General features: G+C 38.9%; 7 protein-coding genes and 1 non-coding gene across 13 annotated transcripts in view; 6 read left to right on the forward strand and 2 right to left on the reverse strand.

Annotated features, from left to right (window-relative positions):
- Window positions 1-834: 834 nt before the first annotated feature.
- plcb2 (phospholipase C, beta 2) lies at window positions 835-19,723 on the reverse strand. The gene is made up of 30 exons (XM_088433635.1): window positions 19,640-19,723; window positions 16,238-16,378; window positions 15,818-15,897; window positions 15,681-15,734; window positions 15,509-15,584; window positions 15,326-15,426; window positions 14,322-14,482; window positions 14,098-14,244; window positions 13,870-14,027; window positions 12,508-12,590; window positions 12,245-12,329; window positions 10,435-10,639; window positions 10,266-10,348; window positions 10,105-10,201; window positions 9,906-9,990; window positions 9,669-9,793; window positions 9,360-9,511; window positions 7,770-7,934; window positions 7,587-7,686; window positions 7,334-7,438; window positions 7,118-7,182; window positions 6,470-6,548; window positions 6,013-6,393; window positions 5,708-5,912; window positions 5,320-5,464; window positions 4,779-4,843; window positions 4,222-4,272; window positions 4,071-4,128; window positions 2,327-2,410; window positions 835-1,375 (listed from the first exon to the last, which is right to left on the reverse strand). Exons 1-30 carry the CDS (start codon window positions 19,721-19,723, stop codon window positions 1,205-1,207), a joined length of 3,591 nt encoding a protein of 1,196 aa, XP_088289761.1. The 3' UTR covers window positions 835-1,204.
- A 1,518-nt stretch (window positions 19,724-21,241) lies between these two features.
- LOC148413025 (uncharacterized) lies at window positions 21,242-22,842 on the forward strand. Of its 3 annotated transcripts, none has more exons than XM_088433216.1 (2): window positions 21,242-21,728; window positions 21,807-22,842. In XM_088433216.1, the coding sequence occupies exons 1-2, from the start codon at window positions 21,631-21,633 to the stop codon at window positions 22,192-22,194; spliced, it is 486 nt and encodes a 161-aa protein (XP_088289342.1). In that variant the 5' UTR covers window positions 21,242-21,630; the 3' UTR covers window positions 22,195-22,842. The 3 variants fall into 3 exon arrangements, with proteins under 3 accessions (XP_088289342.1, XP_088289341.1, XP_088289343.1); XM_088433215.1 differs by having other exon boundaries at window positions 21,242-21,419; window positions 21,532-22,842; XM_088433217.1 differs by having other exon boundaries at window positions 21,259-21,371; window positions 21,530-22,842.
- Window positions 22,843-30,085: 7,243 nt separating this feature from the next.
- On the reverse strand, window positions 30,086-53,697 carry ccdc9b (coiled-coil domain containing 9B). Of its 2 annotated transcripts, none has more exons than XM_088433213.1 (13): window positions 53,546-53,697; window positions 51,286-51,393; window positions 51,025-51,129; window positions 50,778-50,942; window positions 49,601-49,759; window positions 41,153-41,319; window positions 38,607-38,656; window positions 38,479-38,520; window positions 36,688-36,784; window positions 34,990-35,023; window positions 34,386-34,920; window positions 33,471-33,553; window positions 30,086-33,134 (listed from the first exon to the last, which is right to left on the reverse strand). In XM_088433213.1, the coding sequence occupies exons 1-13, from the start codon at window positions 53,555-53,557 to the stop codon at window positions 33,108-33,110; spliced, it is 1,584 nt and encodes a 527-aa protein (XP_088289339.1). In that variant the 5' UTR covers window positions 53,558-53,697; the 3' UTR covers window positions 30,086-33,107. The 2 variants fall into 2 exon arrangements, with proteins under 2 accessions (XP_088289339.1, XP_088289340.1); XM_088433214.1 differs by lacking the exon at window positions 53,546-53,697 and adding an exon at window positions 53,389-53,476.
- Window positions 53,698-55,870: 2,173 nt separating this feature from the next.
- On the forward strand, window positions 55,871-60,117 carry cln8 (CLN8 transmembrane ER and ERGIC protein). The gene is made up of 3 exons (XM_088432408.1): window positions 55,871-55,947; window positions 56,473-57,078; window positions 57,712-60,117. The coding sequence occupies exons 2-3, from the start codon at window positions 56,491-56,493 to the stop codon at window positions 58,033-58,035; spliced, it is 912 nt and encodes a 303-aa protein (XP_088288534.1). The 5' UTR covers window positions 55,871-55,947; window positions 56,473-56,490; the 3' UTR covers window positions 58,036-60,117.
- A 3,771-nt stretch (window positions 60,118-63,888) lies between these two features.
- Window positions 63,889-112,646, forward strand: arhgef10 (Rho guanine nucleotide exchange factor 10). 2 transcript variants are annotated; one of them, XM_088433506.1, is made up of 29 exons: window positions 63,889-63,997; window positions 70,423-70,524; window positions 74,698-75,021; window positions 75,410-75,733; window positions 77,002-77,038; window positions 77,160-77,248; window positions 77,448-77,504; window positions 78,522-78,700; window positions 79,798-79,914; window positions 80,449-80,560; window positions 81,666-81,778; window positions 81,859-81,936; window positions 82,024-82,203; window positions 82,387-82,503; window positions 82,648-82,740; window positions 84,171-84,341; window positions 84,562-84,707; window positions 84,956-85,134; window positions 89,073-89,188; window positions 90,417-90,544; window positions 91,448-91,548; window positions 91,669-91,790; window positions 92,510-92,596; window positions 93,863-94,089; window positions 94,618-94,775; window positions 99,775-99,917; window positions 102,004-102,178; window positions 109,559-109,681; window positions 110,648-112,646. In XM_088433506.1, the coding sequence occupies exons 2-29, from the start codon at window positions 70,488-70,490 to the stop codon at window positions 111,151-111,153; spliced, it is 4,239 nt and encodes a 1,412-aa protein (XP_088289632.1). In that variant the 5' UTR covers window positions 63,889-63,997; window positions 70,423-70,487; the 3' UTR covers window positions 111,154-112,646. The 2 variants fall into 2 exon arrangements, with proteins under 2 accessions (XP_088289632.1, XP_088289633.1); XM_088433507.1 differs by lacking the exon at window positions 79,798-79,914.
- Window positions 70,572-70,645, forward strand: trnai-aau (transfer RNA isoleucine (anticodon AAU)). Its single transcript has one exon. It is a non-coding gene; the product is annotated as a tRNA-Ile (tRNA).
- A 1,827-nt stretch (window positions 112,647-114,473) lies between the features above and the next one.
- Window positions 114,474-121,680, forward strand: kbtbd11 (kelch repeat and BTB (POZ) domain containing 11). Of its 2 annotated transcripts, XM_088433958.1 has the most exons (3): window positions 114,475-114,948; window positions 116,250-116,316; window positions 116,440-121,680. In XM_088433958.1, the coding sequence occupies exon 3, from the start codon at window positions 116,574-116,576 to the stop codon at window positions 118,230-118,232; it is 1,659 nt and encodes a 552-aa protein (XP_088290084.1). In that variant the 5' UTR covers window positions 114,475-114,948; window positions 116,250-116,316; window positions 116,440-116,573; the 3' UTR covers window positions 118,233-121,680. The 2 variants fall into 2 exon arrangements, with proteins under 2 accessions (XP_088290083.1, XP_088290084.1); XM_088433957.1 differs by having other exon boundaries at window positions 114,474-114,948; window positions 116,250-121,680.
- Window positions 121,681-161,639: 39,959 nt separating this feature from the next.
- arid1b (AT-rich interaction domain 1B) overlaps window positions 161,640-285,448 on the forward strand; it is a 194,959-nt gene continuing 71,150 nt past the window's right edge. The window contains exons 1-4 of the mRNA XM_088433133.1: window positions 161,640-163,028; window positions 199,013-199,216; window positions 218,025-218,174; window positions 234,330-234,437. Of these exons, the coding sequence (XP_088289259.1) occupies window positions 161,880-163,028; window positions 199,013-199,216; window positions 218,025-218,174; window positions 234,330-234,437 (1,611 nt within the window). The 5' untranslated portion in view covers window positions 161,640-161,879. The remainder of the gene's footprint in view (window positions 163,029-199,012; window positions 199,217-218,024; window positions 218,175-234,329; window positions 234,438-285,448) is intronic.

Below are 285,448 nucleotides of genomic sequence, written 5' to 3' on the forward strand. Positions count from 1 at the left end.
TTGATGTATTAATTTTCCATTTAGTGCATAATGGCAATGACTCACTCTCTTTACACAATGCCTTCTTTGACCTTCTTGCGATTCAGTCCAATTTCTTTCTAAATTTCCATATAATTCTATTCTTATTGCAGTCAGTTTGGATTTTGCATTTTGAACACCTGCTTTTTTGGCTGTTCTAATATTTACCCGAAAAATGTGTGGGTGCGTGTGTGTGGCGGGGGGCACTTCTTCTATTTTGGCTTCCTTCCAATGTCGGCGTGTGGCCAAGTGTCATTTGGTTTGATCTCTTTCTGGCACCATTTCACCCCGGAGAAAGTCGCAGTTCATCTGTGTTATGCAAGAGGTGGCGGGACTCTCAGGCACAAGCTGTGTCGCCCGTCTTTGATCCAATTTTAAATGCCAGTCAATTCGTTTGAATGAGAAGAAGCGTGTACAGGCAAGAGAGAAAAACAGGAAGTAAAGGGAAGTGGCCAGATTGCTTTGGGTGGTGACTCAGAGAGAAATCTGTGTTCATTAATAAATGCATTGCTGGTGCGTGTCAACACTTGAACAAATAAGTGGCCCTCCCTGATGAGGACGTCGCTTTGTGCATCTTATTGAGTGGGAACAAATGGCACGTGACTTTATTATGGATGGGTTTTTAAAGCAGGTTCCTGTACAGAAAAGTTTCAATAGTCCCAAGTTACTATAGAATTTCTATACCATTACAATGAACTATGCTCTAGGTGTAAATGTAAATGAGCTCCAGTGCTATACGAGCAGAATGGCTCTCTTGCGGACACATTTTCACCAAACAACAAAAGATTTACATGCTTGTTTAATTTCACACTTGATAGGCTTGCCGGCACTCCAGAGACACTCGTCCATGTATACAAGCAATTACAGTTAAATAGACAATTTTCTCTTACATGTCCTCTTGAAAAAGCTTACTGTGTCAGAGCGTTTTGACCTCTCTAACGTAGCATGATGATGACTTGGATTTACACCTAATACAAATGGTTCAAGTGAAAAATTCCAAGTCGTTTAACCAAATGTGGCCTTGCAGCAGCGAAAAAGATACACATGCATGGAATCAGATATCCCCAAATCACATTGTTATTGTTCTCTTTTCAATCTCTGTATATGATATTCCGTAATCTAAATTTGTGAGTCTCTCACAATACCCACTGAACTGAAGGAGCAGAATCCAGGAGGCAAAAGACATTTAGCCTAAAAAGACATCTCCGTAGATGTTTGACCCTTCTGCTTTATTGGCGACCGTCTTGTCGACGAGTTCGGGGAAGTGGGCGCCCACGCAGGCATTCACGGTCTCCTGCACCAATACTGGCAGAGACCTCATTTTGTCTTGGTGCTCCTTCAGGGCCTCCTGATTAAGCTACACAAAAACGCAGATGGAGGTTAAAGGTTACACTTAAGGATGAGATTAAAGATTTTTTTGTATCTCATAGTTATTCATTGTACATTTTAAACCCCATCCAACCTAAATTCAATTTGGTAGTTGTTTTAATAATTTTAATGGTTTTTAAAGTCATCCCACTGGGGGGGGGGGGCTTCCAGTGCCCACTTTCTGCAATGTTGTGACTGTATAGCACAAGGGTGACCATTCTTTTCATATTTTCTTTTCAACAAACTTGTCATGTGGCAATCATTATTTTTAAACATCTGGTCACCCTAAGGTAGTCCAATCCACCAAACATTGTTCAAAAATCTTTATACATGTGCTACTGCTGTATGTGTTAATAAATGTTTTTTTTAAGCCTATCAGCACAATCAAAGTTGTGTACTATCTTGGAATACTAGTCTCTCAGGGTTTAATATTCAAAAATAAACCTCACCATTTTTTTTTATTCAGTGCTGTTCATCCACTCATTCTCATTTGAATTCTTCTGTCAATTTGGAAATCACCAGTCATGATGCCAAGCACGCTCCATCTGGCCTTCACATCGTCATCATTGTCTGAATCCATCCAACGCTTAATTTTTTTCTACTTGTAAAGTCACTATTCAAAACAAAGCTCTGACATCACTTCGAGCCGAGGGATCGGGTCACTCGAAGCAAATGTGTCATGTAGCAGCTAATGACTCATCCTTAGCGCAATCGATAACCAAGTTTGTACAGGAAATACCCATTTGTTGCACTGTGAGGATACAATTCTGACTGGATGTCCACTGAGATGAGAAGAAGCAGGCTCACGCAGTGTGGAGCAATCGATTTTAGATGTGTGTGTTTATGTCAAAGGAAATGAAAAATACAAAGGGGTTGCTTCATAGAGACAGCAATATGAGTTTAAGCTGAGCTGAGGGTACAAAAGCAGGTCAGCTTGTACCTGATTAGTGAGAGCTTTGATCTCCTCCAGAGCGGCCGCCTGTTTTGCCATCAGAGTCTCTTGCTGCACGCAGTACTCAGAGGACTGTAACACAACGCATCAAAACGTGACGTCTCCCAGTTAACTGCCTTGTATTGTATGTGGAGGGAAATGACCCCTTGGGGTAAAACTTGAGCATGAGGATCAATACATTGAAGTCATAGCAGATCATGCTTCCGCTTTTTTTTCACACAGGCCTAATTGCACACAACTAGTCAATACTGGCTCTGCTGATTAAACATCTTGTTTTACAAAAAGCCGGCGTCATTAATGAGCTGACGCTGATTCGATGGGATAAAATGAGCTGCTCTGCGACTCTAATAAGAAGAGGTGAGGATGTCTGGAGTGGATGGCTGAAGCGCTGAGTTTAACCCAAATGCTACATGGCTGAATCTTGATGAGCCAACAGAGGAGAGCCATGAGAGGTGAGTCATAGGCCACGCATCTTCCAGTAAACAGCCTCTGAGTAATGGACTGGCCGGCCGCACGGTCAGAAAGAGCGCCCGTGCGTACGCACTGTACGCGTATCGGTAAACAACTCGTTGGAGCACGTTTGCAGATGTGTGTGAGGACGACATGCAGAGGGTGATTTTTTTTTTTTTCCTTCGAATCACAAGACCATCTGCCTTGTTGTTACCATAGAGACTATTATATGTGATAAAGACGAGTGAGCTGTCACATGAACGTTCCAGGCACACTCAGATGTCCGTGGAGCATAAAGCATGAACCTTATTTCTGAGGGCTGGATGTTGAACAGAAAGCAATACATTTTATTAGCTTTTCTTTGGAGTTTAAAATTAGTAAGATAAACTCTGACCTAAAAGCATCCTCTCATTGAACACTATGGCAACTTGGCAAATTTGGTTTGATATTGACTGTTTTATTCAATTCAATCCAAAAAGAAGTGATATAAATAAAGTAAGTAAATAAAGTTTTTTTCTTATATACCATAGGGTCCTTTATGTTTATAATCATTTTGGACCAAGCAAATTCATTTCCATTTTTTTGCAGGGATATCTCAACACCAAAAATGCTCAATAGCTGCACTCCCCAGTGGTGAGTTTAAAACACCATGATACAGACACTTTTTGTTAAAGAGCAAATTGGCCATTAAATGTGAAATATAAACTACACAATAGAACATTCCAAATCAAACAACGAGAATCAGTGAATCGGTAACGGGTCGAATGTTTTGTTTATCTTTAAATATTAGTTCATAATAAAAGTAATATGTGCTAACAACGGTCTATCTTGATCCTCTGCGAAAATTGCGTGTGTACAAGCTAAATGCTGGACTTCATTTTAAATAGTTTGAATTCATGTATGTGTCACTTCTTGATTATTTAACTTTAAAAGTACATGTTTTGCCGAGCATCTGCTCTATTTGGAGCACACCATCAAAAATCAAATCGGTCCACTTTATTGTTCATAAACGGTTCAAACGAATCTGTACATGGATTAAGTTTGACATTAATGCGGTAAGTCATTGCCTTAAATGCAAGGAAAAGGCCTACTATACCAGTGGATTTGGATTTGGTGTTGTGACGTGCATTCGGCGCTCATTATTTAAGTACATGTGAATTTTGGTTTGGTTGCTCAACACAGGAAAATGGTTGTATATAATGAATCCCTTGTTCACATTATCAAGAGTGGGGCTGTTTACACATGCAATTTCTAAAATAAAAGTTTTTTCAGTGAGCCCTACCACATTTTCAGATTCATCAGGCTCATCCAACAGTTCTCCACTTGTCGCTTTTTTCAGCCTGAGAAGACAATTTTTGTTTAATGTTTAAATGCAAATCTTCTGGTTTAGACAAGCATGGATGAGTTATTATTTTAAAAGTTCGAACACTCACTTGGCTTTCTGCGAGGAACATTTTGTCTTCTTCTTGCTCTCTTTGATTGCACTGCAAGGAAGCCAGAAAACGGATCGCTCTCTGATTATTTTTGTTCAAATGAAAAATGACCCTATAAACAACCTTTTGCCTTTAAACCACTGCTGCACGGCTGAGTGTTGGTGACGTGACCTTTTCTCTCGAGTGAAAGGAGAGTTTCAGTGTGTCGTTATAGTGTCAACGCGGAGTGCTAGAAGAGCACTGCTGTTTAAACACCCCCTAGATAATAGTTATCCTGCGATAACCATACGCCATCTGAGGACGTGAGACACACACGCACACAGAAGAACACAAATACACACACGGAAATGCGCGAGATGCAATAAGATGGCTGAAGTAGATTCGAGGAACCACACAGGGATTCATTCATTATTCCAGGTTTTCTCATTAAAAGATGTCAGGTGTTTCACCTCACATCACCTCAACCTCACATATTAACAACACAGGGAGTCTATAATCCTTTCACACAGATTAAATCAACTCAGCATGCCCCAAACATATTGTGGGTAAGGACGCACCTTTCCAAGGTTTTCAGTTCAATGCTGTGTCTCTCATTGGCCATCTCCATCAGTTTAGCCAGTCTCTGCCACATCGCAACAAGCAAGTGACATTAGCTCAGCAGAGATATGAGAAATATGCCCTGTTAATTATACCTGCACACTTTTAATGAGCTGCACCCAACCTCTTTTTGCTCAAGTACAAAAACAATATACTCTGTGGTGTGTGTGTGTATATGTATGTATGTGTGTGTATATATATATATATATATATATATATATATATATATATATATATATATATATATATATATATATATATATATATATATAGAGAGAGAGAGAGAGATAGATAGATAGATATAAATGTATTATTTACATTTACATTACATTGTACAAAAAATATATTTTTTCAAACCCAAAAGGCTATATAGTACAGCTGAGAGATCACCAACCTTCACCGATTACTCAAATTGGATTTAGTTTTTACAGTATGAGTTTCACTTTCATGAAGTGTATTGAAGTTAATATAACAGATAATATTAGTGAGTTACAAGCAAACCTCTGTGGCACATTGCTCTTTCTTCCTCCTCAGCTGATCATACTGCTCCTTCCACAGAGCGTGCAGCTCAACCTGCAGCCTCTGCTTGTGCTCCTGCACTGTTTTGGGGCAACAATTTGACTTGCTTCCTTCAACCACGGGTGAGCTGTACAACAGGAAGGGAGTGGAACTTATTATCCGCTGAGAAAGATTGGTCCATTCATCTCCATAGAATTGTCTAACAGAAGAGTAATACTCTAACAGTCTCTTGTGGCAATTGCAGACAAATATTAGGAACATTATTTATTACACAGACCAAAACAACTTTTAAAGCTGTCAAATTCCAAAACATATTGGAGAGTGATTGAAATGGCCTTCAAGAAAAGAAATTGAAAAGAAATCTGCTCACTCCTTTTTCTTCAGGGAGGCCTTCTTCTTGCAGGCCTTGAAAGCATCGGAATATTTCTGGCTCAGATCTTCTGTTTTTCTTTGATACTTCTTTTCAACTTCTTTCCTCTCTTTCTCCTGGCGTTTGATGACCTTCAGGTAGCCCTTTTGCTGTGTCAGTTCTGCGGTGGTCACGGTGAATGTTTCGACAGCAAAAGTGGGCAACGCTTTATTTTTAAAGAGGACACAATGGATTTTCTTTAATGAAAACATCTTTTGAGCTGTAATTCCAGCAGAAATGCGTTGTGCAGCATTCAAAGCACTTACCCTCACTGCAAGATGAAGATGATTTATCTGACACCTCATGTTCTGGTGATGCACTTAACGGCTCTCCTTGAACATCCTCCTCCACGAGTTCATCATTTGAAATTAGCTCAGAGTTTATAGAGTCGCAGCTTGACTCCTCTATGTCTTTGGTGGTCGGCTCAGGTTGTATGAAATTCTCCTCAGAGGCAATTTCTTCACCGGGCAGTGTTTCGGATATGGAACTTCCTGATTCAGCGTCCGAAGGAAGGTCAGACTCTTCAGGTTGCGGAGTCCCAGACATCCTCTCTTCAGCGACATCATCGCTCACCTCAGGTGAGGCATCTTGGGATGGTGATTCACTGACCTCACGTCTGGGTGGATTTGCTTGAGAAGGGACCACCACTGGGAGGCACAGCAGTGATCAGATATCCTTTCTAAAAATAAGTGAAAAGCTATTCATTTTTACAAGGAAAGCTACCTGCTGGTTCCTTTGCTTTTGACACTTCATCTTGGGACACAAAAGGTAGCTCATAAGGTGAAAAATAGTCTGAGGATGACTGCAAGAGCAAAAAAAAAAAAAAAGTCACAGCAGCTCACATTTTTTCAGTGGGAGGGGCATACAAAATTCCAGTTTAGTTTAATGAGCTGTATATAATTAATTTACCAAAAGTTCTTTTTTTTAGTGATGTGAAGAAGAAGAACTTAAAACAACCCCCAAACTAGGTTGCTTTGTACAAGACAGCCTCAAAAAACGGATTGTTTTGTATAAAACAAAGCAGAAAGTTATACTGACCTGAATATTGGGCCGGCCCTTTTTCTTTCCTTTTTTTCCTTTTGTGTTATTTCAACTCAATATTTTTAGAGTGTGCGGTACAATATAGTGGATAGTGAATATTCACATGTGGACCAGGTTGATCCAAAATTAGCAAAATCCTGTGTATAAATGGCGCCCGCTGAATTAGATTGGAGAAAAATAAATAAATGTGGGGTGGGGGGCGCAACGCTGCATGAATGCCCATGAATGCATCACACCACTGTACATGCCACTAAATGTTTTAAAGCCTCAGAAATGTTAGAAATACTTGATTAACTCATATACTGTAAGCAGTGTTCACCATTTCTGCACCTGTTTTGGGGTCCGTGTGTTCTTCTCTGCGCCTTTTGTTGGATTGAATAAGGCATCTGTGAAATCTGAGACATAAACAAGGTTATTTATCAGTGAAGAAAAGAGGTGCTTACACTGAATATAACCAAGCTCTTTTTACTAACCCCATCTTTCACTGCAGTTAAATTACTTTTAGAGCAACAGAGCAAAAAAAAAAAAAAAAAGAAAAAAATCCACCTGCAAAAGCAGCAGGGATGTAGTCCTTGACCTCAATGTACACAAAAAGTGCAGGGAGAGTGAGCGGCATGTTGCTTTCACTGCGCAGGCAGATGTGATGGAAGCCTGCAGGCACAAAGCTCAGTGAAAGAGCCAGCTACTCTACTGATCAACAAGCTGGCAAAAATCCAGTGGCCTTGAATGCCCCGTTTTTGTTTTCGGGTGAATGTAATTTACATTTCAGATTTCAATGTCGTTTTTTCATTGGTCTGACCTGACTGAATGGCCTCAAGGGGAATAATTCGATGTCCAAGGAATTTGCCATTTTCCTCAAAGACTGCCATTCTCAGAGAGGCCATTTCTGGGAGCAGAATCTATCAACGATAATATTGGATATTTGGATTGAAGCGCCACAAAAGTCAATTCAATAATGTGATTATGGTGAACTGATATGTACCTTGTCAAAAACAAAAGGCTCCTCATTCCACACTGGGTTAATAGAGTTGGGTGTGGGGGACCACTTGGTGCGGTATTTCTTTTTGGGGTCTCCTGGCAGCCCGATGATCTCCACCTCAACCCCAGTTCTTACACTCTTGTCAGAGAGAAATTGTCCTGAATAGATCTGGTAAGGTGATAGTTACTTTTATGTGGATGAGAGACACATGCATGGCTCCTTCAATAGCAGTTTGGCTCATCGCATGTTTTATTTGTTTACGAGCAAGACTGCATTCGGGTGAAAAATTTACACTGCAAAAACAGTCAAAAACAACCCCAAAATTACGATGAAAAAACAACCCAGTTGTGTGTTAAAAAAATATAAAAATTGATGGATTTGATGCAATATCGGTCAATTTGACCCCACCTTCTGGTTTGTTTCATACAACTCATTCTTTTAACAAAAGGCCCATTTGGGGGGCTCTTTTGTGCAAAACAACCCAAAAGGTTGTGACAAATTGACCCAAATATTGGATCAGCCTTTTTATGTCCCACAATTGGGTGGACATGCCAAACAAGACCATTTGAGACTAAACCATTTCAGAGAATGTAATGGGGTACCGACTTCCTGCAAAAAACACGAAACATTGACAAACAGTCTGTTTTGTGGAACAGATACATTTGTCCTTTCCCCATTTACATCATGATTAACTCTTTCCTGCCTCAGCATGAAAAGGAGCATTCACCTCCCTCTCCTGCTGCCCCGACACCTTTTCTTTTGGGAGACAGTGATGGAGCTCTGGCTCCTTTCGAAGTGCCATACTAATATAATAGCACATCTCAGCATCCATCCCTCCATTGTGTATTCCACTTGTCCTAATTAGGTTTGCAACTGAGCAAGACCCTATCCCAGCTGAGCTGAGCAAGAGGCGAGATACACAGTCTGACGTGGTTGCTGGCCAATCGCAAGGAACACAATTATTCACACTCACATTCACACTTGTAAACAATTGCCAGCAGGAGTGTCAAATTAGGATTAATTTCAATACTTTATAGTCATGGTCATCCTCAGGAGGCCGGTTAAATTAAACCACATACATAGAATCTCTACTTGTAAGAATGGGCTAAAAATGACTACTCATGTGCCACTAGTGCAGTGCTTCTCAAATAGTCCCTTCTTGGAGGAGCAGGGTAATGTGTTAGAACCCGTCCATCAAACTTTGACGAGTGAGGTTGACAGATAAAATAAATTCATGAAACGCCGCAAGTGTGTCATTAATTCAAGAAATGTTTCATCAATTAATTAAAATCGTCAATTAAATGTGGTATTAATTAAATAAATGTTGTATTTTTTAATGAAACATTTATTGAATGCATGACACATTGAATTAATTAATGAAACATTTAATTGTGTAATGACACTTTTATTTAACTATTGAATGGTACATTTATTTATTGAATTTTGTCACTTTCGATCCTCCATACTCTCAAAGCACATTCCCTTCATATGTGCTAGTCATTACCAGTCTTGATGAAATCTATTTGCATATGCTCCCCTTTGAATGCGAAAAAGACTGTGGCAATATTGCCTGTCAGGAGCTTGTCAACTTGCCTTAATGGTCAGTGTGATTGCCACAACTGTGTCAATCCTGTCGCAGTAGGGGTCGAACTTCTTGTCACTGCGCCTCAGCACGTCATGCTTGAGTAGGTAACCCGTTCTCCCGTTGAATTCGAAAAGAGCCATGTTTAGTTGCATGGGGAAGTCTGAAAAGACAAACCAGGCACAAGCGGAGCACATAGGAGCGCTGAGAAGATGGTGCAACACTGACGTGCTGTGGTGGAAGACAAGAAAGTCTGACCGCTCGACTTGGATTTGTTGCACCGAGTCTGATGTCACTGGCATGCCAGTGCTTTTTCTTACCCATTGTCTGATAGTTGAGCGCCACCATCTGGCAGCCCACGTTCCAAAACGGCTGGGGGTTGAAATTAGAAGAGTCCATTCTTGTTCCTTTAGGGTAAATCCTGCTCATCTGCCTTTTATTATATCTGATAGTGATGAGTGTCAAGGAGTCATGGAATTCATTTTCATTTGATGTTTTAATGTTAAATCCCGCCGTATTTTCTGCCTCTGTGCATCTTTTGCAGGATGAAAAGATACTCAACAAATTCAACAGCAGTCTTGGCAATCATAGCTTCTCCTTTGGTCTCCACAAAAGATGAGATGACATAACTCCGGTTCTTTTCTGAAAAGTGGTGAGCAATTTTTCTTTACCGAAATTGTTTTTACAGCTTTTTTCCCCTCACATTGGACAAAACAGATCCCAGAATCAGCTTTCCTACAAGAAGCAAAGACATACTTCTAGCATTGTCAAAGGAGATGAATTTGTTAGGCTGGATGTAGTTGACCAACGATGACATCGCCTCGTATGCGGTGACTTCCTGCCCAGCTGTGCCCTATGACAGATTAACATGAAATAAAACCGCAGCCGGTTGCTCTCGTGGTACCAGCATTATCTACCTCGTCGCAGGTTTTCATTTTTTCTTCATCCTGCTCCTCTGTGTCATCTTGCTCTTCGTTGTCCTCCACAGGCATATCGTTGTCTGAGCAAAGATAAACAAATTGGGTTGTATCCAAGCAAGTCAATTTGGGCAAAGGGTTTTGATATTCTGAGATCAGTCTTGTTCACCCCGGTTGTCCAGATCGGTGGAGTGGACAGGATCTTCGGAAAGCGGGTCAGTGTTTAGTGCCGATGGAGCAACGGTCTGGTCGCTGGTGGTTGCACTGCTCTTCTTGGCGGTCTGATTTGCGTTCTCATGGCTTCCCTTCTTGTTCTTAATCAAGATCTTGCCCATGAGCTCAGATGGGCTTGGGATCTGCTGTCCGGGCTTCAGCTTAATACATATTCAATGCAAAGATGAGAGGAATTTGATGTCAGTGGCTCATATTGAGCCAAATCTAAAAGTGTGATCTTGGCATGCTAGGTTTGTTTTGCTATTAAGCACTTTTGGGAAGTGTCATTTCAGAATCCATCATATTTTAACTTTGAATGGTGTACCCTTCAGACCAGTTACGAAACTGCAGGAGCAACAATGCTTTCCTAATACATCGTATGTCTTTCTTGGTCAAATTACTTTAATTAGTATATACTGTATAACTAGGATTTTTGTATTCTTTCTGCCAAATATCTGCTTATAGAGCTACTTCCGAAGCTCATCATCATTAGACTCTCGTCATTTCAGTCTGCTCCCAATAAATAATTGGGGTCAATTAAACTATTCACACAAGTCCTACGAGTTTAACGTTAATTTGATCACGCAATGTATTCCACGCTTCTTAAAAAAGAACAATATACAAAAGTCTGGGTCTTGACTTGAACTGCTGTAAAACACATTATATAAATATAATCAAAAATGGAAAAATTTGTGTATAACCAAGAGACATCTGCTGATACCCCTGATTCATTGATGACTGACAAATATACACCATAGCATGCTATGTTTTTAGCATTTAGTGTATATTTGCATTTGAAAGTATTTGCAATTATATTCAAATTTATTTGCAAGTATGTGAAAACATATTTGGAAGTAGTTGCAATTTTGTTGAAAATACTGTACTTTTAAACAGACTTGGAATTAGGATTGAACATATTGAACTTCATTTAAATGTACTTGGAAATAAGTTTGAGCAATTTTTACAGGAAAAAAAAAAAGTTTATTCCTCATTGGGAGCTACAACTTCTGTTATTTTTAGACTGCTTCCGGTACTGTATAAAATTGTGAGATTTTTTTTTCACACCTGCATTGCCATTCTCAAGATTCAAGAGTTGTCTTGTCATTTGTATAGTAACACATTTGTATAGTAACATTGAAATTCTTATTCTGTTCACCTCCCCAAGAAGACTTACATTCCACACAATAGAGATAATAATAAAGCAGGCAATTAGTGAAAAAAAATAGTGATAGGGTAGAAAGGCTTTTTAGAATCAATACTACTGGCCAGACTGATTTCAACTAGTTTAGCAATGGGATTGTTTTTTTAATCTATCAGATTTAAAATTTGTCTTCAACGAGCTGGCAGTTTGCCCTCTGATTGGTTGGTAAAATCAAATTGTGCAACAGCCAACTTCGACACGTCTGTAAGGATCTTCACACAAAAACATTTAGCAATCCTCTGGCAGGTATGATGTATTTTAATTTATCATGTATGTTATTTTCCACGTTCTTTGATCATTAGCGATTCGGAACTGCTCCAGACGATGCATTTGGCACAGCTGTGTGCTATTATATTGCACTTTTTAATGGTATTGATTGTTTGATAATTGCAACCTGATACGGTGGTATTAAGGAAGTGGATTAAATTGGGTAACTCCCCACTGAATGCCGAGATAGCAAATGCATGGCCTGCCACTGGGCACAGTTGATGTACAACTAATGCACTGCCATAAAAAAATGCTTAACTGATATACAACCGCTGTGGCGCAGCACTGGAGCACTTACAGGGTATTTGTCCAGAGGCTCTGTCAGCAGGGCATTACCAAATATGGTTTTGCAGTAGTTGGCCATCTTCTCTTGCTGCTTCACTCTAGAACGAGAAAAAAAAAAAACAAACAAAACAAAAAAAACGTGCTGCTTTGCCAAACGGACACATTCGTTCAGTCAATAACTTCATACAGTAGCATCCAGTTTCTATGCAGAATAATAAGATCACAACATGTTCATTTAACAGAATGATGTGGCTTATGTTCATGGAAAACCCTTACGAATCGACATGGTTTTCGAAGGAAAGGATGACAGGATACTGTGACGTTTTGAAGGCGCTCTCGGCAATGGCCTCAATCACATCCTGTTGAGAATGACCATTTATTTTAGCTTGATTGCGGTAGCAAGGCTGAAAACACATTACAGTAACAGAAACACGTGAGATGGGAGCTCATAAGGATGATTGAGTTGAAAAGCAAACATTGGTAACACTGTTTAGACTGGACAGATGTCCTCAGCTGGACTTTTGGGTCTGAGAAGATGCTCAAACTGCCCTTAAATGGAAGTGTTGATTCCAGGCGCATGATGGGGGGTGCCTAGCCATGTGTTTTTCTGGGTTGCTGTTTACCTATTTTTGCTCTTTGCTGCAGTAGAACATGAATAGACGATCTTCATGGTTTTCATTCATTATTTTTTTTTTATAATGGCGCTACAAAATACACACAATGGACAAGATGTTGATATGGTTTAATTATAACAGTTTAACTGTTATAATTTATCAGTGATAAAAATGAACCCTCTAAAGTGAAATGGCCTTTCACTCAAATAAATTGGAATTTGACAAACAAGTCAGTTAGTCAGTCACTAATAAATTAATGGTCAAACAGCAATCTTAGAAAATTAAGTGTACATGCTGAGCAGGCCACCGTGGAATTCGTGTATGATTTATTAAACGTAGGAAAATAACTTTTAGGGGTATATAAAGGCATATTTTACTCAGCAACTGAAGAGGATAGATCTTGTAATTTCTATTATTTCTGAAAATTTGCATATTGACTAATGGCTATGCGAATCCCCATAAAACAAAAAAGCCATACAAAACTTTGCAAAAGAGTCACTATAGAACAATTTAGCAATTTTGTTTTCATTTTCCAATTGGTTTTCTCTTATTTTGAAAATAAAAATGTATTAAAAATTTAACTATCAAAAAGATAAATAAGATTTGCCGGTACTAGCAGAAACCCTGTTAAAATGTCAAATCCCTGCAAAGAGCCCTTACATGGGTACCCCCATTTGAGAACTGCTGATCGAAACTACGAGGGTGTAACACTGACGCAGGGCAGGCATTCAAAATGTGTGAAATATTGTATGTCAGCTACAGAATATCAGCAAATTCTTTGAATCAACAAAGATGGCTGTGACCACTCCCACAGTGGTATAGCTCTCCCTCATGCAGATTTGCCGACCCGTATTTATATGTGAAATTACCAACATCAGGTCTAATGTCTCCTTGCAAAGTCCATCCAGGAAAATTGAACCCTGACTGTCTGTCGTATAATAATCCTAAAAAATAACGTGAAAACTAACTAAGACTTTTTGGCTATATATTCTGTTGTAAAGTAAAGCAAGCATGCGCAATGTACCTTGAAAAGGATCTCAGTGGTCATGGTAAAGCCATGTGTAATGATGGGCTCTTCCTCTGGAGGTTTCCCCTTCCAGCAGTCAAGTTCCAGACATCGGCAGCCAGACAGCAGACACTGACGGTACATCTCCGGGGAGGACACGCCGGAAAACTGACCAGCTGTTGAAAATTAGTTGTGAGAATCAAAGGTGCGATGAGCTGTTTTTTAAATCAACAAGTCATATGCGACCTGTCAGGTATGTGTTGTGGGAGGACTTAATGAAGTAATGGGGTAAGGGCTGGGTCATGTCCTGACACTTGGCCAGCCTGTCCTCCATGACCACTGAAGTCTCGGGACCCATCAGAAAGGACAAGAGTGCTTCTGGGGTAATAAGACCTGCAGATAAATGATGATTGTAGTAAATGAAAAATACTTCAGCAGATTATGCAACTCAGTTCCATGAGGAACGTCACCTCTGTTACAGTTAGTGTTGCAGGGTTCATATTTGACCATCAAGGCTTTTATTTGGTCCTGCCGTAGTCGTGGAAACAGTTCCTCATTGAGCCGGGAGTCCCGCTGCTTCTCATTGAGAAACTTGGTAAAGTTCTCCTTTGTCATGGTGGGTTTGTTGGAACTGGATGGCACAGTCAGGAACAACAATTCCTCAAAAATTGGGTTCCTCGCCATTCAACCATGTTAAAACTTGTTACTATGTAAATTCACACCAGGATGAGCACACTTGAACTGAAGTTAGATTTTATAACTAGCCATCCATCCATTATTTTCTGTAACAATTCCATTCAGGGTAAGAGTTTCTGGAGCTCAATTTTGCTGACTGAGCAAAGGGCAGAAAATAATTGGTAGCTACTCACTCAAAGGGCAAATATATTTCAATGTAAATTCGTATTTTTAGTCAAGCTAAATTAAAAGGTGACATTTTATCCTTATAAAATTATTCTATTCTATTATTAGTTTGACAGTGAACCTTAACTTGGAGTGGCAGTGAACAGATGGAAACTTTTTTTATAGTCATAAAATTTTAACTTGCAAGTCAAAGCACAAAAAAAGGGGCCGATGACAGCTTGTAATTCATGTCACTTTTATCTTAAGGCACTGCTGTATTTATTGTCTTGCCTCTTTTCATCGGGAGTATAGCCAAACATTTTTCTGTGGTGTATTCAGGCTGACGGAATGTCTCATTTAGGGGTGGCCATGCACGGGCAATGTGGCGCCGCCTCTGCTTTTTATTAACTCTGTGTACTGCAGTGTTCTGTTGGTCATGTGAATTATTATTTGTAGTGTCAGCTGGGGTGATAAATATGCCCCACGTACTGTAAATGGCCTTATAGACAAAAAATAAAATTCACTTTTGTCTACATTTCCCCCCAAAATGACCCCTTGACAAAAACACAACAAAAATATACAATATAAGCATGTTTGGGGAAAAAAAAAAAAGTATTGTTTTGGTGTCACTCACTAAGAAGTGAAGATTTCATAGATTTCAGGGCGAGGACAGAGATGAGCCAAGAAGGCCTTGAAAGCTGATTCAGTGAAGACATCGGGCTTCATACTGTCAAACTGGAATATAGTCACATGAAATGGAAGCTCTCAATTGCAATCACGAGTGATGTCAAATTTGATCATGTAGGAACATTTGAACCTTTCCTTTGGGGAGGTGGGCTGACGCCAGTGCGTTTTCCACTCTCTTCTTATCAGCAGGGAACATCTTGTAAATACTGATAAAAACCACAATATTCCCTCGTTTTATGAATTGTAAACCAATGATAGAATACACACAATAATCAAACACTGCAAGGGAGTTGACATCTTACTTTTTCACCGGGATCTTGCCATCTTTGTTGGTCTGGAGGCAAATTCGAACAAAACTGAAGAAATGGACATGATAGCCAAATTTAAAACAGAAAATTGTGGATTTGGGATAAAAAGCTCATGCAGAATTTCCACTCACATTTTTTCAAGGAAGACTTGTCTGCAGGCGTTATTTCTCGCAGCATTGGAGGCGATGGCAAGAATGTCATTCGCCCAGTTCTGGTGTACATTTAATCAGAAAGTTCTCTGAATTTGCCAAGTCATCACGTTTATGTGCATCGTTCAAAGCATGCGAAATGACAGAAAGTTGCCACAAGAGGGCAGTGACATAATAGCGACCCAGTAAATGAGATTAGTGCATGGAGTGTTTGAACAAATAGCATTTGGGATTTTATTACTGTTGATAAATCCCGGATATTGCATTCATAAAGTAATAAAGACCACAAACGGAGAATGAGAAACGTAATTGTTGTCACTGCAATGGTCGAGCGACAAGTTCAGCCTTGTAAACAGTTGGAGGAAGCAGACAGTGCCAATAAAGCAGTCGGAGCTTTATTACCTGTGTCACTTTATCTTTGGAGGCGAAGAAGTTATAGTAGGTCAGATTGACGGTGTCAAGACCAGAAACAACAGTCAGTGTTTTGGCCAAGTAGTTACTGTCTGGGAAATCCAGATTAAACACGTTTCGGACCTTTGGATGCTGTAGAGGTAGAAATAAAATAGATTACGATGAATATGATTATATTTGCCATGTAAATGATCACCTGGGTTTCGACTGTATTATATTTTAACATTTAGTATCGTTATTGTAACTTCCGGTTTTGTACTAAACGCCTTTGTTTTGAGTTTGCTTCCTGTTTAACTTAGATGGCACATGAAGCTGCTTGACTGTTTAAGGATACGCCATACAGGAGCACAATGAATTTACGTTTTGTACTAGCAATGACCTCCAAAAAAGCGAAAGGTGTGTTTTGTCTAGTGATAGGTGCAAATTAGCATTTTTTTCGTGTCGGTTTAGTGTAGGCTGTTGACTGTCTTTGCTATTTTTTATTTATTTTATTTTATCTTATTTTTTTTGCATGTGCTGAAAAATGTCATTTTGGCTCAGTGATTAAGCCACGATCAGTCACACTGTATAATAGGGAGTATGGAGAACTGCTTTCATGAATAAACTACAATTAGTAAAACTCTCATCCTTGTTTGTGGGGCCTGCTACTTGTCACAAAAGTAAGACTGATTTTTTTTTCTCTCACCATAAAAACTACAACTGCTCTGCAATGAAACAAACAATGGATAGTTTTATGGCAGCTCACCTGTTTGGTTGTGTGGCGTTTGCAAGCTGACCTGCAAGTTGATAACTGAGCCATGCATACATATGATGTAATTTTCACAGCAAGTGGCAAAATATGTTTCTATGTTGTTGATTGATAAATAGTGTATTGATTAAAGACAAAACATTACGTTTCTACTGACTAAATGAATTTAATATCACTTTAAGTTGAACTGTGCAACTTATTTTTACACTTGCATGGCAGTTGAAATGCATTTGATGCATTAAGCCTTTAGCCTTCGTCTCTCACCACATTATGCCTTCATCATTATCAATTATTTTTTTAATTTGTGTGTTATTCATTGATTACATCCTCCTATATTTATATTAGCGTCTACAAAGGTTGCTTTAAAAATGTGTGTACAGTCAAAGATTTCTATGGAAACATTATGAAAAGATTATATCGGTTTCCAATGGGAAAAAATGGAAGTCGACTGGTGTTCCATAAAAGATTTGCTGTTATTGAACACCTGGCTGTTCAATCACGTCCAACATGCAAATATGCTCACCTGGACATGCAAACAGGACCCAACCCCCACCACACACACACACACACACACACACACGCACACACACACACACACACACACCAAACACCACACACACAGACAAAATTAGGATGCATATTAAGAGGTTCCAACATCTACAAAGCCAACTCCTCAATATAAAGACGTGCCAGTGACTAACAGCTCGGCCTCTTCACTTCGCTCCCCCCACCCCACCACCACATTTCACCTCTCACTGAACCCTCTGAGAAAGACAAAGATGGCTGCTGATTGCTTCCTTCACTGTGCAACATCCAAATGATGACTAGAAAAAAGCTGAGATCCTAAACCCCCTTTTTTTCTTGATCAAGACATAAAAAGATGCTGACACTCTCCGGAAGAATGACTCAGCGCGAGCTGTGTGTTTATGTTGATGTCTGTGCACCTGTTTTCCTAATGACGAAGGGCTGGGTTCATGTGACCACTGCCGTGTTTGCATTGCAAATACATTTCTCTTACTAATGGGGCTGAAAAGATTTTTTTTTTTTTTTTGCATATCCGCAGAGGTTTTTACATAGCAAACTCAATTGGTTAATTTTACAGTGGATATTACTCACTTTTGGAAGTTTTGCATATTTTCCCGTTCTTGTATCTCTGATGGTAACAACATCCAAGAATGTTGTCTCCTAGAAACAAGAAGCAGACAGTCATCTCCATTACAGAATTCAAGACGTAGGCGCAAGTCCAAACATGGCGCAAGACCGGAGGAAAAAAACTGAAATCTCAACTTTGATTAACAAACAATAGTTCACTATTATGCGCGCATGATGCATGCTTTTTCAAATACAATAGGACTGTAACTGCTATTTTACACAATCCAACGCCAGTATGATTGAAGCCAGCCTCACTGGGTTTTGGGGGATTTATGATGCGGTGCAAAAGAAAAGTTGCATCATTCTGCAAGGCGGTCAAAGGAAAGGAGCTTGCACAAGAGAGTGAACCAAAGACAAATAGTTTTATCCAGTGAGTGCATCACAGTTGAGCTGCAAAGTGCAGCAGGATGACGGGCCTGAATCAACACCAATCAATAACCTCCACCAGAAGCTAGCACAGCAAGAGGCAATGCAGCTCTCAGCCTTCTCCTAGTCCTCATGGATCCAGCTTCACTTTCACATATTTCATGTTAAAAAAAGCCTGATTAATTGAAATAGAGCATTGCTTGTGCAATGGGATTTACTGTATTGTATTACCTTGCTTTGATTTGTCCAGTAGAGGTAAAAGCCTTTCATATCCATTTTCATGGTGACAGGGACAGTCTTGGTGGAGTCCTTGTTGAAACATTATTTTCATGAAACAAAAATGTGGTGTTAATGTGCTCAATATAATCCCTGTCTGGTCATATAGATGAATCAAAAAATATATGTAATAGTTTACTTTAAAGGCTCTCAAAAAATTTGACCTTTACAAGCTAATAATGTGCACACTAAAACAGTTGGGTCAAAAATAATCAATGGGTCAAACAACTCTTTGGTTAAATTTTGAGTTTGTCTAGGACAAAAAGACCCATTTTTGGGGTTGCTTAGTGTATACATACTATGTATACACCAAGCATCCCCAAAAATGTATACCTACAAATTTGCTATGGGAAACACCATTTTGAGAAAAATGCAAAACAAACTTGTAGTTTTAGTTTGTAGTTCACGCTTCAAGGCAGTAAACTTCATTGAAAATAGCGTGAAATAAGAAGTAAGGCCACCACAGTCTTCGACAACTCCTCGTGGTTTTCCGTCCTTTTCTTGCTCCCCTGTTTTTTTCAAGCTATTGGTGCTAGAACAGTAATAGCAGGTCATACATTTACTATCTCTTTTCATTTACCAAATAATTTCGTTAGCATTTCTATATCGTGTAAGTAAATGAAGTATATATTTGCATTTCAGGGGAATTTTAAACATGAAAATACTCAATCCGAACTTTGAGACTATTTATGATCATTATTATCATTTGAAACTTATTATCATCCTGATCATTATTGCAAATACACAGCTAATGTCAAAGTAAAGTTAAAGAAAAAAACATCAATACAAAAAGCAAGAGTACTTCAAGGAGTTAAACACAAAAGTGCAATTCCCTTTAAATATTTACTCACCTCTGACCACTTGGTAAATCTTTCTCCTTTAACCATATAGTCTTTGACCAGTGGGGGATCCAGAAAATACCTTTTCTTATTCATTGTCTCCACTTAGTGACTTTGTAGCCCAAAGTTGGTAAGATTTATACATAGATATATTGAATTTGCATAAACACTTGACTCGGCTCCACTGACTGACTCACTGGGAAAGATGCCGTGAAGTGAAGTGTAATCGTTGTCACTGAGGACCCACACGAGGACGCGCCCAAATGAGTATGAATTGCAAATGAGTGTACACTCAAGTCAGCCCATGATGTCTCTACTTCATTGTGGAGCCCAATATGGTAACCAAGCAATTATCAGCGCAAATTTGATGAATCCCACACCACTTTAGACTATAAATCACGCTACAGGACAAATGTTGTATTAGACCTCATTAGATTATGCATAACTACTGCCATGTCATGCGAATGCATTTTTAGATAATTAGGGGTTGAACGTCAACGGATAGGTTTGAGCACACATCAGTACTTTTTGTCCTTATCCCAGCGCTTTGACAGCATCCAACTTCCTTTTGGTTTATTTTTTTAATTTTGTGTCTGTGATAATCAACAAAATTTAAACAATTAATGGATTGAAATATTTAAATCTGGGTGTGATGAACTAATGTTACATACATGTTTCAACACGTCTGTAATGAATCAACTTCCCTTGATATTTATTCCAGTGGCGGATGAAAGCCACTGGAATTTTTTGATAAATGTACCTCCTGTGATTTTTTTTTTCAGCAAAAGTAAGCATTTTGGGATTAAAAAAAATACAAACCTCAGTGGTGTGTCATATTTCATAAACTTTGGAACTACATTTGTAGTAAATCTAGGAGAGAGATTGTGTAGCATAATCTGTTTTTTAACTGCTGGAAAACTGTGTCATAAATGACAATGCACATCCATATAAATTGTAACAAAATATAGACATAGAGTTTTTTGCAAAGGGGTCATCCATCCATCCATCACCTGAACTGCTCATGGCATGCTGGAGCTGGCCATGACACGATTTAGCAATAAATTGACTCATGTTCCAACTAATTTTCTCTTAATTTGAAAAGAAAACCATACTATTCCTGTCACAACATTCAAAAACATTGTTTTGGATTTTCTCAAACCCTGGTAAAATTTCATTCATCTCCCTCCCTGAAATGGCTCCGTCGACCAATTTTTGAGAACCTAAATTTTTGGCCCCCACCTGTATGCACTCACTAATGGTGAACAGTCATAGCTGCTGCCCTTTGTGCTGAAATCAGTCAATCAACCAAGCAGGTCGAATGACTATTGAATTTTGAATTATATGGTCCTTGGTTGCGTTTTTGGGGCATTTATAGGATGGTTTGAAATGACATAATGTATGAATTGCGCTCCAAATCTCCTTTCATGAATAATATTACTTTACTGGCGTAAATCCGTCCGCTCATTTAATGCATCACTCAACATGATAAAGGAAAACCTTGTTCTCAGCACTTCTGGGGGTAATATTTTGGAGTGATTTCCTTCCTGGCTGCTGCTTCTTCTTTAAGAGTCCCCATCCCCGCCCCCTCTCTGTATTTTTAGCTGAGCCAGCCACTTCATTTGCTGGATAGGACAGTGTGCCGTGTGAGCTCTCCTCATCGTTTGATAAATGACATCGAGTGTGACGCTCGCGGAGCCGCCAAGGGCCTGCACAGCCAGCACCCCGGTGGACATGTCGTGGGCAGGTTAGGACCTAGGTCGGATGCCGCGTCCCAGCCTGTGGATGCTCGCTGGTCCGTGATGAGACGCAATGCTGCATGCACTGGGCGCATTTCATTTTGACACCAAGTAAAACCTCGTTTGGTTGTTTTGTTTTTTGTTTTTTGTTTTTGATTTTTGGAAAAGCCCACATCGCTGCCTTCCCGTCTTCTCTTGGATTGTGGATCAAAAGAAGGCTTCAAGACGGAGGGGGTGGTGGAGCATCGAGGAAAAAACAGGGGCAATATGAGAGAGCGGGACTTCATGCCCAATATGGAGAGGGGCAAACCTGCTACTTATACAGGGGACAAAAAGGCTAAGATGGCTGCGAAGACCAACAAGAAGTGGGTGAGACTCGCCACGGTCTTCGCTTATGTGTTGTCGGTGTCCTTAGCGGCCATCATCCTGGCTATTTACTACAGCCTCATCTGGAAGCCCACCAGCGCATCCTCGTCCGCATCCGCTGGTAAGCCGGGGGTCACGGCTCCCCCGGCGACGAACATCAGCGCGAACGCGTCCGAGTGGAACTCCACGCAGCTGCCGGCCAACCACACCGCCAGGCAGGGTTCGACCCCGCACGCCCGGGCTTTCCAGTGGGATCACACCGAGAAGGGCGACGATATGGCGGACGGACTTTACGCATCGCCTAGCGGAGCCACGCAGAGATCGACAAGCGCGGCCAGGGAGACGAGAGTGGAGGCGGAGGAGGAGGAGGCGCTCAGGCAAGGAGATAGAGCCGAAAGTGATCCGGATCAAGTAGCCTCCGATGTGACCAGCGTGCCACCAAGTTCCGGGACTAGATCTGAGTGACCGGACCTCCCCACCCTCCATCCCGTCCCACAAAAAGTCAGCCCACATGTAGGCCTTGTGTTTGCAGACAGCCGCTGGTCGGACAGGAACATACATCTCTCGTTTGCAAAACCACTATAAGGAATCTGGGCTCCGCTTTGGACTTGATATTTTCCTGTGACCCATGACAGATATTCACTAGAAACCCCAACTATGCTGTTTTTTTGTTTGTTTGTTCGTTTGTTTGTTTATTTTGATTGTCTGTTTAGGCCGTTTGTATGCCTTAAACCCATGTTGGACTGTTTAAAGGGCCTGTCTCTGGATGGACCACCCGGGACTTGCTTTCGAGTTGGACATGAGTTCCATCCCTTCCAATCATCAACATTGACTTGTTGCATTTTGACATATAGAGGCTGTATTTACTTTCACGGATCAAGCCTGGATTCCAAGTAGAAGAACTTGCATTGTTGAGTTATGCTCAGGTATGTGCATATAACTTTGTAAATGTATTGCGCTATTGGTTATGTACATAATATAAGTAGAAGCGGGCATACATCTTTTTTGGCCTTGACAAACCTATAGTGTAATTAGATGATTTTTATTCAAGGTACCTTATGTGCACTAGGTATAACTATATCCCAAATACACAAATAAACAACCTAAAACATATTCAGTTCTATGATTTCATGATATCCACACATGAAGAAAAGGGGCAAGTTTAGAAGAATCACATGATAAAGCACACAATACTGCGACAAACTCAATCATAGAAAGAGCATCATGTAAAATTGCACAAATCCTCAGAATTTCAGCCTCTCAACAGTGACAACAAAGACATACAATCTGTCTTGTCAAACATTTGCTCTCACTTTGGAAATGAAAAACATGTTTTCCTTTCTTTTTGATATTGTACGGCTCAAATCAGTAGGTAAATTGTAATTAATTTTGTCAAGTTTTTAGGAAGATGCGAACTTATCTTAGGAAAGCAGAGAAACAGGAAGTGCAAAAAAAAATTACATTTAAAAAATGCAAATATGGTGCTGTGATTTAGCAAGAGAAAATAAATGTAAACATCAAAAAGCCAAGATACAAAGTGAAAAATCGAATCCAGTGATAAACTTCCAACAATGGTGCACAGGATCCAGCTCCACCATTTCTCTTTGTTCTCCTCACTTTGGATCGGGGTCAGTTGATTTTCCACCAACGTACAGCAAATTTAAAACTGCATCAGCCAGAACTTGACATCGACAACAACAAATGAAGGACGTCGGTTTATCCGAGAGGAGATTGGGGGCGGTCAGGAAGTGGACAGATGCAACAAAATGGACATACAAAGAGTACATCAAAAAGTTGAATATCCAGGTTTACGATCTATTATATGCACCTAGTAGCTACTTAATATTGCCAGTGGAAATGATTGTTAACAGGTACAGTGGAAATTGAGAAAAAATATGTTTCAGAGTATTTGGTTGGAAGGCACAGTGGATAATTTGCTGAGCATGTACCCGTGATGAACAAAAAATGAAATCAACCATAATTGCAGTTTTGAGCTATACAAACTGCAATCCAATGCAGCACATTAATGTTACATTTTAAAGTGCAGTCAATTTTTATTTAGAGCAATCCATTATTATTTAACAATTAAGTCCTGTAAAATAGATTTGTCTTGAATCTTATTCCTTTTTAAAACATTCCATCGGCTGGAAATGACATCACATGTGCTCAAAGCTCAGGTAACAAATCAGAAACACAGTTCACATGTTTTCTGGCTTTGGTCATGTGACACTGCCAAGCTGAGATTGGTGATAGGTTTTTCTCTGAGACCTGTGTAAATTTTCTGTCATATTCAGTCAGCAGGTAGCAAAATGCATTTTTGAAAATGTTACTGTACGTGAAAACAAATTTTGTGATCAAATTAGATATCAATAAAATATAAACTTAACATTAACTTAACATTAACAAAAAGATGTTCAACACCACTTCTTTTTCAGCTCGATACCAGTATGAGTACCACTTTAGTAGTACCTGAGACCAAAATCAAGTACCGATACAACTAGTGCTTCTGTGACGATACCAGTATGAGTACTCATTTTTCATAAGTCACTGATAGCAATGTCAAGTATCGATACCACTAGTACTTTTAATCCATAAATCTCACCCCTCAAAAAAATAAAACGATGACAGATAATTTAAAAGACAGATCTACAAATGCCCCAAATTTTCCTTAAAATTGCACAAAATTCTTGTATAATTTTGATCATTCTCATCACATAATTTCTAGTTTTTGATAGTTGATGGCCACAAGTGGATGGCTGATAATGGAATTATCTGGTGTTACTTAGTACCGATACCATAGTAATTTTGAAGTTCACCCCCTCGGAAAAAATAAAACAAAGACAGATCATTTGAAAGACAGACGTATATATCCTCCAAAATTTACTCAAAATTGCGCAAAATTAATGTCAAATTTCTAAAATCCTAATTGCATAATTTTTAGTACTCGATCGTTGACGGCCCCAAACGGGCGGCCGATAATGGAATCGTTTGCTGTTGTGAGTACCAATAACTCGAATTAAGGTTGATGTCAGAACTGATATCGATATCTGGTATCGGTACTCGCCCATCCCTAAAATTTAGTGTTCCTTTCATCATGACTAAATAAAATTGGAATAAGACTAATGTACAATCAGATCAGATAGAATTTTAGTCACAGACGAAATCAAAACGAACACAGGCTCGTATCCAATGAGTTTCAAGGAGCTTGTCGATTGAGTGAACTGTCAATCCCGCCCGCCTTTCACAGATGTGTTGCAACAGCGTCTCAGGCTGGAAGCACTTCACACAGTCGCAGGTGTCCAACTATGAAGGGGAAATAAGAGCAACCACTCGGTGCTATTTGTCAGCAACATGTGAGGGAGGTGGATCGATGTGAGCGCTCCGTTGTACAAAGCAGAGAGGAACACATTACACAATGCTGCTTGCTGCTATTTTTGATCCATCTCTGAAAAGAACCATTAACAAGAGACATTCGCTTCCTATGCTGGTATTGCCGCCAAATGGGAGAAAACCGGTGAGGCCCAAGAAATAACATCTTCACTTTGTGCCAGGGCCCAAAGGTATGTTTACCTTGAAAGGAAGTCCTGCCAGGTAAGGGAAACCACAACATGTCAATACTGAGGCTTCTGTATGAATACGCAACCTTGACAGATGTGTTTCCAGGGCTACTCACAGCTCCATGTGATTTATGAAAGCGCACTGGCTAACCTATTGACTGAACGGGTTCATCAGCGCAGACGGTTATTACCGAGAGCTCGTGACCTCCTGACTCCTCGCCCTGCAGCAATATGACCTTTTCTGATGTGAATTTACTCATGGGTTATATCATGGATAGAGAAAGGTAAAATAGGTTAAATTACACAAACAGATTCTATTGCCCGTAATGTGCATAAATACGGTGAAGCAACTTAGACTAGAGGATGTGTTTGTGTGTGTCTGCGTGCGTGTGTGCCTGCGTGTTTGGGTGGAAAGAACGTGATTCTGTCAAAAGCTCTAACCCAAGCCCGCTGGTAAAATGGGTCTGAAATTAGTTGTGCAGCTGTTATGCAATTACAAAAAAAACATAAATAAATACATGGTTTCATAATATACCTAAAAGTGTTACGATATAGATAAACTATTTTGGTACCTATTATAAATATGCAAAAAAAGTGTGGCTGTTTGGTTGACTGGCTGCTGTGGTCTTCCTTCAGACAAGCATAATATTTTTAACAGGTTTTCGTGCTAATGTATTATCTGAAATATGTAAGAGGGATTTAGTAATGGATAATGAAGTTCCACAAAAGGGATTTTCAGGAGTAATGTAACTGTCATTTACAAGGCAACCAAATAGTTACGTAATAAAAAAGCTGAATCACATCCAAAGAAACGGATGTGGATGAAGCTAAAATGCTGCGATAAAGAGACCTTTTCTAAGCAAATAATCATGTAGTTTTTACATGTATTTAATATCGGTATATTGAAATGTTTCTTTATTATTTTTGTTTTGAATCACTTAACGGTTGGAAAAATCAACCTATTAATCAGTTTGTTTTGGAATTATGTTCAAATCAGCTGCCTGACAAATAATCATGTAATTGTGAGAATATTTCTATGTTCGACATAACATTTTGTACGGTGAACAACTCCTTCTAGCTGTAATTACCGTACCAGTCAAACGTTTGGAAACACCCTGTATTTCAGTCATTTCTTTTCCATTATTTATAAATGCTTTGATTTGTAGATGAATACTTTTAAGGGAAGTCAATCCAAAAATGTCCTATATGATAATAGCAGCCCCACTAGTCCATTTCTGATGAATATTGCATATGTGGAATATGAAAACCATTAAAATACATGTATTTCTATTTTTATTAGGGGTTGGTCATTTTGCCACTGAAAACGACATCACAGTTGCTCAGGGCTAAGAATCATGGCGCTGCTTATGACTGTCTAATGACCTCTCCCAGAAAAAAAGGTGAGCCGTAATTGGTTGCTTCCTGATCCCTGGGTAACTGTGATGTTGTTTTCAGTCAACAACAAATGGCAAAATGTCTGCCACCTGAGATTTGTAAAAACAGGTCAATTAAAATGTAACTCGTATTCCACAAACAGAATCTTAATTCAGACAAGCTGGTCTACATAGAACATAGTGTAGAGATTTTTTTAGGGATATTTTGCCTTTAACCCAGCGAGCGCCAGATGTCTTTGGAATGTTGAATTTTGGACTAAATCTGCTCAATCCGCCTTGATCTCATCCAGAAATAGTTGTTGAAAATTCAGTTGTGTCTTAGCCAAATTAATGGGGTTCAAATTTAATCCAAAATAGTGATTTCTAATTGGATTATGTTAAGCATCTAATGTGGTCCAAATGTTGTCCAAAACTGGTCCTTTAAACTGAGGTGTATTTGATGAATTAAATATGGTCTCATAAAAATAATCATTAAATTTGTGTGGTCCAAACTTTGACTAAAAATAGTTGAAAATTAATTTGCTTTTAGCTCATCCAATGGGATCCAAATGTACTTTATATTTTGTTGAAGATGTATCGGATTTAGAGATGTGCCATTGGGTTAGGGTTATATTTGTACCAAAAATAACGACAGGATTGTACTGCATTAATATTGAAATTAAGAAAGATAATTACGTAACTCTTCATATACACACTCAAAGGAAAAACTGAGGCTTGTAAAACCATACTTCTAACACCAGACTTTGAAAAATTGTGCTGGAAGAAAGCTAGGAAAACAGCTTGACCTGGTATCTTGAAGTTCACGCAACATGTCACTGAGAACCTTGAGCTGAAATACTATCAGGCATCAATTCTATATTGACATAGTAAAGCAAACTAAAGGACCGCGGCAAGTGCATAGCAACTGATACGTCTGATTCTACTTTGGACTGTACAGCAACTGTCAAACAACAAAACATTTAAAGAGCATTATTTACTGCAATTCAGTAGGTTGTAATCAATATGGCGCCACTCCAAATCGGCGTTTTTGGACTCAGGTTTAACTGGAAGCCACTAAAATTCTTAGTATTGGAACGTGCCTAGGTCAGGAGATGACGCACGCGCTCCGTGGGGATCGCCAGTCTGCGTTGAGATTCTGACAGGGTCACCACAGAACATGGAGCCTCTTAAGCGACATCCGTCACCAGTAATGAAACACCTCAGGAGCCTCCGACCGATAACTCCATGTGTAAAACATGGCTCTGGGATTGAAGGTGACACCTCACATCGGAACTTTGAATCAAATTATTTCCATACACATCAATGCAAATAAGATGTCAGAGCACTTGATCATTTTTCATTGAAGGTTTTTTTTCCTCAAGCGGGCTCTCTGTACTGTGGATTGCAGCTAACATAATCCTACATTGCACTTGAGTCCTCAAACAGCCTACAGGACTTATTTCCATTATATTAACACCCCCACTGCAGTGCATTGCGTCATACCCTGGAAACTATCTGCTACCTTTGCACCAGAGTGCACTCGGAGTAGAGTATGCATGCAAATCATCGGTTTTGTTGTTTAAAGAGAACACTTGACATTGATAGAAAGTAAGGTGAGTGTGCTTTGCAGCAAGCCAACGTGTTGTCCCCAGAGACCGAAGGCTGCCATGGTGACCGCCACCGGAGGAGAAAATTAAAATAGTAGCACATAAGGGAGGTCCCACCTGTAAGGCAAAGAGGGAGCAGTTTCCAATTCAGTACCTCTGCGGAGAGCTCATCAGAAATTAATCAAATCCAACATGAAAGCGGGCTCACTTGAGCTAGGTTGATATGCATGACGAGTCCATGCATGGAAAGCACATTTTCTGCTGCTCCTTAATGTCATTTTTTTTTTTTTTTTTTGAGGGGGAAAGCGGGAAAGTGAGATGTTTTTATTTGTTCGTTCGCGGGTATCGTACCAGTCGAAAATTTGGAAGTACCTTCTGATTCAGCATTAACATAGAGCACCATTGACATGAAGGGACCTCAGCCGGAATCCTATTAAGGAGCGTCTCTACTTTTTTGATGATTTATTTTCCTATGTCTTTTAACGGGAATGGGTGGAGATCAGGTGTGGGCAACTGGATTGATCGTTAATATGGGGAAAAAAAATACCAAGTGGTCAGTCAAAATGCTAAAAATCACCTGGCATATTCTATTTCGAAAAACAAGGTAGCATTAAAGGGATAATGTGTAAATTTTAGACTATTTTTCATCACAGACAGCAGGAGGTATTGCAGGTGCTGCATTTACCATTGTCCGTAGTTATAACAGACATGGCAGCCTCCGGGGGAGTGCCATCCCCCATGTAATATCATTAATGATAACTAGACCTACATTTATATTTAAAATATACCATTGGTCATTAAGAACACATTTATTTTCAACTTTTTGAAATTTATAATCATTTAATTTATTCCTTTTTAAGGGAAAACGGTCTAAATCTTACACAGTGTCCCTTTAAGACACTGAGACAAGAAATTCTATTACTTTTTATTTATTTGATTTTACATTATTATTACTATTAGTTATTATTATATTTAATCAAAATGTACACCTGTAAAGTGAAAGTCAGTCAAGGTCATAAAGTATCATCCATGTCATAGAGCTGACTCATAAAAGATGTGCAAAACTGTTATGTGGATTAAAGGTGCCTACTTTGAAGAATCTTTTTTGTATTTTATTTAATTTTATCAAATAAATACACTGGTTTTGTTGGTCATATTTTGGTTCACCAATTAATTCCATAAATATTTCAATATAATGTCTATGACTTAAACGGAAAGTAAACATTTTTTTGCAAATACTCTTTTTTAAAGGAGTATTAATTGAGAATTTAGGGAATGTTTAAACAATAAAAATACACTTAACTAGAGGGGGTTTGTACTGTATGTGCAAATCCTGTGCAACTGAAAAACACTGTGTGTGTGTGTGTGTGTGTGTGTGTGTGTGTGTGTGTCTTCTTTTGTTTGTTTGTTTTTCTTTTGGCCGAAAATAAATCAATTTAAACCTGTATGACTTCAGGGAATTATTGGTTTGTATATATATTCAATATTCACATACTGGTTATCTGCCTCTTTGACTACTAATAATCTGTATCAACAGAAGAAAATAATATCTGTTTACTGTCCATATACCATATTTTAATTTGACTTAATTGCCATGACAAGTAGCGGCAGCTGCCAATCTGATGGATCTGCAAATGTCTGATCATTAGCCTTATATTTTTCTGGAATACTAAATACTCAGCAGACATTCATCTATTGTGATATTGCACCGAGCACAATTGGCCATAATTAGGGCCTGCAGTACATATAAACGCTCTTCATTTATGTCCCACATATGCATGCACATTGGAATAACACGAGAAAACATGAAGGACACAGCTGCGGAGCCACAACCATCTTTTTAATGTGCCATTTGAGGCGTTATGAAGTCTAAATACAAAACTGCTAAAAATAAATAGTTTAAACTTCTAAACTCCCAAAGAGGATAAAAATAAGGTCAACTACACTCTCTTCTATCAAATTAGAACAAGACTTTAGATTTTTGCTTCACTATGACAGCAAAAGCCTTAAATGTGCTCCTCCTCATACAGTTCTGCTTAAAATCAGATGATTTTTTTTTTTTTTTTTTATGTAACCACAACTGAAGCTGTAAGAAGCCTGCAGCATGCCAGTTAACCACTGTACTTGTGGTTACGTAACATTTTTACGATACTACAGAATTCTGCCAAGATCATATTCGATTTGTACAAAAGATGAAGCTATGTATCATGATTTTGACTCAGTTGAGTGGGAACACATTCAAAAAACACACTTCCATGAAGCCATGTGGCATACAAAAGGACGTCTGGGTCAATAAATAAACTACTGTCAATTATATTTGACAAAGCCGAAAACAAGGCACAACAACATTGTCAGGATGTTTGACTTGTTCTTCGCTCCAAAATGGAGGAAGAAAACAGCGCGAAAGGGCAGCTGCGGTTGAATCTCTCTTTTTTAATGACTGACAAATCCTCTTGGACTTGTTTGATTCATTTTCACATCTCATGTGATTCACTCCCAGATGAGCTGAAAGGCCTCAGTGGACAAATCAACCGTTGGACAGCCGTTGAGCCACACACTGTCAGTTTAAATGGCATAAAAGAAAAAAAATCCTAATTGCAAAATTCTTAGCTTTGAAGGCATGACCAATACATTTCATGCCCCTGTTGTCAAATGTACAAATGTGCAAAGTTTCATTACTTATCAAGCGCATACAAATATTACATGTAGCCAGAAAGTGACTGTAGGTTTTTTTTTTTTTTTTACCCTAATATGTTTTCCTTCAACACATACAGTTTCAGTCAAAGTTTGGGAACACTTTAAAATTTGATAAATAGTAAGAAATTTGAGCGATTAATTATTGAATTGAAGGTCATTTCAGGTCATAAAACATCATTCACATTATAATGCCGACTGAGAAGCTGTGCTAAGATGCGATCTGGTAAAGGTGCCAACTTTGAAGAATATAAATGATAAACCATTATACTTTTGATTAAAACATTTTGTTTACCTTAAGTACACCAATTATTCTTATTATTATTAATGACTTAAGTATTAATCTACTAGGGCTGTAACAATTGACATGAGTTAAGGTTCAGTCCAATGGGTATAAGAGGGATCTCAATTTCTATTCATTTATTTTTATAGATATTAGTGCAAGTAACAGTTGTTCAACATTGAGTCGTTTAGAACGTTAAAGGTATTCCAGCTTCTATTTTCAAGTTTTTCATCAACTCTTATGCAGTATTTTCTCCAATCCGTTGAGCTTTACATCACAGGCATTTGACATCCACGGAAAGCATTGAAAGAAGACACGAGGGAGCTGAAATTTCAACATGGCGTGACCACTTAATTATCACACTACCAATCCTTGTGCCAATCCTTGCCTAAAATACTGTGAGAATGATGTGGAAGAAAATGACCCAGAAATTCTCAAAATTCAGCACCAGGGTTAAAAAAAAAACCCCAAAACATTGCTTAATTTAGCTTAGCAAATACAAGTCTTAGCAGCTCCTTTTTTCTTTACATTAACTCCCCAGCCTGTGACACGTGACAGACTGGAAAAATTATTCAGGAAGTGAATTTCTCTAAACTCACAGCTCTGTTAATGTGGTTTGTAAAAAATGTTGATGCAACTAACGTTCCATGCCAGTCAAAGCTGACAATGACAATGAGGTAGATAAGTTATTTAGTTTTTTTTTTTTCTCAATGAAAAACTTGAAAATAACGGAAGCGGAGTTTTAATGGTAAACATTGAGCTTAGCCTAGCAATAGCCTGTCTCAGCAGCTCCACTTTTGTTTACTGTTTCCTCCCAGCCTACAGAACCTGACAGACAGAATGATTCATGTAAATCCCACCGGTTGCGGGTCTTCGATTTTCTGTTTCCCCTTCTGATGTGGCAGTGACACAATTTTGATTTGTTTCATGCTTGGGGCAAACTGACTTAGGCGCATTACTGCCACCTGGTTTGGGGTGCAGATACTGCAAATTAACTCACGTATGTGTCGTCTAACTGTATGCACAGAACCGAGGCAGGTAATAATGAATACTAAGCAGGTTGCAACCCTAGAATCTACAATTCGGGAAGTTTTGAAATCATGAAACGATACTGAATTAATGAGTGTTACCTAACTTGACTGTTACTGTATATTTACTATTTGAGATGTGGTAAGATTTCAATGCGTCAGGTAAACACACAGAGTGAAATGCATAAGCCTTGCAGTATGTGCAAATGTACAGTAAGAGGCGATCATTTTAAGAGTGCATCTTAGCAGTACTTGTGAAATGCCCTCTCTTAATAGTGTCCATATCAAAAGCATACATATACATGTGAATAGTTAAGTTTATAAATCAACCCTATTGCTCAAAAAGTAAAGTCTGTGCTCAGTTAATAATAAATGCCTACAAACAGTTGAGTTATATAAGGCCATCGACTGATGCTGGAAGCAAGTGCTCACATAGTAGGTCCTCACACTGTTTGGTTGGAAAACAGCAGATTCTAACTATTTTTTGTCAACAATACAGATTTTTTTTCCCCCATTATTGAAACTAGCCCAAGGCCAGAATCAGGCACAAAGCAAATAGACTACATTAAATGTTTCTTTTCTAGGCCAACCTCATTCATGTTACACTATTTTACCTTTACAGCCTGCATACAAGAACAAATGTAAACATTCAAGTGGTAATGCACACTAACACACGGAAAATGATGTGTCGCCACGCATGCTTTTGTACTCATAAAGTGCTTGATGCAGCAATACCGTAAAAGCCCATGATGTTGCATCAAACAGATGCCACACACTGCAAAGCTTGTCCATAGAGCATTCATATTCATGTCTTTCAGTATTTGCATCTGAAAACGTTAAACAATCTTCCCATGTTCTCTTGCCTGCAAACAAAGAGAAAAAAACTGCAATTACTTTCCCATTCATCACATAGGTAATAAATACATCTCACTGTGCAAACTTTATGAAGGAGATCTTATTCCAGTAGGGGATAAGATGAAGTGCAGGCAACAGACTATTTCTGCTGCAGTTCAACTGGCCCCGGGGGTGGTGAATATACATAAAGTGAAATTGGATATCACACAGCTGCCGTTCACACGCTGGCCGTCTCTCTCCCTCTGACTCTATCCATTTAACATCATCATCCATTTGCACTTTTCATCAGTCAAGTTATACACCTATCGATTCCCCTCGGCCCTCCGTTTCTGCCTCACACTCACCTTGTCACTGCAGCTAAAGTGTTCCGGGTGTGACTCCCCCGATTCCAGACTCAAGACACAGACACGCGGTTCGATAACTTCCTCTGTCAAATAAAAACAGGGGTAAATGTTGCACTTTCAGCTGAGTGAAACTGACAAGGAGGACTTGCTACTGTATTTTCCCCACTATAAAGCTGACAGTTCACCTTATAATCCACTGCGCCTTATACAGTGCATACATCACAGGTTTTCTTTTTTTAATTGCCATTTAAATCCCTACTTTTTACACCTTTTTACACTTTTTACATTTCAGTTATAAATGTAATTTTTACAAATTTTGATATGCTATATATGCTCCAATTTTGAAGCAATTTATACGTGGACACGGGGCAAAAACCGCAAGTTCTTGTTAAAAAAAGCACAATTTCATAAAATAAATCAACAAAGAATATATTTTAAGGTTTTTGGTTGCAGTTGAATCAGGGATGAAAAAAAATCAGGGATGAAAAAGTAAAACAACCTAATCACCATGAAAATTCTTCCATTTTTACCTCTGCATTTCAGTTATAAATGTATTTTTTACAATTAAAATTTTTACAACACGCTGTTTGAAATTTTGACATCCTATATAGCTCCAATTTTTGCATGCTTTTACATGCTAACTGATTGACAAGTACATTCGAACAAACCTTCAAATTTCAAACATACTTGAAAATGTTCAAACAGGTTTTCCAGTCAAAAATGTTTTCTACACATTGGCATGCTTTAGTACGTATTAATGCTTCTCTGCCTGCCTCAATCTAAACAGTGCATATATTATAATCCTTCAAAATACAACTTTTTGTGAGTCAATCAGATACTATATCAGATGCTGTTCAAGGTTTTTGCATGCCAACAGATTTTCAGGTGTACCTAATGCCGTGTCTGATAACCCACCTGTGTTTGTGTTACACTTGTTGTGCTCCACAAGCGGGACAGAGCTTTCCAGTGGGGAAGCGTGGGCTTTATCAACAGGGGGGCAGGAGGGCGCTGGGGGGGCACTGATGTCTTTTTTAGTACCTTCACTTTCACAAGCCTGCTGCTGGCAATGTCTTTCTTCATCCTTGGCACTTTCCAGATGCCGCTGGGGCACTTTACGCCAGATCTTTTTCTGTGAGGAAGCTTTTAAGAAACATGTTGGACTTGATTCAGAGTTGGCAGAATCCTGAGAGCCAGTGATTTGTTTTGAGTGAGCCCCCTGGATGAGTTCCTGCGAGAATCGCACTTTCTTCTCTGAAGCCCGAGGGGGTGAGACGTCTGCTCTCAAGGGAGCTGAGGAACCTTTGGATCCCCTCACTTCCTCACACGTTTCTAAAACATCCGGACTGAGCGACAGCTTTGTTTTTGAGTCCTGATCTCTTTGTTCTTCCGCCTCATGATCTGTAAGTGCTTCAAGTTCCTCCAGGAATTCCTCCAGTGGTGTATCTGAAGTCTGTGAACCAGGCATGACGTAACATGTCTTCAGTGATAGTTCCCAAATCATTAAATGTGTTGACCTCACCTGTAGGTTTTCTCCTTCTTCTTGATCTTGCCATCTAAAAAAAGGCCATCATTTAGTTCGAAGTATTCAAAAGAAGCAGTCATGTTATTTTTGCGGGATGTGCTGTATGTTATGGTTCTATTTAGCTGCTGGCAGCAGTCAGAAGCCATTTAGGTCCCCCCTGAGTGATGTTTTGGGCTCACTTGTTTATTTGGCACCTTACAGTCAAGACTGAGATGTAACAATTTTTACAGCACCTCACAAAAGAGATTTTTTTTTGTCATGGGGACACTTAAGAAATGACCCTTTGCTGCATTGTAAAAAAGGGATTGTACAACTATAACTGCAAATGTCCTGTCTCCTCAAACTAATGCAGTTAATTCAAGAACCTTGTTACAAAAAATGCTTCAGACATTTTTTCTTACGCAAGATTAGTGTACACGTAAAAAAATGTCAAACCAATCTATCTCCTCTGCAGTAAAATGCCGGAAATGCAACGAAAAGGCCAACTTTAAAATAAATGTTAGGTATGGGGTTCTTTTGGAGTCGGGTACCCCTAATGGGAAGCACCCCCATTGCGAATGTTTGCGGAAACAAAACAGGCTAAACATAAGTGGTCTTATTATTCACTAATATATTCAATTTAACAAATATACATATTACTTTTCAGCCATAGTTTACAAAATAAATATTTCGAATTGCACACTTCCTCAAAACAAATTGGGCCAATTTTCCCCAAACAAGTTGTTGCCAAATATTTGTGCAGCAGTGTTTAAGTAGTTAAAATTTAAGCAAAATAAATCATATGTTGGTCATTTACACCTAAAAGGGACACCAATTATTTGGTCTTCTGTATTTATCGTTGTTTTTCACCAAACAAACAAAAAAAAATGCATTTTTTACTTTTATCTGAATACAAAATATTTGACTTTTTTTTAAGGCTATCCGAATACCAAAAATAGTCAATGGCAGCATCACCAGCCAAAACTAAAAATTGGGCTTGATTGATCCATCGATTATTTTTGTCAATTAGTTGATGAAACGGATTAAAAAAAAGAACACGTTTTTTTTTTTAATTTATTCAAAACCAGGCCACCGTGGGAAGTTCAAAACATAACTGAATTAAGATTCAGTTACTGGTTACCAAAGAAGTAGACTGCACATGCTCATCTTGTTTTTGGAAAATAGACAAATGAGTGCTGCCAGTATTGCTGCTTTGGGCACAATTTTCTCTTATGGATGTACTTAATTTTGTTGTACAGTAAATGGTTTAGCTTATAATTTTGTGCTGCTCTGTGAAAAGATACAAAGCAATATATCTTTTTCTTAATGTGAGGGAGGACATTCCCTTTTGCAATTAGGTAAATTAATAATGCGTGTTTTAATAATACAGCATGTGAGTGATGCCTATATTTAATAATGATGATGTCAAAGTCTCCATTATTGACCAAAATGCAGGAATGCATCACAAAAGTGCAAAGCAACAGTAACAACAAATGTAGCAAAATCTGAATGAAGCCTTCTGGGATATTAAATCAGCTGTTACTACTTCCAGTTCAACAATCATAACATCCTTGGGAATTTATGTTTTAGTGTGGAAAAACCAGTCTTCCCATGTGATGTGAGACATTCCGTATCCCAACGGTTGAACATATTCATCGGGGTGTTGTTTGTGTGCAAGCAGGCTATAAAACAAGATGTCAAAGTCGTTATACTGACCTCCTGGCCCTCCCAGTCAGGCGATCTTTGCCTTTTGCGTTGCTGCTCTTAACTTGGACGTTTTTAGTCGACTTGTCTTTGCATCGCTTCTCATGACCTAGGACAAATTGGAAGCCACTATCAGCGAGTTAATTCCCGACGTACAAGAATTGTGATCTATTAACTCCTGTCATATTTAAAGCATTATGGTTTTCATCATGTTAATCTCATTTTTAATTTCTATCTTTATGCTGTCTCTTTACTGATTCAATCTGGGGTGGGTTTTCTTCAATTTTTTCTTTGTACTGCAAAACTAAAGTCAATCATACCCTGAATTGGACAATGTTTGACTGTCATTGTATTTGGCACAACCTGATAGGCTTTTTTTGTGGTTGGGAGGACAAATTTAGGTGCAGAAGGAATACATGAAAATGATAAAGCATGTGGAGGTTGTTGATCTGAAAATTTGTAAATCTAACTTAAAGAAAAACCCAGACGGAATTTTCTCAATGATTCTTACTTTCTCAATTATTTTGTGAGTGAGAAAAGACAAAAGCTCCATTCCTACTGATGGTCAAAACAAAACATTGCACCCATTACTTGGGACTCAAATATAATAGGAGGTAAAAGTTTCAAACTTTATCTGCTGTAGCCGCTTTTTAATTGTTATATATATTGTTTTTTTTTTAATTGTTATATATTTTAATTGTTTGATCTGCCACAATTACACGATGAATCTAAGTTAAAATAAATGTTTAATTGGGAGTAGAAAGTGATTCATTACATCAATTAATTACAGATCCTAGTTAATTAATCTTTTGACAGCACAATAAGTTATATTTCTCTATTTTCAGTCACCCTTTTCCTCATTATTGTTGCAAGTGACCCAGAACTATTCACAATTGCATTTGCAGCTATGGACAAAGAGCCATGGCATATTTTTAATCTATATATTTATCTATTGATTTTATGCCCTTTTCTCAGGTTGGCCAAATCATTTCACCCTTAATACCCTTAATACCCTTTCTACATAACACCTGACACTTCATAAATATTTAATATGGCACAATGCAGTGATAGGAACGCTCCTCTCCCTAATTTGAATTTTTACAAATCGCTGTCCTCTAGCTGGATGGATGGATGGATGAACATTTGAGAATGTGAGAAAACACACACACGCATGGGGAGAAAATTTGAAATCCACACAGAAAATTCGCAGCCGAGATTCAAACTGCAAACTTCAGGACTGCAAGGGTCTCAGACTACTGTAAATATTCAACGACCGTGCCACTAAAGAGATGCAATTTAAGAATAAAAGAGTGCTAAATGGCTGTTCCCTCTTTAACAATCCTTAAGCAGCTTTAGCCGGTTGTTCAAGAACAAGTTATAATGCATAATTCAGTGCTACTACTTGCTTGGACTAAGTTGAGCATTTATTTATAACGACGCCACCTCCTGCCGGGTGCTGCGTTTATAAAAATTCAAGAACCTCCTGAGCCCCACGATTCAATATTTTAATATATTAAATATTTGATGGCCCTCATATGAATGAAACTATTTTAAATTGGTGCCATAATTTCCCCCAAGAGCCGTTCTTCTTTCAAATGGATATCCCCACAATGTGTTCATTTCAATTAACACCAAATGTATGTAATTTTTCCTACGGCATATCTAACAGTTACAGTAAACTCATTTGAGTGGTTTGTGCCTGTATGTTGTTTAATCATTTTTTTTCTTCTTTGCTTCTTTCTTTATATCTTGATACTAAAAAAAAAATACATTGTTGAATATACGCCAAACAGTTTTACTTACTTGCGCCAGACCTATGCTGTCCTCTTCTGGCGCTTCGTCCTCCTAGTAACAAAAAAAAAAAAAAAAAAAGTGGGTGAAAGTTACAAAAACCATAGTCATAGAACATAATCAGTTTGAGACAATCTCACCTCTATTTGGAGGCACCCAATCTCTGTTAGGTAGGGACTTGTCTAAAAACCTACAGGCAAAAGTTCAATTTGGGTTATCAGTTTAAAAGGGACAAGCTATTATGATTAACTCATTAACTGCCCAGCACAATAGGATCTTTGACGTCTATAAATGAATGAGTTCAATTTTTTCCCGCCATGTGACAGAATGTCAGTTATTGCATTTTTATTCCTCGATATATGCTAGCGTCCATTCGTGACAAGGGGAATAATAGACTGTCAGTCCAGTAAAAAACCTTTGACATCTATAACCATCAAGTGAATGAGATATTCAAAAATTCTCCATTTAAAATATTCATCATACTTAACTCATTGAGCAATCAAGCTCTTTAATTTAGTAGACAACTGTTGCATGTTTATTATGCAACAAGTATTTATGAAATGAAAATGCACAGCTCACTAAATGCCACCCAACAATTGGTGAATCAGACACACATGTGCTCCATTCGTCCCGGTGGTCCTTGTTTAAGCCTCACCAAATAAGGCAAGGCATTTCATCCCTCATCCTCTGTCTTAAAATAGCCTCTCCTCCCTTGTCTCTTTACATTTTGATGCTTCCCTAAACGCCACATTCATTTACTCTAATACGAGTACCAAGTGTCTTGTTTGAAAGCAATTGTTGCCTTCCACACCCTCTGTGCTATTAAATTGCATGATCTCGGCTTGCTTGAGTTTAAAAACAGGTGTGCAACTTAATTTAAAAATCACAACTACCAATAAAGACACAATACAAAACATTTCAAACATATACCTTAAATTGCACAGCATAAGCCGCAACCGTTGTTCCCACTTTGAACCCTTACATTACAGTCCAGTGTGCCTTATCTGCAGGGTTTTTTTTTTTTTCTTACAACAACCAAGGGTCAAGCTCCCGGTAAACATAGACAGACAGAAGAAGATGCTATCCATGTATTAACTTTGAGTTTGAACAGCTATTTTACTCACCAATCAATGCAATCAGGTGTGTTATTGTTGTGTTGGCGCAGTATTCTAACAATCTGAGTGTGTCTGTATTATGTTGAAGATATGTTGGTGCTGCTTTTATTTCCAAACATGCAGGTATGTACAGTGAGTGATGAAGACATGGCAAGGCCTGCTGTAACCAGGTAGTTTGAATAAAAGTTCTGTACCATCTTTCTGCATAAATATCTAATGTTACAACCTGGGATTTATAGACCGGTGCGGATTATACGTGACAAAAATTAATTTTCTGTGAAACTTGTGTTGGTGCAGTTTATAATCCAGTGTGGATTGTCATCTAAAAATTATGGTATTAGCTTTTTTTTTTTTTTTTTTTTTAACTCTACATTTAATAATCAATTGTACCCTTTTTTCATTAATTTAGCAGCAATGGCCCACAAATGCCAAATCCTAGCCAACACTTTCAAATCAGGAATTTAAGATTTCCGTCGCCAAGATTTCCGTCATTTCAGAAAATAAAAAGGAAAAAAAATAAATAAATAACAGCGTGAACGCTTTGACAAATAAAAAAAACTCATATGGAAACAGTTACAGTTTGAAAAAATTGTGTCATTTTGAAAACTAAATATGTGACCTATGTGAATCTTCGAGATCTCATGAGTAACTAAATAATTTTCCTAAAATGTTCATAAGTACGGTTTGTGCGTGTGGGGGGTAAAGCTATCACTCAAAGTTATGCCTCGGTGGTAGAGTGGTCATCTCCCAGCTGAAAGTCCGTGGGTTCGATCCCCCGACCATCAAGACCATGTGTCCTTGAGCAAGACACTGAACCCACAGTTGCTCCTGATGCTGTGTCATCAGTAGGTAAAGGACTAGTTAATGTAAAGTGCTTTGAGTACCTAAAGTAGAAATGCGCTATATAAGTGAAAGTCTATTTACCATAAATACAGCCATACCATAATTACCGTAAATACAGCTTTCATGAACCTAATTAGTCCTCTTTTTTGACTCATTAAACACTTTCTAACAACAACTTCTTGTTTATGAAGAAGGTTAATATACTTCTGTGCGTGCTCGTTCGCCTCTGTTTGCCTGAAAACAGCTGGGATAGGCACAAGCAAGCCCATGAACCTTGTGAGGTCAAGCGATAAAGAAAATAAATCGAAGGATGTTTATGTTGTACTATGATAATCTATTGTGCTGAAAAGAATGCATTCCACCTACTGTAATCTTTACAGATTTATTTCCCCGTATCAGTTGCATAGCACATTTTCATTTACTCCTTTTAAATAATGCATTCTAGCGAGAAAAAACAATGTTTTGAATAAAAGGTCAAATAATAACAAAGTGAAAAAGTTACTTCTAGATTTAATATAAGTGCAACTCTGTGCATAATGTATAGTATATAGTATATGTCCGTAGGGACAAGCCATTGTATGCCCACAAGCGCATCACCAAATTGATATACTGTAGCTACAATACATCACACACATTACTAGGATTATGATTTGGGAACCGAAACCAATGTCATGGGCAACAACTGCAACAAACATAATGACGTGTGCATCAGAGGTATGAAGTCTTACATGTTCTCTGTTTTGTCTATGTCCCACGCCCGCCTCCACTGTCCCTTGGCGTTCTTGTGACGTGCAACTCTCTCCATGTCAATCTTCTCACGTTCTTTTTTCCACCGCAGATACTCTTCCTGCTCCTCCTTCGACGTGGGGATGTTAAGGTCTGTGATTTCCAGCTCCTTGGCACAGACAAAAACATTTCATTGCTTTTGCGAATACTAAAAAAGGGTCCCTGGTGAATTTAATGCATGACATCTGTCAAGAGCCTTAGACTTTCCAAACCTCAGTTCAAATGACATTAGAGTATTGTCTAAAACACAGGTGTCAAAATCATTTTAACTAATGGCCCACACGGAGGGAAATATATCCTCAATTGGGCCAGACAGGTAAAAATCATACCAACATCTTAAAAGTGCCAATAATATGTAAATATTTTGCTATGCATGCCGGCCTGGTGCCAGTTCTTCGTAAACAAAGGGGGTCAACTCTAAATTTATTTTTGAAAACAAAATAGAAAAATAGATTTCCTAATTTCCTGTTTGGTCCCCTTTTTTTAATTCCAATATAGCATTTTCCCTTTAATTTAATAAAATGAACAGAAATTCTTTGCAAGGGTTGCAGTCAAATGCTAAGAATTTAACAAAATAAAATCATGTTGCAGTGTCACTTTTTGGGCACTGGGCACCATCCATTTAATGATATACATGACAGAAGACAGTGGAAGAAGAAGTCATGATTGCACATCAAAATATTTGCGCTAACTGCTGAGCTGCAAACAAAGTAAATTGAAAGAGAAATGCATGACTGATTGTTTATAATACCACATGAACTAAAGGCCCACATCCAAGGCTGGCAAACAGCTTCTACCCACAAGCCACCCGGATTCTGAACAAATCCCTCACGCACTAATCTGCCTCTTCACCAGTCACTTTGCCACATGCACACACATTACAAATCCTGCACAGTGCAGGAAAGCTGCTAAATGTGCAAAATCATTTTGCACAACATGATATTTTGCACATCATCCTTATATGTATACAGCTTTTTCATCTACTCTATAATATGCTCAGAATGTGAGCCTATTCCTTTATGAGTGAGTCATTATTACTGCCCTTACTGATATATTACTGTTTTTTACGGTTTTATTGCCTACTTTATTATTTACTTGATTTTGGAAGGTAGTCTGCTTGGGGAAGTATACAGAATAAGAATTTCATTGTGTCGTATTACTATGCATATGACATTAAAACTCTCGAATTTTGAATCTTGAGATAGTGACCCCGTTCATTGTGAATCTCCTTGGGTCGATCGAAGGATTTTACCTGCGCTGTGTAGTAGCACAACTGAGCTAAATAAGGTAAGATAAGATAGTCAGATGCTAATGCTAACACGCGGGTGAAGTGCTCGACATTCTAAAGCGATAAGCTAGCTATTTTGCTTAAGCGTGGCAAGTGGTTACGTCTACTTGTAAGTTACAGTGCTCATCTGGGCGTTGATGGCAAAAGTAAGGATGTTTGTGTGCTGTAATATTGTTGTCCAGTCACGGAGAAGACTGCAGCGGAGGACTGAGCGACTTAGTTGGTACCCAGAGCAGTGTGGCTAACAGCAGTTCGGGATGATGCGCCAATTAACTGTTCTATTTCTTTTCTTTTATACAGCGGTGAACATGCCCCTGTCCCAAATTTATTGGAATGTGCTGCAAGAATCTAATTCAACATGTGAATATGTGAATATTTGAAAAACAAAATTCTTAAGTTTACCAGTTTAAACATTTAATTTCTAGTCTTTGTGTTGTATCCAATTAAATCTAGATGAATTTTTGAAGATCGTTTGGTTCTGTTTTGATTATCATTTTACACAATGTCCCAGTTTCATTGGAATTGGGGTTTTATATGAATTGAAAAATCATAATTCCATATCATTCAATATCTCTCAATATCCCATGAGTCCAAAGCAATCCACATCCTCACCAATTTTTTCATTTAACTTTTAGCATTCACATGCAAGCATCTAATCATACTGCACTTAGTACATAAGAGATTTTAAATTTGAATTAGAGGCCAGAAATAAAATGTATTGCATCTAACCTAAAATTTTCAACTGTACTTTAATGTAGATTCAAATCATGGTAGTGCTGATTTATTATTAATGGATCATCAGCTAAAGAGCAGCCTCTTGCCACTTATGGTTCTTAGTATTAGAATAGATTTGAAGCGTTACTCACGCTGATACACACAAAACTGTGAAGTGGAGCGGAAGAAAACAATCCCATTAAAAATGAGCTATCATAAATAAGAAGTACATCTCATTCATCACCATCGTGACAGCAAATGGCTTGTAGAGCATTATTCAAAATGAGGCAAAAATGATATTTTATTATTTCTATTCAGTGTATCCTTCCTAAACATCAGTGCAGTATCAATGTGAGATTGGTTGCCTATGAATTCCAATTAATTCACTTTTGGTTGGAAAATATACTAAAAATAAATAAGTAAACAGCTGTGTTAGTCTACCCTGATCACAGTGGATCCACACAATGGACTACGCTGAGATAATAAAGCAGGAAAAGCACAGGATACAGTAAATGCAATTATGTCCCCTCCCTACATTCTGCTCTTAACCTGTTTATTGATTATAGTAATGGGAGCCAAAAGGATTGCGTGTGATACTAAAAGGATATGTGATGGAGGCTTTTTAACACATCAAAGAGGATTGTAGCGATGCGTGCTTGTTACAAAAGCCCTGGAGTGAACCAGGACTACTGAGGGAAATCATGTAAAAGCTATCTCTGAGAGAAAGTGCTTGTTTTTATTTATATAAAGTAGGCAGAAAAAGACTACCACTGCCACTTAGAGAACTTTTAAAACGATGTGATTCTGCGAGGGAAGGAAAATCAATGTGCTTCTCTGCACATCCGATCTTCCTGCAACAATAAAAACAATATGAGGGAGAAAACAGCTGAGTGAGGCTGATGTTTTCCCACTCATGTTTGTACCAATCGCAGCCAAGTAAACATGTTGCCTTCCTGGAACACCAACATGGCATGTACTCATCCCTCTGTTTTTCCATCTCTCCTCCTCCTTGTGTTCTGGACCCCAAAGGACACCGTCTACCGCAAGGGAAGTCGCTCCTTGCATGTACCAACAAGCCTGCTGCTCCTGCTATCAAGTCAGACCACCCTGCTTAATATTACTCGTCAATGGGCTGCCATCATGACAAACATGAGAAACAAGTCTATACCTCCAGTGGGACACACCGCTATTTGATTTTATTTAGACCATAAGGCACACTTCAAATCCTTTGGTGTTCTTAAAACTCGACAGTGCACCTTTGATATAGATGAATATCAGATGCTTTCGTTTCTCTCGTTCATTCGTGTTCACGTTATTATTCTCACGTTTTCGCTAATGTGTGTTTTTGTCATGCCGGAATTACTTCCTGCTTCTGTGTAATGAATCAAAGAAAATATCGCCTCATAAACTAAATGTTGCAGTCATCTCGAACACAATGCAAGCTGAGCTTTGCCGACGGCATATATTCGATTTTTACAATGTGGGACCAGCGTGAGGTAAACGACACAGCAAGCTTCTAATAGCTGCCGGAACTTTGCAAAAGAGGTTGCATAGTTGACAGCGATTGGCTTGTTTACAGCTCTTGAACTGTCCACAAAGACAGGATTTAGTAGGGGTGGGAATATTTCGCTGCCACAATATGATTCCAGTTTTTTCAGACTCCAGTGATTCAGAATCGATTTTCCTTCCAAATTATTTTTGATTCAAAAGGATTTGATTCAATTGAAAATGGCTTCTGCTTCAATCTATAGATGTGCAAAGAATCATCAGTCGCCTCTTTGGCTAGACAGAGTAACAAAAGAAGACAGTGTCTTTATTTTTCCAATTATTACCAGTAAATTTTGAATTGTAAGGAAAACGCTTTTCCTGCAAAAACATATGGACAACTGCTACTCTTTGAAGGTAGCCATAGATTTGGTAGCTCAATAGTATAAAATACGATGAAACAAAAATAACGTGCAGCTGTATAATAAAAAAAAAAAGGTAGAACACATTTATTTGCAAGTTTTTAAACTTTATAATCATTAAATGTGTTCCTGTAATGAAAAAAAAAAACTGTCTAAATCTTACAGTGTCCCTTTAACTGATGCTTGACTGATGTCAGTGTTGACCATAAAGCGCTTTGAGGGCAAGGTAAGTTAAGAAAGTTGGGAAAGTGCTATATAAGTCACGTGCCACTTACAACACAATGCTTTAACATTATACAGTACACGCTTTATAAACCGCTGTAAAGCTGAACGTAGACCACAAGCAAATCAAGTAGGGTTAGATTAGAGGACCAACACTGCTCTCTAGTGGACAGATAGAGCCAAAGCAAGAGTCCTGATTACAAATTCCCGCTGCAATGATGTCATCCAAGCTCTTTGCAGACAAGTCACTAAATGAAAGAAGTCAAACTAAGTAAGCATTTCTGAAAGTAGTCTTATGTAGTGTAAATATTAGATGTTAAATCTCATTATGCATTCTGTGAGTGGTGTTCCGCCCATATTTTTCCTCTCTGCTATCCTCATATAAACTCCACAGGAATAAAAAAAGGCCCTTCTACCTTTGCTTTTTTCTTTGTCATCTGTCCTCTGTCTCACAATTCTTCTGCCTCTCTGCCCCCTTTCCTGGCACCTCTCCAGGCCGCTGTTTTTGCTTGCATAATGAGCCTTTTCAAGGCGAGAAAGCAGCCGCATGTTAATTAGATCAAATTGGCCTTTTCAGGGTGATGAGAAATGCAACCCGATCGAGGAGAGCAGACAACTTAAGGAAGGAGAATTAAGAGGCTGGAAGCAGACATATTTTTGCCCCGCACTCTCCTCTATTGTCACTCTCAGTGTGTGAGCAGACAGCAGTCGCCTGCTTCAAGACATTGCAATCTGCCAGATAGCTACACCCCTTTCGCAGTCACTGTTTATTTCCAAGCATGAACAGCGAGAAACAATGCGAACACTGCTTTGAGTGACATTCCTTCTCCTCTATACAATAACAGTTTGGAAGCACCTTTAAATTCCAATGCTTCCAAACACATTAGGTTTTTCAAGAAATTCAAGCGATTGAAGGAGAGGTAATCTACCAAATTTTCTTGACAATGACACACAGTATGTTCTATGTGGCTCAGCTGGTCTAAAAACAGCTTTTGTTTTTAAATATTGTATTTGTGGAATATGAATGAATCAGTGAAATCCACCCATTTTTTATCCAGCTCGGGGGTAGCCATATTTTCACTTGCTGCCAACTGAAAATGACATCACAGTTGGTCATAGCTCAGGTATTCAGGTAATTACATCTGATATCTGAGTTTAGTCATTTGACCCTTACAAGATGAGCTATGATTAGTTTTAACTGAGCCCTGAGCAACTGTCACTTTTACTTGAAAAGAAGTGGCAAAATGGCTGCCCCTCTTACATAGATGAACATGGGAGAATTTTGCGGCTTAATTAATTTTCCACAAATACAATATTAACTGGAATGCTGTGCTTGAACTTTTGGGGACAAGAGGACATTATTACAAAGAAAAAAAATTGAAGGTTTGAAGTTCCCTTTAACTCAGTCAATCCCCAAAACATATTTTAACTTTTTTTTTAAGTGACCAGCCATTCAATCCCAAGTATATCCTTTTTTTATTTTTTGTTTTCTCAATTTTTTCAAGCCTTTGGCAAAAATAGGCTCTAAAAAGCCACTCAATGACTTAAGTGCTAAAGTTATCAGTTACATCACTTAATTAAATACAAATGTAATTCTTACTTTACAAAATCACGTACTAAAGTGATTACTATAGGGACCTGAAACAATTGCTTAGGGTAGGGGAAAAAAAAAAACACAAAAAATAAGTAAATGGGAGTGAATATCTGGATTCTTAAAACAATGTAAAACATATATCCTTGGGATTGAACAAATGAACTTCCAAGTCATAAAGCTCACAGGATGTGCAAAGCTGTTACTTGAGCAAAATGGGTCTACTTTGAAGAATCTAAATTACAACACATAACACAGTCAATATTTCTTTTAACTCATTCAATACTAGGGACATATTTTGACATTTTTTTAAGAGTCTGAACATTAAATTCCAGATACTTAAGTATTAAATCGATACTAAAGTATCTGGGATTGAACTTCTGGACTCTTGCATTGAAAAGTGAAAATAAGTCCCTTGCATTGAATGAGGTATTGACATTTTGGGGAAAAAAAATAAGAGTGTGTTTCCAAAGTTTTGACTGGTACTATATCTGCAGCTTTTTTTCGTTGCGCACAAAGTACAGCCCTGGTTATGAAACAGCAAGACAGATCACTAGAAGTCCCAGATGACTGGTGCACTGGTGTGCAGGCTATTATTCAAGTGCAGATTCAATGAAGGAGATAAATGCAGGTCCCGAAAAAAGAACAGCATGTTCAGCACAATGATTTAATGCACATTACTTCAACTTATTTTGATACCGCCGTCTGCGTGTGCACGTGAGAAGGAACAGCTGTCTCAAAGTTTCTCCCTACTTGGGGGGCTTTGACAGTGTGGCATTTCACACTCTTGCCCTACTTTCCTGGTGCTACTTCATGTGCATATGTCATACAGTGCAATGAACACAGTAAAACAATTTCCCTCTGACGCCACAACTGACATGTCAACAGGTCAATAACAAGGCCTTAGATGAAATTGGAGCGGAGGCCTGGGATGGATGGCACAGCCTGTTTCTGGTTGAATACACTTGAGCTGTTACGTTGTATAAAAAAACAGAAGTGCAAATCAGCTGATGGTGTGCATTCATGTGTTTAACTGCATGCTGGCAGGCCACACCCTATTTTATGGAGAATGATGTAAAATGACAGGGATTTCTCAATTGATTATACTGTATTTAGTCATTGTATTGTTATTCGTTTGATTTGGTTGGAGGAAGAATATTTTTCTATTATGACATAAATATGAAAAAGAGAACATATGTACTTTCCTCTTTAAATGTTGTCAGAGGTTGAGGGTCTACTTACTTGTTGACTTTACCGGAATATGCAAGCCAGCTAGTCAGATAAAAACAAAGAAACGATAAGTATTTTCTGCTATTTTCATAGACTTTGACTACAATTTTAAATTTTTGGTTTATGAGAAACGAAAGTAAAGACCTTAAGGAGGGCATTTTTGGATACATTTCAATACAAATATCTTTTTTGTAAACAAATCTAAACTCAGGGTTTTTCAGGGTTCCTTGCCCAATGTATGGGTTATTTATGACCCTGAGGGAAGGGAACAATGTGTGTTCAACAAAAAAAAAAAACATGAGAAAAAATGTACTGCATTTTCATGTAGTTTACTTCATTTTAGGGCTGGCGTCAACTTTTGATTATCAATTAAACTGTTGATTAATCAGTAAATCGGATAAAAAAATAAAGGTAATTTATTTACACAAACATTATTATTATTATTATTATTATTATTATTATTATTATCCAGCCATACATTTTCTAGAGCCACTTATCTTCTGTGTATTATTATTATTATTATTGTTATTATTCAATTACTGATATGGTCTGTCTCCCAAGTCAAATATTTGGAAAAGCAGATGTTTGTAAATATTAACACAATTATAATTTGATTTCATATATGATAAATCATAAGACAATTAATGTCAAGAGGCTGAAATTTGTAGCATTTCTACAATTTTAGGTATCAAAACTATTCTTGAAAATAATTATAGAAGAACCTTAATATTTTATCTTTTGCAACAAAATGCAAAAAATAGATTTGAAAGGCACGTCTGTGACACAACTCAATTTGTCTTCATCATTAAACGTTATTTTATGTCCTCACATTATGAGTAATTTACTTTGATATGTTCAAACTTGTGTGACAGAAGATTGTAATAAGCTTGCTAAATATTTATGACAGTTTTTGCCCCCACCTCAGCATCCTTCAGTAGGTTGTGTTTGACCTCAAAGCCTCCATTAAATAAATTTGTCTGACCACTTTTCTAGCTGATTTATATTGTAAGACGTTGGAAACAGATAGACTTGATTATGTGTTTTCTAAAGTCAGAAGTTCAATCACATCTCAGATTGCAAAAACAAACAAAAAAAACCCCACTCCGCGATAATTGTTTAAATATTTTGTGTTCTCCTAATAAATATAGTTTCATTGAAATGTATTATTTTTGTGCATTTACAATTGATTCAGACTTTACAGATCACCATTTCAGATGGCAATACTGCATTAATAGCCGCTCTATCCTATTGCCATGCCAGTAACAGCCTTGATAAACCGCCTGTCTGCCAGCCTTTGTGCAGCATTGCCGGAGGGGCGTGGCCAGTCTGGCATCTATGTAAAACAGCTCTGTGATGCATGAGAGCGGACACAGACAGGGCATGAGAGTTGAGCTGCCTTAAATGCCTCATAAGTGAAGCATTCAAGTCTGCAACAAACCTGTGCTATAATGTCCAACTTGGTCATGTGACGTGGTTGTTTTCCTATCCTTGCCGCCTCCACACTGCCAGCTTGTACCTCATCAGCCGGGCACTTGACATCTGACATACATGTAAGGTCGGGGCTCTTCTCAGGCTTCTCACACACCACTCTCTTACCCTAGAAAATTGTGTTAATGTTGTCATAAGGTCTGGCAAGATGTACCGTCACAAAACTTTATTATGTACGCCTGCAAAAATGAATGTGATCCAAACACTACAGTTTTAGCAACACTTCAACAATGATCAGGTGTCCTGGTCAAATTTGATAGACATTGTCATAATGTCCATTCTATTGAACTAATGTAAATGACAAACATGAGAACTGAACATTAGAATCAATGAATCACAGTATTTGAGTGACTACAAGGTGTTCTGTTTGAACATAGACTGTATGATACTGAGAAGTGTTTCTGATCAATTGTTTACAATATTAACTATATTACATACATTATATGAGGGAAGCCAAATATTTGTAAGAGCTGTCCATATACAATAATGTATTGCGATTTTACACCATTGGAATGTACTGCTACTTATTACTATTAAAAAAAAAAAAACTCAGTAACTGGTCAAGGGCAAAAATTTACATTTGCATGAGCAGAAAATTTGAATATTGTGTATTAATGCTGTTGTATTTGGCACTCATACATGCAGCTAATTTAATTTGAACACTTTTTGATACAACACATGATAATGCATGATTATATTGAAAAATTCATGGTCAACTCTTGTTTAAGTGCTTATGAGATTTTGCTTATGAGATGTTATTTGCTGTGCTGGTTTGTTTTCCTGAAAGTGCACTGATGTGCCTTATAACCTAGACTTACATGAAAATTTCTAAAAATAGACCTGCCCATTAAAACTGCACCTTATACTCCAGTATGTCTTATTGCCTTGCCCAATTTTTTTTATATTTATTGTAGTCCTCTGGGCATCAATGAATAGTAAGTTTTAAAAAAGCAATAAAAGTTTTAAAAAAGCAGTACATTTTAATGATCAATAAAAGATGTATTGGTTAAAAAAAAATATGAGACGTGCACAAATGCAATTATTGTACTGCATTTTCCAGAATATAAAATAATATTTATACTTTGCACTGAGTAAAAAAAAAAAAAAAAAAAAAATGCATAACTCACCTTTTTGCCATCCATGGTGACAATTAGCTGCTTCTTGTGTACTCTGCTTACATTGCCAGCAGCCTTCAGAGTAACTTCCTCACCTTGGCCGGCTCCTGTTTCTTCTTGTCCTTTACCAGCAGGTGAGCCAGTGTTAAGGGATTTGGTCACCACCACACGACTGGCCTGTTCCACATCATGGATAACAAGGTGTAAAATATTTTCAAACCTTCACTAGGGTTGCACTTTATATGATTTCAAAACTCACACAAGTGGACTTGTTTACTGTGATGGTAAGATCATCAGCTTTGCCCTTCCGGCTCTGCAGCGCCATTCCTTCTTCTTCAGCCCTTTTCTTGTCCTCCTCGACCTCCTAAAGGCAACTCAACCAAATAGATAACTAATCAGGAAGCATATAAGAGAACAAACACTTTCAACAGAATTCAGAGCCTTGTAGATTTAATACCTCATGGCAAGTGAAATACACAATGACACACAGTTCTCATCATCTGCAGGCACTTGTGCTCACCTTGTATCTTTTCATAAGCGCCTCATTTTTTCTTCGGAGAGCCTCAATCTTTTTGTCCAGCTCCAAGTCTCTCTCATGATCCCTTCTGGGCGTTGGGTCACAGGGTGTCTGGAAAGACACTTTGTTTTCAGTTGCCATAATAATAACAAAATTTAAATCAGCTTTTATAGATACTTTCATACCGTCATGTGTGTAAATACAGTATATATAGATGTGTATATACATACAGTATATATATATATATATATATATATATATATATATATATATATATATACACATATATATATATATATATATATATATATATATTGTTTATTTATTTTCCCCAGGCTTACATCACAGATAGCAAAAAATGTGCATCTTTGTGCCTGCTATGATTGCACAGTCACATGCCCCTGAAGCCACAGATGGAGCGTTCATTATGTGGCTCAGTTACATGCGGAGAACACATATGCAGGACATCCCAAACATCTCAATGTGGCAAGCAGGGCATGCATCCTTGGGCAATTAGAGACTCCTTTGCCATACACTTCAGAAAGAACTACCGAACAGCAACTACAGCTGATGTAGTGTTAGGCCCAGTAATATTTGCTATAATTTTGGCACAGTGATTGATTTAACTTATTCACTGTCAACCTAGTAAAAATTGTGGTCTGCAGTCATCAAAGGCAGTGACTGTGTTAATACTGTTGTAAATTATGTTGCCATACTTATTTAAGAAAAAGAAAATTAAGAAACAAAAAAAAACCGAGACAATAAAGACATTATATTCCGTCACTAAACAAACTCCCTTAAAACAAGAAATTTGGCATACCAGGTAATCGCATAGCTAGATCATATAAAGAACCCCTTCTCCACAGTTGAAAAGGGGCCTTCTTCATAAAAATACACCACCAAATCAAATTACTGCATACTCACAGCTAAAATATGAAATGGGGCACAGATTATTAGATAAAAGCAATCAAACACAGCTAACCTAAACATTTTTTTCCAACTTCACTAGAAACCTTGTGATTAAGATGTGAAAATCCCCAATTCATTGAATAGCTACCATCAAGTCATGTCAGACCATACCATAGACATCAGAAAATCTAGACATAGCCCATGGAAAAACATGGTCGCATTATAATCTAAGGAGGGTTGGGGAGAAACAGAATGCATGTGCTCAAAAAACAACACTTCACGTCACCTGTCCCCCTTACAGCTCCGAAACTTTGGATTTAAATTTTGTGTGCTGCAGCTTTCTCCCACGTCCCAGAAATATGTATATGATTAAATATTCATAAGACAGAAAATACCAGACAAATCTGTATAAATATGGCCTATATTGTATTAATATTTAATTTATTTCTCTTAAATGTCATTTGGTATCTATGTAGTCCAAAAGTTATTCACTATATTCAAGTTGCATTAATTTAATACTATGGGACATGAGGTGCATTATTAACTCTATCTTTTCAGAGGTAACTCACATGTAATTGAAGTACATTTTTAAAGTAATCCTCCCAAAACCTGTTTATAAAGTAGTCTTCCAGTGGTGGAGCAGTGATGACAGCACTGAGGTAACTGCTTCTGTGTAATATTACACTCACATGCTCACACCATCACATTGCAAAGATTCTTACTGTTTGTCCCTTGAAGCCACTATTCTGATTAATAGAAAATACTCAACTGTTTGAGCTATCAAAATCTATTTCAAAGATTTCTTGGAACTTGCCAGCATAAGAAAAGCTGGAACGCACTTTGGGAGGCAGCGTGCTGCAGAAAAGTTTTATCGCACCGCTTTTAGTTGTCAAGGAATCCAAACACAACAGATCATGAGGACATACCACCAAGAATAGTCGCAAGGGAGAGAGACACACAGCTAGCTCTGAATCTCAGCAAAGTCAATGTCAAGCGGCAGCAGCAGCAGCCGCACACTCAGCTGCATGTCTCTCTGTGTTTAAAAGGTTACTTCTTTGCCAGGGTGACGTAAAACTGTAAACACAATACCAAACCACTACATAGACATAGCGGGGACACGGGTCGATGGCGCCCTGGCTTGTACAGCCGGACCGAGGGACATAGGTGAGCCTGTAGATAGAAAACTGTCCTCAATACCCAGCGGTCCTGCCACCTTCAGGGGCTCCATGAGGACAGAGAGAGCCAAATACAAGTGAAACGCTTGCTTGCAGCCGCAGCTGAATCTGCGACAGAGCAGAAGCCAACACCAAGCACAGGCAGAGGAAGAGAGCGTGCATAGAGATAAGGCACTCACAGGTCTCTCCATGTCAGCGCTGATCGTGAGGCTGGGTCCAGACGCGAGGCAGCAGAGGCGGCGGCGAGGGCTGCCTGGAGTCCACAATCATGCCTTGATCACAATGAGCCAAATTGGGCAAGCAGCCAAGGCAGCCAGCAAACACACAGAGCTCCCCTGTTAACAGATTTCACAGCACCCACCCGCTTGTCCTCCCTCTCCCCCCTTCCTTTTCTCCAACCCTCCCGCCCTACGACACATGCTCCCAGCCTCTTAAAAACACTTGTTCTCCCCCTCTTCAGTTTTTGCATAATATACTCAATGACAGTTGAACAAAATATAATCAAATATTACTTGTCTGTCCTCATACATTCAATAATATATTTCAAGGGCATGTCAAGTAAATTCAGAGATTTGTTATTGAATACATACCTGAAATCATGGGTGTCACTTAATGGGGTAAACATGAAGACGGCCCCAAGAATTTCCACACATTTTTTATTCATTATGGAGGACCCAAATTTTGGTGCAGCTCTTCTGCCTATCATAAATGCATTTAGAAGTGAAACTTTGGAACAAACTCGATGCACAATTCAAACAATGCCAAAGTAATCATAGGTTTATGCTGTTGTATAAACATGTGGTTTTGTTACAGTACTTAAGTTCTTAAAACTACACTAATACTTTTGAATTGGTTAGCTTATTGTCCTTTACTAGTTATTATGCATGTGTCTCTTGGTTTTATTGACATGTAGGGATTTCTGCATTGAATTGTTTCTCATTTTCTCTTCCCATGCAATCTAAAACCACTTAGGTTAAAAATAACCCAATGATGGGTTAAAAAAGGGACGACCCAAAATTTGACGCAACTTTCTGGGTTGTTTTGCACAAAACAAAACTTATTTTGGTTTGCTTTTTGTACAAGACATCTTCACAAATTGGGTTGTTTTAAACAAAACAAAGAAAGAAAGTTGGGTCATATTAACCTAAATATTGGGTCAGTCCCTTTTTGACCCATCATTTCGGATTATTTTTACCTCAACTGTCTTTAGAGTAAGGTTGGTATTGTTTCTTTTTTCCTTTTTTTTATTGCTGGCAGGACAATCTGATGCTGTGTTCACATTTATATTGCTTCATTCCAATTTACAAATGCTGTATTCTTTTGTAATATGTTGAATTTAAAATTGATACTGTTCCAGTAAATCTTGCTGGAAGTACTTACATAACTTCCTTAAGTTTCATGCAAAAAAAGCATCCATTCTTCAGGGGGCTGAGTGGGTGTCTTACACCCACACTATTTGAGAGGCGAGACTATGACTCGATCTTTCACAATTTTGAAGCTTCATTTTGAATATTAGAATGTACTTAAAATACCATTAGGGCAGCATTCTGACAACGTGTTTGACACCTACTGGAAAGGAAAGTGACGTGGTAGAATGGTTGGTTCTTACTGTTTACGACAATTCTCCTGGCTTTTATTTTTTATGTCTGCACCTGGCACTTCTGTCTCCATCGTCTTAAGTCCACCGTGGCAATGACAGGATGCAACTTCTGTAGATTAAAAAAAAAGGAGATGGAATGAAGGCTTAAATATAAAATCTGACTGTCAGTAACATGTCCATGAATGTCACAAGGCCAGACAGATGCTTCGGGTTTTTCAGTGAGAGCACTGACAGCAAAAGCAACCCGACTCAGCAAATTCCGAATAGCATTATGGAAACAAACAGAACTTTGCAAGTCAACCCTATGAGGGCACATGGGACACATATCGCATTGTAATAATCCTGCTCATGGGCAAAATTCTTGTGCTAATGTGTTATTTAACGCCTTTGACTTTTACTTAAGGATTAAAATACAACGCTTTATCGGTAACGAACAAAATGATTTTCACAGTCAGGTAACGGAAGGCTGACACTCTGGAAATCCCTCACAACATTAAACTTCTGCATTTTTTAGCAAGAATGCTTAAACCTTTTCAAGTAAAGTACTTACGTTAAAATCAAAATTAGGACCCCGAGAATGCAAATGTAATTGATTACGTTGTAAAACTGCAATTAAACAAAAAGACCACTAGGTGGTAATACGTCACAAGATTAAATTGGCAGTGTAACTTGGAAAATAGTCGGTTGAAGTAATCGTCAATGCAAAAACGCACGATTAAAACGCAAAACTCAAATTTATATAAATATTTTATAATTTAACTAAATTTCACGAGAATATTTTATGGAGACACAAGTAAGGACTGGCCGTTGAAGTGGTTGTAAAATACGTCACTTTTGAGACAGGAAGAGCTCACCCGAATTTTGTCCAATGGAGTGTCTGAAAATTCAAAGTAGGTGGGATTTCCTGGTTGTTTGGTCACGTGACTAGATTGATGTCGTGTGACCGGAGATGGAGACGCAATTGCAAATATCTTAACTCATGTAAGTACCCACAATCTTTTAACTTCATTTTTGAGTTTACTTTGGCTTCATGTGTTATGTTGCCAGTTTGCAAAATTGTCTTTTCTTGTACGTATTTCGAATTCAGCGAGTTTGATGCTTCCCTGAGTTTACTCGTTTAGTTTACTCGTGCCAGCCTCATTTGAGTCTTGATTGCAATGCAATTATCATATTTTTAGCGACAAATAAACAAGAAATACAACGTAACAACAAAATACACATAGCTCTGCCTGCTATCTCATTTTTAAATGCGGTAGTTCATGAAGACTTTAAATGTTTGTCCATATACAATGGAAAAATGTACGCATATAGTTAGGTGATACCATGGGGACAATTATATTAACACATGACAATTGACTACACGATCTTGTTTTGTATAGTCAATCTTAGTGACAAGTAATTCATTGAAACCCCTGAAGTAAATCAATGTTACCTTAAAGAAAATAAAAATAAAAACCCCATCTGTGAAAAAAAAGCACACACATTATATCTTCTCTTGCTTTGCAGGTAACTATAATATTATGTATGTATGAAGCTGCTGAGCTATTACCTTTTCTTCTGACCATGGATCCTGGACAACAACTACCTCCATTTGATGACAGCTCCCAAGCCATAGCAGAATACTTTTCTTGGGAGATTCGATTCCAACTAGTTGGGTTGGGTTTTGCCTTTTATGCATCGGTCTTCCTCCTCACTCACCTCCTATCATCATCACTTTCCCACACATACAACTGCCTACAAGCAAAAGAGAAGGTCTTCTGGAACCTTGCAGCTACACGCGCAGTGTTTGGAATCCAAAGTTCAGTAGCCGGTCTCAGGGCACTTACTCAGGATTCAAACCTGAGCAGGGACATTGGGAGGGGGCAGGAGGACTGGACGTGGTTTGCTATCCTGACAGCTGCTGGGTTCTTTGTCTTTGAGAATTTAGCATTTCATACCTACAGTTTGGTGTTTCGCTCACTCGACCTCGCCCTAGCAGCGCACCATTTCTTCGCCCTGGCAGGGTATGGAGGGGCAGTGATGACAGAGTCCATGGGCCACTTTGTGCCAATGGTGGTGCTACTGCTCGAAATGAGCACACCATTTACCTGCATATCCTGGATGCTTCTGAAGGTAAAATGATGGTACATTGCCTGTATTTATGAAATCAGTAACCTGGGGCCCACTTGCAAATTTGAAGTAAACTGCAGAACTAAATTGCATTTCAAGAAAACAATGGTTTTAAATAGAAATTCTAGAAGTAGTTATACAGTCCTCAATTTGATATCATACAATAGACAAGAGGTTTCATTTCTTTAAAACATGATTGTAAAAATTAGTTATATTGTTCTGAGAAGAAGGAAGTCCTACTGTATATCTATTTCTGGTCGAGACGTTCTTTTTTCCCACTTCCAAATCACATCAGTTCAACACAGCATGTTATAGTTGTTAGTCATTTTCAACTTCATGTTTGGAAGGTATTACATTTGCTCTACTCCACAAGCATGAAGTACACATAAAAATTTAGATTACCACCCTAAAGAAGGCTTTTATATTTTTTTACAGGGTTGAACGTATGTTTGGAAATGCTTTAAATGGATAGCAAAGAAATTGTTTATCCTTCCAACTGGGCAAAAGTCTCAGACAAGATCACGACAATATTGACACACTTAATATTTAAATCTTTTGACAATTATGACACTCCTTGTACATACTGTGAAGTTTAGAAAAAATAAAAACCCTATTCTCTCTCTTTGCCGGTACCAGGCAGGATGGGCCAGCAGTCTGTTCTGGAAAGCCAACCAGTGGGTGATGATCCACATGTTCCATTGTCGCATTGTTCTCACTTACTACCTTTGGTGGGTAAGCTTTAAGCACTGGGGATTAATCAACAACCACTTCCCCCTGGCCTTACGCCTCATCTTCTACATCGGCCTGCTGCTACTCACCTTTATCATGAATCCATTTTGGACCTACAAGAAGACCATGCAGCTGTTCAATCCTGTTGACTGGAACTTTGGCAATAAGCCGGCACCTGGAAACAGTCCCACTCGGGATCAGGGTGATGGTGTCAAACCCCATATAAGCTAAAAAGTAACAGGGAAGTTGCGAACCTGACTGCTTTACATTTTGAATTCAGTTAAGCCTTTATGGCTGCTGGCTGAATAATAGCCTTCACTTAAAAAAAACAAAAAAAAACAAAACAAAATAGCACAGGGCCACGGACCATTGTCAGGGACCATTGATCCAAAGACAACTATTAGGTACTAATTTCTGAGAATATACAGCTTAAAAAAAGTCAAGGGCACACTTTAACAGCACAGCGGAACCCCAAATGTTCCCTTTATGCTTTTGAGCAGTATATAAAGGAGTTTGAATGTTTTAATGAAGTACAAAAAAAAAGCTGTTGAGTAGAAACATTGCATTCAATAGATAAACTATGGTTTAAATTATCGTTGAAAACAACAGATTTACTTTTATGAAAATGCACTTATTGGGGAATTTAACAGCAAAGATTTACTTAGCAGGCGGAAATAAACTTTTGGTCACTTTACAACACAACAGAATTTTCACAGTAGTAATGTCAAGTTTAAAACAAGTCGGTGCTCACCGCAGCTTGAATGACTGAGTGACATCCACACGGGCGCTTTATGACTGATGCTTTTATTATAAACTAAAGTGTTACAGAGAGATTTTCTTTTAGTTAGCATCTTTTAACAGTATGATTGAGTGTAGTATGCATTACTATATGATAGAATAAGTGTAAGACTTTTTGTTTGTTTGTTTATGTGCATGTGTTCTTTTTCACGCCATGTCATGTAATAAATCTGAACCAGACTTGAGTTAGCATTACCTCAAAGTGTTCTTAACTACAAGTCAAGTCTGTTCATGTGATATCTGCAAATTAGTTTCAGTTTAGTGAAAGCCTTGTTGCTTGCTACCCATGTAGTTCAAAGCATGAATCATCATTCTCTTTGCCAGAAAATACAGAGTTCTTAAGTTTCTATACATTGGGAAACGTATACTGTACACTTTTTTATGGTCAAATACTTAACACATAATTGGTAAACAAAGTCTATGTATGTAAACTTGTGCCCCATCCTATAAATTATTTATCCCAAGGTATCATCATGATTGATCTTTCGAACATTTGAATATACCGAACAACCTCAATGTCTGCTTTGACTTTATGTAAATGGCATACAGTATCAGTATATTTCTCTAAAAAGTATTATCACCAAAAGATGTAGAACTTCCTGTGTGTTTCGCATTGCAGAAGTAAAGGTTTCGGTATTGTATTATCAGGTGTGTGTGTGGCGAGGTTCTGTGCAGTTTTCATCGGCTATTTACTTACACTTACTAAAAGCAACAGACAAGCATGGTTTTACTATTTATTTTTATAAACTAACGTTACCCAATTTTCAATGTATAAAATGTAAAGTTCATTCCTAAAATTAACAATTAAAAAAAAAAAAAATCAGGTGTGTGTGTTCGTATGTGTGCGCACTGTGCGTGTGTGCCCTTGATTTTTGCTTGAACTCTCCAAGAATTGCCCTCAGGTGTTTTTTGTAAGTGTGAATGGTTGGTCGTCTTTGTGTGCCCTGCAATTTGGTTTACAACCAGTTGAGGGTGTAACTAAAATGTTCTCACCATTGCTGGACATGCATCTTTGCCTATCCAACACTTTCTTCTAGGGGTTTGGGTCTGATCTCCTGACAATGGATTTTGAGCAGAAACTGCCTTTGTCTAATTTAATGCTACATCCCAGGCCATTGTAGAGTAGATGCAGTGGGATGTTCAATTAAAATTAAATGGCTAAAGTTTTTCCTTCTATGCATCAGTTTTCTTCCTTGTTCACCCCCCATCGTCGTCACTGCCCCACGTGTACCACTCCTTGCCAGCTAAATAGAAGTTACACCGGAACTATTTGCCTACCTGCATGGTATGAAGCATACAGTGTATATGGGCTGGGTTTAGAGCACTCCCTTATGAATCAAGGTTGAGTAGACATAGTGAGAGGGCAGGAAGACTTGTCAGGGTTCACTCTGCTCACAGCCACAGGGTTCTTTGTCTTTGAGAATGCAGTTTTGCTTGCCTATACAGTAGTTTGTTGTTTCGGTCAATTAACCTCACTTTCACAGCGCGCCATTTCAGTACTCTGGCAGGATGCGTAGAGGCAATTAAGGTAACTTCCACTGGCCATTTTCTTCCAATGGTGATGCATATCCTAGATGCTTCTGAAGGTAAACAATTGTTATATCATGTACACTTCATTGTGATGAAACCTGCAACCAAATGCACTTATTGCAGTTTAATAATAAAATTGAGAGAGTGATTTGGTTGAAATCCCATTTGTGGCTGTGTGTATTATTTGCATGCATACTGTGTGTGTGTGTGTGTGTGTGTGTGTGTATATATATATATATATATATATAATATATATATATATATATATATATATATATATATATATATATATATATATATATATATATATATATATATATATAAATTTATTTATTTCATTTAACATGTGCCTATTTGTCAACCTTTTGGCTTACTATGTCCGTCTTATTTTTCTTCTCATAGCTAAAGCATTTTAGATACTAAAGTACATATTTACTGTCTCCTCCCATAAGGCAGGGGATGTCGACTGACACACCTAAATGGCCAAAAACAATTATTGACTTTTTGGGATGTGTCCTATGCACCATTGTCGGCAGTTATCTGGTCGTTTGAAGAAACAGTAATGTGCATAGGTTACTCAAATGTTTTAGGTTACAGTAAATGTTGTAGGTTACTTAAAAGGAGAAGTGCTTTTGCACGCATAATTGAGAACAAAACAAAGGAAAATGAGTTGAGGATAGACTAGATTTCAAATGTTTTTGTGATTGCTTTTATTTTTGCTGCTTTTTATTGCGTTTGCTACTGTATTTTTTGTTTGGAAATGTCAGCTTCAGTTCACCTAGATTCTAGAACAATTAATAAATGACACACAAGGAGGGAAGATAAGAGGATTTAGATTCTTTTTGCTTGTGAGGAGAACAAACAGAGATGTGTACAGTTACAGTCTACTACTGCTCTGACCACACATCTTGTCGAGCCCTCTTTTATTCATACAAGTAGATCTAGTCATTTTTTCTTCATTTTGGTGTTTCATTTTGTCTTTTGCCTCCTTTCTATGTTTGTAACGTTCTGTCGGTTGCAGTGCATTTGCACCTGTCGGCCACTGTATTAATAATAGTAATAAATATGCTAATACTATATAATAGTAATACATATGCTCAAAAACATTTTAATGCTAAACTGTTTCATATCTCACAGTTCCGAGTTCAATCCAGCTTGTTTTAGCCTCTTTGTGTGGAGTTTGTTCTTCCTTAGCTCGGCGTGGGTTCTCATCAGGCTCTCTGGCTTCCTGCCACATTCCAAAACCATGCATTGTAGGAGTATTGGGCACTCTGAATTGTCCTTGGGTGTGATTGGGTGCTTGGATGGTTATTCGTCCACTGTGTGCTCTGCAAATGGCTGGCAACCAGTTCAGGGTGTACCCCGCTTACTTCCTGTAGACTGCTAGGATATGCGGCTGTAGAAAATTGATGGGTTTTTCTGATCCCTAAATTAATAGATTAATAACTTCTTAAATCAACTCATGATCTGAAAAATTAACACAATATGAAATGCATGCCTTTTGCATCTTCCACTAAAATTGCACCATTTTTCTTATGGTAAATGGTCTGGAGGTGCTCTGAATCAAGATTATACACTTTGTGTCAAATGTTATTGTTACTTTGATTGAAGTGACACCAGCGATGGGCAGTTGGTAGCGGCACTCCAGGGCCCTTTGAAGACACCCCCCTCAAAATCTTCTAAAATCGTTGACGAGGGACCATCATCTGTATTATATGTTACTGATGCAGACATCCATGCATCCATACATTTATTTTCAACAGCCCCTTATCCTCACTAGGGTCGCTTGCTTGCTGGTACCTACTACCCTGCCGACTACCCAGCTGTCTTCGGGTAGTAGGCGGGGGACACCCTGGACTAGTTGCCAACTCATCGCAGGACACACAGAGACAAACAACCACTCACAATCACACCGAAGGTGTCCAATACACCTAGCATCTGTTGTGGACGACTCTGCTTTAAATAAAATGTACACTTTTTACTATATTTTTTTAAATTAAATTATTTGAACGTTCCAGTGAACTTTTACATTGATGTTTATTCATTAAAATATTTAAGATATTTCTTAAGATAAAGAAGAAAAAGTTTAAAACTTAATAAGAAAAAAGTTTTTGGACAAATAAAGTAAACAATATTTTCCGACTTAAGTTATTTAATTTCAGAATTTCACTGTATTTAAATTGGCAACTTTTTAAAAAAAATACTGTAATACAATATAGGGAGTCGGGGTTGTCACATGGGTAAATTGCCTAACTGTTCTGTATTAAATTGTAGTTACTGTACTGTACAGTATATTGTAATTATTTTGTCCACCAGAGGTTGCACACGTGCAACTAAAGAGTGAAATATGTTTTCTTCCTTCCTTTGATCGGGGCGGTGTCGTTTCGTGTTCTGCCTGTGAAGTACATTTAATAATGATCTGAAATGAGTGCCCATTAACCATTTTGCATGCCTCAAAATAATCATGAAAAAAATACCTTTTACATTTTCAAACAAGCTTCACCCAGATAAAACACTCAGCAGTGATACGGCCTTGTTAGAGGAGTGATAAAGCGTCTTTGTCAATAAATGTTCTGTTTTAAGTTAACTTGAAACAAAAACTATTATTAAGAAACATTTTAGTTTTGGTGCAATACATGTCTATCATTTGAGAATGGTTAAGTGACAAGCAAAAAGAAAATTGGGACTGGTTTAAGTTTAAATTAAGTTGTTGCTGCTTTTTTTTCATTCAGTTTAATCTTTTCTTTTTCATGTTAAGAACTGTGAAACAGGGCCCCTTTCTGTAGTTTTAGATGTATCCCTCCTTTCACACACCTGATGCAAATGATGACGATCATCATCAATAGTCTGCAGCTCTTGTTGGTGACCTAACCATTTCATTCAGGTTTAGTCATAGCAAACTTCTGGAAGCTATGATTTACATTTTTTTCCCAGTTGCATTCGACTTTCATGGACAATTTGACATCTTGCAATTGACAAATGGCAATTTGGGTATACAGTACAGAACTGTACTATCCACTGTCTCATTTTAGATTCACAAGACAAAAGTAGAGTAACAAAACACTATTAATCAATTATTATTTTGAAATCATATGATGCCTAATATGATGCCTGACAATGGTTCAACAGAATCCAGGCATTGAGAGGCTTCAAATAGAATGTACGTAGATCAAACCTCTGATGGGACGTTTTACATATAATTCCTTGACTTGTGCATTCATAAATTTTAAGAACGGTGAATTAACCTCGCCCACTCGCTTTTAATATCAGTGCATATAAATGATTGTGTATAGCTACTGTACACACTTTCTTAAATGTCGTGCATGTTGCTGTATATATATATATATATATATATATATATATATATATATATATATATATATATATATATATATATATATATATATATATATATATATATATATATATATATGCAAATAACCAACCGGTAAAATAACAATTTATTATTCTTTATCAACAGAAAGCTGCAGGCGTCCAATGTAATCCCTTCAAAACATCATCCATCAATCCAAAATCTTCTTCCCTGGACAGCTGTGCAGTCGGGAGCCACCTCACAAGTCACGTGGGCACATTCCAGTCCTCCCTGAGAGGAAGACGTTGGCTAACTGATTGACACATCATTCTACCAATGAATACGGTCTGAGCTTGCCCATCGACTAATCAGATGCTAGCACTGCAAAGGAGGGTTTTGCCAGGATGGAGCCAGTTTACATCGAAGGAAGCCAAGTTAAGGACGTAAAGAGAAAAGTGATGTCTTGTCACTAAAAAGTCCAACATTGCCTTCAGCGGGTGCAGGATTACTCCAAAGAGTTCAACTGTAGCACTTGCCGGAATTCATAAAATGGTGAGTTGAAAAAGTGTTTTATTGTTTCAGGCAAAGTTATATGCAGTACCCCCAAATCTCGAGTAAAGTTAAATTTACCTACTTGAACAATTGTGACGGGTTTCCCGTAGTTTACGGTACACAATCTCTGTGTTGGAAGTTGGCGTGTTGGGACACGACTTTACGTGGCGCCACAGGTTGTCAAGTTGCCAACACTGGCCAGCAACAAAGTTACTCAGTGTCAACGTGTCCGAATTGTAGACAACTGGAATTTTTCAGCTCCGAGTAATTCATTCTCCAACACTGTTCCAAATGAAACAATTGCAATAGAAAATACAATCTTGTCGACTTCTCTGTCAGTATGCTGGATTTTTACAATCCTAGTACTACTGTAAACATTTTTCCGCCTGACTTTGCCTCTCAAACGTTGCCTCTACGTGATATACAATTGCAAATTCAAACTACAATTCCCATCATATGATCCTCATATAAAACATGTCACCTTTGATAGAAGTTGCCATAAAATTTATTAATGTACAACGAGTTTTTTTGCAGGCTAACAAATCAAGTTGGCATGTGGTATTTATTCTTAAATTTAGTAAGGAAGTGTGGTCCGGTCCAAGTAACGTTTTTTTGAACTGGCGTAGTCAAGCACACAACAAATTCAAGTAGTCATGCATAGCATTCCGGAGTGAGCAGGCTGCCTAGCTCCAGTCATCTGGAATGTTTGTCTTTACAGGTGGACAAATAAAAAATTTCAAGCATTTCCCAATTCCATCAATTTGTCTTCATAAAACTCTGAACGTTATGTGACTTCATAACGCTATAACAACTACTGTATAAATGCAATAATTGGTGGTTGTCTTTTGCCATTCATGTTGACACCACACATACAGCTGTTGGAATCTCCACTGATAATTTGTTTAGCAAATCACCATGGTGGTTTGGCTGCAACAACAAATGCCCCCCTAACAAACATCTTGAGTGGGCTCAGGGAATACAGGTAAATTTTTCCTCACTGGACTTCAATTTGTATGTGTGAGTTCCCAGATGAGTTGTGGATGTTCTGATTGACAACCCCCATCAGTTTTTAAAAGTTCGACTTAACATAATCAGAATTTTGAGGGGGCGATCATGACCGCCTATTAGCGAGTTTAGTAAGGACCAAACACCGATCCAATCACAAAATGGGTCAGTATGTCTATTTACATAACTTGTTCAGGGTTGAAACGAATGCAAATGCTGAAGCGATACAATCATCACTGCATTGTGCTTTCAGGAAATTCTGGTCCACCATCCGGCGTCTCAGGAGGGGGAAGCAGTGCACCATTGACACTGTGTACAGTGGCGATGGGGCGCTGCTGACCTCAACTCAGGACGTCGTGAACCGGTGGGCAGAATACTTCGAAGATTTCAATCAGATTTGTTGTTTGTATCACTGCTGTGTTTAAGCAGCAAAACGTCTTGCTTTGCTCATTGCTATTCCATCAAAGTAAGGACGTGGCACCTAGTGTTTCATGGAAACGTTTACCACAGAAAAGCTTGGGCTAGTTTAGTAGCTGTTGAAAAGTGCTAGGAGGGAAACCATAAGGGTCAAACAAACATTGGACAATTGGTCTACCTCCATTATGGTATGAAATCAATTTAGAAATCGAACAGGGTTGTGGGAAAGTGAAACTGTCACCATCATAACACCTTTATTAAGTAATATTATTATATTTATGGGTGGATGTTTATGGTACACGCTCAAGAAAAGAAGCTAAATTTGTACCTTTTAAAGGTCAAACATCTTGTCACTGGGACAGTACCCTTCATATTGGTACACTTTGGGACTTCTACAATGTGTATGATGTGTCAGTAAATACATACCTTCTGATACAGGGTATGTTTTGTTCAGGGATCATTGGCAGAAAAACAATTATTTAACCATGCTTGATCAGTTTTACAGACTGACATCTCACTTTCACATGTTCAAATCCATACTCCATGGTCTAAAAAAGATCGGGGACCGCTAGCCCGGAGAACTGCAAAGCCCCCCCCCAGAATAGTGTAAACATATCGTGCCCACCCCAACTCGGCGTGCTGACTATAAAATATATCTATAACAATTGTATAACTATACCTTAAACTACGCTTTTCAACATTAACAAAAGAAAACAATACACTGTAAATCAACATTCAAACAGTGTTTGTCATGTTTTATTAGATCTCATATTTGGTAGAATCTTGTCAGAATGCACTCCAGTGTATCTCATACGATGTAAACATAGCTGAATTCTAATTGTCTCTTTGAAGGCACTCATTGAAACATGACATTACAGTGGTCAGACATGCAATCCTTATAAAATGGAACCTTTATGTAACTTAAAGAAAACTCTACAGGCCTGACTATTTAAATGTGTTTTCCACTATTCTCATCATTGATGTCCACAAATAAAACTGTCAGGTGATGCATGATACCATGCCCTCCTCTGATTGCTTGTTGATTGTTCATGTGTAGGTTCATGGATATATTTAGAAACCTCAGGATCTTTTTTGCTTCGATGCACTCTGCAGGCTTCCCACCCTGCTTGAGGCCAGGGTGGGAGGTGAAGCAGGGTGGGAAGTGAAACATTTGGCGCAGAATTTTTTGATGGTTCATCACAGTATGAGCCACAGAGTACTTTGGGAAGGATTTAAAAAGCAGGTTTAACTGCAGATTGTTGTTCTTGCTGTCCAATGTAGTCACCTGTTTTAGGTTGTTTTAGTTAGAGCAATAATTTGTGAATGTTTTTAATTGTTTTGCTTTGTATCTATAAGTACAGTACTAGTACAGTGATTTTGCTGTATTCAGAGCACATTTGACTAAACAACATGCTCCAAATAGAGTTTAGGTCAGGCCAAGAAAACAAAACAACAGAAAGGGATTAAGAAGGCAGTTGGATAGTTTCCACTTTTAACTTGTGAATTGGAATCCAGTTTTGGATTAGTTAGAAATTAGTCAACACTAGCTTTTAGAGAATATATCCATTTGGGGTTTGGTTATTTAGATTTCTAATGATCTGAAGCATCAGCCAAATACTCCTCAAATATGTGTTTAAATGTAATGATGAAAAACAATGTAGTTTAAAAAAAATAGTATTTCGTCAACTATTGCAATGTCCTCCCTCGAACCTTCTTGCAAATGATTTTCCTGTACTATCCACTCTTTACTCTAGGCTGACTGTTTGTATATGCCTGATTTCATACATTTCAGCCAATGAGAATGATTCAATTGCAACACTCAAACAAGCCCCATACATTTGAAAAGACAACAAAAGTCTTCCGCTCGTTACACCACCCTCTTGCCTGGCTTGATTTTAGAGCTTTCAGCCCATATGTGGAACCCCACTCGTCATTAAGTACACTCCACCCAAAAAAAGCATTTGGAGAACCAAACTGAGGCTATACTTGTGTGTGATTGCCAGATGGTGTAAATGTGAAGTCATGGAATTGGTGCCAGCATACTGTAGTTGCTTTATCCCTTTCAAGAATGACATATGCTTTAAAACAAAGTATGCAAGCAAGTATTAAAGCATTAGTTTGACTACATCTTAAATGGGTTAGACATGTTCTTAGATTGAAAGCGAAAATGCCGACGTACAAGATCACCTGAAAGAGGTTTGATTGCCAGCCAGTAGAGCTTTGAATAGGTGAGGTCAGAAGGCCACTAATAATGGACAAGAGGTGTACAGTTATTATTAATTCCAAATATGCTTAGGTATTCTGCACCACACTTGCAGAAACTGAACCTTAAGAATAGTAATACCTGAATCTAAAACTGCTATAAGACATTAACAAAATGTACGTTGCATTGTTAAAAAATGGGGGTTAGTGCTCGGGGCTTCACGTAACGTTAGCTGTTCCTCACCAGGCTCCGATGCACTTTGTGCTTTGTTTTATAAAAGAAAAAAAAGTTATTGCCCAAAAAGAGACAAATGTCTGTTCGGCCTTCGTACTATGGTTAGGAGATTACTGGGCATGTGAAAGAAAGGTACGAGAGTTTTTATTAAACACATTATATACTTGTTACCTTCTACTTTGCGTAAATGATTTATTGCGGGGGTATTCTGGTCCCCGTTAACTATAAAAAAAAAGATGGGAATATTGTAGACGGACGGGAACGTGATTGAAAGCTACTTCAATATACTGTACTACCACTTAGCTACTACTAAGATACTGAAAGCTGAGTTTTGTCTTTTTGACTCGTAACAGTTACACTCCCTCCTTCATAAATCACACACAAACATGTCATTGATTTCCTATGCCCACCCTTCCTTCCCTCATTCCCTGTCTCAGGCAATGATTGGATATGAGTCACCCTGTTGACATTTTGTGACATCTACTTGACTGTTCATTTTCACACCAAAGTTGTTTTGTATCATTTTAGTGGTGTTGATGTATTGATACTCAAAAGAACATCAACTGGATTTTGATTGTTAAGTGTTGATGCTAATTTATAATTGGCTTCTCTCTTAATTTGAACTCACGCATGATAGTTTCTTTGACGACTTTTAATCCAGTGTGTCCAAATTATGATAAGAAGAGCCATTTGTGGCCCTTCATCCACATTTTTGTTGCCTGTAATATGCAGTGCTAAAATTATATTTTGACATGGACCGCAATGCTATATAAAAAAGTAATGAAAATGTTTGATGGAAGACACCATGAGAAATATAGAAAAAAAAATCCTGATATGCCTCACCATATTTAAACAGAAATAGCAGTGTTTATTAATTTTATTTATTTATTTTTAATAACGACATTATTGGTATGCTGGCCAATAAAATGGGATCACTTGGTAAAATTGTACTTTTTATTTGTTTGTTGCAGCAGTTTTTGTTTCATTTTTTTCTACAAATTTTTTAACTCCATAGACACTGGCAAATTCCATTTTGAAAAAAAAATTGCAATACAATCCTTCCCAGTGTAATATTCAGTTTTATTCTGCATTTCATGCTTCACAAAAATAGTACAGTTCAGTACCCATATAGACAATGTAATTACTTTACTGATTGAGTTTTACACTGTTATAGTTAAAGTATAATTAAATAAATAAATTAAAGTAACCGACCTTTATGTCTTTAAAATTTTCTGTACCCAGCTCTCAGAGGAAAATTTTTTGACAGCTCATTGGTCAGACAGTCATTGTGTATTTGTTGTAGGATTGAGTGATGACCACCCAAGGATGTACCCCCTCCTCTCGCCCAAAGTCGTGTTGGTGTATCTAATGAAGAGATGAGTGATTTGTCACCCTCAGTCTTACTTGTTAGATTATGACATTCTTTACCACATCAGTAGATAGGCCAAATATACTGTAACATTTCTCCTCCTTTTCCATTGTGCATCCCGCCTATCCTTAGGCTATGCATACACTACCTGCAAGTGTTACTATTCGATTGTTCGCCAGTCACCCCACTACTCTTTACAGACACTGGCTCTGTGTTCACATTCTCTCTTTTGGCTTTGTGCCCTGCACATGAGGCGGAGGACAGAAATGCGGAGGATTTCACATTATTTGCAGACAAAACAAGCTTTCACACTTACAATGACTTATCTTGGTGGATGTGGCCCCACCATGTAGCTTTGTTTTCCACATAACTAAACAGTTGTAGACTTTTAGTGAATAAAATGCATGGCGTACATACCCCAACATTCATGGCTTCATGGCACATGGTGATGATGTCATGGCCTAGTAATTTCTTCTCTTTAAAGATAACTGGAATTTTTTTTCCCCCAAGAACATTGAACAGAAGAGCATTACCACAGGCTGTGACTGAACAAAGATAGGGAGGTGAGGAATGCAGTGTCTCTCATGCCCACGCAGGTCTAAATTAGCAGCTCTTGGCTCTTGTTAGTGTGCATGAACCACTTGCCCAAAGCCCTACATTTTCTACATTGACCATCTGACTCTAAATGTTTACCATTTGATTTTTAATAAGTCATGGAAAACTCAAAGAATCTATCATTTCTAATGTGTTTTGAACTGTGATAAAGTGTAGGTTTTCTTTTGTCATATGGTTGAAGACCTCTTACTTTTTTCTTTTTGACATGGCCCCAGTTGAGTAAACGTACGTATAATGCAGATTTACATTCAAAAATTAATTTAAATAGTTGCCAACAGAAGACAAAAAAACAAAATCAAAAAAACACTCTCCTACAATTTGCATGAAAACAGTACTGAGTGACAATACAAGCACTTCTTTTGTTTTCACTCATCCACCGACTTGTGTAAATTAGCACTGGTTGGGATGCTGTTGCTGACACACAAATCACATAGCACTGCACATTAAACTATCTTGTTCAACGGATAACTGACCAATACGATTAAATAGATTTACTTAACGACCATTTACCGGAAGTTTATTTGGTTTAGGAATGTCAGTTTTGCCACAAGTTCTCCTTTTCACTCCTCTCCTTTCCTTTAGGAATGTTGGTGTGCATAGTTGATGCTCTGCGTGCTGTCTGAAGCGCTTGTGCAGAAGAATCAAAGATGGATATAGAAGAATTTCCTCCCCCGCCTTCTGAACGTAAGGTCAACAGGATTTCAACACAATCTATTTGCAATCAGCCACACGGCCGGTTAGCTCAGTTGGTTAGAGCGTGGTGCTAATAACGCCAAGGTCGCGGGTTCGATCCCCGTACGGGCCAGACTTTTAGTGGGAGTAACTTCCTCTTCAAATTGGCTGTAAAACGAATGCTAAACCACATATTGTATAACATCTAACTCCAAGTTATGATGTTGTTTACTTGATTTGTCTAAAATGCTTAAAACAGACTGTTTTCTACATAAAAACCAGTCACCATTTAACCAGGCCATTCACAATAATTACTTTATCAATTCAATGAATAAAAAGCACTCAAGTTTGTTTTTTGTTTTTGGTTTTACCTGGACTTGGTAAATGGTAATTTACATTTGTGTTCACGTCATAAACATTCATTCACACTGCTTTGTTCTTTCTCTTGTGAGTCATCTTGCTTGCTCCTTTGGAAGTTGGTGCCCTCACACACACATAAACACAAGGGGTGGGACAGCCTTTGAAAATTGGTTTGGCTATTTTTCCTCATTTATGAATGAGGCACATCAGTGTAAAATAGCAGTTAATAACCAAAGAGCGCTTATTTTCTTACTACTTCATTGCTTGTTTATGCACTTCTGTAAACTTTACGAGAAACTTAGAAATGAGTAACCATCAACTTAAACCTGTTTTGAGTGAAATGGCTTTAAAAAAAAAAGTCTCGATTTTGGGCGATTTTAGCATTTGGATACCTAACAAACATGTACGTATTTAAAAATTAAATTCTGTGGAATATATTCGAAGAACAATAACATGCTGATTTTAAACTAGTTTTAACCTTAACTTATTCATGGCTTGTGCAAAAAAAAAAGCTGTTTATAACTTGTTCATAACTTGCCTAAATGCAACAATTAAGTAGTTCGTAACTATTGCAAACTTGTCTTGTAAACCACCCTGCATCCTGACACTTTTCCAAAACCATCGTTTCTTAGAATGCAAAAGTGTTCAAAAGTCATAATACTCAGTTGTGACATAAAAAATATTCAAATTTCAATTCAAATATATAAATATAAAGCGTAGTTACTTTTGTTATTATCAAATGTTTACAATTGGGTTATATAAAAAAAATGTATATATGGATAGAGCTGATGCCACTGAACATTTTGAGGGGTTGAAAGTAAATATATAATTATATTTGACGTTGTTAAGACCCTTTCAAAGTCAGCCCAAGTTGGGTCCTAATAAGGCCAGGCTAGTGAAAAATACCTGGACACCCAGGGGCTAGAAAATCACAAGAAAGGGCCTGAAAGCAAACAAGGGCAATAAACATCAAACAACAACTGTGGTGTAAATGAATCTTTATGTTTCAGCACACTCATTATGGCCATATAACAGTGGTCTATTTAAAAGATACTCCTAACAAATTTTTGGGCAGAATCATTTACCCAAATTCAATGGAAAAAAAAAAAAATCTTGTTTTATTCTAGGTTCACTTGTTTGTCATAAAGGGATTGACTTAGAAATATTCATTCTTCACATTTGGTTTAGCATTAGACGTGCTTTGTCTTTGTACGACTTGCATCATTGGAAGCAAACGATGGAAAAAGACTGATAGCATCTCTGATTGTTGATTGACATGGGGTTACAGTGTTGACCTGGGCCGCCAGTCACGGCCAGTGTTTAAAAAACCATGACTACAGGGTGGAACAACTGTCTGTCAAAGTGTGAGGGACCTAGAGCGGTAATTAAACGATGCATGCATGACTGTGTGTGGGTCTTCAAAGCTTCTGGCTTTTTCTGATGGTTTAGCTGGGAGTTCACGTTTACTTTCAAGTAAACAGTCGGTTGCAGTTGTTGAGGCACAACAAGCTTCAACTCTTGATGTGGTTCATTTTATAGTGAGAATAGTGGGATAGAACGAAGACATTATCAGCCGCCTAATGAAAAAAAAGTTTGGGGTCAAGTGTCTTACAAGATATGATGAAAAAAATTGAGCAAACAATATGGGTGAGGTAGTAGTTGGGTAAAAATAATCTCTTAATAATGTAATTAATTGTCTACCACAGTTTTAAATAGCCAATATTTCAATAACCATGAAAACATACTGTCACCAAAGTTTTTCCTTTTATTGTTTAGGGGACGTAGGCAGGGTATATCCTGCTCCCAAAATAAAGTGATGATGTATTTGGGATGCCTTATAGAGCTCCATATCATCTGTCTTGTGGAGTAGAAGCTAATATGCGTCTTTGCATTGTCTTTGGGGTGAGAAAATACACGGTTCGTGTCAACTCCACCCTTAATTATAAGTCTGTCTATAGCTCTTAAAACGGAAAGAAATAGAGCAACCATGCCACAAAGCAGCAAAGTCATTTTTAAAAACCCATTTAATTATTTTCATACGTATTTTGCAAAGCTGACAAAGCATACCATTTAGTGATTTCACATTTGATATTGCACATTTGGAATTGTTTGTCGATCTTCTGTTAAAATCAAATAGATATTTACAAATATCAAATTCAAAGCACGCACTTGCTTTGTTGAACTTTTCTTTGATGTGAAGCCCCTGACTTTTGACAAGGAATTTTTTTGTTTTAGTGGGGGAAAGACATCTTCTGAGTGACTTAACATTCGGGCAATAAAAAGTTCTGAAATCCTGTATGGGAATAGAAGCAATGACACCACATTCTCACACTCTAACTAACTTGCTAACTCTACTATACACCAGAAGTCAGCAAATAATGTATTGAACTCGGGTAAAAGTGCTGTTTGTCATGTTTCTGTTGTGGGTTGTTTTTTTTTTTCTGTTCAGTTTTTTTTTTCTTTTTTCTATTTTCAAGTTGTGGGTTTGTTAGTTCTTGAGTCTTGTTCTTATTTGGTTTCCCTTGCGTTTGTCTTTGTTAGTGGGATTTGTTTCCACCTGTCTGTGTTCCTGCGCTCCTTGTGTCATCCAATCTGCTTCCTCTGCCTCTTGTTCCTGTCCAGCCGTTTCGTGTTTCCTCGTTAAGTGTGGAGTCTATTTAAGTCCCAGTTTGCATTCAGTTAGTTGTCAGGTCATTGTCTATCTCGTGTTTTTTTCTGACCCAAGTGTTTGGGTGAGTTTGGTTTCTGTTTCAAGTTTTGTTTGTTAGTTTGGACCCTGTGTTATTCATGATTTGCCTAGTGCCTGTTAATAAATCCTTCTTTTCAAGCACATCACCTCCCGGCTTCACTGTATGACAGGGTTGTAATTAAGAAAAAGTAAAAACCTGCCCCGCTAAATGCTTATTTCAGAAGGAATACCTAAAAACAAAACAAAACATAAAAAACATAATCAAATAAAAATATATCACTGACTGTGTGACTTCTGCTAAAAAACATTATCATTCAAGTTCAATTAAGTTCTGAGTAACTGGTGAGTAACTTCCAATTTGTTTAAAACTGCATGGATGTCAAATGGACAAAATGATATAGAAAGATGTAAATTCAAATATTGCCCAAAAATATCCCTTTGAAATAGAGCTTAACTCGACAACTCTTGAACTCTTCAACAGCTATTTTAATAATCAACGACTCATTTAATGTCGTTGTTCAACTTAAAATGATCAAATTTCAGTCTCAACAGTAATTCTGACTTGTGTAGTACTCCCTAAAAGTTGTGTCTTTTCTGTTCAATGGATTTCACTTCGACTGAATCACTTTCAAAAATGATTTTTGTTCTTCTTTAATGGATGGATAAATGGATGCAATCATACATGATTACATCATACAGGAATAGAGGATTGAAGTCCTAATTATACATAACTTGAGTATATTGAATTCTGACAGGTGTATTTACTCTATGTCATCAACTGTGCATACATTATGGAGTAATGTGTGAATGTTACTGCAATAAAGACAACATCGGGTCAGGTCAAACGTAACTTGTATTCTCGTACTTGGTTCAACCTGCTGGAAATGCAATTTTAAAAAGAGAGAGATTAAATGTTTTTTTCAACTTGCTACAATGTTAAAAAGTGCAATCCATTCAAAAACCTACATGGATAAAAGGTATAAGTACTAGCTTGCTTGCCCCGAAGCTGCTAAAAGGCTTTAGTTATACTGTGCTTCATTGATACTGTGACATTTCTTTCTAATAATGATCTGCTCTTGTATCCCTTCGAATGTGTTCCTTAACCTTGACATTTACATTTGTATTTCTATTTGTAGTTTTGGATGAAGATGAAGATGAAGGGGAAGCCTTTGACTTTGATGACAGTGCAGATGAGATCCCTGAAGTTGACAGACCACCTCCTAAGCCCAGCAACAAGGGTCAGAGTTGCGGTGACCTTATATGCCATCCGGAAGAGGGTGATATCTCTGGTCAGGCCTCCCAAATATCTTCCACCTTAGCTGGCACCCCACCTTCAGCAGATTCATCTGGAGGCATGCTCTTGGTCACTGGTGAAGCAGAAGGGACTGATGAAAAGGAGCTAGACTTACCACTCCCCCCTCCACCTGAGGATGTTATAGAAACTGATGCTGGAAGAGCAGGTTCGGCTCACACAAATTGTTATCTTCTTTAGACATGTTATTTTGTCTTTCAAGTATGTGCTGTTCATGTTCTGTTGATTTGTTTTGATTACATTATCGTCTTAACCTAAAGTGGAGTGGTATGTTTCTCTCATGACACCTTGTATCACTGACTGCTTGATTGCTGCTCGACTGGTGCTGCTTTCCTTCACAAACAGCTTGACTGCAGCAGCAGTCTGGCACAGTTACTTTGTAGTACTTCAAATGAATGTTATATGAATGATAATGAATCAATGAACATTGGAAAAAAATGTTTGGAAGTTAACACATTATTACCAAAATGACCAAAATCAGTTAAAGCATGAAACAAATTTACATTCAATTATTTATTTATTTTTCCTTACATCAGGTTATGAACAACAGGAAGTGTCCAGCAATATCCAAAGTTCCCCAAGGAGCTCTTCCAAAGTCAATCCCTATTCTGTCATTGACATCACTCCACTGGAACCGCAGCACAACGAGCACCACGATTGCTCCTCTTCTCCTTCCGAACCAGGACACCCCAAGGAACAAGATGGAGAATCCCCGGATCCCCACGCCAGTCCTGGTGGTCTCACCTCGGGCTATTCCGTACCAGTACCCTGCGGCTATGCAACTCCATCAGGCGTACCACTCATCACACCTGCTTACACCACACCTGTCATTATTCGACATCTCTCTGTGGATGAGGATGGTAAAAATCAATATATTTTCTTTTTTTTTGCTCAGGTTTCTAATAATCAGGCAGGCCATGATCAATGTATAAGCACAAGATGCATTTACTATCCCAGCTTTCTTTGGGAAGTAGGTGGGGTTCACCCTGGACTGGTTGCCAGCCAATCGCAGGGCACACAGACAAATGACCATTCAGACTTACGCACACAAGTAAGGGCAATTTGGAGTGCTTAAACTGCACACAGGAAAGCCGGAGCCGGAGCCAGAAGTGAATCTGCAACCTATGCACTGTGAGCCTGACATGCTAGCCAGTCTGCCACAAAGCCATACCCAATAGAACATATAAAAGATATTTTGGGGGGGTTGTCTTCGCCTTTAACGAAATTGAGGGATATGTTTTTTTGTAAAGGAGTCACTACAACACAGTTGAGTATTAGGTTGTTTGATGTTCCAATTCATTTACTCTGAATTAGAAAACAAGTGAACCGTTCCTTTTACGGACTTACAAAATGTATACAATATTTACTTATAACTGCAGAAACCCTTTTAAAATATTTTGAAACCCTTTAAAAATCACTGATCTACAGTGTTGGAGAAACTGCTCCCAGGCAAAATATTGTTTAGGGTGTTCAAGTTTTCAATGCAATGCCAATGTCATTATCAACATTTTTCTCATGTTCGTCTTTTTCTTGCTAGTGTCATAGGTCACTTTAATTTTGTCTCGAGTTAAATTCCTCCCAGCCTGCACAAAGACCTACATATTCAAGGTCATGACACACAAGTGCTTGCTCAGCTCTTTGTCCGGCCCACTTTTCCACCCCCTCTCTTGTTTTTCCTAAAGCCTCACCACATGGAAATCTAGCATGCGGCAGAGTCTGATTATGCTCAAAGTAATCTAGATCTACCCTTTCACTAACTGTAAGTCATGCACTAAATTTTATTTTTCCACTTAAAAATATAACTTGATCTCATCCAGCCATGGAGCCAGCCCTCCACTAGACTGGGTGAAAATGCCCCATTTTTTTCCAATCTGCTGCCAGGCACAGACAAGGCACTCTCAGTAATTTTCAGGAGTTGAAAGCTTTAGTGACACCTTGTGGCACATTTAACAAATACTGCACAGTGTTTCTGTACAAGAGCAGTACGTACCTGATTTTTAGCTTTACCTCTGATAAGTACGCACTGACCCACTGAATTGAATAACATGTATTTCTGAAACATAATTATGCGTAAATTGTGTGTAAGAGGTTAATGCTTTTCCACATTTTCTTGCATTTTTTTACACAGTGACTGTGATTCGGACTGGGAATGTTTCTGCTGACAGGTGTGTATGTGATCTTTTCATGCAATAACTCAAGGACGAATACAGTTGCAGTACAATTATCCAATCTTGTTACATTCATTAAGCAGATAAATACTGACATGGATTTTTTTCAATGTCTCAGTGTTTTCAGTGAAGATTTTCCACCTATTAGAGAGGAAGATGCTCTGGCAAAGTGGGCATCAGATCCTGCAAATACATCATGGATGGAAAGTAAGAACTGCAAAAGACACTGTCATTGTTTGCCCTCAGACCTAGTGCCCTCCTCCTTTTTTTTTTTTCTCAACAATTGTCTGAGCTCTTGGACCTGCTTCCTATTTTTATTGAGGAAGCAAACCACTGCGTGCATCCTCTAATGGCTGTGAATTCTTAGAATTACTTTGCAATTTTTTATTTATTCTGTATGGTTTAGATCCTGATGAGGTGATTTACGATGATGTGCCCAGGGAGAACTCTGACTCCAACACAGGTATTTAATGTCATTTTTGGGGGGGGACACATTTTTAACTACAATAATAGCATTTCACTTGTTTTGTTTTGGTTTCATTTCACCAGTGTTGGGTAAGTTACGTCAAAGCTTTAATGTATCATTTATTACTTATTGCTGTCATTTTAAAGCAATGTTTCAAAAATAGATGGTTTCGGTGGGGCTAATTTTAGCAGCTAGCCAACATCACTTTTATTGTGTATCATCTTCATACACATTGACGAGAACTATTTCTAGACTAATATTAACAGCAAATGTACAGTGAAAGTTAGCGTTAGCTTACCTTGTCATTATTGCTAGTTGCGACAGGGAACTTGCTGACAAGGTTTGCAAATCCGGGTGAATTCACTGTGGAAAGCAGCAGCATATCGCCGAACAAATCTTCTAACCTCTTGATGTCGAAGTGTCATCCCTCAGCGAGAGAGCGCTATTCTCCGTGTGTTTTGTTTTCACTAACTTCCCGTTATTATGGGCACGCTCTAAAAGGTTTGTCAAATTAGTGGTCCAATTTCACAAAGCGGACAGCTTTTTAGGTGTCGCGCACAAAGTGGACCTAACCATTATTTTTTTCTCGTCTTTATCTCTGATGAACTGAAAGTAATGGTCGTATGTCCATCTTGTGTACATATTGTCCATATTCAACGTGCCGTTTCATCTCAGCTGTAGTAGATCAGCAAGTAAACATTTGCCCCGGACTTTTTTCCTCCGATCTCACGGTATTTCGGGCGAATTTGGGTGGGAAAAATATCACTTTCACACTGAAAATGCATTGTAATGCATTACTTTACTCTCTTTTGTATTGCGGACAGTATTACTATTTTTTGTGTGTAATATATTACATTACCGCGTTACGGTAAAAAGTAATGTATTACAGTAATTACATTACTTTTGTAATGCATTACTCCCAACTGTGCAACACTTTTCATAATGTATTGTTAGTTTTCTTATTATATAATGAGGACACCGCTGTGTTTTTTCACATCACTATTTTTCCGTCAGAACCAGATGAAATGATTTATGACGATGTGGAGCTCAGTGAGGAAGGAGGTTATGTGGACAACGGCTGGAGCTCGAGTGAGTTTGAAAGCTACGATGAGGCCAGTGATGGGGATGGGCACTCGGAGAACGGCCTGCCCAATGCTTTCATGAGGGGGAAGCCCGCTCAGAGGAAGACCCATGTGGGTACCACAATTACTCTACTCTCTCAGACGTTTGTTTCCTGTTCTTGTTTCAACAGGAATAATCGCTAAGAACAATTTAAATCCTGAAGTGACTTTTGATTTTTTTTTTAATTCAGTATATTTCACTCCTAAAACAGATACAGTACTTCTTAAGCTATTTTTTTAGTTTGTTTCGTTAGTGTTTTGTTGTATAGCTTTTTTCAGCTGTAAAAAAATTTAGATTTTGTCTATAGCTAACTCTTCTACAATTAATATTTTTAAAGATGCATTTTCCCATTTGCTGTCAACCGAAGAAGACATCACAGTTGCTCAATGCTCAGGTAGTGACCAATCAACACATCACCCGCTTTCTGGGTTTGGTCATGAGATTTTTGCAAGCTGAGCTGTGATTGGTTGTTACTGTACCTGGGACCTGTGTACATGTGATGTCATTTTCAGTTGACAGCAAGTGGCAAAATATGTTTCTAACATTATTAATTTTACATTAAAAATATTTTCGAGACCAAAGTATTTAAGGACCAAATAGCAACTCTTTTACTGCTGAAAATGACTAAATAAGTATTTCTGTAAAGTTCTGTACTTAAATTAACATTATTAACTTAACCTTTAGCATAATACAAGCATAAGGTGAAAAATGTAATCATACTTTTATAACTATAGATGTGCACAATAACTGCATATTTTTATTATTAATAACGATACTCAACTCGCCACTGATTTGCTGGCAAAATCACAGGGCAATCACAGTTTGTAAAAAAATGTAACAAAGCTAAAAAAAGAACCAAATGATTCCTATTCATATTTGAACAAATATACTGTCATGATTGTCGTCTTCGATTTGTGGAGGTTAGACTAAATGTTCCTTTTTTGTGCTATTAAACACTATAAATTAGGTCATGTGAGCGTTCACAATTTATGCATTAAAGTAAACCTTAAATGATCGAATATTTCAGAGCACTGTGCTTACATTTTATATATTAAAGCAAACCTTAAATGATCAAATATTTCAAAGCAATGTGCATACAGTGGGTTTGCTGGAGATATCACGCCAAGGACAAGCGTAACCAATAATGCTTGCTTTGCTTTTTGTTTAGCTCTCGCAAGATCTGAGCCGTTTGAAAGAACACTATGAGAAAAAGATGAAAGATCTAATGGCAAATACAGTGGGAACTGTCGAGCTGCAGCAGCTCAAACAGAAACATGAGCAGAAGGTAAACTAGCTGCAGCTTGCCTTACCTGCCTGTGTTCCACTAGTTTCAACTTTTTTTTTTTTTTTTAACTCAGTATAGCCGGCTTGGTTGCGAGCATCTAGTACTGACATTGTGGTTCCCCTGTCCTGCACTAATGTGAATGTTTTGTGGTGGTGGTACTGGTGATGGGTTTGCACATTTGTCTGCTGCACTGGTCTGTCTCATTATGAATCCGATTGAAGGCTCAAAACGTCTTACGTATTATTTTACGGTGAACTGGGGCACCAGTCATCTAGCCACTAGCGTATGCCAGATTTTGCTGCAAAAAATTTGATCACTAATGAGCTTCAAACATTGCAACTGAACCAATGAGGTCTTTGATGCACTCAACTGATGTCCCAGTTACTGTGTCATTTGTCTGCTGGGTTTACTTGATGTCATATTATGTTACCATCCAGTCTTTAACACTAATGTTGTGTGTGTTTCATTATATTCTTTTGCACTTGGGCTACATATAGTGCAAATGACCAATTATCTTTCTGTCTGATTTTGAAGATGCAAAAATTGGTGAAAGCTGCGAAAGAAGGGACCAAAGATGGGCTTGAGAAAACCAAAGCTGCGGTTAAGAAGGGACGTTCTTTCATCAAAACAAAGTCTTTCTGTAATGGTACGTAGATTGCAAAAATGAATATTCATTCTGAACCACTTACCCTCGCAGCTCAATTGAATCTTTTGTGAAAACATTGCATTAATGCTATTTTAAACTCTGAAACAGGGTTTCAACAATGACAAAAAAAAATCCTAGTAAATGGTTGGTTGGCTGGAGGGGCCAATTGGTAGTTCATTGAATCTGTGATTAAAACTGCAAAATGTAGAATTAATGAGAATAGATGTTTAGACTAGAGGGCACACATAGAACATACTGCTAAAAAAAAGGAATAAATTAATGTTTTGGTTGACTTCCCCTTTAGATTGGCAGTTCACCAGCAGTAATGACTTTTGGGTCTTTAAAGATGTCTGTCATTCATTTATGAGTCATTCACTAAAAAGCTGTGCTGCCTCTATCAGCCTTTTCATACCTTAAAATATTAATATTTTGCTCATAACGTAAATATTGAGATTAGTGATACATTACAATTCCATCATATTTTAAATGTGTAAATGGTGGGTCACGGAATCTTGTTTTTATTCTAAAATATAAGTTTTAATTTGGGCCGCATTCCTATAATGAGTAGTACATTAGGCACATTACTTCTATTGATTTATGGAAAAGTTTAAAAATAAACTTTTTTTCTTTATTTTTAAACTTAGCAAATATAAAGAACACTTTACATGCAATGGCCAACATGTGTGTAGACTGCACCTGAGATGTTTTGGCAAAAGCTATGACATCTATCAAATCATACCTGTGGCCACTCCCTTCTACTCTTCTGACAGCTCCTCCTCTACATCTTTACCCCTTTTTTTCCCAATAAACTGGTGTTTTTTTCCCTCCTTTTCCCCTCTTTTCCCTCCCTCCCATCCCTCTGCAACTTGTCTGTTCTAACTTCTTCCCACCCATGGCTCTAAAGCATTGAGCAGTGCACACAGATGTTTTAAACACTTAGTTCCCATCATTCACATTGAAGAGCCTTTCAAAAGACTCGGTTTGTTTGTGAATGTCACATCACTACGCAATATAATTTACTTACAATTTTTACAGTTTTACAGGATTTTTTGCTGTCTTGTCAATTCATTCTTGTCAAATAATTTCTTTCTTAATTATGATTTAGAGAGGAAGTCTACCTGTTTTGAAGATGAGGAATCTGAATTTTTCATTGAGGTGGATTGTTTCAATGTTGAACCAATTCTGGGTCCAGCCCCAGAAGGGCTTTCACAGCAGCAAGTAAGTCCAGTTTTATTTTATTTTTTATTTTTTTTGTGAAACAACCAGTTTAAAATGATAATAAAACCTGTCCCCTACAGCTGGTGAGACGATGTATTTTGGGCTCTATACTGGAGAGTGAGAAGAACTATCTTGATGCGTTGAAGAGAATATTAGAGGTATACCAGCAAAGAATTTGCCATTCTTCTGTGTTGTGTTATGCAGTTTTGTTTTTTTTTTACATTTAAAATTATTTGCTTTTTCAGCAATATGAAAAGCCCTTATCCCAGATTGAGCCAAGGTTACTGAGTGACAGGAAACTGAAGATGACCTTCCATAGAGTGCGCGAGATCCTGCAGTGCCACTTCCTCTTCCAGATTGCTCTGGCAAGTCGAGTGGCAGAGTGGGACAGCTCGGAGATGATTGGTGATGTCTTTGTAGCCTCGGTAAGCTTGGATCCAAGCACGACAAACAAATAACAGCACATATTCCATTCAATTTTCACATACTGTACCTTATGCAACACACATTAACTTTGTTAAGAAAGGCTACTATTTTGGGAAACACATAAAGATGTTATTTGATGATGTAAAGCATTGCTTGGTGATTTGCCTTTTGTCCCGCAACAGTTCTCAAAGTCTATGGTTCTGGATGCCTACAGTGAGTATGTCAACAACTTCAGTACGGCAATGTCAGTGGTGAGAAAAACCTGTGCATCAAAACCTGGCTTCATGGAATTCCTAAAGGTTGGATATTAATATAAATATCAATGTCTCGACATCAAAATCATTATTTAATGACTAAATGTTAATTTGCTGATTTGATAGTCACCACCTCAAATGTAACTGTTACGTGGATGTTTATAGTTTGCTTTGTATTATTTATTCCAGCATCGTCAAGAGACAAGCTGTGACAGGATGACTTTGTATGGCTTGATGATGAAGCCAATTCAGCGGTTTCCACAATTTATTCTGCTCCTCCAGGTATGTCAGTGACCTTTTTCCTTCCTGCACTTTTAAGGTGTTTTATACATGTTCACCACCAGATGGAGTGTTTTCCTCATGAATACAAGCACAGTCAACGCAGTCACATCATCCATCCATTTTCTATAGCCGCTTATCCCCACAAAGGGCGCAGACTTGCTGGTGCCTATCCCAGCTGACTTCGGACAGTAGATGGGGGACACCCTGAACTAATTGTCAGACAATTGCCGGGCACACAGAGACGAACAACCATTCCTGTACACAACCACACTTAATGACAATTTAGTGTATCCAATACATCTGCCGTGCATTTTTTTGGAATATGGGAGGAAGCCAAGAGCATGCAAACCCTACACAGGAAGGTCAGAGCCTCCTTGAACTGAGCTCAGCTCCCTTAACTTTGAGGCGGATGTGCCAACCATAGCCAATACTGTATATTAAATGCATCTAGTGCACAATGTTTCTTCCATTTAAATTAAATTGTAAATCTGGCACACTGCATAATTACATGAAAAAAGGCCTTTGAAGCTTCTGGTACTAGAAGAGTTCAAACTAAAAGTGAACTACATATAAAAATGGGACACAGTGGACACACTCAAAACAACTGTGTCAAAAATACCCGATTATAGGTCAGCAAAGGTAGCGACCCCATTTGGATCAACTGGACCGAATTTTTGTTGTTCTTCATTTAACCCAGAATATCAGGTCAGATAACAATACACAGTACAGTACAACCCATTTTGTGGTAATTTTACACAAAACAACCGAACTGTTTGGGTTGTTTAATGAGGAATTCACTGACCCAACTTTTTCGGTGAAATTGATAGCCTAAAAATTTGGGTCAATGAATAACCTGCAAAACAACCCCATGTCTTTCAGGCTGTAACGGGTCATTCATTTCACACAACTTTTTAGGTGAAATTACTCAAACAAATAAATAACCAACTAAGACACTAAACTTTTTATGTTGTACTATTCATTTTACACAATGATTTAGCACGAAATGAATAATTTATATTGAACTTCCGTATGTTTAATTCAGATTTTTTTTTTTAAACAAACTGACTTTACATTGTGTGTGTATGACATCTAGATCAATTCTTTGCACAATTTCCTTGCATTACTAATCAATAATTGCTTGTAAAAATGATTTGCCTTACTTTTCTTTTTTTTATTTGATAAATAGTGAGTAGGAATTTCTGAGTAATAAATATTGATGGTGGTGTTACAACTGCTCAAAATGGGTGTATATGAAAGTCAAAAGTGAAAATAAATTGCCATTATATGCCATTTGGCCCATTATTTTTGGCTGTTCTTGATTTTTGACGTGCTAAAATCAGCAGATTAATCAGTGGGGCCCTTACTTTTAGACTGCATTGTACTTATGTACAACCAAGTAAGAGTGTGACTTTTGCATGGCTTCTCACCAGGACATGCTCAAAAACACACCAGTGGGCCACGCAGACCGCCTGCCCCTACAGATGGCCTTAACAGAACTTGAGACCCTGGCTGAGAAGCTCAATGAAAAGAAGAGAGAAGCTGACCAGCGCTGTGAGATTCGTCACATCGCAAAGGCTATGAATGAACGTTACCTCAACAAGGTCTTGTACATGGTGTTTATTGTTAAAGTATAACGTGTGCATTTCCCTACAAATTAGTGTTCAGGTTTTTTCTGTTCTGTTTTGGGGTACAGCTTATTATTTCTATCACTGAATTCAATTAATTATTAGCTACTAATTGTGACACCTCAGAAACTTGTTCTATCTACAGGAAAGAAAGAATATCTCATGAACACGTTTTCCTTAACTTTTATCCTGTTAGCTTCTGAGTAATGGTAGCCGCTACCTGATCCGCTCAGATGACATGGTGGAGACAGTCTACAACGAGCGTGGTGAAGTCATCAAAACAAAGGAGCGGCGTCTTTTCCTGCTCAACGATGTTCTTATGTGTGCCACGCCCAATATTCGGTTAGTGACCACAAACTATAAACCATGTCAACATTCCCTCCTTAAATTACATGTGTTCCCTTTGTAATTACTTTTTTTTTCAGTTTTGCTTTCCATTTATTTAGAATTGGGTTTTGGCTTGTGTGTGTTTCGGTAGTCAAACTGTAAAGAGAAATGATTACCACTGTGTGTGAGTGATGTGAGTGTCCTTTGTATGCATGAGTCACATGCACAGCTCAGTGAGTTTTTGTTTGAACTCTTCTTGGCAGGTGCCAGGACGGCAGTAGTAGTGGCAGTGTCCCACTTGAACAGCGGTTTCTTCTAAAGTGGAGTGTTCCCTTGAGCTTTGTAGAAGCGCTGGAGTTTGGATCCAGTGAGGACATTTCGGACACCTCCCGCTACCCCGCCTCCCACTCTGGGGAGAAAGTGATCATCAACGCAAAGCCAAGTATGTCTGCTCTTCTACTTCTTGCCTTTGTGTAACAAAGTCCAGAATGCTAAAGTTATGAAAATTGATATCTTTGTGGATAGGCAGCCAACAACTTACAGTAGCTGCCTGTGATGGATGCTAAAAAAGCCTTTTTGTTTCTAGGTCCTTAGACGTAATTTAAATCTATGAGTCTTGATATATGACTATCAGATGGAAATTTCCCACTGTTGTCATTTGCATGGAATTTACAGTTGTTTCTAGAATTAACAACAGTCTGTCCCACCAACTGAGTGCAAAGTTTCCCCATTCAGTTCTGGTGACTGTTAGCTGTCCAGTCCAATGACGTCAGTGGAAACGCTTGGCTCATATATGTTCCAGATGACCACTCAACTCACTTCATTTAAGAAAACCAATTACAGTAGTTTGTAAATATTCAGCACTGACAAGGCTACCTATTTGGAGGGGTGTCAGAATAACAGATGAATTGTGATCAGTTAATTACAGCCATAGTTAAAGAGTTATTTTTTGTCTGGTTAATATAACATTTAATCTTTAACTTTATGCTTTCTGTGTGCTGATTAAATCCATTTTTATGCATCGGGCCTCTTGCGGTTCAGTTGTCGGAGTTGGAAAATAATTGGTCACTCACACTCTTGAAATGAACATCAATCAAATTCAAATCAAATTTTATTTGCATAGCCCAGAATCACCGAAGTCTCATTGATTGGTTGTCATTGTGTTTGGTATAGTGTTTGGCATAACTTGATCGGCTCCTGTTGTGGGTGGGAGGGTATAATCAGGAGCTGAAGAGAAATGTGAAAATTCCGGAAAATGTGAGAGTCATCCTTTTTGTTGGAAATTTAATTTTAATATACGCACCGATAGCAACCTTGATATGTAAGATATGCGTTCCTTGTAAGAAGGCGTTTGCTGACCACAGAAGCAACTCTAGTTTAGCCTTTCACATAAATGCAAAGTATTCAGCTGAAACTGAAGTCACAGCTAGCGAAAGCAACAAAGACGCCAATGTAGTGAGCCATATCAAAATTTTTATTCAAACTAAACTCAATGTGAGGAGGTCTGCGACGGACAGGGTGAATATTGTTTAATCTTAATGTTACTTTCTAATTAGTTGGCTTTTGACGAAAGAAAACAGCTCCGTTTTTCCTGATTGTTGAAACTAAAGGTTGTAGACTTCAAGTAGGAATAGTCTCAAATACAGCTGTCGGGAAATGATTACAACTGCATCTGTTCAAGAACATAAATGCCTGAAGCTACTTTTTTGTTGTTATATAACAATCTTTTAATCTGCCGCAATAACACAATACATCTAATGATTTTCGTGGTTGAGCGAGTTTCTCAGACATTTTTGGTGAGTACATGTACAAAAGCCACATAAAATAGCATGTTCATCATCTTCTGTGCGTGTACTTACAAGGCTGTGATCTGACCTTGAGCTTTTTTGTGGACCACTTTCAGATAAGTAAATGGTAAAACACTTTATTTTTGCTGCAATTCCTCGTGTGGTCGCTACATTTGTGCCATGCTGTACGCAGGATTAAATGATTAAAATCCATTGCTCTCTAAAGCTGTTAGGCAACACAATTCATTAGCAGCAGGCAAGGCCCAACTACAGCTGTGACATCACTTACAGTCTGCATTAAGTGCAGTATAATTTCACATACATCGCGGCCACCGTAAAATTGATTAATTATTCCACAAACACAATATTACCTGGTAATCAGAGTGTCATGTTTTGAAAATGCTGGCACAAAATAATGTATTCTTCCTTTAAAAAAATGGTGGGTTGGTTTCTCAGTCAAATGAGAGACAATTGCATTTTTTATTTATTTATTTATTTATTTTTTTTATTTTCTTGGATACTGGACTGTTACTTTAAATGTAGTAATACTCTGTACATGTTTGCACACACTTAACTGCAACTCTTAATCACTATAGGATGAGTACTAAAACTTCTGCTGGGTGCATTAGTTGATTTGACTCTGAGTTAAACAAACTGTCTAGCCAGTAGATGGTTTCGTGGAACAGATGGCAGAGACAGACCTCCAAAACATCTGGTCTGGTTGAAGGGCATTAATAAGAGTCCAACTGACAGAATGACAGATTTCTCTCACTTTGATTTTACATGTGTGTCTGCACTTCAAGCCAAAAGACATCACATGAATCTCCTTAATCTGATACGTTCTAGAAAGAATTATTGGAGGGATTTTTTTCCCCCTGAATAAATTGTAAGGTGTCTGGCTCAAATTTTGCAGTATGTAGTTCATATGCAGTCATTCCCTAGCCGGGTAATCAATTAAAAAAATATACAAACGTCATTCCCTAAATTTTCAAAGTTGTCTGACTTCAGTCGAACAGAAAGGTCCATCCTGAAGTGGTTTTCTGTCACAGGACACATAATGTGCATTGGTCCATATTCAGACTGACATTTAAACCGATAGACAATTTAATGTGTGCTAAGTAACATAACATGCATGTTGGCTATGGAACGGGGGGGATTTTGTATCTGAAAACTTCACACAGAAAGTTCAGAGCCAATATTCAAACTGTTCATGATACATCGTCTGCCACATGAGCCCCCTTGCCACTTCTTCCAATAGGTTTTTATGTAATAGCTGGCACATTGCTTCGGCTTAATGACTCTAGTGAGTCACGTGAACATTTTTGAGGATGCTCTGCTCACCCTATTTTGTTTGAAAATGTTGGCTCGCTCACAAAGAGTCATTCATGGGTTGGACACTAATTCTCAGGCAGTCTTTGCAGTTCATGTCAGTTTAATGAGTGGAGTTATTTTAATGAATACAGTTACCTCAGTCAGCAGCTCTAGAGGTAGTAATTAAAATTATGTATCACTGGTTGCTCATGTGAAATATTACATCTAACTTTTTTTTTTAACACTGACTTGCAATAACATGTTAAACACTATTGTGCACATATTTAGAGAAACTTAACGTTGAAGAGACCAAAACTGGTTTGGATAATAAGAATAACAGTTTTTCGGAAACACACTCTGGTTTGACAGACACCTGTCTTGACTCAAAAGAAATGGACCGTCATATAACACACTTCTGACATGAAATGACATGCCACAATATCATTCATGGAAGGTTTATTCAGCCTTTCTGCCTGAATTCTTGACCTGAATTTAACCCATTGTGTCTATTTATTCTGTTAGATGAGCCCTGAAAATCACATATAGCTTCTTTTGCATAGAAAAGTTCAGATGAACACATGTTAAGCAAAAGTGCTTCTTGATTTTCTTATCAATGTACCATACATCATTTAATTGACAATGTCAGCGTCTTCAGTAAAGATTAATAAATGAATAAATTAGGTTACTCACCAAATCACCAAGCATTAAGAGCTAATATCTGGATTCTAATAGTCTGCCAGTTTTAGAGTAATAACCAATCAGGGCTTGTATTTATTTGTTTTAATTCATTCATTCATTATAAGGTAACAGTTGGCAATGGGGAGAAAGTCATATTGCCTTGACCTCGTTTATAGTTTTTGCTCTGCCTCAATACTTCGTTATTCTGTTTAGCAATGCTTGACTAACAAAAACAAAGCAAACAAAAAAAATATTACCTGTTAATCACTTATTACAACAAATGTTAGCACTCCAAAACAATAATATTACCTGTTGTCATTACCTATCAAACATTTGCAATTCTACCCATTGTTTGGTAAGTGCAAATACACAATGCTTAAAGCAGCCCAGATGGCAGTGTGAAAATATTTACGCGGCCTCTGAGCCGTGTCAAGTTTGCAGAGCAGTTGGCGACGACTGTGGGAAACAGATGCCCTTCATTGATCTCCTTTAGACATATTTCTCTTTGTGCTGCCTTTGTCCTCTGAATGCCCTCTTTTACAATTTTCTGTATGTGTCACCTTTGCTGACTGTCAGTTAAGAATGCTTCCGTGTCTCTGTGTAGACAAACTCTACATGGGTCCAGGCCAGCTTTACCAGGATCTTCAGAACCTTATCCATGACCTCAATTTGGTTAATCAGATCTCCAGCATGATCGGCAGCCTCAAAGGCAACTACCAGGTAGTGCATTGGTGTCATTGCGCTGTGAGTGGATCTTATTCTTTACTGTTCCGACAACAAAACTAAAAGTGATGATAAGAATAATAAAAAAACATCTCTCAAATTACATTCACAACTATCATTTTAACTCACGTGATGCAGCATTAGGATAAGCATTTAACTCATGAGGTGCAGCATTAGGATTCCATGACTGGCTGACAGTGCCTATTATCTTTTCAGGATGTACGTCCTCCCAGGTGTGTAGATTAAGTGGGACATACTAATTGAAAGTGGCTGTGTCTCATGACATTAAATTTCATTCGCTGAATGACACAGATTCTAATGATAGTTTTGCAAATTGCTACATGGATTGAAAGATTCAGGTGTTAGTGTCATTAACCGAGACTTTAATAAAGCAGAACTAAATTTACTTTTTCATCTATAGAATTGGAATATTTTTGCATAATTAACTTCATAGCTAAATGAATACCTTAAAAAACACACTTTGCCCTTTGCTGTCAACTGAAAATGACATGTATTCAGGGCTCAGGTACCAACCAGTCAGGGCACAGCTTGCTAACATCACATGATCAAACCCATAAAACAGGTGAGCTGCAATTGATAGTTAGCTGAGCTTGTGGTTATGTTCAGTCAACGGCAATTGGCAGATTGGGTTTTTAAAGATATTCATTTTAGTGTACATGGAAAAAACTTGTAATCTTGTACACTAGGGACAAAAATATATTTTTATACTGCTGAAAATGCCTAAAGAGTAAAGAATGTGTTTAAACAAGCAGCTCCAGTGTCTATCAAGTTGTCTTTGGGCTTTTTTATATGAACTACAGTATTAATAAATTACAAGTATTCTAACTTTAACTTTTACATTTTTGTCCGAAAGCTATAATGTAAACAAAAACATTTTTAAGAAAGGCACACCATGTGTTGAAGCTTTAGATTATTGGTCAAACCACTTGGATGTTAGGGGTGTGGAAACTTGAAATGAGCTGTTTCAGAAGGTATAATGAATTGGCCTCCTTGATCGCCAATTGAGTTGCGAATTACTAAGTGTTTCATGTGTGCAGGTGGTATAGAAAAGGCTGGGAACCCTCCAAAACATGTGTTTGTGATGCATTCTTGACTTCTGTAGTCATTAAAAATGTATAATTTTAATTTAATTTCTTTAGGTATGATTAATTTCTTCCTAATTTTATTGCTGCTCACTTTGACTCTCTGCACTCTGCCTGTTTAGAATGTGAACCCCACCGTGGCCCAAGACTGGGTATCAGGTCTCCAAAGGCTGATTCTGAAGAAGGAAGAAGAGATTAGGGCAGCTGACCGCTGTAGGATCCAGCTCCAGCTGCCTGGCAAACAAGACAAGTCTGTTTTTTTGTGTTTGCAGTAATTTAATGTAACTTAATTCCTCTGCAGATTGTCTACACTTGTCATGCATAGGCCACACACACATTTTATACTCCATGTTTACCACATTTCCTGCATCTTATCACATTCCATTTTGATACTAACCGAATGAGAGCATGGAGAGAGCATTAGGACACACTTGGATGAACATGTTCCTCCATTAGCCTTAATCGGGGAATGATTCACAAGGGAGACAAGGTTCCCCTTTTTTTCTAAAGGTTAACCAGTGCTGCTGCTGTTTCCCAACATTACTGCTCATGTCACATTTACGCATGTACTGATAAAGTCTAAATGCTGTCACTCAAGGTCACAGCTTATTTGTGCCTTTATTGCACTCTGTTTAACTGTTATATTCTTCCATCTTTCAATTTAGCATCCCCATCTTTTACTTGTGAGATTATCCTTGGAAAGTAGTGTTAGTTCTTCCGTGATCTTTCGATCCCTAAACTCAACAAATAAGATGTCTTTCCATTACTGTACTGACAATCCTCTTCAATACGCACACACAACCATACGCACGCTGGGTGAGTGTGCCAGAAGTTATAACTGTTATCAACTATTTGGGCTTCTGCCAGCCTGCATTTTCATATCAGCACTGAAAATCTTGTCCCCCATTGGATGGCATGACAGACAGATGTCATTTTGTTCAGTAAAGTGAATGTTTTTCAATGTTGTGTCAATAAGTTAGGAAATACAAACAAGTTTATAAGTGATAAACGGTTGTGAAAAATGTTTTAGGGTGAAAGAATAATAATGAAAGAAAATATGCTTCAATGGCATTTCATGTCAATGCTGATGCAAAATGTAAAAAAGTACAAGATACAACACAACTCATCATATTTTTTGTCTTTTTTTTCTCAGGTTGGGTAAAGCCACATACTTTAGTGCTGTGTTCAATACTCTCAACCCAGCCATAAAACAATCATGGATCAGTAACTTGCAAATGGCCAAGCTAGCTCTAGGTACAGTCCACTACCAGGCTCTAAAATGTTTCTTTGTGTATGCGTCACAATTGTTATGTGTTTCTCAGTTTCCAGTATGTACGTGGCAGTTAAGCAACCTTTATGTTTATTTTGTACTAGAGGAGGACAACCTTCAAGGCTGGTTGTTTGCAGAAGATGATGGAAATCATCTCAAAAAGCAGAAACACCCTCTTTTGCTTAAACAGATGCCCGTGGTCATGTCAAAACTGCAGGAGTTCAAGGTGAGTTTTTTTTTTCACGCAGACAGTCGCTTTGTGCATGATGCTTTAAAGGTACTGTCTCTTGCACAACTAACTTTCAGTAGCCTTGATTCACATTGGATCCATGGTAGTATTATTCCACCAGCAGCGATTCACCACTCGGGGCCAAAAATAGCAGACGTTGCTTATATAATTAAAATTGTCCTGTTTTCAGTAAACTAACTACACCAACTAATGAATACATCAGAACCTTTATCACTCATATGGTTCATAAGTAGTACTTTTATGTACATAGTACATAAGAGAATAACCTCCCCAAAATTATCATTCTTGCTGAAGGAAATAAACACTAGTAGAAACAGCAAAACGTAACACAGTAGTGAAACTACTGCTAGTGCAACAATAAATCATGTGCAACATTAAACAATTCCAGAATCCAATATTGTAACATGGATTCATTTATTCCGAGGCCATGTGCCATGGCTCACTTGCTTTTGTACAAAGGCCAGATTGATCATCTTCAACATGAGGGTATTTGTTTTTCAGCATATTGATGTTGTGCAGTTGAGAAGTCTGAATACAGTCTCGGTCTGAATAGTCAAATGCTTCAGTGTGTGTAGGTTTTAAAAAACAAATGTTACACTTGAGGTTAACACTTCAACGGTGAGCACCCAAAAAAAGTGAACTTGACTTAGGTGCGTTAATAAAGTGAATAAAATAATATGTATTGTCGGTGCCAGGTGGAGTGTGCAGTCCACAATCCAGAGCCGTACATCAACAACGAGAGCACAGCAGACACTCCTGTCGTGGGCCACGGTTGTGTTTGGGTACGCTTTCTTTCTGTCATCTTTTGAAAAGCAATTACTATGATAATGCTCACTTAATTTATTGCTTAAATTAAACAAAGAACTTAATGATTAACTAAAGATGTGACATGTTGAACTGATCCAGCTGCTGTCTGCCTGCTGTGGATTGCTTCGCATCTTGTCTCTAATGGATTTGCTTACAGCAACTGACAGCACTTGAGTTAAGCACAGATGCCAGGGAATCAGACACAGTTATTTTTCACAATTAAGATTTTTCTTTTAAATTCTCTTTCATTCGTGTGTTATGTCAGAACATATACTGTATGTTTGTCTTGAGGTTATTTACTATAAGATGGGCTAAAAACTCAATTCACATAAAAATATTGACTCTCAGAATCCATATAAAATGTCTTAAAATCAATATTATAAATAAACAAATTATACAACAAATCCGCGTCCTGTTGACTTCCGTTGGAGGCGCACTGTGGATGATTTCGCCATGCAGCCCGTTGGGAAAGTCAAGCTTGTGCCGCAGGATGTGGAAAAACACCACCGTCCTCGTTTCAAAGCAATGATTTACGGCCTTACAGCATGGTAGAAAATGTTGCAGACAGCAAACTATCCCATCCCAAAGGTTTTTAAACTCAAGACAGATGCGCCACAGCTTTACACCTTGAGACTTAAAGAAAAGTCACCAGTACCTTGACCAAAACAAGCAGAGTGGCACTTACACGTAATGCATGGACCTAGAGAGCAAAGCAGTCTTATCGTGTTTTGCAAACTTGTGTGATGCACGGAAGCCACACAGCCTCAAATACGAATGCAACTTTTCACTCCGTTGCTGATGAAAGGGGGTTGACCGTCATAGATTTGGTGATTGTGACTGATAATGCTCCCAATATGCTTGCAGGTACACAGATTAACAATATGGCAAATGTTTCATGCTTTGCCCTTTCTCGCAATTTAGCTGCTCAATTGAAAGAGTTTATTTTCAAATCTTGTTTGGCAATGGTTTTTCGCGTATTTTGGCAGTTGTTCACATTCAGTTTTTGTGATAAAAGGCATGTTCCTTACCAATCAAAACTTAATGTAAAATCCAGAAATAAAAGACTTTTGGTCTCCTTTTGTTATTGTCCTCTAAACCAGACTGAAATAGGATGATGATTATTTGCATATCTATACAGTAGATTGAAACATAAATCATTTTTAATTTAATCAATTTGGCCATCTTAAGAGCGCAATTAAAATCTCCCCATTGCTCAAATTGAAACACAATTTACTCTACAGGTTGCAAGTTGCACCAACCAGATGGGCCAAATAGCCATCGTTGCCATGCAGAGCTGCATCCCGAAAGTGACAGAGTGCTTTAATGTGGAGTCCCGTATTCTTTGCATGGCATACGTCCCAGCAGAACAGCCTCAGGAGAATGAGGACAAAGGCCAACAAGACAACCAGGCTTTGCTGTCTAAAGCAAGTGTTACACCCACTGTCTGCCTGGGCATGGAAGAGGGCAGGTAATACAAGCATGAACTCTGCGGACCCTAAAAACATGGATGTCAGGCCCAGCCAACTATTTGCTGGCCGATTATGTCCTATCAAATGTTGCCAAAAATGCCAAAAATAATCAACCAAATTTCCTTTATCTCTTCATATCATTTATACAGCAATCCTATATTCGTAACACTGGTGTCATTATTTAATAATATTCAATCATTACCATAACCTTGTATTCTTAAATATATGTCATATAATTTGTTGATCATTCTGTTGACCTGTCATTCAAAACAACGTAAATCTTAATTTTTACAAGCATTGATTAGGTGATGTTGTTTTCAGGAGTTTGTGCAAGGAATTGACCTGGATGTCAGTCCTACTTAAATAATATTCAGATAATTTGATAAATTTGATTTGCAACAACTCTAAAGCTGCATCAGAAATACAACATTTAAAAATAATAATGTACAATAATCCGTAATCTGTAATGTATTTATTTTTCATATGAAATTGTAACTACTGCTAACTTTTTTTTTTTTTTTAATTAGCATTATTGTGTATAAAAGCAGCCAGCGTTCCAAGAAAGTGCGCCTGCAGCAGTTCTTTACCCCAGACAAATCAACTGTCACCAGTTTGGCTTACATGAAACCCTGTTTATATGCTGGCCTGGTCAGTGGCTCTGTGGCCATCTACTCCAGATCACAAGGTATGTCTCAGTGGAATGGCTTCATGCACTGTTTGTTGACCCTCTGATATGGCCCTAATGAGACCAATTACGGTGAAGTCACTCTTATTGTGTAAAACAGAGACATATTCATTTAGATCATTGAAATGTGTTTTAAAAGTGTAAGCAATTTGCTCAAATATTTAGTCTGAGCTTGACCTAAATTGATGTCAGTCTCAACTGTAACAGTGCAGTGTTGTCAGTCTCAACTGTAACAGTGCAGTGTTGCTAACTTGGTGGCGCTAGCAGTTAGCGCTGGGAGATGAGAGGCTTAGTGCATCAAGGAATCATGGGTCAACGTTTCCCTTGTGTTGCGGTCCTATTTCCATTCGCTTGGTTGTCTGGGAGATGTAATTCTGAAAGAGGTGACCTATTTAATGTCCTCGCGTCCAGACGTACACAGAGAGAGGAAAAGATCCAGGCTGGACTCCCTCTTCCCACAGTCTATGCCATGCTCCGTTCTGTTCCATCTGGTACATGGCTTTCATATGTTCTCTCTGGTTTTCTCTTTAGTCCGTTACAGTTTTCATAATGTGTTTTGTCAACCAAAATTTTGCTCCAAATACTTCTATGATTAGCATTAGCCAAACGCAGCATTTGTTTTATGACTCCAGTCTGACATTTCTTAGGTTTTATTCATATGACTCAAATCAGCTGTCTCATCTTAGTTTCCTGCGACTTTCTTCTGTAAAGCTCATCTATTAGCTCTGTGTGTCTCAGCTGCAGTTGGTGAGTGAAAAATAGCGCTCACACTGAACTGTCTGTTTTACCTCACAACACAACTTGTTTTGCATGCCGCATATCTTTGTGCTTCTTCATCTGTGACCCACTAATTAGGAGAGAGCATCACAGCAAGCGTCTTTGGCCTTGGTGTAGCTAAATCTTCTCTTTTTTGGCATTTTATCTTCCCCATCTGATACTTGACAGCTATCCTTTAATCAGCTCTTTTGCTGCAATGTGATGTTTTCTGCTAAAACTGTGACTCATAATGTATCATTCAGTGGGATAACAGTTGCCTGGATCAACGTTGCTATGCTGTTAAGGAACATTTTGATAGTAGCTGACTTTTGCTGTACTGTACTTTTCTAATGGTCTTTTTCAAATAAATTTCCTGTAGAAGTATAGATTAACTAGGTAAAAACTTGCATTGTCTTGTTTAAAAAAAAAAGGAATTCAAATGTAACAGAACTCCAGTCAGCTGATTTTTGTAGAGAAACGTGAGCATGCAAATAAATCATAAGTTATTGCTGTGACCATGCAGAAGCGGGACTGGATTTGTGGGAATGCATCTAGAGGTGCAGCACCCAACTAATTGATTACCAAATGAATCAAGAAATATTTTTGATAATCAATTTATTATTTAGAGGCATAAAATTGGGCCAGTTCTAAGAATTTCAGCTTCTTAACCTTTGATTCAGAGATTTCTCTTGTCCTCTGCAAAAGCAGACGGATTAGCCCATTGTGTTGAATCACAATAAAACATCTTGTCTTACTTTGGAAAACAATGATCAATAATTCTGTAGATTTTCTGCCTTACCACAGTCTAACACACATTTATGCTTGATTTATGTTGTGTTGGCTGGCAACCAGTTCAGGGTGTCCCCCACCTACTGCCTGAAATCAGCTGGGATAGGCATCGGCAAGCTTGCGACCCTTGTGAGGATGAGCGGCTCTAGAAAATGGATGGATGCATGGATGGATGGATAGTTGTTACCAAGTGTTATCGGAAAAGGACACCTCTCAAGGGCCACTATATTTAGCATGTTCACTCATCTTTCAAGGCTGACAGAATATTGTGTGCTATGTCTATGTAAATATGGGTGGTATCATATGAAAGATTGATTTCTATGCCTTGCTTTGAATTGCATGGTGATATCTGTGTTGTAAGAGTGGAAACACTGTCATCCAATGGTCACAGTTATCACTACCGTGCTAATTGGCTTATACTGTAAACATTAGTCAAAGGTGTCTGCTACCCTCCATAAAAAAATATATATTTGACGAGAATTTAATCATTTATTATTGTTGTTTATATTTTAAAAGACGGGAATTATCGTCCATGAAAGCGTTAAAAGCTCCAAGAAGTTTAATTTTCATGATACGGGCCTTTTAAGTATTCCAATTGATCCATTAATCATTTATTAATAGAGCACGTCACACCCTTTCCTCATCCTTCCTCCCGCTTCATTATATCATAAAGCACAGGTCCTTTTGAGAAATAAGAACACAAGCAGCCAACATTCCTCGATGGAGAGCTGTCATGCTGCAGAGCAATCAATAAACTGGGAAAATATATCAAAAAGTGACAGTAATGCCACTTTACATCCAATTTTTTTGTATGCGTATGTGAAACTGGTTAGTCATCCTCATTCTGCCCTACTTGCTTTTGCTTTGTGGCCTCCTATGGGACAAATGATATAAAAGAGGAACTGCAATTTGGCAAATGTCAATGTCATCGCCACATAGTGGAAGCATGATCTCTATGGTGCTCATCCAGTGGAAGTTGTATTGTTTGGAGCTCTGTTGTCAAAATAAAACAAATTGGATAGTCTGTTTTATAAACATGCATGTGTGAGCTGCATATTAAGTTGGTTGTAGTTGACATTGCCTTGAGTGGACCGATGAGGATTTGAATAAATCTGCAATTCAGCACTTTTGTATTTTTATGCTTTCCCAACATGGCTCAATCCTTTTTAGTTTACTCTTTCTACGTGCACTTCTATTACAATAATACACCAAGGGCGTTGCTGGAATGCTAATTCCACCTAGCCTGCATAGTGTGAGATTATTTCTGCTCCCCCACTGTGGCACCTCTCCTCCTCTCCTTCCCTTGTTCAATAGCTGCCTTTGTGCCTGCTCTTGAACAAACACTGTTGGTGAGGCCTCGTTCACTTCCTGGTTGAGTTTAGCCAAATCAGTGTGGCATCTGGAGGAAATGAACTTTCATTTGGACACTGGGTCTTTCTCACTGAGTAATGCATTTCAGAAACTTAATTTTAATATTAATTTGACCTAATCTTTTTATTTTTTTCTGTTATACATTTTAAAATGATGACTGAATTTGTTTAACAAATCTTAGAAGCAAAAACACAAGTAAAACGTAAAGTAAAACACACTAGAGCTTCTAATATGAATGCCTTGTAGAAAACTTCAGATTGTTGTCACGAATATGTCAACATAATGGTCGGTCTATTGCAAGAGAACACCAATTGACGATCTCTGGGCTTTAGTGATGCGCTTATCCCAAAAGATGAACTCTCATTTTCGATAATGTCCAAGAACACATCAGTTTAGTGAGATTCAAAGTTTTACCACTGCATGTTTTGCTTGTTATTTGCCTTTTTGTGAATGTTTGTATTGATCATTCTAAAAATTGCCATGTGAGTTAAGAAGAATGAAAATTAAACAAGCGAAGAACTTAGGCATTACCTGTGAAGTTAAAAGAACCAATTGAATTTTTGGAATGGTATTTTTTTCTACATTATGCCGCACATGGTCATTTGTCTGTGGGGAAATATGTCCATTCATCCAGAAGATCTTTTTCAAGGTCAAAGGCAATTCAGTGTGTATTTGAAAGATCACATTATGTGTTGGTGTCACAAATATGTAGCCCATGCAAGCTTATTTGTCATGTGAGGAGGAGGACATGTACTCAGAAGCAGACAGGATATTGAAGGGTAAAAGTCGAAAGTATTGATACACAGAACTCCAACATAACCACAACTCGGAAAACTAAACTCGTAAACTAAACTTGGAGCACAAAACTTAAATCCTCAGGAAAAACAGACTCTGAAATTTGACTAGAAACTAGAAAGACAGCTTGAAAGCTTCAATTGATATTCTGACAATATGTCACTGGGAACCTATAGCTTAAATACGCTCAGAGATCAATTGTATAACAACATAATAGGATAGTCAGAGGCAGGCTATTTCAGAGCCTTGGTGTGGCTGCTTCAAAGGCTCGGTCGCCACGAGTCTTTAGCCTCTTGTCAGGCCGAGCCCGAGGGATCGAACTGGTGTGTTATTGCAGGAGTTCAGCTGTGTGTGTGTGTGTGTGTGTGGGGGGGGGGGGGGGGGGGCAATTTTGGCTTTGGCGGTGATCAGTAATATTTTTAAATTTATTGGAAAGGGAATGGGTAACCAGTGCAGAGAGGCCAGCGCTGGAGTGATGTGCGAATGTCTTTTGGTGCAAGTGAGGAGACGAGCAGCTGCATTTTGAGCTAGCTGAAGCCGACTAATGGAGAACTGGTCAAGGCCAGCGAGCAAGGAGTGATAGTAATCTAACCGTGATGAAATGAAGCGGCGAATAACACGCTCCAAATCTGCTTGTGTAAGATAGATCTTACTTTTAGCAAGGAGCCTCAGCAAGAAGAAAGGAATAAACTGATTTTGACAACAGAGCTGGTATGAGAACAAACTAAAGAACCATAGCAACTGATTAGAAACTGATACATCAAAGAACAAATCAGTCACAACAGTAAATACTGGATACCGTATGACAACTGTGATAAAGATGGGTACATAATCTTGCTGGACCACAAACTGACCTGAGTTTAATTTAGTATTCTTAAGTTTTGTATTTTCATCAAATCAAATGTGTGTTCTCTATGTGGTCTACATGCAGAGTTTCATCTGTGCTGAACTACCACTGTGGGTGCCAGGCACATGGAGAGCCGAGTGTGTAGGAGGTGCGAGCAGGATGGAGCTTGGCTATGACTAATGCTTCACAGCACATCTATATTCATAGTCAAGGTTATGAAAGCCTTCAATGGCCTCTTCACCAGTATTAGAAGTGTTCTTGATGCAAATGACCTTTGTAGGTGACATTTATAAAGGCACAGTGTCAACATATCCTCGATAAATTTCAGGATGTATGGCCTTCATCGTGAGATCGCAATGGGCCGTGCAGTAATACAAGTGCAAAGGTTGTCATTAATGTGCATGTTTTTATGTAACATTGATCTGTCACTGTCCACTCCAGATGGGTTATGGAACAGTGATAAGCCCAAAGTTGTCAAGCTGGGAGTCTTGCCCATCAAAGCCATGCGGGCTGTGGAAGAGCACCTCTGGGCTTCATCGGGTGGACAGGTCTTCATCATTAGCACGCTAACTCACTGTGTGGAGGTAGGTGCCGCAATTCACTTCAAGGGGCAGAGGAAAACAAAGATAATTTTCCTCTTATTCGCTTGTGCAAATAAAAAAAGCAAACTTAAGTCAGTGAGGAAGATGTGTCCTTCTAAAACATTAGACAAGAATAAGGAAAGAAGGTAGATGTTTCAAAATAACAAATTATTTCAAGTGTAAAGTTGGTTAATCGCATTCATCTATTTTTTAATCTCAAACTTTATACTCTCTGCATGCTGATTACATACATTTTTATGCATTAGGCTTCATGCGCTTGAGTTGTTGGGGATTGGAAAACAAAAGTCATTCACACCCAGAAGTAGACACACTGATTGGCTGTCATTGTGCTTGACATATATGACCTGATAGACTTCTCTTGTGGGTAAGGGGGGTAAGTGCAGGAACTAAAGTGAAACGTGAAAATGGAAGCGCATGTGAGATTTGTCATGAGAATTATGTGAGATGTGACAGTTACTTTACAAAAATGCCAGTTTGATACCACATGATATGCATTCTTTGCATCGAATTTACATGACACAGAAACAGCTCAAGTTGGGCCTACCACATGAATGCAAACCACGCATCTGGGACTGCAGTAATGTAGTGAGCCATAGCAGAGCTTTCTGCCAAAATAAACTTGAGCGCACCCTGCATTTGAGAAAGTCTGCAACAAACAGGATTGATAATGTTTTATTTTAATGCTATTTTTTAATTATTTAACTTTGATCAAAGGAAACATAACCATTCCTCCTGATGGTCAAAACTCATGGTTGCATCCAGCACTTGGGACTGCCCTCAAATACAACAGAAGATCAATGGTCACAACTGCATCTGTTAAAGAAAATAACTGACTGAAGACATAATAAGTCAATGTACCTAAATAATAAAAACAGGTTGGGATTGGAAATTTTTAGATGGAATAAAATGAGTAATAAGATCAATTAATTACCGATCATATGTAATTAATTTCTCAATTTCTTTATTTCTTGACAGTACTAGGTAAAGGACAAACTGTATAGCAACTAGTAGTGTGATAGGAAAAATTGCAAAAACATAAGGTGATACATACAGTACTTGAAGCTTCATGTGACAATAAGATTAATTATAATACTAGTTGAAACTGCATCTGATTTCCCCCCGAAATATGGATTCCACTTTCCATACCCAGGAGTATGACTAAGAATGTGGCCTTCTCTGTACATGTTCCACCCTCGTTTAAAAAATGGAAGCACCTGCCATGGAACATGCACTCACTCATAATCTGTTTAGCCTCATTAAGCTCATTATGTCAGGCCACCTGCCTGACTTGCTCCCATTCCGTTCATCTCTGAGCAAAGACTTAATCCAGTCACATCGATCGAGACGTATATGAGTAACTAAGTTCTCATCTTTACTCCGCATATCAATTAAACACACATTTGAACACATTTCATGCTTGATTATTAGACACTTTATAGTAGCTTATTTCCCTGACGTGCTTCTGAATGGACTCCACTCGACTAAATTTAACTCCACCTACGTGTAGTGTAATGTGTGGGGATGTTATGTAACCTTTGGCTTTGAGAAATGCTAAGTTTAGTGATTACCTCACAGTGAATTCAGTTTCACACATTTAGATTTTGTTTTATATCCACATTTCAAAAGTGCTAATTAGCAAGTTCTAAAAATTGTCATTATTTTAATTCTCTTTTAGGATCCATTCACTACTCTAATTACTACTGTTAGGGTTAGGGTGGCACGGGTGGGAGACTGGTTACCATGCCCACGTGGATCTTCTCCTGACACACCGGTGTCCTTCCACATTTAGAAAACATGCATGTTAGGTATATTGGACACTCCAAATTGCCCTTAGGTGTGATTGTGAATGTGAATGAGTGTTAGTCTCGGTGTGCTCTGCGATTGGCTGATAACCAGTCCAGGTCTCCCCCACCAACTGCCTGAAGATGGCTGGGATAGGCACCAGAAAGCTAGTGACCCTAGTGAGGATAAGCAGCTAAAGAAATTGGATTAATTCAATCCAAATCTTTTCCTTGTTTTTTAAATGTATTATTATTATTATTATTATTATTATTATTTCCCTATCCAGAGGCAACTGGAGGCCCATCAAGAAGAGGGCATGGTGGTGTCCCACATGGTGGTGGCGGGTGTGGGGATCTGGATTGCCTTCAGCTCAGGTTCCACCTTGCGCCTTTTTCACACTGAGACTCTGGAGCACCTACAGGACATTAATATTGCAACACCTGTCAACAATATATTGCCTGGTAAGAGAACTTGATTTATTATTAATATTTATTTGAATACTACCTATTATTGGACATTAATTAACTTTACATTTTTACTAGGGCTGTCACTATCAAATCATTTGAAAATTGATTGCCCTATAAATTGTTTCATCGTGAAATCAACCTCCTCTGAAAAAATGTTTCATTCATTCTTTTTTTTTTTTTTACTAAGGTTGAACAGAAGTTGAAGTGAGAGGATATAAATACTCATTATTTATTATTTTCTGCATGTATGAATCATTAGAGACCAACAAAACAGTTAGCAATTGCAATTAGAATTAACACACAAGCAATTACTATTTAAGGTCAACAAACACTAACTACCATTTACTTTTCACCCACATAATGTTAAACTGTATATATGTGTAACAGTGTTGTTTTGAGTAATTTACAGATGATTTTTCAATATTCCATAAGTAAATGTGAGAGTGGAACTAGCTGTTAGCTACAATGAAAGACTTTCCTGTTAGTCGTCTTCTGTTGTTGCTTCTTCTTGATGAGCAGTCTGGGAATGTTTCATTGTTTGACTGTCCTCTACTGGTTAATTTGAGCAACTAAAACTGAGCCACAATAGATTGTTATCTTGGTTAATAGAACTTCGTCATTTTTCTCAGGGAGTTCACAACTTTACTTTCTTTTCGGTAGCTCCATGTGCTAATATTGTCTTGAATAAAAACACGCCAACTACTAAATCGATATGGTTTTTATTTTTTTTTTAATCCTTAAATAGGATCAGACATTCAGCAACTAGGTGGTGCAACAAGACAATAAATGGAGCCATTTGCCAAGACAGTCTTTGCATATGAGTGTTTCCGTTTGTGTTGAAGCAGTCGGAAGTACTGCTGAGAAATGCAAAGTCCACTTTGCAGTATTTGACTAGTACTTTGTTTTTGTCACTCTTTTTTATTTGGAAATGATCCCAGACTTGTGTTATTTGGAGGGTTCTATCTCTGTGGCCGCCATTGCAACACCGCGTGCATCTGCAAGGTCCAAGTCGAAAATGGTGGCACAAACATGGTTCTGGCGGAGCGTCGAGGAAAATATTTTTAGTCAACCTATTTTGAGAGTTGACTTGGCTGACTTTTTTCCCCAGCCCTATTTTTAACCCATACTGATTTTCAAAACTGTGATACACAAAATCATTATTATTGCCAAAATATTTGTAAAAGAGCAACACCAGATTTCTCTTCTTGTCTCTTCTAATGTCAATCATTTTGCCACATACAGTAATATTTTTCAAAAGCAGACACATTCATAGACAGTGATTCCATGTTTCTCTTTCTTGGTGCTTGTCAGTAATTATACATCTGTGGAGGTGCTTATTCTGCGTCCATAGCAGGTTTGTTATTGCCTCATCCTCTTTCTGTGGCCTTTTCAGTCCAAACACTGAATGAGTAACCTTTAATTTGCACTCTATTCAGTAATGTTCTATAAACATTTGACCCCATAGGGTCCTTTTTTAACGCCTAAAAAAAAAATAAGATCTAAGTAACAAACTCAAGAGTAAAAGCATTCAGTCAACAACATCGCTGGTTAAAATATTGTACAAATTTTAATTCCAATGATATCAACTTATATTTCATTGAACATGCTACTAAGACAGGATATTTAATGTTCAAACTGGTAATACATGCACCATTAGGTAGCTATGGTTTCAGACAGAGTCAGAAACATGAAAACCCTCGTGCACAGTTGGAAACAATCATCATAATTGATTGCTGAGCACATTTGAAGTCAAATGTTCTTTCCCCAAATCAAATATAGAATTACCAGTAAATGAGAGTGTTTTGATGTGTGCAACAGTTTTAGTTCCCTCTTAAAATACCAATTTACATACCTTATGTCATTCTGCCATGATTGCTCTTCTGTACTCTGTTCTTATTTAAGCATGTAAAGCTATACATATAGGTTCATAAGGTCATCACAACAAAGGTAACCATGGGCAAAGCTTTCTATCTTTTTAAAAAGATACTGTTTTCTTTTCCTTACAATGAACGAGGACAACTCTGCTGCCACATAGGTTTAACCCTTGTGAGGTGTTTTGTCCAAGCGTCTGATCTTTACATCAATTTCATATCACAGGAAAAACATTGAAAGAAGACGCTAGGGAGCTGAAATTTCACCTAGATGCTGACAACTTTCAAATTTCAACATGGCACAACCACTTAGTTACCAGGAGTGTTACATCCCTTGTTTAAAATACCGCAAGTGTGGAAGAAAATTATCCGAATATTGTCAAAATACAACACATGGGCTAAGTCAAACTCTTGCTGACAACATCTAGCGCAAATCAAATTAAATGTCAGCATGGTAAATGCCCCATGCTGAAGTCATCAGAGAAGCTGGCTGCTACTTTGGGTCTTTTAATCCTCTGCGTTACATCAGCCTTGACCTAAAAACACGGCACCTCAAAGAATGAATACAATCAGGAGATTACACTTCACACATGCTCTAGGATGTGTGTGTCTTGTAATTTCTGGCATGATGACATCTCATTCATGCAATTGCATGTGCTGTGATTGTCTGCAATTGTTCTGTTCTTCTAGCCCTTGTCAGCATCAGCAACAGCACGGTGACTTAGACAGCTTTAATGGCATTTGCTTCTCTTTTGGCACAAGATGAGAGTAATAATTCAAACTAGTTGGCTCAAAGAAGTCTGCAGTTTTCTGGGGTTTCCTCTTGCACATCTGGCATTTCTTTCACATCCAGTATCATTTCATAAGACATGAAAGTCCAATAACAAGTCATAAAGTGTATAGATTTGTGGAGATGATATGCAATACTTTGGCGGAAATTTGAAAAAAACAAAGAGAAAAAGCTGCCTCATACCTGTGACTGTAAAGAAAACAGATTTCTTGACTCAAATTAAAATTGAGACAGTTTATTTTGCTGAAGAGAGCGGTTTAAATGCTTTTGTGTTCACCTGGTCTAGTGGTAACCTCGTTGTTACAAATGGGTAGGCCTCTTCTTCAGAGACATCTGAATAAAAAAAAAAAAAAAAAAGTCTTTTGTGGGTGCTCACTGCCCTTGTTGGCTAATAGGACCCATGCAAGTGAAGCCAAAGCTGGTTTCTCTGACAAACAACACTGCATGAAGAAGACTTTGCTCCTCCAGGTTTATTCTTATCTAGACTTTTACAGAATTCACTCCAGGGGATTTATCACCACAAGTTGTACTGTAGGACAAAATTAGATGAGTAAATGTGCTGCCTGTGCATCATCTTTGGTGTAATTAGAGTGCTGGCGTTGGCTGTAAGAGAAAGGGTACGTCATTTGCACTTGATCTGCAACTTCTTTTAACCCAAGTTAGTAGACAGACTAATTACACTGGAACCTCAAAGACCAAAAAAGGTTGTAGTTGTACAATGTGGAAACAGACAAATACAGCAAGCATCTAAAGCAGGAGTCCATTTTTGAGTAGATTCGAAACAGTGCTATTTTTTTTTCAAGTTATTGTGATAATAAATGTATGCGCACAAGGAATACAGAGACTAATCATTGTAACGGCCTTTGTTGAGCTTTACAAGTGGGTGTTAATAAGGCAGGCAGCGAGGGAGAATGTTTGGGAAGTTTAATTTTTGCTGGCAATTACATCAACAAATTTCACAATACCAAATCACAAATAAATACCACAAACATTGATTTGTGTTTTTATAAGGGCCCAACACACGACAATTAGTCCGCCAACTAAATTGGCCGCTTGGTTCACTTCAACTATCTGCAACAATAATGGGCCAAATGGCTGATATTTTCCCAATGATTTTTCGTTTTAGTTTAATACACTTTATCCATTTCCAGCAGTTGTATACAGTAAGGGTCCGTTGAAGCTGCTCACATGCAACCACGAAACCAAGGACTTGGGCAAATCTCCACTTTGACCGGAGGTTTTGAAACGTTCGACTTTGATGAAAAAAAGGCCGGCCACGTATAGCAAATAGGGCAAAATGGAGACATGTACTGCTCGTTTGCAAAACCCCCCGGCTAGGTGTAGCTCAGGCCTTATTTTATTTTTTAATTAATTGGCCGATTAATCAGATATCTGCCATTTTTTTCCTTCCCAAAAAAATCGGATTAACCTAAAAAAATCTATGTTCTTCAGGCCTTAATTTTTTATAAACAATGCCAAAGGAAATATAAAAAAAAATCTTGGTTGACTCCCTTCCCTTCCCTGAATGGCTTATGCTTGGCTCCAAATGTGCACAGTATCCAAATAAATAAAATAATGTAGGCATGAAGTGTGTGCATGGAAGGAATTATGTGTGCGGACAGAGCACTTTAGTGATAGCAGCAAAATTGGGGTGTTGTCTGTGTGATTGCTTCACTTAGTCACACTTTCAATTTGCCCTTCTCATGTTCACACATGTTGGAGCAATTGCTCTACCCTCCATTTCTATTTGGTGGTTTTTAGGATTGCCTTAGAAGCTCCTTGGCATAATATGCTGTAATAGCAGTCATTTTCATGCTTAGGCCTTACTAAGTGCTGCTCATGTTTTGGAGTCATTCTGTGGTAGCTCTCACATGTCTTTGTTGTTTTGGCTTAATCACATTGTTGGATAGAATGTTTATAAGAAAGTGAGTGAATGGTGGCAGTCGCGTTGCTGGGTGTACACTTGGTGTGCCTTTGTCTGCTGCTGTGTGACCTAAAAAGGCAGCCATGCATGTTTTAATCAGACAAACATTGAGTTGGGGGGGTTGTAAATGATGGCTTGTCATTTACACTCCTATTGTTTTTTTTTGTTTGTTCCTTTTTTTTTTTTTTTTTAATCTATCATCAAAATGACGCCAGGGTTCCTGAATTCTTCCCAGTCTTATAAATCTGCCAGAAGTCTGTTAAAGAGCTCTGGTTTGTATTGTGTTTTGTTTTGTATTACATCTAATTCTATATATTTGCTACTTTTGCCGACATCCGTTATTGAAGCCACTGTTACCTTTCCTCTTGTTGAAAGGTGGGTGAGTTTTGGTTGTATGTCTTTGTCTGTGAAAGGTATGAAAGCCTTTTCCTTGCCAAATCCATGCCGCCATGCCAAATAAGTGCATCGGTTTGTTGTACAGTGTACTAGCACTGTTTTACGGTCGTTGAATATGGCGACTCGTCGATCCATTACTTTCCTTATTGCTCTTATAAAATCCAAATTTCTTGTGCAGTTTACACTTAAAATTGACCGGAGCGTTGTATATTTTGTCCGGGTCTGCCATTGCATTTAACTCCATGCATTTCCCTCACAAACTCAAAGCGCTGTTGGACATAATTGCGACATGACTCATGTGACTCAAAGAAGGGAATAGTTTTCAAGTACTCTTATCCATCCATCCATCCATCCATCATCATCATCATCATCGTCATCATCATCATCATCCTAGCCACTTATCAAAACAGGTCATTTTGTACTGGTAGCAATGAATCAATTGCAAGTGAATTATTTTAGTTGTCTATCTTATAAGACATTTTCAATCAGGTGCATCAGCAACATAAAACCAATTTTTAACTGGGCCATGGGCTGGTTCGAGCTATATTTAGATAAATTCATTAGGCTGTGCACCAATGTTCAAATCAAATACGAATTTCCAGTTCTAATCGATTTTTGTTACACTCAGATATGGGCCAGTTAAACACTGCAGTGTGTCTAACTCCGCATTGGTCAATATCAAAAAGAAAGGTGCTGAAAAACTGTTTTGCACAGTAAATCTTAGCTGAATGTCTTGGACGTGACCCATTTTACAATTTATGATCAAATAATGGGGGAACATATAAAACCGTTTCATGTGTCATGAAAACATTGCTTAAAACGTCTACAAGTCTTAGTCCGTATCCACAGCACAAGGGACTGTGTAAAAACACTTAACAACTGCATGAACCCAAGCTGTACCATGAACAAAACTCTACCACTTCATCAAAATTGGGCTTCAGTCACCCCGATTAAAAAATGAAATTGTACACATTAATAGCCAAAACAGAGCACTTTATCAGCTTAAAAATCTAATCCAAAAGAATGGTGTCTTCCCCACCCATAGAAATAGAATCACAATTGCACAAATGGTCCCGTTATTCTTAGTGTGACTAAATTGCTTGTACTGTGTGATATTGTAGTATGAGAGATTTACTCCTCCCTCCTGCTGTTGCTTGTCAGAGCTAAGTGCGGATCAAAGTGGGATCGTGTGGATGTTCACTCTGGATTTATTTTAGTTCACCCTCTGGGTGGGGAAATCCAAATATTATGGAAGGGGAACGTTGACCAAGCTCCCCCACCTGGTAATGTGTTTTTCTGCCCATTTCGGACCATCAACAGAAGCACCTGTGGCTAAAATTCTCTGTCCTCAGCTAGACTTTGGAGAGAGGAGTGTACCTGGCTGCCTCTCTTGCGTGATTCCCAGAGCCATGCCGGAGCGGTTGGTGTGCCCCATGTAAGGGGTCACCTCAAGTCAGGGGGGTCCATTACAAGGACTGGAAACCATTTTTCCTCCAGTCAAAGAGGATTACTGTGAAGGAGGAAATTCAAGTCAAGCTTGTTAACACAGTTATGACTCATGACAGCATTGCCCCCCACCATAAAACTATAAAACCCTTTTTTTCCCCTGTTAGGATCGTAGATATTTGCCGTCCTGACAAAGCTCATATCTGTGATGTCAAATTCCACTCCCACAAGCTGTCAACATGTCAGGCTTTATTGCCGCCCTTTTATGAACACAGCTGTAATCACGAGAAGCACTCTTGACTTTACTGTGCATTGCACTGATATTTCTGAGCAAGAGGGAAAACAAACAGGTGCCATTGTTTCTACTATAGCGGCCACAAGCTTCCCTGAATAGAGGCTCTGCTTGTTGCTTAATTACAGTATTACACATCAGCCATTCTGTTATGTAACACTCTTGTGTTTCTTTGTGTAACCGAGGCTTGAAAAGAGCTACATTTATGCAGGATCTTTTTGGTGTTGCCTTGGAGATAAATAAACCTCATCTCTGCAAAAATATGCAGACTCACCTTCCTCAAACAACATTTTATAGCCTGCTGAAGTGGCCTCTTCAACACTGGAGATTCACAAAACACTATTTGTACAAAACAAAACAGCTTCCCACCCTTCTGGAGAATCTATGGGGAGCTTTGAACATTGGGTCAGTCTCTTCTCTAGTTCATCTCAGAGGTGTTCTTCCACACCAAACTCATTTAATGGCGCCTTGTCATGTTACAGCTAAGAAGACCTTCTCCAAACCTCAATATCATATTTCTATATCAGTTGTGTGCTTCAATTCCTTGGGCCATATAGTATATTCATGCATGAGCAAAACACATGTGAGGTCCAACAGTCGATATACTGTATATATTACATAAGTGAACTAACATCAGGCTTGCGTTTTTCCTCAGGGAACCAGAGAGTGTCAGTCAGCAGTTTATTGGTTTGCCATGGTATGCTGCTCGTCGGAACCAATCTGGGTGTGACAGTGGCCCTCTCAGTCCCCAGACTACAGGGTATCCCCAAGGTCACAGGTAATACAGGTCCAACATATTGACCTTTCTTTGTGAATTTTTCTGAGCATTTAGCATTGTCTTGTCTTTTTTTGTGCTTCTTTGAACGAGGCTCAAGTTTTGAAGTCTTGTCATTTGTAGTCTTAGTCTCAAATGACTTTTTCAAACAAATAAATATTTTCAGTGAGTTTTAGTCTTAACTGACTTTTTCAAACAAATAAATATTTTCAGTGAGTTTAATGGATTGAATCACTTTATGACCTGATTGGTTACTTTGTCAGTTCAGTTAAGTTGAGTCAAATTTATTTATATAGGCCAAAAGAGTTGCAATGGATGCCTAGTGGGCAACGTTTAAAGCAAAACGTGTTGGTCTACAAAGTTAAATAGGACAACATGACTGTCTGTTTAATAGAGATAATGCGTTGCGGGAAGCGCTTTTGCGGAAGGGGTTGTTCCTCAGGATCTGGCTCGGTCAGTTGAGGCAGAACTCTTCTCCATAACTGCGTCTCCAAAAGTGGTCCACTTTAGATCTTGCCCCAGTTGGTCAGTATAAAATCAAACAGCAACAACATCGGCTAGCCTCCTTCCAAGTGTGTGAGGAGGGAGGCAAGAGAAAGTTGAAGCAGCAGATAAAGAGTCTTTATGAGATTTAACTAAATGCAAAAGTATAAAAAGAATTAAATTATTTATACTCTTGTAGAAATTCTTATCATTAACTTTTGTAATGCTAGCCATTAAAACAAAGGACAACCTGATAGCCAATTTAGAGCATTCCGTCACTCGGGTAAGTATTTTTTTCTTCCAATTTTTTCATCTTCATCATCATCCTCATCAACCTTAGTGAGGATAAGCGACTATAGAAAAAGCGTGGATGTATAAAAAAACTGCTAGTTAACTAACATCTAATGCAAAATGCCACAGAGAGGCTAATACAAATTTCGCTTAGATGTTATGGTAATGCTAAAAAGAGGTCATGTGTGTCTTCAGGTCGAGGCATGGTCTCATTGCACGCTCACAACGGCCCAGTTAAGTTTCTAACTGTGGCCACAGCAGTGTGTAACCGAACTTCGGACCTCCCATCCCCCACCTCCTCAGCGTCAGCCCACCCAGTAGAGCCCGAGGACGGAGAGGGCTCCCTGCCCCGCACGGACTCCACTTCCACCCTGCCTCAGGGCCAAGGAGTATGGCTGGGAGAGGCAGGCTGCACCGCCATGGCTCTCCAGGACTCACTGTCGTCTTCATCCTGCGGCTCTTTGCTCCAATCCCAAGGTTCCTTGGAGCACGGTCCCGAGGATGGGGCCCTCTATGACGTACTCCATGACCCGGCTCACTCCCAGAGAGGCCGCCGCAGCAGCAAAGTAGATGTCAGCTCTCTCCTGGTGGTTTCTGGAGGTTTGGGCCACCGCAGGGTGAACAAAAAGACCAAACAGTCACGCCATGAGGACAACACCTCAACCATCATGATTTGGCAGATTCCTTTGCTCAACATGTGACACACCAATTCACCAGTGAAACTGAACTGAATTACCAGTAAGCAGTATATAGAATATTTAATAACTTTACAACTGTCTCATGACTTATTTCAGTCACACATATAGTGAATTTAAAAAGAAAGTCTACACACCCCTGTTCAGATGTCAGTTTTTGCAAACTAAAACAATAAAAGCATGATCAATTTCAAAAACCTGATAGCTGAGTCTTTAGAGGCAACTTCAATATATATGCAATATGAACACAAATGGTGGCGCAACACATTCACATAAATCATGCAATAATACAGTGCCAACAATATAAAAAATCAAGGTGAATGTCCATTAATTTCAATAAATTGTTGCGCAAAGTGGAACTTGTATGTTATGTTAGTTCACCAGAAGTTTTCAAACCTTTATTTGTTTCAGTTTCAATGAGAATAGCATAAAGACAAAAACAACCGATATTCAAAAAAAAGTAAATTTCAATACTGTATGCTCTCTGTACCCAAATCCTCTCATCTAATTAGCGTCAAGCACCTTCAAAGGTTTTTCTCAGCCTTTATATCATCTCAGTTTGAACGAAGTAGGCTTCAGATTCAGGGGGAAGACTTGTTGATTGTGCAGAAGCTATTGAAAGCCCTCCATAAGGTGAATTATTTTTTCAGATTTTTTTTTTCCCCAATTGCGTCCTGCAGTTATAGGTCATGTGAATTGTTTACACGGTTTTGAAAAGAGTTATCTTATTTGAACAGGGGTGTGTAGATTTTCATATCCAGTGGATTTCCCAAACACATCAGGCAGATGTTTTATCCTAATGATTATGGCTCAATGGTAACAAAGAAAATGCCACATTTAAACCACAATAACAATACTTGCCTCTTATATAGTATTCCTAATGATCTTTTCAATGTTTAATGAAGCGAGACAGACGCTTGTGTAAAAGCATACTGCAGGCTCATTTCACATGCCATTTATTTTACTTTGTATGGATTGTAAAACAGTGTTGAAACTTTATATTTATCTGCATGAGGCATGTGGAGTTACAATGTGGTTGTTATGTAAACATTTAGGATCACGTTTAAAGAAATATGTCAAGACTTGTTGAGGTAGAGGTAGAGGTGGAGTTCACTCAGGATTGTTTGTTAAGCGTTTTGGTGGAGATAAGACAAATATATTTTTGAGTAATATGTAATATCATACGGAAATGGCACAGTTTTTCCACTTTTGCATTTACAGAGAAAATGGATAAAAAGGTGAAGTAATGTTGACTGTTTTTTTTTTTTTTAAATCCCGTGAAAAGACTAGGATGTCTGGCTGGCCAGTCTTCAAGAATGGAAAATTATTTGTCATTGACATGGAAGGTCTTTTTATTTTTTTTATTCAGCCCCGAATCTTACATTTCTCAGCTAACAATATTTAATACTGTAAACCTTACTTTTATTTTGTTGATGGATACTTTTGTATAGAACTGTACTTACATTCCTAATCAATATATAAACCTTGTTTTATTGATACGTCCTTGTCTGAAAAGGTGGCACCATTTTCAGAAATTAAATTATATTCGAATACACGGGTCTTTAGATGAGAAACAGAAGAAGTTTCAGGAAGAAGAACAAAGTAATTCTTCAGTGACGATGCCTTTACTACATGTTGGAACTAGCCATGTGCCTGAGGTAGGTGAGTGGAGCCTGATGCAGCGCCTCTGGGATTTCATTCCTCATTTCTCCCACTGCTGAGCAGAGCGGGTCAAGCCGTTTTCTCACTCTGAACGCCCACATCCACTGTTGCGCAACCATTTTCCCTATTCACTGGCGATCAAGGGGCGAGATCAGCGCCAGACTTCCAAATACTACGATTCATAGCTCGTAATATCTTCTGCTAAGATAATAATATAATCAGATCTATTCATTATGTATAACAAATTTGGACTTCTCTAGTGGTGTAATGTGGCATTACTACAATAACTCATGTGATCTGGTGGCTCATATAGACAATACCGAGGCTCTTGTTGTGCGTATGACCCTCAGGTTTCCAAGGAAACGCTCATTTGTGTGCACACATCTGTCCCCAGCCTGCTTTTGTTCTCAGAATATGTCTGCCATTTAAACCTCCCATCTGAATACCTCCTAATCGCATAGGCCTGGTAGTGTGATGCCCTCGCCGTGGCTCACTTCTATTTATACTTAGGCACACCAGTTGCTATGAAAGTTTTTCAGTGATCAGTGAGGCACAAGTAAAAAAAAAAAAAAAAAACTGCTGATTTCCGGGGGCAGATCCAGATAGAGTTGACAGGAGAGAATAAGATCGCACAATTGGATGCTGCTCACGTGGTCATGGCAACACCTTGGTGAAAATGTTCATTTTTACATTCATCCAATTTTCTAAGATCAATCATTTAGATTAACTGCATTTTTACATTTAAATGCATATAAAATTTATTTTAGTCCATGAAAACCTGATTGGGAATGCCACCCCTTACTGAGGTGCTGCGATCACCCCATTGAAACATTTTGATGCCCCTTTTTGATAAATAGGTCTTTTATCAAAACATCAACCAAGGAGCTCTAACGCCCATGATGGAACTGATCCGGAGAAGCAATTTAACATATTTAACCATTTACTGGGCACAGCGACCGCTTAAAAAAAAAAAAAAAAAAAAAAAAAAACTTATGCAAGACTAATATGCTTCAGGCTCCCACTGTTTAAAAAAAAAGAGAAATGAAATAACAAAATATTTTGACAAATTTAAAGGTAAAAATGCTGTTTTTATAACTATAATGGCAGATATCAAGAGCCAAAGACTACTGTGTCCATGTAAAATTAGCAGAAAAACCACAAATACCAAAATTTTCCACCGGGTGGGGGGAGGGGGGGGGTGTGGGGGGGGGGGGTGTGGGGGATTTTGTTCCGTCCCTGGGACCCGTGATTGGTCATTACCTGACCCATGAGTACATGTGATGTAATTTTCAGTTAAAACTAGTAAAAAAAAAAAAAAAAACTTAAGAAATTAATGAAAAAAAATAGATAAAACTTAGATATACTGTATATTGCAAATATTTATCACATTAGCAATGGACAAAAATTACACTCTTTACTGCTTAAAAAGGTAAACGTAACTTTAGTACCCTTTTAAATGTGTGAATATTTTGTCATATGTGCCGGTGGGGTGAGTGTACATTTGATCGTCGGAAGTATAAATAAATGTCTAAGATTAATGCAATTTATGGCGCAGTCCTATCAAACTCGCCCATGCGGGTACCGGGGGGGAGGGGGGGGAGGCGATGACGAATGTATCTTGCACGCGTCCAACAGATGGAGCTTTAGCCTGTACAGTTGAGGGTTAATACTAAGACCGAAGGGGCGTGGTTTAGAGCTATAGTCAGCTGTACGGCTCGAAAAAAAAAAAAAAAAACTCGAAGACATCCCCTTACGAGTCATGCTGTCAATGCTGGACGTGTCCAATGCATGAGGACACTCGCCACATTTTCTGAGTTGGATGGTCACGCGAGGAAGCTGGTGAGGGAGGTGCGCCCACCAGGAAGGGGTGTCTGCTGTTCGACCGCCGCTTCAGCCGCGCCTCGCCTCGCCTCGCCTCGGCCGCGGGAGACTTGCGTTCCCGGGGACCGAAGACAAGACGTTCATTGGATCGGGTGGCTTAAGAGGTGAACGGGTGGACGGAATCAGGTCGAGAACGTGTATGAGATAAAGTCATCTCGGGTGACTTGCTTGCTCAGGGTTGTGGAGCCTTTACGTAACGGAGATTTTTTTGGAAGGATTTCTGCTTGCGAACGCTTTAATCACAGCCCGGAATCACAGGTAGGTGGCGTGTAATTTTGTGTGGACGTAAATATGAATTATTTTAAGGTTGCTACAAGGCTATCTTTCATTTGACCACTTATTATTTGACCCTCACAGTTGAACTAGAATGCCTAATTAATCCAAAATGATTTTTAGACTTCGATTAATCTAACATTTTTCCCCCCATGTCATTTTAAAAAGCAATTTCGCCTTGCGCATGCGCACTAAATACTCATTTATATATATATATATATATATATATATATATATATATATATATATATATATATATATATATATATATATATATATATATATATATATATATATATAAATAAATTGTGGACACAGCAATGTTGAGCATAAGAGGCAACTGTTTCTATCTGTATATAATTTAATTAAAATAATTCATCATACTGATTACTTACCTAAAGGGAAATCCAATTCAAACTGTATTGTACATTTTATTTTATTTATCTATATCTGTCTGGTGCCGTGCTCAAAAACAGCCTGGAAACAGATTAGCATTTCTACAACAATGACAATATTTGCTATTTTGTGTTCAATAGGACTTGAACCAAGACTCTTTAGTATATTTTTAGATATCGATCTCATAACTTTGCGGATCACTCAATGTACTAGGGTTCATCTTCCCCTCACAGTTGAATTAGATTACCTAATTAATCCAAAATGATTTTTAGACATCGATTAATCTAACATTATCCAAATTTTCATCATTTCAGCTTCTCAATGTTTTTTCCGTTTTCATTAGGCATTACTTTGTAAAGAAAAAATCAACCTTTTTGACATTTTTCTGACGTTGCAGACAAAACCAACCTGCATTTTTTTTGTCATCAGTTAATTTGTTGATTAATCAGTTTCATGAATAATTGTCAGTTGGGTTACTTTGCATGTTTGGATACTAGGTTTTCCACATGTCTAAAGCATGCATATTAAGTAAAAAGTAAACTAAATTGTTCATAGCTTCGCCAGGCAGATACAGTCCAAGGTGTCCTCTCTCCCAAATGCTGCTTGGGTAGTCTCAAATCACGTCACCAAAATGAAGTAGAAAGTAAAATGAAATACAACATCTCTTCTTGTCATCATACTTTAATCCTTATTTTTTGACTATGTGAATCCTGCACTAATCTCGTTTTAAATGGCATCATTTATACATATTTATTAGGTGAAAATGATGAGACAGCAATGCCTTTTAGGTATTACACAGCATTGCAATGGCATTTCTGTTTTGATAAGAAAACAAAAATGGCCGTTAGCAACTGCATCTTATTGAGTCATGTTTTCTCCCATCCATGTAGGTGGCAGAAAAATCGAGACTTATCTACCCAGCAGCATGATCAGTAAGGACCGCATTCACCGTCAAAAGTAAGTACATCAGGATGACCGAAGGCCAAGGGCTCGGAGGAGTCGCCGCAATCGAGGCCAATGTCATCCGCCACACTGTCAACCTCGCGGCAAACACTGACAAGGGCAGGGATTTGCATCCAGGTTTTGTCCAAGGATTCCTGGGGGACAACCCTGATTTCGAAGTCCCTACGGTGTTTGAGAAGGAATACCTGCTAGACGGAAGAGTAATAACTGAAAACAACCATAGAGATTGTCAAAAAGGTCCCGGCTCATACATGGCTAGTGAAAATATGCTTCATATCTCCAAAGAAAAGGACAAAGTGGACATTCCATCTCACGTGGACGCTAGCGTGTCCAATAAGCAATCAAACTGTTCTGGCGGTCAAATTCCCAATGGTGCAAGAGCAAAAGAGTCATGCTTTGCAGATTCTAAACCAGTTCCAAATCAATCAGACCTATCATGCAACCCCGAGGGCAGCTCAGTTGTTGTCGATTCGTTGTCTGGTAGAACTGAGCCTGATTTAATCATCGAAGTTGGCGGTCAGACCATCAACGCTCACAAGTCCGTCCTGGCAGAAAAGAGTGACTACTTCAAAGCCCGCCTGTCGCGAAACATCCTCAAAGTGAAGGGCATGAGCTACAAGACTTTGTCAACCCTTATCGACTATGTTTACACTTCCCGGATGAATGTTTCTAAGGACAATGTCGTAGACGTCATCACGGGGGCCAAAATCCTCCAGATCCCTTGCGCAGTCCAGGCAGCCATGGACCGCATGACAGAACAAATCACAGCGGCGAACTGCTATGAGATTCTGAGCATCGCTAAAAAGCAACGACTTAGCGAACTGAAGGAGACTGCCTACGGGTTCATGAGCGACAACTTCCTGCAGATCCTCAAGGACCCCTGCGTGTACGGCCGTCTGACCGGGTCCGAGCGCGATCTGGTCCTGAAGAAGAGAATGGAAGGGAGGAAGACTCTCATGGCGGCTGAGATAAACGACGTGTTTGAACGCGTTGGGAGCCGACCTCCGAGCCGCTGCGGAAGCCGTCCCCAGAGCCCCTTGTCGGTGGGGTCTCTTGAGGAGAGTCACACCATCTACTCCTTCAGCGAGGCGGCCAACGACTGGAGAGCTTTGACAACCATGCCTGAGGATGTCAACACTAAAGGCTGTGGGATCTGCACTATGTATAACTACTTGTTTGTGGCGGGTGGGATAAAGGGCTACGGGGACAAGGGAAAGGTATCAGACAAGGTCTTCTATTACAACCCCAGAACAAACCAATGGGCTGAGATCCGACCCATGACGCAAGCTCGTGCCCAACTAAAGCTGGTGTCCATGGATGGCTACCTGTATGCGATCGGAGGGGAGTGTTTGTTTACCGTGGAAAAATACGACCCCCGTATGGACCGCTGGACCGCGGTTGCTCCTTTGCCCAAGGGAGCCTTCGCGGTAGCTCACGAAGCCACGACCTGCAACGGGGAGCTTTACGTGTCCGGGGGCTCTCTCTTCTACCGCCTCCTCAAGTATGACACCAAGAGAGACGAGTGGCAGGAGTGCCCGTACAACAATAGCAGGAAGAAGTCCACCGATATGGTGGCGCTGAAGAGCTTCATCTACCGCTTCGACGTGACCCGCGAGCAGGGCATCAACGTGTTCAAATACAACAGCATTGTGAAAATGTGGCAGGACTGCGCGTCGCAAAGGCTCGGCAGCTCGTTGCCATTCAGGTGCGCCGTGGTCGGCAACTGCATCTACTGTGTGAACAAAAGCCAGACTCTTCAGTTCATAGTGGAGGAGGAAAACGCCTTCTTTGTGGAGGAGCCGCTGAGGGCGCCTCTCGAAGCCAAAGGCCTTCTCTTTCCTTTTGTGCTCACTTTGCCCGAAAAGCCTGAGAAAGTGACGACCGGGTGCAATCCAGAATTACAAAACTAGAACGCCGTGTCTTGTGTGTCAGCTGTCCGCATCAATGTCAATGCCTGTTTGCAAAAGAATGTGTGTATTGCATGGCAATTTCATATTTCTGCGGAGATAAGCCTTAAAAAGGAACTTTCGGTTTCGGGTAGGGATGGGATGAGACACAAATCCGACGAGATGAGATGTCTCATGAGATAAAGTCCACAAGAATGAGACAAGATTTTCGCATATAATGCCTATTATTCATTTCCAAGTTCTCAAAATGTTTTCTTTTCACTGTGTGATGTGTTTTGATGAAAACGAATATGCCTGGGATATAAGATTTCAGTTGTTGACAAAATATTCAGAAGCCAGAAACGTCTACTTTTGGATTTGTGAAAAACAACCTCCGGAAAGTCTAGACCAGGGGTGGGCAACTCCATTTTGCGTCCCTCTGAAGTGGCCACTGAATGACCCTAAGTCCAAAATCTCAAACGCCATTTCTCAAGCAAGTTGCATGAATAAAAGTCAAAAACACCATGTGACGTCTTAGCAAAACATCAAACAGTACCCAGACGGACTTACTGTGGTGAAAAAGCTGAGCCAGACATAATGCATATACATATCTTTGTCAATGAGGCCAAATGATGTCACACCCACAGAACACAATTTGGAGTCAGCCTGGTTTGTGCAAAAAACGGTAACTAGGAACGGCAACTGTGTCAGGCTGTCAGCAACACAAGGAGTTGACTCTGGGAACAACAGTGGTTCAGTATAAAGACAAGTCAGGCAAGTCTGCTGACAAGAACAACTTCCAAATAAAAGAAATCTTGTTGTGTTCTAATCTTGTGAGATCTCGTCGTACGAGGTCTCGTCCCATCCCTAGCGCTGGGTGAATGTAACAATATAAGTATGATGGAAGTAATAGTAAATTAGTAAATTAATTCTGGCTGATGTTGTTTGGTGCACTTGTGTGTTCGGATCTGATATTATTCACACCGTGTGGACTTATTGACATTTAGTTTCGAAATGTGCCGATGAATGATGCGATGTGGCTTCTATGCAAATGACACAGCTGTAGGGCTTGACCCTTGATGACTGGAATGTCAATAATGGATACAGAGCAGTATTTTACTCAACCTGAAAAGGACAAGGTCACAATAGCCAGCCACCATTCTCTTTCTAAACAGCTGTTAATCTACGTGAGCTGGAGGAATTCTGAGCTGATTTTGGATGAAAGATGGCTTGAAGTTGTCAGAAGCAAATCGCAGAGGTCACATAATCAGTATTGGTAAAAGCACATCCATACTGAGTAGAGTTTTTCCGAATGATAAAAAAATGATTCTTTTTTTATGCTCATTAATTTTCCTAAAGTTAACCGATATGTGGTAAATGGACATTGTGTGGGACTCTTCCGCATCATCACAAGAGCCAAAAAGGACCAAAATACCACATAAGATCGTTGGTGATAGGCTTCAAATTAGGGCCACAACTAAGGATTATTTCATTCATCGATTTGTCTTTTGAGCATTCAGATTTGGAAAAGAATGTTTGAATTTCCTTTAAAAAATAAAATAAAAAATGACAGAACATTTGAAAGTGAACTTTTTAGATTACTGGTTTGGTCCATATCATCGCAAAATAGGCAACCATATTGCTAACTGATTTTCAAAGTAAAAGTAGATGTTTGTGAATATCCTAATTTAATTGATTACCATGATCATCAGTTCGCTTACATAAAGGACTAAAAAAATTCTGAGAATATTACTAATGAGCTGAAATTTTGAGAATTTGAATAATTTTAGTCTCCAAATGAAACTATCGATTAATTTGTTTAGTGATTTGTCATTGTCGTTTCATCAATTAATTGTAGCACCGCCTCTTCATTTATCAATTACATTACAGTCAATGGCAATACACATCCAGTGAATTCCCGCTATTCATAGGATATAGCAACAAAGCCCCTTTTCAATTACCAAAAATCTATGAATAAATGATGGCGCCCCACAAAGAGCTTTTGGGTATATCAATAACCCAAATAATTGAAAACAGAAGATCATAAAACATCAACACCATCCTTCAAGCATTTACATAATCATGGAGTCGTTTTAAATTACTGCATTCAGCACCTTCACAGACTCATCAATGGTATTAGCTCTCCTAAATAACATGCTAACAAACTGATGTGACCACACATATGCAACCAATTAGGAATACAAATAGTAAAACAATCAATCACGAAACTCACCTTTTTTATTCACAAATAAAAGCTGCACACTGCCTTATTCAATGTCGAGTGGACTGGCCCAGTAGAATTCTAGCCTGATTGTTAAATGCATAACAATATGTGATACTTTTTGTTTTAGTGCAAAAGCAGTACACATGGTTCCATCTAAACATTTAGTGAACTCGAATGTTTCATAATGTTAACTTTAGATTTTTTTTTGAAAATACTGCTTCATTTTATAATCTACCGATCACAGTGATTGTATATACAGTAACGATTTTTTGTGAATAATATGAAAGTTAAAAAAAAATCTAGTGTTGCGCTTTGAATCAAATTAATTTATAAAGATAGAGAAACTATTTTTCATCATTTTTTTAACATGGGCATAGTAATTGTCTACCTTGCAGGAACATCGGAGTTGCGATTCTAACCCAGAAAATCAGAACTGTGAATAAAACATGTGAATCACTAGGCCACAGCTTTGCCATAAAATCACATGAATCAGCTTTTTTTAAATGAACATTTTGCAAACTGAGTAAGTATGTTCCAGCACTTATATAGATTTGCCAAAGAGATAGTTAAGCCGAGTTAGAAAGTGACGAATAAATGCAATTTTAGGGTTTCTGGCACTCATCGAAAGTATTCTTGTTTTTTAGAGTACCATGTTGGCTGCTAATAAGCTCTTTCAGGGATGTTGAACAAAAACTAGAAAGTCCGCGGAAGAAAACAACCTCAGAGGCAGTGCCCAGTTTATCTGTGATATTTAAAGGTCAAATCAGATGCCACATTGCTTCAGTCAGACTGTCAATGGCTCCTGCCGTCACCGTTCGGAATCTTCTGGTCTGTATGGCTCTCCTTCTGTAAACTGTATTCTACATGCATAACATAAGTTATTTTATTCAAGAAATGTCTTGAAAAGTATTTGCTGCAACAAGAGCACAACGTGACTTTGATATGAACGCTTATATATTTGTCAGCAACAAAAATCTGCTAATGTGCATGTGTTTCAATGCAGTCAGTTGATCGTGGACAAACTGGATGTGGTTTTTGCTACTTTAGATGGCAGGCCTTTCTATTTTTGTGGGATTTGTTTTCAGTATGGATATGATGGATATGCATTTAATTCCTGTGATGACAGCTCAATGCTGTAATGCCAAGTTCAAATTTACAGTGTAAAAGTCTTTGGAATGGGTTTACTCGTTTAGGTGTTGGATTATGTCAAAAAAAAATGCTTGGAATAAAAATGATGTCTGAAAAGGGTTTCAAATCTGACTTTTTATTTTTTCCTCCTGTATGGCTGCAATGTAAAAACAGCCAGATGCTACCATCTAGTGGGCATTTTTGCACTAGCCGACAAATTGAGGACCGCCGTTTTAACATGCACGAGAAAACGACTGTAACTAACTACTGTACTTTAATGGAAAGAAACGTGCAAAACAAACAGGATACCGGCCCTCAGGGACTGAGTTTGGACACTCCTGCGTTAGGCAGTTCAAATTTCCATGTGGTTTGTGACGAATCTGCTTTCAGGAAACACAAACATGTTCCTAATCGAGCCACACCTGGAAGCAAGAGTCAGCTAATCTGAGCCAGTTGAAATATACCCGTTCTTGGTGGACTAGCTTTCAACGCTCAAATCAAAATACTTACCTGTGAATGCTAATCGAAAGTTTGAGGGTTTAAAATGTTGTCTTGTGACTGAGTCAAAATTGTGAGGGATTGAATTCCTGTGATTAGAGTCAAAATTGGGTGGGTTTTAATTTTTTCTTGTGACTATGAATAAAAAAAAAAATAAAAAAAAAACTTCTTTTCAATACAACTGTTACTTCTACGACTACGAAACTTCACTACACGACGCCGGTGCATGAATATTTCCCATGGATTGCCGCCTGTGGGTACGAATCACTTCTGCGATTGCCTCCTGTGAGTATGAAGCACAACATTCAATATGACGTCGCGTCAAGCTACCAACAATCCTCGGGAAAGTATTAAAAAAAAGAATAAAAAAGTTATAAACCTGTGATATATGGATGGTACAGATGGTGGACTCTTTGACGGCATACTTTGACGTCCTGAGGCATGATTCAAAGCTAGAGTCATGTATTTTCTGAGGGATTTTATTTTTGGTTCTTTAACCATGATTGCCATATAAATCATGTGCAGGTTGTATAAATTAAAAATAAAAATCAGAAAATTCAAATAAAATTACACACTGTACTCTCAAAAAATAAAAATAGACAGTCTAATAAGAATGAGATACAATAATTCTCAGTAGTTTGTAGAAAAATTTGATAAAATCTGTCCTGCAATACTTGACCTACTCACCAATTACTGTATCATTATTAGTGTTGGAATTGAATTAAAATGGAATTGGAATTTAAAAAAAAAAAAAAAAAGATAAAATCTGTCCTGCAATACTTGACCTACTCACCAATTACTGTATCATTATTAGTGTTGGAATTGAATTAAAATGGAATTGGAATTTTAAAAAAAAAGAAGAAAAAAATTTATTGTAGGCCACTGTTAAGCAGAGTGGTTTATCCACCCAAAATTAATTGAGATAAATAACAATCTAACGACCGAAAAGAATTAAATCTCTCCAATTTATGACGGCATACGCATTTTATATTAATAAATTAAGGTTGTGTGGTCTGTATGCCAAACTGCTATACTAATGTTCAACACTGGAGGGCAGTCTAAGCATGTAGCAGAGTTTGTAGCTGTTTTTGTTCGACAAGTTTGATGAAGCCTCGGAAATTGTTTTCTTAGCTTGATTAAAATGAAGGGGGAAATTAAACAAAGTGTGAAACATGCACAATTAATTATATATTTCGATTCTTTACTTTTGTGTAAAGTCATCACGCAGGCGTGGAACCGATTTGCATCCCGTGTTGTTGCTATGGAGATGATTGACAGCGCTTTAACACGTTGACCCTTCACTCAACTCAATCTTTGACCACTAAAACTTGGCAACTGATGATGATGGTGATAATTCTTCTTCTTCTTCTTCTTCTTCTTCTTCTTCTTCTTCTTCTTCTTCTTCTTTATTAAAGGGGCAGCACAGTGGGGGAGGAGTTAGCACACAGCCCCACATGAGGATGGCATCTTTCTTGCTTGGAGTTTGCATGTTCTTCCTATGTCCGCATAGGATTTCTCTGTGAACTCCGGTTTCCCCCTACATCCCTAAAACATGCATGTTGCTGAACACTCTAAATTTTCCTCAGTTGTGTGCGAATGGTTGGTTGTCTCTCCTTGTGTGCCCTACAATTGGCTGACAACCAGTTCAAAATGTCCTCCGCCAACTGCACAAAGACAGCTGTTGTAATTGATGGATGAATGATTATTTTGATTTAAAAAAAAAAAAAAAACAACAAAAGAAAACTATTATAAGCACAGACGACCAGCATGCGGAACAAGGTTAACCTCACCACCAATTTACTCATTAGCTGATGCTGGTGTGCAATGGAAGTCTTGAAAAGACTTGATTAAACAGTGTATAAGACGGCTATGGGAATTGTATCCATCCATCCATCCATTTTCTAGAACCGCTTGCGCCTATCTCAGCTGGCTTCGGGCAGTAGGCGGTGGACACCCTGAACTGGTTGCCAGCCAAATACAGGGCACACAGAGATGAAAACCATTCACGCACCCAATCACACCTAAGGACAATTTATTATGTCCAATTCACCTGCCATGCATGTTTTTAGTACCCGTAGTACCCGGAGAGAACCCACACGGGCTCGGGGAGAACATGCAAACTCCACACAGGAAAGCCGGAGCCATGTGGATTTGAACCCCACCTTTGATCCGTGAGGCGGACGTGCTATTCACTGCGCTACTGAGCCACCCTGGGAATTATATCTCAAGTATTTTTTTCAGTTTTTAAATAGTGATTGGCATTAAATTGTTACTTGTGAACCTGGAAATAATATTCCCTTGCGTTTTTGTACTCTGGTCTTTAGGCTTGCTAATGAGCACAGCTACAAAGTAATACTGTCATTTAAAAGTCTTTTGACTGGTCATCTCCATTTACTTGTTTTAATTTAGTTATGCTGCGTCTAATGAGATCTGTAGTGCAGTTTAATGAATTCTGACCCCCTCTTGTACCGAAATAGATTAGCCAAAATTAGAAGCCCTTCTTAAGTTGTTGTTCCTTTATGGGCTTGTCACTCTCCAAGTTGGTATTCACAAAGTACTCATAAAGGTACCACTTTTACACCCATGACATATAGCTTTGGGACATACAAATCACTGAAAAAGGAAAAACTACCTTAGCTGTCAGGTAGCATCCTTGTGGTGTTCATGAGTACAGTGCAAAATGCAATCCAATACCAAACATTTATAGCATCACAGTGACATTTTTGTTTTTGTTTAAATGTTCATCAAGATAAACAGAATCAGAGAAATATCAATCACCTATCATAGTTCAGTCCAATTTATATATTTAGGAGGAGAGTACAAAACTTATCTAGTCCTGTCCCTTGTTCTCTATAAATGATTAAAAATGATGTTCTAGTACATATGAGTTTTTTTTTTATACAGTATATAGCCCAAATAAAAGAAATAGCTGTCATTAAAATGTGTACTTATGGACCATTGTATTGTATTGTACAGAGAGATTTGTTTATATAGCTGTTGTATCAAAGCATTCAGGTATCTTCTGTGTTTGATGAGCCTATACTGGAGAAAAAAAAAGTGGTGAGTTTGAGTTGTAGCCCTTTTTTAAGGCATAATGTAAATGTGTGTTTTACATAGGTCCTGGCTGAGCTTGTCATCATTTGAGCAAATGCTATTTCGCTTTACGCACATAGCCCCACAGTTTATCCCTTTTCTTCTTCAAGCCGTAAAGGAATATGACTTTCTAGTTTAATTTCCACTTGATTATCTGCGGTTGAGTACAAAAACAGCAAAGATGCAAGCCTTTGGAGACACACAGTGGAAATTTAAAAGGCTGGGAATTAGAATCACAGGAGAAAAGCATGGCCTGGGGAGAGGCATCATGTAATGTGCTTTTGCGTATCCGCCCCTCACTTTCTCATTTGAGCCATTTAGATATACACAAAATTATTTACACCTTCAAGGCAATTCCACTGAACTGCACATCAGTCAATTAGTAAATCAGAAATGTTCTGTGATTCCATTTGAGCGTGCAGTCCTTGGCTCCCTCTGGTCCCACCCTTTTAGTCTTCCATCCTGACAGTGACAAATTACTCCTCTGCTTGGCGAGATTGAAAATTAAAAGCATTTAAAGTTGCTCATGCATTTATGCTAATGAGAAATTCTGATATGATTTGCATGCGAAAGAGGCTAGTCTCAGAAGTCATCATTCCCCCCTCTCCCCAAGTTCTTCTTTCCGAGAAGAAAACATGCAATGTGTCAACAAAATATGACTTTCTTTTATCAGCATGTTTATTGCATGCGGGAAAATGCAAAATTGTCTTGTAGAGAGTCTTTGTGGGTCGTATTTATGGTGCAAGCCATTATTGGTGCAGCCACTCAGCCAAAGTGGGTCATTGTATCTGCCATTTTTCATTTTTTTCTTGGCATCATGCAACCACTTCAGACATTATGGCATTGCACAATTACTGCTCAGCTGCTTTCCTAAGTATTTTGGATAAACAGTATTACATACTCTTACAGACCACATAATTAGTTTTGCCGACCGATTTTAATACGGACGTTGTGGTTTCTGGTATGTGCGAAGTGTGGGCGACGAGGAAAAAACGAAATCTACTTTTGTTTTTTCTGTGCCTTGGCCACCACAGGGCAGTCTGTCACATGCATACAGACACAAATGCAGTTTGACAACTACATTAGGCGGCCCAATCAGATGCAGTGATGTTGGTTGTTTTTTGCAGAGGATAAAAAAAAATTCTATGTGTTTGTATTTTTATGTATTGCTACATATTTTGTTCACTTATGTTATTTGCAAGCCAATCTGTGGGGTTTTGCAATGTACAGTATGTCAGCATTAAGCTAACTGCTTTTCCCGTAGCCATCATGTGTTTGTTTTACACATGACAGTCTGAAAAATGGCGAAGCAATTGGTTCTCTAGTCTGTAAAAGCTTAAAAATACAACACTCATTTACCCATTTATAGCACTAAAATGTTAGTTTTGTTTAGAATTATTTTGATCCCTAAATTATTTTTTCACGCACAAACCTTTAAAAACCCATTCTTCCACTTGCTGTCGACTGGAAATGGCATCACTTGTACTCAAGGCAAAGGGTAGAAACCAATCACGGCTCCGTTTAGGAATGTCACATGACCAGACTCAGACAATGGATGAGCTGTGATCAGAATGGAAAAAGATATATATAAGGTATTCATTGTACATGAAAAAAAATATAAAATGGAGTATGTACAAAATATTAAGTACGTTTAGTATCCCTTTAACTCATTCAATTTCAAAGACATTTTTAAAAAAAACAATTTTAAGAGTCCAGATTTTAGATTCCGATATAAAAATATTTGTCCAAATGTTTTTTCAAATGTTTTGCTAACGGTGTGAAATGGCTGGTACTGAATGAATTCATTTCTAAAGTAATGAACATTTTTAACATCTCGAGAGGAATGCATAAAACTACCCGAGATTGAATTAAAAAAATAATTCGTTAATGAATGATTTCAACTTCCAAGTCAAGGCGCTACTTTATTTTGGCGTTCTTAGATACGTATACGAGAGGGGATACGGTGAAGCCATGTTCAGAGGGGACAGTCTGACAGTAAAATAGTAATTGGGATGAAGAAATCTTTGACATACAAACAAAGGATTAAATTTGCGCTGATTTGTATCCTCAAATCTGTTTCCATTGGTTGGCTGCAGTGAAAGTATCACGCAAGCCCACGCATCTTTAAAATTGTTTGCTGCAGTCGCTAAATGATCGTCACCTTGGAAACAAGATGCATTAATGAAGGTGGAAAATGAAATGGGACTTTAATTTGTTCACTGTTCAACGCTGAGGTGAAATGGATTAGCTTTGATTGAGGTGTGCGATGAGGACGGAAAGCGCTGACATGACACTTGTATTTGTCATTGTGCCATTTCAAGGAGGATGCAGCTGCAATAACGGATACGAGGTACACAGCAATTAAAAGCAGTCGGATTCATTAATAATTTTTGCATTAATTTTTCAGTGGCCGCTGAAATGATTGCCACCTCACAGAGGCTTTCCAATTATGCTGCTTAATTAGAAATGTCAATATAAAGGAATGATTAAATGTGAGAATACATTAAGGCTGTCAGATATATTTAAAAAGTTATGAGCATCACTCAAACTGTGTTTGCTCTAATGTGTTTTGCAAGATTTTGGAAATTAAATATCAGACTTGTGTGGCAAACTCTCTAATGAGATGCATCATCAATTCTGCATTCACAAAGATAATCATTTTCAGTTTTGATTGACACTGTTAGTAAATTAAGTTATGCATTATTGCCATTGTAGGTGGGACTGTAATGTATCACATTTTATACATTAGTTAGCTGCTCAGAAGGAGCATTGTGTTTAGATTGTGCATGCGTAGATACCGAAATGTGCAGTTTTTGAAATTATTGTTGGACTGTTGTAGGCTGGAGCGGCACGGTGGCAGACGTCCGCCTCACGTGTGGAGGTCGTAGGTTTGATTCTCCTGCCTTCCTGAATGGAGATTGCGTGTTCTCCCTGTGCCTGTGTGGGTTTTGTCGGGGTACTCAGGTTTCCTCCCACATTCCCAAGAACATGCAAAGGTAAGTTCAAGACACTCCAAATTGCCCGGTATGCTAGAAGCTAAAATTAACACGTGCAGAATTGTTGTAGAAGCCCACTTGGAGCACAAATCAATCCCACGAATTAAACACGGCCATTCAATACATTTTTATGAAACTCAGGAAAAAAATTTGAATTGGAAAAAAATATTAAAAAAAAATACTAGTGCTGTAAAGAAATCTGAAAGAATAAGTTATTAATAAAGATTGTAAATAACGGATCTAATTAACTCATTCACTCCCAGCCATGTTCCCTGGAGCCAGCTCTTCACCCCTGGTTATTTTACTGGATTTTGACTGCAAGGTTTATAGAATAATGTATTCACTTGCAATATAAACATGGCACCCAAACAAAAACAAACAAACAAAAAAAACACACAAAACAACCCCAATAACAGTAGACTCTGTCAGCATAAAAAAGTAATTTTTAAAAAAAAAAATCTTTTTCTGGTCTTTAGCAATCAACATTTGAATACAACTAAGTTTAACATTTGAAAAAAAAAACTGTTGAAAAAAAACAGAAAACCTTTTTGTAAATGCATACATTTCAAGCATGACCCACAATACTACAATTTTGCGCTTCTGTGACACTTCAAACACCTAAATAATGCTTTCTTTCGAAAAGATAAATAAACAACACTGCAAAAAAGGCTTTTGGTAGCAAAATTATTTGTATATAACTAAACTACTGAGCTGAACCTTTGAACTGAGCTAGAGAACACAACTATTGAAGTGAACCTTTGCATGGCTGTGTGTGTGTTTACAATTATTATTTTTTTGCGTGTGTAGTCAGTATAACAAGTGCCTTTATGCAGTGGCACACAACAGAGACTACACAACATTCTGGTTTCACTTTGTTTGCCTCGCCGTAGGCAGACTCTTCATTGCCTTTGTGGCCTCCACTTTTTTGCTATGGGTTTCAGGTATTTGAATTTATGCTTGCTCAGTTTGCCATCAGGCCGACATGGTGGCTCGGTTTTGTAGTGGGCCGAGTGCGTGGGTTTTTTTCACCAGATAAAGCGCCCTCCACATCTGAGTTTTCCTCCCTCAGCAAATGAATTGGAAATTTATATGTGATACCATAACATTCTGTTATAGTTGCTACAGTGTGGCACACGCACATCAGATTTTCAACTTTATTGTCTATGATTGGTGGGCAATTGTTCAAGCTAGCGGATCAGGACCCATGTCACCTTTGTCATTGTTTTTGTCGTCATCAGTGTCTTTCGTTTGAGGGAGATTAGGTGAGCTCCCCGCAACACAAGAAAACGCGAAGCTTTCGCCGTTGCCGCAGAGGAGGCACGGTTGTAGCACGATCTGATATCGCTCGACACTTCTCGTCATCTGAGACTCTTTCCTTCATTAAACATTCCTTGAGTGTCATTTGTCTTTTTCTCTCAATTTTCTTTGTTTTTTTTTCAGTTTCCTCTCACACTTCCACTTCCTGCTAATTGTTAAGCTGTACTGCGTAGTGGCACATTTCTAAAAACAAATCTTTACACAAGCTTGGTAGGACATGTTTTCATGTCTTTACAATCTCATTCAAAATTCCCCTAGTAGACACTACTGCAAAATACCCTCGCAAACCAATGAATATCCACATCTAATGTACAGGTGTGTGTTTCCTGTATAGCCAGTGGCTACAGATTAGACGTGAGAGCCAGAGGAACGCTACTGCTCCCTGACAAATGAGAAAAGCCTCCATGGCCATGGCAAAAGTGACAGGCCAAATGGAAGCAATTCTTCCCAAGGCGGAAGAGAGCAGCTGTGACCAAGGTCTGCGGTGCCACGCTAGATGGGGGCACCCAGTGCATGTCTCTTTGTATTGGGTAGAGGGGACCTTGGCATTTGGATGCATTATGTCATTAAACAAGAGGAAACCCATCAGACACTTATGACCATGTGTTGTTTATAGGATGGATTTGTGACTCGGGTGTTCATCTTGTTACATCATCATTTGGGTCTTGTTATTGTTCCCATGATATCTTACGCTGAGCATACTGACTGAGAGAATAATCATCACTGAACTCTTAAGGAACCTGCTGAAAAGTGCTTCCATTGGGCTTGCGACCTCTGCAAATTTTCTCAGTTTAGTCAGAAACATGGTGATGAAGGAGACGGAAGAAGAATGACTTGTTAACAGCCATCATATAATAACTCATAACCTAGATTGTTAAATTTGAAAATCGATACAAATACGAAACAGTTACACATGCTAGTACTGTAGTACCAACAGTTAACAGTTAACAAAATATTGTTGTGCATTTATACTAACAACAAAACTGTTTATATATGTTCCTATTTATCAAAAGATTTTGAAATGATACATTTTAGAGCTGTAATTTCAATACCGTAATCTTATCATAACATCAGATTATGATATCATCCCATGCTTATTCACAAACATTCAAAGATAATGAAAAATTATATTACAATTGTGACTGATAAGTCTACCGATATGCTCAAAGATGAATGGACTGGCACACGTTTAATACTTTGCACATACAATTTAGAGGCTAATTTGAAAAGGTTTATTTTCATCTCTCACTTGCCATAAATGTACTGAGAAATATTAGCATTTTTCATTTGGGCAACATTTTTCAATTTTTTGTTTAATTTTATAATGAAAAATGATAGAATTTATAGCCAACTTTAAAGAGTAGCGATTGTCCACATGTTATTTTTGGAGAAAATGCCATGTCTCTTACAAATCAAATCAAAACAAAACAAAAAACAAACAATTAAACAAACAAAAAACACTTTTCCCTTTTTATTCTGTCTTAACCAGACTGAAGTTGTGTGATGATTCTTTGCACATCAATAATTTGAAGCAGAAATCATATTTGATTGAATTGAATCATTTTGAAACAAATATCGTTTCTGAATGAATCGGACACTCCAAAATTGGAATCGAATTGTGAGACAGTCAAAGATTACCATTCATAATTTTGTCATTTTTACTGCACAATTTTTGGGACTCAATACATTTCTGTCGGGACCCATAGTTTTTTAGTATTGCGAGTCTCGGGAACCCAACACTTTCCAGAGGTGAATTGAAATTGGTGATCTGTGCACGATTCGGAAAAGAGTCACGCGATGGCGATAGTGATAGTTTGATATGGACTTCATTCAAGGAAAATGTCCTCTGGCCTCCTTGCACTCTTGTAAAGAGTTTTGATTTAATTAGATAGTTATCCTGATTGAGGCGCTTCAGAATTCAGCAATCACCAAGCATGTTTTTCATATGTCTGTATCAGTCCCCTGCTGGGTGCTAACTGTTTGAGGGTGAAATTATCAACGAACTCATCAGTCATGCTACTTGAGTTTTGAAGTAGCAAATGATGTCATTAAACAGACATTGAAAAGCTCTAAAAGACCGGCTCTGACTCTGTTTCTGAAATGTACATAACCACTGAAAAGGAGAGACGAGTTCTAAAATGTACACAATTAAAAAAAAAAAAAAAAAAAGATTTACTTGCTGGCTCATGAAATGATTACGTTTAATCTGGATTTCTTAATTTGGTGCATTATTTTTGAAACAGATTGCTAATAATCCTGCTTAACTCATAATGCTAGTCCTCATTCGGTGGCTGCAGAACTCAAGCCAATCCCAGAGGTCTGCCTTTACAAGCTCCACCCATGGAAGTTTGCTTGCTGTTTTGTATCAACATACTTTGTGCGCTTTGACTTTCTGCTTTTACTATGTCAAGGGCTATGCATCTCCCATGCACTGATTTTTTTTTTTAAAAGGGAAAGCTTCCTTGTCTGTGAATCAAATCTGCTGTTTTCACACTCGCAACAGCGCAAATCTCCCTTTTCTAACCATGCAAGCTGCATGCATCTGAAAATACCAGCAATTGGTAGAACCCACTCATGTCAACAACTAGATGACGTTTCGCTCCAAGCTTGCACTCGTCACAAATTTAGAGCGTGCACTGTAAGGGTGGATGAGTGTTTAGGTAGATAGGTTAAGTAGATAGGTAGGTGGGTTGGTAGTCATGCCTCTATGGGACATTGTGAGTTTGTTCTCAGAGTAGGGAGGGAAAACAGCTGACTTTTACCTGTGAGGTCACATTTCATCTTCTGACACCAAAGGCCAGATGAGGGTCAGGTCGACCATTTATCTTTCACTCTACCTGTAAATGGAACACATTTGCAAGTTAGCAGTGTTAATAGGATAAGCTCTGTGCTGGAATTCATAGCATAACTCTCAGTGGATCAGTGGAAATAACGCACCAATCATGGATTTACAGTACAAGGTTCAAGAGGCATGATTTGGTAATAGTTTTTAGTGAATGTAAACACATACTGTATATATCTGATCTGGGTCACTTGAAATGAATGTGGTAATTGACTAATAAAATCATGTGCCGTATACTTAAAGCATTGATTTAGAATTCGGTACTTGGAGTCGCCCAGACCTGTAAATTCAGCCCAAGATTTCTGCTAAAACAAGTTCATTTCTGTTTTTTTTTTTCTATTTTTTTTTTTAAACCAAGTGCCATGTCTAGCTGCTATTGTGAGGCATATTTTATACTCGGTATCAACATCAGAGCCCCATCTAATATTGATATTGGAAATCGGTCCGATTTCAGCCAAACGAAACACAATAGGGTTATATTGGTCTACGACCAAAAACTATGATATTGGGACTCAATCATACTACTGTACAGTATGTGTTTTTACTGACTTAATATAATTATTTATCAGGGTCTTTTAATTTATTTTGTGTGTATTTTATTCAAGTGAATGGCATTCACATGTTTGAAGTTGAATTTATGTAATGCAAAGGTTTGAATACATAAATCATATTTTCTCTTACTTGCTCTAGCTAACTGATCTTTATTTCAATCATATTACTGTGTAAAGTGTCTTAAAATTTCATACTATAAATAAATAAAAGCATGTATATTTCCTGCTGTTATTGTATTGGATCAATATCTGTATCTGATAGCATTTGGAAGTGTATCCCAGTGAAAAAGTTGTAGCCAGACATAATGATTGTCTTGTTTGGACAAGAGCAATGTTTGTTTTCAAGCACACAAATGCAAAAAAATCCCATTTTGCTAAGATGCTGTTTGACATTTCGCCTACAGCCGAATGTAGACTTTTGCTTGGTGGATTGTGCTTATCATGCCTGCTTCACTCTCAGGATATCCTAATTCAAATCTCTGTGTGGAATTTGCATGTTCTTGTGTGCTTTTGAGATTATTTGAAAACTACATTCACAGGTGAAAATGTGGCATTGGTTGTGATTCCGTTGGCAGTGGCTGTGTGTGCTGATTTTAAACACAATGTAAGCATAAATATGCAGCTAATATTTTGTTCGATTGGTGGCTCATGAGAAAATTAGACCAAGGCATTTTCAGCATTCAGTTAGTCCTTAAATGCATTTCAGAGCTTGCATATGTGTTTCCAAGTGGAAATAATTTTTTAAGGGGTAAAAAAAACTCACGTGTGAGGATGTAAATGAAATCTTTTTGACCTTAAAATGATATGTTTAAAAAGAAAATATCCCGGAGTGTGTTGCCCGGTCCAAGTGGAACATGAACAGCGCTTGTTTAGCATCGGGTAATCCCCTCTGATCACACATCGGCAATATAAGATTCCTGCCACCTGAACTGCATTTTCTACCATTAAGTCCATCTCACAAATGAGAAATCAGCGAAGCAGGAGTGGCATGCCTGCCACTTGTAATTACAGAACCAATTGACACCCAATTAAGTCTTTTGTTTCAGTCAGTTGTCCCGTCAATCAGCAAAGAGCTGCCGCAGCTTCGCTAATGTGTGAGTGAACGGTTGTAACATTTTGCCTTTCCATGTCAAGGGCGCAGTCGCCAAGTCTGCTAGCAATTAAGCACAGTAATGTGCTGAGCTGAGCCCAGTAACAAAATAGGCAGCAATTTCTTCTTCTTCTGATGAAATTATGCTTATCAGGTACCTTGCCTCAGCAAAGGTGAGGGGTCGACCTGAGCAGGCGGACTGCATTGCTCCACATAATTGAGAAAAGTAGGGATTTAATTGTATAATTAATCTTGTCAAATTAAGTTACACAGAAGTCGGACCACTAAATTAGGAGATCTAGAATATTTTAAATTGCCTTAATGTGAAATCGGGCTCCAGAATGCACTTTGTTCCCTCTTGATGGAGGCAAGCTTTTAGCCACGCCGAACACGGCATGTTGTAATAACCTGTTAACAGTTCTTATCACGTTGTTCCTTTTTGCATGATTAATTTCCTCAGAAAGTAATTGCGATTTCCACAGGAGTCTCCTTATATTGAACAGCTTTTTGTGTGAGGATATTAAGATAGAATTCATGACGCTCAAGCAAAACTTTTAAAACAAGACAGTTAGTCATCATATAAAAGTTGAGGCTTACTTTTTTAAACTGGCTCAGTTTCTGCCAAGGGGTTAGGCTTTCATCGGAATTGATTTGTTTGGGTTGACACCATCTTGTTGACAGCTGTTTCTACTCGAAATGTGCGGATTACATTTTTTTTGCATCCGCGTCTGAGTCACTTGATTTTGAGGACCTGCCAATACCAAATCCTCATCTTTTTTTGTTTTTATCTGGCACATTATATTATTATTGTTTAACACGGCTTTATTCTTTCCGCCACCCAAAATACTCAGTTTGCACATACTGCAAGTTGCCGTTGTGCTGTCTCGGGTTTTCATTTAAACATTTGTATATTACAGACATTTTGATTGGTAAATGACCAAGTATGCAGGTAACTGGTACACAGGTACGCATGCACAACAGAAATCAATGATGCGTATTGCCGTGTGCTTCACTTTGCACGTTTGCATACCCTTCCTTACTTTCACCCATGACAACAACCGAGCCTGAGCTGAATTTTTTTTTTTTTCCCTAAAAAGTGGCTCTAAGATGTGTCGTGGCTTCACACACGCTTAAATGTGGTGCAAGAATTACCATCCATGTCCTCTACTAGCAGACAAAACTCATGCATTTGATGCAGCATTGAAAATTTTGTCTCTTTTGCATTTTGTCAAACTGTGAGGTGCTTCACAATTTACCATGATTGGCATTGTTTGCCACATTTGTGGATCAGCACAGTGACAATTAATTAAGTGTAATTCAGTGGCCCGGTTAATGAAATACTGTCACCATGAGTGAAAAGACATACGCTCACCTAGTTTCATAGCTATTATGAAATTTGATCAGTGTGCGTAATGTATGTGTCAGTCCGAAGAATTGACTTTTCTTTTTGTCTACTATCAATTAAAAATGTCACTCATTTTCAAACTGACTTTCCTTTTGATTGTAAAATTTACAGAATGAGTACATTCTAAAGGCATTTGGCTCACAATTAACCCAACATAGGTCAACAAAACAACACTTTTTTTTTTTTTTATTCGACCCAAACTTTTGGGTTAAATAACTGACTCATAAAAACATTCCTGGGGGAGGGGGTGTGTGTGTGTGAACATAACAGCATGATATTTTAGATTGTTTCATACTTGGTTCAAAAAAAAAAAAAATTCAAAGCATCTCAGGTTGGGTGGTGGTTTTTTTTCCCCCATTAATTTTGACCCAACATTTTGGTTCAAATGAATAACTCAAAAATGTAGGTTGTTTTTTCCCCTACCCAACAGTGTAACAACTGTACAAAATCAGTTTAACAACTGTACTAAATTGTTACTTAAGTCAGAAACTTATTCAACAAATGTAATTTTAAAATTAATGTTCATGTGAAACCTATTAAATTTTACTTCAAATGTTATGTGTGTGTGTGTCTGTGTGCGTGAGTGTGTGCACAAGGGGGGGTTCACAATGCAGAGTGGGTCAAAATTAGGGTTACAATTAACACTCATCTCTCTCTCTCTCTCTCTCTCTCTTTTTATATATATATATATATATATATATATATATATATATATATATATATATAGATATATATATATATATATATATATATATATATATATATATATATATATATATATATATATATATATATATATATATATATATATATAAAACACCTTAACAAACATGTTAAGGTAAAACAATGAGGTAACTGAAACCCTATTTTGGGCCCACTGTAGCAGCATTCTGTGCACCCAAAAAATATTTGAGTTAAAAAAATAACCTCTTAATGGGTCAAAAGGTGACCGGCCACTATTTTGAACCAATTTGAAACAACTTTTTTTTAGTCAAATTGGTGAATCTTTAGTCCCATAATTGGGTTATTTTTGACCTAATGTTCCACCCAGCTTCGAAATCAAAGCTGAGCAGGTTTCCTGACACTTCACGTGACATCAAAGTGTGTTTTTCCAGATGATATTGGGTCACTGTGTCATGTTATAAAATTGAACCATGCATTAAGAAATGGCTTTTTCTTTATTTAGCTTCAGTCGTTTTGCCCGTGATCTGTCTTTAATTGTTCAGGGAACTCACAAATGGGACCAAACAGAATGTAATTGCTGCTGTGTGATGATTACAAGGGAGAACTAATGATGTCCTAACACTGGGGTCAGGTAGGGTTTAATTAGTGGAGGCACAATCAGTGTCACTCCTCTTTCGTGCTCTCTTGTTCTTGCTGCCTTCCTGGTTTTATGCCAGCGTGCTCTCCAAGAGAGTTAAGAAAATGGGCTGTTAATTTGGGTAGTGAGAGAGGGCAGAAATTAATGCGGCTTGGTTCTTTGTTTGAAAGTGGAATGTTCTTTGTTCTGAGGTGGCCGGGTTTGGATACCGACCTCCATGAGAAATATTCACCTGTCTACAGAACTGGGAGCTAATGAAGGGAGCAAAATTGAAAAGACTGTCCATGGCCTGCTTGAAAACATGGACTAGCTTTTAGCCTCCTGCAGCTGAATTTTTTTTTTTTTTTTTTTTACAAAGCACTGAAACCAACGCAAGTGTTAGTTTAATATAGTATGCAGCTGACAAACTACACAACTAAGGAGGCCTGATTGGATTGACGAACAATCTCATCCAAGGAGAATAATTGTAGCCAACATTCCTGATTATCCAATCGGCTCTCCAAAAACATCAATTCCATCTGGTCAATAGATAATTAAGAAGCATAATTGGCTTGATGTGCTCTGGGCAGACCAGCACCGCAAGTCAAGTCCTATCCTCGGCAGGTCACACGCACATACATGATGTCAGTTCGGAATGAAGAATCCAAGTGTGTTTTTTCATCTCATTATTGAATATATCATTCAGCTGTTCATCATTAGAACATTTTTTACTGTACTGTAAACAAGATTTCTTGTCAAAGTAAGAATGATCTTCCCTGGCAAATAACAGCCTCATTTTGACCTCGCGCTTGCAACTGTGTTTTTATTTTTCTTCAGCCCAGAGCTTAAACAGATCTTCAAGTACAGGCGATCAGATCAAACTAGACGGGGCTGAGGATATAAAACATTGACCTGTCTTGTCTCAACAGCTGTGTGCTAGTCTAGTGTAGCTGTTGAATAGCAGGGTCCCTAATACGTGAGATCAAGAGGAAAACGAGGCTCTCCAAATGGAATCAAATAACACAGAGGAGCTACCAGGCATTGAGAGGCCTGGACAGCATTAGGGCCACACAATAAGATTGAGCAATTGGACCGTAATTCCTCTCTTTGCTATTAGAAGCTCACAGCGCCTTATTCACATCTCATCTACCTCCACCTGCTGCACTCCCGGTCCCATTTGGATTCATTCATTAATTTACAAAGAAAAAGCCGAATCACATAATAGGTTTACTCATATTGGATGTGGGGCATAATAATCCATTTTTGTCGAATCAAGACTCATCTGCAAATTTATAAAATTACAGACTAAACAGATTGCTGTCACATTACATTGACCATTTGTAAAAATCACGAGGACAAGGTATGTTCAGGCTTGATTTTCAGTGTCCTATATTCAAATTCCACAAAACTTGGTGAATGGGAATTGTAAAAATCTCGAGCCATGAATCTCATTCAATTGATCTTAATATATTTTTATACACAGGATAGGAATCTAACCCCGCAATAGGCCGGAAACCAATTCGGGGTATCCACTGCCTACTGCCTGTAGACGGTCAGGATAGGCAACAGCAAGCTAGAGACTCTAGTGAGGATAAGCGGCTATATAAATAGATGGACGGACAAATGGACGGATGGATGGATTCAACAGAACTGGAAATAATGAAATTCTTTACGTTCTGGAGATAACGCAGTGGTAAAAACAAAAATCCAAATTGACCTGCAGCATGAACATCAATCAATTAATCAAACCATTACTTATATTACTTTTCATACCTAAAAATCAACGTAAAATGCATCAAAAAAATAATGGCAAAATGCACCAATACAGACTGTAACTCCCACCCACCCTCAGTCGTACGGACCCTTGGGATATCCAACACTTCTATGTAAAAGTAGTTGCGCTTAAAACAATGTTTTAAAAACATGACTACTGAGGTATGGCTGAGCTTGAGCAGAGAGTGGTATAAATAGGCACCAACATCAGCAACAGAAGCTGGAAGCCGCGGGGACAGAGCAGCACAAGGACTAACGTGCTGTCAGCAGACGTAGGAGTCAGGACCACAAGCGAAAGACTGAAGCCAAAACCCCCTTGCCTCAGAGAGTCCTGGCTGCAACCATGGCAACATCCTCCGCAGCCAAAGACAGCCAGTTGAAAAATACTTTGCTAAATTAAAGTAACAAAAAGAAATTCTTTAAAAAATAGACAAATATTCGGTAACAGAGAAAAGAAGTCATTATCAGTTAAAAGCCAAACTAAAAATGTGAGCCTCATATTTAAAAATATGGACACTTTACTTTGCCCTGAACACCTCTGGCAAATATTTTCAAGTGGTAAAATCCAGTTACGAAAGGTATACTTACTGATTTAGCCATTAAAAGACAATATTGTCTAATAAATCTGGTAAGGTGATTGTTTTTAATGTATGCCTTTAAAAAATACGTTTTGCCTCTTTTTCGCTGTTGACTGCAAATGACATAATGTGCTCAGGGTTCTGGTAATAACCAATTACGCCTCAGCCATTTTTTTCTGGGTTTGGTCATGTGACATTTGTAACCCATAAACACAGATATTAGATCCGTGCTGGGAACGAGAACGGTGCCCTATGTTTACTGTTGAAATTGTTACTTTAGTCTTTAGTTTGGGGTTGAATTTTATATTTTATATATTATGAGTTGAAGTTGTGCCAGCTTGTGTGTAAGTGTGGGTATGCCTTCCACGTCGACCTTGGTTTTCTGATACACAAGCCGCTCCGGAAACCTGCTGACACACTCTGTATGCACCTTCACCGTCACGTATGCATGCTTAAGTCCCCGGACTCAGCTCCCCGCCCACCGGCTCCCAAAGGCTTGCCCGAGAGTGATGCAGGAGGCAGCGGACAGGGGCTGGTGCTGGTCGGAGGTTTTAACATGCCGAACAGGTAGCGCTCTGCGTACATATTGATCCTTGGAGAGCTCTCACACCCGCCTTTTCCTTTCTTCGCTCGCCTGTGGAGGCCATTCATCACCCGGGCCATGAGTGGAGAGCTCAAACAGACATCCCTGTCTGAAAATGGGCTACAACACTGAACTGGTCTCTCATCAGGAGGGATGATGTCTTGACACAGAGGCTCATGGAATAATTTGCTCTAGCCCTTTTCAAAGTCATCCATAGCTTGCTGGGCAATGCACATTCATGTCTCAGCCGAAGCTTACCTTAACTGCACTATTGGATTGCCGTGGTCTATCTGAACTTATATTGTTATTGATTTTTGTCCAATATAAATTCATAAAACAAGCTTAGCTAATATGCAGTTATACGCTTGCTCTTAACAACGAGAAACAATTGTGATTTCATATAAAGGCGAATACCGTAACACTTTGATTTACAAGTGCCCTCGCTAATGACTATTAGTAGTAGAGTGGTTTTCTACTAACCCAGAGATTGAGCCCATTTTCAACGCCCAGTTGCTCCTGCTGCTAGTTGGTAAATAAGTAGTCAGTGTAAAATGCTTTGAATGTATTGTCGCTGGGAAACATGCTTGATGTGAAAGACTAAGGCCAATTATTGACTTTTCTGGTGTTGGAATTGCAAATCCGAAATTGTGTCATTTTCGCATAGTCATACTGACTGTGTGATCACATGTGACTGGCAAGTATTTCTGTCTTTCTACATCTGCTGCGCCACAATTTGTGCTATTTTTTTTTTCATAAAGGGTTATAAGAACTACACCTGTCAATGCACATTGTTTGCATGTCTAACATGTTTCATCTTGTATTAAAATTAAACTAGCCAAGGCATTTTCAAGGGAAAGTCATTTGAAATACATGATACGTAATTGTCTTTAGTTTATGTTTAGTCTGATGGTAAACTTCCTCTGGGAGGGGCATTCATTTGCCCGAAGTGTTTTTTTTTTTTTCATCTGTGAGTTGAGTTGAGAGTTAATGTCTTATTTACATTTCTTATTTAAATTTACATGCACAACTGCCCCAATGGCTTGCATCTTAACTCCGAGGTCGGGTCACTCAAGGTATCTCAAGGCACCACTGTGAATCATGTCCTCATTTTGTGAATATCCCAGCCTATGCCAGAACCCGTGAAAGGCCCTTTGAAAGCAGTGTACTGTATTGCACTTACAGAACTAACCATATTTTACAGCCTTGAAAGTGACTGCACCAGCACTTCTACAACACTTACAATAGTGATGCCTTTGAGCAGTAAGTCATAAAAAAGATACATGCAAAGGTAAATTGGGGCAGCACGTACTCTTTTTTTAGAGTGGGCACAAGGCTGTGAGGTGAACAAGAGGCCCTGGGTGAGAAATAAGAATGATCTCACTGTTATTGTGGCAGGGTCGTCGAGTCAGGGGCCAGACCTTCTGTCTGAGAATACGAAGGATCTCGAAATTTTTGTTGTTTTTGAATTACTGGCCTTTCAGCAGCACGTCTGCTAGTAAGGTCACATTTTGAATACAGTGAGAGAATGCACACATCCACTAAGATGCATGAAGCGGAAGCTCGGTACAGAGGTTGTTGGGTGGTGGTGGCGGTAGGGGGGTGCAGGAAATAGCACTAGCAATTTCATAAATGGAAGGGAGAGGCTGTGACTTCCTAAATCGTCTGTGAAAGACAGAGGGCGGGAGTGTGGGTGGGGGATGGTGAGTGGTTAACAAAGAAAAAGATGGAGGGAACTGAGAGGCAGCTTGATACAAAGTGTGAAAGATAAAGAAAGAGAGATAGGGATGGAAGGGAGAGAAGAGGAGAGCCGAGGCTTGCCGGCAAATGGATAGAACTGGCTGAGGAAGGCAGCAGCAAAGTGAGAAAGGCAGAGGCTGCAGAGATGAAAAGATGAAGAGGGCAGCTTTCTCACCAGCTGAGTGAGCACCTCTCTCTCCTCCCTTTTTGCCTCTGAGCCTTCCTCTATCTGTGTGTCCCATCAGCCTCGGTGTGGCATCCTCTCACATCAGATTAGCACCAGCCCGGCGAGACTGTTGAAACTCCTCTGTCAAAGTCATTTAAAATACATCGTCAGATGCAGAGGCCACACTAGCATCTGCACCCTCCTGCCATCTTTATTTTTCTCGATTTGTCCTTGTCATGCCTCAAACTTGGACAAAGGCTGTGTCTCCCATGTAAGTAACTCAGCTGGGATTCAAATCTCCAAATGGCATCTAAAGTCAGTATCAATCAAACATGAAGGAGAGTGGGAGGAACTAGGTGTGGCAGGGAGCAGGTCGGCAAGATGGGAGACTGCACAAGACTTGCGTAAGTCGCCGCTCAGGGATGATGTCAAACACAAACGTGGACCGCATATTCAAATTCATGAAGTTCAACTTTCAAGGTTTAACACAACACGTTCCGAGGAGCTCATCCACTAAACCACCGTATTTAATAAATTTCACTTAATAGGTCCAAAAACTGGGCTGCTCGGTGGCGCAGTGAATAGCATGTCCGCCTCACAGTTCAAAGGTCCCGGTTCAAATCCACCGGGCTCCGGCTTCGGCCTTCCTATGTGGAGTTTGCATGTTCTCCCCGAGCCCGCGTGTGTTCCCTCCGGGCACTCCAGCTTCCTCCCGCACTCCAAAAACATGCATGGCAGGTGAATTGGACATACCAAATCGTCCTTAGGTGCAACCAGTTCAGGGTGTCCCCCGAAGCCAGCTGAGATAAGCGTCAGCAAGCCTGCGACCCCTGTGGGGATAAGCGGCTCTCAAAAATGGATGGCTGGATGGAGGTCCAAAAACTATTTACTAAAATGTGCACATCTTTGTTTGTTTATAGGAACGCCAACTTGGTAAAGTGCCAGGCAAAGGAAAAAACAAGTTCTTCATCCATCCACTTATCCTCACTGGAATTTTGGGTGAGCTTGTGCCTATCCCATTTTAATGAATCGTTTCAGTACCCTTTCAGAAAATGCGTACGTCTTGAATTTGACTCAAGTGATCTGTTTTGTGGTGTGAGGTCATGTATATCTTTTCTCCTCTGCAAAAATGCCCAATATTAATTACACTATTGCATTATCTTCTCCCTTGTCTGTAAGACTGTATTGTACCTCCCCCTGCTGGCCAAGGCAGGCAAACTAAAAGGAGCATCACAATGAATGACCATGACGCATGAAATCATGACATCCAAACTCGTATTATTTAGATGAAATTATTTGATGATCTTTTAGGAAAGATTGCTTTTGGGACAAGGTTTGTACAGTATATACTCCAATTTAGTGTAACCTATGATGACAGAACCTGGTGTAAATACAGTAGATGGATGGACTTCTGTCACCTCCACTGCCAGGTTTGTTTTCATTGCGGTTTGTTTTTTTCAGGATTAAAGAAAAACCTGAGGTCGAGGCTTGGGCTGAATTCAAACTCATTACATTTTGGCACAAAGCCAGGATTTCTTTTTCAGTTTTTTTTCACACAGCTACACAATATAGTTGTATTCATTTTGAGGCTGCATAAATCTATGCAAGAGTAAATATTTATGAAGTGGTACATTTTGCTGCTGATTGGATGGGTTGTTTGTTTCTACAGGGTTTTGACATTTTTGAAGAAAGGACCAGAATTTGAAAGTTGAGTTAAATCTTAGATGCGTCTAACTAGAATATTAATTTGCATTTTCGCCAAGTTGGCTTAATTTTGAGTTGGAAAGAAATATATGTCTATAATTTTAAAACGAATGAATGAATGATGCTTTATCCATCATATCAATTTATTTGGGCAACTTACGTATAGTTTAGGTCAGTGGTTCTCAATGTGTTTTTTTCTTTCAACCAAGTACCCCTGAACCAGTGCATAATAGCATAATTTAGCAATTACTTGCTTCATGTTTCAATAATTTGATCTCAATTCGAAAAGGAAAATGAACTGTTCCTGACATAGAAAGTCTTTATACACAAATATCCAACAAAACCGCAGCAAGCATCACTAACTAGACTCGAAAAGTAGATAATGACATACATGACCATAGCAACCGTATAGCAACTGATTTTACAATAATAATAATAATCAAAAAAAAGAAATTATACAAACACAGTTATTTCTTTCAACTGTAACTTTTGGAAGTAAAACTTGGAGCAGATTATTTGTAACATTTTCAGTTGTGTTGTTGATCAGAAAAGAACATTCCGTGGCAGAGAGGGTAGACCAAGTGTCACATTGTGAAGGATGACAATGTCCAATGGAAACTTGATGGAGCTTGCAGTGGGTAGGTGAGGACAGAGAGATTGAACGAAGGATGTGTGTGTGTGTGTGTGTGTGTGTGTAAAGTGGCAGCCTGTCCTTGTGCCTCCTCCTCTCCTCTCCAGCCTTCTCCACTGTGCTCTCAGCCTCTTTCTGCCTCATTACCCCCTTTGCCAGACTTTTCCCTGGGCGACACTGAAGAGAACTGTCCTCTCGCTCGCTCCCGCTTTCCTCCCCGACAGGCGCAGGCTGAGCGCTGCCTCGCCCTCCCGATATTAATCAACACACACATGCACGCCGCTTCAAGTGTGTGCTCCCACTCTCCGAGATGAGCCTGCCTGATGGACAGGCTGGTGGGCAGCCGTCTCCTATCCTGCTCCCTCTCTTGCAAATGAGAAAGCCGACCTCTCCGAGGTGTAGGCAAGGGCCGGGATATTAGAAAACACTTATGGGAAGGAAACACTGTTCGCTGTGTGAGTGAGTGAGTGAGTGAGTGAGTGAGTGAGTGAGCGAGTGAGTGAGTGAGTGAGTGAGCGAGTGAGTGAGCGAGTGAGCGAGTGAGCGAGTGAGCGAGTGAGCGAGTGAGTGAGTGAGTGAGTGAGTGAGCGAGTGACCAAGCAAAAACATTCACGCGCCTTTTATTGGTTAGGGTTAGCCGACCTCTCTGAGGTGTAGGCAAGGGCCGGGATATTAGAAAACACTTATGGGAAGGAAACACTTTTCGCTGAGTGAGTGAGTGAGTGAGTGAGTGAGTGAGTGAGTGAGTGAGTGAGTGAGTGAGTGAGTGAGTGAGTGAGTGAGTGAGCGAGTGACCAAGCAAAAACATTCACGCGCCTTTTATTGGTTAAAACTCTTGTTGCAGCATTTAATTGTCACACCATTTTGCACTTCAGCCACCCATACATCAATTTTCGATACTGTTATCAACAATATATTGAAGCCAATGATGCCAGGTCATGGTTTTAACGTTCTTATTAAGTGTCCAGTGAGATGCTTTGCAGTCATGATATAATCAAATGCTGCTTTTTATGGAGGGATTTAATTAGCAGATTCCCTGTAGCCTAATAATTGAGGTACAGTATTTGGACTCTGTTAATGCTGAGCTATAAAAGCCATAGCATTGATGGGATAACAACACGTTGTTTTTCTGAACCAACCAAAGCTGTAAGGTAGAAATGGCACTCATTAACATCCCCTGTTAGGACACGATAGGTTTCGTTGTGTTGCCATGTCCACACATTTTTTTTTCCATTAATCGCAGGCCAAATTTTATTTGAATTATGTTCCTAAGCATTGTTTATGTGTCGGTGACAGAAATTGAGATCTCAAAGTGGGCCAGAAATTGCATTTCTTTATTGAATTTCGATTCAATTTCTCTCATACAGTACTTGTAGATTCAAGGTCATTCAAAGATATCATAGAAGTAGTTTGTAATTTGCAGTGAAAGTGGGGTGGGGTTACAAAACTCTGCTTTTCTGTTGTTCCAGTGGGAATATTATCTCAATTACCTTCACAATGACTCAGGATATTAGATGTTAGATCAGCCAAGAAAAAATAACAAACTGACAACTCGTTGACTAATGATCTTAAAGCACATATATTGGACAATCAAATATAGCAAGCAGTCCTTCAGGATACAGTGTGGGGAAAGATTCTACCACCCCATCAAAATTTTTGACAAAATCAAAAAGTATTATTTTCCCTAATAGGGATTGACATTTAATAAATTATCCAACTGTTTAATAATTGCGACATATAGATACAAAAGAACAAAACTTCATTACAAACTAATAAATATCCCTTTTGGTTAAATGAATACAATTTTACTCAGCGACCTAACTCATAGGTTTGTGAGTAAGGGCTAATAATAATAATAATAATAATTTGGGCTTCAGTATTTGTCATGTACAATTGTGGACTGAAAATAACTTCATGTGTTCAGGGCTCTGGTAACAACCAATCATGGCTCAGTTTACAAACATCACGTGACTAACCCCAGAAAACAGGTGGGCTGTGATTGGTTATTACGTAAGCCCAGAGCACATGGAATGTCATTTTCTGCAAACAGCAAGTGGCCAAATGTGTTTTTAACTCTTTTAGTGTCAAGCTTTATCGGAAAGGGAACCTCTAGAGGGCCAGTAGTTTTAGCATTTTCACTCATCTTTCAAGGACAACAAAATATCAAGTGCAATGTCTATGTAAATATGAGTGGTATCATTTGAAAGATTAATTTCCATTCCAGATTTGAGTTGCATGTAGATGATAGCAATGTTGCATGTGTGAAAACACTGCTATCTAGTGGTCACAGTTATCATTACAGTGCTTAATTGGCTTATACATGGTCAGCGTTAGTCAAGGATGTCAGCTACCCTCTATAAAAAAATGTATTTTAAAAGACGAGAATTCTTGTTCAAGGCTCTGAAAAAGTTTTAGGGTAAAAGAAAAAGGGAAAGCGTAAAAGAAATTAATTTTAGGCATAGATGAACGTTTTACTGCAAAAAATGGCCAAATAAGTATCTTTTTAACGAACAACACTTCTCATCCTTGGCATAGAAAAACCCCTTCCTCATCACATAAAGCCTGTTGACATTGTGCCAGGTGCGTCCAAACCCAGGAGACATGGCCAGCCAGTGTCAGCAGGCAATGCGAGCTCATTCAGGCCTTGAACAGAGGCGAGACGCCAGCGTATATCTTTAGGTGGAGACAGAGACGATCCTTGATGCCGCCGCCTGTGACATTAGCTGGCTGCCTTCCTTCCCGTCTGGACGAGGCTTCCGGCCCCGGCCCTCGCCTTCACATGCTGATTGGGTATGTGACCTAGTGTCCCGGTGACATATTCCCTGGCAGGGAGTCAGAATATGAAATGATCGCATTATTCACGTCCTACCTTTGACATTGTCTGAAGGCTATGCACTGAGCCGCACACACAAAAATAGTGTCACAATCTGCCTGTGCTGTCCAGACGAGATAGCAACAAAATATGTCCGAATGCAAAAAAATGCATTGTAAATGTTCAAAACAATGTGGATACAAGTGTGTGTGTGCGTGTGTGTGTGCGTGTGTGTGCGCGTGTCTACAGCATGTCTCCTGGATTGGCTGCTGTACTAATAACTTGCTTCTACTGTTGTGCATCTGTCTCATGGGTGTCCCTTGACTCATCCTGATCTGATGAGAGCAGCTGGACACCGGGGAGGCTCCGTCTCCGTTCTCAAGCAGACTATGCAATTTAAACCTGCCTCAGGCATGTAGATATTACTCCCTGGTGAGATGGCTGAAAATTAATGGAAATTGTTTTAGAGGAATCATTATTAACATTCTCCTTTGGATGCCCTTTTTACGTCTCAGCACCGTCGCCTCGCCTTCTTTATTCTCACGCTAATTTATGCAGCCATTGACATTCCTGGCGGTGTGCGTGTGTGTGCGTGTCTTTGTGTGCGTGTGAGAGAACGCGCTTGAATGTGTGAAGAATCAAAATAATTGGTAATTGCTGTGATACTTGGCTGAACATATACTTAAAATTTAAATTAAAAGAACATCAATCATGCTTTTATACTGTCTTTTAGTTGTTGTTTTATTCCCTATTTTCTCTGACTTGCTTTGTTTAATTTTTAGCATATACCGCGTGATTTTTAGTTTAAGCAGCAGTGTGCCGGTTTTATCACCTTCCCTTGGTGACGCTTGCTTGTTTATAATGTAATATTGTATAGCAGGCTCAGTCATTTATGAAAATGCATTCTCTCACATACCCTCACCCTGAGCTGGATTAAGCACTCTTAGTTTTCCGGGTCCGCAGGGGAAAAAGGTACATTTCACACTGGTTTCTGGTGCAGGAAAAGCCGCTATTTAAATGGGGTGTAATATAACTGACATTTTCCAGTTCATTATGCAGCCCCTGACCTTCACAATGCAAGACTCGGATACTTCTCTGGCAAAAGGCGAGGCTTGGTTCTGTCTAATGGGAAATGTTTGACCTTGTCAGGAACTAAGGGGAGGTCAGCGATGAAGGTGACTGTAATCGGTCAAGACAGATGGGACGCTGCTGAGGAAACATCTTCAGAATTGCATGTTAAGAACCAGTCAGGCGTTTTTTTTGTTTTGTTTTGTTTGTTTTTTAATAACAGTTTCTCAAAAGAACCACATTAACTGCACTCTGTTATTTTTTGTAATGACAAAATAAATATCCAGGGCTTTATCATTGAAAGTAGGTTGACTAAAAATATCTGCCTTGGAGCTCCACCGGAACCATGGTTGCACCACTGTTTGCACACAGTTGCACACAGCGTTGCAATGATGGCAAGTGACAAAACCTCCCCCAAAGACCTGAGTATGTGTTTGTTTGGGATCATTTCCAATAAAAAAGGGACATATGTAAAGTATTATTCAATATTTGCATCGTGGAAATCTTGAATATTTGCATTATGGAAATGAGAAACCACGGTAGTAGTTTGACAATTTTAGAGCACATATGCAAAGACCATCTTGACTGGCGTCAACCCGTATGCTCCAAATTTTGTGTTGGTCAACCAGCTGGTGGGCAAATCTCTGATGTTTTTTTTGAGTAAAAACTACTACTGATTCAGTAGTTAACAGACTTTCATCAAAGACAATATTAGTGCATGGGCTTCTCAAAAGAAAGGAAAGAAAGTAGTGATCCACCCAAAGAGCATTAGGGATGTATTATTTCAAAATCATAATCTGTCACGACAAACACATTTATAGTGGCTAGGTTTTAGGCATTTACATTTTACCCAGTAGGGGGCATTCAAGCACAAAACATGTTCAATCTGCAGAAGAAGATAGAGATGAAGAAAATGACACTACATTGCTAAGCATTTATAGTTGGCAAATTTTGATAAACTAAATTTCTAAGATGTTAGGATTGGAAAATGTTAATATGATAATGTGTTGTTAAATCCACTAACAATAACAAACAAATCATAAGTAGTTATATCCACTCACTTCAATTCTTGATCTACCTTAGTCAATTATCTTTTATAACAATGTGGGATGCTTACTCAATTAATCAATGGAATGATCAGTATTATATTCCATTTTAAAAAGATTCAATTGTGACAGCCCTAGATATATCCGGTGTTGTGAAAAACTATTTTCAAAATGAGACAAAGTAATGTGCAATATGTTTCTGTAATGTTCTGTGTATGTGCGTAACAATGCATTTAGTTTTGTGATTACCCTTTCCATGATGCACCAACAATAAAATTAAAGACTCTAAGGACCTATTATAGAGTGGCGCCCAAGCACTAAGCGCATCAATTGAAACATCTTCATTTTCGTGCCGGGACAAGTCCACTTTTACCATGTTTGGGCATTTGGTGCCCTGTGCAACGACTTGCTTGATGTTCTGGCGGACCAAGAATGTTTTATATTACAGTTCTCCTGCGTAATGACAGTTTGGTGACAGAATGTAGATGAGACTTTACAACATCTGGAATTAGAAATCTTATTGATTTCATTTATTTATTTATTTAATGTAATTTACACACACTGATCTACTGTATGGACTCCGGCAAGTGCATTACTCAAGCTCCATATAATCCAGGTGCATCACCTGCGCTGAATGTAAAGGAATTGGCTAGGGAATCAAATCTGCTGTGTTCAGTCTCACAATAACGCAAACGCCCATTTCAAACTGTGTCTGTCTGCAAAAATAGGAGAAAAGAAAGAAACCTCCTTTATGTATCATGTCATATTTCATAGGTAACACAATTTGCCCAACACTAGCTATTCGACTTTTCTTATCTGAGGATGTAATAGCCACACAACCGTTTAGATGTTGAAAGTATATTTCATGGAAGTTTATCACGATTGCTTCCAAAATACATTCTTATCTCAGACAAATTCAACTTATCTCCAACTGGCTATTGCCTTCATGTCCAGCTGTATTTTAAAGACTCCTCGGGATTCAAGATAAATCCATCACACTCACTCACAAAACGTAAGAGAAAGTAATCATATCAGGAGTCTTTCATGGATTAGGCTGCTATGAATGTGATTTATAATCGCTCTCATTTGTGTGAACTACAATGATGTGCACTGTGCGCTTGGCATAGATAATCTTATTAACCAGTTGGCTTTTGTTTTCTCGCGCCTTGCTTTTATTCCATGTTAAAACATTTTGCTGCTAATTTGTGGCTGAGCATAATTGGGGTCCGACTTTCAAAAAAAAAAGTATCCCCTGTTTGGCAGAAGATTAGGAATTTCATCTTCGGGATTACGTATAGAGTACAGTGAAAGGCCCGTGAAATTGTCTCGCTTTCTATTATGTTCAAAGCCACTGAAGCTTATTACTGTGAGAAGGAAGTGAAAATTATTTCGAAAAAGACCATTGTCATATTTCCAAAAGGTGTTAGATGCCAGCTACTGTGATTGGAGGGATTGGATAGGTCACTAGCCCTTGACTACAGCGTCACTCAAGATGCTGTTGTCATTAAACCAATCAGATAGAAAAAGAGAAATTCGAGTTCTTTGAAATTTCTGACTTGTTAGAAGCTCCACGTTTGCTGTCACTGCCGCAATAGGAAATCTGACATCTGAAATGGAATGGCAGCAAACCTGGTTTTACACCAGAAGGCGCAATGAGAGGCAGCTAAAAATCAAACAATCACACAGGAACCCTCATTGATCATCGCTAGCTTTTTCATGAGCCTCAGATGTTGCTTCGGAGCTTTCATCCTACGATGAAATAATATTTCACAATGTAAAATGATTCACAGATATGCTAAAAATGTCAAAAAAAAAGGCTGCAAAGAGAATATTGTGTCAGTATTTCTACCTATTTCACAGACGGGGTATCATAAATGATCACACAGGAATTGGAGGGCTCTCTCCACCATAATGGTGAGCAACTTTTGATTTTATGTCAAAACATATTTAAAATTTTAGCAGTGCCATTGTTCCTTTGGCTCGCTGCTCTCTCTGTGGGGCTTGTCACAGGAGGCGTCAAGGCATGCCGCTCCAATAGCCCAGGCCCGTTTCATTTTTTTTGTCTGACATGTTAAGTGTGATGGTACAAAGAGGTTCCATTTTAATTGTTTGGACAGATCACTCACGGGAGAAGAGCTTTGATACTATGCCGTTGACAGAATAGGCACAAGCTTGCTGACTTGCTTTGGTTTCTGTCTTTCCAGGCCTGGTGCCAAACTGTACGGAGGGCTATTGGCTTTCTACCTCAGGATGCATTTAAGCTGAATTCCATTTTTTGCCCAGTCTGTTTAAGAGTTCATACAGTGAACATGGTTTTTGTAGAGGCGGCTAGCTTAAACTTCATGTTTTTCTACCTATTGTGCTTTCCGTTTTTTGCATTGTCCGCCACTCCTCGTTTCAATTTTTTTCAATGTTTTGAAGAGGAGGAATTAGTACAAATAGCTAAAATTATGTCATTGCACATATGCATCCATCCATCCATTTTCTATAGCCGCTGATCCTCACAAGGGTCGCAGGCTTGCTGGTGCCTATCACAGCTGACTTTGAGCAGTATGTGGGGGACACCCTCCAATGGTTGCCAGCCAATTGCAGGGCACACGGAGATAAACAACCATTCACACACCCAGTCACACCTAAGGACAATTTAGTAAACCATATATAAAAATAAAACAAGTATATTAAGCCTTTTTACCAACATCAGTAAAAGGGCAATTAAACCAGTGATTTGACATTTTTATCTGCTCCTTGCTAAACACAAAAACACACTGGTCTATGCTGTAGTTTTGTTGTGTTTTTGTGCTGGAGGCAGCAGCATTCACCTGCTTGACTATGGTCATCACATGTTGATGAGCATCACTGCCAGCCTGGTCCACCAGAACCACCATCACAAACCGGCTTTAAAAGTCTTTTACAGTTCATGAACACACATGTTTAGGAACAATTAATTCATCAGTCAGAGTGCTGGCAAATGTTCTGATTTCTGCTTGAGTATTAATAATTCATGACATTTTGAACAATCAGAAACAATATTTACAAGTTTCACTTTCTCCCTATTTGCACGTTGCTCAGCAAATATGACTTTTTTTCTATCCACATTGCAGGTTCGCTACTGTACTTGATGACTTGTTGCTACCATGTCTTAAATTTGTCCACAAAGGCAGGTCTAGATAAGATCGGTGTGGAAAAACTCCCTCGACTCTCTCAAACACTTTGGGGATGAAGTACAGTAGAGATTGCGATCATTGACCTCAGACCTTTCAAATAGTCAACTGGATGAGTGGATACAAATGCCTGCAGTCAGATCAGCAAGATTTGAAGCAGTCATAGCTGTAAAGGGCTGACCCAGGCTACATTTTCAGTTACAGCTCCTGCAGTTAACATTATGACGGATCGGCCATTGTTCTTTAAGTATGGGGCTTTTACACTTATAATATACGCTTTAAATAAGAAGAATGGGCACTTGAGTGATGCTTTGCAGTGACTTTAGCACAGGAGCATACACAGATGAAACCTTGTGAGTAATCACCTGTTGATAGGCCATAATATCATAAAATATTCAGTTTGAATGGGTGGCTACCATAATGTCACACACCCCATTAATATTCCCTTGCCGTTTTGCTCTCTGGTCTTAGAGAATTATTAGTGGGACGGAGGACAAGGCGATGACACAAGAAAACAACAATCCCCCCCGCCTGCTTTTCATCGCCTCCCCTCAACCCTTCAACGGGACTGCCACAAATTACCCACTTTGCCCGCAATATTATCAGGGCTTATTGCTGACCTCCATAATTAGAGTCTTAGTGTTGTTAGCCCCCATTAGGCTAACAATAGATCCTTGGAGCAAGGACACTTTGGGAAATAACATGTCTGAGAACACTTGACTCCTGTGAAGAGATAGCAGAAAAAAAGAAAAAAAAAAAACATCTGAGGCCATTACTGATCCAAACAGCCAGAATGGTTTCATGGCAGGCTGACTCGATGAAGAGCGTGCCATCTCCATGGCAAAAACACATATTTGGGCAAATATGTACTGGATGAAATGAAATGGCAAACAGAGAGGCAGTCACACTCATCTTTTCCACTCAAATGGTGACAGTGTTTTCCATTTCTGCACTCATTTGATTTTGACAGAGACACAAATAAAAATATCATCTCACCCGCACCCGGCGCTGCAGCGTTTCAATCACACAGAGTTAGATACAGAATCTCGCCGGCTGCTCAGATCCTTCTCAGGCTCCGAGGAGAACACTGAATTCTGCGTCCAAGTGCCGTTTGATCTCCGTCATTGTCCCTCTAAGACATTATTGTCTAACACTGTACAAGCAGACGGCTTCGTGGTGGGGAGGAAATATCAAGGAAGTTATTCATAAATATTAGATTAGATCAAAACAGCACGTTGCTCTCAGACTCTGAGCTCCTGGGTCAATCCGTCCCCATCCCTTTGATTTTATTTCCACTCAGACAGCGCAGGGAGGATTGGGTGCACATTGAAATTGAAGCCAGGAGCTGAGAAACAATAATACAAAAATTGAGTAGAATAACTTGCACGGTCCCATTTCTTCACTGCTAAGTTGTTAAAATAGTGCACATGTAGAGATTTGTTTAACTTCTGATCAACACATTCTTTTATTCTTAATTGTCTTGTTTTGATTACCTTCACAAACACACAGCAAACCTGCAGAGATTAATGGGCAACTCTCCTCCAAAGTCTTCCTCTCTTCCCCGGAACTGACACAAATTGGTGAAATATCACTTTGATCATGGCTCCTCAACAACAAACAAAACACAAACCTAATTAGCCTAATTCCAAATTGTTGCAAATGCCGCTTTGTTATGAAAGCCTTCATTCTTTGTGCGTATGTTAAGGATAAAAACTTTGTCATTGTTCTAACTATGCATATCTGTGTTATGGTATGTTGAGAATGTTTGTGTGTGTGTGTGTGTGTGTGTGGGGGGGGGGGGGGGGTGTTGATTGAAATGTGCCATTTGATCCTTCTGTGTTTTAGATCATGAATTGGATGAGACCAAGCAAACCATATATAAATATAAAACACATAAATTTAGCCTTTTTACATACATCAGTACAAAACCTGGCCATACTTTGGATATAGAGCATCCACAAACCTGATTACATTTTAAGACTGATGTTAAAACCAGATCATAATCATTTCACCTACAGTACTTCCCCCATTAACGTGACCCAGAATCTTTAGTCCTTTGCAAGTAAAAAAAAAAAAAAAAAAAATTAAACACCTTAGAGAGGTGAATAATATGGTGGTACAAGCATGCACACACTTATACATGGTGTTGTGGCTCTGTTCAAAAATAGCCAACCACATTCAGAATCTCGTTAAGTGGGAGTCAGCACACTTGCCACCATTTATAGTACTTTGATTAACCCCAAATACAATTTTGCTGTCCTATTGAAGATAATAATCGTACAGGGCATTGATAACAGAGCTTCTACAGCATTAGAGGGAGCTTATTGTCAAGAAATATCAACAGGAAGACAACAAAAGACTATACAAGACATTAAAAACATCATGGCACATAGTCATCATGTGAAGAAAATGTGGCACAACAGTGACATTGCTAACAACTAGCTGTCCTTCCAAAATTGGAGAAAAGATGAGAAGAAAACTGGTCAGGATGGCTGCCAAGAGGCACACTGCAACACTGAAGAGTTACAGAAATTTCTGGCAAGCATTGGTTGTTTAGTATGTGACAACGCATCATGTGTCTTCTCCATATGTCCGGGCGTTGGGATAAGTTGGCAACTTAAGGCAGAATACTTGAAAAGAAAACATCAAAGCCCCAAATTTTTGCTAAAACTGATCTGCTTCTGGATACTGTGGCTCTGTAGCTACTAGAAAGACACCAATCCAGAGAGTGCCTACCTGACTAATTATAAAAAGGTATGCACACTTATGTAACTATAGTATCTGTTATTTTTACTTCCACAAAAATATTTTTTTCAATTGAGTTTTCGCATCAAATTAATAGTGGAAAAAAATGGAATAATTTCTTGGTCTCCATTTTATTCCTTAAATCACAAAAGCCTGGCATTTAGAACAAAGGAGTCTTGACTATAACGTCTACAGTGCCACTCTTGTGTTTTGATTTCCGTATTTTTTGCTATCCTGAGCTCAGATAGCACTGATAGTGGCGTGGCCTTATCTTACTTTCTTTTACTTGAACTCAATCGACATGAGGTTGAAATATTTTGTGACCCACACTGTTTTGCTACGATATGTAAAGTTTGTAAACCATAGTAACATTAGTATAAGCGTCTAAAGTTTTGAGCAGGAAAATGTTGATATTTATGCATCATTCATTTGATGATTACTTTTAATGTACAATTAATCATACCTTTATAAACACATTTTACCAATTTCTGTTGACCGAAAATAAAATCACATACCCTGGGCTCAGGTAACAACCAATCACGGTTTAGGTTACAAACGTCACATGACTAAACCCAAAAAACAGGTAATCCATGATTAGTCGTTATCTGGTCCTTAAGCAAGTGATGCCATTTTCAGTCGACAGCAATTGGCAAAATTTATTTGTAGAAACACAATTTAGTTATCAAATTAATAATTGACAAAAATCAACATTTTACTGCTCAAAATGGCTAAGGGCTGAGGGTCATCAACGGTGTGCCACCACTAAGGTTAGAGAGTCATGGGACTTTTCTGACTTTTTCAAAGTTGTAAAAGTGATCATTTGAAAATGTAAACACTGTATTAAAATAGTAGCTTTTTTGGTCTCAGAAAATGTTGGTTCGCCCGGATTTGCACATGGTGTCATTTTATCTCTGAAGGCCTGTCTCTTCATCAAGCCATCGCCTGCTTCCAAAGCGACTGATTTGCTATAAGAGATGACACACCACTTCAGCGCCTTTGTACCAGAAGCGTCACATTTTTTTTCTCTTTGGCAACATTAGCTCCGAAGCCATGCGGCATGTGAAGATTTCACTTACCGCAAGCAGCGTGAAGCCTACCTCGCAATGCTAGTGGATTAGCTCGCATGGGCGCGCTAACATATGCAGTGACTGCCGCCGCGCTCTTCCCCATTAGGTTGGGACATCAAAGGCACTGGAAGAAGTTCTTCACAGGCAGTTAAAAGCGGGCTCAGTGTGGATCTTGTAAATACCGTCTTTTGAGTAGGAGCCTCTCGGGGGACACTTCACACACTCCTCCAGTCAGGAGAAAGGAGGGATGGAAAAGGAGCAGTGACAGGCATCAGAAGGGGAGGAGGGGGTGGAGATATATATATATATATATATATATATATATATATATATATATACAGATCGTGTGTGTGTGTGTGTGTGTGTGTGTGTGTGTGTGTGTGTGTGTGCGCGTGTGTGCGTGTGTGTGGGTCTGAGAGCCCAGTCCCCTGTCACCATCAGGATGGGATCTGTGGATGAAGAAAATCACTCTCCTCTACTTTCCTCTGAGTCTCTATCTTCCTCTCATCCTCTTCCTCCTCTTCACACTTCACATGATAGCTGACAGTGAAAGTAGAGCATCGCTGCTTGCTGTTTCTTTTGAGTCATGTTTTTCATAAGGCATAAATAGAGCATGGCGCAACTTGGGAATTCTATGTTTTAGTATACAGCCACACACAATAGCATTCGCTCTTCTCTAGTGTTTTTGTTTTAAACATTTTATCCATCACAGCTGTTTTTAGGGCTCTAGCGAGGCCCTCAACTCTGCAAGGAGCCAAAAAGAATGAGAGATGTGTTTTGTTTCTCATATCGCGTTCGCTCCCAGGCCTCTTGTAGCTGCCTTTTGCAGACTGATCAATGCAAATGTTGTTATTTACCCAAGCCTGAAATGAAAAGACTTTGGATCAATTTGATGCGTACGGCGTACTCGCCGCGCCCGGCTTGCCTTTTGGCCCTCCCCAGCCAGTCAACCTGCTCCTTCAACAACACATCTTCTCCAACACCACGCACGCAAACCAGGCTACCGGGCGCTCCCTCGCGATCGCAACCCACAACAGTGCGCGTGGATTCTCTCTGTGCCTTTCTGTTCTCGGCGAACGCTCACAGTGCCGTATCTATCCGAACTGTGCATGTGTGTCGGGCTGACCCACTTTCTTTGCTTGGCCGGGCTTCTGCTGCTGTCTGCTGTGCTGTTCTGCGCTCTGCTGCTAGGGGGAGATCCCTGCAGACGCCCCCCAGCACAGACTCCAGCCCCCCTCCTGACAGACACTCACCCTGGCATGTTATCCCCCGTGGATCGAAGACCTCTGCCTCTCTGCCAGTGTGCTTCGCGTGCACCTAGATGCACACGCACCAATGCGGAAGGCCCAACAGCGTCCTTACCAATGAGAACACACCCACTCATGCGCATATTCACCGCACATCCCTGTTCCGTACATTTCCATGCAGCGTCCTCCTTTCCTCCATGTTTGTCTAGGGTTATTGTTTCAATCTTGCTGCATCAGGGGGCCCCTGAAGGTTATAAATTAAACATAAATGCAAATGCGCTGAGCCATTGCCGCCCTCCGCCTCCCTTTTCCTGCACGTACACACTCGCCATTCAAACAGATCCGCGCGTCTGCGAATTAATGGGAGAACAGTGGGCTTTTTTTTAATGAGCGGGTGAGGGAAATTAGAGTTGCAAAGCCACAGTGCAGCACACCCCGAACTGCAGCCGAGGCAACGGCTTGAAAAGCCATCATAGAATATGCTAATGCCCCCGGTCCTCTCACTGTCAGCCTCGTAGTGTTGCTCGAGATGAGATCAGAGTTGAGGCTTTGATCTGCCATTCTGACGGGAGCCAGATTCGGCATGTGTACAAAGCACAGAGAGCAGGAAGTGTGCGTGTACGTATATGAGGCCTGTTCTAATCACAAAAGGTGTACGCGATCTGCCACAATTTCGGAGTTTGACACCTTACGTGTAGCGTCTCTGTTGTTGAAAGTTGTCTGTTGTCTCTCTCTCTTTCTCTCTCTCACATTTAAACTCACATGCATGCGCACCAGTGCTGAACTTATGTTTTTTTTTTTGGTTTTCATCTATCCTACTGAAAGTGCTATCAAATTAATGGCTAATCAGATGGAAAAAAAACCAACAATTTCTCAACCAATTATATATACAGGAGACAAAAAAGTCCTCTAAATTATTAACGATCAAACAGTTTCCATTTTTAGATAAGCATTTTGTTACTTCAATTTTAATTTGTTTTCCACTCTAGAAACATTATTAAGTGAGCTTTTTGGACAAATCTCTACCAGCTGATCTGTGGTTTCTACAAATGACGTGAAAACCACAGTAGCAATGTTGTGAGATTATACTGCATATTGGAATAATCCTGGTTTGGTAAAAAAAAAAAAAAAAAAAAAAAAAAAAGGATCAGTCAGAATGACAACTGTCAGGCTGACTGCGTGAAAATGCGGAGTCATTTTAGTCAATTAAATTGGTATTTGAAATATAATTTTAAAGCGCTACGTGAGGCACTTGCTTTGCAGCTAGCCGCTAACATCAGAGCTGGCACTAAACACCGGCTACAGGCACCGTGAAATACAATGGCTATGTGCAGTGAATATTCAGGATGCTGTTGGATTTTATGTCAAAATTAAGGTTTCTGAAATTTTTGGGATATCTCGTTTTACATGCTTTAGTAAAGTTGTCTTGAGCAGGGTAACACAATTAACACATTTAACTGTGTTACCCTGTTCAAAACAGTGATGTACGGTTAACGTCATATTGCAAATACTGTAGGCTACAGACCAATTTTCCACTTCACACTTTTCTACTGTCAATAAAACAAACAGTACAGTAATAAAGTAATTGTGCCCATCATCACTCCCAAAGTGAGGCTCTTTGTTAAGTTCCGCCCGGTTTGCATGGAAAATGCTTATCATGAAGAAACGCAGGTGACTTCACCTTTTACTAGTCTTCCCCCACCCTCCAAAGTTCAAGCAGCATCGTTCTGTATACTTCAAGCGCTTTTGTATTGAAAATACCCTTTTAGCACATGCACAGAACACAAACCAAGAGCTTTCAAGTCGACCCTTACAACACACTGTAGGGAACAGCTTGAAAATGAAGATATAAGGCATCAATGTTCATATATTATTTGGTAGATTTTGAAATTGGCCTTCTCACTGTCTGTGGTGTGTTACTGTCATGTATAGCATGGCCATTTGTTCCAATGTTTGCTTGACTTTTTCCTGACAGTGTAAGTAAGCACATACTTGTGGCAGCCAAAAATGCCTTCAGTATTTTTTTTAACATACAAAAATTACACTTGGACAATTCACATGTGCACACAGTATGCAAAAAGGGTTTATGTTCATCTTTTGGGGGTCTTCTTTACAGTCACATGCATAGCCATTTGGTTCTGTTTATCCTATTATACACTGAACATCGTGTATGTACATGGTGAGCACCATTGAGACCTTGTTGGACCATAACCATGTTATGGCTTTTATTTTCTGCCATAAGGACTCATAAAGGCGAGTGGTTGGGACAGGTTTCCAGGGATGCCACTTGCTTTTATTTGACTCCAGTGAATGAGCTTCCATTTGCAGAAGTGGGACCAAAATCACAGTCTCAGTGGTCACTACTGTCATATAAATGTTGTTTTCCTGCTATTTTATGTTCAAATACAGCAACAGAATGTGTAGGAATTAGACAAAGCTCAGTGAGCATTCTGGATAAGCTTTTCATGTGGTTGTTCTCTGAGACTGGTAGTTTTTTTTTTTTTTTGTGAGACCACCACAGTAGCATTGAAGAAAATTGGATGATGACAACTACAGAAGCAGAAATGTAAGTTATACATATGCTGGAATCGCTATTAAAGTGGGACATGACTCTGTCCTGGCTTATCAGCTGAATACATGCAAGCTTCGAACGATGAAAGAACAACACAACTCTTTTGATTGTGCTTGTAAGTAAGGTTAACTCTTTTTACATGTTTGGAGGCGAAACATGTTCAAATAAGGTACAAAAAAAACGTTCAAAGGTGACTTATATGATGAAACTTATACTTGTAATGACAACATATTTCCAGCAGGGGTCTTCCCTTTGTCATGGACATGCAATTGAGCTTCACACTGCACAACATACAAGGCAGTCAATTATAGCTTCTTGTTTTGTCATCTAAAGAAACAAGCGGCTAAAATATCATACTCATACTCACAGCACTGTAAACAGCATAACTTTCACCACAGTTGTTATCATCATGCTTATCGCCATCATCATCGTCATCATATTTGTCTTTGAGACCACGCGCAGCAGCAGCAGTTATCGTCATTGCCATGGCCATCCTCAGCAACACACATCCTCAAATCCTCCCCCATCCCCCCCCCCCCCCCCCCCTCCCCTCTTTCATCCACAGCTCCCTCTGTTGATCAAATGCATCTGATCTCATCAAAGCAGAGCCTCTGCTTATTCAAGTCCCAGCAGACGCCCAGCGTCTTTGCTAAGCACTATTTTACATTCATGTTTGAATACCACTGATGGGTTAGAGCGTATCTTGTAGACTTTGGTTTTTTGTGTGGTCCTAGCCCACAGCCTGCGGTTGATTTATTTTAATTCATCGTTGAGCCTTTTTTGAAAAATGTCATTGTCGGTTCACACAAGTTGCTCTTGCAGGCAAATGAAATGAACTGAAAGGGGGGTCGTCTGGACCAAAAATTCTTTTGCAATATTGCGTTCTATGGGGCACCAGTAAACATGACATTATGATAAACACTGCGTTTGTGGAATGTAAATTAAGCAGCATTTTTATCCGTCACAATGAGTGGCCTGAAAATTATTTCACGTTTGTTCAGGGCTCAGGTAACAATCACGGCTCACCTGTTTTCTGAATTTGGTCACGTGTCGTTCGCAAGTTCAGCTGTGATTGATTGAAAACACCGACGTCATTTTCAGTCGACATTACGCAGCAAAGTGGCCACCATCTGAGATGAATGGAAAATCCGAGGATCTTCAGCATACAGTAATCCATATTCCACAAATTCATCATTAATCAGAAAGCCATGTTTGGATACGTCGGCTGCATAGAACAAATTCGTGTTGACTAAGTTTTTGACTTGACATCCCCTTGCACATAATTTAAAAACAGTCTTTGTTCAAATGCCAGGTGCTTTCTACAGTACTGATTTAGTGCTTTTTTTTTTTAACACGACTACGGTTCCCCTCCTGTTACAAGGTGACTTTGGTATTTGAAAGAAGAGCGTTGCAACATAGCATTACAGCTTCCATAAATCGTCAAGTTGTTCTAAGTCCAAGGGCAAAACTTGGATAACACAGTTAGAGTTTGCGTGTCCGACTTCTGTCAAAGTTGCAGAGAACTGGCTTGAGGCTTCAGTCAAGGGAAATAAACGACGGGTGGAGAAAAAATCTGAGCTGGATACCATCCCAATAGATCCTACTGGCATTAAGGGGAACGTGGCATACAGTCCTATACAAATGGCAATTCGTACTATATTTGTGACATTAGCCGAGATGAGCACGTAAGCGTTTGTAAAGTGGAGTCTGGGGGTGGTCCGTTCCAGGGCCATGATTTACAGGGCCCTAAACCGGCCCTTTATTTATTTAAATTGTACGATTTGGTCATATTTTAAGCGGTTGCACCTTCAGAGTAGCGGTCGTTCACTTACGGATTTGATGAACTGATTAAGTTTCTTAATTCAACACATTTAAAATCAAGACTAGACTCGGATGCACGCAAAAGCAACGTGGATCTCAAGATTCCACTCCGGATTTTCCATTTGTGTCGCGCTGGAGCCCTGGAGGCGGATAAACTGGTCTAGCCCGCTTTCTCTCTCCCTCTCTCTCTCTTTTTCTCATCCCATGCTGGGCCACAAGGGCTCGCAGAGACACGGCTACATATCACCAAGACCCGGGATGGAGGAGAGAGGCGGAGGGGGGAAGAAAAAGTTCAAACCTGAAAAGAGCAACTTTTTGCATGACGCTTCACTGACGCGCAGTTTTACCACCACTACTACGACGACAGCGCGGTTGCTAGATTAAAGTTTAAGAAAATATCCTTCATCTTTTTTTAAATTTTTATTATTTTTCCCTTTCCTCTCATTAGTTGTGTGTGCGCGCAAGACTGACCGAGGGTCGCGGTCGTTGCGCGCTGAGATGTTGGAGTGAGCGAGCATGGCTGCGCAAGTGGCTCCTTCCAGAAATAACAACAAAACCAAGAAATTATCCAGCGGCTTGGGCACGGAGCTCAGTTCGGGGAAATCCGGAGGAGGAGGCGTAGGAGCAGGAAGCGTACAGCAGCGCGGCGGGCAGATGCTGGGCGCCGGAGATGGGACTCTGAATAATGTAGACCATCACCGCCGAACGGAGCCCGGCATGGTGCGTTCAAGTTCTGCTGCTCACGGGAAGGATGGGAATAACCTCACGTCGTCTAATTCCAACACTTCCTCCATGGAAACGGCACTGATCGCCAACCACAAGCTGAAATGTGTTGGAGGTGGAGAACCCCCTCAGTCCCAGACAGCGCAGCCGCAATTCGGCCAGTTTGCGCCGCATCCGCAGCGTCAGATGCACAGCAACAACAACGGACAGGGACCTCGAGGGGCCATGGACCACCACGGCGGTAAAGAGAACCTTCTGGGGGGTCAAGTGGAGTCACAGCAGCAGGTGCAGGGTAAAGGTGAGGGACATGTGAAATCCACCGACGGGATGATGTCTTCGCGGTACGATCACTCCAACTTGGGGCCAACCAGCAACAATTCAGAGTTCAACAACAACTATTACTCAACAAGGTCTTATGAGCAACATGGCGGACAACAACAACAACAGCAGCAAGGAATGGGGCTATCCACGGCACATAACAGCATGGACAACTCCCATGAAGCAGCCTACCAGAACAGCCAGTACAACCAGTACCCTGCTTATAATCGAACACGGTACGGCGGTGGGACCTATGGCATGATGGGCCCCTCTGGGTCCAGGCAACCTGAGAACTTGATGATGAGCAGCAACTCCTCAGCAAGCCACAGCAAGTCCGCCCTGGGAGCCTCTTCCAGTGGCTTCCAAAGGTTTCCGGGACCAACTCAACAGCAACAGCAGCAGCAGCATCCCTCGGGGGCCACCCCGACCCTAAACCAGCTGCTTACGTCACCAAGCCCCATGATGAGGGGCTATGGCGGGGCCTACCAAGACTACAGCGGACCCGGGAAAGATGTGGGCCCCCAGTATGGAGCCAGCTCGACCCACGGCTGGGGAGGGCAGCCCAGGAACCACCCGCATTCAATTAGTCCAGGCAATGGAGGGCAAGGCCTTGGGAGGAGTCAGGTAAGGACCTAAAACCTTTACTATACGTCCTATTTTATTTATGCCACTGTGGGTCAGAGCCATTTGGTGTTTTCACATGTTCCTTTTTGTGTAACTATTTTCAACATTATCTTTCGCTCATGAAAGAGACATGGCGGAGAGGAAACATCAACAATCGTCATATTAAGTATGCTAAAGCCCAAATCGGATGCTGTGTTTAGGTGATGGCGTGTGGGACCAAACCTGTGTGAGACGCTTTGTACTTCACATTCAGACTATAAAAACACTGGCTTACGACACTGTAATGCTGTCTAACTTTAGAGGAAATATTTAGAGAAAACTCATTAAAAGGATAAACAATTATAAAAAGCTAAAGCAATGTTTTTTCCCCAATGATTTACCCCTTGTAAAATATTTTTTTTTAGTCAAGTACCCCTAACCAACGCAAATAATATTTCGATAGGAAAAAAAAAAGACTTAAGACTAGTATCTGATTTATACAATTTGAAACTACATTTGTAGTGGTATCTTTTGGCGCATTTCATTCAGCAAGTCCAATAAATCATGTAACATTTTATTGAGACTCAGCTGCTCAGTAATTGTGTCAATAATGACAGTTTGCATCCAATTAACACTGAACAAAATAAAGGACTACACAGATTTGCCAAGGAGTCACTGTCTAACACACTTTATCAACAAGATGTTCCATTTAATTTGCTCTCAATTTAAAAATAAAATGTATTGTTCATGTCATAGCATTTAAGCATATTAAAATACAGATGCAGATATCCACAGAAACCCCGTGACAATCTCAGAAGCCTCCTGAAGTGCCTTCACATACCCCCAGGGGGTACTCATTCCCCCACTTAAGAACTGCTGGGCTAATGTATCAAATATTCAATATGAGCACTCTTTACTACATGCATACGAGTTAAACTTTGCATGTGAAATCCACCATAACCATCCGTATTTGATGTGTGACTTTTACATAAACAAGTGTGTGTGCGTGTGTGTAAAAATAGTCCCAACACATAGCCAGAGGATACATCGTGTTTATTCCACTCATCAAACTAATAAAACACCTTCATAAAATATCAATTATTCTGCACAACAATCCTGATGTAAATGCCGTATTTGCTGTTACATTCCTCTCCTCTTGTGCAACTGAGCTGAGAATTTGAACTGAATACTCATCGCTTGTGCCCCGAATCCTGATCATTTATATGAAGCTATGTCCAGATTTTTTTAAAAATTTGAAAGCCTGAATGATTTGCCTCACACTTCGTCAGCACACTGAAAAAATCCACAGTTGCTGTGCCTGATGTAGTGAGCAAAAGTACTCAGTCCAAGTTGATGATGAGCATCAATTAGTTCAATATACCGCACATGAAAGATTTTGAGAAGCCTATCAAAATGTTTATATGCAATTTAAATGTATTTTGTTAAAATGTATTTCTGTATTTTTAAGTGTTTGTATCATACTAATAATAAGTGAGAAATGTAACATCTGACCAATGTTATGTTCCATAAAAAATGTTATTCATGTCCCTGCAAGCTCGCATCTATTCTTGGCTGCAGCTGGCTGTTGAATGCCTTGCTTGAGGGCACATCAGTGATAAGAGTAGTGGGAGGGGACCAAGTGTTTCCAAAATAATTATCCCCCTCTCCCCCTTTTCCGGCTAGCTGTCAACAGACTGCTCTCATCCCTGAAACACTCACTGTCTTGTGGGAGCATTGTGCTAGCGTAAGCAGTGTGGAGACCTATATGGAAAACAGGAACTCTGCTGCGAAACATGTAACATGTTTTTTTTTTCCCCAGAATTATTTTAAAAATGCTACATTTACACTCAAGTTATTTTAACAGAAGACAATTATTAGGTGCTGGTAGAAAATACTTTGTTTTATATGGTTTACAGAGATGATTGAACTGTGAATTGATGGTGAAATTATTCAGGATGTTGACAAAGAAATAAAATTTATATAACCTAAATAGCAGTACATATGACTGTTCATGCAGGGATGCTGCTTGAACTGTGCATTGATGGTGAAATTATTCAGGATGTTGACAAAGAAATAACATTTATATAACCTAAATAACAGTGCATATAACTGTGTTCATACAGTATATAATGAACCCCAAAGTTTACCATTCTGCTCTATTTGACACCTTTTTCTGTTGTGATGTGATCTTGTATGCATGCTATTCCACCCATTCTGCCCCCCCATAAGCAAATTGAGCATCTTCTGTCTGGACAACATTTGAGCAGCAAATTCACACCACAAAAGGCGTATGCTTGATTCATATTTGGAGTGCCAACACTGTTCTTGTGTGCTCTGACAGGCGATGTGAGAACGGCGCGCGGCGTCGTGCATAATAGCGCCTCCAAATTGGCCCAGTGATTCGACTGTGCTTCACTTCAGAGCGTGTTTGGTTGGAGCACGCCTCTGTCACCTGTTGGCACATTTTCCCCTCTTTCAAATTTAATTTCCCTCCTCACTGCCTCTCTTCAGGAGGGAGCAGTGAACGAATCCATTGCACCTCATTTATAATTTTATCCCGCGACACATACTCACATGCACATGCACACACATTTCTCACTTGTCTGGATGGTCACTAAAATGAAGACACGATTTTACCACTGTTTACGCCATTTATGTCGTAGAACAGTACTTGTAGTCGTCATTCTATCGGTCATTCCAAAACTGGAGGAAATTATTGAAAAAAAATCTTCACTTTTCTGATTTTCTGCTACATACATATTCATTAATAACAGCTAATAAATGATCAAATACAAGTTTTGCTCATCTTACATATCAACAGTGCAGTTTTCATTGCAGGATTTATTTAGTGTTAATTGCAGGATTTATTTAGTGTAGATGAATGTTAGCTTCCTCCCAGGAGTAAAAACTAGCTGTTTAGTTAAATTTTACTGCTAAATAAGAGGACATATAAATATGTGAATAAGTAAAAAAAACAAAAAAAAAACATTTTTTTCTCTTTGAACTCAAATGAGGATTGTATGAGGTAAAATGAGACATTCAATCAAGGCTAACTCTTAGAAAAATATAAAAAAATAAGAGTGGACATACCTTTGCCTCATTGTTTTCTAAACCCGTTTGACGTTAGGTCTACTGTATCATGTAATACGCTTATATTCTACTATCATGCTTAAAAAAGATTGTTAACAGCCAGTTTTGCATGTTGTGGGACAAATATTTTCTGAAAAGTAAATGGTTTTTAATTGAAATATTATTGTTATTAAAACAAATGTTCCTACAATTACAAGAGATGGTAATAAAACAAATGGTAAACAAAATATAACATTTACATTTTTTTTGAACTGTTAAATTCAACGGTCAGGAAAAAAATGGAACTTTAAGGGGTATACCAGATTTAGTTGGCATTTTTAGAACAATTTTAAAGCTTTCTTTGCCCTTAGTTTTGGTTGGTCTCAGGACAAGTACGTACATCATGACTAATAATAAAATACAGTAGCGTATTAATCAAACATGTCACATTTTCAAGTTTCAAGAGTTTTTTATTGTCATATGCATAATAACACTACACAATGAAATTCTTATTCTGTTCACTTCCCTGTGCCGACTTAGATTCCACACAATAGAGCAAAGAATAAAGTAGGCAATTAAAAAAAAACAATGCTAGGGCAATAAAGGCAGAAATAATGAAGCACTAATAAAGGAATAGTCTCATATTCTGAACATATTAATTTTAATACATTTATATTAAATGTTGTTATTCGATACATGTAAAAAAAAAAAAGACCTAAATAATGATTGATTTAAAAATAAATGTACTAAAAGGTTAAATATAACTGAAGTGTATTTGGACTTTTTTTTTTTCCTCGTACCGCTAGAGGGATCTCGCGTTGCACGAGTGATAGATACACTTGCCAGACTTTGGTGCAGGCAGTTTGAGTTCAGTTCACACTTTGTGACGGTGTGAATGTGAGTGTAAATTGAAGTCTGTCTGTGTACAGTATGTGCCCCAAAATTGACTGGGAACCAGACCAAGGTATCACCAGCTGGGATAGACTTTAGCTCTTGTATAAAAAGAATGGGATCACTGATAGGTCTAAAGATAGATACGTTAAGATTAAGAGCAAAATTTTGGTGCCCATTTTAGTTCCGTTTTGTACAGAAATTGCTACACAATGTATATTTGTATACACATCTATATCATTATGCTATGCCAAGTCTGAATGGCAGTATTTGTCATGAAAATGGCTTTTTTGCCATCAATTTCAAATACTGTACATCCATCACCTACCCTGAACATGTTGCCAACCAACCATAGGGCACAAAGAGACAAACAGCCATTCACACTCACCAATGAACAATTTGGAGGGCCCAATATATTTACTCTTGCATGCTTTTGGGAATGTGGGAGGAAGCTGAAGTATCTAGAGAAAACCTACGTGGGCATCGGGATCACATGCAAACATGCTCCACACAGGAAAGCCGGAGCCGAAAGCGAAACAGGGTCCTCAGAACTGTGAGGTTGCTGCGCTAATCACTCTGCTGCCGTGCTGCCCGATATAAAATCCAGTAATCCAACTAAAACAGGAACCAAAAAATAGAATATTTTCATAGCTTTATCTTTGTGGGTACTATGTAAATGGAAGAGGGTCAAGGGTGGTGTATAGACTTATTACTCAGCAGTGTGGGAGGAGTGGTTGCACTACCGTCCTTCCCCACTACGAAATGTTATATCAACAGCGGCCAGAGGCGGCGCCAAAAAACAAAGATCAAGCCAAACAAACCACAAATGAATGAACTGTTACAGGATAAACAAAATCAGTTCCGAAGCATCGTTATTTCGGTTATGACCCATGAGCTCTAGTACTAGTTGATACACGGAGTGGTACTAGGCCGCAGACGGGCGGTAGGGGACCTCTGTTTTGAAAGATTAAGCAACATATTTTTGTTTTTGTCTTTTCATAATTACCTGAACCTCTTTTTTTAATTTGAATAAGATTTCTTCTCTGTATGAACTTTACGAACTTAGCAAAAAAGGGCTTGTTTTTAACCGGTACATAAGTATCTAATCTATAAAGTAGATATTTTCTTTTTTCTTCAGGAGACCTATAATTTTGACAATCCTACAAAACTACAGTAAAATAGTGCAGCACAACCAGTAAACGGGACAGACAGTGTTTTCTATATGCATCATGTACATTAAGCCACAGTGCAAGAGCAGCTGTGCCATCCTAATGACTTATTAAAGTTCAAGTCATAAATGATATAGTGTTTTCTGTGTCAACCTACATATGTAACACTGATCCGTCTGTTATCCTCTAAACTGAACAGACACACAACACGCAGAGCACAATAACAGTAATTAGTGGATAATAATGAGTACATTGGCAACTGTTGTTTCTCAGATGGTTTTTGCATCAACGTAAACACGAACTGGTAAAAGAAAAAAAAGGAAAGCACTTATGCAATTTCTACCGATTGTGCTCCATGTTTTGCTATTTTGTTATTCTCAGTCCATATCAAAGGTGAAAGCCTTGCCATCCTTGGTCGTGCTGCGCTTACCTTGAAATGATCCCTACTCGCGTTCCTTTCCACTGCATACTGTTTACATTACGCACTTATGAATTATTAGTGTGATACGAACAAAGACTTTATAATGGGAGCAATGCATCAATGTCACATTGTATTATGCGCCTATCGCAGGGTGCCTGGTGCATAGTGATGGGCCGAACCGCGCCTGCCGCGATTGAATTCTCGCAGCGTTTTACTGGGCCCCGTGTAAGCGTTTATTTGTCTTCTGCTCTTTCTCTCCATCCTGAGACCTGATGCGCCTTTGTCAGCATGAAGCAGTCCCATCTCATTCCCGCCCATTTCCCCATCCGTCCTGCCTTGGCCCGCTCCTGTCAATCATTTGTTTATGTTGTTTCGTGTCTTGGCTAGCAAGCACAGCACTGATTAGCAACACCGGAGTGAATTTTTAATTTGCTCTGTTCCGTCCGATAAGGGCCCTGCTCAGCGGTTTTCATCCTCCTCAGATGAAACACACGGCCTGCCGAGGTAATTGGCAGGCTGGGGTTATTCCTTGGCTGCGTACTCTTTCCGCTGAATACCAATTAATCTTTTTACTAAATGCTAAGAGGTAAATATAGAATTGAAACCGTGACATCATGAGGTACGTCCTGTACGTCAAGGTGTATTATCAGCTCGCGTGTCAGTTTTGAAGGAGTAGATAGCTGTTTCATGTACTGTACAAGTGTATGTATAATGTTGTCCAAATAGTTCTTCTTGATGACTTGTCTAGCTGTCATTGTTTAGAGTGCATAAACCGTGGCATTATGAATTATGTACTATGCATACATTTTAGAGTATATACAATATATTGAGTGGCTGATTAAGGAATTATTTCTAATTGTTTAACTCATTTTTTAAAAGAGTACATAACTGTGGAATTACTGTGTATGTACTGTACTTACACATGTATACTATCAGGTGGCTGATTATTATTATTTTTTTATGGCTGGTCCAGCTGTCATTTTTTTTTTAAGAGTAATAACTGTGGCATTATGGGGTACTTACATGTGGATACCATTTAGTGGTTGATTAAATATGTGTCTTATGGCTTCTCCATTGCTTTCCTTTTTATAAAGCATACAAAACTGTGGCATTATGAGTTATGTACTGTACAAAAACACTTATTAGGTGGCTAATTAAAATATAGATTTTTTTTATGGCTTGTCGAGCTCATTTTGAAAGCGTACATAACCGTATAAATACATGTATAGGCCAAAGGTATGGACACACCTTCTCATTCAATGCGTTTTCTTTATCTTCATGACCGTTTACATTATAGTCTCATCGAAGGCATCAAAGCAATGAATGAACACGTGTGGAGTTATGCACTTAAAAAAATGTAAAATGCCTGAAAACTGGTTTTATTTTTTACTTTCCTCAAAATAGCTACCATTTGCTCTGATCACTGCTTTACACACTTGGCATTCTCTAGTAGTCTAGTCTCCCAATATGGTTTTCACTTCACCAGGGTTAATTAGCGGAATTTCTGGATTAATCAAGAAGGCTGAGACCATCGGTTGTGTTGTGCACATGTCATGTTAATACACAGCTGGCAGTCTTTTGGGACAACTGTTCCAATTCATGTTATGGACAACTGTTCAAATTCCTTTTTCGAAAGAACCGGGAGGATGAATCCTCAGCTAGCAAAAGAAAAATGAGGGACCATCATTACTCTAAGAAAATGACTGAGGTATGTCCAAACTTTTGCCCTGTACTGTATATATTAGGGGAGTGATTAAATTACTGTTTTTCATGGCTTGACCCACTTTGTCATTTTTAAAGAGAACATAACCATATCATTATGAGGTATGCAATGTATGCACGCAACTTCAGAATTAGGCGGCTGATTAAATTACACAATTGTTTTTCATGTCTTGTTCAATTGTCATATTTAAAGTAGATTGGTGTAATGTTATTTCTTTCGCATCAGAAAACTCATCAAAAGGGAGCAAAGCCGTCTAAACCGAACTTGATTTTGCAAATAACATTTAATTTGGGTACATTTAAGGTCCCTGGTGGCTTTTTAGTTTGATTTGTTTATAACATCAACTTCAATTTTGGCAGTTTGAAATTTGTGCAGGAATAGGCTTCGTGTCGCCTGACATCTTATTACCATAACTTGGCTTTTTAAAATGTCGTTTTGATCGAAAAAATATTCGAGCCCTGCAAGACATGTTAAGTAATTTTGTACCACAGCATTTTAGCAATTGTTTATTTTTAGTTTTACACATGCCCCCCCCACAACCAAAAACAAGAAACAAAAACAAAAAACAAACAAAAAAATTGTTTTCTTCTCCTCGGAATGAGATGTTCTTTCTCAAACATAAAACAGAAAATACTTCCATGGTTTACGATTTGCACATGCAGCCGGGGAGAGAGGCGCAGCTGCTGGAGAGGAAGGCAGAAGCAAGGCCACAGATGTAAGAATGTAGGCGATATTTGAAGTGAGTCACACGGAAGGCTGCTGACTTCTGAGAAATGTTCCGGGCTCAGTTTAGACCGAGAGAGGGAATCAGTAACAGAACTCTGGCAAATGTCAACTTAGTTAAAATCTTCTCTCCCACCGGAGCTCCCGAGCTCACTTCGGCAATTGAACAATGAAAAAAAGTGTTGGTCTTCTTTACACAACAGTGATTTAAATGGCTTCCATCCATTTAGTGGCGTGGACGTGTGTCCATGCTTTGGTGGCTCCCCCACCTCCCTGCCACCCTGACCTTCACATATGCTAATTAGCCATGTGGAATGGGCTGAAGGGAAGCACCCTCCTCTACCCCCTTCATCCCACAGGACGAGTGATATTTCTTTCTTGTCCTCCCGCGTGGGCTTATTTGTGTATTTGCAAAAGAAGTCTTTTAGAAACAGATGGTCCTCTTTACAGATAGCTTTCAATTTTGCCGGCGTCCTTTTTCACACACACCCCCCGCCCGTTTTTTTTTTTTTTTTTTCTTCTGTCAGTGTTTCCCGTTTTCTTTTCATGTGTCCCGGGCTCTCAGTTGCAAGCTTGGTCTCCCGAGGGACCCGCGGTCGGTTCAGAGGTATTTAGACAGCCTGCATCTTCCACTGAATATTTATCCACCTTACTCAACACATCTGTGGGCTATTGTGCTGCCATTTCTCCTTTAATAGTGCTTCCCTTTACGTGCGCATTAACCAAGCTAGAATTCACTTAAAAAAAACCATGAAGGATATTTTATTATTCAATGACAAATTACAGCAGATGGTTACAAATTTATTTTAGTGCTAGACTTGGATTGGCAAGTGTTTTGCACCACGCACATTTTCTTGACTGCCCATATTGTCTTTAGTTCCCAGATCAATCAATGATCCATTGAGCTGCTCCTTAAAATACAACATTACAGCTGCAGTGTTTTAAACATCAAATTTACCTGTTGCGGGTTGCTAAAAATAATTTTTACTACTACTGAAAATTGTGGCAAGGGACGGACTGATTATGATCGAAAAAGATCCAACCATAATGGTGGTAATTTTAATTTACATTAACTTGAAAGAAGATACTACTTACAAATATATATTTGTGTACATGAAAGTTTAAATATTATTAACTATTTACTTATTTTTTGAATTTTGGAAAATCTTATCCATTTTATTGACTTTAGGAAACTATAGGGAGCTAGATTAATTAACGTGTTTACAGTTCAGTAATTAATGATTTAAGAAATAAAATCTGAATTTGCAAAATTGAAAAATTCTATAGTTCTATAAACATAGTTTTATGTTTATTATGTGAAGTTTTAAGACATTTCAACATAGTTAAAAGTTGGAATTTGTAACGATCATAGTATTAGCTTCAAGCACCATCAATTCCCCTCACAGTCAACGCTCACTTGGTTGCCTGTTTGAGGGAATTAACATTTTTCCGAATTTATTTCCATCGACTATTCAGGATTTTGTGTGTGTATGTGTTTTGTTTTTGTTGTTTTAGCTTTTTTTGTGCTGCTGCAGCTCTGTAAAGACCGAGGCAGCCTTTTGTATAATCTGTGTGTAATCTTTGCAACATCAAGGAGATGTTTGTTTTGTGCACCCCTTAATATACAATACTCTGTGTGTTTGGTGTTAATATACTGTAGGCTGCAAGGACAAACATCATACACCACTGGGCACGCGTAAGCTTCTGTTTCCTGGAACTACATGGGATAGGGCTTCTGCTCTTTGGGTTGAGGTGATTCTAATCAATGCTGGCATGATGGCATTCCATGCCCAGTAAAGGGAAGAAAAGAGAAAAATATCAAGCCAAACGGTACTAGCATTTTGCTTGTTGTTTGTTATGTCTGAGGAACGGTGAGACAAACAGGAAAAAGAGGATGGGACCGACAATAAACAGAACTCCTTTTAATGAGTTTCGTCTGCTTCTTTGGGTCGTTTCTTTTCTGAGTCCCACTTTTTGTATTTGCTTTTGTCACAGTTTGTTCTCTGTGAAGCCAATACTGACTCAAATACACACAGCTCGTCTGTTGACCGGTTTCACGTATTGTCCCGTTCTCTTGTCCGCTTGTGTGCTTTTAAGGGATTGGTGATTGTGCGCGCTCATACTAGAGAAAGGTCGCCACAGGATGCTAAGGGTCATTCCTGGGTGCAGAGGCGTTGATAAAACTTGACATCCCAAGACTTTATTGTGTTCATCCATCACAATACATAGCCTGATTTGATTTGACAATGGGTGACACGTTGTAAGAGTGGTTCACATTCTTGCCTCACAGGTCAGAGCCCCAAGTTTAATTTCAGCACGTTCTGTTCTTCATGTGTGGAGTTTGCATGCTCTCCCCGTGGCAGCATGGGTTCTCTCAGAGCAATTTGTCTTCCTCCCAAGTTCCAAAAACATGCATGGTTGGTGTATTGGACACTCTAAATTGTCCATTGGTGTGATTGGGTGTATGAAAGATTGTTCATCTCTGTGTGCTGCACAACTGGCCGGCAACAAGTTCTGGGTACCCGCTGCCCCCTGTCCAAAGATGTCTGGGATAGGCACCAGCAAGCCTGCGACCCTTGTATTTCATATTTATATGTTTAATATTTCCCCTAATATTTATTTGATGTGCACCAACATGTCAAGGAAACCCCAAGAACATAAAATCAAGCATTAGCAGGCTTTTTTTTTTAAGTTGTCCCATGGAGTGGTGGTTTTGATTCCAATTTGCCTGATTAGTTCTTGTGACTCCATCCAAAATGATTGGCATCACATTACAGAGCTACCAACACTAACACGCCGCCATTAAAGTATCACATTTAATTGCTGATTAAAGACACTAAGTAACTGTTCATCAGTTTCCCTGTGATTGTATGATAGGGCGCAGGCCTACGCTAACTGTTAAGGTGACGACGAGACGCATGGCACATTCAAACGTTGTTGGACATTTCAAACTCAGGCGCAAACAAGCTATTGATGCATTCAACTAACTGAAATTATAGTAATTGTTAAATTCATACTCAAACTGTTTATTAAAAACCTTTGCTTAAGGTTCGTGGGTTTAAGCTGCAAAAGAAAAAAGAAAAGCTCCACACAATTTTAAAATTGCCCCTTGAATTAAGTCATTGATGCACAAAACTGCTCTGTCAAGATAAAAAAAATACATATGTCACTAAAATGCTGGTCTGCTATTGTTCGGTGTCACGACATCACTTAGATGCTGGTCTGCTATTGGTTGGCGTCACACAGATGCTGGTCTGCTATTGTCACAGTGTCACAATGTTGTATTTATAGTGCATTTTACTGCTTAATTCAAACTTTAATTGGTTAGCCATGGGTCCCAAGATTGCTAGTGATGTTAAAGGGAGAAGTAAGAAGATGCTAGAGATAATCAAGAAATACAAAGAAGGCGAGGCGAGGTTAGGCTAGGCGAGGCTACTTTCCTTCAGGAATATGGCCGTAACTAACTCAATTCACGCCCCTCCAAAGGTATATAAAATTTCAGTTTTCCTTTATTTATGATGTTATTTAATTGTATACAAGTATGTTATGTATAAGTAGCATTTACTATACTATTTTGTTACTAATTGTTAATATATATATATATATATATATATATATATATATATATATATATATATATATATATATATATATATATATATATAAAATGTTGATGTTTTTACCTGGGGTTTTATATGGATTAGCTAATTACCATTGGTGTCTATTGCCCGCCATACGACGATTTCATGCAACGACATACAATGTTGTGAATTTAATAGCAATTCTCTCCTTTCCTTTGCATTAGGCAGCTTCCTCAACCGGCCTGACTTTTGCTCCACATTCCAGACACTCCTTGAACTGAAACCGGATGAACTGGATTTAATATCGACGACCCAACTGAACTTTATTCTGAAGTGGAACTGTCTTATTGCTTCACGGTGTTAATTCGTCTGAAGGATGCCGCCGATACTGTATTGGATGAGCATAGTGTATGTTATGCACACCCTACTGTATCCCGGCGTGTAACAGGGCCAGCGTGTGCGCACACGCTCGTGTGTGTATCTTTCGTCTCAATGACCATCCATACTTCATGTTGGCAAAACATGCAAAGGTTACTGTAATGTCAGACGCATGCCAGAGGGGAGTGTGGAATACCACATTACCATAATCCATAGACAACTGTCCCATTTCCAAAGCTTGCTGTGCAGGGCTGACCAGTGGCGCACTGCAGGAGCACATGTGTTTGCTCTCTGCACGAGACTCCACCAAGGAACTTCATATTTCGCTGGAATATATTTTGAAATTTGCAATACGTTGATTTAAGAAGTGCTTATGTTGTTTTTGTCTTGCGCTTGCACTTTTGAGGGATATGAGTATACCTTGGTTCATATTTTTTGTACTTGTATTGTGTTGCTTTAAGTATTTTATATCAATGTTTTTTTTTTCCGTTCATATAATCCTGATGTCAAACCATTCAATGAGTCCGGGTACTCACTGGAATATTTGGAAGATAACATTTTATTTTATTTTATTTTAACAAATTATTAAATAGAGTTTAAAATGTATAAAAATTGTGAAAAACTTTAATTTACCGGTAACTTTAAATTAATTAACTTATATTGTTGCATCTAAGGTTCAACTTTTGTTAATTATTCATTTGAAAAAATTGTATACTCCCTACAATGTAGCATGTCCTTGTAACCTAATTGTTGAGTATTTTTTAATCACAAGAATTCTAAAACAAAACAATTTCTGCTGTGAAAAAAAAGCATTTTGTAATGCACTTTAAAGAAAACTACAATTTCATCAGATTATTTGATTAATCAATGAATTACTGTATTTTTGTTGAAAAAAATTACATTTTTTTTTTTTACAATTTTACATCATACATGATGTACAGCCCTAAATATATTGCTATAATATATAGTATAATGGATTTTACTTAATCATATTTAATCATAACTGTATTTATGTGAGGCTATTATCCATGCCTTTCTTTGATGGCTGACTTCATTAATATTCATAAAATCAGTTAGTAGGAATTTATTGCAACGCTAACAACAGTGGAAACAATCCTGGGTGTGTAGCAAAATGTAACGAGCTCCTTCTTGGCCCGTGCCCCACCAAACTGTAAAGTTTAGTGTAGCACAATCATGCAAACGAACAGACATCATTTATGGCGCAGTTAAAAAAAAGACATTTCTTGGTATAATTTGCTCTTTGGGAATCACTAGCTTTCGGAAATCACCGGACTACAATTTGTAGCATTTACTGTTAATTATGTGTTTTATGGTACTTGAGGTGGATAATGCTTATGTTGCCCTCTTACCTCCGCTGCACAAACAGTTCTTGCGAGGAAAGAGGAATTATTCTTTAAATAATGGTTTGCATGGGCTGCACAAAAAGCTCAATAATGGAAGCTCCATTTTATATTTACAGTATTTCTCTCCACTGTTAAGCTGTCTCGTTTTGAGGTAATGACGGTTTACACTTGCCTAACATGTTTCGTAATTAGGCTTCTTCTGGAAATTCCCCGTGCGTGTTGTGGTTTGGATTGGACATTGCAGACTGCCACGGGTCATAGACTTTGCTCATCTTTTCACTCCCGGGTTTATTCTCAAAAAAAAAAAAAAACGGAGTCATGCGGAAACTACTGCAAAGTTCCATTTTCTGCTGTTCTTACTACCATTGTGTTTCTCATTTGTTGTGTCAAGCTTTTGTGTTTTTGTCTTTTCATGCTAGTTATGGTTGACCTTGGATGGTGACTGCAGTGTCTACTCATTAAGTAGTAAAGATGAATGATTCTATTATGGCAAGAGGGGGGCGGGGGACGATTAGTGGTAATTAACAGAGAAGAGGGCGAAGCGCGCTGGAGGGCACCCTGACCCCAACTCTGGAGGGGGCAGAGGGTAACGTTGGATGTGTGCACAGGAGAGCTTAGGAATGTACAAAAAAATGTCTGGAGTTGGGATTTAGGGTATTACTGTCATGAATTTGCATTTAATTGTTTTATAATCTTGCAAGGTAACATTTGGTCATTGGGCCGAGCAGTAAATCAAAGTCGTCATTTTAAAAATCGAAGAAATCATGAAATCGAGATTTTGCACAACGCTGGATGGATGCTTTACAAGATATGTGTACAATCGGTACCAATTACTTAATTCTGGCACTTAAAGGGATAGTCATGTTATATGGCCTTTTTTAGGAATAAAAACTAGAAAAAAAAAGATCCCTCTTTAATGATCTCTTTTAGTGTCAACCATTGTCAGACACTCCTTGAGCCTAACATTTGAAAATATTTCGAATAAACAAATAAAGAAATATCATTGATTTAATGTCTGGAGTTTTAACAAACAACCAGACATTTAGCTTTTTACTGATAAAAAAACTCAAACTTGGTCCATGCAAGTTAATCACAAGACATGGATATTACGTTTAAGTCAGAAAAAGTGTAAGTTATAAACATTCTGCATATAACTGCACTGCCTGAAAATATTTAACCTTACTATATATTTCTTTCCTCAACTAAAAATATTCCAACGTGTTTCTGGGAGTTGATGAACATTAATGCTGGTTGACTTTGTTGACGTTTTAGTCTATCTTTATGGTTTGATGGACACTTGTGACAGCCTTGTAAGACTGTCACATTTTGATGACAGCTGCAGATGTCGTGCCCCTGTTTTTCAAAAAGAAAACACACCAAAACAACTGTTAAAATCACCAGACACAAAAATCTAGATTTTAAAAGCGATCTGTATATTGTCAGTTTATCATTTCAAATTTTAATCAAAACATTCAGGACTGCCCGTGACAACTGTGAATCTGTGCCATGCATCCTATCATATTATCATATCATATTATCATAGTATTTCAGGTTGTAATCATAGCACGTTGGAAAACAGGTTTACATTAGCACAAGATGTTATTTCATTAAAATCAGCACAAACTCATTTAATGGATCTTTCTGCCATACATAAAAGCCACATCACTAAGATCTTGTTTAAGATAGGCTCGAGAAAGAGATAATAAAGTTTATATATTTATTGAATGCTGTCATATTTTGATGAAATTATATTTCAAACATCTTAAGACACCTGGGGCTTGTTAATTTGTGAAAATGTCCTTAATTAACATGTTTTTATGATAAATAAGCAATCAGAAGTTGCCAAGAGAGCATTAGAATTGATTACAGTTTAACCTTTCAGTTCTGCCTGATGTCTCAGTTTAATAAGCTGTTTGCATTGTGTGTGTGTGTGTGTGTGTGTGTGTATATATATATATATATATATATATATATATATATATATATATATATATATATATATATATATATATATATATATATATATATATATATATATATATATATATATATATATATATACTGTTGTTTTGGCTGATTAGGACCTCCCTAATATTGTGTGCCTTAAAGTCAGAAAAATACAGTAGATGAATGGAATAAATTTTGATTTTAAAGATGCAACTGCTTTAAATCAAATCGTTCTACTTTAAAATGAACCTTTATTGAATTGTATTGCACCGCATGTATTGAGATACATATTGAATTTTGTTATATTGTTGAGATCCACACTAGTTCGAGGTCAGTCATAAGCAATTGGAGAATTTTTGGTGAGTTATTTTGTGTTTGTCTCATAATGCTCTTCTGATATGTTTTCATACATTGATCATCAAAACATTTTTAAAACAGTTTTGTGAAAACGGGCTCAAATGTAACTACATTTAAAGAGTCTTCCTTTGCATGCATGTTGTTTGACGAAGTCGGGGAAAATCCTCTGTGCTGACAAATGATGAGAGTATCCAGTTGGAGTGCGTAGAGGTGAAATGTCAACAGCTAGCCAAACATCTGTTTGACCGTTGACCCTCAATGTTATGTCACTGCCTCTTCTGGAGCTTATTAGGCAAATGTCTGGGAATAGATTGACCTCAAATGCCAAGCTAATACAACATCAACTCTGATGAACATGTTTTGATTATTTTCTTTCTTAATTGGGGATTTTCTTTTCGCTGATTGGCACTATTTTAGCACCTCAGCATCAAGGAGAAATTGAAGGTTATTCACCGCCGCTTTCTTCCCGCCGCTTGTCTTTCTTTTACTCGGGAGTCGAGTTTGATTTATTCACTCTGCCGAGCTTGCTCTTTTTTTCCCTCCCCATCAGATCTTGAGTTAAATTGTCAGCCATGTAATCCTTTGGGTACCACTGGCAGGGATCCCTTACACGTGAGCCGCATACTCCTCAAGATGTGTGTGTTTGTAACGACGGAGTCAGCAACGGTAGACGACACCTGGTCTTGTGGCAAACATGACAATCCTTCAAAAATCAATAAGGAGATGTTTAATAGACTAAGAGATAAGAGTGCTGTCATTTTTGGAATTGGAATTGCCAGTGAGAGCATTTGTAAAAGCTGGTGATATTTTTCGGTATTTTGCAAATTGCTTGTGAATTGCTGCCTCTGAAATCACCATGCCTGGTAAATAGCTGCTTTGAGGAATATGCAATGTTGAAAAGTCAATTGTGCGTGCTCGGGCCTCTTTTCCATCTCGCTCGCTCTCTCTCACACACAGTGACTGCCCTCTGTGTATTCACCTGTTCATTCTGTTTATGACTTCCTCAGCATCCCCCCGCTCGTGTACAGGATTGTCTTTATGGTATTGGCGATGTTGGCGGAATGTGTCGGGGGTGGAAGATGGGGGGGGGGGGGATAGCATACATCAAAGACTATTACCTATAATGACCCCTTTTTCCACACGGCACGTATCCATTTCCTTTTCCTATTCTGGCATTTATTTTATGACTGCTTACATATCAAATATTTAAATAAACAGAATCTGGTGCTTGGGCTGAGGTTTGCCCAGGGGTGATGAGGGAGAGTGAGGGAGGAAGGGGATGGATGATGACATTCATTTCGGAAATGAGCAAAGAAAAAAAGAAGCAGGGTTGAGGCGGCGGCGAGAAGGGAGGATAAAAAAAAATGCTTCGCTTGGCTCCAATCAGAGCGGGCGGAGGAGGGCAGCATGTTTTTTCGCTTACGCCTGGCAGCGGCGGTGACAGACGGTTGTGTATGCACATTTGTGCATGATTGCGAGTGTTGATGCGTGTTTGCACACTGTCGCAGGGCTCATCCGTCAGCGTTTCCCAGGGACTCGCGAGGACGTGGGAGAAGGCCCTGGTGGCTCATAAAAGGCAGCCCGCCGCACTGAAGCAATATCAATTGCACAGCAACCGCAAAGGAGATCAGAGCAGCGTGCAAAGGAACATGGGAAGGAAACATCAAAAAAGCCTATGTAAAATGCCTGAGAAGTTCGGGTAAAAAATGTAAAGGAACAGATTGATGAAAAGGTGATACGGAGGTTTGTACTCGACCGTCTTTAGTCATTTGGGCTGTTAAATATCAGAGTTCATCATCAACGGAAAAATGTGAATTCACCAAATTCCAGAACTAGTCCTTCCAATCGTTAAGCAGGGCTGCCACTCAAATATTTCGAGATTATTTATTCTGGCTTTTGTCCTGGGGCTGCAAATAACAGTTATTTTAATAATCTATTATTCTGTTGATTATTATTTTTTGAAGGCAGTGCAAAATGTTTAAGATGTTTGGAAGCAAAGATTGTCAAAGCATTTTGGAGTTTGTGGACAGTTATGCTTTAGGCTACAAACGTGTCACACAAAAGTGTCAAACGCATTTTTATCATTGGCCACTTTGCAGTTATATATTCTGTGAAAGGGTCGTTATGTTTGTGAAGTCTAATAAATTTTAAGTATGATCGTCACACATTGAATGAGTTTTAAAATCAGAGTCTAATAAAAGCAGTTCAAAAGGGGAATTGGAAACAAAAAAATGTTAATTTTTTTAAAAGTTGAAGACAAAAGTTGAACAAATATGAATAAGATGACATATAAATATAATACAATTTAGCAAAGAGTTGCTTCATGTTCCAGTTCCTTTGCTCTTAATTTAAATAAACATGCACTATTCTTGCCATAACATTACCTTAAAATAGTTTTGCTGATTCTTGCAAAAAACCCTGTTAAAATCTCACATACCTCCTTAAATGCCTCCATTTACCCTCAGGGGTACTCATACCCCTATTTGAGAACCACTGTTGTATAGAGTCAGTTATTTGCAGAAATGTACTCCTCACAATAGGGCTTGGTCTGTGCCAATGCAATCGTGTCACTCTTAATGTGACCTACTCCTCCTTGGCTGACTGGCAATATCTCACTCTTACTGTTTGTCATGCTCATTTGGTGTCGCTGTGAAAAAGGTTGAAACTGTTGCTAGCTCTTTTTTGGTTCCCTTTTGCCTTCACTCTTTTTACTGTATCTGTCAATGCGGCCACAATTTCGGTTTTGGTTTTAGGCCTGCACACGCGCTCTAAGATGAAATAGTCAAGTGCATGCGATCAAAACAATAATAATAATAATAAAAAATATATATAGTAAGCTAAAGAAGACTGAGACTAAATGATGAAGAAAGAGATTATAATTGTTTTAAATGAAAAAACTCTTTGTTCGGCACTTTTTCATGAGACATTTGTGGGTAATTGCTGCAGAGAAAGGTAGAAGAGAATACATGGGAGGTAAGAAGAGGTGTGTGTGTCTGCGTGTGTGTGCATGTGTTGGACAGAGAGTACTTCTTGGATTTAGGCAGCCTGTCTTGCACCGGCTGGCGTCAGTGGGAGGCCCATTACTGTCAGAATAATCTTAAAATAATTAATTGCGAAGTTGACGCTTTTTAAAGAGTATTGTAATTGAATCCTAAATTAGGCTTGGGAAAGGGGACGTGTCCTGCTTTGCTGCAAGTCTGTTCCCATTCTCTGCTCATACACACACACACACACACACACACACTCACACACACACTTCTGCACATCAGTGGGTCATGCTCACAAGCATGCAAAAACATGCGAAGGAAATGCTAATGAAATGCATATTTGGAGGGGAAAGGGGCCATCTATAATTTAGCTGTGCTCTTTGAATGTGAATGATGTGTGTGCAAGAGCTGTGATTTATTTTTGTTGTGCAGAGGGATAATTCTGTCAAGAGTATGCTTTTATTCTTGTAAACAAATGTGGGGAAAGAGCAGAATAAAAGTGAAGTAATAAAGTAAACAGAATAGTATGAATGCGATTAGCTGCTGGCATGAATAATTTGTAAAGGACGGAGGATTTTGATGAAAGAAAGATGACAGATTGGAGACCCAGGCTATGCCCGATCAAAGTGTGACTTAGCCCTGAAATACTTCAATCATGTATTTGTTTTGAGTACTGTACTTGTGTCTTGTTCTTTTATTATTTTAGTCATGATTTACTTTTATGTTTTGCTTTCTTTCCCTTACTGCTTCACTTAACTGATTGGTTACCTGCTTAACTGTCACAGGTAAATGTGTCCCACAAGCCCCCAAATCTTCCTGTGATGCATGCTCAACACGAGCAAGCCAATGTGCTTTCACTTACACAAGCCCCTGCCCATGCGGCTTTTGCTGTTTGACCCCTCAAGAACGGCATCCTATTGAACTTTCTGGATCAAAGCTCCAGTGAAAGGTCTGCCCTCCATAAACGTCGGGCCTGCGCCATTATTCTGGCAGGAGCCTGCAAGAAAGATGGCACTGGCTGGAGGGTCAGGGATATGCTTTATCAATGTAATAAGCAGTCAACAGATGGAAGTAGTTGAAAAGTCACTTTGGTAATATGCAGGTATTATTATTATATTTGATGCTGATACAAGTCTAAAAGCACTCTAGTGGCCTGTGCGAGAGTGCATAGAAACAATCAAGGTACAAGTGAAAGGTTCCTTGTTCAAAGGTGGTCACAATATGAATAAAAAAAAGGTTAGGTTGGTTGATGCTTGCGAAATACTTCTTTCCCATTAAACTGTATGTATGCTATGACTAGGCTGACCAGTTTTTCAAAAATGAAAACTGGAACATGACAAGTTCGCTGCTAATGAATGATGCAAATAGTTCTCACCAGGAACTATTTATAGCAAATGTAATCGCGAGTCAATCTGGTGACGTATGGTTGTGTTACTTTTTCTCGTTCCCTTTTAATACAACTTGAACATTGACATCAGCGTTGCAATGCTGTTTTACCTGTCTCAGCTTGTTCGCTTGTTTTATGTATTTGCAGTGTTATTTGACTGTACAGCTCGTTGGTTGGCCATGGTCTTTTAGAATGTGCTTTGGAAATAAAATCTGACTTGACTTATTCCTTTAGCTAATGCTAAATGATTTCTTGGATGACTGTTCAACAAGGCCAAATCGAGTCAACGCATTCACCAAGATCCAATCTGTTTTGATTGGTCCTGGTGTTGTGTACAATTTGTCTCCCCTGCCCCTAGAGCTGACATCAGGCTGTTCTGATTTTGGTTTGTCAAATAAATAGTAAAATATTTCCACACACATTGACGTTTGAGATGTGTGCTAGAGTGTGAGTTGTCATTCAATGTGTCTTCAGTCAACTACGTGAGCCAATACCCTACTCCTTCATTTGACTCTCCACGCAACTTTTTATTTCCCCCAAAACCTTGTTCATAAAACTGAAAATCAAAATGCACAACATACACGACCCATTTTGGAAGCGTTCTGCCATAAAGCTCAACTTGCTATGGTTTGACTTCATTTTCCATGATTTGTCGGAAACAGGAAGTACGGTAGTTCTAGGTCTGGGATGGAGTGAATGCGAAAGTAAACTAAATGCCTTTCCATTTGGTTTATCGTATAAATCAATATGACAAGTGTGTAAATGACAAAGGCCTGGCTCAAAAAAGCTGGCTTGCTGGACTTTAAAAAAAACAAATATGTCCGGATGAGACCTACGCAAATTTGGGACCAAATATGGAGACTGGTGAATTTGTCTGGACTCTGGACACAAAGCTTGAAATTGGGATTTTCCCAGTTAAAATGGGAAGTCTAGTCAGCCTTTAAACAGTGATCATTTAGATTCTCAAGCAATTTAATGTACTTTTATAGTGTAGAGACAAGTCTGAAATTAGAGCGTGCCAACTGGAAGGCATGTGAGTGTTGTTGTATGCACAATTTGGATTTTCTGCTGCTCAGTGCATGTTAAAGTAGCACATCTATGTTTATTTTCATTAGCCCATCCTTGGCCTCTAACATTTGCACATCATGTTTTCGCCAGCAGACTTTTGTGAAACGAAACATCTTAGTTGGGTTGAACGCTTTTGGTGTTCAAATATACAATGTTTAACTTATTTTTGTTTTATGTCAGTTTTACAGTAAATTCAATTGGGAGTCATGAACAGCTTGGAGCAAGTGCACTGAGCCTCTTATTTGAAGAACTGTGAGCGAGGGAGGCTTTTTTTTTATTGTTGTGCGTCTACCATTTCTTGACAGAGGAAGAACAGACACTGAGGAATGCTTAAAAAAGTTTCTTTTAGGGGTGAAAAGAGTCCTTGAGTAATTTGAGTGCTTCAGTTCAAAAAAGTGCTTCAGGCATTTATTTCTGCCTCAGGTAACCATTTATTTAATGTACATTCTCAGGAAGAAATCCAGCCAACCACAGCAACAAGTCTTGAAGCTATGCAGTGACACACTGCTAACGTGGGGAAAATTCAATATAAACCTTACGAAATAATTTATAGACATCACTGCCTTTGTAGGCTTATTTTGAAGTTAATCCAATTAAGGATGCTTAAAAGAATAATTAGGCTTACATTGTAAGTCTGAACCTCCAAAACGAATATTTAATAATACAATAAATCGCCAGCCTGCCCCAAAAAATTTTTGTGCATATATTCAACTATGAAAAGTTTAGATTATCATTATATGGGCCCTATTATTTTGTACATTTTTCAGGAATATGTTCCAAAATACAAAAATATTGAACAGCTGCACCAGTAGTGTGTTTTAGTATTAGTGTTTGAAGTAGTTTAGATGTGTTTAAAGCTGTGTTTCTCAAATTGTGGGGCGGGCCCCCTAGGGGTGCAGATGACCCCAGGGAAAAGGATTTGTTTTTGCCATGTGAAGTGTTATTGTGATTAAATAAGGATTGGCATCTTTTCTTTTCAGGCACTTTGATGCACTTGGGTTTGTGGGTCTTATGGAGGAAAATCTATACCCAAGTGGGCCGGACCAATAAAATCACGGTTTATGTTAACTTTAAAACGACAACTTCAAATTAATTAGTATTCTTTATTACTCTTCTAATACTGATAAAACCTTTCAAGTTTACCTATTAAAACAATTCAGCTTCTATACTTTACAAAATCATCTCGCGGGCTGGATTAAACTCATTTGCGGTCCAGAACCGGCCCGCAGGCTGTTTGTTTGACACCTGTCCTAAGTAAACCTTTAACCTGTATAAATGCTGTAAAAATAGTTAACACTTGTTGTTTTTTTATATTGCTTTTTCCTTGTGTCAATTTTAAAATGGATACAGTTTTGGTTATACAATTTTTAAAGATAATACTCTTATTTATGGTCAGCGTTGCAAGTGGGGGGGTCGCGAATTGTTTTCTCTGTCCTAGGGGGGGGCTTTGCAAAATTTAATTGAGAAGCACTGTTTTAAAGCAAGTGGTGAATCAAAAACACACAATGTGGACATGCAGTGATTGGATCATTCTTACTGCAGGAAGCAGTCCAATTACTTGTTGACCCCACCTTATGTTTACCAGATTACGCAAGGCAGGTTCAGTGTCATTGAGATGTCTTTTAAAAACCCCAGCCAAAATGCCAAATACCGTGGAATTATTTAGTCGTGCCTCAGGAATATGGCTGCATACGTATGACAAATCAAACATTCCTCATGCTCCGTTCCAAATGTTTGAAAGCTATTCAACTCTGATTTGGCCCATTTCTGACAGCTCTAAACTTGGCTCCCAAGCTCCCATTCTCCGTTGGCTGACTGAGATGAATAACAGCAGACAGGACAATATTGTGGTCGAGCTGAGCATGGCTGACTCTTCTGCTTCTGTGATCCCTCTATCAATAAGGAACACAGGCCTGTCAGAAGGCCTGCCAAGCGTCTGGCTGTGTTCTACACAACATCTGGAAACAGATGGTGCGCACTGATCACAGACACATGCACACACACGCACACACACAATACTTACATTTGACTGATGCGGGGCCACATTTTTAAGGCATGTTATAACCTTATCCTGATTGGGTGACTGGTGTAAGTGCTCCTAGGTAACTTCACATCCCGCTCAACATATTTGTAGCTCTCTATTGCCAATGGCATCTCTTGAGTCGAACAGCTCTTGAAATTCAATCCATGTTTTCAGGAAAAATAATAGCTTTGAAGTAGAATAAAACTTTAGTTTTTGAGCAGCCATCTTGCATCAAATAAACCTCTTTCATTTTTTTCTGTGATTAAAAATGAGATGTACGAGTCTAATTTGGAATGTACCGCCCTGTCTTCATTCAATTTAAGAGAGAAGATCTCAACTTTTGATCACTTGGGTATGGGATTTTTCGTTCTACTGAAAAATGCTTTAGTGGAACCACATTGTGCAGTAGGGCTGAGCGTAATCATTTGATGAAGGAAAGGAACGATCTTGTTCGTAACTTCACATATTTATGAAGTCTGTCGGCTAAATATCAGCCATCAAAATGTGGAACATGGCAACTGCACCGAACATGTCAGCTAGTACGAAGAAGAGGTGAAATGATTAGCTGGCAATCAAATGAACAATTGTTGTTTTTGGTTGATTGATTTATCAATACCTAAAATTGTCCAAATGCACCAAATTTCAGTCTCATGACTTGTTTAACTATTTGTAAACATTTCCTTTTCTTTGGAAAACAATCAACATTTTCTGCCGCTCTCTAACATGTTACAGTCTAAACCAGCAACCACGTTATATTTGAAAGAAATGTTTTTGTATTGACAGTTAAAAAAAATTCCTAATGATTTTAATGGGTGGGATTTAATACATTTTAGGTATCAGTCAGTTATTAAAATAATTATTAGTTGCTGCCCTGGTAGGATGTTAGACATGATCTTTTCAGATTTCCACAATGGAAAATCAATAGGTGGCGCTTTTATGCTCAGTTAAATTCTTAAGCAATAAATTGATCAATAATTTTCTTAAGTTTACTGTTCCAAACTATGCTGATGTCAGCTGCACAGCCAAAAAGCGTATCACTTTATTGGATTTTGACTAGATTGCCCCGCCTCCTTTTTCTCTCCACCACAGATTAGAAGGGATTTGCAAATCATTGTTTTAATTTACATTATACACAACATCATAGCAATTGAAATTGGAGTTTGTAATTCTTTATAGATGCATATAGTACATATTACATGCAGCTGAGGTCTTTCTCATTAGGGTGGCAGGGGAGTTCTAGTCTATCTCAGCTGACTTTGGTCGAGAGACTGGGCACTCCCTGGGCAGGTTAATAAAAAAAATAAATAAATAAATAACATTAAAAGCCTGAACTAGGGCTGCTCAATTAATCGAATTTGAATCGTGATATTGATATTGGCTGCCACGATTAATTAAGATGATCTGCAATATTAACATTTAAAAAGCAGGCTACGTACGTCAAATCAAGCACTTTCAGTCATCCTACCACAAGGGGGCAAACACAAGGTTAATTCTGCACTAAGATTAAGAAATAGCAAATAAGCAAGAAGGGCGGCAGCATGCTTGGTTTATGCTTGATGCGAACTCAGCTCGGCTCCACGTGTCATGACGCAATTTCGGCAACCACGCCCATCCGTACGAGATTTTCCTCACCGTGTACTTTCCTGGGTTTCAACATGGCGAACGTACTATTGCTTATGGAAATTCACCTGTACAAACACTGTTATGATTCCACTGAAAAGGACTACAGTGACCTAAACACTGTAAACAATTGATCATCATTTAATTTATTCATAATTATTGAAAAAAACGGTCTAAATCTTACACATTGTCACTTTAAGTAGGCTTCCTTTTTTTCATTGGTTTGCACTCAGCAAGTAATTTAGCTGCCTTGCCCTGTGTACCATGTTTTTGCCATGCCTTGGGTGAATTTGTTTTATTTGTTATTCAGTTATTTTAGTGTATTATTTTTTTTAATTATCTAGCCTTGAAGCCTTCTTTATGTATTGCCTCTTTACATGAAGGGCAATAAATAGACCTTTTTGACCAAACATGATGAATAATCGTGATCTCAATATTGACCAAAATGACGAAATGATTACCAAAGTGATTACTATTTTGGACATAATTATGCAGCCCTAACCTGAACATGAAAGGCTGACTGAAGGTTTATATCCACTTATTGCTACCACACACATTCAGGACTATTTTTAGAGTAGTTGTGTGGTTAAACCGTTGTTGAATCATTCCGTAACAGTATGCCGCATCAATTCTTAAATATAATAATATCCACTGGTGACAGTAGAAACACAGGCATGTATAATAAACATTAATTTATGAGAATAAACCAATCCATCTTAGATTTGATGTACTGTAATTCGCTTATAAATATTCTTTTCATATGGACTAACGTGCTATAAATAAAGCTTCCCTGCTGAGTTCTGACAAAAGCGTTGAATGGCCGTGTTGCATCAGAGCTCCCACAGGCCTGGAGCCACCCTTACCGATCGACCCTGCTCCCCCACCTCACGTTCCTCGAGCCTCCCAGTGATTGATTCCCAGTCAGGGTCGCGGAGATGGAAGGCCTGGCTCAGGCTCACAGGGCCTGGGGCCTCTCACTGGGTGACCTAAAGGGGCTGAAGTGGGGAGGGAATTTTCCTGGGTCCCTGCATCCAGGCCAAGGATCTTTTTCAGTTGGGTGATAGTCAATGGGTGGGAGTGTGGAAGCTCACATTCATTACAGGAGAAAATGAAGGCTCATGTCTGCCGCAGCTGCTCCAGTGACCTCTAAGCGGAGGTGTGCAGGGGTAGCAAGGTTGGGTATTGCCGGAGCGTGTTTATTGGGCAAGTGATAGTTCTCTGTCAACCATGAACAAATTTCAGTTCGTCAAACTCTGCACCCTTTAGGTATTGTATTCTTTGTCAGAACAAAAAGTCTTTGCTTTCCTTTTTGACAACGGAAAAACAAAAAGAACTGAACATTACTTCTGGTTGAAATGTAACTGTATAAATCACAAACAAAATCCATGTTAAAAAAAAATATAAGAAAGATATATATTTTTTCCCCATTCATTGTTAAGGGAAATTCCTAGATGGCTTGAGTTGGGGCTCACTTGTGTCCTGCCGGGCCTGATAATGAAATCAATTTGGTTTAGATTGATTCAGGTGACTTTTAATGAGTATCTAATATCCGCCCCAGGTAAGGTCAGGATATCTGTTTATTTGTGTGCCTGCGTGTGCGCGTGTGTGTTTTTTTTCCCTGAAGTGATGGATCACCCACCGGAGAAATATGGATAGTTCCACCCTGGAGGACTGGGCAGTGCTCCAAAACAAACTGCCTGAATGTAAATCCTTGTTTTTAGTGGGGAGCCTCTTTAACTACACCATCCGTGTGACCTAGTTTGACAAATCTGTTGTTTATAGGCGCAATGCATTTGGTATTTATTGATTATTTGATGAAAGACGTTTTCATTGAAATCCTTTACCTGCTTTTTAGGGGTGCTAAAGAAAATCAAAGGCTGAATAACAAAGATGGAGGAGCGCTATTGTGTTGTGGGCCTAGATAACACATTCATAATTCACAGTGCTCCCACTCCCCCAATGGCCAGCCTCAGGAGCTCGTTAAGCTTTGCCTTACAGGGTTGACTAATGGATGGCATAGAAAGCCCCCTCAGGACCCTTTAGCATCATTTGTGTTGGTCTGCTCACTTAGTATTCACTTATGTATTTTCACCCTACTCTGAGCACAATATCATGAATAACCATGGCTAATTCATAAACACACTTGGCAATACTGGACTTGGCTCATAATTATTCAACCTGTAGAAGCACACTTCCCCTCTAATACCGTTCCATTAGCAAAGATGGTGATTCCCTGGAATAGGAAGGGAAGCGAGGGTGCATGTTTAGTAGCAGTAATTCAGCTTTGACTGCTGGAGACTTGGGGAAGCCAAAGGGCAGCACTTAACAAACATGCTTACTATCTTTGGGGCTGATGGTGTTACAGCTCTTATTTGCCATCAGGTCTAAACAAACACACTTGTTCTTATTCTGTATTTCTTATGGGTATTTTACAGGATAATTAAACCCCTTGTTTTGTTTAAATTACCCTAATTAATGCTATTATATAGGCGAAGAAAGCAAGAATTTTGGTACAATGTTCCTGGTTCTTGTCTGCTGGGATTGGGGCCAAGTTAGGCGATGACTCAACAAACATCAATATAGGGCCTGCGGTCGACAAGTAGCTCCTGAAGGACTGCATGAATAGCCTGCTAGCCTGTCAAAAAAGGCAGCTCTCCATTTACTGGACATTTGTAGAAATTGATAATGATAATGCAAAGATTTGCAGAGAATTGTACCTGGTGGTTGTACAGGAAAGCGGGGAAAAGTGTGTGCGTGTGTGAGAAAAATTTGACCTGAAGTTCTTTTCTAAAACATTCTAAAGTTAGTGTGCCAACTAGATATGGTGGCTTTTTTTTTTTTAGGGGGGGATTTTATTGTTTTTCCCTAATGCATTTCTTTGTGCCCGAGTTATAGACTGCTATAGACTTGCTAAATCATTCTGATTATTATTTTGAGACACGATTTACGATCTTCAAATAGATTCAGACTAATTATTAATCACATATGATCCGGGGTCATTTGAGCAAATTTATTTAAACGGCTTGCCCTTCACTTTGATCTTTAAAACCCCAAAATACATCATTGTTTTTTTTTAACTCTATAGTGAAAAATAAGGTCACAGTCAAATGTACGGACAGTTGTGATATATGTAGCTATGATTATGTATTTGAATTTGAACTGGAGGCTTAGCTATAGGAAGGTTTTATTACAGTAAATACCACTGCATTTGAGCCCCGTTGTTTTCTTCCTCTTTCTTCCCTCTCTGTTGCATTCGGTTTCGTAAGAGCCTCCCTCCACGGGGTTCTGGGGGCCGAAGGAGCACATTCCTCTCGTTCCTCCATGGCCACTAAATGGAAATGGGTCCCAGCGTTGGAGCTGGCGGAATGCATCAGGCCCAGTGCATGCCGGTAATAGGCGCCATGAAAACAAGCAGCAAGGCTCCAAATTGGTGAAGGAAACCTACTTTTTGAAAAGTGAAAATGTATTCTCTGTAAAACTGAACACTATTATTTTTTTATGTGACAAATTCAACCTGAATGCACAAAGCCTCATAGAACAGTACCTTTGAAGGAGATTTGACTGGCAAATTTGAGGTCTCCGCTTTCTGTCTGTTTCCTCCACATGGTTTGGTTTTATTTGTTTTCATTTTCTAATGGGGTGTCACAGGCATGTCAGATGGATCTCGTTTTGTCATTGAGTTTTTTTTCTTCTCCCTCTTCCTCCTATTTTTGTCTCCTGCTCTCATTCAGCAAAGGAAAAGGGCTCTGGTGACCCTTCGACCCCAATCTCACTTGAGACAGATGAAGCAGCCGCTCTCCTCCCTCCCCGTCTCTCCTCCACTCTCCTCCTCCTCCTCCTCTTCCCTTCTCTTAATGACGTCTTTGTGAAGGCCGTGACGAACCGCGCGCGATCTGCAACTTTCCCTCGTGCTTGCGGGAGGGGGCAGGGAAGGCTGTATTGTGAGCATGCGTGTGTGTGGTGTAAATATTGGTGTCAAACGCAGAGGGCACACCTCTCGCCAACACTGAGCGACACAGCAGAGATAGCAATTATGTGCATTGCGCCAAACACAAAAGCATGCCGGTTGTCTGCATTATGGCAGCCTCTTATCTGACTATTCTCTGGCGCTTGTCTGCCTCTCATTCTAACCTCCTCAGAGCCAAACATGCGCTGTTTATCTGTCGGCCTCCACCCACCCCTTCTATGGCGTCTGCGACTCTCCTTGGATTTCATCCTCATATGCCATGCAGGCATATAGCGCTAAAAAAGGGCTCGCGTTAGCTCCCCGTGGAATGGAGCTACTCTCCTCGCTGTCATTTGTTACGGGACATTTTCCTAGCATGCGTGCTGAGATGCGGAATGAGATTATGATGCAAAGCGTAATTCATTGAATTATGGAACGCGGACGTGCATACAGCCTGGGTATTTGACCGTAAGATCGAAACTAGCTCACGCCATGCATTTAGTTTTTGAGGGAAGGTCATCCCACAAATTTTCTTTACTCTATGTTCTATACACCATCCATCCATTCCTAGAGCCGTTTATCCTTACATAGGTCGCAGTCTTGCTGGTGCCTATCCCAGCTGACTTTGGGCAGTATGCGCCGGACGCCCTGAACTGGTTTCCAGCCAAATGCAAGGCACACCTAAGGTCAGTTTAGTATGTCTAATACACCGGCCATGCATGTTTTTGTGGGAGGAAGCCGGAGAGAACCCACACGGGCTCTGGGAGAACATGCAAACTCCACACAGGAAGGCCAGAGCGAGGTAGTTTGGAACTCAGGTCACTGAACTGTGAGGCGGATGTGCTAACTGCTGTGCCAACAAGCCACCCGTTCTATACATCTTTACTAGTTTAAACATTCCATTCTTGCTTTACATTGTTTTGTGGAACATGATATGTATAGAAAAATACTCCGATATTAATACATTTCAGGGTCACAGCGACCTGTTTTCTGGGTTTGGTCATTCGATATTCACAAGCTGAATTGTGATTGGTTGTTACTTGAGCTCTGAGTACGCGTGATGTAATTTCAGTTGTCAGCAAGTGGGAAATTGCATTTTTGAAGGTATCAATTGTGCATGAAAATTTCTTTTTAATTAAATTAATAGGCTTTTTACAATGGGGATTTTTGGGCCCGGTCACGATTGATGACCTGTGACTTAGAAAAAACAAAAAAACATAACCGTTTCGCTTACAGGTCGGGGCAGTACAGTATGTGTATTTAGACAGAAATAATAAACCTACTAACGACCAACTTTAATTAAATGACTACATTTTGCTCCTATCGCAGATGAGACTTTTTTTAACCAGAAAACGAACAGTCACATGAGTGCAAATGAAAGGCATACTGTTGCCCTTCAAAAGATTTGCGCAACATTAAATTTGTGGAAACAATCAATTTAGCCATTGATTGCTCAGGGAAATTATTGCTGATCGCGGGATTTTCATAAATACCAAATATCATCCAATCATGATTACACTGATCAGATATGTGTAAAGTCTATTGATGATAGAGAAGATATGATCTTTTTACTGCTAAAAATAGTTTAAAAAGTTTAATATCCCTTTAATATGAAAAAACGTGATTTAGACCTAAGTCCATCCTTTTTTAATCCATCTGAGTGGGCAGCTAGTTTGGAACACACAGTTGTTCTGGGCTCACGTAACAACCATTCACGGCTTATCTTCAATCGACACACTATTGTAAAGAAAATTTCAGACTTTGACATCGTCTGTAAAAAGAGGCTTTTCCCTAATAGAGGCCAGACAGTAAAGAGTTAACACACACCGCTCTTCTGCTCTCCGCTTGATGACATCAGTATTGTCTCTGCATCCATGAAATTAATTTTTCTAATCTTAGTCAGCAGGAGCGGGGGAATTTGCACACATTAATATGGAGCTCGATCTATTCGCCCACTGCTCCTGTCTCCCTCTCTTTCTCCTTCCGTCCCCCATCTTTTCCCTTTTTATTCTGTTTTCTAAAACAGTCGGCCCAAACGTTAAAGTGTTTTCAAGCCTCAAATGCGTAGCTTTGTTCTGCAGGCGGAGGCATCGCAAGGCCCACTGTGTAATAGGAATTGGAGAGTGCTTTGCTGCATGGTATAAATAAAAAGTTACTGTAACGATTGTAACACTCAACCTGAAATGGTTTTATGGAGCTGTCCAAGAGGAAAAGCATACTTGTTCCACACAGTGTTAAACTGCCAGCTACTATAAGGAAACATAATAGCCCAATGAATTGCCCTTTGGAGGATTAAACCATTTCTGAAGTAGCTGTTGCTCAATAAAGCAGCTTGTAGCCCATAAAGAACATCATGAAGGTTACAAGAAGACCACCGTACCGATACAAACATATGAAACCACAAATGGAAACACTCAACTTTTGTCACTGGAAATGAGCTTGGTAGCTCAGCTTTTCTATGAAGGGCGGCCATCCATGTGTCCATGGAATTCAATATTCTCATTAACCCAATGAGAGCAGGCCTTTGAATTCCTTATTGAAGTGGTTTCTCTGTTATTATTTTTCAAGTTAAGAGGTGCCATATATTTGATTATAGACATGTCAACACTCATTATTACAGGATTGCGTCATTTTTTTCATTACACGATATACTATACTGTTGGCAAGCACATGCCTTGTTGAATGCACCTTGAATGCACCGTGCTGGAAGCAACTGTACAGTCCGCCATGTTTATTCGCTGAGTCCGCTTTAGGTTGTTTAATGGCACACCAGTTCAAGTTGTCAAATGACTCAAGACAAAACAACGACATTTTTGGTGTATTTGAATAAAATACATGTTTTGTTTTCATTGCCAATAATAATGTTAGCTGTCAATGGGAAATCCTATTGAGGAAAAAATTAGCATTGAGTAGCATTGATTGGTTGATAGTCTATCTTAGGGATGGGCAATAATTCAATATGAGCATCTATCGTGATAAACAGCTGATCGATGCCTATATAAATCACACTCAATATAATATTGATTAGAAAAAATAGAAGCAAACCCAGACATGTGCACTGGCAATCAACTCTACCATTTTTTTCCATATTTGCCTAACACTGTAAGAATGTGCTGGAAGGATGCAAGATGCATGTGACTGAATGCATATTCAAAAAGAAATAGCCGTGGTCTCTTCATAAAGCACCATAATCAAAGTTTTGTCATTTATAATTTAAGGTCAATAGTTGGGCCCGTTGCTCTAGATGTAACACATGTTTGTGTACACAACAGCAATGGGGTGAGAAGAGAAGATATTTTGGACATATAGCATGAAGGGCAGACATAGCAAACTATTTGTGAGTGCCTTTGTCTTTTTTTTTCTGTCTTGCCTAATAACAATAATACAGTGATTCAAAACAATATGAATCAGAAGCGTTGCCCGATATTGTTTTTCATGTCTCGTTTCATCCCAGCGTGTCTCCTAACCCACAAATCCCAGCCTTTTGTGTCTTTCTGCATAACAACCGGCTACATTAAAGTGTGAAGACGTGAAATCTGTTTTTCTAAAATAAAACTATTGTCAAATGAACTCCAAAAGCAATTTAGCAGGTTTCACCCCGTAGTAATTTCACCATGTTGTGCGTAATGGCTTTGTTTTGCAAAGAAAAGAAAAAAGCTCCTGAGAGTGAGCAAGCCAGGGAGAGAGAAAGAGAGAGAGAGAACTTCATAAATTGAATTTTAAATTTAGCATGTGAAATTCTATTGCCCCCACCTCGCCCCTTCCATTGATAGCAGGCCCAGAAGAACCAAACAGAAAAACACAATTGTTTTTTTTTGTTTTGCTTTTTTATCTACTGTCCCCCCAGGCGCAAACATGATTTTGTTCATGTCATATTCATATTTTTCCCCTAAGTACACTCATTTCTCTTAGGGGAGGAAAAAGGAACATTTCAATTTGTCAAGAAATGTTTCTTGTGCTTTGAGGGAATCGGTGGGCATATCTCAAGGAAGCCTTCAGTGGACTGAAATCTCATTTAGTGGAACTTGTCATGAGGGCAGATTCGAGGCTGTGTTTGGGGAGGAGGAGAGTTAACTGGCTGTGTTGATAATGTCACATGTGGAAGATGGACTGATGTGTCTGCTTGCACTATGTTATTTCACTGCAGCTGCTTTATTTGACAAATCCTCACTTGTATGTGTGCGTGTGTGTCGGCATATTTGCTTTTAATCGAACATCCACTCCGTTCCCAAAACCCAGAAGTTATTTTCTGACTCCGGTACATTTTTAAGTGTTGCAGTTTTTTGCAAGGCAGTGCTGGTGTGTGTACACACTTGGCAGCTGTGTGAGGGGATTTACATGAGTTGGCTCAGTAGCTGTTACAAGTGGTAGAGCTCTTGTGATGTAGCTGGTGAACTGAGTGGTGTTTGGGGGTTGCTGAGTGCCACTATAGCTTAGTGGGCTCAAGTAGTTTGGGTGCGCAAAGTTTTAGGGGAGAAAATTGTGGTTTATTGTTTAGTTCATGACAATAATGATGAAGGCATTCTGTTCGTTAAACCATTTTTGAATGTGTTATAGTTAAAAAAAAACATCCTTGACACATATAGCACAGTAATTAATTCGCCTATACATACTGTATGAGAGATTCTTTATTCAGGAACTCGCAATTAGTTCGGATTCATATTCGATTTCAATTTTTTTTCACTCGTTTTTTCCCTTTAGAATGGTTCATACTTTTCTCATTACTTTTTTATGTGCAATTTTGCCAAATGCTTTCGGATATTAGATATAAGCCTTTTTCTTCTGCTAATTTCACCAATCAACCATAGCATTATGGCTTGCAGAATATAATGGAATGATGAGATAAAAATTGTATTTCTGAAGGTAATGGTAACATTAAAGGGGAACTCGTCAACACTTTTCTACTCAATAATGTCTTCGATGCATACCCACTGCTTTTGTGGAATATGAATCTAGCAGAAATTTCTATTTCTTTCTAACCATTTTTCCTGCTTGCTGTTAATGAAACTTGTACTCCAGTTGCTCTGTGCTCAGCTTGTGGACTTCACGTGAAAAAACCAAGATGACAAGCGAGCCGGGATTGTTCACAAACTGTGATGTCATTTTCAATTGATATCACGTGACATAATGGCTGCTGGTCCCCTAAGAGAGATAAAAAATGGATGTATTCCGTTGTTTAATTCATACTCCAAAAACTGCGTATTAATCACAATGCTGGGTTACAATAGCAGTGCATACAACATACGGTAATATTGGAAAGAAAATCTTTGATTTGACTTGAATATATTTTAAAGGTTGAACACCATCTGTTCTAGGAGAGTTGAATAACGTTCTTATTGTGATAAATAGGGCCGAATCAATAGTTTATTCACATAATGTTTAATCTGTTGATATTTTTGTCCTTTATTCAGTCAGATTATTAAACATAGTTCTTATTTTTTTCTGTGTAAAAAGAGTTTTTTAAAAGTTGTTATTGCAGAAAATGTTCTAACCATTTTTTATATGATTAATTTACTTTTGGTCAATAACGTCACAATTTTTATTTTCAACACAATAGTCTGCTTTCAACAAAGACTAAAAAAAACAGAAGAGAATATTTGCTGTTGGAAATTCTGAGGAATTGTACGATTTAAGGGTTCTGAATGATTTTTAGATTCTACAAAAATTGTTATTTATTGATTAGGAATATTAGTACTAAACTCTTCTTCGCGTTTCTTTTACAATCAGTGGGACTACAAAATATTTTGTTTAGGTCTTTTGCAAAATGTGTTCTTGTCACAAACTTTCAAGGTGCACTTTCTCCAAACATTTTGGTTGAATTCCCAATTGTGTTTTGGCTACCTCAGACTTTTAGACAGACTACCTTGGTAGAACTAACCTAAAAATAATTTATCTGCCAGGTTAATGTAAGGAAAATTATGATAAATTGTGAAACCCTTGTGCTTATGATAAAAAAAGGGGAAAAAACAACATCTTGCCCAAAACAGCTCTCATTTTTCCTATTAGACTTCTGAAATTCTGGTGTTGACCTTTGCGAGATAAGCCTCTCTCGCATGAGGCCTCAGACACCTCCATGCTGCAAAACAACTTTCAGAATCCCTTGTGTTCTCCCCTCAAGCCCTTTCGGGCTGTCTTTCACCATCTCTCACAGTACCCAAAACACCCTTTTGCACACACTTTTCCTTCTCACACTGTGAAATAGCCCAAACTACTCCCAAACACATGCCTCAGTAGACAAACCCACTTTAAAAGGCAGACCGCCGAATGGTCCGCACGTAACCTGCTGAATAAAGTGCTTCCATCCCCTGACATGTCTTCTTGATATTAGCCTGGCAATATGAGGCAGTGGCAATTTCTTCTCCACACTCGACGAGGTGATATTGAGCTGGGGAGGAGGGACTTGGCAGCGGCGGGGTGTGTGCGCGCGCGTGTGTGTTAAGCTCAGCGGAGACGAGAGAAGGAGCGAAGTGAAAGTGTGTGTAAGGAACAATAGGAACAAAATGTCATAAATCACACACGATCCAACATAGTGAGACAAAAGGTTGAAAGCCTGCGAGAGAAAGGCAGCTCAGGGGAAGTCGAGACTATGTGCCCGGGCGACACACAAACACGTCGCTACAGGTGACGGATTAGCCCGTACTGATCCCGAATTTTCCAGTGTCTCACCAAGACCTCCTCGAATCCCCCCTTAAAAAGACATTGAAATACTCGCCGTGAAATGATTTGATGACACCTTCTCTCGCAAGTGCTCTTCGGATAGCCGCTACTTGACTGCCCTACGTTGCCTCCGGGGACTCGAACTTGAATTGCTTTGTCACTTGAAGCTGGCCCCTTATTTTATAATTCATAACAGTCGAATGACTATTTTGTACCGCTTTGCTGTAAGCAAAAACAAGTGAGGTGGCGGTCTTGTCAAGTGATTATTGGCCCTGTTGGTCTGCGGTTGTGGGGAAAAGGGCTATAAAGTTTTTTATTGCTATTGTTCCTTCTTGCTTCAAACTACTTTTATCGCCATTAAAACCTTTTCAGGCATTATAATAAAGATGTGTTATAATTAAATCATTTTATTTTGGCCCTCCTCCAGCGAAGTTACCTCCCTAAAGCTGTACAATAAACATCTCTTGCTAAGTAAGTAATTCCATTTCAGTTCATTCATGACCTGCAGACATCAATTTAAGGCCTCCAATCAGCATGTAATTATAACGTAAATCAATTGTTGATGCGGTTTAGAGGGTGTGAACTTAATAGGCTTATGTGAAAGGATGAATTCATTTCACAACATACACGAACAATTGCAAATTTTTACTCTTTTATATTCTGGTTGTTTAAATGTATCGTTTCGCCTCCACAGGTGTCCTCCATGGAGTTTATGGCGATGAAGCGCTCGCAGCTTTATGGCATGGCCAATAATCCGTACTCGGGTCCGCAGCAGCCAGGAGGCGGGGCTTACCCGCCTAGCCAGCCGTACACGCCACCTCCCTCGCATCGTTATCCAATGAGCATGCAAGGAAGAGGACAAATGGGCATGGGCAGCATCCAGTATCCTCAGCAGCAGGTACGTTTGCAAAACAAATGGTGTTGTTGTGTAAGGCAATCACAACGCGTATAATAAGAGATTCTGCAAATGTTCCCGACTGGACTGGAAAGAAAGAACTGTTAGGAATTTGTTAAATTTCTTCATCAATTGGTCAAAATGTGACCTGAACTGCATCCAAATCACAGTGTTTGCTCAAAGTAATAGCAGATAAACAATTGTTTTCATATTGATCGATGATCAAAGAAATTAGTATAAACTAAAAAAATATATATATATATATATATATATATATATATATATATATATATATATATATATATATATATATATATATATATATATATGTGCAGTGGTATTGTCTAGCTTCAAATAGAAAAACTCAGGTACTCAATTTCTGGGTCAAAATCCCCAAGTGGGTTGCTAATCCATTATTAGAGGGCTGGAGACAGGTAAACTTAAAAGCGGGTCAACATATGAAATTTCTTCGCTTATTTTTTTATATTCATGATTTAGTATTGTACTGTGGGTTTTCTCCGGGTACTGCGGTTTTGTCTGACAATCTCAAAAACATGCACGGTAGGTATATTGGACACTCCATAGTGCCTGCTCTAGTTATTCTGAAGTAGTAACCTTTTCAACTATACTGTACCTAATGCTATATGACTGAAAATAGCAATCGACAATGTAAGTTGTTGTTGGATGATGTTGTTACAAGCTGAGACAAACTCAAATTTATGGTTCCTACATAAATGTATGCCACTGGAGGCCTGTATTTCCTTCATACATACAATATGTCCTCATTCAGACACGGAGGCCGCGTTAACATTTCACAACATTAAACATACAACATGTGATGTGGTGAGTGTGAAAAGATAAGATTTATGTTTCTGGTGCTAAAGCTGTCTAATAACGCTCGTTTGTGGTCATTGTGGTTTTATGAAATGCTTCACCGTCAAACAAGTTTTTCTTCCTTGCTTCTGGGAAAAACATAAATGTGACATCCATGCTTGTCATCAGGCAGTAACAATATATATTTTTTTTCCTCCCTTGAAGGCTTTATAGGTTCACTTTGAGACAAGGTCTACATTACCAAGCAGTGTGTATCAAAGCCTGTGCTGGTGTCACTGCTCATCACTCTTTTTTTTTTTTTTTTGACTCCTACTGGTGGGGGTGAGGAGATGCTAGGTGTAGAGGGGGCACATTTCACCTTTATCTTTTTTCAATTGTTTCTTTTTTTATTTCGAGGTGTTGCTCACTTTTTATCAAAAAGTGTTTATGTTACGATCCTAAAAAAAAAAAAAAAAAACTAAAAAAAAAATTAAAACAAACACCTACGTGAGCTTTGCTCACCAATTACCGTATACCTGAATTTATTCTGATTGAACACTGTCAAGGCAGGCGGCACAGGAGGGGGAAAAAAAACCAAAATAAGTTACGGGTTTTGACAGATTTGGAGAGTTTCAAATACCTGTGACTTTTAAAACCGTGATATATTGCCAATCCGGTTGTTGGACCATGTCTAGTAGGTTTGTAGAACATTTGCAGGGTCATGTCAAGTCAAGCTTCATATTGTGTTGGGTAAGTGCATTGGGTAAGTTGGGCAAGTGTGTATTTGCTAGAAAGACCGACTGAGAGGTATACTGTTTTTCTATGTTGGTGCTGCCTGTCATTTACTGTGACAGCTTGGTTGGTTCCATTGGACTAGGATGCTTTAGTGTGAGGCGAGTGAGCTTCTAAATATAGTGGAGGCAGGGGAGAAGAGAGAGGAGAGAAGAGAGAGTAGTAGTATTATTGCTTTGCATGTTATTGATTTGTTAATTGGTGTAAATACTACAGCTACTACAATTGTATAGCAAAAATGATCATCCATCAATGTTATCTATCAAATAGATCCCAGTAATTGTGTTAAAATCCAAATAGAAATACTAGTGATACCGGTTTTACGAGCATATGTTTTTTTTTTTTGTGTGTGTGTCTGATATTTATTTGTTTTTCTAGGGGCCAAAACTTGGAGCCAATATTGCAGTAATAGTGAACTAGTAAACTAGTTATGCCAATTTTGAATAATAAATTTCAACACTTTATTTATTAAACATCGTTTCAGATTTGCTTAGTTTTTTGGCTTTTTATTTTGTGACAGTAATCTACTTTGTATTAAAATACCAACCAAAAAATAACTATAAATTAAAAATAAAAAAACAATAAAAACATTGCTGACTACAGTTTCCTGCAGTGGATAGTTTACACGGAAAGGTCTCACTAAATTTATTTTAAGTTGAAACAAAAACCTAATACTCAGGCATTATTAAAAGCTAGATGCATCGGTTATATGTAAAATTAACTGAACATTGAAAGAAAGAAAGAATATTGTGAGGAACAACAATGCCAATACGCATCAAATTACAAAATATCTGTGCCAGTAATCAACCCAGGTGATTATCGGTCTATCCCTGAGAGGGCTCTCACTTTTTTAAATGTATTATTCTGTCAGTTATTTTATCAATTTCTTGAATAATCGGATTAAAATGTATTTTGCATTAACGTGTATTCCAAAACATGCTATTCTCATTCAGGATTTATTTACCATTTATTGTTTATTTTGGATTGTATGTGAGCATTGTAATTACATCTCAGCAATATTACACAAGGGGGATTGAGGTTGTACTCAACAAACTGATTCAGGCACTGGTTTGGTCATTGTTTTCCTGAAATAAACTCACTTATTATTGAATACAGAAAATAGAAAAAATACTGTTGAGAGGTAAATAAAGGCTCTAAATGATTTTAGAAATCACAGTCGATTCATTTGATAAAAGATTAGCTGTCAATTTTTTTGGAGCTCTGATTCCTAATATATACCTGTAGGTAAAAATATATAAGGATCTGGCTCAACTTAACAAATAACAAAAATAAAACTACTTTGACAATTACAAGTCATCCCAAAGGTTTATAATATAAACTTCAAGGCGTAAAACCAATGTAGCTTGTTATTACCCACCTCTAATTAGCAGCACTATGAACTCACAGATAGGCTGAAGTAATGTCATTACACTTCCAAACAAAACTTAATGTGAGGCTGTGGAGAACTTTTGTTGAATGAAAGCCATACTGTTGTAAGCCTGCAGGGTAGAAAATGCAGAGGCTGAAGCCATGCGCATTGAGACTTAATGCCATAACATACAGTCAAAACTACATCTGTTGTACTATTTATTGTTGAGCTCTTCCAGCGTATTACATAGGGGAAGCTGAACACCAGCATAGCAATCACAGCATAGCACTATGGAACGTAATTAGTTCAAATAGAATTAGTTGTTCACTATAGCCATGGGAACTGTGCTTCTAAAGTTTCTAATTATCTGCTACTGGCTTTAAACGCAGCAGCAGCACCAACGCCTTGACTGCATTACTGCAGCTGCTAGATTCTAGCTCACAGTAATGACTTCGGAGGAGCTTTAATTCTACACGCTCACATGAGAGTAATGAGCCTCACCTACAGAAACAAGGTCAGAGGTCGGGTGTGAAAAAAGCGGCAGGGAAAAAACAGACCTGTGCTTTGTATTGATCGCAAACATGACTTGTAATTACAACACGGTAAAATGCAGTAATCGTGTGTGTCATAGGACCTGCTAGAGGACATCCATACCTACGGTAACTTGTCGTCATGCCACAAAGACAGCTAAGCATGTCCTCCTTGCTATCTTGACCGCAGCTGTATTGGCAACACACTCCCCCATGATGCATTGCGCCTTCAGGGCTGAGACCCCAGCTTGTCACTGCCAAACATGCTGCGATGTTGCCAGGCAACCGGTCACAGATATGCGTCTACCTCTGTCAATTGCACGGTTTGCTTGTTGGGGTTTAGCGGATGGGCTAAAGGTTCTCTGCATTTCATTATGAATAAAGCCAGCTAAAATTAAGCCTTTCTTTTTATAAATAACTTCACATCAGGAGGAGGGAGAGGTAACGCTGTAAGTTGGTTATTCTTTCGTCTTTTTTGCATGAATAACCATGTACATACTCTATGGAATTTGGTCAAATATAATGGTTAATGTATTTTATTTTTGATTATGTACCTATTCATAATATTGTTTTGAATGTAATGAAACACACTGTGTGGCAAATTTAGCATTTGGCAGCGTCATTTATGTGAGATGTGTGTTACTACAAGTAGCTTTTCATGTAAATAAGCACACTACATTCATGTTGTTTGAACAAATTGTTTAGTTAAAACAATGCATAACTTAAAATGTTGTACAATTCCCTACTATACTTTACGTGTTACATAACACATTCATTCTTGTAATGCCAGCCATTTTTAAAAAATGAACCTTTCGACAAATTTCAATACTCTGTTTGACCTCGATCATAGTAACAAAAACAAAATGGCGTTACTTGGGAGGGTTCTCCTTGGCATCCTTTCATTTACTACCTGGGCCTTCGGTAAAGAGTTATACAACTCAACCCAATGCTTTAATGGTGCAAGGATTAAAACTATGAATGTTTGTTTAAAACCACCACAACAACAACACAAATATAATGGCACATAACTGTGCCATTTATGTCGTCTACTGTAGAACAGAAAATATAGGCCATACCCACTAGAGTTGCTGATTAAATGTGTAAATGAGTACTGATCACTACATGCATGTTTTGCTAGTTGAACTTGCTCTGACCAGTCAATCAGAGGACGAAAACTAAAGATGTTGTTGCAACATGAGAGATAATTTACTGGCCTTGAGTGGATTGATCTGAAATCTGATTGGTGAATGAAACAGTCACATTGTGAAAACATTTTTGTTACATTGGCGATTAATATTGATTCTGACGGATGTGGGGAGATTAGATCAGCATGGCACACACAGAGGCTAAAGTCTGGTTGAACAAAAAAAAAAGAACTTTGTTGGCCCTGACAGTTTGCCATTGAAGAAAAGATGTTAAGCTCTTACAGTGTAAAACTTTAAATGTTGTCTAAAAATCAGCTTCTTGAACAAAATGTTCCCACCCTAAAACCTTCATTAGCTCTATAGAAAAACTCTTAAGACAGTGGTCATCAACCTTTGTTGTGTCACGGACCCATTGAGACACATTCTTTCTTTTTGCAGACCGGCAGCCCTAAAGGGGATTAGAACACAACCGAATTTACATTATTGCTATAAAATTGAAACTTTTGGATCATTGTTACAAAAAAATAAATCCAACCACATTTACCATATCATTTTGATATTTAATTTAGCATTTTATTAACAGACATAAAAAAAAGTGTTTTTCATTTTAAACATTAGTCAACAACTACAAAAAATGTAGAACAATTAAGAGTAACACACACGATGACTTAATAAAAGTAAATATGCCTTAAAATTTACATATAAAAAAAAAATACCAAAACAACTGAAGTTGTGATCCTATTGCGTTAAAATCAGTACTACTTGTGAATGTCCACAATTTACGATAATATGATTGATTGCTTCTTTGGCCTAAATGGCAATTTACGTAGTAGCGGCTAAACTACAAGCTAATGTTTATGTAGGCAAGCTGCGAAAACTTCACTTGCATTTTCATGCTTTCCACCTCATCACTTAGGTGTGCATTTTCATGCTTTCCATTTCATCACTTAGGTGTTTCTTGTTCAATTAATTCAACAGGTTTTTAGTCTTGTCCGAAAGTTTAACAATGATACTTTAAAAAGGAAGTGTATGCTTGTGCACATAATCGTACATGCGTTCACACACATGTTCATACACATGCTTTTAACGCATTCCCTACGTTGCACCTGGGTAACATTTGGCTAAACCTCTCTTGGGTTGTTTGACTTAATCCTGTAATAAGAGGCAAGCGTAGACACAGATCTTAGTGATGATGGCTCAGGAAAAAAAAAAAAAAAAAACCTACCCGTTAGCTTTTTTGCTACTAAGCCGAGAGAGCTGATTCTCTGTATAATTATTCTGTTAATGCATTCAAAAGACCGTGTTGGTGATGTGTAGATCGATACCGAATTATCGGTACACATCAAACACTTGATCTTCATGTGGGGCTGACCGACTTTAGGGATTAAGGAACAAAATAATAACATGCTTCAGCAATAACTGCATGAGCTCAGCCTGTGTCTGACTGGTGTGCTATGTCACGCTGGAAAAGAAATTGGTGTCATCAAATCAGTATAGCATTGTTGTGTGAGAAATGCTTCATAAATAAAATGTACTTACTAAAGTGGAAAGAATGCAAGAACGAGAAAGATGGAAGCATCTTTGGGAGGAATGGCATGCCACATGAAAAAAAACGTCTGTGAAGGGGGATGAAGCAGAAATGCAAAAAAAAAGAGGACACATTTCAAGCATAATTTCCTGTGATGTCAAAGTAGGCAGACGAGGAAAAAAAGGACTTTGAAGGAAACATTAGTGTTTGAACTGAAATGAGGGGAAGGTGGATGGCATGGAAGAAAGATAAAATAAAAACAAATATCCTGGGCAATGAAGACAGACGAGTGTGTGAGTTCATGCGGGAATGAATAAAGGTAAAAAAGTCCCCTTCACATTCACCTTCACTAATTATTGTTTTCTTTGTCATGTGGAAGACAAATCGTTTTTTGGTTTGATAATTCAACTTTCGAGTGAATGAATTTCATTTAAAATCTATTTTCATGGCTAAAATTCCCACCTTTTGTTTCCCCTATATTAGCATGATATATACAATCAATAATATGACTGCCCGTTATCTGAGAAATACTGTGGCCATTCATGCATTGCAAAAGTAGCCACATATCTACGTAGGACACTGTTTACATATGTGCACGTAAGATACAAAAATTTAGCGAGGTCACCTGCTGTACAAATCTACATGATTAAAAAATTGTTTTGAGTATTGTGTCAGCCATATAGACCAGCGGAGCCATGAAATTCGGCGGCTCATATTACCGTACTCTTGCGTGTTAAATTGTTCAACATTGAAATTTTCTATTAATAATAATGTTTACATTTCATACAATTTCTTTTTTAATCATTTTAATGCTCTGAAGACAACAGTTTAAGGCACATTGATAAAAAGTAATTAAGCAAAACCCAGACAGAGGGTGAAAAATTTGTTTTGAATAATTTCATTGTCTTTTGTAGAACCAAAATTGTTTGAATTCACAAATTGTATTTGCACAATTTTCTTTGTTTCCACGGACCTAAAGACAATGGGAATGATTAAAGTTAGGACTGAGGGTGTCAGATAGAAAAAATTGAAGCGTAACCCTAATATTATTGTATTTATTATGCTGGCATGTCTGTAAAAACATCTCACAAATACAATATTCAGTATTAAGCAAAAAGGTGCGGGGAGAGTTAGTGGCTGCTCACCATGCTCTGTTGCTCTGTGTATTGTAAAAGAAAATAAAGTTTGTGCCCAAAAGAGAGGCATGCCTGTTCAAACTTCGTACTAAGCTTATGAGATAACTCAGCATGGGAAAGAGAGTTTGATAAGGTTTTATGAAACACATTTCATACACTTTTTAAAGTTAAGGTTAACTTACTGTGTGTTAAAACAAAAAGCTGTGTACTCGCCCATAACTGACATATACAGATGATATGCTATAATACAGAGGTAATGACTGTAATTTACTCACATTAAGCTCTATTTCCATTTCTAATGACTTAATCATACTATTTTCCATCAAAACTACAGGATTATGCTGTGGTGTTGCAAAAATAAACAACAAATAAAAGCAAACATTTGGAAGTCAATATTGTTATGACACATCAATGGAACAATGAACCGCCCTGTATAAAGATTGAGGTTGATTCCTACTTTTTCACTTTATATAGTTTGCGTCTTTTGATGGAACCGTCATCAAAACGTACAGCGGCCAGTCTCACGCATGCCGTTAAAAAAACATTTGCCAGTTGTGCTCAGTGCTTATGACAATAATGGTGCAGTTGAAGTCGTTCAAGTTTGCTTCATAGATGGCATTAAAACCCATCTTGTAAAGTCCTCTCCTGTCCAAACATCATCCTGCGGAATATCGACTGGAGAGAGAGAGATGGGTAATTTACAACATTGATTGCACCTAGGATAGAGGGGTTTCTCACCAGCGGGGGGGAAGCAAGGGCCACTTGGAAGCACTTAGGGGCCCACGGGTGCTGGGGTTGTCTCGGGGGTTAATGCAGCCATCGCTGCAACCTCTTACCAATGACTGGGAAGCCCCAATAAATCAGCCCCTTTGCCAGGAAAGCTGGAGGGCGTAGAAGGGGTGGAGATACAAAGGGGACCACTCCAGCCTCCCTATGCCCCTCCCTGTTTGAAAGGCTCTTGAAATATTGAAAGCTTGCCGTTCAAAGTAGCCATCTCATCCTCACCGTCACACACTTTTGTCTATACTATTTCCCCGGGAACTCAGACCTGCGCTTCTTGCCGACACGCAGGAGCCTGGGCTTTCTCCCCTCACAATTACACAACACATTAGGGGTGGTGGCGCGGGGTGTAACGGCGGGCTGAAAAAGGACAGAGGATAAGGCTTGAAAGAATAGAGGACAGCAATTTGAAAAGGCTTGAAAAAGGCTGATTAATTAAAGGTTCCTCTCTGGCTGTGGAATAGATGAAGTTTCAGAATCAATTAATTAGCAAGCTAGCCTACGCACATCAATGGCTCTAATAGCCTGCTCTCATTTGTAACTTTTATTACCCCTTGACTGTGGAGTGGCTCTCAGCCAATCACACGTAACGTTGAGCCCATGCTGCATGGCCATTAAGTGAAAAATGAGGGTGAAAATCCCTTCCATTTCACTCAGTTTAAGTGATGTTATTTATTTCAATAAAGCAGATAAGAGGGATTTTGTTTATGTCCTCCCAGGTCAGGTTGGACATTCACTTAATGGTCCATTTTTGTGATGTGTTTGTAGCAGTGATGTCAAACTATTAAAATGGGGAAAAAAAAAAAAAAAAAGTTTTCCGTAATTAATTGCCAATCCCATTGCTCAACAACTATTGTCGACAAAGTGTGTATTTTTTTTTACTTTAGCTTGTCTGAATGAACAGAAAATCATCAGATTTAAAAAAAAATGTTAAAATTTGTAAGATAATATGTTTATCCTTTAATAGGATTCTTGAGAGAGCTCTGAGATGGTATGCTAAAGATGTACTAATACTATGGTGTATCACTTTGCTTAGTGCACATTTTAGTTTTCCATTGAGTTGTGGAGATACCTTTTACGTATACTATGGAAACATCCATTCCTGTCTCTTTGTGAACATCTTTGTTTACAAAGATGGCAGACTTAGTTGACAGAGGAAGAAAACAGAATTGCATTAACTAAGTTCTTTTAAAGATATATTTTTCTATCTATCTATCTATCTATCTATCTATCTATCTATCTATCTATCTATCTATCTATCTATCTATCTATCTATATATATATATATATATATATATATATATATATATATATATATATATATATATATATATATATATATATATGAATAAAACTTGTTGGAGCTGGCATCAGAGGGCTATTGAATTTTTAATAATTGAGTAGCCATCTGCTAAGTGGCGTTCTGCTAACGTCAACGAATATTAATGTGTCTTTAGTGTCCTTAGTTAACAATTGAATATGATTTTGGGGTGGTGTTATGTTGATATTGATGGCAACGGTGTTATGATGGCATTAGGGTGGTCATGCATCCAGTTGAGAGACAAATCAAGTTAGTTGGAATAATAACGATGACAGGAACATCCACCATGAACAGCGAATGCTCGTTGCTAGCTAGCGTAGGACCAAGATTGTTTTGACCTGTGGGTATATTGAGCATGTCCTTCTCAGTGAAGCCATTTGATTTAATTGAAGTGTTTTGGTCTAAGGTAATTTGCAAACTGCAATGCAAATTCTCTTATTTAGAGGTTTGATAAGAAGTGCAAATGAAGTATGTCTCTTTCTGTTGTCTTGCAATAGCTACATGAAGCGCAAACTCATGTTCGCCCATGCAGGTGAGTTGATGTTAGGATTTAATACAAGTCAGTGATGAATGCAGGCAGGCAATGTAAAACATCACAAACTGCATGTTTCTGAGAGCTGCATGCTCACAGCTCCCTGTTTTCTGTGCTCTATATATGTCGATTTATTGAAGATAAAAGAGCAGATAGATGAAAGTGGAGCCAGATGGAGGAAGCGTGGAAAATAAAGGAGGAAGAAAGGCTGTGCTGTGCAAGGGGATTATACCATTTTTTTCTCAATGAGAATTCATCTGACTTTTCATCCAGATTATTTTAAATGCTGTATGCTTGCACCAGTCATGTCTGCCAAATCTGAGAGGCAAAAACAAAAAAAAATCATCACAACAGATCTGAGAAGTCAGATTGACATTGCACAGACGATAAACCATCTGCGCGACTCTAGATGGAAATAGAAAAGGTGTCAAAAAAACTTAAGTTAATTCATTGTTTTTTTTGTGTGTAATTCTTGTGCTTAAACCTAAAAGCACAGAGGAGTACTTTACCTTAATCTTTTGTTAAATCGGTTTTGCTGTGTCAAGCTAGCAATGCCTAGCTAGCATTAGAACTGCAAACAAACCAATGTTACCCCAGTCACTGTGTTAGCAACATTACTTATTCAGGAATCAAGTGTTAGAGGAATCGAGGTGACATTTTGCTCAGTGTAAAACCAGGCACAACTTTACGGTCTTGTTTGTGACAAATTTGCGCCTTGATGGGCATTACGGCTGTCATGGCTGACACATCCCCACCACATCTGCAAATTTGGTTTAAAAAAATCGACTAGATTTTAGACTTTGTTGAATCAGGCCGAAACTGTGGCTCAGGTGGTGTAACATGAAATAAATTCCCCACCCTGCCAACGTTTGTGCTGGACACATTGCCATTTCGCAACTGGCCAATGTGCTGAAAAAGATTTGATCCTTTCAAAATAAGAGATAGTCTGGAACAAATATGATGTAGTAAATAATCTTTGTGTGTGTGTGTGCGTGTGTTAAACAAAAATCACATCACATGCGTGGTATCAACACATCTGGATGTCATTTTTAATTTTGTCAAGTTCACTTTTAGCTTGCATTTTAGCAAATTTTAGTAATATATGAAGTAGACATGTATTTTGTCCATATTAAAAACACTTCACAGGTGCCTTAGTCACATATTTGTGACACAATTTCATAAAAGTACCCAAGGAATCACAAATTACAAACTTTTATCCAGGGCATGTGTTTAGTGATGACATTAGCTTCTTTTTCGGGCAGATGTGTCTCATGCAGTGAGCCAGCCCCTATCGGTGAAACAGCCTAGTCAAAAACAAACAGACTTTTGACAGCAACTCATGGTATACATAGGCAAGCATATTTATCTTCTCATTCTTTTAATGTTATGATTTTTGTGACATTAGTGATCATCTTTTGTCATTTTTACTTGTTCATCCCTTTTGTCATGCAAGGTCCTGTAATTAATGATTTAACTAATTCTGTAGGCTCCTTGATGTATCAGTTGCCATGGTGTCGCTATGGTTCTTTAGTTTGGTTTATTTTGTAATGTAGGCTAAATATCAGACAATATTTCAGGTCTAAGTTCTCAATGACACGTCAGAATATCAAGTCAAGCTCTCACGCCTTCACGTCATACAGTCGTCCAGGTTTTTTTTTCGAGTCTTGTTTTTTTAGTTTTCTAAGTGGAATCTTCTGTATCTAATTTCTGAGTCTAATTCTAGTTCACAATGCTCAATGTTGGAGATTTGTTTTGCTTCTGGATAAAAATTTTGATCCTCACAATCATGACATTGATGTAGCGGTCAGTATTCGGAATTGGAGTGCATGGATATGACAGCAACAGGCGTCTCACTGGCATCCAAACTCATAAATCAAACCAACAGCACACACACACACAAAACGAAGTGTCTTGAGAGCATGCCGTAACTCCTCTTTAATCTCACTCGTCCTACAGTCTTAACTTTTCCCTCCAGAACTACTCCACTCAACGACAGTTCCATGATTGAATTATGTATGCCCCACTACAGTGACATATTTTTCTCAAACCATAAGAGCAATACGAGTTTTTTTCAAAAACAATCACAAGCACATCAAGGCCAATTCAAGGCTCAAGAATGCTTTGTATAGTTCCCTTGCCCAACAGAACAGCTTTCGTGATAGAGGACTCACAGACTAATGTTTTGAAGATGAGAAGTGGTGCTACTGATCCTTTCAAAGTTGTCAGTCTCTGTACTAACCCCAAGCCACTTGACAGTTTAATGTGTCAGCATCGTTTAGCACATTGGCACATTAGAGTGCCAGCGACTTCTAGCCCGTGGTGATGCTGCTTCACCAGCTTGTTTTTATTTTTCACTTTGTCCCACCCTCCTTCCATTGATAAAATACTGTGCGCAAACATCACAAGTTGCATGGGGCAGTATTGTGGTTTGCATAGTAGAAAGCAACTTACTAATAGTCTGAAAGCATTCCTTAAATGAAGGAGCAGTACCCTGCCGACTTCCTCTGTCTGGTGCACACATCCATTTTTGACTCCCAAATGAATCACATTTCTTTTGCCATCCTCTCTCTCTTTCCTGCTTGTAACCAAGCTGTCTGTCTGTTTTGGCCTCTGATTGGGGTCAGGAGTTTAGTGGGGGAAAAAACATTTGCAGTTGATGGCAAGCGGCCCAGACACTTGCAAAAACCTGCAAGAATAAATAGCAGTTCACTCACAGCAAGCATTAACACACATTAGCCATTAACCTTCTTTCAAATGTCTTTTTTTACAGCTGTGCCAGCAAACACAGGCAGCACAAATCAAAGTGAATGCCTCTGACAAACTTCTCTTACCCACCACATGATATGAATGTGACAAAGACTCGACCTTCAGCAAAACACGAGAGGAATCAGAACAATGTTTCTTTAGAAATGAGAGCAATATCAAAATTGGTAAACAAGGCACATCACATGTGGAATACAGTCAATAAGATCTTAAATCTGAAATGAACTAAAATCAAACTCAATATTTAATTATTTAAAAAGTATAGAAGAAGAACCATGATTAGAAAAAAGATGCGGGAAAAGCTACAATGAAAATGCTACAGGGCCATAAAACTTTGCCATTCATTAGGAATTCAAAGTCACCTGTTACTTAATTAACTTAAACGTTAAATAGCTTTTCAACATGCAGCTTGATGAGAAAGTGATTAGCTCATCAGCCCCTCTATTCTGAAGTTCATGTTGCCATTGCTAGAGTTCCGTGGAAGAACCTCCAGAGCAACTCCTCCTTCCCTCCACATTTTAAAAATATATATTTTCATCCAAAAGTGATTGTCAATAATAGTTTTTCTATTCATCCATCCATTGCCTGTAGCCGCTTATCCTCACCAGGGTCGCTGGCTTGCCAGTGCCTATCCCAGCAGTCTTCGGACAGTAGGCGGGGTATATCCTGGATTAGTTGCCAGCCAACCGCAGGGACACAGTGACCAACAGCCATTCACGCTCAATCACAACTGAGGACAACTTAGAGTGTCCAATACGCCTGTCATGCATGTTTTCGGAGTGAACTCACACAGGCTTGGAAAGAACATGCAAACTCTACACAGGAAGACCAGAGCTAGCTAGATTTGGGAATCTGAAGTATGAGGTGGACGTGCTAACCACTCTGCCACCGAGCCGCCTAGGTTGTTTTTTTATACACTCTAAAAACATTTGGGTCGAAAATATCCCAATTTAGGTCAAAAGGGACCAATCTGCTAGTTGACTCTTTCTTCTGGGTAGTTTTGAACAAACTAAGTCACATTTTGTGGGTCATTCTTGTCACATAAGAAGTAGAATTCGGTCACTGATTTGTTTCTTGATGTAACAAACGGCATGAAGTTCCTATGATCCTTTCGTGTGCCATATCAATTTCATGCAGGATTGACTTCTGATATTAAGTTCTAGATTTCCAGTGAGACGATGTCAAAACATCAAGCTGCTCATTTTTTTTTTCATTTTTGTATGTAAGGACGGTTGCTTCTCCACTTCAGTGTCCTGTCTGCATCCGAGTCCACATTCTGCTCATCACATGTCAGTTTTGTACAAAATAACCCAATACTTGGTTCAAATTGAGCCAAGTAGTGGATAATTTGGAATTTGGTGCATGATCCAACTGATTCAGGGTATATGGGTTCAAAGATTGACTGGCAAGTAGACAAGTGTACCCTACCTCTTACCCAAGTTATTTTAGAAAGGCTCCAACTCGCCTGTGCCTTTAATGATGACTAGCACTACAATTATTAAAAAAAAAAAAAAGCTTCCTTTTTGTTTTTTCAATGTCATAGTTGGGTTCATCAAATGCTTTTGAAAATAGAAATAGTGAAGCCCCATTTATTCCAGGTAATACGTTCCAAACCCACCTGCCATAGGTGAATATCTGCGCTGGAACATAGAACAAAGAACATATATTCAACCAAATTGTTAAACCAAAACCATCTCTCATCCGTTGTCCATGACAGACTAACCGTAATTATAACCCTTCAAACAACTGCTACTTTAACACGCATACATATGCATATCTCTATCTTTATCAGTCTTGGCTCGATGAATCCTATTTCGCGTGCAGGTTCATGTTACTATTCTGCATATCACAGCCGTCCCCACCCTCCACCAAGGACAGCTCATTCCTTCAGGAGTCAACCCCCCACCCCACCTCCTTTATGTACACGAGGATGGAGAAGGAGAGATTGTGAGATCAAAAGGAGGTGCGAAGCATCAAGAGTACCGTCACCTTGGGGGAGAGATGCGAGAACGGTGGCGAGTGCTTCTTCTCTTCCTGATGTTTAATCATGAGCCTGTTGACCCTTCACATGCTTTTTGTTAGGGTCTGGCCGACTGTGGCCAAAACGCCAGTGCTGATCTCTCTGTCTGCTTGTAGTGAAATGGGTGGATATTTCAAACTCTCAGCTGCTGATGATATCATCAGACTGACATCTTTGCTCTCGATTGTCACAGTCGAGACTCGAAAGTGTTCAGGTGACACATTGGTACAATAGTAGGTATTGTTAACTATTGCACTACGTCTCAGAAAAGTTCAACAATGTCGCTGGCAGCAATCTTATTCTATATTAGATGAATGCTGAAACAATCTACAGAAAATATACTGATCATGCTCACCGTACTGCATTGCCTACATGTGTAATACAGAAATATAATATGTAATTTTCACTTATTATGAGCTGCCGGTACCTCTTAAACATTTATTCTGGCATCAGGACATTTTAATCCAGGATCTAGCCTCTGGCATTTCTGATTCAATATTTTTCACTTAAAAAATAAAGCAACCAGTTCTTCCTGTAGAGTACAGGTATTAAGCACTCCTGCAGTTTCACAAGTAATTTTAGATCTGAATAAAAACTTATGAGTGTTACACATTGGAGTGATATAAATTACAACACTATTGAGATTTGGGTTTCCATGTATAGCCACGCCATAGTGGGGCACTTTTCAGAGGTTTTCAGTATGATGTAATCCGTATTTACACCACTATAGCATAGATATTAATGAATAAACGAATAGCATCTTGAATCAGTGAAAGGTGAGCATTGTTGTCTTTTTGTAAAGGCAGAGAGTGTGATAGACACTTGTATTGGATCTGTGTCAATGGTGCACCCGATGCATATTATTTACTATTGTGTACACTCACACACACTCAAACCAAAGTGCCCTTTAGCGATGACATTCTTTGTATTCATTATTTATACAGCATCTTCATTTTTTACATTGTCCCCAACCTTGTGCTTGGCTCTCGCTTCATCCCTTTTCTCTCCTAGTTATGTTCACATATCTCACTGTCACATTCACCGCCTTATCATGTCAAACATCACTTCATGCACTACTATAAGTCAACATCCTCTCCCATCTATCTCCTCTCTGGCTAGCACTCTGTCTACACAATCTTTCCTTTCATCTTTTAACCTGTCGGTTGTGTTTGGCTGTCAGTGTTTTGCACCATGGTGTGTAACTGACTGGACTCGACGTGTGCTTGTCGCACAGGTATATATATATGTGTGATAGGTCAACTGGCTTGGATTATTTCATCTTTAATTTGAAAGCAACTTTAATTACAAGCTGGATGTCGGTCTCTCTTTTAAATGGTCAAGTGGATGATCACAAAACCCCTGACGTTTCTGGCAAGCAACCCTGTGTTTTTATTCACATCTTAAAATTTCTATGATTGAGTTTTTTGAAGCTCTTCTTTGGGTTTTAATATACATTCTGTCTCTCTGCAGTTTATGTTGAATTATTTGCTTTGTAGGATGCATTACAAGTGTCATTTCACACCTAGCATCTGCTATCATTTCATTCTATTTGACACTGTATACATGCCAAGACACAGTGGGCAAAGCGCAGTGTAATTTGGTATGCTTCAGCTGCACCTGAGTGGGGGAAAGGCAGGTGATTATCTTATTTTCTGTAGACAGGCATTTTACAAGCATTATTATTATTGAAAGAATCACCAGCATATTGAGTCTACTTATCTCTACATGTACATTTTCAGTTATAGTACATTTGTACACTTCTCTGTAAGGGTGCAGTGCGTTACGGTTGCTGTTCTGTTGACTTGACATTATTGTGATCTGCCATGCTTAATGTTATGGCCCTTCCATATCAATGCAGCACAGTGGAAGTGTGTAAATACAATACAGGCTTTTAATTACTTAAAGTAATTTAATAGAAACCCCTGCTAGCTATGTGTGTGTCTATATATATATATATATATATATATATATATATATATATATATATATAATGTTATGGCTCTTTCATTTTAATGCAGCACGGTGGAAGTGTGCAAAAACTGTAGATTCTTTTAATTACTTAAAGTATATATATAAGTAATTAAAAGCATCTACAGTTTTTACACACTTCCACCGTGCTGCATTAAAATGGAAGAGCCATAACATTAAGCATGGCAGATTACAATAATGTCTGGTCAACTGAACAGCGAAAAATTAACTTTCCATTCTGACCCATTTTCAAAAACATTTAGTCACCTTTGACATCTGAAATGCATTATTATGCTGCATTTTGTGATTTTTGCATTTTGTGATTTTTATATGATATTATTCAATAGGTAAAATTAAAGCAGGTTGATCAACAATTAATCAAATACATCAGTTCAGGAGTGTTTACATACTTATGCGCTGCAAGTGTGCCGACTGGTCTCAGCTACGGGACCCACATTTTCCCACATTTTAACTGTGAAGCCCACTTTTATAGTAAGTTAAAGCAAGCTACCCCCCCAGCAGCCTTTGTAAATGCATGTGTCATCCATTTCAGAAATAAATACACATAATTACATGTGCAAAGTGCATTTCAGAGCATCAACTGAAAGAAAATGCATGTGTGTGTGTGTGTGTGTGTGTGTGTGTGTGTGTGGTATGTTGCCCTGGCTGGCAGTAATGAATCCAGTGAAGCTGTTGGCACGAGCAAGGCCACGCTATTAACCTCTCTGCCAGCGAGACTGATCTCACCCTGTCCGTCTCGAAGGCCTAATGACACACTCACACACTGAGCGCTACACACACACACACACACACACACGCACACGCACACACATCTACACCCCCCCCCACCCACACACACACACACACACACACACACACGCACACGAACCTGTCCTTTCTAATCAAATTCCCATTGACGTGGAATGTATTCTATATTGGCCAATTGCTCTATTGAAAACATCATTGTGACAATTTCCATAACTTTCCAATAACTCTTCAGAACAGTTTCACATGTATTAATCTCTATTTGCCGTTGTGAGCCACATTATACAATGTTTCACTTGAGCCATCATTTCAAACCGGATTTTTATGAGTAGATGTCCTTGCTATTATCATTCACAAGGAAACTACAAATGTACAGCATGTGCTTTTGAGCTTATGAGACCTTTGTAGTTGTTACATCATCCTCATGATCATAGATATTAATCACTCCTGGAGTTTTTCTCTTTAAAGACTTAAGAGGAGGTTTCAGAGTTTATCTCATGGAGGTGAACTTGAACTATAAGCTTTTGCACCCGCTGCAAATTACAGCCTGTGCACCATCTTTTTAATGAGGTTTTGGCCAGGCTGTCCTATGAATAACGTAAATGATGGAATAACAAAGTGACATGACATGAGAGAAAAAAATATGACGTGGGAAAAATATGACATGAAAAGTGCTGTCATATTGCTTAACCACCAGCTGTAAATGATGTTTAGTCATCTGTTTGGATTTTGTGTGTGTGTGTGTACATCTGCGCATGTGTGTGAGACAACTAACACCTCCGCAGAAATCCTTAGAGTGAGTGAGGAGCACCTGGCCGTGTCTGTAGTCATAACAAATGACAAGCAAGTATTAAGACTACATTTGTATGTGTGCCAGCCTCTCTCTCATATTCCCGTTCATAACCATCGTGTAATGCAGCAGCGACGCTTGGCAAGCGACTTTTTAACTGCACCGCCCTGGAAGGCCCCAGCTCATTGGCGCGTCCCTCATTAGCGTTACGGCCGAGGACGGGCGCGCCACACTATCCCATGCACCTCATCCCAGCTGCGATCCGAACAAGATAGAGATAATTTGAAGAGGATGACACATATGGCGAGCCAGAGGACATTGCGTTAGAGTTCTTTGCAGTGTGAGTTCATTAGGCACAGGACTGCTGGGAGTCCGTAGTCATTCTGGCCTCGCTAAATTGAGATCCCTTTGCCAAGGGACGTAGGGATGAATTGGAAAATGGAGACAAGCCCGTTTCTACTGCCTCCTGTGGGATGTTTGTAGGTATTTTGTTCCTCTATCAAAGAAGTTGCAACTCAATCAATCCATTCTGTGTTTTGTTGTTTTTTTTCCGTGGCAGGTGGTGCCCTACAGCCAGCAGGGGATGGGCGCCTACAGTCAGCAGCAGCAAGCAAGCCAGCAGGGAACCCCGCCCTATTTCAGTCCCCCGCAACAGACCCCTCCGGGTCCTAACCAGAGCCCTTACTTGCCATCCCGACCACCGCCTCAGGTAACAAAACGCTCGCGTATACACTCTCGCTGACCGCAACCTGGCACATCTGAATACACTAATTAGAGCCAAAAGAAAAATCTCCACTTATCAAGATGATATTGCTCAGTTCTGATGAAACTACAAGAGAATCATTCAATTATATGTTTACCATTTATTTATAATTATTTGTTTGGAATGTGAAGTTTGCATGTTCTCCCCAAGCCCGTATGGGTTCCCTCCGGGCTCTCCGGCTTCCTCCCACGCTCCAAAAACATGCATGGCAGGTAAATTGGACAAACTAAAATTGTCCTTAGGCCGATTGGTTGCGTGAATGGTTGTTCGGCTATGTGTGCCCTGCAATTGGCTGGCAACCAGTTCAGGGTGTCCTCTGCCTACTGCCCGAAGCCAGCTGGGATAAGCACCAGCAAGCCTTTGACCCTTGTGAGGATAAGCAGCTCTAGAAAATGGATAGATAGGTGAATGTTTGGTTATCGATAGCTTTCTGTGACAAAATGAGCAAATATTAAGGCTAAAATTGCAAATTCTCTGTCCCCTTCACTGTCAGATTTTTTTTTCAAGGTTTTCTGCCATGTATTTTTGAATAAACACAAGCAATAAATTAATTTATTTCAATTGAGTTGAAATCAAATCAGCATTTTGCTGGCCACGTAAAATGATGCGGCTGGCCGGATCTGACCTCCGGGCCTTGAGTTAGAAACCTGTGATTTAGAGTCTTCCTTGGAATTCACGCTGCATTGTTATTCATCCCTGATTAAAAACTAATAAGAATGGTCTTTTATGCAAGGTAATTACAATTTATTAGATAGCACAAAGATTTTAGTAGAAAGCATTATGCAAGCGGGTATATTAGGGAAACCGATTTTTATCTTGCTGACCAATTTCAATTGGCTAGATGACTTATTTCTATAGTGCCTATGATGTACGCAATACTAAGTTATGTGAAAGTTGGAGGGATAGGTTGTGATAGTTTCCATGTATATATTTTTTTATTCTACTGTACATTCTCACCCGACTAAGTTCATAAACAGCCTTACCACCCTAATCACAGTGATTTTGGACCTGTCACACATGAACTTTTTGTAACTTGAACGGCTAAGAAATTGTCTTTTTTTCGCTCAGAATCCGAAGCGGGGTTCAAGTTCATGTTGTTTTGGAGTCCAGTGATGGCTGGCCATGTGTTTTCCATCCACTGTGCAGCCAGTGTGGAATGACTGTGGCCTGGATCGAAACGGAACAAAATGGTGCTGGGAGAAATATCACAGCTAGATGAGAGAGGATTAAAAGAATATTCTAATATTGTCGCTGAACAAAATCAGAATGGCCCAAACCTTGTCAAAGATGAGGATTAGGGATTATATTTTAAAGACTCAAAATTAATAATGCTTGACAATTGCATTAAATATGTTTTTTGGAGCTGTAGTACACACAGAAACACACACGGCTCAGCCAAGTGAGCAAACATTTTTCACTCCCAGCTCCAAGATCCATGGCCATCCTGACATTTGGTGATTGCAACAATGTGTTTTCATTATTAGCCGATGATATGGCAACAATTGACCCATGCTGACATTTATACACCAAGGTGCAGTACTTCCACTCTGCCATTGTGATTGGGGATAGCTGTTTTTGCACCGATGCTGTTATTTTCTTTATTGGTCATCATGCCATCTGCTAAGTTGAGCAGTGAGCAGGTTCCTCTCTGTTTATGCATACTAAGAATAGCCTGAAGAAAAGCCGATCAAACATCATAGAGAAGTGAATGTCGTCTTTGTTCTGATCAAGAAAGATTGAAACCACAATAGTTATCAAATGAAAAAAAAGATTACCTGGCATAGTGTCAATTGAAAGTACTGGTAAGTATTATTATTGTTGAAGGGAATTTACACATTTGTTGATTATTTTTTATTTGAGTGTAATTTCATATCTTGATTTCTAGAATAGACTGTTGTTGTCATTGTATTATTTTTTAGTTAGTCTAGAAATCTAAAATTATCGATTGGTGGAAAAGCTTGACTTTTTTCCACAGACCAAAAAGTTAAAATCGATTTGAGTCAGAGAGTGTTCCAGAAAGTGGAAATAACTTATAAAAAAAAGAAAAAAGTTCATGTCTTTTATTTAGGATACAAGAGTAAACATGGCTGGAAATTGAACCTACAGGCTACATCTGGCCGGGATTACAAATAGAGGATTTGGTTTCAATGGTTTCAGATCAGAGTTGTTCTTTTCTCCGAGTGAGCGTACGTCGTTTGTGTCAGTTTTGTGTACGCGTGTCAGCGTGAACACAAATCGGCCGAATGTGCTGCAGCAATTCTGAGCTGTGAAAAGGTCAAATGGTGACCTTTATTTGTGATTCGAGGCTAAAATGAAGCATGATGTGAGCCGCACTGAACAGATTACACACGCGCGCTGGCACACACACACACAAACACACAAAAGATTGCAAACCCGCAGCAGATTAGGATGTCATTGTGGTTTAGACCCCTGCTTTTTGACCCCACATTAAATTGAGAAATCCAGGCTGCAACGTTCTTTATGTTGATCTTCGGGCGTTGTGTGCAGCATCCCACAGCCCACTTCACTCCCATTAACCCTAGCCAGAGGACATCCTCACTCTGATGGAACCATTCCTGCTTCCTTTGACAAAGTATTAGCTCTGCAACCAAGAACTATTAGCCGGTTTAGTAGCAAATTGAACGGAAAATAGCATGTTTCTTTGAGTCTGTTGTACTGCTGTGACCTCCTTCGATTGCAAGGAGCAGCACAGGATATCAAGATATTTCTCCGATGTCAAGGTTGGAAGGATATACAAAAATATGAAATAGAGAAGAAAGCTTTTCACAAAAAATGTGTCTGGTGTTTTTTTAAATGTCGTGCTTTATTTTTTTTAGGCTATCCATTTGCTAGCTAGATAGCGATCTATCTACTACTACCAAGTTATCTATCTAGCAATTTTAGGGTAATCAGATTTTCAAAAATAAAAAGCAGGACACGGCAAGTTCAACAAAATTGAAATACAGTATGCAATTAATTGTCACCAGGAACTATTTTTACCATACTGTATTTAATCACTAGTCAATCTGGTAAGCAATGGCTAGGTCAATATTTTAGCTCATGCTAAATGCTATCTTGCATGACAGTTTAAAACTGTTAAACTAGTCAATGTAATCAAAGATCCAACCTTTTTTTTGTTTGTCTGTGTTTTGCTTTATCATGGTGTTGTGCCAATGTAGTTCAATTTGTATCGTCTCCTACTTGAGTTGACTTTTGTCTGTTCTGATTTTGCTTTGTCAAATAATGAAATGTTTCCACGTACCCTCTGCAATGTGCTCACGGACTAGTCATGGCTGTTTGGCATATTGAAATAAGTATTTGTGGCATTTGAGATGTTCAACTGCCTGAATGGCTATTGAACGCATCTCGAGTCAACTGCATGAGGGAATGCAGTACTCATTTTGTTTCTCCATGTTGCTGTCGATTGTCGAATGTGGTAAAAAATCTGGTTAATGGAACTGAAAATCAATTAACCCAACATACTGTACCTCTATGTTTGACATTGGGAACGCTCAACTAGCTGTGGTCTCATTTTCTATGGTTCATCGACATGGAAGTTGGAAGTAGCTGTAGTTTCTAGTATGATGTGAGTGTGAAAGTAAACAGTTCAAACTCCTTTTTATTTGCTTTATTGTTATGAGGACTGTACATACACAAATCTCAAACAATTTGTTTGCTCGACTAAAAAAAAAAAAAAAAAAATCAACAATTGGGACAGGGATGTAACCTACGTAAAATTTCGTCAAAACAATGGGCCTGGTGGAATCCGTGGGTATACTAGTGCCACAAGGATAAAAAAAAAAATCTTGCTACATAACTGCCTATCTTTGTGTCTCTCCATCTACCTAGTTACCTATCTATCTACTTAACTACCTAGCTCGCAACCTACTTACCTACCTACCTACCTGCCTGCCATTTCTGTCTGTCGGTCCATATCTATCTATCTATCTATCTATCTATCTATCCATCCATCCATCCATCCATCCATCCATCCATCCAGCCATCCAGCCATCCCATCCATCCATCCATCCATCCGTGCATCTTTCCGTTCGACTGTCTTTCTGTCTGTCTAGTATATTAAATGGTCCCTTTACAAACCTCCTCTTGTCCATATTACTTTTGAGGAGTAAAATGAGGGGCCTTTTCAGTTTTAATAAAGTCCTCCAACACCCATAAATATATTTACAACCTTTCAGAAAAAAATCAAATGCATTATTTATGATTTGATATGTATCTTGATATTGTTGAAAATGCAACAATTCAGAAAAGAAAAAACTGGGCCATATCAATTGCTCTCATGGGCCATACTTTGCACTTGGATACATGTTGTTACTGTCGAATATGTTCAGCCTCATAAAAAGAAAAAATGAGAGTGTGCGAATAAGAGCACTGTAATTTGAAGACTTTTCAGATTATTTTTTATGATGTGTTTCTTTTATTGAGCAGTATACACTTAAGTGTGGCAGACCTCAAGACTTAGACATTTGGCCAGCTGCCATCTTTCAACTCATAACAATGTCAGGAAATGTTCCTGGAGAACATGTGTATGATTTTAGCACAAAGAAACCTTAAAATTATGCTTGGGAATGGGAAGAAATTACATGTAACAGAATACAGCTCAGTTATTTTATGGACTTGTAAAAACCATAAAAATGTCACTGAGATGTATTTGGTTTGAATTCCTTGAGGCAAGTCATTCCACACGAGGTCTAGCTAGACTGAAGGAAAGCCCATCCATCCATCTGTGAAACGGATCCTACTGGTCCTTTCCTCTATTGGTCTTATCTATTTCCTGTTCCTGTCGTGACAGTTGCCTCTTGGGAGCCGTTTTCAGCTGATTGGAGGAGACATGCTCCCTTCATGGAAACCCACTGAACTGATTCACGGGTTTATCTTTGCTAGCTCTACGTTTGGGTTGAGCACTATGAAGATACCCTATCAGCAAAATGTGTGATTTGCACAGTTCTGTAAAATCGCGACGCATGTGCACATTACAATAAAATATGCTAATCAGTTTAGACGTGTACAAGAACACTCAGAAATGCAAATTTTTACTTTGGAACGATACATATTTAGTCCGATGCTATTGTTGGTGTATTTTTGTATCTTTGGCTTGTGGGCTTGCAGTGTCAAACGAGAATTGCAAGGATGTGCACAATTTAATGCACAACAAACATTTCTCACCGGAAATTCATTAAGACAAAACAACCTCAGTGCAAGGTCAGACGTTGTAGAAAATTTGATTGCTTTTTTTACCTTACGCTCTTTTAATCTATTCTACTTTTAATTTCTCCATTTTCTATCCGAAAATAATACATTGTCTTAGATTACAATCAGCTCACAACAAATGCTGCGTTTGGAGTGCGGTTGAATCTCCCGAGCTGTTTCCCTTTCACTCCCGGTTTGCCCCTCTCCTTTTCCTTCCACTCCCCCACCTCCCCTGCTTTTAATCACACCGGGTTAATTAAAAGGTTGCCGAGCCTTTCTGCTGCCTGGCCCCTAGCTTTACAACCCCCTTGCTGTGGTCTGCTGCCTCCTTCAGCTTTCCCCCCTCGCTGCACACAAACACACACGCACGCTATAACGGAAATTGGAGCTCACCTTGACTACGGGGAGGTGGGACGGGGAGGTTGAAGGGACAAGACAGAGGAAATGAAAGTCAGCCAAGGGAGTGAAAAAAGGGGTGGCGGTGAAAGTGGAGGGTGCGCCGCACGTGGGTAGGGCGCCGGAAGTTCAGTGTCATTAATTGGTCACCATTTGAATATTAAGTGAGGAACTCTGTTAATTAGCGTGATAATAAAAGTGCTGCCGGCTGGAAGGGGGTGGAAGGGTGCGGGGACGCCGGGTGACGGCGACGCAGGGCAAACGGCAGCCGGGGAGGAGAGGCAGCGCCAGGCTGGGTGTCGGGTGATAAGGAGGAGAGAGAGCTGTCCATGGGTAAAGGTCTGACAGTGGTAATTTGCGGAGAGCTGCGTTAATTGTCATAACCTTTTAAATGGCAGAGTTTATCTGAGCCCTCTAAATGTCCCCACGTATCGCCACGGCAACCCAAGGCCTGCTGCACTCAGATTGGCTGCCTCTGACGAGCACTTAAGCCTGATGAATTTTACACATATGCATTCATGTGTGGATAGGCGCAGGCGTATTAGAAAAGGACACTTGATTAAGCACAGCTGCACAATATTAGAGGCGCAACAATTATTTAAATTGTCAACTAATCGCTAATTCTTCTTCTTTTTTTTTTTTTGGATAATCATTCATCATTTAGAGCCCTAAAAATCTCAGGATCACGATCAAGATTTGGGGGAGGGGTTAGGTTAAAAAAACGAACCAAGAACCAATGACAGACCACACAATGTACCAGTGTGTCTATTTTAATAGAATTGTAACTAACGTTTTTAAAATAAACCATTTTTCCATAATTTAACATCAACATTTGTTGCCCTTTAAAACATTCATTCAGCAAATAATTTGCGGAGCCAATCAATGACATCATTGATCGTTCAGCAAATTATGACATTAAGTCCGATCGCCCATCTTGAATAAACTGGAAAATATCGACCGATCAGATCGCCTTAAAGTCTAGTTAATATTATCAATTTTGCTTTGTCCTTCATGAAACAGGTATTCATATACCTGCTTTTATTTTGGAAAACATGAACATTTTTGTATATTTTTCTGATGTCAGGGACCAACGTGTCACCGGAACGTAAAACAAATATTACGGCATGTTTTGCATTATCAAAATTATTATTATTTTTTTTTGAAGAGAGGACGTTAAAAATAAAACAGAATTAGTGACACATGCTTAAGTACTATAATGGTTAGTTGCAACCTTATACAAAATCATTAGATGTAGGAGTTGCATGAAAAAATACATAATCCATTGTATGTGTCTTAAAAAAATAAAAAAAAAATTGAACCAAACAACTTACTCTTACTGAAAACATCACAAGCACTTCCAAAAGAAGAGCTGTCTCAAACAAATCCCAAACCATTTTCACCGCTGTATTAACTGGACATTGTGGTGATAGGTTGTGCTTCACATTTTCGTAGCTCAATAACGTAAGAAAATATTCCCCTTGCACTTTAGTGCATTGCAGGTCTGCCTGCATGCCTCTCACTTGATTTTTAAAGCAGCCTGTTTTTTACCTCCACTCTTGACTGACATTTGCTAATTGCTCGCCCAGAATCCACCTCTGTTATTTTTCCCCCCGTCATTTCTTTTCCCTTTTTTGATTTGTGTTTGTTTTTGTGTAGCTGTACGGCAATTCAAATGCAAATGACCAAGAATGGGAGAGGTGTTTTGGATTGGTTAGGACAATCATAATGGCTCCGAACAAAGCAAGGCCAGTAGTTAGCCGCGCAGCACCCTGGGGGCCTCATTTAGCTGCCATTTGTTAGGAAATGCCGTTACATTTGTTCCTGGATACCGACTTCACAGAAAGGGAAAGACATCATACACACACACACACACACACACACACACAAAATGTCAAAGTCAAGCTTTCCAATGTTTTGCCATTGTTCCTCCACGTTCTAGCAAAAGTCATGTGGGTTACTCCAACCAGTTGGGTGTCCGCTTTAATTACAACAAATAGAGAACTTTTCCAACGTTAACAGTGCTATTGTGATGCAGCAAATACAGTATGTGGAAACAGCCGCTTTATTATTTATGAAGTTCATTAAATCTGTCAAGTCCACAGAATGGCAAGAATACCTGTTGTGAACTACACAACATGTCATATTCAAATGTTATGCAGTTTTTTTTGTTTTGTTTTTTGCCCATTAAATACTCTTAGCAGTTATTACAGTTAGTATAGACAGTGTGCAATGTGCACATCAGGTGTAATTTATGCTGGACCATTAGTATTGATGGCTACAAAGAGAGTTGTTGTGTCCACAACTTCAGAGATCACAAATATTATGATATCTTTGTATTTTGGTTATGAGCAGTTTCTGTGTAGTAAATGCGCGGAATGAAACACACAATTGCGATGAGTACGTTGAGAGTGTCCTGGAGAGGAAATTTTATAAGCCTGGAACTGTAAAATAAAATAATACACTGTTAATGTTAATGCAATAAAAGCACATTCATCCTACAACATTATGCTGTTGCTATGCTGTTGTTGCGTTGGAGGCGCTAACACAACAATACTCGCTTTTCTAGTAATTCATCACGGCGCCTCACTCTTCAGGCATAAATAATCGACTTATGATCAATCCAAACTGCTACACAAACGCAATATTCGGGTGCGTGGATCACTTGGTCATGCCCGTAAAGTGGGCACACCTGTTAGCATTCACTTGACTAAACAAAATGTTGTGTGCCTGCACCAAGAGAATGTGAGTGAGATTAAAAATGAGATTTAAGTTCATTTCTGTCTTTTTTTTTTTGTGACATCAAAAATAGTTCATATTATTGTAAATAATTCAATTCCTGGTAGTTAACAAAAACTCTTACATTATGGTGCATAATGTACACAATAAAAGTTTACATTCCTTGAAAGCAAGTTGCAGGACAAGACATTTTGAATTATATTTCCTAGGATGGAATTTTTTTTCATTTTCTTCATTTAACTCTGATTTTTGGGTCCAGGTTTTGATTCAGAATGTAATTTTCTTTATTTTTATTTTAAGTCTTATGTCTTTTTTTTTTTACATTATTTAATTTTCCACAAAACATTATTTTGTAGTTTGAACAGAGAGCATTATGATTTACTAACATAGAATATATATATATATATATATATATATATATATATATATATATACATACATATGTTTGATTGTTTTTTTATGGTTTTAAGTTTTATTCTATAATAACTTTAATATAAAGTATTTATTAAATTGTGAAAATAAATGAATTCAATATTATACAAATTGTTGTACATGATGCTGATCACTTTTTCTTTTAAATTGTGTTGGAATTTAGGTTATCCAACATAAAAAGCTAATTTCATAATTTCATGTTCGAAATATTTGTAATCTTGTTTGTAATGTTTGTAATCTTTTTGGTGTTGTGTGTTTGTTTGGTCTGAGACACAGGTGTTCCTGACAAACTCCAATTCTTTCTGACACAATATTCAAAATGCTCCTGAGAGGTGATGATAGGGGTTGGCATCTCTACACCTTGTCAGTATATCTGACATCTTCCTATGGGGAAGATGGGCACACACACTGCGGTGTGCCCTTGTGTGTGTCTGAATTTGGTTGTGTCTGTTTATATCGGCAGGAGGAAAAGCTTACTTGTGTGCGGATACACAGTTCGTGTGTCCTGTGGCTTCATGTAGACTTGTGTTAAAGGTCTGTTAAATTGCTCTGTTTGAATCCGGTTTGAAGGACACACACACACACACACGCACATGCACACACAGCAGTGAACATGCCATGTTTCAAATGGACCCATTAATATAGACACACAGATATACACTATCGGTCCCATGGTTATTTCCACTTTTAATGGTCACCTTTCCTGTGATGATAATAATAGTCTCCAGCCTGGCATGAACGGCCATCATTTGCATAAAGGCCAACACTGCCTTTTTCAAAAACGGTCACAACACAAGAAAGTAGAGCTGCTCCCTTCTATGTTAACACCTTGTTCATATAATCATCATGTAAACCATGATGTGATTTTTAAAACACCAATTAAAAAAAAAATATGAACTAAACCTTGTTTTTTCACAGTTGTTTTGTTTTTTTTTTTTTAAACACAGCGCAGATCCAACTCAATGCTTCAATTATGGTTTGGTCAATGTGATTAGCATGAGCATCTATTTCAAAGTCAGTCTCAACACTGTCATTGTGTGTGTATGCGCCTGTGTGTTTGTGTGTGTGAGATGTGAGGTACACGTTCATGTGTGCATGTCTCTCCGGGTTTTGCCAAACGGCTGTGAGTGTTTGCCTGTCCTTGATGTCAGCATTTTGAATGACTTTTGTGTTGATGTGTGTTTATGCCCCCCCCATCTGTGTGAGTAGGGGCCTCGTTCCCAAAGACACATAATTAAGCTTAATTTCTAATGAATATTAATGGAATTAGTGTCAGATTTTGTGCGATGAGCATCTTCCAAGGTTCTGCGGAAAAACAGGGACAACTAATTCATTTGGTAGTCATGAGGCTTGTGGGGGAGGAAGACACAAATAAAGAGGCTGTACTGATGGAGAGGAGCAGAGTGTCACAAGGGGTAGAGAGATCGAAAAATAGACAGATGTTGAGGGTAAGACAAGCGAAAACTAAATTATACTTACTTAAAAAAAAAAAAACCACCCTCTGCATAGTATACCTGTGTTCCCCATTAAATGTTGAGAGGCTAGAGCATGATAGGCACACTTCACTTTTTTATTTTTTTTTTTTTTTTTTTTTGGTGCTCCATCTCCAAACATGCCTTTTAGTTTTCAGTACATTTTTCAGAGAAAAATATGTTTTATATTCTTTGTCATTTACATACTTTAATACTTTTACATTTTGTCTAATCACCTTTGACATATAGGGTTGAATAAGTAACAGATGTTCCTTGATGTATGAAATGCCGTGCAGTTGCTACGATCCTTTGATTTGCCTAATTGTCATAAAGGTTTGAGGTGTGACAGTATTTAAGCCCCGGTTCTCAGTGACAGATTGTAAACAAGTCAAGACAAGCTCTCAAGCTGTCGTGTCAACCCGTCTTCATAGTTTAGTTTCCGAGTACTTTTTCATGTCTTCCTAAATCAATTTTCTGAATCAGTTTTGGAGTCTCATTGAAAAAAACTCGTAGGAGTTTGGTTTTCAAGTTTGATTTTTCAAGTCAAATTCTACATGTTTAGTTTCCGAGTCTACTTTGTATTTTTGCATATAAAGGCTGTCTGCTTCTAAGTCCAAAATCTCTGAATTTAAGACCTTTTCAAATTTGGTATTTTATGTTTTTCAGAGATATTCATTCATTGTAAATCTGCACAAAAACACAATGCTTTGTGACAGAATCTAAATTCTGTTCTAGTATTTTGATTGCTTGATTAGGATTTCTAAACAGAAAATGGGTATAAATGTGTCAAATAAGACGAAGATATTAAAAAAAAATTCTACAAAACATATTTGTATAGAATTGTTGTATAGAGTTGTTTTGAGCTGCAACTAGTGCTTCTTTTCATAATTAATCTTTTTTTTGCTGATAAGTCAATATATTTGATTTAAAAGCAAGTTTTTATTTTCGTCCTCTTATTCAAAACAGGGTTTTATTTCAAATTGACTGTACAATAACATAGACATAGAATGTTAATATATTTTACAAATTAAAATAGCTAATATTTTATTTGACTAAACACAAAGATATAATGTTTCGTTACATGGAGTCCTCTACAGAAGAATAGAATAGAATATTTACTTTAGAGGGGCTGATTTACCAAAGATTTGGACGTTGATGTTATTGTCTGTTTTTATTGTTTATTAAACCAGGTATCAAAATGTTTGAGTAATGAAAAAAATCGTATCGGTGAATTTGATAATCAATTACTTGTCAATTAATCATTGCAATACTGGAGTTACTAATCTGCAATAGATTATTATGTTGTATAATTATGTCCAAATAATTTCCATTTGTAAAGAAAATGGATTGAGACAGATGTAAATAGATCTCAATTTCAAAGTAAATGTACCTTGTTTCCTGTTTTGTAAGACGTTGCCTCTGTTTTGCGTGTGTATTGTATTTTTTATTTTTTTAATTTCTTTCATCCTTCTTGAATTCTATTGCTCAAGACAGGCAGCAGTACAGATTGAAAGGGATTCAGCAGTTCACCTTGCCCCTTCCTTGAATGTAGAGTTCACAACTGTGCAGTGCAAGCAGCCAAAAAGGCCAAGTGCATTTCTTAAATGATGTGAAAGATGAAAAAAGTCCAACAGAGTAAAAAAGAAACTGTCACTTTTGACGGTTGGATGACTTTTCGGATCAGCGATCCCTTTTAAAATATGATGTGTCCTTTTTGAACATCAGACTTTTTCAGGGCGCGCCTTTGACCCTAGCCTTTGGGAAATTGAAATTTGAATTCTGGAATCAACAAAAGCGATGAACACTCTGGCATACAAGCGAAGCAGGAACAAGCATATTCCAAACAAGTGTCAGCAAGCGTACAACATTTGTGAGCGCCTCATTCGCCGTCTTCCTATGACTGAGATTAACGCAGTGCCGCAATATTGATTTACGTCTGCATAAAGCCTCTCCGGCTCTATATATTACACCACATTCGGCAGTCATCTATTCAATCAAATCTAATATTACACTGGCTCTGCACACAGCTGTCTAATAGCATTTAACTCACAGTTTGATTCCTCTGCATTCCCTCATGTACTTCAAACGCTTGCTTTCAATATCCTTCATTCGTTTCTACTAGGCCAAGATGAAGTCTTTTGAAAAGCGCCGAGGATGAATGAGTGTGCGCCTCTGTGCACGCTTGCGCAAATGTGTGAGCGGAGACAGGATTAGCCATGGCCTTAGGCTTAAGGTATGGAGCGGAGTGTATTTTAGAAGCTTCTAAATTAGCTGGGAAATGGGATTTTGAGACAATTGGGGGGGTTCGAATGAAAGGACGCACTCACAGCACTCCTTCATTTGCCTCTGATGTTTTACGACTTTTTTTTCTTTTAATCAGCGTTTCTCTCTTCATCTTGTTCTCCATGGAGTCAAGGTGTCACCTTATGTTTTCCCTCCTTGTCCTTTGCCTGCCCTACCTCTTTCTCTCTCTCTCTTTTTCCCCTCTCTTTCTTACACCCGCTCTGTCTTTACAGTTGACAGCTATGATGTAAGAGCACCAGTGTAAACAGTAGTACGAGGCTAACCCCACTTTGACCCACTTAAAACAGAAATCCCCTCGAGCATCCACACAAACGTAGACACAAGCACACACATATGCACACGCACGCACGCGCGCATCACACGCGCAGAGGCGCTCACACACGTACGGGCACATGCATACACACACTACAGACTCATATGCCTGAGTAAATATTGGATTTGTTTCAGTCGACACTTTGTGTGTTCTACACTCTGTTGTCTGTTCCTGTTTTTTGTTGTTTTAGGGAAAGTAATTTGGACCATCGCTCTCAGAATAGGACCGCACGACAACTGTTTACTTGTAGCCTGAATTTAATTATTTGATTTTTTTATTTATTTGTGACGTAGAGGTTTTTAGTTTCTTGTTGGATCCATGCCTTTCAGTCTTGCCAAAGTGTCATTGAGCAAGATACTGGACCCCACTTTCACCTGATGCTGTCACCTTGCTGTGGAGGTGTGTAAATAATATTTGTTGGCTGTGTATATTATCATCACCGATTATTTCATTGGTATGTTTTCCACAATATTTGCGAGCGATCCAGCAGAATTCATTGCATTGACTGTTTAAAAACAGAATGGTGCTCCTTATTTATCATTATTCTCCTTTTCTAAAGTTTTGTTTCATCCACCATTCAAATATGTTCGGTGAGGCTCCAGCAAAATGCCCAATTTGGCATGCCTCCATTTTCCACTGAGCAAGAAACTGTGTTGCTAGAAATAGTATATATGTAGAAATGGATGCATTCCCAGTGACAATAAAGCCAAGAAAGGCCAGCTTTATTTATGTAGTGCATTTCTTACTCAAGATCATTCATATTGCTGCACTTAATTAAAAATACAACATTTAAATAAAGCATTTACAAACAAAGTAATTTGACAATTACCTTATTCACTGCCAGCCCAGTTAAAATGGATTTTTGGCTTAAGTGGCTCTCAATGCCAATGAATCTCAACTTATTTGCTGCCAGCCCACTAGAAAATGGATGTTTGATGTCTATAGCCATCAATTACTGCAGTTAAAAACATTTAAGGAAATAAGCAGTAGCTCACAAGAATTAGTTTTAAAAAAAGTCATCAACAATAAGATATTTGAGAATTTTTTTATTTATTTATTTTTTCCTTGAAAGATATTTAAAATGCTTTAGACCTTAATCATAGGTATGAGGAAAAAACAGTTTCTAATATGGATTTAAAAAGCATTCACACTTGGGGCTCACTTCACCTCTGGGGCTGGGCATTTAGGCAATTAGTGCGACCAACTACAAAGAAAATACTGTAATTGAAAACAAAGGCCATAAGAAACAGGATACACAAAATGAAATGCACAAACCACATAAAATCCAGTAGCATTATCATCAAGGTACCAAATCAAAATCTGTAAGTACTAAAGTCAAAACACAGAAGACTGGTAATTATTCCAAAAAATGTTGCTGTCATGTGTTGAAGGAAAGGTAAAAGCGCCACCTCGTTCTTGCTTCTGGGGTTTAATTGGACGATAATTGAAATGTGTATTTCCAGGAACTACTCTGGGGCTTTTAAGGTCATTACATTACCTTCTCTTAATAATGGATGAGCGAATGCATTAACTTTTGTCTCTGTGTGCGTGCGGCCGTTACAGCAGCTCACAAACGGTATATGTGCTACAACATCGGTGGCAAACTGATAAGAATATGAACTTTATCAGGTTTCGCATGGAATCTACTCTATGTTCTGCTCGAGAGTAATTCACCTCTGCTGCACAAATGACTCCACTATTAATTTGTTAATAATAGATTCACTGCAAGTCTCTGGCTGTGAAGGCTAATCTCCTGCTGCAACACGATATCCACTCGCTGCCGGGAGTATTGCCCAAATACTGCAGTCTAATCACACAACAGATAAGGTTGAGAAAGGGGAAACAGATTTTTTAAAGTAGAAAAGTGAAGACTCGTGTTGCATAGGTGTGCTGCTGTGCTTGTACGTATTACGTGCGGCGCCTGTGTGCAGATGTCCGCCTATCAGTTAGCACTAAGCCTTCCACTCAGAGCTCCATAACAAGTTGCCATTGTGCTGCTCACGCTTAACATGTTGGAGGAAGGACCTCAGTCGTGAATAAAGGGAAGGAAGAGAGGGAAGGAGACGCTGATACGAAGCCAGAGACGGAGATAGGGAAGGGGGGCAACACCTCCGACAATGGAGAGAAAATTGCATTACACTAGATAGGCTTGTGATTACAGAGGGAAAGAAAATGACTTGGATTGAACAATAGGACTGAATGTGTGTGTGTGTGTTCACATGTATGCGTGTGTATGTTTATTTGTCAGTGTTTGGAACCATTTTGGAAGTTATGGCATGAATGATTTGGGAGCACGGTCTGTTTATGGGCTCCCAATTTTATGCCCCTGCATGCACTCTGTCTCTATTTTCGGGCAAATGGTTCTTAGATGCAGGCACGTTGACTCCTGGAGGTGTGTGAAGGCATTTGAGAGGGTACAAGTGATTTTGACAGAGATTCCGCAAGCATCAACAGATCTAATGTTTATTTTCTTTTTTTTAATGGTTTTTAATCGCAAAATCACGGTTGTTATTTTCAATAAAAGAAGTGAGCAGACAGAACCAACATCCAAGTCCATCCTTGCTCACACACAGGAATTACTACTATACTATTACTAAAATGGAGAGGATCATGTATCATTTAATTCAATTAAGTGCACTGGTTAGAGAATACATAAAGTTACTCCATTTGACTCGTTTATTAATTGCAGTCTTTTGGTATACATACACAACATAAACCTGGTGGAACATAGATGATGTGCAGATTTGGGTTATTCTGACAATAAGAACTTGAGCGGCGTCACGAGGAAACTGAAAACCAACTGGTTCAAGCGTATTCAACATCACACTGGCGTTCAATGATCACTCACAATGTGGAAAACCTCAAAAACGCTTAACCCACATCAAATACATAACGTACGGATACAAACACAAGAAAATATGAAGAATTTAATAGAAGAGATTTATTATGTTTTGCTATAGTTTTGTGTCCAAAGTGTTGGTGCATCCTACACATGGTAAAATACAAAAATACCAAAACTTGATCCTAAAATTAAGGGTGTGTATATATATATATATATATATATATATATATATATATATATATATATATATATATATATATATATATATATATATATATATATATATTCTTCATTTAATTTCTGATTTAATTAGAGAAATTGTGCATTTAATCAAAATTTTTGACTGACACGTCTAATTTGTTCAGAATTTCAGAGTCTTTTATTTTCTTTTTTTTAAGGAGGCACAACAGGAGAATTACAGCAGCAGAGTTCCAGGGCCAGGGAATTCTGGGAAGAGCAATAGCGAGGATGGCGTCTCTTCCCATGACCGCCCTTCAAGTCTGCCGGTGAGTCTTCCGCATCTTGACAAAACTTTGTGTTTGTTTGTCTGTGTTTTTGTGGGGGTCCTGTAGACGAAAACGTGACTGCCCACCATTTCCAGCGTTTGTTAACTTGTGAGTTCCAGTCAAATGCGTCCATTTCGTCTTGGCCAGCTTTTTTGTCTCATGTTTGTGTTTTGCCTGAGCCCATAGCGAGGGCGGAGGAGGCATCGGTGGTCAAAGCATCATGCGCTCTCTCGCAGATACACCCACTGGCGCAGAGAAGCATATGCACGGTCACAAGCTCTTGTGCTGAAGCGCACAGTCACACATGGAAACCCACGCGCACTGCCTCTTGGCGTTTGGGCTCACTCAAACTTGTTAAACGGGCTGGCTGCAGGAGTAATTGAAAAAAAAAATGGTGAGGCCAGAATGCTCTATCAGTTTGTGATGTCTTTTTTTCTCACATGGCTCTCCTGCATTCTAAAGGATGGAGTAAAATAATGTTTTTTAAAATGATTTCGTTGAAGCTTCTTGCTGGAGGCAATGTAAAAAGTATGAGGCGCAAGGTATAAACTTTTAATAAATTAACTCAGGACGTTTGACATTAAAGTTGGTGTTTGTTGCACGCGCGGAAAATGCAATAAATGTGGATTGCAGATAAGGATTTAAAGAAGCACGAAGGTGTCAGAAGATCTGTATTCTGTCTGTATTTCCAAAATACATTCCATTTAGAACATGCGTGTTATTGAAACACACTCCTACCCCAAAATCACACAATTTGTCATTTGTTCCTTCTTTTTTCTTTCTATTTTATATTTAAGTCATATCATAAAAGCAAACCCACTTTTTCCAAACGACCTCTATGTATCTGTGAACTTGGAGCAAGAGCACCCCTGAAGTCACTTGTGAATCACTATCACAATCAGAATCCAACAGCATTTTTTTTCTGTCCTTAAAGTTTTGAGTGATTCTTTTATATGTTACAGTATTTTTTTAAAATATCTTTGTTACTCACTAAAGAATACTTTAAAAAGTGTGTTTTAATATGTTTGAAGCATATAGTAAAAGTATTTTTCATGTGGTGTTTTTATCACAGATTTTTTTTTTTTCTATTATGGGTGGGCTGGTCTGGGAAAGACTTACCGGTAATATGAACAGAATTTGTGGGGTGGATGATGTTCAGTGATCAACAAATTTAAAAATAAACAATAACCTATCACCAATCTGATCACAAGCTGGAGCAATATGTTTGTTTAGATAGCATGTTTGTTTAGTATTTATAATCTGGTATATTTTTTAATAGAGTGCCAAAACTGATAAATACATAAGTACAAATTTTGAAAGGGCATTCAAAAACTGGTCAGACAAAGTGAAACTTCATTCGGGTAAAACGAAAACAATAAACAGAATTCATGAATGCAACAGCTGGGAATGGTAAACTCTACTGATGGGCGAGTACAAATACCAGGTAACGGTATTAGGCCGATACCGAGCTTTTTTTTTAAGGTATGGCATAGTCATGGAGAATGCTGGTACTAGCCACTAATACTTCAGGCAAAAAATAAATTAATAATAATAATAATAATAATAATAATAATAATAAGCTAACATAATTTAAGTCATGGTTGGCAGTAGTTGGTCCTATACTCATCATCTGTGACAAGAAAGATCATATTTTTTCACTGTCATTGTGGGGTTATTGTGTTCAACAAAATTTTAGTCTGGGCCAATCAAAACTTTGGAAAAAACTTGTAATTCAGTTTTTCATTGACTTTATGACCAGTTACTTTAAATCAACAATGTTTTCACTTGTACTTCTTCCCAAAAGTTCTAGTGGTGTCCGTACTCCGTGCCAGTGAGTACTCATGCGTGAACAAAGAACAATCTTGGAGGACAACCAGGACCCGTTCTTTCAGTTTGACCACATAGCTGTTTTTAGAGCCTTGTTTCCTCAAAATACTTTGGTTCTTTTCAGTTTCGTATAGTGCACAGTTTGAGTAGTTGCATTTTAAAAGCTTCCAAATGGTTTTGTGTGCGCGCGTGTATGAAGAAGAAGGAGACTTGAAGGAAACAAAATTCACCATTGCTTTACACCAGGCTTTGTTTGTGTCTCTTATTATGGATGATGTCAGCACACAGCAAACAGTACACTCTGCAATTGTCTTTGTTCAATCAGTTAGTGAGTTCCACACCAGTGTTGTGATCACGCTAAGCGATTTAAGTTGCTAATGGTGTTATTATGTCCACAAACTCTGGCTAGCATCTGCTCCTTACTTGTGGCGTATATTGTCCTAGTGTGCTTGCAAAAGGGGATATACGATACAGGTCAGATATTTTGGTAGCCTTCACAAATTAATGATGGGAACAATTCGGATACCTCGAATTACATTTCATTTCACAGTGTCCGTATCTTTAACAATGTTGACAAAACTAACTTTATGGTAACTACTTTTGCTTGTCTTTATTACCTTTTTCAATTGAAAAACAAAATGTGGTTCATTATTTAGTTTTTAAATCACACACCAAAAGCAAAAAAAGAAACCATGTTTCAAATGTTATTCTTTTGTTAAAAATATGAAAAAAAAGATGTTCATATATCATTGGCCATGATCGCAATTCATTAAACAATACATAGGTCATATAACATGGAAAATTATGTATGCATGTGTGTCAAACTCATTGTAATCACTGGCTGCATTCATACTCTGGTTTCCTTCCCGAGGGCTATTATGACTGAAAATCATAAATGTGCAATCACCTCACCATATCATTACATCAACACAAGTGTCCTTCCATTTTATTCTGATTCTACATATGTTCAATGACCAGTTTCAAACAATAAACGATGGAAAAAATGACATCCAAATGTAAATTTTCTCCTTTTCCTTATTGCTGTATAACTGTAAGTAAAAATTGCTATTGGACTCTCTTTTTTTTTTCTTACCCGGATGAAAACAACAAATCAATTTCTAAAGAAACACAGAATACAGTAAGTGGTTTGATTTAGTGGATCATAAAAATAATGTGGTGACGCGAGCCAGATCTGGCCCGCAGGCCTCTCGTTTCACACGTGGATTAGAGGACCAAAACGTGACTCTGAAGGACTCTGTAATAATAATATAAAATATAATATAAAGCCATGGCAGTTTCTCTCACTGATATTCCTCTGTCCAGTAGCATTGCCAGATCTACTTTATTCAGTTGCTAATGCTCAGCTAGTGAAGTGTGAATTGCTTTAATGTACACATTTTCAAAACAGTGTGCTCAAAAAATATCAATATGATGCAGTGCAGTCATCGCAGAGGACAATCATGCTAACATACATACGCTTATTCTAATACACTTTAATATCTGGTAGAAGAGCATAAATATAGCAGCATAGAAAAGCCGCTGACTATCACATGCACTTATTAAAGTAAATGTTTTATATTTGGTGTCAATCACAAACATATCACTTGGAAATTCAGTCTGAAGTAAATGGACTTTTTCTGGAATTTTGCGATTAGAAACATTTACAAAAGTTAAAAACACTCTTGACTGCAATCATCTTTTGGAGTCTTGGATCATTTTGTACAGTGTAAATCTCTTAGTTTTGTGAAATCTGTTTTTAATAGTTGTATGCGATCATCTTGATCATCCTATGGGCCAAGGACACATTTGGTTACCAAAAAAAAAAACAAACAAACGAAAAAAAACTGTTCACTTACCGTGAAATCTGGGAGGTCTACCAACCATTCCACGGCAGGCCATATTTTGAAATCAGTGTTATCACAAAAAATATAGAAATATGTTATTACAATTCTCTTCTTTGGTGGCATCCAAAGCACATAAAAAGGCAAACAGACACATTCATTCATTACTCGGCGTATGTCTCTCAAAGTGTCCTATGTCTAATTTTACTGCGTTTCCATTGAACCTTTATTTAACTGTACAACATGACCCACTTTGATTTTATTTAATGGGAATTGCTCCACTGGGCCAGTAACAGACTGGCTACTGACCTGCTCGGCTAAATCCCGCTGTTTGTGCTCAGTGGTTCAACTGTTACTGGAAATTGAACAAGAGCAAGTTGTCTGCGTCTCACCTAAAGTTGCGTGCTGGTAACAGTTAGGTGAAGAACCAAACAGCCAACACATACACGCACACACACCTTTGCTCCAGTCACTACATGTTCCCAGCTCTCCAGCGCTCCCCTGACAGCCTGCCAAGCTGCCGCGCCGCCTCCTATGCTCCGAGACATGGGAGTGGATGGCCAGCCATGTGGAAAGACAGAGTGAGAAGGGGGTGAGGAGGTGAGGGAGGTTGGGAGGCAAGAACAGGACGAGGAAGCAAATAAGAAGAGCGAGAAAGCGCGTGAAGCGTTGAAGTGAAACGTGGTTATCTTTTTGTCACTTGTGTCAGGGTGGTGGGGATGCTGAATGCAGGCCAGGGGTTCTGGCATGGGCATGTTTTTCATTCTCATTCAGAGTTAAATTGCATTGTGGTGCTCATTTGCCCCACATGAACAGGGAACATCGTGAAATGCTAACTGCCCCCCCCCCCCCCCCCCCCGCTACTGTCCGGCTTGCCCTCCTCAGTGTCAGGTCATGAATGATTGACAAGACACAGCTGGGGAGGCCAGCTAACCTACTCTCTCTCTTTCCCTCTCACACCTCAACTAACGCACACATCTTGGCAGACGCATATGTGCACTGATGCACGTTCTGCCAGTTTCACACACACTTGCAAGTGCATCAAATGTGCGCATGCTCTATTAGAGCATGTCAGTCTGCCTCTACAGTATGCACTCTGACTGGCTCAGACACACTGCTGTGTTTTATTTTAGGGTCCCCAGACAGGCCAGCAGGCAGCACACTGTAATGTCATCCAGCAGGGTTACATTCAGCATCCACATTAGCTCACACTGGGGGAGTGCGTGAGAAGAGAAAGGAGACCAAAGTATAGAGGAATGACACAATGACAAAGTCTCCCACTGCATTTCCAATATAGGAACAACTGCAGTATGACATGTCACTTTTATCCATTTTTATGGAGGTAGGGCATGTGTGAGAGGGACGAAATGTGCCCCGGTTGCTACCGCCTATTCTTAGACGGCACAACATTGCCGAAGGCCACGGCAGCTCCCGGCCATGGACACGTCGCGTGTCCGAGAATAGGGGTGCTAATCTGAAGCTGCTTTTGCATGGGGAGGAATGCTCCCTGATCACTCCACAGAACGGTTGTCCCTTAGTTACTTAGTTTGTTACGTAACTTTGATTGTTATCATTCTGGCTCCGTTTTTCCTGTAATGTCATTAATTGGATTTGGACCCAGACTTGCTTAAGTTTGTTTTATGTTTGCTATGTGTCGATCACAGTCAACTTTGAAGTATTGACGATGTTAATGGATCAATATGGTAAAGTTTGATTATTTTTCTATCAAGTCTGGGAACAGCGAAAACAGATCCTCTTCAAAATTTTACTATAATGCACTGTGCCATGTTAGAATCAGTTGTGATGTCAAGTCGTTGAATGGGTTATCACTTGCCATCCCTGCAGGCACAGATGGCTGCCTGCATGTTCTCTCGACTAAATCTTTCTTTAATACAATTCTTTTTTTTTTTGATAAACAATGTTTTTTTCTTCTGAGCATTGGAGGTATACTTTAAATCAGAGCCACACACCTCACTTTAATACAGAAACACAATTTGACGTCCCACAACCAAATCCGTAAAGGTAATATAATATTAATATAATTAGATAGAAGCGTAATTATTAAAAAAGTTAGGGATGGGACGAGATCTCTTACGATGAATACTCACAAGATTAGCGTGCTACGAGATTTCTCGTCCATTCACAACACAATATCCATTTTGCATTCTGTTGTTTTTGACATGGGCTACACATGAAAATGCGCTTGCCTGTTAATGATCTGCATGACAGTAAAACGCTGGAAAATATGTTAAGAGCTTCAAAATATCAGACCATACTGAAGAATATAATGTCACGAACGCGGTGTTTTTTTTGTTTTGTTTTTTAAGATGTTCTCGGAAGCATCATAACAATGACTAACTTGACTCTAGGCATGGGATGACATCAGAATCTGACGGTATGACAACCTTGAGCAAAAATATAACAGTATCATCCAACCAGGGAATTAGGGGTAGACGTCTCTGTAGACGCCTCATCTGGGGGAATTTGTGTCTCGTCGCATCTGTTAAATTTCAAATATAATATTAATGAAAACAAGTACTGTAATACAGTACTTTCTTGGTTTAAAAATTTTGATTAGTTTAAAAATTTAGTTTAAGTCATTAGCTGTTTTGGACTGTTTCCCTTAATGTACAGTTATGCGTCAGCTGTGTCTTACAGTTTGAAAATTATGGAAATGGTAGGGCTAAAAATGGAAAAACTTTAGATATTCACTTTAGATATGTTTGTATCTATTCATTGTTATACCTCTTTCCACTATAAACACGCAATCTGCTTTTAATCACCACAGATCCAGATATCATGACGCTGCCGATCAGAAAAACGAGCCCCGTGGAAAATGCAGTCAGTCTCGTTTCTTTCTTGTACGCCGGTCTGTTTTCTTCTTCTCTTCATGAATCATTTACCGCACACAGTTTCATGTGAACATTTTTTTTCCTCGTCAGGAGTAGTGAACACGTGTTTTCGCATGGGCGTACCATGTGTCCCCCCACGGCTTGGAATTATAGCTGCGCAGGAAGTGGAAATGAACTGAGGTGAAACTCTTTGCCGCGCCATCAGCATCCCTTTTTAGGAGCTCACGTCTGGAGTCCAATTAGAGTCACCAGCAGTTCGGATCCGCAGTGGTGTCTCAGTAAGAACGTGATACAAGTCAGGTTTGAAATGAGGAAAAGTTGAAAAGAAAGCAACCATTAGTTGAGCCTTTAGACTTGTGTGTTGACTCCCTGTGCAAACCCACTGCTGGCACTGCGCTCCTGTGGAGGAGAGACACGCTAAAAGAAAATAGCCCAATGGGGATCTGTAAAATATTTTCTTTTCTGAAGGCTTTTAGTTGTATCTTGATGGCTAGACATGGTTCTACCTACTGGGAACTCTGCTGGCCAGTGTAGGTTGTTAAAGCAAGCTGGTAACACAAGGCTGAGCAGCAGCAGCAGGGAGATGTGGGAGGTCATGTTTTTTACCCAACTACCCTTGACAGGCCAGCTGCTGAGAATGGTAGATAGATGTGTGTACGTGCGCGTGTATGCGTTTGCTTTCGTACAATCCCAGTATGTGACAGGCTTTATGATTTGAGACTGAGAGGAAATGGAGAGGGATGAACTTGGTTAAGAAAACACTAGTTTAGTTTTACTGGCGCTGCTCCACTTGCTACGGGGGAGGAAAGAGCGAGAAGATGAGGAATAAGGGAGTGCAGACTGATGAAGGAAGTAAATGTCCCCCGAATAGATCTTTTTTTTTCCCCTCTGTCTGAAAGCTCTCCATTGAGTTTTCCGTTGAGTTCAATAACCCTATTTTTCAGGCGCATACCGTACAAGTAGTCTACTCTTGAGTACTCATCAAAACTAACCGGTTTTAAAAACCCACGCTAAATTTCAATAACATGAAAATAAATGTGTCCCATTTACAGCAATATATTTTTAAAAAATCATAGGTCTAGTAATGGAAAATGTATAATACATGGGGAGCACCTTCTGATGGAGGCCGCCAACTTAGAACGACACGTAGCTGAAGGAGGAAAACTTTGTAAACATAATTCAAATTGTGACTTTTATACACAATCTTTTTCAATTTAGAAATATTTTGTAATATTTTTAATGATTTATTTGGCTCAAATTATATATATATATATATATATATATATATATATATATATATATATATATATATATATATATATATATATATATAGATAGATAGATAGATAGATAGATAGAAAAATATTCGGTCAGCTATGTATACAATTCTCATCAGCTGGCATTAGTATTTGTGCACTTGAAATACCAATACCTGGTATCGGTATTTGCCCAACTAACTAAATGACTTATTTGCTCGATGTCCATGGGTGTTTGCAGTTATATTCCTTTTTTTGTGTGTATTTAATCAGACATAACAGCACATTCTAATATATTGTAAACAATACAGCATAGGGAATAAATGGATATGAGAATCAGTTGGACTAAATGATGCCGTTCTAAATGCACTGCACTCTTTGTCTTCCTAAAATAAAAATAAAAAACTATGACGCCACACCTCAATCGCATATTTTTGATGTATAGCATTCATATTCAGCCACTCTATGAGGCTGTTCTTTCCTTCTGGCTCGAAGCTTTCTTTTATGAATAGTGATTTTCTGTCATTACTACATTAATTTTTAAATTTGCAGTTAAATGGTTTCAAATGTTATTTAGCCAGTTTGAGCAGAAGATTGCAGACATCAATTTTATATTCATTAATAGTTCTGACATGGGAAGTATCCATTAGTAAATCACTTTGTGCGCATATGTGTGTGTGCGTGTGTGTGTGCGTGTGCGTGTGTGTGTGTGTGTGTGTGTTTGCGTGCATGCATCCACAAATGGGAATATTTGAAGCTCATTGGCTTTCCTACACCCATATTACCAATTTTAGTTCCAGCACAGAAGTCAAATGAAATTAGATGAAACATTGGATCCAAATAAGCTACATGTCCTTGTTTCTATGCGCATCTACTGTTTTGTGACCTCTGCTTCCCCTGCCTCATTTTTTTCCTCCTCTCGTCTCACTCCCTCTTTTCCAACATTCAGTCCTTCACTAGGTTTATTTTTCATGTCTGATCCCAACACATTGGCTAAAATGAAGAAGGCGCCTGCGGAGACTGAAGGAGCACAGTTAATGAATGGGGGGGGGGGGGGGGGGGGCTCGGATGGTTGGAGGAAGGGGCCATTTAGAGGAGCAACTCGGCTGCCATCATCGTGGCTCCCTCTGGCTGCTCGGAGGCTGAAATTACATCTGACTTTGAAGTTGTGGGCAGCAACAGCAGCGTTGCTATAGTGAAAGAAAATGTGTGTGTGTGTGTGTGTGCACACTACTCGGGAGGTTTATTATGCATGATCCGCACGGTGATGAGTCCTGATGGCACTATGTAGTGCTGCTATTAATCTACCATCATAAAATATGTGTGTGCACTTTATACTCCTTCATGCACACACACCAGACATATAAATGAATCTATGCTGCAATGCATTCACACACACACAAACACCTGACTCACACACGACCCAGTTCACAGCTGGATTCCAAGCTTCACGTCGAGCCTTTTAAATATTAAGATGAAGTTTTTTTTTTTTTCCCTCTCTCATTATCTTTGAGAAGGTTTAGCTGGCTGCACACTGTGCTCACAGGCAAGTGAAACGACACACACATACATGCAAAGCTGCATAGATTGGAGATAACGGTGTTGGACTTGTTTGAGCTGATAATTCTCCACTGAGTTCTGTGAATATTTTCATGGTGTTTGTTTCATCACTTAGAGAGAGGCTAAGTAGAACTGGATAGATAGCTGGATTAGAAGGGCTACATATCAGTGTAACTTGTGGTACAATGTGCAATGCCGTGATAAAAATTTATAAATGTTAACAGTCATTGTGCTAATTGAAGCGCTGGAAACAAATATCTATGCTACATCACAATATCTATGTAATATATAAAGGCAATAGTCTTGTATCTGTGTGTATGTGTCATGGGGTGTTTGGTTGCTGTGGTAACGTGAAAATACTTTAGTCACATGACAAGTGGTGAATGTCAGGTACCTCAAAGTGGATGTTGTGCACGTCTGCCATTTACATTGCAAGGCCTGATTGCCGGTGAGATCAGTTGTTTTTGTCACTATGGCGCTATGAACCTCATACACTCTGGCAACATGACAACGACTGGACGGTGACCACAGTGTGTATTTGTGTAATTAAGTGCTTTACATATATCTGCCTCTCAGGCTGTGTGTGATCCTGCGTGTACATGATCCCAACTTCAATCAGCGACAACATATTGAACATTGTGACAGACTTTGTTGTCGTGATAGATCAATAATTGTTTTTGATCATGATGATTCGAAGTCAAGGAGCCTTTTTGAATCCTGTATTCGTTTGAGGTAAAAGTGATATGTAATATGTTAGTGTTTTTTTTCCAATCTTTTACAAAAACTGTAAGAAAATTTCCACAGAGCTTGAAGGTTAGGCAGTAATGTTAAATGAAAATGTCAGAAAAAAAACACTTATGTTCTCTACAGTTAATGTTAATAAATAAAAACAATAATAATATTAATGCTTACAATTAAATAACGCCTTTCAATAAACCCAAGCCGCTTTACAAAGCACAGCACTCTCGCACAGTAAGACCAGTAATTCAATTTGTATGATCACATATTACTCATTATTATCTGAGCTTCAAAAACAAAAAGTCATCAATGCATCCACTGGCCAGCAAGTCACTAATGTGAGGTCACAATATAAATCACTTTCAGTTGAGCACTTCATCAGCGTTTTGGATTTCCAAAAAATGGCTGATGCTGATGTTCAACATCATTTTACGGATGGATAATATTTAGATTGGCTTTCTACACAAGAGTGATGCAAAGAAAAAAAATGTCCAAATACTGTATTGCTGTTTAAGGTGATTCTTCTGATGTTTTAAATGCACTTCTTATTTGAAGTCAAGGCAGCTTTACTGTCAATTTCATTTTTGTCCGTCTTTTTTTCGATTTCTATGGATAAGGACAAATAAAAAGAGGTCTATTATGCCTGAAATTTTGATTATCTGATTGAATAACAATGATGCTACAAATTCATACAAGCAAAATATTGACCATCCATGTCCTCATTTGAGAATGGCTTGATTGATCCTTTAAGCATTTGGTTTGCGCCAAAATTGTGGCAGTTTTTTTCTGCTCAATATGAGCACTATGCAAGTTCATTAAAAGTGTTTTGTGTGCAAATGTTTTTTAACATGTGTTTTAAACAAAACATGTCTGGTTTACCTTAGTCCATTTTAGAATCTTTATGTTCCTTTACCTGTGTAATTCACATATATTATCTGTGCTTTCAGTTAAAGATTTTTCTTTTGGACATTTTTGGCACTAAAAATTTACTATTTAGTCTGTCGTCAATTTTATTACTAAATGAATTTTCATGTACAGTTAATATGTTGAATCTACATTTTTACATTTGCTGTGGACTCAAAATGACATCCTATGTCCTCAGGGCTCAAACATGGCATCACATGTAATGATGTAATTTTCACTGGACTGCAAGTGACACAACATGGTTCCAAAAATGAAAAACGTTTAGAAATCAAATGAATTCCAGCCAAAATATTTGCCATTTACTAATCAATATGATTTCCTAAACAAAGTACCCCTTATGGTAATTTTCCAAAGTCTACAACACGATCGATGTTCTGAAGATCAGAAGAAGATAAGGGAAATGCTATGATGGCTGTGTGATTCTACCGAGCAAGCAAAGGGGGAGAATGACGTGCTTAATGAAGGAGACAGAGAAGTGGGATTGAAATCTTGAGGGCTTTTCTCCCGGTGGCATTCAGCCCTGCCTTGATGACTGTCCAGTCCATTTCAGCGTGTTACTGACCTGCCAGCCTGATTGCTAACAGGGCTTGGCACTGAGCTACCAAGTGTCCAGTGGGAGCAAAATGGCGCTTGAGTAACATTTGCTTTGGTCACACTGATTCACACAATCATACTTGTCTGTGCGCTAAGTGTGGTCACAAACTCCCTCACACACAGGGTCAGAGTTAGTGATGTCACCGATGGCTCATTCCTGCAGTCTCATTGCTCTATTGGAGGTGTGCAGCCATCTGCCAGACTTGGCTCAATGATAAATCCTCACTCAATTCAAACACACACAATGAAAGTGTGAGATAAAATTGTATTACCCGCTATTCTCATCATCCTCTTGCCCTCCATACTGCATACAAAAACCATGTTTATTATTTATTTTAGCTTTATTTTTTATTTATAATTGGCCTGTTCGGAGCAATGCAGAAACACTTTTTTTCCTTTGTTTTATACATGTTGCTTGAATTATTTTTACTTTTTGAAATATGTTTATTAAAATTAATATTTCCACAGTAACAAGAAACAATAATGAAACAAAAAAATACTAAAAACATATTTTAACTGATTTATTAGAGATTCAAAACTATATTTCAAACATTTTCTCTATTTTTCAATTGGTCTCAGGACAAGTAAATTTACTCATAAATGCATGTTTTAGTACCCTAGGCATTGAACGATATCCGAATCTGATGGCATGATAACTTTTAGCAAAGATATCATGATATAGCAGTATCATGGTATTGAAATTACATCTTTAAAATATATCATTTTAAATTCTGCAAAATAGCCACTTTTCTACATTATAAAAAAAGTTTTATTTTTAAACCAAATATATAATACAGCATTTTTGGCGGCGCAGTGAATAACACGTCTGCCACACAATACAAAGGTCCCACCTGATTCAAATCCACCTGGCTCCGACCTCCCTGTGTGGAGTTTGCATACTCTCCCCGAGCCCGCGTGGGTTCTCTCTGGGCACTCCAGCTTCCTCCCACACGCCAAAAAAAACATGCATGGCAGGTGAATTGGACATACTAAATTGTCCTTAGGTGTGATTGAGTGTGTGAATGGATGTTTGTCTCTGTGTGCCCCGCGATTGGCTGGCAACCAGTTCAGGGTGTACCCCACCTACTGCCTGAGGCCAGCTGAGATAGGCGCCAGCAAGCCTGCGACCCCTGTGGGGATAAGCGGCTCTACAGGTAGTGGACAATGTGATTGGCTGGCATTGCCGAAAAGAACTCACGTATGGTACAGAGTGAGAGGAGGCTACTGCTGCATCCTGCAGTTTCCCGTCAAGGAAGATGACATGGGAAGGATAAAAAAATCGTAGCGCTTTTAACAGATTTGGACGGTTTTAAATAACCGTGACTCTCAAACTTATGATATATTGCCAGTACGGTTATCGGCCCATGTCTAGTAGCCTATTTTGTATGTGGATCATTTAAAAATAACACAACATAACGGATAACTGACAATTATGACAAAGGTGACATGACCGTGGCATTTGCATAGCTGATATCACATTTTAATGTAGTTGTGGTATTGATGTTTTGGAATCGTATTCAAAGATGTATTTAAATTAATTTTTCATTAAGTAACCATATCTTTCTGTAATTCCAATGTTTCCATTTCTCTGGCTTTTTATTCATTACCTGTTATAGTTTCACAATATTTTACTTTCATTAGTTATATAATGATGTGTATTTGAAATGTGGCATCATGTAATCATTTTGCACATAAACACAAAGCTCCTACGGGTTTATTTGCTTGTTGATGCTTTGCATAACATTTGTCCTAATGGCTTGTGTATCACCCTAATGTGTCAGATCCATTAGCAGGCACGTTGCTGTCACATCGCGGCCTTTTGTTCGGGGGAGAAAAAAAATAAGACCAGGCGTTAGGATGAAAAGAATCATAGCAAGAGATGGAGAAGGCGGTCTCTGAATTGAGTTATAGCCAATATGATTTGTTGTCTCAAGTATGTGTCTCTTCTTGTTTTCACTCCTGATTCTCATTGTTTGTCGTCCTCAGGGTTTGGGCAGGGTTTGTCCCTCTAATGAGCAATCTTTTTTTACTTAGTTGCTGTTAGCTCATGCATTTTGGATGGAAGGTATTCATCATACTCTTAAGTTGATATTTGCGTCCTGTTGTCGCAGGTTCATCCAAAGTTTTTGCTTGGTAGAAGTGGCCACAGGGGTGCTAGGGAGTTTGGCACAGTGGCCCGTCTTGTCTCGCTGTATAGTCCCTGCCTTATCATTATGCAGCTCGCTGGGAGTTTTTCACTTGAAATGATTGCTCTAAAAGGGCAACGCAGTACAGCTTAGTCATTTACAAATACATACACAGAATGCGAGAAGGGAAAAAATGTATTGCGGATCGTCTTTTCTGAGACCAGTTGCAATCTTGGTTTTAATTCTTTGCTGCTAACTTTGAATGAGCAGTAATGGCTGTACCCCTAAGCACAAAGAAAAGAGCATGAAGACAAGCTCAAATGAGTTGGATGCCGACCACTAAAAAGTCCAGAAATCAAACACCTTTGGGATTGAACTGAGATTGTGAGCCATATCAGGGCCACAAAATCAGCTCCAAAATCTTTAAGAGTTTGAGAGCTTTCAGCTCGGAATTTCCATTCATTTTCACTCCATGTCCTTTCTTTATGTAGGTACTACTTGGAATCAGGCTTGCAATAAAAAAAAGCTTGGGCTTTCTTAGCGAATTTACACATGCTTTGTGAAGGTGTAGCATGATTAAAATACAGTGTTCCCTTGTTTTTCACAGCTAATGAAAGCCGGGAAGTTGGGATTTTTACAATGTGTAAAGTATGTGAAAAGATAATGTATTACACGCATTTGACAACAGGGAAGCAGAGTATACACTTGAAATTCCACAACAGCACTCTTCATAACATTTTCTCAATGTTCTGTTTTGTCTTTACCATACATCCCCCGCCGCGCGCACGCCTCATGCACTTGTCTCTCACTTGCTCGTGAAGCTCACTCTGAGACTGCTGCTGGAGGTACTGCACTCAACAGTCAACAGCTTGGACAAGACTGGCAAGATGATCTGTCACTCAGTTCATGGGCACTCCTACAAGACACGTGATTGGCTCCTGGCGCAACAACGACCAATAAGGGCAGGAGCTGTAATGCACTCCTGCCCTCATTGGTCGATGTTGCGGCGAGAGCCAATTATGTGTCTTATAGTGTGTTTTTCCTCATTATTGCATTTTTTTAAGAAAAAAAAAAGTGTAGCAGTGAGTGTGCAAAAGATGAAGTGCAAAGTGGCGAGGGAACACTGTAATTTGGAAAACAAATTCACCTTGAAATGTCCTCCTTATTTCCTCCTCACCACCCAAGGTTTTTTTTTTTTTTCACTCTTTGAAAACACTGCAGAACACAGTTCCAGGCAAAACACCCTTAGGTGTGTGTGTGTGCGTGTGTGTGCGTGTGTGCGTGTGTGTGTGTGCGTGTGTGTGTGTGTGTGTTTGAAGTGGACACAGATCTGATTAACTGGATCAGTTGGGCAGGAATTTCATGAAAAATCTGTCGTCTGTTGGAATGTCTTCATTGGGCAATGGATTGTCATTGATCGGATCCACAGAATAAGACAATACAGAAGAGTTTTCTCACTATACCTTTATGAACTAAAAAAAAAAAAAAATCACAATATTGTACTTTGAAATATTTTTTTTATTTTTTTTATTGTTTTTGTACTAGTTTTTTCCCATGTTCCATCTGTTGATTTTTATTTATTTATTTATTTTTAACCGGCGTATTCGGGGTAGTAGTAATTATTAGAGGTTCGTTGATATTATTTTTCCCACTGCATTATATCCATCCATCCATCCATCCATTTTCTATAGCCACTTATCCTCACTGGAGTCGCTGGCTTACTGGTACCTATCCAGGCTGTCTCAGGGCAGTAGGCGGGAGACACAGTGAACTGCCAGACAATTGCAGGTTACACAGAGACAAACAACATTCACGCACCCAATCCCACCTAAAGGCAATTTAGTATGTCCAATATACCTGCCACGTATGTTTTTGGATTGTGGAAAGAAAACAATGTGCCTAGAGAGAACCCACGCAGGGTCAGGGAGAACATGCAAAATCCACACAGGGAGGGGGAAGTGAGCTGGAATTGAACTAGGGATTTCGAACTGTGAGGCGAACGTGCTCATCACCGCTCTTCCAGTGAGCCGCCGGTAATTGGACAACAATTACATTTGTAAATTACATTTGACTCTTCGTGGGCTATTTCTACCTCTTTTTTTCCTTTATTTTGTTATCCTGGTGGTCTAAAATCAAGCTTTTAGTTTGGTTTGAGATGGAAGAAGATGCAGAAGGAGAATGACCTGTGGCTTTACTCCTTTAACAACCCATCTCCCCCTTCCATCTATTCCCATCAAAGAGCAGCTTGGCTTGGAGGAGCACTTGTCCTTCCACCATCAAGCCCCTCATCAATGAAAAGCAACGTGGGGCATCGGAGTGGGTAGGCAAGGTCAGCGGCAGGAAGGAATGAAGGATAGGACAGAAGTCCTTCTCAGAGAAGGACATAAAAGAATTGATTCCGATTGAGATGGCAGGTTCCCGAGGTGAGAATGTGTCAGAGAGACAGAAGAGTCCTCAGTTGGGCTTGGTGACCTTTGACATTCTTTTCAGGACCGAAGGAATTGCTTTGTAAAGGAAAGAACGGAGATGGGAGCATTTTGATCAAAGCTCCATTCTCTGCCAGAGGAGTTTTAATGTTGGAACTTGAGAGAGCGATCGCATGTGTGCAATTGTGGCATTCATAGTCCTCTGCCATATTTTCTCCGGCTGTTTATGTATGATACAATAATTGAGCGCACATCGATTCTGCAAGCCTGTGTGTGTGGATGATAGTGTGTTTGTATGAACTTCTGGAAGCAAGAATCAAGAAACCTGCTGGTTCTATACAAATGTTAACTCTCAAAAACAAATTGCAGTCTTTGGAAGAATACATGTTGAATGTGAACAGCACACACGATAAAACACATAAATATGAAACGGAACAGCTTGACTAGTTTTTCTACTGCAAAATGTTGCTCCTGACTTCCAATACAGACAAAACAACATTTTTCTGAAATCAAGCGCAATCACTTCATTCAGAGCGCTAACAAATGATCTAAATGCTGCTATTGACATTTGGCAGCCGTTTCCAGTGTTTACAGGTAGCTCTTGCTGCTTTATGACTGTGCCTAGCATATATTAGCCTCTAGCTAGACACTCAAATGCTCCATATAGGCTGGCATGTGTTATATAGAAGACTGCGCACTTTGATTCTGGCAACCTACACAGTTTTGATTATAACATTTTAACAAACCATGCTGTCTCAAAAGTGCGGTGTCAGTCCCCAAATGTGCCTCACGGACCAAAATTTACAGAGAGAGATTTGGAGGAATGAAGTAGTTTGCTTTGGTAGTTTGGTGAATGAGATTGTGCCAGTATCCCGCATGTTTCCGCACCCTTTCTTTATAGTTGATTGACAATATACAGTATAATGCTCACAAGTGAATGACTAAAGAAATATTTTCACTGCAGAAGAAGAAATTTTCCTATCTACATTGACGGGCCAAGAGGCAGCTGAGGTCACTTCATATCTTTTCACTATTTTTTCACTTCACATTCTTCCCGTAGCATATTGGCCAGCAACTGAATTCTATTGTCTTTGTTTGGGGAAAACTCCACAGGAGACGATTTATACAATTTACCTCCTCACTTACTTTATTAGTTTACTCCTCTCGGCTTGTATTTTATACATCGTCTATCTGCAAGTGCAACAAGAATTCAAGGAATGCCGTCACACATTCGCTCCGCTAAATATTGTGGAAAAAAATCATGTGAATGTTCACATTAAATAACGGTGATAGTCATTTTCTATGACATAAAATATCAAATCTGAAATGTGATTCCATTCAAACAAAGCACTGTAATAGTATTTTCAATCTAGTGTAGCCCCAATTGTTACTTCCCTTTCATTTCCATCCAACCTTGAATGTCCGATGGCAATGCGCTTTCCATTTCCTCCTCATGGTTTCCCCCATCCCATCGTTCTTTCCCTTCAACCTCATTGCCTCGCATTTCTCTGTTCTAACCACAGAATCACAAGGCTGCCGTCTTTAAAGGCCATGAATAACCTCACCTTTCTTCATTTCTTATAACCACTCCCATTTAACCAGAAAACAAGTCAGCCATCCGGCTGACCTTTGGGTCAAGTGGCTCCTAATAGGCTTTCCTGCAGAGCTTCAGACAGGTTTTACTTAAATTTGCTACCCAATTCTGATGTCTTACTTTCATCCTAGCTACAAGCTACCAATAGATAAAGAGGAGTGTGAGATTTTTGAGGTTTTGGCTTTGCATTCCTGAATCTGGGAAACATAAAATCTAACCCAAATTAAACAGTTTGAATCAAGGTATATCATGAGCATGTTTACCTTAAAATAAGAAATATCTTAATTTTATTGCTACACTATACTGCAAACTACTTTTAAGTAAGGATGCACCGAAAAAAATGTTTTTCTTTGGTTGACATCCGAAGGACGATCAAAACTATGGGGTCAGTATAGTCGCAAAAGTATTCACAAATGCGTATTTCAATCCACAAGTGTGTAAAAACAATCCGTATCCGTGACCTTGACCAAAGTCAGAAATGCGTAAAAATGTGCAAAGGTAATCTACAAATGTGCGAATGACATCACAAATATGTAACGGAAGTCACAAATGTGCAACAAACATCTGCAAATGGGCAGCTGAAGTCACAAATGCATAACGAGAAACCACAAATGCATACTGAGAGTCACACGTGTACATTAATGTGTATGCTTGAACATATATTTGAATGTGAACATTGATCTGTAATTAGGGCGATCTGTAAACACTTGGATTGGCTGGAGTCTCACATGTGACTTTTGCTACAGTCCTGCCACAAAATCACAAATGCGCAAATCGGGAGTTGTGGTTGTGTGTTTCCCCGTAGCAACTCATTCAGACCACCAGTACCACTACTAGTACCACTAACAATCTCCACATTGGCAGCAGTCTTTTTGACCTGGCAAAAAAATAGCACTTTTATTGAACGCTTTTATTTTATTTATTTATTTATTATTTAACACAATAACAAAACTGAAGAAAAAAATGGATGACGTTCCCCACGCCAGTTTATGGGAGATCGTTTAAGGCAAAACACAATCTGCGCAGAGGACTCACACACACACACACTGATGATTGCCACATGTCAAAATGAAATAATCATAAATAAATTACAATAAAATATTTTTAAAATGGACATGCACACATGTTATGAGTTATACAAGCAGTCCAATTTTTTGGAGCAACCTTCTCAAACGGTGTCCATGGGAATTTTTCTTTTTTTTCTCCCTGGTATTATAAGATAATGCTAATGCTGCTGTCGTAATGGTCAGCTTCATGGCTGGTGTAAATAGTGTCATTGTAAATCCCTATACATGACACACATCATTAGTGCAAAGCAGTCAATGAAAAGGCCAGACACAAATTCCCCTGCAATGTGACGTGATTTGAATTTATCTGCGTAAAATATGGGAGTAAGATTAACACAGCTGTGGGAAATAATCACACCTGTGATTGGAAAAAGGATTATAGATCCTGATCCTGCTTTAATGTCTGCAGGACAGCAAAAGACGCTGCTGAAACATCAGGCACTCACTACTTTTGCCTTTAGTTTCTTACATACATTAAGTTATATCAAACGATTTCTGTACAAAAAAAGAGAAAAAAAACTCTTAAAAATGTATACTGTTGTTTCTCAGGGCATTGTCCAGGTGTACCTTAGACAGTAAATTCCTGTCATGTCAATTTGTTGATGAAGATGGAAGCTGGTACATTAATAGTACAATAGAGAGAATAAACATCACAAGACACATGGAGGCCCCAGTTTTAACTATGATGTATGAAACTTCAATCTCTGTCTGCACCTTTATCTGGGTTTTGTTTCCCCCAGTCATGTCCTGCACAAACGGCGTCCCAGTGGGACAGCAGCAGCAACGGCGGCGGTAGAAAATGTCCAAATGCGACAACGTAAACAAACAGGCAGACAGCTCTCTGTCTGTCCCTGTGAAGTGATAATGTGTTCCCCTCTCTGTTTTTGTTCTCATGCTAATGAAGTGGACCACATTGGTAATCGCTTTCAGAACCTCCGCCAGGGAAAAGGAGAAACTGCAAAAACAAAGGCTCAAACGATTGAATGCCGGGCTCTTGTTTGTGTTTCTGCAAGTGTGGCGGTGAAATAGGTTCCCCTTGCTGTTGAGAATAACTCTCTGTGTATGTTTTTATAAGATGGTCACTCAGTTCTCCAGCATAGCCAATTTTAATCGGATGCAGGGCCATTTTCACAATAATCCATAATAAAGTGAGCAGTGATTTGTTTTGTGCATTCTAAACCCTTAAATAGTGTATAAAATGTTCTTACAAACATGAAGTGGCATTTACAGTAGCTCTGAATGCTTTGTAATACTGAACATTCACTTGTCAAAAATAGTCATCGATATTTTGTAATGAGACCATTTTTAGCATAAATAAAGAACTGTGCAAAGCACCCACTTGTTGTTTTTACGGCTTTTTTAATAGCTGTCATTTTAACGTGAAAATACACAAGTGGTTTCCATAAACCTCTTTTTGTGAGTTGTTCCACATGGTCCCCCCTGTACAGATACAGGAAATTAGAGCTGAAACTAACAATTGTTTTAATCATTGATTTATCTGTTGTTCTTTTCTCGATCAATGAATCAGATCCGGACTAAAATAGGATCAGATACATTGAAAATAAAAAGTGCAGAAAAAGCAGTAACATTATTTGTTATTTTTAATAATATCTTTCGGTTTGCAATATCTCAGAAAAATGTTGATCATTGTTTTCCGAAATAAAACAAATGATTGTAAATTTTAATGAAACACAATAATAGTCTATTCATGAAGGACTGAAGAGTGAAATTTTGAGGATTTGGGCAATCTTAGGTCTTGACGACTAATTAACAAAAACAATTATTGATTAGGTCATTTTTCACCTCTGTGCACTTTAAAAACAGACAACAAAACGCAAAACATTAGGTTACACTAATCACCGTTTTAAAAAGCAAGAAACAACAAATAGAAACAAGAAACAATAAAAGCAAGAAACAACAAATAGAGTTTTGGTCAAATCTTTGAGGTATTTTTGTACAAAAACAACTCATGTGTGGGTTATTGTGTCAAAATGTGTTTTGTTTAGTGCTTAGCTAGCAGGCCAGTTTTGGCCTGCAGGCTTTATGTTTGAAACCATTAGTCTATATGAACGAGATAATTACATATATATAACTGTGATGTAAGTGTTGTTTCATTGTGCATCTTTTTTCGGTGCTGTTTACTAATTTGCAAATAATTGACATGGTATCAGAAGTTGTCTTATTTCAAGTCATATTGAATCTTTTGAAAGTTGGAATCCTCTTGTTCGTGGAGGTGAAGAACAGCCACTGCCGAATAGCTGCTGTCGAAACAGACCCCCTTTACTTTGTTTACTCGGGAGAAATGCAGTTAAAAATCCGTTCAGTGTGAAAACTCACTTAAGCTGCTGACATCATTACAAAACTGTCTGGATGTCTCATGTTCAGTGAGCACATCACTTCTAAATGTATTAAAACATCTGTATATTGCACTCCAATGGCTAGATTTATTCCCAGAGCCATTCAAAAATGACATTTTAGGATGGTTACACATACCTGTGTTGTACAATTGCTTCGGTGGCTTGTAAATAAGAAAACAGATTTGAGGCATCAAATCTATAACAAAAAAAGCTTACAATATGCATGACTTATTCATGCTGGAGCTATTGAGGCTTCTCTTGAGCTGTTTATTAAACAGGGACAGTTTGAAAAGCAAGGCAGGTGTGTATATTACATTCTTGTATGGGTTTGGTGGAAATGCTTCATGCTGTATAAATATATATACTTCTGCTTCTGTTCATCAGGCTGTGTTTGTGTGTGTGTGTGTGTGTGTGTGTGTGTGTGTGTGTGTGTGTGTGTGTGTGTGTGGCTGTGTGATTGCGCTGGGTGTAATGCTGCTGTTCAATCTATTGATTGTAGTAGGCCATTATGACCAGCCAACAAGGCACACACATACTACATAATTGTCAATGCATACAAATTGTACTTTAATAGTATGTTGGCTTGCAAGCATTTTTTTTCTTTTTGTTATGCATTATAGCTAGACATATCCCATGCAGTGTTGGTGGTAATCCCCTGCCAGCTGGTACCGGGCCGCACACGAAATAATGTTTTGGAGCTGTTTTAGTTTAACAGTTCATTCATTTGTGCTTTGTTTGGCTTGATCTTTGTTTTTTTGGTGCCATATCTGGCCACTCTTGATATTACATGTTGTATTGAGAAGGATGGTGTGGTTTTGAAAGCATTCAGTCCGAAAAGCACGTGTTGTTTTGTCTCTGTTAAATCTGGCCCGAGACTGTCTGTCTGTAAGTTGTAATTTCTTTGTAAAAATGTTGATTCATAACGTGCCGAAAAAAGCTTGTTTGTTGAGCCAACAACTTGTGACTGTGGAAAACAGGCTTGCTAATAATTACCGGTAGTTATTATATTCATCATGTTATATAATGCTGCTCTGTATGCATTTAGCATGTTCACATTTTCGTTTGTGACAGTTATTTCCCTTGAATTAATAGCTTTTGTCACTCAGTGTCATGATTGACTTAATGTAATTTGCATAGTTTTTAAATCTTTGCAGAATAAGCCTAGTTTTATGAAAACGTATCACATGTATTTAAACAACAATTACTTTTAGTGATCGATGAACAGTTAAAGTAGGGATGTACCAAATTTTCCTCAAATGGACCTTTTCAGCTGAAAATGGAAAAAACTGCATTTTCGGATTTCAATCGAAAGACAATTAAAGCCAAAATAATGCGTACGACAAAGCATGTTGTTGTTTTTGTTACAAATACTATAAAGCGTTTCAGCAGGTCGAGAAAAGAGAACTGCCAAGCTTCTTACTTCTTTTCCAGATATGACGGGAAAGACAAAAAACATCATTTCACATGTCAACGCTGTGTTGCAAAGGGCAACTTCAAAATAAACACACCAAATATTACAGTAAATGAATTACAACCCAATGGCTTTAGGAAACTTTTATTTTAACGGTAATTTGGAGATTTATTTCAAAGCTCGTAACAGTGCTAGCGGAGTGGCTAGCTTGAATCTGCAACATATTACCATGGGAAAAAAAAAAAAACTAAGAAACTGCTGACCATTTATGCTGTCATTGTTTGGTGCATTCAAACACACTTGGACATTTAAGCACAGGCAGAATGCAAGTTTGTGAATGCATTTAAACTTAATAACTGCAACTTTCTCTATAATGTGCTTTTCCTATTGCGATTTAAAAGCCGACATGGATCAAAGAGAATGATAGGGATGCAATTACTTTGACATTTTACTGATGACAATAACTGGTCCATCTCGTCACATATGTTTTCAACACCTAATCAAATAATTAGGCCTCTGTCTTCAATTCTAGTGGTTGGTATATCATTGGATGAAAATAAAAATACACCCGTCTTTGTTATGTATAAATATTATAACATTTACCACAAATAACTCAAGCACAATAACATATAAACATACATACATAACATACAGTCCGGTCTTTTTCAGACTGTACTTTACCCTAACACTTGAAAATATATACATTAGCCTGGGAATTAATGTCAAGACTCTGAAAATACATACAATATAAATACTGTATGTTTTTTAGATTGAATGGTGTGGAAATATTACTCTTTAAGCAGGCTGTAAAACACTAAAGAAGATGAATATTCTGAGCAATAATATGCAGTTTTATTTCATTTTTATCAATCATTTACACACCTGAGCAGGACGTCAGTTGTAACTTTACAGTCTGTTCCCAAAGTCGATTGACTGCCACAAAGTGATATGCGATGGGTTTTTTTGGTTGTTTTTTTTTTCTGTTTCAGGTAGGAATGTTAACTGTGTCAGGTTTTCTGTCATCCTCCATAAAAGGGAACTAATTATATTTCATTGAATAAAAAAAAAAAACTGCTTTCGCATTGGAAAACAGTCATCAACATGTTTGCCTATTCTGACTTGTTAACCAAACCAAACCAGTAACTGAATCACAATTCTTTTGTTTGTGCATTTCCTGCAGTTAATTTGAAATGTCATGTTTTTGAAAAAAGGTGAATAGAATAATGAGCAGATTGATCGATTATTGAATCACATGCTGCCTGAAACTCCAGTGAAGAACCCGTTCCTAAGCAATGTTCCTTTGGTTAGTGCAACAACCATCAAAGTTTTCATTAATGGTTCCCCCTCTTCTGAAACACATCAGAGGTTTTCTGTAGCGGGAGAACTACAGTACACACATTGGCTTCTGTTTCTTCTCTTTCTCTCTCACAAATACACACACCTGCTGTGCCGCTGGCGTGATGTTCATGTCCCAAAGGTAATTAGATGGAGGCTGTTGCATGGCAGAGCTTCAAAAGCTCAAATACCTGGAGCAACTTTGTCTCACCTGAATGGAAGGAACACCCTTTTTGAGCAGGTGTGTGTGTGTGTGTGTGTTCTTCGTGATGGTACGTGGTTATAAAGTGTGTTTGACACGCTTTTATGTATGTGTCTGTTATCACCTGCCTGCACACAGTTCTTTCACTGTGATCTTACTGATAAACCTCAACAACAGGGGCATATACAGTATGATCATTGTCATGGGGATGTGCTGTGTAAAACAAACACACACACATGCGCAGGCTGAGACGAAATGCTCGACGTGTGTATTATGGAGGAGCTAACATGACAAGACTGTTATCTGCTATGCTCTTTATGAATATCACTCGATGGTCTTTAGGATAGATGGCAAGCTTTGATGATGGTTGTGTCACTGCGGTGACATTTTGTCAGTTGTGTACACACGCACACATACACACACAACACAGGACTACTACATAATACACCAAGATCAAATGCAAGCACAATCACAAATGCGGGGATTTTCATGCAAGCTGTCGCCAGCTTTTCTCACACGTTTACACACAGTTTGGGGGAGAAAAGTGTGTGTGCCACTACATCTCATTCGTTCACATACACAGGCACACACACACTTTCCAGCTCAGCGTCGTGTGTTTAGTGGGTGCTGTGAGCTGTGTTCAGCCGACAGTTTGGCTGGTTTATCCCCTTCCTGTTTGTGTTATCTCATTTTCTCGACTATGTTGGAAAAGATGCCAACTGAAGGCTATAATAAATTGAGCTCTCCTGACTTCTGAGGGCTCTTTGTCATCAAATAGCTACCTCATTTCCCTTCTTTTCAGTTCTTTTCTTATCAATTTGCTATTTAACCACCCACCTACTCTATCTTTTTCTCATCGACTGATTCATTTGTACTTTTTAAGGGCTAAATTGGATTTGGCCTATGGTCAAACAGGACGCGTGCAAGCACATCATTTGTTTTGGGGTTGCTTTCAATACACTGTACTGAACATACTACATTATTAAATGTATTATTACATTACATTATAATTGAGCATCACATCTGTGAAATTGTTGAAATATTATATTATTGTTTGATTAATTTAAGTGTATTTAAATTGGTTGAAAATTTTGATGCCCTGTACCATATTTTATCATACCTAATAATTATGTATTTAATTCTTTGTAGTTAAAATGGCAATTTAACCCTAACCCCCCAAAAAACATACTTTTACATGTATTTCTCTACATATGATTGCCTTTTTCCTCTTTTTCAGTTATATACCATGATTTTACCAGTCCTTTTTTCCTCCATTTGGTCCCTGAGCTAAATTGAGTTTGACACCCCTGCGAATAGATAATAATTCCCACACACTTGCTCCAACAACTAGTACGAAATCTCAAAGAAGAATGAAAGAGAAGTTGAAAAATGTTTCTATGCTGAATAGTGTCTAATATGTCCCTGCTATCACAAAGTAGTGTAAAGAAAATGTTTACCCGTGTGTGAATATGTGCCTATTAGTGTATGTCATAAATCGTTATTTGCCGGTGTGTTCTGTTTCATTTTAATTGATAGGGGTTGTATGTGCATACAAATACTCTAAAGACAACCTTTCTTCCTTCCTTTTTTTCCGTGCTCAGTTTCAAGGCACAAATAGCACGGATGGAGAGAACATCCACAGGAAGGAAAAGAGATAAAAAAGAGGGAAAATTGCCGGGCTGTTTGCTCCCACCTGTCTCCATTTGCAAAAAGAAAGAAAAGCGCAAGAGGAAAAAGACAAAGACGTGGAGACGCCTGGGAAGACTTGAAAAAGAGAACAGAGACAATAGGAAGAGAGGAGGGGAGGAAGAGATCAGATATGCGTGTAGCCCCAAAAGGCACGTTGCTGTTTGAAGCCAAAGCGCTGGAACAAGCGCCGGCATCCACTTCATAGAAAATGGGTCTCCGGGAAAAAGAGGCGCCGTGGAGGGAGATGTTAGTATACTGGGAACGCTGGAAGGGAAGCATCATCGCACATCAGACATCCAAGAGAGCACACACACACACACACACACACACACACACACACACACACACACACACACACACACACACACACTATAGCTGAAAGATTTAAATATGTAAACAAGAAGAAGCGTTTCCCATCTTTTGATTAATTTCTCACCAGCTGATGTCACTTTGCAGTTTTAGTTTTGATAGACATTCCCCTACCAAATTCCAGTAACCTGAGCAATCCAAAAAGAGGACAGAAAGCACCATTAAAAACTTGCACTTACCCAACCCCAAACTGTCAGTGGATGAGTTCACTTATTTGCTGCATTTGAGCAGCACTACAAGTCAAAAATCCCTTTTTGGATTGGCAGTGAATGAGTTAATTGTGTGTCTTTTATTTACAATAAGAACTTGGTTGCATTATCCCAGAAATTTCCAAAATGGGAATATAGGGAATTAATGGGACTATTTGCTGGAATTAACAGGAATAAACAGGACTTTTGCAATATTGGGGGAAAATCGTCCAGTCTGAGCCTGTTTAAGACTGCCAGATGTAATGGAAATTCAGTTGAAATGCATCCAAACATTCCCTATTATTTTTATCCTTTCATACCAAAAAAAGGTACCTAAAAGAAAGATGATACTTGATTTTACAAATATTACAATTTGTAGTGGGAGGTGAGTATTTTTTTTCTGTTTATTCAGTTTTCTATACTTTCTTTTCAAATACACAATTTGCAGTGACTAAAACAGAAAAATCCTACAGTCATGCCTACCATCTCAAGCTTGTCCCACCGTTTTCTTCTAATTCAGCAGCGTATGTCTGCTTTCAGTTGTTTTCACTCAAGATGAACTTTTTCTCACTTCACAGCACCAAACGGCGTGTCCTTGCACTTAAAGAAATGTTAGGACAAAGCATTGCGAAAAGCAGCATAAGGGAGAAAAGACAAGAATGACTGAATAAAAAATGAAAAAGAAAAGCCATTGGAAGAAGTGTGAGCATAACAAGTGAGCGAATTATTAAAATGTCTTTAGGGGGGATAAAAGCACCAAATCATTTTCCAACACAAGAAGCGACCGGCCGGGGAAGAAAAAATGCATTAGCTGTTTTCAAATGGGAAGACGTAGTACTGCTGGTTTTTACCTTGCGAAAAATGAACGCACGTGTGTTCAAAAAACTCAAAAAGCCTTCGACTGTACTTTCATCTCACTCTTTCTTTAGTGCGCCTGTGATCTCAACTCTGGAGGATTTCACTGTGGCGCTTTTGAAATCATGTCCCTGTTTCCCGCTTTGCTTTGCTTTTCTGTCGGCCTGCCACTCGTCTGTGTGCCTTGTGTGTGTGTGTCTGTGTGTGTGTGTGTGTGTGTGTGTGTGTGTGTGTGTGTGTGAGACATGTCTGGGAAACAGCCGCAGCTACACAGATGCGCCGATAGGAATCCAATGGAGCAAAAGCTCTGAAGGCCAAACCCATCTACAGTGTGACAGTAGGGACACGTTCTCCCTGGGAGATTGAGAAAGAACATTACAACGTAGCCTGAGATGCACTACCGCACTCTAATGTTAGACTCATACAAAATGACACTTTGGAAAAACCCATTTAATCTTTTTTTTTTTTTGTTAACTTATCAGGGAGTGTATGTACAGTACAAATTGTATCAAATTGTGAGTCTTCGCTACTATTGTGATCACCCCCAATCTACTACCCTCTAAAACACAATAACCTCTAAAGTTTCACTCACATTTAGTTTTTTCCCACCTTAATAGCTCATAGTTATGGGAGAGTGAAAATATAAAAATAAGGCAGTATACGATAGAAACGATGTGCTCTAAGATAAACGAAATGAGTGGAGGGAGCTTAAGAGAAGGGGGAAAAAAAGATCTTAGAAAGGGCCTCAGTTGTCTTATTGGCTAACTTGAAGTCCTGCCTTTGACAAAGACAATGCATCTGTGTGGCCATTGTGAACGATATACACCCCTCCAAAAGTATTAGAACTATGAAGCAAATTCCTATATTTTTCCTGTAGACTGGACATAATGGAGTATGACACTAAAAGACAAATATGAGACAAATATCAGCTTTGATTTCGAGCTGTTTACATCCAGACTGATACACAACTTAGAAAAAAAAGAAATAAACATTTTTTGTAAAGGAACACGACATTTTTGTGTGATCAAAAAACTGTGACTGACAAGTGTGTTTTGTTGCTCAGGTGTTTACTATTATTTTACATACCGGTAATTATTTTTACATAATGGATGGAAGGATTGTGTTGATTTTCTATCATAATCTTCTCCTAAACCTCATTATTTCAATCAGATTCTGAATATAATATATAATAATGTATAATTCTTTAACCAATATATATATATATATATATATATATATATATATACACAAAAGCAGGTCTATTAAGTTCATTCAGTTAAAGTTACACTACGTTTGTGTGTGTGTTTTGTTGCAACACATATTGTCATTTGCAGTCATTAAGACACACACACAAGGTCACAAACCTACACGCATATGCGTCTTATGTTTACATACCAAGGTGGAATTTGCAGGACGTGCGCCGTTCTTGGCTGGCACGCTGGTAGACTGGTTAGCACGTCTCTTCCCTGTGTGGGGTTGCATGTGCTTCCCGTGCCTGCATGGATGTTCTCTGGGTACTCAGATTTCCTCCCACATTCCAAAAAAATGCATTGTAGGAAAATTGAGCACTCTAAATTGTCCTTCGGTGTGTTTCTCAGTGTGAATGGTTGTTCTTCTTTGTGTGGCCTGCTAACTTAGCTAACTTGAAACAGGAGAACTAGTAAAAGAAAATGAGATCAGGCTATGTGGATTTGCATGTATGTTCTATGCTTGTCCCTCTGAGGGTCCATATCAGTCCTTATCTCAGAAGCATGCATGCCCACTCAACTCTGACTCTGAATATGCCCTACGTGCACACACTAGAGAGTGCATCCGCACATTATTCACACTAAATGACTAAATGTCTGCGTCTCTGCTCTTCAATGGTTGAATGGCGCTGAGATGTGACATTGAGAAGGCATTGTGAGGCTCTGCGAGTGGCTGTAAGGGACGTCTTTGGGCTCTGCTTTAGAGATAGTGCTGTCATCTGTCATCCCTGAATTAGAAAGTGTTTTATTTGAGATGTGAACTTGCTCATGCGTAAAAAGCGGGGACCTTACTTGATGTCGGAAAGTGCTTGTCTTGATATTCAAAGAGGAAAAAAAAAAAAGAGTATTTAAAATAATTTGGGATGTGCATGTTCATTATTTACTGTGTTTACTAATTAAGTGGCCTCTTTCTTTATGAATACTTTACCTCAATTAATTGGAGACTACTCTTTTTATTTATCTTAAAACAACCTCAAATAATTGTCTCACCCCGATTTCTCTCAGCCCTCTTCAAAACACTGCTTTGTGTAGTGGATGTGGCATCTGTAAAACTAAGAAAGTGTTGCTGTATGCTGCAATTTTTTTTTCCCGGGCAGAAGCATTTGAACATCAAACCAAAGAGAATGGTCATTTAGTGAAATAGTGCGTTACCGGATACTTATAACAATAATTATAATGATAAATAACTTTTACAAAAAACGTACATATCCTGTAACATCATCTGTTTATCTCTAGCTCATCTGGCAGAAAATTGCCACACAAATGACAATGCACATCCATACAAATCTTAACAAAATGAATTTGCTCATACTTTGAAAAGAAAAACATACTATATGTGTCATAGCATTGAAAAGCATTTTATTACATTTGCTGAGACCTGCAGAAGCTATTAAAACCTTCGTGTATCCGTACCCCCATTTGAGAACTGTCCTAGCCAAACATCGCTTTTTCCATTATAAATATGTGGTTACAGGTTTGTCAGTATAACAGCTGTCATGTTAATACATCCACCCATCCATCCTTTATCTGTAGCCGCTTATCCTTCCAAGGATCACAGGCTTGTTGGTGCCTATTTCAGCTAACTTCACGTAGTAGCCGGGGGACACCCTGAACTGCCAATATCAGGGCACACAGAGACCAACAACCATTCACGCACCCAATCACACTCAAGCATAATTTAGTATGCCCAGTTTACCTGCCTTGCATGTTTTTGGAGTCTGTGAGGAGTGCCCAGTTTGAGGGATAACATGCAAGCCCCACGCAGCAAGGCAAGGTGGATTTGAACTGTGAGGGGGACGTGCTAACCACTGCCCCACCAAGCCGCCATGTTTATACAAACACTATAAAATCCAAGCAAACTTGAAGGCACAATTGGAGGAAATCACGTTTTTTTTTTTTTTTCATTTTTTTTAACTTATCGCACCAGTGACCTTGCTTTCAGAGCCATCCCCATTTTCCCCTAAACCCCGGTGCACCCAAAATCAATAAGCTAATGGAAAATGCAAGTCCGTGGCTCTGTGTAACGATTTATGTGTGTCAGTTCAGAGGGTTTTCACCTCACAAAGCAAGCACTCCAACTATGCTGGCTATTGCTCTCTGGTAAAAGCGGGATTTGGGATGACTTAGCTGACTGTTCCCATTGCTTCCAAGTCTTTTTGGCCACAGTAGAGTGTGAAAAGAGCATATGGCTAACGTTAGCATCGCTGCGGTGGGACACAGCTGCTGCTCCATTCAGACTCAATCACATACTCTTAGAGGGGGACTCAGAATGTTCACTCAGAAAATGCTCACTCAACACCTTGAAAGGATTTATTGCAACCATTTATGTGTTGGCTGTGCCCTACATTCTACTTTTGGGATTGGTTCTCCCACCCTCCTTGACCAGAGCCCAGAGATTATTGGGCTCCCACTCCCCATTTACTTCATTCCCCTCTGGCCACGGGGAACTTTGCTTCTGTCTCCTGTGTGCTGGGGGCCCTAGTGGACGACTGAGAATCTGTCACAGTTACACATATTAGATTAGAGAAGTGCTGAAACCAAATTGCCCTCTCCTCTTGCTCTCCTTCTTAGCCCATCCTCATCCTCCCGTCCTCTGACTTCTCTCCTTTTCCCATCGGGCTTAGTGTCATTGTCCTCTGCTGGTTTTGTAACCTTCCAGTCTTCAAATTACTCCCTCTTCACTTTGTCTCCTCTGCCTTGATGCCATATGTTGGAAATTCAGGTACCAGTGCAATTGAAACCTCAGTGCTTTTGTTTTCTGAATTATTTAAATGAGAAAGACCACTCTTATCATTGCAGCTGTTCTTTGTCATGGGTATTCCTGAGTGGAATTGGCATCTTTTCCCTGTGCTCACCTGGGTCTTCTCTGGCCATTCAGGTCTCTTCCGGTATATTGGACACTCCAAACTGCAGATAGGTGTGATTGTGTGCCTTATGATTGACTGGCAACCAGTTCAAGGTATCTCTCGCCTATTGCCCGAAGACGGTTGGGATAAGCAATTGCTTGCGACTAAAATTTTTTCCATCAGGACAGGAACGTTGAATTTCCTCCATTGTTTGTGTTTGGGCTTGACTTTCCAGAACGGGCTGCATGGTGACGTCATGGTACAGTATGCTTCCAACATAGCATGGAAGCAGACATGTCGCGGATCAATTTAGTTTTGGACACAATATCAATTTGGGGACTGCTTCCGTTGAGAGTAGTCCTTATGCAATTTAGCTTACAGCTCAATAGGACCTCCTGTTTTCTGCATTTCATCTGTTGGTAAGGCTGATGGGCTGAACTAATAATCAAATTTGATAGCGTTGTATTTGAATATAAATTGAAAATGAAAAGTTGATGATCAAATGGTTAGTTAGTACCATGTTAACTATGTTGATATTATTGTGTGTCATTTTCTTCTTTTCCCAATCATCTGTTTCCTGTTAGTCCATTTTACATTGATGTGTGTCTTTCAGGATTTAGACCAAGCAACACTGTTATTCATTTTGATATTCAGAAAACACCCTTGTTAAGTTGAAACCTCAAAGAAGGATTCCCTCCGATGGGGACAGCCAGGCTAGGAGCCATTTTAGTGGCCCAGAAACAAACCAACAGTGGAGGGCTACAGTGTTCAGCTCCACCCCATACTGTGCTTCATTGATCAAAAGATGAAATGAGTCAGAGAAAGGGAGAAAGTCTTGTATGAGAGGCCTAATTATAAGGGTCTGATCATTTGCATCAAAAATAATGAAAGTCTTGGACAGACTCCCAAATATCTCTTGAGCAAGCCCTCCCCCACCCACGTGCCCATATTTCTTTCTCTCTTTTGCTCTTATTCTCCCTTTTCACTGTTAATTTCAGCAACTGACACTACAACGTCGCATCGCCACCGAAATGTCAATACATCATTTCGTAGTAACACCTCGCGATGAAGTCATATTTCAGCATTTAGCTCTAGCTGAAGTATGAAAAGTGAACCGCTCGGATGTCCTTCGCTGGCCTAATGGACCTAGAAATCATTCAGCCATGAACATTATGCTAATACTTGCAAAGCTCGCACCCCCTGCCTCCTATTGTGAGTGTCTGTCACTCTATTTAGCCTGATAAACAAGCCTGATTTTCAATTATCGCGATTCAAATGAGGCCTGAGGCAGTATTTGCTTAGAGGCGTCCAAATTGGGGGTGTGTGCATTCAGTGTGAGTATGTGTGTTTATGACTACAAGCATGCATTCAATGGACCATAAGCTTTGTTTTACTCTTTCCCTGCGTGTTGTTGTAAACTGTAGGGTTAAAAATAGACTATTAAATGTACACAAAATAAAATGAAAAAGAATGGCATTGCAGCTATTACAACTTTGTCAATTCATCCGGAAGATCATCTTCTTGACCTTAGAGGACATCTGTAGTGGACTGTAGGGATTTAGTTGACCTTTAGTTGATCTCTTTTCATCCCAAATTTGTTTGATGGGGTTTAGATCAGCAGTCTTTGTTTTTCCTTGCAGGATTCTTCCATCATGTCTATGTGTACCTTACTGCATCAGCAGTATGCTAAGTTGGCTTTAGATGAAACCCTGATTTAGGCATGAATCAATTCACAGGTGTGTCTGGTTATAGTAAAAATGAGCATTTGATCACATGTAAACAGTAAACCTGAAAGGGGAAGTCAAGTCAAAAATTGTATTTCTGATAATATGTTCAACGCGATCTTACTGGTGAAAACATGGAACCTTGATTAACTGACTGTCAGTTAAAAGTTATATTTGAGTCTTATAGCTGTCATGGTCACTAAATGAGCTCATTCATAAATTGTCAGTCCAATAAAGCAGGATCTTTGAAATTTATAGCCTTCAATGGCGGGGAATGAGTTGATATTGCGTTTGTGCAGTGTGAATAAAGCAGAATAGTCCACCTGCTTCTAATCCATCTCAGAGGCAGCCATTTTGCATTTTATCGTCAGCTGATGAAGACAAATCTCAACTCAGGTGACGATCACTCACATCTTAGCCTGTGAACATCACATGATTAAACAAAATTCACGCGAGCCGCGATTGGTTATAACTAGAGCCTTTTGATGTCATTTTTTGTTGACAGTAAATACCAAAATAAGATAGCAGACTGGGATTGCTGCTTAATTCACATTCCACAATTGCAGTATTAATCAGCATGCTGTGTTTAGAGCAGTGAGGGCACGTAAATATGTTATTTTAAATGATTTTTTTGTCACTTGACTACCTCTCTAACTGTCCTCTCGAAGCCTTCTTTGTGAAAGACACCAGCAGGAATATTCCTGCCACAGACGAAAACAGCCATTCCAACGAACTAATATACCGCTTATTGATCAGGTGGCGTTACGAAGTCAATCGCGGAGGTGCAATGTGACCTAAAGTGAGATAAGAGGACAACATGATTCATCTTCCTTTCACTTGTTCTCTTCTTCTTCCCATTTGGAGAAGCATTTCTCCTCTATGCTCCTCTAGCTCCCCCTCCCTGATTTGCTTTCTGTCCTCTGTTTATGAATTCCCCTTGCTTGGCACCGAGGCCGGTGGAGAAGTTTTTAGTATGCAGCCTCTCTCAAGGACAGAGCCTTGTTAGAAAGCCCTATTGAGCTGTGCAGCAATAGCTTGCCCTAGCACGGCACTGTAGTCAGTCCTGCCTCCCTCTCTCCCACCCTCATTAATGATGTATTAGTTTATTAGGCGTTGGATATTGGGCCGGGGACCCTGTGACGGACTTCATCACACCAGAGCTGTGTGGAGAGGAAATAGCGGCAGGAGGAATGGAGCAAGCTGAGATGCATACAGATGTTCAAAGAAGCACGTACACACACCCGGCGCAACATACACAATGGTAAATGTGCATTAACGCCACATGTGCTCGTCTGTGTCTGTATTCATGAACACGAACTACTTACTATGGAGTGATTTAGCTAGAGTGCCTGGATTAGTAACCGTGCTCGTGTTGGGCTTAATGGCGGCGCCAGCAGTAAGTAATGGCATCCATGCAGGTAGGATATGGTCACACAGATACATAAGATTTTCTATAATGCCGCTGCTCACTCGTTAGGCATTTGAATATGAAGTTGAGGCAAGGAAGTGCAGCGTCTATTTTCATCCCTCCGTCCCCTTTCTCTCACCCTCCTTTTTTGCTAGTTTTCTCATCTTCCGACTTTAGTGCTCAATCTCTGTCTCTTTTGTTCCCGCATGGATGATTTTGTTTACCTACTTGTCATTGCTGAGGTGCTGGATCTCTCCATTTGGCTTTGAGAAGTGTATAGGTGCATGTGCGCACACACAAACGCGCGCACACTCACATACAGGGCAGTGTTGCTACAGAAGCACACACACAGCCACGTTAGCGCAGCCTCAGCTCTCTGGCTACAAAGTAGGCCTTGAATGCCAGCCAGCCCATCACATCTTACCATTTTTACTCTGTGCTCTTGCTCTCTCTCAGACTTACACACTCACACACACACGCACACACACACACGTCATCCTACTTTGTTTCTTGGTACACTATCCTTGCTCTACTGCTGCTCTCCCTCGTGGGGAAAAGAAAGTTGTATTTTAAGCCTAAATGGGAAGTTATGCTCTCACAGTTTGACTTTAGCCTTCATCTCGATGCCCAAAGAAGAGTGAAGCACCTACTATGTGTCTGTGTGTGTGTGTGTGTGTGTGCGGGTGTGTTCGTATATGCATGCATGCATAGTTTTAGTTTGTAGTTTCAATTAAGAAAGACTAAGTAGAAGTAAAATTTATTTAATCCCACCCCCTTTTAATAACCCCAAAATCCCTAGCCTTAAAACATATTACCCTCACCTGTCCCAACAAATACCCTTCTATGTTTCGCACCTTCTGATTTCAGAACACTCGACATATACCTCCAACATCATGCCAAGATGTGCTCAACAGAAACATTTAACAAACACGCATACATCAAATACAACAGTATGTTGTTATTATCTCCAAGTGTATATGAGTGACTGCTTTCAGTGAGTGCCATGGTTATGAGAGGACTGCCTTATATAGTAGTCCATCATGATGATCATTGATATCTGTCCAGCTCCTCGATGCTCGTTACCATCAGCACATTTGCTTCTTCGGGTGTTCCATGATCTACATGTACACTTTGATTGCTTTGATTGCAGTGTGCTTTTTTTGGCAATATCAGTGTTGCGCTTAGTCAGCATGCATCGCCAAATAATGTTGAGGGATGTTGATGTTGTACTAGTGCTAAAGGAGGTGACTGTCAAAAACAACCTTTAATTACTTAACTTAAGGATATTGTTAAGGTTATCTTCATTTCACGTTTCACTTTGTCCAAAAGTGTTTTGTTCAATCATTACCACCACTTTTTGAAAGGTGAAAGCCTGTCAATAATTTACCGTTCAATGGTAGTGGAATTAGATAGCAGTTTCTTTGCGAGATAATGATTTTTTTTTTCTTAATGGTGGTGTGTTGATGTTGGTAGAGACATAACGTGATTGCAAAAAAAAAAGAAAAACAAGGCACATGAAGGAGAAAAGCTTAACTGGTAGCAACTACTGCTGCAAATTTCAAATTATTACAACCATTGCATTGACTTCCATGTATTTAAGATGGTTTCACAGAGTGCCGTTGGTGTATAATGTTCCCTCTTCCTCGGTTGTCCGCATCTGACGTAGTTGCACGGGAGCCAACAAGAAACGGATTTGTTTTGTGACTGTCTGTGATGGATTGACGTTTTGCCTGACCACCAAATATATGCAGAGTAGATTAGGTCCGTCATTTCAATCCGTCATTGTAACTGTCACCCTGGTTGCCAGCTAATCGCAAGGCACACAGGAACAAACAACCATTCACATACCCAATCACACCTAAGGACAATTTAGAGGGTCCAATAGAGTACCCAAGAGGGCATGGGGAGAACATGCAAATGCCACACAGGAAGGAAGGCGCGAGTTGAAGGACGGTCTACTGGAACAAAATGTTTCTACATGGGGGAACTACAATATGAAATTGATTGAGAGATTTGTAATTGGTTAAAATAAGTGTCTCAATACTTGAGTTTTACAGTGAAGCTGGAGATGAACTTCCCTGGACTACTTTTTTGTTTCTGCTTGGGTGGCCCTGGCCGAGTTGTAAACTGTTTGCTCAAGCCTTGCGCAACACAGTATTAGCCTCCTCTCTTCTTTGCTTCAAGAGACGAGACAAGTGTGTTGAGCTACAATGAACCAGCAACATTTTGCTATGCAGCAGTAAGCCACACACATAGTATATACACAGATGCCTCACAGTCTGCAAGAACCAGACCAGGAGTAGCACTCACATTAATTATGTGCCATTCATGCGGGTTTAACGTATCCTTAACTTTGTGACTCATTTGTCTACGGCGTGGAAATGAACTCTTCGTTTCACAACCTGAAACAATAAGACGTGTATTTCTGTTTTGTACAGTGTGTTCCAGTCACTAGACTTGCTCGTGTCTCTCTCATCAAGTATTTACCTCCTATTCTTTGGAGAGGATGAATTGCAAATTGCTTTTCCTATTAAGGAGACAGTGGTGGGAACTAGACTTTTTTTTTAGTAGTCTCATCAGACAAACTGGGGACTTGAGGCTGTGGGGGTGTGAGATTGCTTTTAACTGTCGGGTCTTGCATTGTTGCAACATAAACACATATTATCTGATGTGACAGTGTGTCATAGACAGAATTTGACTCTTTATTATTGACAACATCTTGTGTGCACACATATTTTTCTTTATTTATTATTTATATTTTATAACAATGTGTTCAAGCTGTGCAGTAGGCTATAGATTTTTAAGTTAAATATTTTACATGTATATACACAGATAAAAGATAAGATAAAATGTTATTGTGAAAAAAACTATTATGCCAAGGCTTTCTGTTTAAGGCAAACAAATAGTTTAGGATTTTATGTCCAAAACAGAGCCGCACCTCCATTGAGTAGTAGCAGAGACCAATATCCATATTAAGAATCAAACTAAGAGTAATATATACTAACGTGCCAATACAAAATAACAAGAACAAACAAAAATTCTGTTGCAATATAATATTTTAGCTGTAAACAAATTCGGATCATTGCCTGGTGGTAAAATGCAAACTTTTTAGACTGCCACATTTCAATCACTGCCCACAAAGTGGTATGCCATGGACCGTTAAAAACGGTGAGCGGGCTTCAAATACCCCAGGTGGTAGTTTGGACACCACTGGTTTATCCAGTTCAAAATCCCAAGGAACATGGTCAGACTACGCCATGTAAAGGTTGCAGGGCTTCTTGACTGACGAGTAGAGAGACCTTAACCCCCCAAAGTCTTGCAAGGAAACCATGGCATGAGATGAAAGAAGACTTAAATACCAAATACACACTAAAAAAAAGATTCAGAGGTTATGCCTGCTCACCCTTATTTATTCATTCATTCATTTTTATCTTGGTAGAAGACTCAAAAAATGGCATGTTTGTTCAAACATTTGCAGTGCATCAAGAAAAATAGCAAATCATATTCAAATAATTTTTCAAACTAACCCCCACATATGCGGACTAACCAGTAGTGTCCATTTTCGAAAATACATATGAAATAGACCAAATTCCAAATTGTGAGTTAGGAGGTTTCAGTCCTACAACAGTGATATGTTTGTGGTCATTGCTATTATTTTAGCATGTTCACCAGAACATCTCATGAGCGCACTTGCCCCACTTCTCCATCTGCTTCCTTTTTCCTTGGCATGGCTATCCATCTCTAATTCTTTAATTCCCCCTCTCTCCCGTTCCTTCTGTCGATTTCACCGACTTCATCATGCTTTCCCTTTTCAAACGCTCTTACTTTTTTCTGCCTTTCCCTGGGAGACCACAAAGGCAATAAACAGAGCCGTGCGACGGTCAGCCTGTAGAATGGCGAGAGTGTGAATGATGAGAAGTTTTCCTCCCAACAAACCACTAAAGCCACTTGGAAGTATGAGAATGAGCAAACGCTCTCTCGCATATTTTTCATGTATATTAGGTGGTTGTGTAGCGTAGCTCTTGGCTAAGCCTGCATGTTTCATCGTTTCTTTGCGAGGCTCTGTGCATCTTACATTCATTTCAGGGTCAGAAAATTAACTCACCGCCAGAGTTGCGAAATGTCAATGCAAATGGGACAAGAGCGATAGAGCAACATAGCGGCGCACCTGTTAGTCAACGCTGTCGGCGTTCTTTGTATGCGCACAAGGCAGCGGCCTTGACTTCCACTTGTAGTCGAAGCATTAAATGGATGTGCGGAATTGGTATTCACTGGCTTGTGGACAGGGGGTTTGGGGAAAAACAGGCTGAGATTGAAAATGAATGTGAACTGCATGATAGTCGGCCTCCTTCCGTTATCCTATTGTTCCGTCTTCCGTCGCCCTCCTCCGGTCCCATGTCACCCTCTCTCCTTCCTCCCTCTCACGCTTTCTTCTCTCTCCAGAGGGATTTGACTCTAACTGGCCCTGGCGCCCGTAATGAAACCAAATCTATTTAAAGCCAAAAGCGATGCAAGTTTTAATTTCCTATTCCAGACTTAACCTTTTTGGCTGCACTGCATTTTCACATCCACTTAATAACTTTTTACCATCGCCCCTACCCCCTCCTTCCTTCATTCTCTCGGTCTCTGTCACTTTTCCTCCTCTACCCCCCCCCCCTTCTCCACAGTGCTCTCAGTGGCTAGGCACAGGCTGCCTCTTCAAGGGCAATATCTGTCAAATGATTCCCTTGTGAAATTAAGACAGAGGCCATGAAAGAGGAGAGAGAGGGTAAAAGGGAGGTTGAGGTCTCATGGGTTGGGGGGGCAGGTAGAGACCTTCATCTCTACAAACTGGAAGACGAAAGTAAGCTCGCGCTAAAAGATACAGTACAAGTCAAAAGTTTGCAATCACCTTAAAATCCATTTGGTCTCATAAACATTAAGAAGTCAAAAGAGTCAAGGTGTTAACTCTTGAAAATGCACAACTGTGAACACAAAGTCATTTCAGATCATAAAGTATCATCCGCAACATAAACCCTACAGAAAAAATACCAAGATGTGCAAAGCTGTTATCTGGGAAAGTGTCTTTAAAGAATCTAAATGATAAAACACGTTCCAAATCATAAAGCATCACCCGCTTCGTAAAGATGAAATACCAAAGCTATTAACTGGGCAAAAGGTACCTTCTTTGAGGAATCTACATAAGAAAATATATTCAATGCCATAAAGCATAATCCACATCATAACTACTGAGACCCAATGTCCACTGCAGTGGACACAAATGAATAGTCTGATCTCAGAAGGATAAAGCTGACAGAGAAAATACCAAGCTTTGCAAAGAGCTGTTATCTGTGCAAAAGGTTGCTACTTTGAGGAATGTAAATTAGAAAACACAAAAGCACCAATAATACCATATTTTCTCATCATGTTGATGACTTCAGTATTAATCAACATGTAAACTTTGATTGCTACTCTACTTATATGACAACTAGCATAATGACTCCGACTTCTGAGTCAGAAAGGCATCCACTTTTAAGTCCTTTTCAACAGTCTATTCAAAATAGTACATGCTTTTTCATAACAAAATGATATAATTTTAAAAGACTGCATTAAAAAAGGAGGTCCATCTGAAGGAATATTTACGTGTTTCCCTATCTTCCTTTTAGTCTTTTTATAATGTTGTGCAGCGTATTGCAGAAGCGATGTGGCCGATTCCAGTCACCGAAGTCACGGCTGTGCTCACAGCAAGGACAGCGCCATCTCCTGATGGTTTTCCGTATTACAACTGGGGAACAATGGGCCTCTACTGCATCTTCTTCACCCGCATCACAGCAACACAACCGCGTTCCTCTCATTGTCATCTCCAAGTGTTTTTTTTTTCTTGCAATCTACTCATTTGTTTTCACATAATGAATTGCTGACATAGAATCAAATATCAAGATCAAATATCTCAATTATCTGAGCTCGCCGATAGGTGCACCCCGAGAGCTGAAATTTACAGCCCCATTCCCTAAATGTCTGAAATCAAATTAACTTTTAACAGGGAGTCATCTGTGGCTTTTGAGCGCAGAGATTGAAGAGACCCCCCCCCCCCCCCCCCCCCCCCCAGCCTCCCCTGTTCCTCCCCCCTCCCGGCACACGCACACACCTCATAATGAGAAGCCATTATTAGGCCAGTGATTGCAGTCAGGGTGCAGATATTAAAAGTGGCAGGAGAGGCAATAACAGTGCAATGTCTAATACCCTCATAGGTATGTCATATATTTTAAGACAGATGCTCCGCTATTTATAATTAATAGCAATTTAGTCCCCTTAAAAAGTGGATAACAGCGAAGGGCCAGATCTAATTTTATTAAGTGCAGATTCAAAATCTATGTCGTGGGCACTATTGTTTTTTGGAGCGGGTGGTCCAATATAAATACCACAAAGCCCGTGCGCTGTTATGTGTGTTTTGCGCCCAACGTGTTTCCTCTTTGAGTTGGTGTAAAAATAACAACAGAAATGAAGTTGGCCTCTGAAGAAACATGAATAAAAATAATCTGTCTTTATTTCTCATGCCTCGCAGCCATAAATCACTCCCTCCCCCAAATGACAGTCTTATAGGCGCCGTATCACTGTGGCAAACAGCTCTATCCTATAATAGCAATGTAGCACATAGCAATATTATCTGCTGGGGAGCATTGTAGTGTGTGTGTGCGTATGTGTTTGTCGGCACTGTGCCCTGCAGCGTTAGCCAGATTACACCGGGCGCAGCGACAGTCTTATAATAAGACTTGGCCATTAAATCATATCAGCGCGGCTTTTTATATCCCAACACCTCAGCTTCAACACTATGAAAGTGTCGATCACACAGAAGAGAGCGTGTGTTTTTATGTGCCACGGAGGCATGTGTGTTTTAGCAAAAGTTGTTGCCTTGTGAGCCTCGTGCCTCGCCATCACACACCGCTTCATCTTCCTCTTTTATTAGATCATCGGGCGCACCGCTGTCACCTCTCCTTTCTCCAGGCTTACATCACACACGAGCGCACATCCACCGGCTCGAGACCTCGGCTAGGACGTTCTGCTTGGTTAGCCGGTGTTCGCTTCATCGTGTCTGGTGTAGGGAGAGGGCATCCGGGATGACTTTCCATCTTCAGTCACAGTGTGAATATGCAAACAGCTCGGATACTGATATGAGTGATGAATCTGTGTGTGTGTGCCTTGTGCGCTTATTCATAGATGGAATTAAGATGATGATGTTTGATGTCGCGGCTCTCATTTGCTGCGGTTCCATCTTCTTATCTGAAGGTTTCCAAATGTTACGTTAAAAGGGAGCCTCTAAAAGATCTCATTTTATTGCAATTAAAACGATCCTCCGAGCCCAAGGTTGCCGTCAGTCCAATTAGAATCAAACCAAATCTAATTGTGTGAAGGCTGAGGCCTTCACGCATGTGTTATTCTGCACCGTTAACTTTATTGTTCTTCTATATTATTTATACTCCTTCCACATTTTTAAACTGATTCCAACCATTCCAACTTGACACTAAAAACTTACACCAGGCAAGCTTTATTTTTCACATTCCAAACATTCACATCGACCCAACAATCAAAAACATCACCCCCCAAAAAAATCTCCATTCATTTCCAATGAGACCTAAGTCCTCAAAATAGTTATTTATTTTTTCAAAGGCATTTTCAGCATTAATAATTTGTATCTTTCCAATTTGAAATTAAAAAGATTTGTCTCATTCAATTCACTTTGGGAACGATTTTCCACATGCTCGTTGATAATATTGGAATAACGTGGCATGTGGTTGGATTACTGTATCGGCCCTAGTACATATTATATGCATAGTATGTGCATGATAATACATGTCAGTGATGTGTGTGATGTGTGCAGTATTTCCAAAGGTTTCGTTACTTTGACTCCTTGTTGAGTCTAAACAAAACTAAACGCATGTCTGAAACTTTAATGTTTTTGAGAACATGTGAGGGATTACCTCTATCGTCTGACTCATCATTGCGACCCACCCTTCTAAGTCCCAGTGAACTTAATGATGTCTCATGTCTGTGTGAGAAGCCATTAGATTAGACACAACAGTGGACACAGTCGAATAGGGTGGGTCACAGGAAGATATCAGAATGTGTTGTTCACTCCTCTCATTGTTACATCAAATGATTCCAACTTCACCATGTTCAGATAATTCAAGCCATGTCGTTCATTTTCTGTTCAGAAAAAATCACATTTTCTAGAGCCAAAAATTAAATGTATTTACATTTTCACTGAATATTGAACGATTCAAACCATTCTAACGTGAACAAATTGAGATCATTCAACTTCATTCCATGTTATTCAGTATCCTTCCATTTGATTCTATTATTCTGCATGCCTCGTTTTTTTTATTCAGCCTTTTAGCCTTCACGCGTAATTTCTTCAGAAATTGCATTCTCGAGTTAAAAGAATAGTTCCCACATAAGAGCGTATTATTCCCTTTCACAGCTTAGTAAAATTAGTTAATTATTAAGCGTGCTTTCAACTGGAATCTGCATTTACATTTACAGAAAAGGACGTGAAATGTGTATGTGGTCTTGAGTCACTCTTTGGCAAGTAACTTCTTGTGTGTAGCTTCTTCCCAAGCAGCGTTGTCATGTCATGTTTGTCATCTGTGATGGATGATGTCGGGGTCTCACAGAGGGAGTGTTAAAAAAACAATCCCACGCAGCACACGGCGATGCAAGTCAAATTCATTTGGACAAAATTGACTGGCATGTTTTTGTTCATCAACACTACCTTGTGGGAGATTTGCAGGCATCTCACTTTAGTGCATACATGACGTTAAATCTCTTGTGTTTCTGAGATTTAGATTTCAGTCATATCTGCAAATGTGTTGTCACATCACACTCAGTGAGTCAAGTGCAGAGTGATTTCCGTGACTAGTCACTCCTTAATACTCACTCAAAGTTTCACACCCCCCCAATGGTTATTGGTGGTTGTTATGAGCAACATTTATGAGTGCTTGATGTTTTTAAATAAAAGTATTTAGTGAATGTTCCATCCATGCATGTCTTTTGGTTACATATTTTGTGTTGCGTTTGAGTGAATGAGCAAGTGAGTGGCGGTTTATTAGTAATTTGGGATGGTTATTGCATAAGCCATTAATTATTATGTTCCTCATGTTTGGTCTCGTGCCATGACTGTAATAATACCCTAGTTTTTCTATTGTTCATTCGTTTGTTTGTTGCATGTTATGCAGCCTTTTGGTATGGAATTTTTAACATTACCGTTGTCACTGTTTGACAAAAATTTTGAATAAAATTTTTTTAAAAAGAAAAGAAAGAAAGACAGCCTGTATCTGTCCATTAAAGTTCTCTGGTATTGGTACTCGCACATTGCTAATTATTACTTATGCCAAGCATGATTTGCACAATGCTAGAGGATACACTGTGACTGTTGTCTGTTTATTTGGTATGATGCGACTTGTGCAGTCCGCAATGAAGGTGCAACGATTCATCTTATTAGTAACTGATTACTGTTTAGAGACCTAAAATTGTCTAAATGCTTGCATATTTTCAAATATTTTCTGATTTTTTTTCAATGTTCTATGAAGGCAGACTGATTATCATTGTGTTCTTGGTGTATGTGTTTGGTCTGTTTTTTTTGTTTGTTTGTTTGTTTGTTTTTTTTGCATTTGAACATTTTATTAATCCGTTGATTCAACCACATACATTCAAATCATTTTCATATTGCAGAGATTTACACTGTTAACAGAGATGCATCTTTTCTCCATGGTAGTCCGTGTCTTGTTCTTTTTGAGTCAGAACAAGTATCTGTTTTCACAAAGCTTGTCAATACTCTGACACAGTAAATTATAATGGACTTTTTACATTGTTTGTGCTGAACAGAACCCCACTAATTCATAAAGTTTCAAATATTTGCATTTATAAATAATCAACTTGTGGGTTCTATATATTTAGCTCAACTAATACATCTCATTGTGCTTTTCTGTAGTTTGAAAATAGGATAAATCTTTGTTTTATATGTATTGCCGCAAAACTCAATGCCACATGCCATACATAGGAGTAAGAACTAGCTATTTATCTTATTCTAAATGCTTTTATTGTTCATGAACTCTTTAATTCTACAAAGTATAAATTTGACATGTTAGTTTTAACTTTATATGTGGTTTCCAAGAAAGCTGGGCATCAAAAATTATTTCAAGAAATCCGGTATTATATACTCTTTCTATTTCAGTAGAATTCACAATAATTTTAATTTATACTGCCAATTTAGTTTCATTCTTGAATCATTTTATCCTTCATGAACCAGGAAGTAGCATGCTAATTAACTAGCTGTCAGAAATACAAACACAAATTGATGATAATTTTCCTACATCTAACCGGCCTTGATTTCGCGTTCCCCTCGAAGTTTTTCTTTGACAAATAACATACTGGTAAAATTCAGCTGCCATAGCTCCTGTTCCAAAATCATCAGTTGATAATACATTTCCAATATCCAGCTAACACAATCGAATGATCCACACAGTGGGAATTAATTGAAATTTCTAATTGCATTGTTATTCATGCTGGTTTGCATGTACGTACATCATCCCTGCCATTCAGACACCCAAACCTACTGCACGAAAGAACACACAAACATGTTGTGCCCGCGCACACACTCACACACACACAAAATCAACTGTTAGACTGGCGGAGACACACATCCAAAGTGACGCTGGAACATGCTGCACATACAAAGCAATACACATGTAGACGGGCAGTCTGACAGACGTTTGCGCGCGCACACACACAGTTCCACACAACACACACACACAGTTCCACACAACACACAAGCGTACACAGCATCCCCACGTCTCGGTTAATCCAAGCTGTCAGTCAGTGCTTAAGGGCCTGCATGCTGCTGTTTGATTGTAATTGCAAAAACCCGGAGACAGTCGAGGGAGAGCCGGGGCTGTCAATAGACTGGCACCAGAGACGGATTCCTCCCACCTTACCCACAATGCTCAGCACGACATGTGACTCTATGTCACCCGTTTGTCTCATGCATAGCTAATAACGGCTCACTGGAGAGGGCGGGCTCATTTTCCCCACTTCCCAACATCTTTCTATGTATTTATTTATTTATTTATTTATTTATTTATTTATTTATCATCAGCTACACTCCAGATAAATAAGGTTGTGTTGGAGGTGCTTTTTGCAGAAAGGCCAATGTCTTGAGCATCTGTTTTTAAAAAACAAACAAAACAATACCAAAAAAAAAAAAAAAGCATAAAAAATGCACAAGCTGTTCAAGACCCAGAGGTTTTCGGCCTCTTCTTTTTTTCTCCCTGCAGCTCCATATGTCTTCTAATTTAAGTTGGGGGCCATAAGAACTGACAGTAAATTATTTTAATGAAGAAGGAAGGGGTGGTGGAGAGCAGCGCAAGGACATTGAGGAGCAAGCAATTGGAAAAAGGGAGGGGGGCAGTTATTCCAATTATGAAGTTTTTTTGTTTTTGTTTTGTCCCCTTACTCATGGACAGTCCGTCAACTCGCTTTGTTGAGTGTGTGATGAATTACAGCCCTCCGCTGCTTCCCCTCCGTCTTTGTTGTGATGAACCTCCAACTGTTTGTATCTCCAACTTGCGCGGTGAATTCCCCATGCCTGTTTACCAAGCAGGCTTCTGTTTGAACTGGAATAGAGAAATGGCTTTTTGAAAAGTCTCTTTGATGGTGAGCCTAATTTGTTTTCACCATTTAAAAGTTTGTTTGAACACTCGCAACTGTGGAATGACGTCACTGCTGTGCTGGAACAGCTGTGCCAGTGTGTGCACGCATGTGCAAATATATATGTACATAGATGTGTGTGTGTGTGTGTGTGATTTATCAACCTTAAAACTGTCTAATGTCCAATTTGAATATCATTATATTTCGAAATATACTATACTTGGAATACATTATAATGCACTGTTCCATTTAAATCAACATGCACATTTTAAAATTTTGTATTAAATGATGTTTTTTTCATTTACTCTGGAATTAGGATAACGATTACATGTGTGTTGTAATTTACTGCTTTCCATTTCATGTCAGGACCTTGGACAGAAGGTTGTGTGTATAGTTCATAATGTGATACAGCATTTCCAGAGTTAGCAGTCAGACTACAAGAATCATGGAGCTTGTTGTTAACACTTCAACAGGATCTCTGCTGAGCACCATCAACAGCATTTGTGTGTGTGTGTGTGTGTGTGTGTGTGTGTGTGTGTGTGTGTGTGTGTGTGTGTTTTTAAATCGGAATGAGTGGAGAAAAGGTTTAGGCACCTTAGATTTGATCATTAATCAGGGAATGGTTTTCAAAACTCAATGGTCACTAAGAATGTGCCAAATTGGTTGGCGGGTTCTTTTTTCTTATAAATGGCCTGACAACATTAACAGAGTTAAAAAACAAACATTGTTTATTGTGGATATTCAGAATCATATGGGGTTGTTTGTGTGTTTTTCAGTTGCTTAGTTTTATTATTATTTAGTCTTACTACCATCAGCTTGCACAAAGTCGAATGGGATTTGTAAAACAAAAAACAATGTTTGTACTGGTACGGGAGCTTGCATTTCTCCATTTTTTTTTTCTTACTAAATGCTCATAAAGGCACTCCTTAGTCCTAATGTTGTTGTTCTGATTGTGTGTGGGCAGGACTGTGATAGTCTGGTTAGCTTGTCACCCCAGCAGTTCCGGTTTCGATTCTGGGGCCAGCCTGGCTGTGTGGCCTTCCTCAGTGTGTTTGCCTGTCCTCCCTGTGCCTACGTTGGTTTTCTCTGGGCCATATTGAAAAACAATGTCTAGAAGGTGTATCCGACACATTCTCCCTAAGTATGATTGGGAGTGTGAACGGTCTTTTGTCCGGCTTCCTCCCACACTCCAAAAACATGCATGGCAGGTGTGCCCTGCGATTGGCCGTTAACCAGTTCAAGGTGTCCCCTGTGTACAATTTAGTATGTCCAATACACCCGCCATGCATGTTTTTAGGAGTGTGGGAGGAAGCCAGAGTGCCCGGAGAGAACCTACGCGGGTTCGGGGAGAACATGCAAATTCCACACAGGAGGGCAAAAACGAGGTGGATTTGAACTCAGGTCCGTGAACCGTGAAGCGGACGTGCTAACCACTGCGCCAATAAGCTGCTTTGATTCACATCTTTTCAGATCTAATCCATAGTTGCTCCATTAATTGACACATTGAACAGATACACACATTTATTTATTTTTTTTTCTCCTGGTGACTAGAAAAAAAAAAAAACTTGCAGATAAGCCGCACTAGACGATCACAGGGCTCAAATCATGGGAAAAAATGTGCGTCTCATAATGTGCGTCTCATAGTCGGAAAAATACAGCACTCGGATTATTTTTAACCAAGTTGTTTTAAGTCATACTTTATCCCATTCGCAACGTCATCACAACTGTATCACATGTTTTGAAAAAATGAAGACAAAATACATATGCTGAGAGTCAGGAGTTTGACTTGTATGCTAGTTGAAGGTCACATTGATAGCCAGTCGTTAATTTTCATTTTTTTTCACCACATGCACATATCTCCACAAGGTATGTCTCAGAATTCCACCGATCACATTATTGATCAGCAGCGAGAGCTGATGGATTACCGAGGCGGACGCGCTGACAGGCATGTCCAATGGGAGCAGGGGGGGTTAGCATCACCGCAGTCAAGCCGATTCTCCTCCTCGTCTTGCCTCCGCTCCCATCCCTGTCTCCCCCCTTCTGATCAGTCATTTTGACAGTGATACATATGTCTCTCCAGTACGAGGTTGGCTGGCTGACGAGAAATGCCACAGATCCCTCGAGAGTCATAGAATGAAGGATTAAACAGAGTACGGCATCCCCGTAAGCAAATCAATATTTCCTCCCTCTGTAGACAGTGGGAAATGTTCAAAGGTACTTTCATATTTGAGGCATTTCCGAGTATTTAGAAGACAGATATAATGGATTGAAAAGTACATATTATTATTTAAATTGACAAAATGATCAGTTGTCAGTATTACCACAACATTGATGTAAGAAATCAATTAGACAAAACTATTACTAAATTGTAAACTATTACAAAATTATTACAAACTGTTCTGTTTTGAAAATAAAACAACACAGTCAGCACATTTGCCACCCACGTAAATACTAAATTTGCATTTGTTGAAAACTTCAATAATATCTGGAAAATGTTCTAGGCAACAGCAGACAGGAAATAGCAGGGTGCACATTCAAAGAACGACTCAAAGACATCCTCATTTACGCGATGAAATCATGATGTGCTGCTAAGCAAATGTTGAATATGTAAGAGGTTGTTAAATGCAAGGATGCTAGACCAAAGACATATCCGTTTTGTCTAACACCGTTATGTCTTAATCCCTCTTTTACCATTTCATTTTCAGCTCAACATTTTAAAATTTTAAACTGTGCTGAGCAGCACATCATTTTCCTCTACAGAAGCGTGAATAAGTGAGAATTTAAACAAATTGCCCTTCACAGATTTTGCTTGATGCGATAAAGTGACATCACAACCGCAGTTGTGATATTGGTATCTTAAAAAGAACGTTAGCGTTAACCTGGTTTGTGTAAAAAAAAAAAAAAAGATCAGTAGAAATATGCACTCATTTTCGTCTATGAAACTGTATTTGAAAAGTAACCAGATGGCTTTCGCCAGCTTAGCTAGCTGTTAATGCGGCTAGTTGCTTACACTGTCAGCATAATTGGTTTTTGTGTCTTTTATAATATCAATTGAACTGGATTTCAGGACAAACTTGTGTTGTTGAAGTTTATTTTTAAGCTTTGAAGTTCTCACCGCATTGTGTCTTGTTACTGTCATTCATAGGAGAAATAACTTTTGATGCAGTTGGCTTGAATTTTTGTTCTTGACAGTGCACACATATTATAAGTGTGTACCCTCAGGCACAAAGAAACGCCTCGAGCATTTTTTAATCGAGGTACTTGAATTACTCTGGGACTCATTTCTCCCTTAGTTATACTATTCATAAGTGTTTTGAATATGACCTAAGATCAATTGTAGCAGATAATAACTGCAAACCTCTAATCCCGACCTTAAATCAAATAATTTCTACGCTATTCTTGGCTGCCTTAGCAGGATTTCATCAAGCGTCCTTTGAGATTGAAAAATAGCCACTTAGGAGAAGAGGTTGGCACGTGTCACCATAGGCATTGAAGATGTTTGGGTAAATAGAAAACAAAAGGATGGCACTGCAGATGGGAACTAACCTTGTCGTGTTTTTTTTCTGTTCCTTTGCACACTTTGAACACACCTCCAGTGCACCCGACTGTCTACATCATCCCTTTCTCTTGCTTTCCCTTTCTCGGTTCATCCTTTTATTCGCCATGTTCAGAGGACGCCACCAAAGCCTCGGAGGAACAGGGAGTTAGAGTGTATTAAAGCAAATGTTGTCTCACAAAAACGGTCATTCTCCTTTGAGCAGGAAATCCAAAGGCTGTGCAGAAACTGTGCTTCAAAGCTGCCCGGAAAACTTGTCATGAAACGACTTTGATTGTCTGCTTCTAAAAGGGACTAGTGGGGGATTTTCCCCCTTGTGGAGCTGCAGCCTTTCTTGTATTGCTTGACTATTCCTAACTTTTCCCTTTTATTGTGTGTTTAAGAGTAATATAGCTTTAGACATTTCAAGGATTTTCTTTAAAAGGCCGTTGGGAAAATGAGCCATCAATTGTCTATAAATTGCTTTCAATTAATTGCCTTATATAAAATAGCTGTGCAAATGGAGATGTTTTGGACTTAGCCTTTATCGTGAAGTTGAGCATGTTCCGCTCCAAGATTACAAAATAGCAGGGATGCAGTGATATACTGTAGATGCCCCAGTTTGGTTTAACTTTTATTTCTGTAGGAATGGAATTAAAAAGGATTAGGAGATATAGGAATGAATGGCTATTTAATGAATAATTAATGAGAATAAACAGGAAACTTTCTTGATATCACTGCTGACATCCTTGTAGTTGTGGCTACAGGTCAAGTGACATTATTTATTTGGCACATAAGTTGGTTTTTCTTTTTAAATTACCTGACACCATACCTGACATTTGACAATTGATGAAAATGGGTTTAACCAAGCCGTTTTTGAAACTTGGAGTACGAGTAACTTTTGATTGTGCATTTTCAAGCTGCAACATTGAAGTAAAGGCATGCTTTTTTTTTTAATGGAGAGTAATGAGAACAGGCCAGAGTGAATGGTGACAGTCTTTGACCTTTTGAAGAGAATAGAATGCTTTTTATATGTTGTTGGCAAATGGGAGACGGTACATACTGTAGAAGAGAAGCTACATTGCTAGTCCCTCCCCAAAGCATCCAACCTCTCCCCCCTCGCTCCTCCAAACAGCCCTGTCGGTGTGCCAGGGTGGGTGATTACCGACACTCTCCCCCAATTATGGGCTGATTATTCCGCTGCACTCTAATTGACTGGGGAGATATGCAAATGGGTGTCATTTGGGATGATAAAGGATGCGGGTGCTGGATGCCCCTTGCATTATTTAGCCTCGGTTGTACGCGGCGTGAAGGATGTGGCGTGTGCGTTAATTGCTGGGAAGAGAGAGGTTAAGCTG

Source organism: Hippichthys cyanospilos, chromosome 14, assembly GCF_059441005.1.
Source record: "Hippichthys cyanospilos isolate Australia breed blue-spotted pipefish chromosome 14, RoL_Hcya_1.0, whole genome shotgun sequence".
In the NCBI taxonomy this organism is placed as follows: Eukaryota; Metazoa; Chordata; class Actinopteri; order Syngnathiformes; family Syngnathidae; genus Hippichthys; species Hippichthys cyanospilos.

What these genes read in the sequence shown, in the direction of transcription:
- plcb2 (XM_088433635.1), bottom strand. Translation starts at nt 19,723, where the DNA reads ATGAATAAGAAAAGGTATTTTCTGGATCCCCCACTGGTCAAAGACTAT. An exon ending in GCTCAACTATCAGACAATGG is followed by an intron (nt 9,512 to 9,668) that starts GTAAGAAAAAGC and finishes TTGTCTTTTCAG; the next exon opens with ACTTCCCCATGCAACTAAAC. An exon ending in TCAAAGCTCTCACTAATCAG is followed by an intron (nt 1,376 to 2,326) that starts GTACAAGCTGAC and finishes GTTTTTGTGTAG; the next exon opens with CTTAATCAGGAGGCCCTGAA.
- LOC148413025 (XM_088433217.1), top strand. Translation starts at nt 21,296, where the DNA reads ATGACATCGAGTGTGACGCTCGCGGAGCCGCCAAGGGCCTGCACAGCC. An exon ending in GGTGGACATGTCGTGGGCAG is followed by an intron (nt 21,372 to 21,529) that starts GTTAGGACCTAG and finishes GATTTTTGGAAA; the next exon opens with AGCCCACATCGCTGCCTTCC.
- ccdc9b (XM_088433213.1), bottom strand. An exon ending in TCACCATGGATGGCAAAAAG is followed by an intron (nt 49,760 to 50,777) that starts GTGAGTTATGCA and finishes ACAATTTTCTAG; the next exon opens with GGTAAGAGAGTGGTGTGTGA. An exon ending in CAAGTGTAACACAAACACAG is followed by an intron (nt 33,554 to 34,385) that starts GTGGGTTATCAG and finishes TTTATTTGACAG; the next exon opens with AGGAAGTTATCGAACCGCGT.
- cln8 (XM_088432408.1), top strand. Translation starts at nt 56,491, where the DNA reads ATGTATGAAGCTGCTGAGCTATTACCTTTTCTTCTGACCATGGATCCT. An exon ending in TATCCTGGATGCTTCTGAAG is followed by an intron (nt 57,079 to 57,711) that starts GTAAAATGATGG and finishes TGCCGGTACCAG; the next exon opens with GCAGGATGGGCCAGCAGTCT.
- arhgef10 (XM_088433506.1), top strand. Translation starts at nt 70,488, where the DNA reads ATGGATATAGAAGAATTTCCTCCCCCGCCTTCTGAAC. An exon ending in CGTTGAAGAGAATATTAGAG is followed by an intron (nt 81,937 to 82,023) that starts GTATACCAGCAA and finishes TTGCTTTTTCAG; the next exon opens with CAATATGAAAAGCCCTTATC. An exon ending in CTGGGCATGGAAGAGGGCAG is followed by an intron (nt 94,090 to 94,617) that starts GTAATACAAGCA and finishes TTTTTTAATTAG; the next exon opens with CATTATTGTGTATAAAAGCA.
- kbtbd11 (XM_088433957.1), top strand. Translation starts at nt 116,331, where the DNA reads ATGACCGAAGGCCAAGGGCTCGGAGGAGTCGCCGCAATCGAGGCCAAT.